Source organism: Microcaecilia unicolor, chromosome 5, assembly GCF_901765095.1.
Source record: "Microcaecilia unicolor chromosome 5, aMicUni1.1, whole genome shotgun sequence".
Taxonomy (NCBI): Eukaryota; Metazoa; Chordata; class Amphibia; order Gymnophiona; family Siphonopidae; genus Microcaecilia; species Microcaecilia unicolor.
Window position 1 is genome coordinate 24122945 of NC_044035.1, and position 247626 is coordinate 24370570.

The window sequence follows — 247626 nt, forward strand, 5'->3', positions numbered from 1 at the left end:
CTTATTACGGGAACATTGGACACTAAGAGGCTCATTTTCAAAGCACTTAGCCTCCCAAAGTTCCATAGAAACCTATGGAACTTAGCCTCCCAAAGTGCTTTGAAAATATGCCTCTAATTAAACAAAAGAGATCTGCATGAAACAAAATATTTATTTTTATTTTGACTTATAAAATCATTTGTCCCTGAAACAAGCCTAAAAACAGAATAGTCCATTTGTGTATCTAAAATGTAAACTTCTACAAAACAGATGTAGATGTGCCCCAATGAAAGGAGAGTTTAATTTTACTTCCATTTAATTTCAAAATATTCCATCATCCTTATAACACAAGGCTTTCCAAGGCAGGTTACAACAACAGTTAAGATGAACCCATCAGGAAACAGGATGTCCTCACTGAAATTTGGCCATCTGTAGTGCATAGAACAGTGTAGAAAAATGAGCACAAAATACAGAGTTTATAAGTGCTATTTCTATTAGCTACAATAATTTTAAAGCTGTTTTAGTGATATTCCGATACGCATGGCAGAAAATAAAAAATATTTTTTGGCCACGCATATCAGCCGCACGCCCAAAATGAAATTACCGCAAGAGCCACATGGTAGCTGTGCGGTAATTCCATTTTGGCCCGCATTCGGCGGGCATAGATGCTTACGCGACATAGTAAAAGGGCCCCCAAATCTCTTTGAGGCTTTTCCTTCCTTTCTGTGTTATTTTTCAGTTAGTGGATTTCTGTTTGAGTTTATCTTTTGTGATTATGCTAATCCACACCCTATCTTTTATTGCTATTTATGCCCATGACCTGACGAGAACACTGGTATTTATGTCTGTATGTGCCACCTACATACAGACATGTGCCTGTATTACCTCCCCCCCCCCCCCTTAGAGTGCACAATGGAATACTTCCCATCTTCATCCTTGCAGAGAGACTCCCCCTTCCATCCATAGGAGCCAACTTTTCAAAATGATTGGGGGTGCTGAGATTTTTTTTTTTTTACAGGTGGTGCATTCCCCCCTCCCTCTCCCCTCCCACTCCCCCTCCCCCTTCCTCCCCCGTCCTCTCATCCCTCCCCCTCCCTCCTCTGAGTTCCAGGCCCCTCGCCCTCTCCTCCGAGTTCCAGGCCCCCCTCCCTCCCTCCAAGTTCCAGGCCCTCCTTCCGAGTTCCAGGCCCCCTCCCCTCCCTCCCTCCGAGTTCCAGGCCCCCCCTCCCTCCGTCCCTCGAGGGAGAAGAGGGCGGGCACCGGGCAAGTCTGGCTGGCGAAGGGAACTTCTGGTTCCAACTTCCGACAGGTGAAATATTGGGGGTGCTTGAGCACCCACAGCACCCACGGAGCTGGCGCCTATGCTTCCATCCAGTGGCGTAGCTACATGGGGCCACAGAGGCTTGGGCCCCACACCAGCGGAAGCATTGTTCAGCGCTGGTCCCCGGCACTGCCGCGTTGCCTGCCCTGCTCTGTCTTCCCCTCACATCCGACACGCTCCTTTTAGTGAAACTGAGCATGCTCAATTTGGGGACCCCTGCCAGCCAAGTTATTTGCAGCAGCAGTGGGTGGGGAGTGGCAGGGTGTTGGGGGAGGGCGGCGAGGTGGTGGTGGGGGGGGCGGCGGCGGTGGGGCAGCTGACCAATATGTGCCCTCCCAACTTGGGCTCTGGCCCCCTCCCACTGCGAGGTCTGGCTACGCTCCTGCTTCCATCTTCGAAAAGACATAAGATCTCAGACTTATGGAATCAGTAGTAGCCTTACGTTATATTCGTGTTAGAACACCACTAACAGAAAAATGACGTTGCATATTTTTGAATGCAATTTTTTAATTTGTTTCTTTCTCTGGTTTTCTGCGCAAAACTACTGAACCTCTACTTTCTTTCCAACATAGAAATGCAATACTGATTTAAATAAAATAGAATTCAAAGGTCTACTTAATTTTCTAAAAATTAATCAGGGGTTATGTAGGACTCTGTGGCCTCGTAGAGGAGTAATCTGGAGCCTGTGGCATATGGTACTTTTATAAATTGATTTGCTCCGTTTTCTAAAAGCATTGACTGCTCTTTATGCTGTGTGCACTCAGTTAAAGGCCATTTAAAGATAAACTAGTCAGAGGGTTACACCCATTTCCACGAATTTAGTTATAACTAAATAACATGCTTTGTCTTAGGAGTGGAAAGCCACAGGACAATTTCTTCCATATTACCAACCACAATTCCACACAGCTTTATTCCCCAAAATTGCAGCTTAAAACGTTTGGCACAAGTCAGCTCTTGTTTGATCTCAGAGGAACGGATGAGAGAACGTAGCAGAAAGAGTAGGAAGAATGGGAAAAGAAAACAGGTAGGATGACTTGAAAGAGGAGACACATACAGAAAAAAAAGAGAGAGAAGCAGGAGAAGAGACAAAAAAAAAAGAGAAGGGAAGAAAGTAATAAAAATATTTCCTGCAAAGGAAAGAGAATAAGGCGGAAGAAACAAAATCAAAGTAGGAAAGAAAGGAGGTCACCAGAGAGAGTTAAAAAAAAAAAAAGGAACAGAACAAGAGCAGAGAATGAGAACAAAAGACAGAATGTAAATAAGAAATGTATTACAATTTCTCCTGCCAAAGGAAAAAGGTCAAGAAGGAAGAAACTAAGCCAAAACAGAAAAGGAAGGAGGTCACCAGAGACAGAGAGTTAAAAAAAAAAAAAGAACAGAAATAAAAGCAGAGAATGAGAAAAGAATGAGAGAGAGAGAGAGAGAGAAATGTTGAAGCACAATATTATAAAATGGTCAATATAAAATATTCAGAATCCAGTTGAGTCTCTTTCTTGGACATATCTCCTCTATAGCATTGACATGGTGAGGACAGCAAGATTTTATTGGCTGATTGGACTTTTCAGGTGCATAATTATTTGCCTCTGTGCAGGACATACCTAACAGTCTTGGGCCCTGTTTACTAAGCCACACTAGAGGGTGCGTTAGCGTTTTTAGCATGCGCTAACCATTATGGGCACCTGTACGCTTAGCGCACCTTAGTAAACAGGGCCCTTAGACAGTTGTAATACATTCTAAACATTTTGTGAGAACCAAACTTTATAAATATGGGGCCAATACCCAGCAGCAGATAAGTTCTTTAGTTAATTTTAACTAGATATTTAGCCAGATGACTGGCTAAGTTGGTGCCACTGAATATATTTATTTGGATTTTGCTCACACTGTTTTCAGTAATAGCTCAAGGTGAGTTATATTCAGGTGTATAAGTACATAAGTATTGCCATACTGGGAAAGACCAAAGGTCCATGAAGCCCAGCATCCTGTCTCCAACAGTGGCCAATCCAGGTCACAAATACCTGGCAAGATCCCAAAAAAGCACAAAACATTTTATACTGCTTACCCCAGAAATAGTGGATTTTCCCCAAGTCCATTTAATAATGGCTTACGGACTTTTCTGTTAAGAAGCCGTCCAAACCTTTTTTAAACTCCGCTAAGCTAAACGCCTTTACCACATTCTCTGGCAACGAATTCCAGAGTTTAATTACACGTTGAGTGAAGAAAGATTTTCTCTGATTCGTTTTAAATTTACTACATTGTAGCTTCATCGCATGCCCCCTAGTCCTAGTATTTTTGGAAAGTGTAAACAGACGCTTCACATCTACCCGTTCACTCATTATTTTATAGACCTCTATCATATCCCTCCTCAGCTGCCTTTTCTCCAAGCTGAAGAGCCCTAGCCGCTTTAGCCTTTCCTCATAGGGAAGTCGTCCCCTCCCCTTTATCATTTTTGTCGCCCTTCTCTGCACCTTTTCTAATTCCACTATATCTTTTTTGAGATGTGGCAACCAAAATTGAACACAATATTCGAGGTGCAGTAGCACCATGGAGCGATACAAAGGCATTATAGCATCCTCATTTTTGTTTTCCATTCCTTTCCTAATAATACCTAACATTCTATTTGTTTTCTTAGCCGCAGCAGCACACTGAGCAGAAGGTTTCAACGTATCATCAATGACGACACCTAGATCCCTTTCTTGGTCCGTGACTCCTAATGTGGAACCTTGCATGACATAGCTATAATTCAGGTTCCTCTTTCCCACATGCATCACTTTGCACTTGCTACATTAAACGTCATCTGCCATATAGACACCTAGAGGCATATTTTCAAAGCACTTAGCCTCCCAAAGTTCCATAGGTTTCTATGGAACTTTGGAAGGCTAAGTGCTTTGAAAATATGCCTCCTAGTCTCCCAGTCTCGTAAGGTCCTCTTGTAATTTTTCACAATCCTCCCGAGATTTAACGACTTTGAATAACTATCAGGCTTATTTTTGAAAGAGAAGGGCGCCCATCTTCCGACACAAATTGGGAGATGGGCGGCCTTCTCTCAGGGTAGCCCAAATTGGCATAATCAAAAGCCGAATTTGGGCACCCTCATCTGCTTTCCGTTGCGGGGACGACCAAAGTTCACGGGGGTCTGTCAGCAGTGTAGCGAAGGTGGGACTGGGGTGTGCTTAAGAGATGGGCGTCCTCGGCTGATAATGGAAAAATGAAGGGCGTCCCTGACAAGCACTTGGGTGGCTTTACTTGGTCCTTTTTTTGTGCAACCAAGCCTGAAAAAGGTGCCCGAACTGACCAGATGACCACCGGAGAGAATCGGGGATGACTTCCCTTACTCCCCCAGTGGTCACCAACCCCCTCCCACCCTAAAAAAAAATTTTTTTGCCAGCCTAAAATGTCATATCCAGCTCCATGACAGCAGTATGCAGGTCCCTGGAGCAGTTTTAGTGGGTGCAGTGCAATTCAGGCAGGTGGACCCAGGCCCATCCCCCCTACCTGTTACACTTGTGGTGGTAATGTGAACCCTTCAAAACCTAACAGAAAATCCACTGTACCCACATGTGGGTGCCCCCTTCATCCCTTAGGGCTATGGTAGAGGTTGTACAGTTTATGGGGAGTGGGCTTTTTGGGGGGGGGGTGTTTGGGGGGCTCAGCAACACAGGTAAGGGAGCTATGCACCTGGGAGCAATTTGTGAAATCCACTGCAGTGCCCCCTAGGGTGCCCGGTTGGTGTCCTGGCATGTGAGGGGGACCACTGCACTACGAATGCTGGCTCCTCCCACAACCAAATGGCTTGGATTTGGTCGTTTCTGAGATGGGCGTCCTCTGTTACCATTATCGCCAAAAACCGAGGACGACCATCTGTAAAGATGACCATCTCTAAGGTCGACCTAAATGTTGAGATTTTGGCCTCCCCGATCATATTATCAAAACGAAAGATGGATGCCCATCTTGTTTCGATAATACGGGTTTCCCCACCCCTTCACGGAGCCGTCCTGCGAGGACGGCCCCAGGAAAACTTGGGCACCCCGTTCGATTATGCCCCTCTTTGTGTCATCAGCAAATTTAATTACCTCACTAGTTACTCCCATCTCTAGGTCATTTATAAATATGTTAAAAAGCAGCGGTCCCAGCACAGAGCCCAGGGGAATCCCACTAATTACCCTTCTCCATTGAGAATACTGACCATTTAACCCTACTCTCAGTTTTCTATCTTTTAACCAGTTTTTAATCCACAATAGAACACTACCTCCTATCTCATGACTCTCCAATTTCCTCTGAAGTCTTTCATGAGGGTACTTTGTCAAATGCCTTCTAAAAATCCAGATACACAATATCAACTGGCTCACCTTTATCCACATGTTTGTTCACCCCTTCAAAGAAATGTAGTAGATTGGTGAGTGCAAGATTTCCCTTCACTAATCCATGTGACTTTGTCTCATTAATCCATGCTTTTGAATATGCTCTGTAATTTGTTCTTAATAATAGTCTCTACCATTTTGCACGGCACCGACATCAGACTCACCGGTCTATAATTTCCCGATCTCCTCTGAGATACTGGGTATTTCCCTGTCGGGCTCACAATCTAAGGGGCCCTTTTACAAAAGTACATGATGGCAATGCCGAGCTCATGCCTTAGTAGCCTGCAAAGTTGGGCTGGCTAGGTGGCGACTCTGATTAGCTTTTTCTCCACTTTAAAAACACACACAATCGAGTCAAGGATTGAGAGGGTGTTCCACATCAAAGTTACACAGCTTGTGTGATTCTGTGTGTAGAATTTCATTTTTAAATTGAGCTTGAGTGAATTAGATAAGTTTCTATAAGACATCAGAATAGCCATACTAGCCCAGTATCCTGCTTCCAACAATGGCCAATCCAGGTCACAAGTACCTGGCAGAAACCCAAATAGTAGCAACATTCCAGAATCCCAAAGAGTAGCAAGGTTCCCGAATCTTAAAGAGTAGCAACATTCCAGAATCCCACCATGCTACTGATCCAGGGCGAGCATTTGCTTCCTCCATGTCCATCTCAATAAAAGACTATGGACTTTTCCTCCAGGAACTTGTCCAAACCTTTTTTTAAACCTAGATACGCTGAGAAGGCTAATGATAATGGTTATCATTCATAGGAGGGGTATTTACTGAGTAGGGGTGGGGGATTGGATATTGTTATTTGGTATTGAAGGGCTAGCGAAAGTGGTTGTAAGTTGAATTCTGTCAGGAATGAGTAAATGGGTTACCTAGTGGTTGGAAAATAGGGATGAGGGAGATGGGTAATTTTGTCTGGATGTGGAATGATGTTTATGTTTATTTCAATGTTATTTTCAATAGAATCAAACAAAATAAAACATGGAAAGAAAATAAGATGATACCTTTTTTATTGGACATAACTTAATACATTTCTTGATTAGCTTTCGAAGGTTGCCCTTCTTCCTCAGATGGGAAATAAGCAGAGGTGCTAGCTGACAGTGTATATAAGTGAAAACATTCAAGCATTACTATGACAGTCTGACAGGGTGGGAGGATGGGGGTGGGTAGGAGGTATGCATGGGGACATCAAAGCATATCATTGATATTCTAACAGGATGGGTGTGGTATAGGTGAGGGGTGGGGTGATCAACAGAGACATACAGCTTTATGGTTTATAATGGGCTAGGAACCCCAGATCCTTGTTAAGTCCTTTCTGTTGGGTGTTAAATATTCAATCATTCTGACTTCAAAGGTCTTACGTTCTTGTATGGTTTTTAAAGTTACCTTCAGGATTCTCACTGTGAAGTCACTGGGTACAGTGTCCTGGTCCTGTAAAATGCTGACCAACGGGGGTGGGAGCCCTACTGGCACCAGTATTGTTCATAGTGAGTCTATGTAAATTGGAATCTTGTTTAAGCATCTGGCCTGTTTCTCTAATATTGCATCCTTCGTTACATTTTTACACTGAATGATATATGGAAAAAAAAAAAAGGAAAACATTGTTCTGTACACTCAAGTCACTTAAAAATGATCCCATGCATATAGAAGCACAGTCTTTATCCTTATGGATCTCCCTTTTCCAATCTGTAGCTCTCATCCATAAAAAGCTGCAGTAGAAATTGAATAGGATTGGGCTGATAAAGAGGCCTGGTAATTAGTGAAGGGTGCTGCAGGCACTGTGCAAGGAGGGGTGGAATGGTGTAGAGAGTTTTAATCTTACCTTCCCATCAAAGTCTACCAAAGAACATTTAATTAAACTCTGGAATTCGTTGCCAGAGAATGTGGTAAAGGCGGTTAGCTTGGCGGGGTTTGAAAAAGGTCTGGACGGCTTCCTAAAAGAAAAGTCCATAGACCATTATTAATTGGGGAAAATCCACTGCTATTTCTGGATAGGCAGCATAAAATGTATTGAACTTTTTTAGGATCTTGCCAGGTATTTGTGACCTGGATTGGCCACTGTTGGAAACAGGACCTTGAGCTTGATGGACCTTTGGTCTGTCGCAGTGTGGCAATACTTATGTACTTATGTAAGAAAAAAAGGTCACCCTTGTTGATCTCTCCTGATTGTTGTTAATCTGGGTGCCTTCCAGTAGATGGTAGTGAGAAACAGCAATTATATTTCTCATCTATTTCTTTTGCATGTAAGAACTAATACCAAAGCATAGGGTGGAAATCTCATGCTGAATTAAATTACAATATTTTCTGGGCATTAAACTGCATTCAGTCTCTGTGCTTGTTCAGAATCAAAACTGACCTCGCTCTTTAACATCTTTTCTTCACTTTCCTGTTTTTGTTTATTTTCCTGTCTAGTGGGCCAAGAAATATATTATTATTATTTGTTACATTGTATCCCACATTTTCACACCTATATGCTCATTGTAACAATGGTCTTGGTCTCTTTTGCAGAGCCAGCCCTTGATGAGCTGCTGCAGACTCTGCTCTACGTATCCTATATAATAAAAGCACCTCCAACATTCTGAAGCTGACTCTGTGGCACTGTGGCAGTGTAGGGATCCTAAGTCTGGTCATTCAGCGTTTCATTGGCTCTCACTGTCCCCGCCCTCACGTCGAGGAAACAGAATGCTGCATAGTTGCCAGCAAACAAACGCGATGTCACAGGAACGAAGAACCATCAGACAGAACGGAACTTGGAGGAGGGAAGTGGAGTGAAGTGGTACGAACATCAGTGGAGGCAAGTGCACAGAACGGAAGGGAAGACAAACATTTAATCACTTTGTCACTCACACACATCACACACACACACACACACACACACACAATCACTCTGTGTATCTCTCTCTTACACTGTCTGTAAAACACACTGTCACTCTCAGTCTCTCACATGGGCAACTGTATGTTGCATTCTCACGAGTAAGGAGCTCTTCTGATGTGATTGTTAAACTGATTGAAAGGCCTGAACAAGGAAAACTTTTACCACATTGTAACACAGTTTACACAAAAAAATATTGTATATAAAGAAATCTTACACATGTAAACAACAATTATATTCAGAATACAACCGTGGAAACATTAATGGCAGGAACTCATTACTTTGCTAGCGCCCGTTTCATTGCGTTAAAAAATGGGCCTTTTTTACTAGTCTGTATATATTTGCTGCTGCAGCACAGAGATACCAGCATGACGGCCATTCCATTTAAACAAACTGGCAGCATCCCTTTAAAGAGGGTGTAACCAGTTACAGTGGTGTTCCTAGGGGGGCGGACACCCGGGCCAGCGCCCCACCCCCCGGGTGCAGTGCCCCCCCCCCCCGGCGAAAGACACCCACCCTCCCTGCGAAAGAGACCCCCCCGGGTGCATGCTGCTGGGGTGGGGGGGGGGGGGGGGGGGGGGGGTGCCGCAGCGCGCGCCTGCTGCGAGTTTACTAACTTTGCTCGTTCGCTGCAGCTCCCTCTGCCCCGGAAACAGGAAGTAACCTGTTCCGGGGCAGAGGGAGCTGCAGCGAACGAGAGAAGTTAGCGAACTCTCGCAGCAGGCGCGCGCCGCAGCACCCCCCAGCGGTGTGCATCCGGGGAGGACCGCCCCCACCGCCCCCCCCTTGGTACGCCACTGACCAGTTACACAGACTGGTAAAACCTCCTCCGCCCTCGAGTGGCCAAGAACAGCACATTCCTTCTTCCTGGGTGCCAAAGTTGAATGAGATTGTGCATGACTATTTACTAAAGGAAAAAAAGGCTGCATTGTGTAAGGAATTGTGCAAGATAAGCTCATGTAGAACCACAAGCCGTCTGTCTCAGAGGCACAAACAAGAAGTAGAGATTGTCATTAGCAGAGTTTGACCTACTGTTATCCAGGTGCAGGATGTCCAAGGTGATAATCTAGGTTGTTTATTTTTGAGGCAGGCCAGCTGTAGCAGGGGTGTAGCCAGACAGCAGATTTTGGGTGGGCCTAGGCAAGAAGTAGGTGGGCACCAAGTGTTCACCCCCCCCCCCCCCCCCCCACACACACACACCAAAAAAATATCTCAGCTGGTGGGAAAATGCTTCTCTTCACCCTGGCAGTCTGCAGCAGGCATGCGCTGAAAACTGAGCATTCGCAGGCGCCAGTATCGTGGATAGCAGCATTTTTGTTACCATCAGGGGGAAGTCTTCAGCTAGTGGAGCTTGGGATCCCCAACAGCTACCACTAAACGTGTGCCCAGGCCCACCTGTTGCTACACCACTGAGCTAAAGGAGGGTTTTTGGTCAGCCTATGAGAACGTGCCCTCAAGTGAATCTTTCCGTTGCCTCCACGTGAGTCTTTTCTCTGGGGTCCCGATGCTCAGAACTCCCGCGGTAAGCCAACAGCACAGAAGCAATATCACCGGAACAGCGCAGAAAATTAGCTCATCAATACTCAAAGGAAATGGTATGCAAATTAGAAACGCACTGTTAAAGCGAAAGCAAGGAGCAGGGACATGCTTGGTGCACGCATAGAAGAGTTTTGCGGTAAGCCCAGCTCCCGTGCACGTGTGCCAATGTAACCCACTTCTCTCACTTAGGCGGGTTAGGCTCTCTGGCCTTCTCCGAGAGCTGACCATGGGGTTCGGGAGACTGGGTGCGCACTACTCACTTCAGGTTACCTCCAAATCATACCCAGGACCCATACGGTAGTCAGGAGAGTCAAGAAAATCAACTGAACTTTATTTAACAAATTAGAACTAAGTAACAGTTGACATGATAGTCCTCAGCATACAGTTTTGATGGCATCTCAGGCTTGATCTTACGGAGTCACGACAGCAGATAACTTTTCCTTCTTGGGGTTGTGCATGAAAGCAAGACCTCTTAAGCCCGACCCGTAGCCAGATAACACCCCACAGTCAGTTTCTCCGATGCAACGTTACTACCATCCCCTTTCCTTCTGCACACTTGACAAAAGCTGGTGTAAATGCTCGTACCCAACTGATGGCAGGTGTGTAAAATGAGGTATTCTGTAACAATGTGCCTAACTTCTGGGAACACCCCTACCCAGCTATGCCCCGCCTATGGCCATGCCTTCATTTGAATTGTGCGCTATGAAATCTAGGTGCACATTTTATAGGGTCGTTATGCTCATATTAGCCCTCTCCTCAAGTCACTTCACTGGCTTCCTATCCGTTTCCGCATACAGTTCAAACTCCTCTTATTGACCTATAAGTGCATTCACTCTGCAGCTCCTCAGTACCTCTCCATTCTCATCTCTCCCTACTTTCCTCCCCAGGAACTCCGTTCACTGGGTAAATCTCTCTTATCTGCACCCTTCTCCTCCACCGCTAACTCCAGACTCCGTTCCTTTATCTTGCTGCACCATATGCCTGGAATAGACTTCCTGAGCTGGTACGTCAAGCTCCATCTCTGGCCTTCTTCAAATCTAAGCTAAAAGCCCACCTTTTTGATGCTGCTTTTAACTCCTAACCCTTGTTCACTTGTTCAGAACCCTTATTTTATCATCCTCACTTTAATATTCCCTTATCTCGTTTGTCCTGTTTGTCTGTCCTAATTAGATTGTAAGTTCTGTCGAGTAGGGACTGTCTCTTCATGTTCAAGTGTACAGCGCTGCGTACGTCTAGTAGTACTATAGAAATGATAAGTAGTAGTAGTAGTAGAATAGGGCATAGGGCAGATCCACGCATAACTCCTAATTACTGCCAATTAAGTGCTTGTTAACACCAATAATTGATTGTTAGCACTTAATCAACCAGTTTACATATGGATCTGAGGACCGCACCTAAATTTGGGTGCCCCAATTTGGGCAATCTATACAGAATGTGGAAGAATGTGTCTTTTCCTTACTATTGTATATTTTAGATCGTGAGCTATTTGATGCTTTGGATGGCTCTGTTGTATGAGGTGAATAAGTATATTTTTCCTCATCACCCTGTGCTAATTTGTTCTTTATAGGGCAAATCAAAGTTTTCAGAACATCCTATTTATTTTGGCATTTTATATACCACTAGTAAAAAACGCCCGTTTCCGAAACCAATGAAACGGGCGCTAGCATGTGTTTTTTTTTTGTGTGTGTGTGTGAGTGTGTGAGGGTGCGGTGTGTGTGCAGGTTGTTGATGTGTGTCTTTTTTTGTTTTTGCTTGGGGGTTGGGGATGTGCTGTGCTGTGCTGGCAAAGTGGGTTGGATTGGTGTGTGGCTTTGAGGGTGTGTTTCTGTTGTATTGTGTGTGTGTGGTTTGTCTGTCAAGGAGGTTTGTGGAGGGGGGTCTTTCTGTTGGTGAAATGTAAATGTGAAATGTAAATGTAAATTTTTGCACATACCCACAGCAGGAATATTCTTCTCCTCGTTCCAGCGGTGGTTCTGTGCTCTCCGTGCTGCACAGATAATGAACCATTCTGCTGGGGAATGCCCTCCCTTATTGTCACGTAGTTTCCTCTGATTGGTCCGTCTTACGTTGCCTAGTGTTGCCTGGGAACGGTGTTGTGATGGTCCTTTGTGTTTCAGAATGTTGAGGGTGTTTTTTCTGATTGGTCCGTCATGCAGGGGCGGGGCAGAGAGACATGGTCAGTGTTGAGGCTTCACCACCATGAATCCATGAACCCTTCAGTGACTGACTGAGTGACTTCAGAACGTTGTCTTCAGAACGTTGAGGGTGAGGTTTTATTATAATAGAAGATTATATCAATGTATCTCAAAACTCTTTACAAAAACAAATTAAAATCAATGTAAAACAAAAATATGTAAAAGACTGGATAACCTATGTAGCCTGAAAGCCACCAATCCACAGAGTTCCTCCATATGCTTTCACAAATAAGTACTTTTTACAGTCATTACAGAAACTTAAGAGATCCTTAAGACTCCACATGTCACCTTCCCACACATGAAGAGTACATTACGATGTTTCATATCAGGAATACACTTCCCGCTGTATTGTCAGAGGTAGGCCTGGAAAAACAAGGGAGGTCTTGAAAATTACCTGAAGAACCAGACTGAGAGATAGACTGCAGAGTGTGTTGTATTGCAAACAGAGCACTACTACTACTACTACTATTTAGCATTTTTATAGCGCTAGAAGGCATACGCAGCGCTGCACAAAACAACCATATAAGGACATAATGTGAGACAACATGTATCAGCTGACATGGCTAAGGGCCTCATTTTCGAAAGAAAAGGACGTCCATCTTTCAACATAAATTGGAAGATGGCGTCTTTCTCCCAGGGACGTCCAAATCGGTATAATCGAAACCCGATTTAGGACGTCCCCAACTGCACCTCTATCGCAAGGATGGCCTGGGTCCGCCTGTCTGAGTATGACATCTGAGGCTGGCACGAAATATTTCTATAGATGTTTTTTGAGGGTGGGAGGGAGTTAGTGACCACTGGGGAGTAACAGGAGGTCCCATCCGTGCGAGTGCACTTGCTTACTCTGCCTCCTCTTCCCAAATGGCTACTGTGCTGTGCCTCGTGCTCCCGACGCTCCAATCCAGACCACCAGCATTATGATGAGTCATCAGCTGATGACCTCATCACCCACTTCACTCCTATTAGTCAAATTTGGAGCCGGAATGAGGCTAGAGATGCGCCAAGCCTCATTCTGGCTCCAAATTTGACATAGAGACAGAGTCAGTGGGTGGCGGTAAGGGCTTCCCGTCTCATGGCCACACGTTAAGAGTTCTCTTCCACATGGCCATGTGTGTTTGGGGACTTTATATCCACTGCAGTAAATAGGGCCCTGGCCACACGGGAAAAACAGCTCCCGCTGCTAGTACAAGACTCTTTTTCCACAGCTTTGTAAAAGGACCCCACGAGGCTGAATAATTGTATTTGGATAAGGTTGGATACAAGTACCAAATAAATAAATAATTGGCAATTATCAGCGCTGATTAGCTTGTTAACTAATTAAGTTGCATGCACAAATCCAGAATACTACCAGATTTGAGCTCGCAACTTAAGTCTCGTTATACAGAATCCGGGGGATGATACACAGCACTCTATATATTTTGGTTGCAAGTCATTTAACATTAAAATTCATTAGACTATTTCTTTTCAAAGCCAGAGACTCTTGAATTTCTCTCAGATTCACTCTGGCTAGTGGTATCCTTAAAAAAAAAAAAAAGGCCAGCTACCACCTAGAAAAAGAAGTAGCTGTCGGAAAAAAAAAAACCTCGCTGAACACACAGTTTAAAAATCTCTTTATTAAAAACTCTCATTTTATGAAACACAATTCGAAATACTTTTCACCAACTTAAACAGTTTGGCACTACCAGTGACATTCGTAGATCCCCCCCGCAACAAGTTCAAACAAAGATTTGATTTTTTTTTTTTACAAGTGAAATCTCAAGTGCACGTGATTTTTATAAGCTCAATAAATAACACACCTGGTCCAGTTCAAGTATAATTCCACAAGACGCAGTCTTAAAAGTCTGCATCAGGCATAACAAATCCCTGAATGTGATCAGCCCGACAGTAAACCATCAGAGGCAACGGTGAATCCAGCAAGGCTCGTGGGTGAAAAATTCCTGATATTAGACACATCCATTAAAAGGCAAATTGAAATAACCAAGCAATTCATTTGGAGCTTTGGAGGGAATTCCATACATGGTGCCAAAACGTAGGGCCCCTTTTACCAAGCTGCGGCAAAAAGGGGGCCTGCGCTGGCGCGTGTTTTTGATGCGCACCGAGGCACCCTTTTACCGCAATGGGTAAAAGGTAGGTCTTTCTTTTTATAAACAAATGGCCGTGCAGCAAGTAAAGCACTTGCTGCACGTTCATTTCGGAGGGGGGGGGGGGGGGGGAAGCCCTTACCGCCACCCATTGAGCGCACGGTGCTGCCCAATGACCACCAGATACACACCGGGACTATGACGGCACGCTGGGGGTGAGTACTGCCGGGCTGCTGCGGTAGCCCGGCGGTACTTCCTTTTTAGCGAGTGGTAAGCCCGCATTGGGCTTACCGCCACTTTGTAAAAGGGGCCCTTAGGTAGTGAAAAAAAAGTGAGCACAAAGCGTGAGTGCGTGTGCCTTATACAGACTAGCGCGGATTCCATGTTCAACTTTTGGGCACCAGACGTACACCTGCTGAAACTTGGTGCAAATGCCAGCACCCAAGTTAGATGTGGTTAGGCAGTATTCTGTCATTTTCAAAATGCTCCCCTGACATGCCCATGGCCACGCCCCTCTTTGAGATACACTGTGGGAGGTAGGTGCTGTGCCTTGGCACATCCAGATGCATGTGCACCAGTGGCGTAGCTACATGGGGCCAGGGGGGCCTGGGCCCCCATAGATTTGGCCCTGGACCCCCCTGCCGACGAGCCTCTCGACCCCCCCTCCCGCCGTTTCCTGCCTTTGCTGGCGGGGGACCCCAACCCCCGCCAGCCGAGGTCCTCTTCTTCCCGCAAAAGGCTTCCTTCTGTTTCTGACACCCTGCACGTACAGGACGTCAGAAACAGAAGGAAGGGTTGGCGGCGGGAGGGGGGGGGTCGAGAGGGTCGTCAGCAGGAGGGGCAAAGTTGGTGGTGGTGGTGGCGGCAGGGTCAGTGGTTGTCGGCAATGGCGGGGGGGGGGGGCGGCGGCGCCAGGGGGGGCTAAAATGTGCCCCTCACCTCGGGCTCTGGACCCCTCTCCCACCGAAGTCTGGCTACGCCCCTGATGTGTACATTTTAATGAGTGCCAATTAACATCAATAGCTGGTTGTTAGCACCCAATTATTGATGATTCAGAGCTCATTATCCTAGTTGCGTGTGCATCTCGGAAGCATGCCCAAAGCTCAGCTTGCAACTTTGGGGGCCATATATAGAATCTGGGGGTAAATGTATATCCTCATGATATGGTTGTACATTTTTCTTCTACTTGGAAAATAAGGCATATTGAGGTCAATATTCAAACAGCAGTTGTGCATTTTGCGCCACACGAAACGTATAACTGCTTTTTAAAGAAAAAATATTTGGTGACCTTATCCCTGGTATTCTATATATGGTGCCTTAATTTCCGTGCAGAAATTGAAGCGTATTCTGTAACAATGTTTAACTAGCTAATCAGCACTGTTAACTGGATGTTAACAAGCAATTATGAGCAGTAATTGGCATTAAGATTTACGCCCACAACTCGCTAAGTGTATTCTGTAACATGGTGTGCTTAAATTCTAAGTCGCATAGTTGAAAAGGGGGCATGGCCATGGGTGAGCTGTGGGCGTTTCTAAAATCTATGGGCGTTGTTATAGAATACACCCACTCTGCATCCAATTTAGGCATCGGGATTTACGCCAAGTAAAACATGGAGTAAATGTCCCCTGACTAAATTTGGTCATGTGGAGAGACGCTCAGTGTATTCTATATACCGTGCAGAAATTTAAACCTATTCTATACAATTTAGGCATAATTTAGAGATTACGGCTAGGTGTATTTTTTTTCCACGCCAATTTTTTCAGGCGCCATATATAGAATCTAGCCCTATATGTGTAGTATTATACGTTTAAATCCACTATATATACATATATATACATATAATCTTCCTGTACATAAAGCAAAAGGGTTGGGGTGAGTGTTCTGGGGTGGTGCCACAAATTATTATAAATTAGTAAAACATGCCCGTTTCTTGCGCAAATGAAACGGGCACTAGCACGGTTTCCTTCCGAACCTCCCCCCCTTCCTACTCACCCCTTCGGCATTCTGAAGGCACTGACCGCCATTGTTGCGGACCTCAGCATGCCACCTTCAATCTGCTGTTTCGTTGGTTGTGAAGCCACTGACGCCATTGCTCCGCCCTCGACGTCATAACGTTTGACGCGAGGACGGGGCCCCAACACATTGTTTTTGGTGGCTTCACCACCACGAAGGCTTCGAACCGGAAGGAAGTGCCCGGAGGACCTGACAGTGACATCAGTGTCCTCAGAACATTGAGGGTGAGTTTTATTATATAGGATGATGCATATAGGGCACAGAAATTCAGCCCCTATACATTTAGATTATGCGTTTGACTCAGATGTGAGAAAACTAGGTATAAGCTAGGCCATCCAAGCTAAGGGCCCTGTTTACTAAGCAGCGTTATAGGCGCTTTAACGTTTTTAACGTGTGTTAACCATGTACGTGCCTACAATATCCCTATAGGCGCCTACATGGTTAGCACGCGTGCCAAGTGTAGGCGCTGTGAAGAGTATGGGGGCATGGAGTGGGGAACAGCTAAGGTTGGAGGGAGAAGGTCTCCTTTAGGGTGTCCTAAGCCCACACGGGAGGGCAGAGCCCGCAGATTCCGGTTCCCAAGGATCAAACAGGTTAGAGAAAGCAGCTGGTCACCTTCCTCAGAGACAACAGTGAGATCCAAGGACTACAATTCCCAGCAGCCCTTGAGGGTTCTACAGGGCACTACCAGTCCCAGAATGCTAAGGGGAGGGAGGAGGATCTGAGAAAGATTAATCAGGGGGATGAGGGGCAACTGGAGGAGAGGACTGCAGAAGAGCCCATGGATTGGCAACCGGTGGAGAGTGGGGGTGGAGAGAGAGAAGAGAGCATGGAAGAGGAGCTTAAGGACATTTCTGCTTTGGTTAAAGGACCCAAAGCCATAGGCGGTCGGTGGCCCAACTGTTTGGGGAGGCTAAAGGAGGCGGGGTTGGGGTGGAGCTTAAATTCATAATTGTCTGATAACACACAGAAAAAATAAATAAAAATAAGTCACAATTACCACCTTTTATTAAATTTAGATATTAGCCTTCCCTCGCATGGTTCTGCCCTCGCGGAATCAGGAAATATGTCAGAAGAGGGCGGAGCCATGCGAGGGAAGGCTGGAGCCTGCTGCTGCTTGCAATGCTGGCGCCGCCCGCTCGAGGAAAAATACAATATTTAAAGGTAGGGCGAGGGCAGGAAGGAAACGAGGGCTATCGGGCAACTGAGGGCAGACGGGAGATGATTGGCTCGTGACCTGGCTAGGGGGTGGGGGCAGCGGTTGGGCTGGGGAGGCTTAGCCTCCCCAAGCCTCTTATACCGGGCGCCTAGGCCCAAAGCGGAGGAACCTGGGAGAAGGGGGGCTAAAAGAGCACGGCTACTCCGTTTCCCCTTTGTGGGGCGAAGGGGAGGGAAGAGAAAGGCAGACTGGGAGAAGGGACTGCCTCAGTCTAGAAGTTTGGACTCTAGTGCGGACTCGTGGAAACACTGAGAGACTCGCCCCTCTGCGGAACTATTGTCACAGGCAGGGGGCAAAAACTAGGAGACAGCAGCTGGGGAGGGCCCCAGGGAGAGATCGATGCCTGGACAGCAGGACCAGGTGGCTGCCTAGGTTGGAGCTGGGTTTTTGAGGGGGGCTAAAGCTAAGGGAGGAAAGGAGGCTTATTTAACCCCTGGGTCTTGCCTGGAGAGAAGACGGCAGGGCACAGGGGATTTGGGGGGGAGAATTACAGAGCATTGTGGAATACAACCCTCCCCGTACCCTGTGGATTACAGCGACCTAAAAACACTAACGCACCTTAGTAAACAGGGCCCTAAATGTATAACTTAGCGCCAATATTTCAGATCTTCTATATATATATCTTATATTTAGAAGGCCCGATATTCAGATATTGTACATATGTGTATACAAACTTATAATTTATTCTTACATATTCAGTAGCATTAGCTATACATATACTGCCAATGGATGTAGGAATAATTTGAAATGTCTAGATTAGATGTTTCCAATTATATATGATTTATGTTTAATGTACTGGTTTACATTGATTATATCCCTGCTTGGCAGTACAATGAAAAGGTGGGATATAGTTGCAAATCAAATTAAGCTAAAATTAGATTAAGGCTACGGACAAATTAAAATCTTATATTCAGCTAGGATGGCTATTTAACTAAATAATTTTTATCTATCTGGTTTCTCTACAATCACTTCATGGTTCAGCCGCGATGAAGTGCAAAGGATGTGACCCAAGGACCATGCAAACCATATTAAAAACACAATCAATTTATTTGATGGATTTTAAATATAGAAATCAGGTTGACCAGGTACATACAAAATGTCACATTATAGCACATTTAAGAGCATCTCTGATTTATTCTGAGAAGTACCATATGAAATGCCTATCCTGGCTAGACTGATCAGAGCCAGCGGCATGGGGGCGGCCTTTTATTTTTGATCCGATTGAATCCGTGCACACCGAACTCGAGAATACAGAACGAACCCCTTCATCAATAAATATATTAAGAAACCTTTCTCTAGCTAACTTTCAGTTGATGGGAGCAGAAATCAAATTCCACCTTGGGAGATGTAATAAGAATCCGTACATTCTCTGACAAATGTGCTTGTGGCTGTGGCGTAGCCAGCAGAATTAACGGGTGTGCTGGAACGGAGGTGGACGTTCACAGGATAGATGGCAGCCAAATCACAATAAGAAAAAGACATGAAAACAGTCATTGAGACTTCAAACGCAATTTTCCCGGAAAGGTCACAGATGCTGATCTGCTCATCCCGCTAGCGTAAGACTGTCAGTGTAGACCGAGGACATCCATTGATCCGGCCATCTCTGAACTGTACTGGATGCCTTGGCATGGTCTTCCAGCATCACTTGCATTGGTGCGATAGCTTGTTTTCTGAATCCCCAACCCTGTACGATCAAGTGATGTGATTGCTAAATCTCGTTTCTCTTACTAACTTTCACTTCTAGGTGATAAAAAGCTAATCTGACCCCCACGCAACACCATGTTAAAATTTAAAATCCCTGAGAATTCTGATTCTTTACAAGAGGGCGTGAACTCCTTCAAAAACTCTGATGCAACGAATGTGAGGCAAGATTACACTAATTACAGGCTCCAACTGGAGTTGCTTCATTTTCTTAAGGTGCTCCGCATGCAGCAGGGAAGACAGGTGTCATCTCTCTGTGCTGCTCCCTGCTCAGCTAAGAGTCGCTATAACGCGCAAGGAGAGGCAGTACTTCGCCAGTGCGTGTGAGGGTGTGTGGCGAAATGGGTGCCTTTCTGGTGTGTGGTTGATGCTGACAGCATTTTCGGACCATTCCCACCTCCAGGTTCGCAACTGTGTACTGGGCAGCAATCGCGTTGCATATAGGCCAACCCGGAAACGCATGTCCTTCCTAGTTCTCACTTTGTCACCACAGAATCTATTTCTTCTCAAATTGTGGAACAATCCCAGCGTCTTCCATGGCCAAGCTGTTGGTTCTCTCATTCCTCTTCAGGCTTTCCTCTGCCAGCTGAGATAAGTATTTCTGTGACAATGAAAGAAAAGAAACCAGTATATTACAATGAGAAAACAAAGGATCAAGATTCATAAACTAGTAACTACGTAGTCTTAAATACTTAAACATAGCGACATGACACTAAGGCCTAGATGCTTGCTTCCCTGCCTCCCAACCACAATTTCCTCGACTGTCTCCAATACCCCTGCCCCTGCTGCTACTGCTTAACTGTAGAGCAATGCGCTCTAAGGCAGCGCTAATTTCTGACTTGCTCTCTCCTATCCCCCTGACTCTTCCCTGTTTCTTACAGAAACATGGCTTCATGATGGGGAAGAAGCTGTTCTTTCACAGTGTCTTCTCTCTACCCATTCGGCTTATGCCGCGGCCAGACCTTCTGATATATCTTTTTTCAATTCTGGTCGCCGCATCTCGAAAAAGATATAGTAGAATTAGAAAAGGAACAGAGATGGGCGACAAAAATGATAAAGGGGATGGGGCGACTTCCCTATGAGGAAAGGCTAAAGCGGCTAGGGCTCTTCAGCTTGGAGAAAAGGCGGCTGAGGAGAGATATGATAGAGGTCTATAAAATAATGAGTGGAGTTGGACGGGTAGATGTGAAGCGTCTGTTTTCACTTTCCAAAAATACTAGGACTAGGAGATATGCGATGAAGCTACAATGTACTAAATTTGAAACGAATCGGAGAAATGTTTTCTTCACTCAACGTGTAATTAAACTCTGGAATTCGTTGCCAGAGAATGTGGTAAAGGCGGTTAGCTTAGCGGAGTTTTAAAAAGGTTTGGCCGGCTTCCTAAAGGAAAAGTCCATAGACCATTATTAAATGGACTTGGGGAAAAGCCACTATTTCTGGGATAAGCAGTATAAAATGTTTTGTACTTTTTTGGGATCTTGCCAGGTATTTGTGACCTGGATTGGCCACTGTTGGAAACAGGATGCTGGGCTTGATGGACCTTTGGTCTTTCCCATTATGGCAATACTTATGTACTTATGTAAGGGTGGAGGGGTGGCCTTCCTTGCCCCCTCCTCCCTTCCACTTTCTGACATTACTCCTATCTTTCCCCCTTTTCCTGATTCCCTTTTGCTTCAAGTAGCCTTTCCCCCCTTCACTTCCTTTTGATTTATGTTCCTCTTACTAGGATCATTTTATTCATTATCTATCTGACGGTTATCTTCAATTTCCTAACCTTATAGCATTAGGAGACTTCAATGTGCACTATTCCTGTCCTTCCAGACCTTATGACTGATTCTTCCTTTACTGGCTAACTGACTAGGCTTATAGCAACCTGTCCCTTTTGCTACGTATGGCTTAGGCCTATGTGGAAACATGCGATGAAATGTGTCATCCGAACAAATCGTGAACGGCGATGACCCAGAAGATTAACTTGCGTGATTAGCAGAGTTCTGCCCAAGGTAGTAAATGTGACCAATCGTCATGCTGAGAGGATACATAGCTTTGTAAGAAGGTCTCCAGGATTTGGTTGTCCTTTTCGGTTTGGACGTCAAGTTAAAATTTTATCTGCAGAGTTCCACAAAGCTGTTGCCAGAATCTGGATGATGTACTCCGCTGTCGGACACGATGGGTTCTGGTAGATCGTGTAAGCGAAAACCCCCTTTAAAAAGAGATGAGCCAATGCAGGAGCAGAAGGAAGCCCGGATAAGGGAACAAAGTGAGCTATCTTAGAGAGCCGATCCATGATAACCTACATATATGATGGAGAAACCATCAGATTCGGGAAGGTCTGTAATGAACTCCATGGCTATACGACTCCATGGTGCTGCTGGTGTCAGAAGTGGCTGGAGGAGCCCCAAGGGTGCAAGCGGGATGGTTTGTGACAGGCACAGATGGGACAGGTCGTCATGTAGTCTTGTACATCATTTTTCAGTGACTCTGGGCAAGTCACTTAACCCTCCATTGCCCCATGTAAGCCGCATTGAGCCTGCCATGAGTGGGAAAGCGCAGGGTACAAATGTAACAAAAATAAAACAGATACTATTGGAGATTCTACATGGAATGTTGCTACTATTGGAGATTCTACATGGAATCTATTCCACTAGCAACATTCCATGTAGAAGGCTGCACAGGCTTCTGTTTCTGTGAGTCTGACGTCCTGCACATACGTGCAGGACGTCAGACTCACAGAAACAGAAGCCTGCGCAGCCACATTGGTGATCTGCAAGGGCCGACTTCTACATGGAATGTTGCTAGTGGAATAGCAACATTCCATGTAGAATCTCAAATAGTAGCAACAGTGGAGGAGTGGCCTAGTGGTTAGGGTGGTGGACTTTGGTCCTGAGGAACTGAGTTCGATTCCCACTTCAGGCTCAGGCAGCTCCTTGTGACTCTGGGCAAGTCACTTAACCCTCCATTGCCCCATGTAAGCCGCATTGAGCCTGCCATGAGTGGGAAAGCACGGGGTACAAATGTAACAAAAAAAAAAAACTGTGGCCATGAGTTCCAGTGTTCCCCAAACTCCGGGATGATCTGTGATCTTGGCCGAGTAGAAGAAGGTACAGCAATTCGCACAAATTGCAGAGAGAAATGTCCAGCAAAGAACACTTCAGAAGACTGAAAATTATACTGAAAGGTGCTTTAGCAGCACTGAATAAGATACAAACCATCAATAAAATTTCAACTCGTGGTTCACTGGCGAAGCCTGGCCCCCCCAATTTGGATTCAGGCCCTCCCAAGGTCTGCTGGTTTGGCTGGTGGAGGTCCCCAAGCTCCGCCAGCAGAAGCCTTTCTCCAGCAATGTTTCCCTGCGCTGCATGCCCTACTTCCCCCCCTCCCAACATGTATGCTCAGTTTTCCTTCCCCGGCAAAAAGAAAAACAAGCTGGAGCTTCCCCTCCCTGCTGCTGAGACCAGTGGCGTAGCTACGTGGGGCCTGAGGGGGCCCGGGCCCCCGTAGATTTGGCCCTGGCCCCCTGCCCCACGATACCCTTCAACCCCCCTCCCGCCACCAACTCTCCCCCGCCGTCGTCGCCCGCCCCGTCGCCGCAAATACCACCTTTCTTGAAGAGAGAGTTCCTTCCGCGCTCGAGTAGCGCCTTTCTTCAACGAAGTTCCAGCGATCAGCTGTTTCGACGCCGGCAGCGTCACCAGCGTCGAAACAGCTGATCGCCGGAACTTCGTTGAAAAAAGGCGCTACTCGAGCGCGGAAGGAACTCTCTCTTCAAGAAAGGTGGTATTTGCGGCGACGGGGCGGGCGGGCGGCGACGGCGGGGGAGAGTTGGTGGCGGGAGGGGGTTTGAAGGGGATCGTGGGCAGGCCGGCAGGGGGGCGGTCCGATGTGGTGGTGGTGGCAGCGGCGGCTCGGGGGGGGGCGGCTAAACAGTGCCCCCCCACCTCGGGCTCTGGCCCCCCCTCCTGGCGAGGTCTGGCTACGCCCCTGGCTGAGACAATACATTCTGCACGTCGCTGACAGCTGTGCCAGTCCTACCCCCTATGATGCAACTTCCTGTTTGGGCAGGAACTGGCAGAGCTGCCAGCGATGTGCAGAGTTATTAAGATGTAATATGAAAAGGCAACATATCAAGGAGAGCCTGGAAGTTACTACTACTACTACTTATCATTTCTATAGTGCTACTAGACGTACGCAGCGCTGTACACTTGAACATGAAGAGACAGTCCCTGCTCCACAGAGCTTACAATCTAATTAGGACAGACAAACAGGACAAATAAGAGATAAGGGAATTACTAAGGTGGGGATGATAAAATAAGGGTACTGAACAAGTGAGTAAGGGTTAGGAGTTAAAAGCAGCATCAAAAAGGTGGGCTTTTAGCCTAGATTTGAAGACGGCCAGAGATGGAGCTTGACGTACCGGCTCAGGAAGTCTATTCCAGGCATATGGAATATGTTCTTTCTAACAAGGCCATTGTTACCCAATACAAGTGGGCCATTTTCTGTGTCTTTCCACCACATTTTCATAGGCTTTGATTGCATTTGTTGATATCTAAGGATCTTTTTTTTCTGAATGCACGGTGCAGAGTACTTACTTGGTACCCACACTTCTATTAACAATGCTGTTTTTCTGCTTTTTCCCTTTACCATAATCTGCAATTTTCTTATCGGTGGGAATACAAATGTTCCAGGTGATTGCAGCTCCTTCATTCTCCACAGTACTGTCAGTTGTGAATCCAGTGCTTTTTTGGTACAGCACCGTTATAGTGTCCATGTAGTTTCCAGTGGATGGCACATACTGTGTTATTGTGCTTTTCTGTATACAGATCTTTGATATCAACATGTCGTACTCAATGTCGAAATGTGAAATTGTTTCCAGTTCAGTGCCACAAAATCTGTATTTGTTTATTTTACCATTTTTTTTCCTATGCTGGCTGTGGGCCACCTTGTCCATAATCCACTGTCCTGTGCTGCAATTATCAATTTCTCATAAGTACATATAAGCATTGCCATGCTGGGACAGACCAAGGGTCTATCGAGCCCAGCACCCTGTCACCGACAGCGGCCGAAAGAACAAGCAATTTGTCCCGCCCATCCTAGAAACAATGTATTATTCCCTCGTCCATTCAATAACATTCTATGGCTTTTTCCTCCAGGAAGCCGTCTAACCCTTTTTTGAAGTCCGCTAAGTTAACAAGCCTTAACCACCTTTTCCGGCAGCGAATTCCAGAGTTTAACTATGCGTTGAGTGAAGAAAAATTTCCTCCGATTCGTTTTAAATTTACCACACTGCAGCTTCATCGCATGCCCCGCTGTCCTAGTATTTTGGGAAAGCGTAAACAGACATTTACGTTTCTCTCTTTTTAGCCACTTGCTGTGTGAGGTTTTTGATTTACTTGTGGTCTCTGAAGTTGCTCCCTGTATTTCCCAGTTATTTGTGTTTTAGCCACTTGTATTTTCATGTTTGCTGGTCTGATTCTTTAAAGTTTTTAAAGCTTTCCCCCCCCCCCCCCCCTCCATGTTCCAGTGGATTCTAACTCATTCTTTCTGTTTGTCAGAATGCTTGTCCAAGTTAAGAACAGAAACTGACTGATAATTTACCTGTATACTTCAGCACTTTTTCAGTATTAGAGTCTGCTGATACTGTTAAGAATGTACGGAAGCCTTTGATAGGCTCTTGGGGTGTAAAATCTCAGGATACACCAGTTCTTATGGATTACCTGCTGAGTGTGGAAGAGTTTTATTAACATACTAGTAAAAAAGCCCCGTTTCTGATGCAAATGAAACGGGGGATAGCAAGGTTTTCTTCTCTGTGCATGTGGGAGTTTATGTGTCCCTGCCCTCTCTCCCTTCCCCTGTGCTGTCTGTCCCCTCTGCTCTCTGTCCCCTCCCCCCTCGGAGTCGAGTCCTTCAGTGTTAAGTTTCGTGCTGTGCTGTTTTTGTGTTACAGAGATAGTGAGGGCTTCTGCCCTCTCTCCCCTCCCCCCTCTGAGTCCTTCACTGTTACAGAGAGAGCGATTTGATTTCGTGCTTTGCTGTGTTTTCCTTCACTGTTTGTGTTACAGAGAGAGCGAGGGCGGGGCAGACACTCATGGGGAAACTGGATATCTCTCCCCCTTCACCCTTCCGGCTGGAGGCTTCATTTAGAACGTTGGTGGTGCCTTTTATATATAGAGACTAGTAAAAAAGGCCCGTTTCAGTATGAAATGAAACGGATGCTAGCAAGGTTATCCCTCTCTCCCTCCCTCGCTCTCTCCCTCCGTCCCCTCCAGGTCCCACGGCCCCCTTTCTTCCCTTCCTATTTCCAGGCCCTCCCTCCCTCTCTCTCTCCCTCTGTCCCTCCCCCGAGTTCCAGTCCCCCCTCCTCTCTGTCTCACAGACACGTCCTTGCAATGCCTCCACCCGCGGCCCTCTCCTCCCCGACACTGGCCCCGCCCATCCTCCTACGTGCACACCACCCCCCCTCCAAAATCACCAACCCCCCTCTGCTACCCTCCCCTCCCCCCCTCTTACCGGGGTCCCAACAGCAGCAGTGAAGAGCCTCGCAAGTCTGCTGCCGTCCCTTCTCTTCGCTCTCAGCTCTGACTCTGGTCCCGCCCTCATTTCCTGTTTCCGCAAGGGCGGGACCAGAGTCAGACCTGAGAGTGAAGAGAAGGGAAGGCAGCAGACTTGCGAGGCTCTTCACTGCTGCTGCCGGGACCCCGGTAAGAGGGGGGGAGGGGAGGGTAGCAGAGGGGGGTTGGCGATTTTGGAGGGGGGGGGCGACGTGCACATAGGGACGTCTATGCACACTCCCGCTTTTCTTCAACACGCGTCTCTCACTGGGATTGTAACCCCCTGCTGACGTCAGGCAAGCAGAGTTCTACTGCTGGCTAGTGACGTCAGCAGGTGGTTACAATCCCAAGTAGACACTTTCGAACGTTCACAAAGCAAATTATTAGATTAGATTATTATTATTATAACAATTATTTACGGCGAGGCACCGGGATACATGACAGACCTCATTGACCTGCCAATCAGAAACACCACAAAACCAGCACGATCATACCTAAACCTCCACTACCCAAGCAACAAAGGCCTCCAATACAAATCCATTTATGCATCCAGCTTTTCCTACTTGAGCGCACAACTGTGGAAGGCACTACCAAAATCAATAAAAACTACGCTCGACCACCTGAATTTCCGGAAAGCACTAAAAACAGATCTGTTCAGGAGGGCATATCCCACAGACCCCAACATAAAAAATCCTGGACACTTGCAACACAACGTAACCAAAGACCGTATTGGACATATCCTAACTCTTCCTCTCCCTCTCTAAGTTCTCCCCAGTTGTCTCTAGCATACATGTACCTCATTCTACCATAAAATCACCTTGTAATTGTTCAAACCTTGTATTTGTTCATACCGGAATTGGTTAACACCATTTATGGTACTGTGTAAGCCACATTGAGCCTGCAAAAAGGTGGGAAAATGTGGGATACAAATGTAACAAATAAAAATAAAATATATTTAGCAGATGACAGCGGATAAAGACCTGCATAGTCCATTCAGTGTGCCCAACAAGATAGCATATGCATACTTGATCTTGAGCTGTCCTTGCCATTTTCACAGCACAGACAGCCAGATGATCAAAAGCCCTGCGCTGTTTTAAATAGCGCTCTAAAGTTAGCGTTGGGACAGTGCGGGGCTATACTGCCCCTATAATCAGAGCTAACAGCATGCAAATTTAAGCATGATATTAGCTCTGATCATAGGGGTAAGTGCGGGAGGATGAAACATTCCAAGGGAGTACCCCTCCACATACCAATCAGTAAGGTTCCAGCAACCATGACCCCTCCAAGCCCCCCCCCCCGGACACCAACACGGGGACTGGAGGTCCAGTGGACCTCTAGCCCCCTAACACCCCCCCTCCAACAGAAGAGAAGGCCGGTGACCTCCAGCCCTCTCTACTGTTGGAGGGTGGTGTTAGGGGGGGGGGCAGGGGGAGGTTGCAGTCACTGAGGCCTTACCAATTGGGGTGTGGAGGTCCACTGGACTCCCGGCTGACACAGCGCAGGCGAAGAGCTGCATCTTGCTGCCCGGCTGTTGCCCTTTTTCCCCTCCTGCCCTAATGCCAGCTGCAAGCGTAGCATAGGGTTTTGACCAGTAGAGCACCGTTGTTCAGCACGCTCTACCTTTAATCATAGGGGTGCCGGAACGAAAGAGTGCACCAGTATACACGAGCATGGATTAGCATGCTACTTGCGTTGATCAGCTGCGCCCTCTTTCGTTCTGGCGCTCCGGGCGGCCGATCATGATGTGCAGGTAAATGCAGTTGCTAGTCCGGTGCTAATGGCCTCTAGCGCCCGCATTTAGCTCTGATCATCTGTTACGTAAGCCTCATTGAACCTGAGCTTTCTTGAGAAAATGCGGGATAGAAATGTCATAATAAATAAATAAATAAAGCTACTGGTAATGCTGTTGAAGAACGCGGCAGTCCAAACATATCTATCTACTACTACTACTTAACATTTCTAAAGCGCTACCAGGGTTACGCAGCGCTGTACAATTTAACACAGAGGACAGTCCCTGCTCAAAGGAGCTTACAATCTAAAGGACGAAATGTCAAGTTGGGGCAGTCTAGATTTCCTGGATAGAGGTACAATGGTTAGGTGCCGGAAGCGACATTGAAGAGGTGGGCTTTGAGCAAGGATTTGAAGATGAGCAGGGAGGGGGCTTGGCGTATGGGCTCAGGGAGTTTATTCCAAGCATAGGGTGAGGCGAGGCAGAAAGGGCGGAGCCTGGAGTTGGCAGTGGTGGAGAAGGGTACTGAGAGGAGGGATTTGTCCTGTAAGCGGAGGTTACGGGTAGGAACGTAAGGGGAGATGAGGGTAGAGAGGTAATGAGGGGATGTATGTTCTTATGTCCAATTTTTCAAGGTCTTTATGAGGTCAGTCTATGATTCCAAAAGCGTACAAGAGTTCAGCGGGTAAGAACATAAGAATAGCCATACTGGGCCAGACTGATGGTCCATGGAGCCCAGAATCCTGCTTCCAACAGTGGCCAATCCACATCACAAGTATCTGGCAGAAATCTCAAGAGCTGCAAGATTCTGTGCTACCAACCTTAGGGATAAAGGGGCTTTCCCTGCAGCCTGATACCAGGAACCCTGAAAGGCAGACAAGATTAAATCACTACGGCACATTAGTGAGCAAAGTGTTACTGGAGGTGAAACATGCAGACGAATGGATTTAGGCTTCTCCCCTTGGATCCTGACCAGGTAGATATCAGTCACTTAAAAGGCTGCATCTGTCTTTCTGCTTCAGTAGCACCAGCAGCATTTGCTGCTCCAATGACAAACTGCATATTTTTCCCATGAGAGACAACAGAAATGTTTTGCTGTTAGTGAAGGCAAAGTAGATTAGGTGCCATGAGCGTAATAAAGCTGACAGCACTGTTGTCACGTGTTCCCATGCTGGCTCTCTGATACTTCTAGCATAAGTGTGAGTCTCAGTTCTGTGTCTGTGTCTGAGAGCATTTTCCATCTCACAGATAGGCTGCAGAGAATACCTTCTCCTGCTTTAGACTTAGCCTGGCCTCAGAATGACATCCTATAGTATATCTCCTATCAAACTGAGCTCTCTTTTTCATCAAGCACTGCCATTTCCTCCCCTCACCCTCCCCACTGACAGTTTGAACTTCGTGGGTGTGGCTTGGATCTCTTTCAGGGAGAGAAAACTAACAACTTATAGCAGCAGCAGTGTTGCCAGGTGGGCGGTTTTACCGCCCAATTGGGCGGTTTTCCGCGACCCGCCGCGGGAAATTTTTGCCCGCGGCGGGTTGCGGTTTTTTGGGCTGTTTTTGGGCTTCAGGGCGGTTTTTTCGGCCGCGGGGGGGCGGGGTTAGTGACGTTTTTTTGGGCGGGGTTAGTGACGTTTTGGGCGGGGTTAGTGACGTGGGAGGCGGGGCCGGTGACGTGGGAGGCGGGGCCGATGACGGGGAGGCGGGGCCGGTGACGTGGGAGGCGGGGCCGATGACGGGGAGGCGGGGCCGGTGACGGCGGGGGCTGGGTTGATGACGGCGGGGGCGGGGTGATGACGCGGGGGTGGGGGTGTTAGGGGCGGGGTTTGTGTTTGGGCGGGTTTTGGGCTGGTTTTGGGGCTGGATTGGGCTGGCAAAAAATTTTCCACCTGGCAACCCTGAGCAGCAGCTTCAGAGAGCATTTTCCATCTCACAGATAGGCTGCAGAGAATACCTTCTCCTGCTTTAGACTTAGCCTGGCCTCAGAATGACATCCTATAGTATATCTCCTATCAAACTGAGCTCTCTTTTTCATCAAGCACTGCCATTTCCTCCCCTCACCCTCCCCACTGACAGTTTGAACTTCATGGGTGTGGCTTGGATCTCTTTCAGGGAGAGAAAACTAACAACTTATAGCAGCAGCTTCAGAGAGCATTTTCCATCTCACAGATAGGCTGCAGAGAATACCTTCTCCTGCTTTAGACTTAGCCTGGCCTCAGAATGACATCCTATAGTATATCTCCTATCAAACTGAGCTCTCTTTTTCATCAAGCACTGCCATTTCCTCCCCTCACCCTCCCCACTGACAGTTTGAACTTCGTGGGTGTGGCTTGGATCTCTTTCAGGGAGAGAAAACTAACAACTTATAGCAGCAGCTTCAGAGAGCATTTTCCATCTCACAGATAGGCTGCAGAGAATACCTTCTCCTGCTTTAGACTTAGCCTGGCCTCAGAATGACATCCTATAGTATATCTCCTATCAAACTGAGCTCTCTTTTTCATCAAGCACTGCCATTTCCTCCCCTCACCCTCCCCACTGACAGTTTGAACTTCGTGGGTGTGGCTTGGATCTCTTTCAGGGAGAGAAAACTAACAACTTATAGCAGCAGCTTCAGAGAGCATTTTCCATCTCACAGATAGGCTGCAGAGAATACCTTCTCCTGCTTTAGACTTAGCCTGGCCTCAGAATGACATCCTATAGTATATCTCCTATCACCTTCTCCCACTACTCCAACCAGAGTTACACCTAATCACACTGACCACCCTTCAACATCTTCTGTCCTTCTGTGACTGTTCTCTTGTGCTTGACTGCTTAAATATTTTAAATTTAAATGCTTTACTTTTTGTCTATTAGATTGTAAGCTCTTTGAGCAGGGACTGTCTTTCTTCTGTGTTTGTACAGCGCTGCGTACACTTTGTAGCGCTCTAGAAATGTTAAATAGTAGTAGTAGTAGTGTATGACGGTCAACATACATATGTACATAAATACATAAGTGTTGCCATACTGGGACAGACCGAAGGTCCATCAAGCCCAGCTTCCTGTTTCCAACAGTGGCCAATCCAGGTTACAAGTACCTGGCAAGATCCCAGAACAGTACGATATACTTTATGCTGCTTATCCTAGAAATAAACAGTGGATTTTCCTCAAGTCATTCTTAATAATGGCTTACGGACTTTTCTTTTAGGAAGCTAGCCAAACCTTTTTTAAACCCCGCTAAGCTAACTGCTTTTACCACATTCTCTGGCAACAAATTCCAAAGTTTAATTATATGTTGTGTGAAGAAATATTTTATCTGATTTGTTTTAAATTTACTACTTTGTAGCTTCAATGTGTGCCCCCCTAATCCTAGTATTTTTGAAAAGAGTAAACAAGTGATCCACATCTATCCATTCCATTCATTATTTTATAGACCTCTATCATACCTCCCCTCAGCCATCTTTTCTCCAAGCTGAAGAGCCCTAGCTGCTTCAGCCTTTCCTCATTGGAAAGTCGTCCCATCCCCTTTATCATTTTCGTCACCCTTCCACTATATCTTTTTGAGATGCAGTGACCAGTACTGCACACAGTATCCGAAGTGCGGTTGCACCATTGAGCGATACAAAGGCACTATAATGTCCTCGCTTTTGCTTTCCATTCCTTTCTCAATAATACCCGTTTGCTCTTAGCCACCGCTGTTAGTTGCCTGCATCTCACAGGTTCATCCCTAGATAGGATATGTAAACCAAAAACATCCTTGAGCCTTGTAGGGGTGGGGGGAGTACAAATCTTTTTCAGGAGATCTTTATATATGCATTTCCGTCAATCTACGTTTCTAGTACTATATGAAAGAAGTGTAAAACTGTCCTGCAAAGTTTTATTTATTTATTTATTTAACACATTTATATCCCACATTTTCCCGCTTAGATGCAGGCTCAATGTGGCTTACACAATACCGGAGAGGCAGGTTCCGGTTCGATAAAATACAAATTCACAATATATTGATCAACTTGAAAGAAACATAAGTATAGAACAACAATGAAATAAAGAGAGGGTGGTGATAGAAGTCCAATACGGTCCATAGTTTTTCCATGTCGCAAGAAGTAGAAAGTTAATTTGGGTCAGGGGGATAGGCCTTCTTAAACAGGTTGGCTTTCAGTAATTTCCTGAAGTTGAGGTGGAAGTTCTTGATGGATACTGGGACCATAACTGTACAAAACAGTTTGCAGAATCACTGTCTAATTTCATAGTGTTAAATGTATTTCTGGGCTCCATGCTATAAGCATAAAGTTGTCCCAGGGAAAACAGGTCTCTGCACTGGTCATGATACTTTGGTTAGACCAACATAAAGATTATACAAAGATGGTTTTCGGACGACATGATTTGTAGATTGCAGGGCACTCTACACAGTCTTTCAGTGGGGTAAAGCTTGTGTATGACTTGAGAATGAAGAACGGTGTTCTATACAACTACTACTACTACTTAACATTTCTAGAGCTCTACTAGGGTTACACAAGAAGGTGCCTGAGCTTTCTGAAGACATAAGACCCAAGAAGGTGCCTGAGCTTTCTGAAGACATAAGCGCATAAGGGTTAGCTCTTAGAAAATCTAAAGCCTACTTTTATGCCATATCAATGTAGTCATACCTAGGGGCAAAGAATTGGTATAGGGTGGGTAAGATAGTCACTGATGCATGAGCCTTATAAAATACCTGCATATACGCTAATCTCTACCATCACGTACAGGTACAAAAGTACTCCTAAATTGGAGCATGTATAACGTTTTGTGGGAACTTTCAAATAGTCTGTTTTACAAAGGCATATAGAGTAGCTGCTTATGTAGAGTGGAAGAGTAGCCTAGTGGTTAGTGCAGTGGACTTTGATCCTGGGCAACTGAGTTTGATTCCCACTGCAGCACCTTGTGACTCTGGGCAAGTCATTCAACCCTCCATTGCCCCTGATACAAAATAAGTACCTGAATATATGTAAACCGCTTTGAATGTAGTTGCAAAAACCTCAGAAAGGTGGTATATCATTTCCCTTTCCCCATTTGAGATTTTACATGGAATGTTGCTGTTGCTACTATTTGAGATTCTGGAATGTTGCTGCTATTTGAGATTCTGTTGCTACTATTTCAGATTCTACATGGAACGTTGCTACTATTGAGATTCTGTTGCTACTATTTGAGATTCTACATGGAATGTTAATGTTGCTATTCCACTAGCATCATTCCATGTAGAAGCCTGCCCTTGCAGATCAGCAACGCGGCCGCGCAGGCTTCTGTTTCTGTGAGTCTGACGTCCTCCACGTGCAGGACGTCAGACTCACAGAAACAGAAGCCTGCGCGGCTGCATTGCTGCTCTGCAAGGGCAGGCTTCTACATGGAATGTTGTTAGTGGAGGAGTAGCCTAGTGGTTAGTGCAGTTGAACATGGATTGTTGCTACTATTTGAGATTCTACATGGAATGTTGCTAGTGGAGGAGCAGCCTAGTGGTTAGTGCAGTGGACTTTGCTCCTGGGGAACTGAGTTCAATTCCCACTGCAGTTCCTTGTGACTCTGGGCAAATCACTTAACCCTCCATTGCCCCTGATACAAAATAAGTACCTGAATATACTGTATGTAAACCACTTTGGATGTAGTTGCAAAAACCTCAGAAAGGCAGTATATCAAGTCCCATTTCCCTTCCTTTATGTTGCCTTTGTAAAACAGGTCTATATGCCTTCTCTGCCTAGGTGCCCTGTTATAAACTTAACCTCCCTGTTGAAAGATGGTGCTTGATTTCTTTTCTACTAAGATAAAACCTCATGCTGCCTCAGACCCTGTAAGTTGCCAGATTCAAGATACTCCCAGGGCCATCCTAAGGGCTGTACAGGTGGTACAACCGCACAGGGCGTAAAGAAGATGGGGGTGTAAAAATTGCTCCCCATATACTGTCTCACCTGCAGTGGCCACAGTGCAGTAGATGGAGAACCAGGGGATGTGAATCTGGCTTGGGATGCTCCAGGATACTCCTTTCACTCTTTCTTTAGCAGTGATTCCATTCACTTCCTCTGCACAGGGGTCAAACTGAGCAGCCTACCAGCCTCCTACTCACTCATACTTTGCTGAAAAGAGATGGCATCTGCCCATCCCCGGTCCTCTGGAACCCTTCCTGTCTCCAAAGAATGACTGGACAGAATTAACATGTCAGCCTCCAGCACCTCTCTGAATTTCCCCTGTATCCTACAGCCTTGGTCATCACTTCCGGTTCTTGAGAGCCACCAAAAGGTCAGGTTTTCAGGATACCCCTACTGAATATGCAAGATAGCGATTTGCCTAAAGTGAAGGCAGTAGGTATGTAAATCTCCTTCATGCATATTCATTAGGCATTTCCTGAAAACCTGACCTGTTGGCGGGCCTCAAGGACTGGGAGTGAAAAAGGTCCTGGGGTGTATCCCATCGGGCCCTATTATTTTATCTAATTTTCAAACACACCTGATTTTTAAACACAAAGTCCCAGCGTATGCTGCATTTGAATTATGAACATTAAAAAAAAGTCATGCGGAGGCAGAACAAGGTCCATCAACCCCTTCATCTTTTTTCAATGGTAATGGCCTGTTCACGATATGCTTACTCTATACATACATGTTCATGACACACTTGGAGAGACGCCAAGGGTAGCCCATCCCAAATCTGAAGATTTACCACTGCTATTCTGGAGATTGAAGGCCAATGAGTGAGATTTTTCTTGCGGGCTCCAGCCATGTCTAAAACCAGTTCTGGCAGATGCACATTCCAAAAACTGACATATCGTAATCAATAAATAGAAAATAAAATTAATTTTTTTCTACCTTTGTCGTCTGGCCATTATTTTTCTAAAGGTGTTGGTCCCATTCTCTAGTTTCTGCTTTCCTCTGTCTTCTCTTAACTATCTCACCAGAGTCTCCTTGTCCATCTGATACTTCTTTTCTCTCCATGTTCATCATCCATCTTTTTTCTGCATCCCATCTATCCTACTCAGCATCACCCCTGTATCCTTGTCCCTATTTTCCCGCCATGTTGAGCATCTCCCATCTTTGTGTTCCTATTCTTGCCTTATCCAACATAACTCTTCTGTGTCCCTATGCCCCACTACATGCCAGCATCTCTTGCTCTCTCTTCCTTCCCTCCTGTTCCCCCTCCCCCAAGCCAGCATGTTTCCCTCTCTCTTTTCTCCCTCTGTCTCCCCTCCTAGGGGTCCAGCAAGTGCTCCTCTCTCTTTCCTTGCTCCTGTCTCCACTTTGCTGGTCTAGCACCTTTCCCTCTTTATTCTTTCCCCACAGATCCTGGTATCTCTTCCTCCCCTGCACCACCACCTTGGCATCTCTTCTTCTTCCCCCCTATCATCTTGGCATTTCTTCTTCTCTCCCCCCCCCCCCCCCCCCCCCCCCCCCCCCAGAATCCAAGAACGAATAGTGGGGAGATGAACAGAACAAAGGGAAGGGACTTGGAGTAGCCTAATGGTTAGTGCAGTGAGCTTTCATCCTGGCAACCTGGGTTCAATTCCCACTATAGCTCCTTGTGACCTTGGGCAAGTAACTTAACCTTTCATTGCCCCAGGTAGAAAAAAAAACTTAGATTGTGAGCCCTCTAGGGACAGAGAAAGTACCTACATATAATGTGTATAGCACTGTGTACATCCAGTAGTGCTATAGAAAGGATTAGTAGTAGCAGGACTCGCAGCAGGTGATTTTGTGAAGAGCAGAGCGCCCTAGGTGGTCAATAGGTAATCAAGAGTTGTGAAAGATAAGGGAGCTGGCCTGACTGGAGAATTTTATAGATTAGGAGAAAGAACTTGTATAAGATTCTGATTGGGTCAGGCAGCCAGTGTTCGTCCCTTAGTATCACTTTGTCTAATGACCGAAACAAAATTAAGGGTGTCTTTTACTAAGGCGCGCTCACGTTTTTAGGGCGCGCTAAACGTTAGAGACGCCAATGCATTCCTATAGGCATCTCTAATGTTTAGAGCGCCCACAATTTAGCGCGTGCTAAAAATGTGAGCGCGCCTTAGTAAAAGGGGGTCTAAATGTTATACTAAACTTATACAACATTGCAATTTGTTTTTGTTTCAAAAACTAGCCCAGCAATAATTATCCCGATTATCACCTTACTGCATAAATCAAGCAAGAAAAAACAGAAGCAGCCGCCGAACAGCCTAACGAACGAGAGAAAGGAGCACTGTGCACATTCTGGAGAGCAGGTCCTCCTTACCTGAAGGTTTTTATAATGAACTGTACTTCGACAGTGTGTTGTCTTTGCCGTCTCCTCGCTCGTGTAGAAAAGACCACAGAGTTTGCAGAAAAACCCAGTTCTGGGCACTACAAATTCCACACCTGATACAAAAAAACAAAACAAAACAAAAAAGTTAAATGCCTGGTATTTCCTACTAGCAATTTACATAGTAACATAGTAGATGACGGCAGAAAAAGACCTGCACGGTCCATCCAGTCTGCCCAACAAGACAAAACTCATATGTGCTACTTTTTGTGTATACCTTACCTTGATTTGTACCTGTCCTTTTCAAGGCACAGACCATATAAGTCTGCCCAGCACTGTCCCTGCTTCCCAACCACCAGCCCCGCCTCCCACCACTAGCTCTGGCACAGACCGTATAAGTCTGCCCAGCACTATCCCCGCCTCCCAACCACCAGCCCCGCCTCCCACCACTGGCTCTGGCACAGACCGTATAAGTCTGCCCAGCACTATCCCCGCCTCCCAACCACCAGCCCCGCCTCCCACCACCGGCTCTGGCACAGACCGTATAAGTCTGCCCAGCACTGTCCCCGCCTCCCAACCACCAGCCCCGCCTCCCACCACTAGCTCTGGCACAGACCGTATAAGTCTGCCCAGCACTATCCCCGCCTCCCAACCACCAGCCCCGTCTCCCACCACTGGCTCTGGCACAGACTGTATAAGTCTGCCCAGCACTATCCCCGCCTCCCAACCACCAGCCCCGCCTCCCACCACCGGCTCTGGCACAGACCGTATAAGTCATTTCATTGCATAATTTCATTTGCTTTGTCATGTGCGTTTTCATCTTCACACTGTAGGGAAGTTCAGATGTCGTTTTTAACATAAAATTGTTGCGACTGTGCTTGAACAAGGGACCACTCGTACCTCGGCCCACTAGACTACCAGGAATCACCTCTGGGTAAGTCCCAGGAGTGGTAAGAGAGCCCAGGGTGGTGATGCAAGGGATTAGGGGATCAGAATGGAGGGGGGTATGAGGAGGAGGTTGGACTGAAGAGGGATGAATTGGGGAGATGGGAATGGGGGGGGGGGGGGGCTATGGGGGAGATCAGAACCTGAGAGATTTACAGGGGGGAGACTGAAACCTGGGGAGGGGGTAAGAGGAGAGATCAGAACTGTGGGGGGGGGGGAGGGGGCAGTTAGGGGATCAACATATATGCCGGCGGCTAGCTCCTGGCAGTCATGCCCAGATATTCTATGCCAGAGCTCAGACACGGCCCATTATTTGATTTATTCATTTTCTATACTACACTATCCGCAGTTCTAGGTGGTTTACAACTTAACATTCATAAATTAAAACTGATAAACCGAAGACATGTTACAGTAGACATTAAATAACGAAAAAATGTATATATATAATTTAAAACACCCAGAGTTGTAAACTCATTTATTTATGTAGATTTTGCTCACACCTTTTTCAGTAGTAGCTCAAGGTGAGTTACATTCAGGTACTCTGGATATTTCTCTAAGCTTGTACCTGAGGCAATGGAGGGTTAACTGACTTGCCCAAGATCACAAGGAGCAGCAGTGGGATTTGAACCAACCACCTCTGGATTTCAAGAGCGGTGCTCTTACCACTAGGCCACTCCTAAGCATTGGCAATGATTCTTGGAAAAGATTTACTCCTTTTAATTGAAACTACTACTACTACTTAGCATTTCTATAGCGCTGCCAGGGTTACGCAGCGCTGTACAAGTTTAAACACGGGGATGGACAGTCCCTGCTCAAGAGAGCTTACAATCTAACGGTAACAGACTACGTAGTCAGTGTAGGTAACAGGAATGGGGAAGGTGGTTAGGCGCCAAAAGCAAGGGAGAAGAGATGGGCCTTGAATAAGGACTTGAAGATGAGCAGGGAGGGCGCATGGCGTATGGGCTCAGGAAGTCTGTTCCAGGCATAAGGTGATGCGAGGCAGAAGGGGCGGAGTCTGGAGTTAGCGGTGGTGGAGAAGGGTACAAATAGGAGTGATTTGTCCTGAGAGCAGAGGTTACGGGTGGGAACATACGGGGAGAGGAGGGTAGAGAGGTAATGGGGGGCAGCAGATTGAGTGCACTTGAAGGTCAATAGGAGAAGCTTGAACTGTATACGGTAGCGGATCGGGAGCCAGTGAAGCGACTTGAGGAGTTTCCAAAACTGCAGGTAGTTACTACAACTACTTATGGTAGTTCTTTATATTATGCAAATTTTCCGGAAGCGCATCCCACAATTGGGCCCCCTCAATGTAAAACATCTTAGATCTATAATCTTCTAATCGAATACATCTAAATGATGGAACATTCAATAAAAATATTTCCGGTGTCCGTAATGCAAAGGGTGCGCTGTAAACTCTTAAGCTCATTGCCAGTGTCAAGGGGACTTCGTTATTCAATGCTTTAAAAATACGGGTTAATATCCATGTCTAATTAGCCAACAGCAGTCAGCACTTAAAGAAACACTGACCACAGCAGGCTGAATATTGACCAGTAAGATGTTAAGGATAACCAGAAGCTGAAAAAAATGCACCAGGCTGACTTTATATTGGTTTATTTGATTAATTGTCTTTTCTTCCAATGACCTTGACCCTTCTTTCTATGTGCTCAAATGGACTAATGCAGCAAGCATAATACTTTTCTTATTTAATATCACCAAAGAGTGTAGAATTTGTAAATCGAAAGAGTCTTCACTGAATTAAATGTTTCAGTATGGATCATTCATTTGTTCCTCCTCTTGGTTTGCATGGACATGCCTTGAAATAATGTGGTGATAATTAGGAGTAAGCCAGTCTGGAGACACCTGTCCTTCCTTTACTCATGTACGCCTTTAAGACTGAAAGAATTAAGGACTGGGGCAGATGATCAAAACCCTGAGCTGTTCCAAACAGCGCTGTAAAATTAGTGCCGGAACAGTGCGGGGAAATAAAGCCCAATGATCAGAGCTAATATCATGCAAATTTAGGCAGGCTGATCATTGGGGTACTTCTGAGGGAGGACTGTGCCTAGGCATGTGCCCAAGGCACAATCCTCCTGCAGGTCCGAGCTGTCAAAAAAAGAAAGCCCGGACTTGTCAGAGTAATACAAGGGGCTGGAGGTCTGGTGGACCTCCAGACCCCCCTACCCATCCCCACACACAGGGGGCTGCGGGTTCGGTGGACCTCCAGCCCCGAGCTCCCCTTGTGTAAAACAGTTTCCATGGTGGCCCAGTGGACACCACCCCCCCACCAACCCTTGTGGCCTAGTGCCCCCCCCCAAGCCCCCTGTACCTTTGTGAAGTAGGAGAAAGGAGTAGCACTCCCTCCTCCTGTGAGTGCTGCCCAGTGCATCCTGGAGTTTCTTCATTATATGGTATTGAAACCCTGCCCAGCACATCCCAGGATGCACAGGGCAGGGCAGAGTGTTGCCATTTTGAAGGTGGCGCTCACAGAAGGTGTGTTAGGAGTTATGGACCTAGAAAGGGATCTGGGAGTCATCGTGGATAAGACGTTAAAACCTTCTGCTCAGTGTGCTGCGGCGGCTAAGAAAGCGTACAGAATGTTGAGTATTATTAGGAAAGGGATGGAAAACAAACACGAGGATGTTATAATGCCGTTGTATCGCTCCATGGTGCAACTGCACCTCGAGTACTGTGTCCAATTCTGGTCACCGCATCTCAAAAAAGATATGAAGGAATCAGAAAAGGTGCAGAGAAGGGCGATGAAAATGATAAAAGGGATGGAACGACTTCCCTATGAGGAAAGGCTGAGAAGGTTAGGGCTCTTCAGCTTGGAGAAAAGGTGGCTGAGGGGTGATATGATAGAAGTCTATAAGATAATGAGCGGAGTAGAGCGGACAGATGTGAAGCGTTTGTTTACACTTTCAAACAACAAAACCAGGGGACACAAGATGAAGCTAGAATATGATAGAATTAAAACAAACAGGAGAAAGTTTTTCTTTACTCAGCGTGTAGTTGGACTCTGGAACTCGTTGCCGGAGAATGTAGTGACAGCAGCTGGCCTTACGGAATCTAAAGGGGATTTGGACAGATTCCTGAGGGAAAAGTCTATTGAACATTATTTTTTTTTTTTGGGGGGGGGGGGGGGATGCCGGGTTCTTGAAGCCTGGATTGGCTGCTGTCGGAGACAGGATGCTGGGCTTGATGGACCCTTGGTCTTTTCCCAGTATGGCGGTACTTATGAACTTATGTACTACTTTGGGGGGCACTAGGCCACCACGTGGGTGGGGGTGGTGCCCACTGGGCCACCAGGGAAACTGTTTTGAACGGGGGGGGGGGGGAGGCTGGGGGTAAGGAGCCTGTAAGCAAGCAAATGCATGCTGAACAGGGCTCCTCATTCCTCCTCAAAGCCTAACACCAGCTCCAAACTGGTGTAGGATTTGCCACAAGAGTAGCGCCAATGTTTGCTGCGCTGCCCACTGAGTATTAGAGAAGAATACCTAATGCCCTGTTTAGCATGCATTTGCATGCTACTTGCGCTCAGAACCGGTGAACCCATTGTTACATGAGCTTGCTGGCTCTGATCATGGGGCGAAGGCAAATACGGGTGCTAGTCAGGCACTATTGGCCTTTGGCGCCCGTGTTTGCCTTTGATCATTGGCCCATGAGGGTCTGGAGTCACTTCAGCCTTAATTAGACCTTAAAGCAATTTTTTTGTAGGTGCTGGCAAATTTGCAATTAAGACTCCAAGCCTGTATACAGCTTCCATTCAAATATTACTTGGCGAACAGGGGTGAAAAAAAATGTAGCATGCTGATATTATAGTCATGTTCTATGTAGCAGATGGTAAATAGGAATCCTGCTGACATGGCATCACAAATTATTTTCATCTATCACCATATGAGCAATACCTCAATGAAAAAGAAAAGAGTGCTCTAATATCCAGACTCCTGCTATCTGCACTTTCTATGAGTACAGGCAGAAAATGCCTTAAGCATTAGGATAACCAGATGGTTCTAGGTCATTACGGACTTGTTGTTCTAATACCTCCAAGAAAAATAAGCTAAGTCCCTGGTGACAGGGTCATTTGCGAATGCCACCAATCAAGCAACACCTGCTTGTTATAATCAGGTTTCTAATACATCTGGTTCCAACTGATTGAGTTGTCTTATTCATAGAGTATGTTCTCCACAGGGATATTTGTACAGTAGGAACTCCGAAGAAAGAGCAGTCATATGTTAATGAGGCAGAACCACATGGGAGCAGGACCAGTGGAAGGACATTTGGTAACCTTAGCAAAACTTCAGCCTTGTGATTCACCTAAATTTATTTACTTATTTAGATTTTGCTCACACCCAGTGGCGTAGGAAGGGGGGGGGGGGGCGGGAGGGGCGGTCCGCCCCGGGTGCATGCCGCTGGGGGGTGTCGGCTCCACTGGTTCCCCGCTCCCTCTGCCCTGGAACAGGTTACTTCCTGTTCCGGGGCAGAGAGAGCAGGGAACCAGCGGAGCCGACGAAGCTCCCAGCGACGTACACTCGGGCGGACCGGCCCTCCCGCCCGCTCCCTTTCCTATGCGCGCGACTGGTAAGAATGCACTCCGGGGGGGATGCGCGCCGAGGTGGGGGGGGGGGTGCTGTGCGCAGCGGCGAACCGCCCCGGGTGGCAGCCGCCCTCGCTACGGCACTGCTCACACCTTTTTCAGAAGTAGCTCAAGGTGAGTTACATTCAGGTACTCTGGATATTTCTCTGTCCCAGGAGGGCTCACAATCTAAGTTTCATCGCATGCCCCCTTGTCCTAGTATTTTTGGAAAGCGTAAACAGACGCTTCATATCTACCCGTTCAACTCCACTCATTATTTTATAGACCTCTATCGTATCTCCCCTCAGCCACCTTTTCTCCAAGCTGAAGAGCCCTAGCCGCTTTAGCCTTTCCTCATAGGGAAGTCGTCCCATCCCCTTTATCATTTTCGTCACCCTTCTCTGCACCTTTTCTAATTCCACTATATCTTTTTTGAGATGTGGCGACCAGAATTGAACACAATATTCGAGGTGCGGTCACACCATGGAGCGATACAAAGGCATTATAATGTCCTCATTTTTGTTTTCCATTCCTTTCCTAATAACACCTAACATTCTATTTGCTTTCTTAGCCGCAGCAGCACACTGAGCAGAAGGTTTCAACGTATCATCAACGACGACAGCTAGATCCCTTTCTTGGTCGGTGACTCCTAATGTGGAACCTTGCATTATGTAGCTATAATTCGGGTTCCTCTTCCGCTAACAATGGTGACCATGTTCACACATCACTGTGACCTCATATGTAAACAAAATTTACCATAAATATGTGCACAAATTATGGGCCCCTTTTACAAAGCGGTGGTAAGCCCAAAACAGGGTTACCGCTCGCTAAAAAGGAAGTATAGCCGGGCTTCCGCAGCAGTCTGGTGGTACGTTCCACCCCTAGCACACAGTCATTCCTAGGTTAGCGTGGGAGCCTTTACTGCCACCTCAATGGGTGGTGGTAAGGATTTCCCCCCAAAATGGACGCTTGGCAAGTGCTTTACTTGCCACACGGCCATTTCCTGCAGAAAACCAAGACCTACTTTTTATCTGCTGCGATAAAAGGGGGCCTCAGCATGCATCAAAAACATGCGCCGAAGCAAGCTCAGGCCCCCTTTTGCCACAGCTTGGTAAAAGAGGCCCTACCCCACCGACCCAACATAAAAATACCTGGACACAATGTAACCAAAGACCGTAACGGACATTACCTGACTCTTCTTCCCCCTCTCCCTCCCTAAGTTCCCCCCAATTGTACCTACCATACATGTACCTCATTCTACCACAATATCACTTTGTATTCTTCTCCAGGCTGGAGGCTAGGGCTTTTCAGCTTGGAGAAGAGACAGCTGAGGGGAGACATGATAGAGGTATATAAAATAATGAGTGGAGTGGAACAGGTGGATGTGAAGCGTCTTTTCACGCTTTCCAAAAATACTAGGACTAGGGGGCATGCGATGAAACTACAGTGTAGTAAATTTAAAACAAAAAGGAGAAAAGTTTTCTTCACCCAACGCGTAATTAAACTCTGGAATTCGTTGCCGGAGAACGTAGTGAAGGCGGTTAGCTTGGCAGAGTTTAAAAAGGGGTTGGATGGGTTCCTAAAGGACAAGTCCATAGACCGCTACTAAATGGACTTGGGAAAAATCCACAATTTCAGGAATAACTTGTAAAAAATGTGTACGTTTGGGTAGCTTGCCAGGTGCCCTTGACCTGGATTGGCCGCTGTCGGGGACAGGATGCTGGGCTCGATGGACCTTTACTTGGCATTACTTATGTACTTATGTGTTTCTATGTCCATAAAGCAATATAATGTGCCCAATATCGAAAATAATCATAACTCAAAACAATATCAAAATAAGTTGTGTATCACATGTCACTTAGCTGTGGTGTCCTTCAAACAGCCTGCAGCTGTACAAGGTGCTCCATTTCGTATTCCTTTATCAGGAGCTGTAAGCGCAGTCAAAACAATTATTGAATAACATCTTCACGCCATCTTTTCTGCCTTCAATGTAGAACAAGGGTTACCATCAGCAGATGATCTTTCCCAATACTTTACTACTACGGTCTCAGATCTTGTTAACTCATTACTTCCTAGTACTTCCTCATCTATCATTTGGGTCCTCTATGACTCCTCTATCCTCTCCCCCACCAGTACAACTACTAGTTGGCTCTTCTTCATGGTCTTCATTTCAACCCCAAACTCTCCACTCACTCTGTAAGACACTCTGTAATATGCAAACTATAGCTTGTCCGCTTGATCCATTCTCATCTGCGTGGTTAAAACTGACAGAATTGCAATTATTGCTGAAGATTCTGTTGTTAATAAACAGCAGCCTTTCCTCTGTCCAGTTCCCATTGTCTTGGAAGGCGGCCATTGCCCGTCCAATCCTCAAAAAGCCATCATTAGACTCTCAGGTTCCAGCTCACTATTGGCCTGTTTCTAACTTGTACTTCCTTTCAAAACTGTAAGAAAAGATTGTCTATATACAGCTTTCCTCTAAAAGTCTTTGGTTCTTCATCCTAGACAGTCTGGTTTCAGACCCCACCTTAGTACAGAGAAGGTTATGGCAGCACTCCTAAGCGAGATCTGTTGACACTTGGATAAACACAACATTTTTTTTATTTTTTTTGGATTTTGCTCACACCTTTTTCAATAGTAGCTCAAAGTGAGTTACCAGGGCCGTGCCAAGGGTCTCTGGTGCCCCCCTGCAGATTATCAGCTGGCGCCCCCCCCCCCCCCCCCCCCCCCCCCCCCGCTTCTTCATTAGATGTTTCTGGGTTGCTACCTGTCTTTCCTTTAGACTGAAAACTACAGGCCCAGCCAGACCTGAGAAAAGGGTCTACCACACCCTTCAATGTCAAGCATATACTAGAAAACTGTAAATTAGCTTACACAGGAAAGCAGTTTAAAAAAATAAACACAATTCCTGCTGTTTCTTAACACTGCTCTCCAGAGAAAGCACTGCCTTTATAAAGAGGCTTTTCAGTGGGACTTAGCCTATTAAAAACTATTAGCATAATTAGGAATGGCCAGCCCTTGTAACTGCAGAGACCTAAGCTTTGATTATGCATGTTCCTCTCTTTGTTACCTGGGTCTCTTCATCTCATTTACAGTCTGACCTTGCTGGCTCACTGGGAGCCCAGTCTCTTGGGAGTAGAAGAACTGCTGGGCTTTTTTTTGCAAGGGCAGCTTCTACGCTAGTGCAATAGCAACATTAACATTTTATTTTTGTTACATTTGTACCCCGCACTTTCCCACTCATGGCAGGCTCAATGCGGCTTACATGGGGCAATGGAGGGTTAAGTGACTTGCCCAGAGTCACAAGGAGCTGTGCCTGCAGTGGGAATCAAACTCAGTTCCTCAGGACCAGAGTCCACCACCCTAACCACTAGGCCACTCCCAAATGTTATATTAGGAGCACAAGTTATAAATATTGCAGTGTTTTCCAAGTCAGTCAGTCAGTCCTGGAGTACCCCCCCTTGTCAGTCAGGTTTTCAGGATATCCACAGTGAATCTGCATGAGATGGATTTACAGCCACATTGAGCCTGCAAAAAGGTGGGATAATGTGGGGTACAAATGCAATAAATAATAATAATAATACTGCCTCAATTGTATACAAATCTCTTTCATGCAGATTCATTGTGGATAGCCTGAAAATCTGACTGACAAGGGGGGGGGGTACTCCAGGACTGACTTGGGAAACACTGATTTACTGCTCATTGGGCAAGTACTAAGCTCAGTACTGCACGAAAACAGAATCAGAACTTCTGCCATAAAATGTAAAAGGTGCCCAAGTTAAATTAGTAATGTATTCTGCTTCCAAAAAATCAGAAAAACACTACAGATTAGGACTCACTGTATGGTTACCAAAGGTTATAAGTCCTTCAGTCTACCCAACCCGAATCGAGACAACCAGTCCTCGAAACTCAAAGGCTTTTTATTTGTTTCTTTCCGCCCTCTCTGTATCTTCTGTTCCATCATGTTCACATTCATGTTTACGCCTTTGGGTAGCCAGGAGAAGGAGGAGTGGCTGGTTTCCAGAAGGCAGAGCAGCAAAATCCCCAGTACTGTCCCTGGCACAGGCAAAAAAAAAAAAAAGGCACCTCATCATAGCATCGGAGAGAATACACGCCCCTAACCAGTTTCAGAGAAAAAAACAGCGATCACCCTGCAGCTGGCAAGCAATCTTCAAAGAAAACACGCAGCCAGGGGATACCTCCTGAGCAGAACTGGGGATGCAATCAACTGCTATTGATATTTCAGGCTCACATCAGCCACTGCAGTGTACCCTTCTTGCAGGACAAGGCTGGGACATGCAGGAAATCAAAACCATTTCCCGATCCCAAAGGTTTCTATAGCAGCAACTGCCCTATCACCCATCCGTTGGGAAATAAGAATAGGAATTGCATTATTGCATAGATTCCCTCCGACTGCAAATGCTAACCACCCAAAGGCTCAAAGTCACTTACATAATCACGCAGGCAGCAGGGTCATTAGTGTACAGGCAGCACCAGATTGAAAATACTGCGTGCAGTGTGCATCACTGACCTGAGCCCGTCAGATTCAAGTACCTGTGCAAAACTAAACAGCCCCACCAGTCCCTGCATGTGAGGCTTCCTTCCAGAGGTATTTCAAAACCATTGAACTAGTTTCGTGTTTACACCTCGGACAGAGGGAGCTGGGGGAATTTCCTCAGAAACTCAGCGCTGCTCCAAGGTCTCTACCTGCCACCTATTTGACAATTTCTATCACCAATTAGCAGCTAAATCAACATCAGCAAAAACAAAAAAAAAAGTTAAGACGTACTCTGCAAGTCTGCATCCGCGCGTGGGAAGAGCTGGGCGCCAGGCGGTGCCAAAGGCGGGAAGGCAGCAGCGCATACGCGCCGACGCGTCAACGCGCCGACGCGGTAAGTTTTTTTTTTTTAAATTTGGATTTTGAAATACAACTGGACGGCAGCGCCAGACGCGGCGCCCTTGTAGGCAGGCGCCCCCCTGCGGTGCTTACCCCGCTTACCGGGTTAGCACGGCCCTGTGAGTTACATTCAGGTACTCTGGATATTTCTCTGTCCCAGGAGGGCTCACAATCTAAGTTTGTACCTGAGGCAATGGAGGGTTAAGAGACTTGTCCAAGATCACAAGGAGCAGCAGTGGGATTTGAACTGGGCACCTCTGGATGTCAAGACTGCTGCTCAAACCACTAGGCTACTCCTCCACTGTTTTGGCTATTTCTCTTGACTTAACTTTGGCATTTGATTTGGTAAATCATTCACTTGGGTTGACAGGTTCTGTTTTTGCCTGGTTCGCTTCTTTTCTTTATGGCCACTCCTACAAAGTCGTCACCTCTTGTTCCACTGCTTCTTCTCATCCCCTGACTTGTGGAGTCCCTCAGGGCTCGGTCCTATACTCTCTTCTCTTTAATCTGTTTTTAAGCCCACTTGCTACTCTCATCCAATCCTGTGGAATCTCTTTTCACTTCTATGCAGATGATATCCTCTTACTCTTTCCCACCAACCCGTTCTTTCCATCTATACAACCTCTTCAAGACTGCTTAGATCTAGTACAAAAATGGCTTTTAGGACACTGATTGCTTTTAAACTAAGATAAGACAGTAGTTTGCTGGTTTACTGGAGACCCCCCCCCCCCCCAACTCCATCCACCCCTATATACCCTTTAGGAACTACCATATCCCCTGCAAATTCTTTTTGCTATTTAGGGGTTATTTTAGATTCTCAATTTTCTCCCCACAAGTATCAAACCTCTGCAAAACTGGATTCTTTATTCTAAGACAACTGCGATCAATTAGAAAATATTCTGGCCATGATACATTCTATTTACTTATTCTTTCTCTACTGATTTCTAGGATCGATTATTGTAACATCGTCTACTTAGGTTTCCACATTACATCTTAAAACATATTCAAATGCTCCAGAATACGGCAATCAAATTACTGTACTTTTGCAAAGAGATCTGATCATGTCAGCCCTCTACTAGAGAAACATCATTGGCTTCCCATTGAACAATGAATTCTACATAAGCTCTTGACTCTTACATTCAAAGCCTTCTGAACAGGATCACTAATCATACTATCCCATACTCCCCATCCCACGTACTCCGGTCTTTGAATGACTACCGTTTGGTCTTCCAGAAGCCCAAACAAGCCACTCTTGAATTCATCAGACAACGGACCATTTATTTTACAGCTCCACTCTACTGGAATTCTCTTCTCTGTGACATCAGGGCTGAAACGTCATTCAAAAAATTTAAATCAGCTCTAAAGGCCTGGCTCTTTTGCCAGGCCTATGATCCCTCATAGGATGGAATTGTTGCCAAGGTCACCGGTTTTCTCACAGTTTTCCTACTTTAGCTTTTTCTTCCCTGTTTCGCTTTACTGTTGCTGTTTGTCCTACGGGTGAACGTGATTGATTACTCTTTCCTATCTTATTCCGTAGTTCCGTTTCCCACTTTCTTTTATTGTTTTATTGTTAGCGTTGTAAACAGCCTAGATCTATCCATTAGTTAAGGCAGTATAGCGAATCATCTACTATAATAAAACTCACCCTCAACGTTCTGAAGACAACGTTCTGAAGTCACTCAGTCAGTCACTGAAGGGTTCATGGATTCACGGTGGTGAAGCCTCAACACTGACCATGTCTCTCTGCCCCGCCCTCGCATGACGGACCAATCAGAAAAAACACCCTCAACATTCTGAAACACAAAGGACCATCACAACACCGTTCCCAGGCAACACTAGGCAACGTAAGACGGACCAATCAGAGGAAACTACGTGACAATAAGGGAGGAGCACTCCCCAGCAGAATGGCTCATTATCTGTGCAGCACGGAGAGCACAGAACCACCGCTGGAACGAGAGAAGAATATTCCTGCTGTGGGTATGTGCAAAAATTTACATTTACATTTCACCAACAGAAAGACCCCCCTCCACAAACCTCCTTGACAGACAAAATCACACACACACAATACAACAGAAACACACCCTCAAAGCCACACACCAATCCAACCCACTTTGCCAGCACAGCACAGCACATCCCCCAACCCCCCAAGCAAAAAAACAAAACAAAAAAAGACACACATCAACAACCTGCACACACACCGCACCCTCACACACTCACACACACACACACACACACACACACACACAAAATAACTCTGTGACACATACACACACACAAAAAACCACATGCTAGTGCCTGTTTCATTGGTTTCGGAAACGGGCCTTTTTTACTAGTTTGTAAATAAGTAAATACTTAAATACATGTTTCTATCAGACAAGGGCAGAAGATCACAGTAGCATATCAAACATACACTTTTCTGATGATGATGATGAAGTGCACTGGACATACCTAAAGGGATGCTGAGTTCACTGAACACATCCTCTTGTTCCCATGACGGCAAACAATATGTTTCTTTAGACTGTGGCTCTGAACATTCAGGAGATTTTACTTCCAAGTGCCTAGAATTTGCTACAATGAAAAACAGCAAACACGTTATTAAAACAAAAACATTTATATTAAAATAGAATAGCCAAAACAATGAACATGACGCAGCACTGGGAGCTACAATACAAATTTGCTCTTCGACTCTACATTTCTCCCAGAAGAGCCTTTCACACGGGACTCTCGCCTTGGGGAGAGCGCCTCAAATGCAGGGATCCGGGGGCCACCCTCGGGCACATGTTTTGGTCCTGCAAGGGCATAGTCCGATTTTGGAAGGAGCTAGTACAATATGTTTCTGAGATGTGGAAGGCGGGCTGGAAGTATGACTCGGTGCTGCTCCTGGGGCATCCTGTTCTCATGCACCCTGTCCCGTCAGGATTTACCGCTTTTCTACGCAAAGCTATTGTAGTGGCTAAACAAGCAATACTCTCAGAATGGCTTACATACAACTACCCTACAGTATCGCAGTGGCGTGTGCGTATGATAACGTTACTGTGGGTAGAGAGGGTGGGAATTACAGACTTTAAAACGAAGACTGGAGTGCGTTTCCGACTCCCTTTTGGAATACTCTGACTCCAACTGCCAGGAGCAGACTGTTAAACTTCTAGATATTGCCCTGTACCCTGCGTTATTATGTTCATTTGATGCCATAGCAAGGGAGAAAGGGGGGGAGGGGAAGGGAAGGGGAGGGAAGGTTAAGTTCTATTTGTTGGGGTAGAAGTACTATGTGTTAGTTTAGCCACATGGGGGGAAAATATCAGACGTTCATACATGATGATGTTAACTTTTCTTCTTAAGTTCTGAATAAAAATGATTGAAACATAAAATAGAATAGCTTTAAAATCCCATTGAAAACATTTTGAAGTGCTAAGGGAACGTCAAATGTTTAGTAGGATCTACTCATAGTTTGTGTTTGGCTTAATATTTGCTGCCGGAACGAAGCTCGGAGATCTGCACAGTGGACATCCTTCATAGCTCAGTAATGCTGTGAAGAAAGGGTGAACAGGAAGGCAAGGGAATGAAAAATGGGGCAAAAGGAATCACCTAGTGTATCACTTCTCAAATTGTGGTTCATCTGCCATTTGTGGTGATGACCATGACATTGGCCCCTGAAGGGATGCTATATCTAGGCCCATTTGAGTTTGATGGGAGGCAGGAGATTACAGCAGTGTCAATGCTCACACTACACAAGGACCTGGAGCAGTGGCATGAGCAAATGAGCAGCAGGGTAGGGCTGCGGGGCCATGTGTTTGCTTTCTCCATTAAAATGGGGTCAGGCCACATAAGGTTTGGAAACCTGTTATCTTGTAGCTTGGTGGAGCTCCAGAAGGCAGCTCTCTTTGGCATGATATAATATTTATAAGAGTTGGGTTCCTTCCTATCACTGCATATACAAAAATACCAGCTACTTTATCATCTTACTATAAGCATGATTTTGCATAGGAGGTCTAGGTAGGAGCTGAGATGTCCAGGAACAAGATGATTTGCTTACTTTATTTATTTTTTGTCTATTAGATTGTAAGCTCTTTGAGCAGGGACTGTCTTTCTTCTATGTTTGTACAGCGCTGCGTATGCCTTGTAGCGCTATAGAAATGCTAAATAGTAGTAGTAGTAGTAGTAGTAATTCCCTTAGGGGCCCTTTTACTAAGCTGCGTTGGCGCCTACTCGCACACAACGAGCATCAATTTGGAATTACCACCCGGCTACTGCGTGGCCCGGGCGGTAATTTCATTTTTTATGCGCGTCCGCTACGCATGTCGGAAAATAGGAAAATGTATTTTATTTTACAGCGCACGGTGAAAACTGGGTGGTTATCGGCATTGTACGTGCATTGACGATTACCACCCGGTTAACGCGGGAGACCTTACCGCTAAGTGCATGGGTGACGGTAAGGTCTCAGACCCAAAATGGATGCGTGCTAATTTTGATTTTGCTGCACGTCCATTTTCAGCAAAAAAAAAAAGGTGCGCTGAAAAATGGATCTGTGCGCGTCCAAAACATGCGCCTACACTAGCACAGCCCATTTTCAGCGCACCTTAGTAAAAGGACCCCTACGTATTTTACAAAAGGCTCATTGAACACAGAGCTTTTTGTAAAATATATATAAAGATACATATGTAGACTCCAGCACATTATAGAGGTCACTGTAGTTGCTGGTTATGGTACCTGTTGTAGATACTTTTCTTTATATAATACTAGCGCGAGTGGCTAAGGCATGCACCAAACTCGAAATTACTACCAGGCACATGCTCTAGCCAGGCGGAAATACTGATTTGACGCACGCTGCACGTGTGCAGGCCCTTACGCCAGGGGCGTAGCCAGCCTTCGGCGGGAGGGGGGGTTCAGAGCCCGAGGTGAGGGGGCACATTTTAACCCCCTCCCCGCCATTGCCGATACCCCCCCCAGCCGCTGCCAACACCAACTTTGACCCCCCCCCTGCCGACGACCTTCTCCACCCCCTCCCGCCGCCAACCCTCCCCCGCCGTCGCCTACCTTTGCTGGCAGGGGACCCCAACCCCCGCCAGCCGAGGTCCTCTTCTTCCTTCGCTCTGTTTCTGAGTCTGACGTCCTGCACGTAGACCTCAATCATATCTCCCTTCATCCGTCTCTTTTCCAAGCTGAAGAGCCCTAACCTCCAGTGGCATAGGAAGGGGGGGCGGTGGGGTGGTCTGCCCCGGGTGCACGCCGCTGGGGGGTGTCGGCGCCTCGCTGGTTCCTTGCTCTCTCTGCCCCAGAACAGGTTACTTCCTGTTCCGGGGCAGAGAGAGCAAGGAACCAGCGAGGCGCCGACACCCCCCCCAGCGGCGTGCTCTCGGCGGATTGGCCCTCCCACCCGCCCCTCACCGCCTTCCAGGTATGTTCTCGCGGGCGGGGCGAGGGGGGGGTTGCGCTACGGAGGGGGGAGGGTGCGTCGCGCTGCACTCGGGGTGGGGGCGGTGCGCAGCGGCAACCCGCCCCGGGTGTCAGCTGCCCTCGCGACGCCACTGCTAACCTCTTTAGCCTTTCCTCATACGAGAGGAGTTCCATCCCCTTTATCGTTCTGGTCGCTCTTCTTTGGACCTTTTCTAAAATCCAACAACAGCTGGTGGCACCGGGATTTGTTTTTCTCAGTCCGTATATTTTGCAGGTGCAAAGCACGCAGGGTACCTAACTCATAGGGATTTCAAAATAAAATCCTTTTGTGTACCTGGACCAGTCCACCATTGCTTTGTGCTAAACATCACGGTGGAGGGAAAAAACACCATATTATCCATAGAATTCCCTTTGAAAATGGCCCCCTAGCTACAGATCAATCTGAGTCCAGTTCATCGCAAATGAACTTGTAAACCCAGCCTACATCTGCTTTCTGGCCACAGATCATATTTGCCTTATAGCTGTTGACTGGACGTTTGCGGCATTGTACGTGGGTATTGCTACTGGATTCATAGGGGTTAATACTGAAAAGGAGAGGCTCCAGCCCAGTTAAACCCTGCAGAGCTGGCTGGCTGCCATTATTCAGTGGCACTTAACTGGGTATTAGTGCTGAATATAAACGGCAGGGCCGCCGAGAGACTAGGCCGGGCCCGGGGCAAGGCCGCCACCCCCCCCCCCCCCCCCCGTCGCTCCCCCTGCCGCTGCAGTCCGCAGTCTCACCTGCCTGCTTCCACGGCTCCGGGCCCCCTTCATTCAAAGCGGCAGTCGCAGATCGCCTCTCTTCTGGCCTTCCCTCCCTGTGTCCCGCCCTCGTCCGATGTAACTTCCGGTTTCCGCGAGGGCGGGCCGCAGGGAGAGAAGGCCAGAAGAGAGGCGATCTGCGACTGCCGCTTTGAATGAAGGGGGCCCGGAGCCATGGAGGCAGGCAGGTGAGACCGGGGACTGCAGCGCCGGCGGCCTGACCCCGGTGCTGGGCCCGGGGAATTTTGCCCCCCTCCCCCCCCTCGGCGGCCCTGCTAAACAGCAATTGCCTGACTGGCTCGGTTAGAAGTGGTCCAGGAGAGAGCTTGAGCTTGGGCTGAGTCCAGCACTTAGCCACTTTGCAGTGCTAGTCAGTCTATTAACCGTCTAAGCTGGTGCATAAAGAGGTCCTTTTACTAAGGCGTGTAGGCAATGGAGGGTTAAGTGACTTGCCCAGAGTCACAAGGAGCTGCCTGTGCCTGAAGTGGGAATCGAACTCAGTTCCTCAGTTCCCCAGGACCAAAGTCCACCACCCTAACCACTAGGCCACTCCTCCACTGTTGCTACTATTTGAGATTCTAGGCCACTCCTCCACTGTTGCTACTATTTGAGATTCTACATGGAATGTTGCTATTCCACTAGCAACATTCCATGTAGAAGTCGGCCCTTGCAGATCACCAATGTGGCCGCGCAGGCTTCTGCTTCTGTGAGTATGACGTGCAGGACGTCAGACTCACAGAAACAGAAGCCTGCGCAGCCTTCTACATGGAATGTTGCTAGTGGAATAGCAACATTCCATGTAGAATCTCCAATAGTAGCAACATTCCATGTAGAATCTCCAATAGTATCTATTTTATTTTTGTTACATTTGTACCCCACGCTTTCCCACTCATGGCAGGCTCAATGCGGCTTACATGGGGCAATGGAGGGTTAAGTGACTTTCCCAGAGTCACAAGGAGCTGCCTGTGCCTGAAGTGGGAATCCAACTCAGTTCCCCAGGACCAAAGTCCACCACCCTGACCACTAGGCCACTCCTCCACTTCTGGTGTGTCAGTGCTTTTTTTTTTTTTTTGTAGCGCTGGCGGCTTACCTGGTGGTAATTGGGCGGTGAAGCTCCGTTCACTGGGTAAATCTCTCTTATCTGCACCCTTCTTCTCCACTGCTAACTCCAGATTCCATTCATTTTAACTTGCTGCACCATATGCCTGGAATAGACTTCCTGAGCCGGTACGTCAAGCTCCATCTCTGGCCGTCTTCAAATCTAAGCTAAAAGCCCACCTTTTTGATGCTGCTTTTAACTCCTAACCCTTATTTACTTGTTCAGAACCCTTATGTTATCATCCTCACTTTAATATTCCCTTATCTCTTGTTTGTCCTGTTTGTCCTAATTAGATTGTAAGCTCTGTCGAGCAGGGACTGTCTCTTCATGTTCAAGTGTACAGCGTTGCGTATGTCTAGTAGCACTTCAGAAATGATAAGCAGTAGTAGTAGTAGTCATCGCGATTCCAGAATCTTGCAACTCTTTGGGATTCCGCATGGAATCTTGCAACTCTTTGGGATTCTGGAATCTTGCTACTCTTTGTCCTTATCCCTTATTTGCCCTCTTCTCCGGCATGGCCGCGTTGCTGATCTGCAAGGGCAGGCTTCTGTTTCTGTGAGTCTGACGTCAGGACGTGCAGGACGTCAGACTCACAGAAACAGAAGTCTGCCCTTGCAAGCCCACCTTTTTGATGCTGCTTTTAACTCCTAACCCTTATTCACTCTTGTTCAGAACCCTTATTTTATCATCCTCACTTTAATATTCCCTCATCTCTTGTTTGTCCTGTTTGTCTGTCCTAATTAGATTGTAAGCTCTGTCAAGCAGGAACTGTTTGGGATTCTGGAATCTTGCTACCCTTTGTCCTTATACCTTATTTGTCTGTCTTGATTAGATTGTAAGCTCTGTCGAGCAGGGACTGTCTTTTCATGTTCAAGTGTACAGTGTTGCGTATGTCTAGTAGCGCTTTAGAAGTGATAAGTAGTAGTAGTAGTAGTAGTGTTTGGGATTCCGGAATCTTGCTACACTTTGGGATTCCGGAATCTTGCTACTGTTGGGGATTCTGCATGGAATCTTGCTGCTCTTTGGGATTCCAGAATCTTGCTACTCTTTGTCCTTATACCTTATTTGTCTGTCTTGATTAGATTGTAAACTCTGTCGAGCAGGGACTGTCTCTTCATGTTCAAGTGTACAGCGTTGCGTATGTCTAGTAGCGCTTCAGAAATGATAAGTAGTAGTAGTAGTAGTGTTTGGGATTCCGGAATCTTGCTACACTTTGGGATTCCGGAATCTTGCTACTGTTGGGGATTCTGCATGGAATCTTGCTGCTCTTTGGGATTCCAGAATCTTGCTACTCTGTCCTTATACCTTATTTGTCTGTCTTGATTAGATTGTAAACTCTGTCGAGCAGGGACTGTCTCTTCATGTTCAAGTGTACAGCGTTGCGTATGTCTAGTAGCGCTTCAGAAATGATAAGTAGTAGTAGTAGTAGTGTTTGGGATTCCGGAATCTTGCTACACTTTGGGATTCCGGAATCTTGCTACTGTTGGGGATTCTGCATGGAATCTTGCTGCTCTTTGGGATTCCAGAATCTTGCTACTCTTTGTCCTTATACCTTATTTGTCTGTCTTGATTAGATTGTAAACTCTGTCGAGCAGGGACTGTCTCTTCATGTTCAAGTGTACAGCGTTGCGTATGTCTAGTAGCGCTTCAGAAATGATAAGTAGTAGTAGTAGTAGTGTTTGGGATTCCGGAATCTTGCTACACTTTGGGATTCCGGAATCTTGCTACTGTTGGGGATTCTGCATGGAATCTTGCTGCTCTTTGGGATTCCAGAATCTTGCTACTCTTTGTCCTTATACCTTATTTGTCTGTCTTGATTAGATTGTAAGCTCTGTCGAGCAGGGACTGTCTCTTCATGTTCAAGTGTACAGCGTTGCGTATGTCTAGTAGCGCTTCAGAAATGATAAGTAGTAGTAGTAGTAGTGTTTGGGATTCCGGAATCTTGCTACACTTTGGGATTCCGGAATCTTGCTACTGTTGGGGATTCTGCATGGAATCTTGCTGCTCTTTGGGATTCCAGAATCTTGCTACTCTGTCCTTATACCTTATTTGTCTGTCTTGATTAGATTGTAAGCTCTGTGGAGCAGGGACTGTCTGTTCATGTTCATGCGCTGCGTACGTCTAGTAGCGCTTTAGAATTGATAAGTAGTAGTAGAAGTGAAGCACTCAGTAAGCAAGGGAGCCTTTACTGCCTCCTAAATAAGAGGCGGCAAGGGCTCCCCCAGGAAATGGCCATGCGGCCAAGTGTTTTAACTTACCGCACAGTCATTTCCTTTTTTTAAAGCAAAAGAAGCCATTTTACCCGCTGTGGTAAAAGGGGGCCTCAGCGTGAGCCAAAGCCACTGTGAGCCCCCTTTCATCGCAGCATGGAAAAAGGGGCTCTTTATGCACCGAGTTCACCTGGCACTGGTCTGAATATCGGTCGGTTCCCGCTTAACCTTCAGATCACTGCACATATCCACACACACCCCTGCAATGAATATCCTGGCTTAGTTTAGCCCACAGCTGTGAGAAGCTTTCAAGCCGCTTCTTGGCGCAGGCTGAATATCACCCCCATAGCTGATAAAGAAATCCCATCCCATTAGCCAAGTTACTGCATGAAAGCAATTAATTCTTCTTCCATCAACGTAATTGAAAGAGGAGTTCTAGAAATCTTATAATCATTCCACCTCAAAACTAACCAAAGTGTTTACCTTTGTCTTTCATATTCGCTGATAAAAATCTCTAGCAATTTGTGCAGACAGGTCTAAAAATACCCTCACTTTCTATGAAACTTGGTACACTAGACATAATTATTAATAATATCAAAGATGTTGTGTCCCACATAAAAAACAAATCTGAACAGTACTTACCCTGAGGTAGTGTCTCTTGGCAATCTTTGATTTCATGGCTTTCTTCTTTGGTTGTGCTTTCTATTTGTGTATCCATTGTTTCTGAACTACAATCCTCTTCTGAAACTGTCTGTTTGCAATCATCCAGAAATTTACCAGGAGGCTGAATAATGTTTTCAGGAGGATCAACAACAGAGGGGCAGAGATCCTCCTGTTTTAAGTGCACGTCAGAGCTTTCGCCTATCTTTCCATCGTTACTGTGGTTGTTGGAAACCGAACAACGCAAGCCATCTTGAACTTCATTTGCTTTCTCTTCAGCCTCCACGATTAAATTGATTTCATCTGTAACTGTATCAGAACAGCTGCAGGAAGAAGTTACATTTTCCATTACTGGTCTGGGGCTCATTTCTTTACATTCTTCTTGGGTAGATTTGGCGCTGTCCACGCTTAGCTGGCTACACTTATCTTCTATCTGCAGCACGCCAGCTACCTGAAGGCGTGTTTCCAAACCTATACGACTGTCCTGCGGTTCCACTGGAACAATTTCTTCAAGTTCCGTTATGTCGGGTTCTATTATAAAATCTTCTTCACCCACCTCGTCCACGGTGACAAGTTCTTCCATATTGGAAGGATACCAAACCTCGCCCTCAACTTCACTTCCACTTTCCCATTCTTGCTCCTGAAGAAAGACAAAATTGAAAATTAAAAGCTATCGTGTATGACATACATCATGGAGTCAATATTCAAAACCAACGAAGCAGTCAGGAGAAGGTCCCAAATGAATATGCGGCTTTTGTTGGATTTTGTGGCCAGCAAAAAAAATACAGGCTGACGTTCAAATGAAGTTAACTACTAGCCAAAATGATGAGAGGACTACAGTCTACTGAAAACTCAGTCGTCAACCACATTCAAAAAGGTAGATTATTGGTTCACTTTCAAATGAATATATATTGTAAGGGGGAAAGTCTCATGCTGTCACGGGGACATGTTTTAGTAATCTACACCCATGAATCGGGTGAAGTCCTTTCCGTGGCAGTAGAGACACACAGAGGGGGTCCACACTGAGTCTGCAACAGCTCAGATCCCTTGAGAAAGCACCAGCGAAACGGGAGCCTGTCGAGGTCCAGTGATCTTGTGGATTACGCAGATAAGTGCCTGTTTTTTGTCTGTCTTTTTTTGTACAGAATTTAGAAAAATATTTAAAATTATCTCTATATATAAAAGGCACCACCAACGTTCTAAATGAAGCCTCCAGCCAGAAGTGTGAAGGGGGAGAGATATCCGGTTTCCCCATGAGTGTCTGCCCGCCCTTGCTCTCTCTGTAACACAAACAGTGAAGGAAAACAAAGCAAAGCACGAAATCAAATCACTCTCTCTGTAACAGTGAAGGACTCAGAGGGGGGAGGGGAGAGAGGGCAGAGGGCAGAGGGGAAGGGAGAGAGGGCAGAGGGCAGGGACACACACACTCCCACATACACACAGAAGAAAACCTTGCTAGCCCCCGTTTCATTTGCATCAGAAACGGGGCTTTTTTACTAGTTTAAAAATATTAAAATACAAGAAAAAGAGACATCTGTACTGTAAATACTACTACTACTACTACTACTACTTGACATTTCTAAAGCGCTACTAGGATTACGCAGCACTGTACAATTTCACATAGAAGGACAGTCCCTGCTCAAAGGAGCTTATAATCTAAAGGACAAATGTACAGTCAGTCAAATAGGGGCAGTCAAATTGGGGCAGTCTAGATTTCCTGAAAGGTATAAAGGTTAGGTGCCAAAAGCAACATTGAAGAGGTGGGGTTTGAGCAAAGATTTGAAGATGGTTAGGGAGGGGGCTTGGCGTAAGGGCTCAGGAAGTTTATTCCAAGCATAGGGTGAGACGAGGCAGAATGAGCGGAGCCTGGAGTTGGCGGTGGTGGAGAAGGGTACTGAGAGGAGGGATTTGTCCTGTGAGCGGAGGTTACAGGCGGGAACGTAAGGGGAAATGAGGGTAGAGAGGTAATGAGGGGCTGCAGACTGAGTGCATTTGTAGGTAAGAAGGAGAAACTTGAACTGTATGCGGTATCTGATTGGAAGCCAGTGAAGTGACCTGAGGAGAGGGGTGATATGAGTATATCGGTTCAGGCAGAATATAAGACGTGCAGCAGAGTTCTGAACGGATTGAAGGGGGGATAGATGGTTAAGTGGGAGGCCAGTGAGGAGTAGGTTGCAGTAGTCAAGGCGAGAGGTAATGAGAGCGTGGACGAGAGTACGGGTGGTGTGCTCTGAGAGGAAAGGGCGAATTTTGCTGATGTTAAAGAGAAAGAAGCGACAGGTTTTGGCTATCTGCTGGATATGCGCAGAGAAGGAGAGGGAGGAGTCGAAGATGACTCTGAGGTTGTGGGCAGATGAAACGGGGAGGATGAGGGTGCCATCAACTGAGTGGAGGAAGAGGAGAAGTGGGGTTTGGTGGAAAGATGATAAGCTCGGTCTTGGACATGTTCAGTTTCAGGTGGTGGTTGGACAGCCATGCAGCAATGACAGATAAGCAGGCCGATACTTTGGCCTGGGTCTCCGCGCTGATGTCTGGTGTGGAGAGATACAGCTGGGTGTCATCAGCATAAAGATGATATTGGAAACCATGAGATGAAATCAGTGAGCCCAGGGAAGAGGTGTAGATTGAAAAAAGAAGGGGTCCAAGGACAGATCCCTGGGGAACTCCATACAAAACTATTAGACTGCGAATACAAAATTATTAGGAAGTGGAGGTTTTGGTCGATGATTATAAGAGTCATGGAAAGGACTTCACCCGATTCATGGGTGTAGATTACTAAAACATGTCCCCGTGACAGTGTGAGACTTTTCCCCTTACAATATATATTAGTTTGACCGTGAACCAATAATCTACCTTTTTGAATTCAAATGAAGCATTCCCTGGCAGCCAGTGAATTTATAACTCCATTATCTAGAACTAAAGTAAACTAAAAAGTACTTTTATACTGCAATAATCATATAAGTTCTTTGTGGTTTATAAATAGTAAAAAATCAGGCATAACTGGGAAATTACGTCAGGAAGTATTTCTTCACGGAGAGGGTGGTGAACGCTTGGAATGCCCTCCCGTGGGAGGTGGTGGAGATGAAAACGGTAACGGAATTCAAACATGCGTGGGATAGGCATAAAGGAATCCTGTGCAGAAGGAATGGATCCACAGAAGCTTAGCTGAAATTGGGTGGCGGGGGGAAGAGGGGTTGGTGGTTGAGAGGCTAGGATAGAGAAGGGCAGACTTATACGGGGTCTGTGCCGGAGCCGGTGATGGGAGGCGGGACTGGTGGTTAGGAGGCGGGAAATACTGCTGGACAGACTTATACGGTCTGTGCCCTGAAAAAGACAGGTACAAATCAAGGTAAGGTATACACATATGAGTTTATCGTGGGCAGACTAGATGGACCGTGCAGGTCTTTTTCTGCCGTAATCTACTATGTTACTATCCTGCTTATAATCGAACGAGAAAAACGCCCAAGTTCCGACCTAAATCGGGAGATGGACGTTTATCTCACAAAAATGAATAAAGCGGTATAATCGAAAGCCGATTTTTGGACGTTTTCAACTGCACTCCGTCGTGGATGCGGACAAAGTTGATGGGGGCGTGTCAGAGGTGTGGCGAAGGCGGAATTGGGGCGTGGTTATCTGCCGAACAAAGATGGGCGCATTTCACTGATAATGGGAAAAAAGTATGCGTTTTTAGCTAGAATTTAGGACACTTTTTCTGGACCTTGTTTTTTCACGAATAAGGCCCCAAAAAGTGCCCTAAATGACCAGATGACCACTGGAGGGAATCGGGGATGACCTCCCCTGACTCCCCCAGTGGTCACTAACCCCCTCCCACCACAAAAAAATGATGTTTCACAAATTTTTATTTTCACCCTCAAATGTCATACCCAGCTCCCTGGCACCAGTATGCAGGTCACTGGAGGAGTTGTTAGGGGGTGCAGTGGACTTCAGGCAGGTGGACCCAGGCCCATCCCCCCTACCTGTTACAATTGTGCTGCTTAATGCTTATTAGTCGTCCAACCCCCCCAAACCCACTGTACCCACATGTAGGTGCCCCCCTTCACCCCTTAGGGCTATAGTAATGGTGTAGACTTGTGGGCAGTGGGTTTTGAGGGGGATTTGGGGGGCTCAACACACAAGGGAAGGGTGCTATGCACCTGGGAGCTCTTTTACCTGTTTTGTTGGTTTTGTACAAGTGCCCCCTAGGGTGCCCGGTTGATGTCCTGGCATGTGAGGGGGACCAGTACACTACGAATCCTGGCCCCTCCCACGAATAAATGTCTTGGATTTATTCGTTTTTGAGCTGGGCGCTTTCATTTTCCATTATCGCTGAAAAACAAAAACGCCCAGCTCACGCATTGTTGAATAAAACATGGGCGTCTATTTTTTTCGAAAATATGGTTCGGTCCGCCCCTTCACGGACCCGTTCTCGGAGATAAACGCCCATGGAGATAGGCGTTTTCGTTCAATTATGCCCCTCTATGTTACTATGTATGTATATTAATAAAATACTGCTAAAAAATATATCATACATTTAAATGCTTAGGAGGTCTTTTACTAAGACGCGGTAGCGTTTTTAGCTCATGGTAGAAATCAGATGGCGGTAAAAGTGATCAAGGTGTTCTATTCTATGTGGAAACGTAAAACGCATAAGACCGTACTTTCCGAGGGATATATTCTGTAACTTGACACAATCAATGGTATTGAGCCACACAGATTATTGCAATGGAATATATGCGGGTTGTAAAGTGCAGCTTATGAAAAAACTCCAGACAGCCCAAAACACAGCTGCCAGACTGATATTCAACAAAAAAAGATTTGATAGCGCAAAACCTCTTCAATTAAAATTACACTGGATCCCTATCAAGGACTGCATTACTTTCAAAATTTGCTCTCTGGTCCACAAGATAATCTACGGTGAGGCCCCAGGATATATGATTGACTTAATAGATCTTCCAGCTAGAAATAGAATCAGTTCATCATGTACTTATCTGAACCTTCACTATCCAAGCTGTATTGGACTCAGATACAAATCAGCCTATGCATCCAATTTCTCATACTTAAGTACTCAAATGTGGAATGCAATACCAAAGAGTGTGAAAACAGTGCACGATCATCAAAACTTCAAGCGAACTTTAAAGACCTATCTGTTTTGCAAGGCCTACCCTATTGATTCTACTTAAAAGCCTGAACTCTACAATGCATCTTTACATGCATTGCAATGGACATTTTATTTCGTATTTCCTTGTCCCTTATTGTAATCATTTACCTCCTACCTTACCTGACCCTTTTTCTAACTGTATTTGTTTAATACCTACCGTATTTGGCGTTCACCATTACGGTATTTTGTAAGCCACATTGAGCCTACTAATAAGTGGGAAAATGCAGGATACAAATGTTGCAAAATAAATAAATATTCCTATGGGCATCTCGGCATTTACTGCCAGTTGATTTCTACCGTGAGCTAAAATCGCTACCGCAGCTTTAGTAAAAGACCCTCTTAATACAGGAACTTCTCAAATAGCCACGTTTTTAGTGCTTTTCTAAATCATAAAAGACTGTCAAGTGATGTAAGAATTACAGGGAAATCATTCCAGAATTTAACCCCTGTGAAAGAAAACGAGGACTGAAATTTTCTTTTATGTTTCACAGATCTGAAAGATGGAAGATGTAAAAGTGTCCCGATAGGGAAAAATAAGCAATGAGAACATATATATATTCTGGGGCAAGACCATTTTTAGGGGCATTTTCGATATGACAAATAAGTCTGACTTTGGATGTTTTGTCATTGCCCCATGTAAGCCGCATTGAGCCTGCCATGAGTGGGAAAGCGTGGGGTACAAATGTAACAAAACAAAAAAAAAAAAAGTCCAGAATCCAAATAGCGAATATAGCGATTTTCAAAACAGCAAAACGTCTTTTTATTATTATTATTTTTTTTTTATTGGCACTTGCTAGATGTTTTTGTGCACTGTGCATTTATCTTTTTGGTCCGTTTTTGAACAAAAAAAATCCACGTGAAAAACGCACAAAATCAAGCCATTGGGATGTAGGAGGACCAGCATTCGTAGTAGACTGACCACACAGACATCCCAGCAGAGAAGTAGAGTACCCTATGGAGAACTGCAGTGGACGTCACTTAAAAGCTCCCAGGTACACATCTCACCCTTACCCCCTTATATTGTATGGGGAGCTCTCCAAAACCCACTAAAACCTACTATACCCAACTATACACCACTACAATAACCCTTATGGTTGAAGGTGTTACCTACAGTATATGTGGGTATAGTAGGTTTTTGGTGGGGTTTGGGGAGCTCCCCATACAATATAAGGGGGTAAGGGTGAGAGGTGTACCTGGGAGCTTTAATGTGAAGTCCACTGCAGTTCTCCATAGGGTACTCTACTTCTCTGCTGGGATGTCTGTGTGGTCAAGACAAGCTATAGTTCCTGGTCTCAGCTCTCTAGTTTCAGAAGTAAATGTATTACGGGTATGCAATCTTTAACTTCAACAATGATTTCTATCGCACTGTAAAATATAAAAACTAGACAGTGAATAACTTGACACATTCAAATTCTAAACCGTATCTTAGCTGGTAAAGTAAATGAAAATGTTTCTTTCTTCAAGAGCTCCAATGGGACAGCATGAAACATATTAAATCAAGCAATCACTGTAGTATAGTTAGAGATTACGAACAGCATGTCTGCAGCATTAAAAAAAAAAAAAAACAACTTAGAAACCGGAAGTAAAATTAAACTGCGTCACAGATAGGAAGCTACTTAAATCGATGCAGGGCATGAGAACAAAATACTGGAATTCTATAGACTAACATATCTTAAAAACCTAAAACAACTAGGTGGCCACGACACTTAACAGACAACAAAGAACATATATATATATATATATGTATGTATGTACATAAGGCAATATCTGCAGACATAAAGAGAAACATTAAATATAGTCTAGAACAACAGGAGAGGGAAAAAATGTAATTCATTTTCTGTTAGTAGACAAAATCTCCATCTTAGTTAGGGGAAAAAGTTTAGAGTGGCTTATGGGCCTGGGTCCCCTTCTCTACAGTGCACTGCACTGACCACTAGGCTACTCCAGGGACCTGTTTGCTGCTCTAATAGGCCTGGCCATAACATCTGAGGCTGTCATAGAAGCTGGTATGTACTGTTTCCTTCCCATCTTTGGGGGTGGGAGGGAGTCAGTGACCACTGGGGGAATAAGGGGGGGGGGGTCATTCCTTTATTCCTCCAGTGGTCATCTGGTCATTACGGGCACTTTTTTGTGGCTTAGTTGTAATTAAAACAGATCCAGCTCAAAACATCTTAGTTTTAACCCTGGATATTTTGGTTCTGTTCCGTTATGGCAGAAAAACGTCCAAGTGTTAGGAATGCCCAAATCCTGTGCCCAACATGCTCTCTTGTGATTTGGATACAAGGCAGATGAAATGCATAAATAAACATCTGCAAAACAGGTTTTGAAAATAGTGATTTGAACATTTTGGCAAGCAAAACATCCAAATAAGCCCAATAGTGTTTTAAAAATAATTGTACAAGCCTTGAAGTATACTGTAGCTTTGATAGGGAGCCAATAGGCCTTGACCAACAAAGGAGAAACTCTGTCAAACATTTTAGTAGAATAAACCAAATGAATTGCTACATTTTGTAGGGTTTGTAACCTCTTCAAAATTAGTTGTGTACAACCCACAAAAAAATACGTCACAATAATCTAGCTGGTTCAAACTTACAGTAAGGCCTGAACAATTACTCTGAACTGTGATGGTTCAAAACAGTGTCTAATCCTTCTTAGGGGCCCTTTTTACTAAGCCACGGTAAAAAGTGGCCCGTGCTAGTTCTGGTGCGTGAAATTGGCACGCACTGGACCACCATGGAAGGAAAATGACCTTTTTTAAAATGGGGCAGTAAATGGCCGTGCGCAGATATTAAATTCAGTGCGTGGCTATTTACTGCCTGAGCCCTTACGCCATCTATTTAGAAGGCGGTAAGAATCGGGCAGTGTGCGGCAATTTGGCTGCGCTGCCAGTTACGGCTGGGAATGCCCACGCGGTAGAAAATAGAAAATTATTTTCTACCACGGGAAACGGCACATGCCAAATCTGGAACTAGCACCGGGCTCCCACGCTACCCGGGTGGAATGCATTGAGAAAGTTCAGGCTTGGGCAACTAGTAATTTTCCTGGATGTAACCCGCTTTGATTCCGGGTTGATTTAGGCGGGATATAAAAAACAGGAATGGAATAGAAAAAAAAATACCCTGGGGATAGCGTTGGCTACTTTTTAGCGCAATTTAGTAAAAGGGCCCCAGAGGCCAGAGGTGTGAAGCCTAATTCAGCTCTCTGCTTCTGTGGTTTTCTAGTATTTATGACAGGTTTATAGCTACAGGAAAATGTACCCGATTCTTCCTTAAGCTCTGAGACTCAGAGTCCCCTGATTTTTTGGAGGGTTCAGCAGCTGGTGATGGGCAGTTCTCTTCAGTCTGCTCACATTGACCAAGCTAAAAGAAATACACCAATACAGATGTTAGAAAACATCCCATGGAAGTCCTTGGCAGAACAAAAAATATATGTATACAGTATTAACTCAGACAGTGAAATGATGCAATTGCTGTGCTGTTGCTGGTCCACTTCAAAGCACAGGTAAAAGTCAGCAAACAAGTAGCTCGTGGAACCCTTCTGCTAGACCAGTGGTTCCCAAACCTGATCCTGGAGGCACCCCAGCCGGTCAGGTTTTCAGGATATCCACAATGAATATTCATGAGAGAAATCTGCATGCACTGCCTCCACTGCATTCAAACTTCTCTCTTGAATATTTGTTGTGGATATCCTGAAAACCTGACTGGCTGAGGTGCCTCCAGGACCAGATTTGGGAACCATTGCGCTAGACTAATCTAACACATTTCCCAAAGCAGTGTTAGGTTAATGCAGCAAAATGTTTTGATGTGCTCCTGATTTTCCAGCCTCTTTCTGACGAAGAAGGGCTACCTTCGAAAGCTAATCAAAAAATGTATTGTTAGTCCAATAAAAAAGGTATCATCCTATTTTCTATGTTTTATTCTATTCTATTTCTATTGATTACCTTTAAAAGAGGACTAACACGGCTACCACATCTCTCAACTTTTTTACATCAAGCCTTGTAATGTAATTTGAAAAAGAAGAGAGTCTCATGAAAAACACAACCAAGAAGATGTTCCACTCAATGTGGAAACTAAAAAGAGTAAGACCTTTCTTCCCAAGGACCGTCTTCCGCAACCTGGTACAATCAATGGTACTCAGTCATCTAGACTACTGCAACGCATTATACGATGGCTGCAAAGAGCAAATAATCAAGAAACTTCAGACAGCTCAGAACACAGCAGCTAGACTCATATTCGGAAAAACAAAATATGAAAGTGCGAAACCACTACGAGAAAAGCTACACTGGCTCCCACTTAAAGAACGCATCACATTCAAAATATGTACCCTAGTTCACAAAATCATTCACGGAGATGCCCCAGCCTACATGTCAGACCTGATAGACCTACCATCCAGGAATGCTAAAGAATCATCCCGCACATTCCTCAATCTCCACTTCCCCAACTGTAAAGGTCTAAAATACAGACAATCGCATGCATCAACCTTTTCCTACTTGAGCACACAATTCTGGAGTGCGCTGCCGCACAGCCTGAAAACGATCTATGAATTAACTAACTTCCGCAAACTACTGAAGACCCATCTCTTTAACAAGGCATACCACAAAGATCAACAAATGTGAACTCCTACACATACATCCAGAATTGTCTAATATTTGCTTGTTACACTACTATCATGTTTCATTAATATCATGTTACCAAGATCCTATGTAATACTAAATGTATATTCTCTTATATATTTCCACCATTCATGATGCATTGTAAGCCACATTGAGCCTGCAAAGAGGTGGGAAAATGTGGGATACAAATGCAATAAATAAATAAATCATTACCTCAGTCATCCTTTCAGTTGATTTCCTTTCTTTGTCATTCTGCTCCTTCTCCTTCTCCTTTTCCTCTTCATCTGGCTCTGCTTTCTTGTCTTTCATTTTAACATGCTTTTGCCGAGAGGTTTCCGATGTTTTGCCAGTTTTTGGTTCTGAGGAATCCTCCAAGGCCACATCTTCAGGATGAGAGCGTCTGCTCTCTCTGACCCTTCCCTCCTCCTTTCTTTTTGATTTTATAGGTGAATCATGCTTTTGCTTCTGATATTTATCTAATCTGGATTTGTATTCTTTTCTATAGTGTTCATCGTCTCTGCTTCTATATCCAGTCGATGAGTGAAGGGCTCCTGGTGAACCGCCTCTTAAATATTTTTCACGGCTTCCTCTGGAGCCTTCAAGTCGGTCATTGTGATTGTGCTTATCATGCTGTCTTAGATAATGTTTTCTGTCATGCGTCCATAAATCGGTTCTTTCTCTTACTTCTTCTCCATTATCCCTCCAAGATGGTGGGTCTTTCTCTTCCTCTGGTCTACAATAAGGAGAGTGATCCCAAGATTCCTTTCCATTGCCCCAGTCTGCTCTTGTCATTCCCAGTGGACTATGGGAAGGGCTGCAAGACGTAAAGCTTGCCATGTGGGATCTCGGAGACAATGAGCGGTTCACAGGGCTTCGAGATCTTGTCCTTTCATTTCGGTACCTGAGGCAGAGGAGAGCACGTACAAAAAACACATAAATATAAATGTACATGCACAAATGTATAAATTGAAGTTCCCACAGAAAGTTAATAAGATTACCTTACTCCACCATCAATTTGAATTTATTATTTTAAACCACTGATATTTCCTCCCTAATATTTATCAATAACATAGGATCGATATAAGAACATAAAAGTAGTCATACTGGGTCAGACCAATGGTTCATCTAGCCCAATATCCTGTTTTCCAAACAGTGGCTAAGCCAGGTCACAAGTACCTGGCAGAAACTCAAATTGTGGCAACATTCCATGTAGAACCCCAAAGAATAGCAAGATTCTGGAATCCTAAAGAGTGACAAGATTCCATTCAGAATCTCAAAGTGTAGCAAGATTCTGGAATCCTAAAGAGTGACAAGATTCCATTCAGAATCTCAGAGTAGCAACATTCCATACTACAAATCCCAGGGCAAGCAGTTGCTTCCCATGTCTGTCTTAATAGCAGACTATGGACTTGATTTGATTTAAGGAGTTAACTGGATGGATCTACAACTTTGAATTTTCCCACAGGCTTGCCAATCACTTAACTTTTTTATTATATGAATGGCCAGAATGATCAGTTCCTTAACCATTAAAAAATCTCTCTCTTTAGATGTGATATATCCTGCTTTAAAAGCAAACTCCACAAACTGGCTAATTTCAATCTGAAGATTAACAGTGGGATCCGTATTTCACTGAATGTAATTCTGGGTCTCCAACATACTTGTCCATCACCTCAATACCGCCTCCCTTGTCTGCCAGTTTTATAACAATTTCACAACTATGTGACAAAAGTAATTACGGCACTGTGTTCATCTGTAATTAAACTGTGACAAATCTTGCAATGTTTCTTCTCCTCTAGCTGTTGGTTTAGGATAGCTCATATGGAAAACAGAACAAATGCATCCTATCTCTGTCTTCCAAATTGAAGTAGAAAGAGTAGACCATTTCACCTCTCTATTGAGGAGGTTGATATAGGGGAAAAGGAATGCATAGAACATTCAGTTCCAAATTGCCAAAAATAACAAAAATGTGTACACCTCTCAAAAGAAAAACCCAATTAGTACATACAGGGCTCCTTTTACTAAGCAGCAGTAAGGCCAACGCGGGCTTACCGCTCGCTACACAGGAAGTACCACCGGGCAGTACTTCCCACCCCTAGTGTGCCATCATTTCTGGCAGTGCCGCATGTTGCCCAGTTACCCATAAGGGCTCCCCCTGAAACGGCCGCGCGGCAAGTGCTTTACTTGCCGCCCAGCCATTTCCTGTCAGAAAGCGAGACTTTCCTTTTACCAGCTGTGGTAAAAGGGGGCCTCAGCGCGCGTGTTTTACACGCGCCGATGCCAGCGCTTGGCACCCTTTTGCCAGGGCCACCGATAGACTTGGCTGGACCCGGGGCAAGGCCGCCCCGCTGCTGCTACCCTCGTTGCTCCCCCTGCCGCTGACGCCCCCTGTCGCTCCCCCCACCGCTGACGCCCCCCGTCGCTGTAGTCCTCGGTCTCACTTGCTTGCCTCCACGGCTTCGGGCCCCCTGCATTCAAAGCGGCAGTCGCAGATCGCCTCTCTTCTGGCCTTCCCTCCCTGTGTCCCGCCCTCGTCTGATGTAACTTCCGGTTTCCGTGACGGCGGGACACAGGGAGGGAAGGCCCGAAGGGAGGCAATCTGTGACTGTCGCTTCGAATGCAGGGGGCCCGAAGCCAAGGAGGGAGGCAGGCAAGTGAGACCGGGGACTGCAGTGCCAGCGGCCTGACCCCGGCACCGGGCCCCCCTTGGAGGCTTGGGCCAGGGGAATTTTGTCCCCCCTGCCCCCCACTCTCGGCAGCCCTGCCTTTTGCCGCAGCTTGGTAAAAGGGGCCCACAACGAATGTGGAGATCAATGCTGGTCCCACGCCTGACCACTTTACATTGGTGCAGGAGATCAGTGGTCAATCTCTCTAAAATGAGGCGTGGGCATGTTGAAGGAGTGAGGAAGAGACTGGGAGAATCAAAAACCATCCCTAACCTCCACCATCAAACACTTAAACCCCAACCATTCCACTCAGAAAGGCCCATGTCTGGCGAGTAGGTGAAATACAAAGGGGACAGATAGCTGGAGCGGAACAAAACACGCATTTTCTATAGTAATAAATCTCTTTGCTGGTTCAGCCCGCCTACATAAGTGGATGCATGCTATGAATTACCTGTCCACATCTCGAAACATGTCCTTTTCCTTCTGAAAATGGATATTGTGGATTATTTCTTCAACATTCTTGCCTGGTTTCTGAAACAGAAAAAAAAAGTTGCTTTGCACGCACATCCAGGTTTTTCCTTCAAATGATATACAGCACCATTTCATGAGATAACAGTAGCTGAGCCTTGTTTCAGCATTCTGCTTTTGTGCTTTCCTGGCCTAAGGTGTTTGAAACTCCTCTCTGGCTCCAGCCAGCAACGAGCATCCAGGAATCTACAAGAAAATACAGTCTTTCTGCAAAGGACATTTATGACTCACACAGCTGCCCAAAACAAGTGGAGACAGCAGCCACAGGATTAAAATGACAAGATCTGCATATTTCTTCCTTCTCCGTAGAGTTACTGTTATTTCCAGATTCCCTCCCTAACATGACGCGTCTACAAATGGAACATTTTCAGCTCAGAAAGATTAAAAACCTGTTTTGAAGGCTGGCGTCAGGAAGTGTTGATAGATTCAGTTCATTCAGTCATCCCTGTACGTAAATGCAAGACATGGTTCAGAAACAAAATAGGTACCCCCTTAGTTAGAAGACTAATTTGGAAAGTTTACCAAACCCCCGCCAGAGACCAGCGCTGAAGAAGGCTTCAGCTGGCGGAGGTTGGGGACTCTGCCAGCAAAGGTGTTTGCTGCTGTGGGGTGCGGAAGGGCGGCGGTGGGGAGTGGCGAGGCGGCAGACTAAAATGTGCCCCCCCCCACCTCGGGCTCTGGCCCCCTCCCACCGCGAGGTCTGGCGAGGTCGGAGCCGGGGTTGGGAGGCGGGGCTGGTGGTTGGGAGGTGGGGATGGTGCTGGGCAGACTTGTGCGGTCTGTGCCGGGGCTGGTGGTGGGAGGCAGGGCTGGAGGTTGGGAGGCGGAGATAGTGCTGGGCAGACTTATACGGTCTGTGCCCTGAAGAGCACAGGTACAAATCAAAGTAGGGTATACACAAAAAGTAGCACATATGAGTTGTCTTGTTGGGCAGACTGGATAGACCGTGCAGGTCTTTTTCTGCCGTCATCTACTATGTTACTATGTTACTCGCCTGTTCTATACACTTTATTTACTTGTAGGGGACACCTGTGTTTATGATTGGCCACTTTATTTAATACTAGTAACAAAGGCCCGCTTCTCAAAAAAATGAAACAGGCGCTAGCAAGGCTATCCTGTAATGGTGATTATGTTTTTAAGGCTCTCAGCAAAGCGATTTCTCCTCTCTCCCCTGCCCTCCCCTCCATGTCCAGCGATTCTTCCCTCTCCTCCATGTGCAGCGATTCTCCTCTGCCCTGCACTCCCATCCGTGTCTCACGATTCTCTCCTCTCATCCCATCCATGTCCATCGATTCTTCTCTGCCCTGCCCTCCCTTCCATGTCCCGCGATTCTGTCCTCCCCTCCATGTCCAGCAATTGTCCTGTGCCCTGTCCCGCGATTCTGGCCTCCCCAGCGTTTCTCCTCTGCCCTGCCCTCCCATCCGTGTCCTGAGATTCTCTCCTCCCATCCCATCCATGTCCATCGATTCCTCTCTGCCCTGCCCTCCTCTCACCTCGATGTCCCGCTATTCTGTCCTCCCCTCCATGTCCTGCGATTGTCCTGTGCCCTGTCCTCCCATCCATGTCCCACGATTCTGCCCTCCCCAGCGATTCTCCTCTGCCCTGCCCTCCCATCCAGCGTTCCTTGCAGGCAGGTTGGGCTCACATCCCCTCCCCTCCAGTGTTCCGTTGCCTTCACTTGCTTGCCTTGCGTTGGTAACATCCTAACATCAGCTCACCTCCAGCGTTCCCTTCCCTCTCACTGTTCCGCCCTCCTCTGATGTCTTTTCGTCTTTACGCTGTGACAAGGCAAGCCCAAGAGATTCCCCAGTGAAGCAGATGAGCCCAGAACTACGGGTCCCAGAAGTCCTTGCAAGAATGAGAGAAGAGAGTAGTCCTAACAAAATGGAATGGATTCCCAGCCCCAGGAGGGAGAGCAATGGCTCGAGGCAGGGTGAGCCTGTTACTCCCTTCCCCACTAGAGGGAGAGGGAAGGATGACACTCAGGTTCCCTGGCTTCGCCATCAGTATATAATTCCACCCAGCTGTGAGAGGGGGGGGGGGCAGATTTCCTGGAGGCTCTCAGTCACCAGGAGAGAGGGGAGACGAATGGAGGGAGAGATTCCATGGAGTATGTGGAGGAAGGAAGTAGCCTGCCACTAGAGCTGCCTAAGGGAGAGGAGCCAGCTACCATGGAGTGGGAGAATTCAAAGGCTGCCCTGCCCAGCACTTGAAGGCAGTGGAGGAGGCCACACCGGGCGTGTTGCTGAGAGGTGGGAGAAACTGCCAACCCTGCTGCTTACAGGGTTCCCTCTGTGCTGTGAAAAGGCAGGTGATTTGTAGTATTGGTTTGATGTGCAAAGACTGTCCATGAAGATTTGTGAACTGTTGTGCTATATTGGAAGTGTGCTGAACTCTTACTAAACCCTTCTGAAGGAGGGGGAAGGGAAAGCTAATGCCCTAATAGAAGACCTGAGGTCTTGAGGAGCTGAGCGTTTGCTGAGGGATTTTGGGACCTGGACTGTACCTTTTTTTTCTTTTGAAGACTGTATTAAGAGGGCTGTACCTTTTGTTTTGAAGAATATAATTATGATTTTTGGTATGAAATTGCCTTGATAATAAAATACTTTGGCCCTTAGTCCCCAGTATCAGCAGCATTCTGTCTGGGAACCCTGGGAGCCCCGCAGGCTTGCTGGCTCCACCCAAGAGGAGGAAGCGGACCCCCCTTTACATCGCGAGGGCGGAACAGTGAGAGTGAATGGAACGCTGGAGGTTTGCTGACGTCTGGATCTTACGAACCCAGCCAGCCAGCCGTAGAACGTTGACGGTACAAATTATTATATTAGATTTTGGTTTCCTTGGGGATGTATCTAGGCAGCAAGTGAAAGCCCTATACAAAAGACTCATAATTCTTGTTTGCCTTAGAAGCTTCAAGTGCTGAGAGCAACCATTATCTTTTTACAAATATTCCTTGAGGAACGTTTTGTTTCCAACCTGTACGTCCCCTACCATTCCTTCACATAGGGGATTTTTGTGTCTTACTTAGTTTTGTATTCCCTATTTTTGGTTATTCTGAGAATCAAATTATTTCTGAATTCACAGTTCCCTTACTTCTCAGCAATAAACTTTCTTAAAACAGATATATCGGTGTAGAACCTTAAGCATTAATGAATGTTTTGAAGAAATACTGAAAATTTTGATTTACCTTGAGCTGAAGTTCTTTGTATCGTTTAGACATCCGAATGAGTACTTTTTCATTGTTTATCATGGCTGGTTTCTCTTGGTAGAACTGTACCATGGCCTGGGCTGCCTCAGTATATACCATTTCTAAAAATGCCTGTTAAATATGTGAAAAGAGATGCGGGAACATGCAAAACAGAGAATAAATACTGCAATAATTTCACAGTAATTAACATTTTTGCATTCTGTTGTTACCGTATCTCTTCAGCAATTTTATATATAGATATAACATCATACCTGGTTAGTAGATTTCATAAAAATATAATTGGTGATTTTTCCAAATGGTATCCCAAGGTTGATGACATCGTTCTCGGTGCAGTTGCCCTCAGGTAAATTACAGATATGAACGACTCGACCTGGAACGGGTTTCCTTTGTGGAAACTAAAACAGGAATACGAGAATAAATCTCCATGTTAATATCAAGCACAGCCCACTGTCTGATTCCTAGTAGACCCTCATGTGAAAATTAAGGAGCATAGTTATCAACATGGGCTACCATTAAGATGTCCCTATCTGGAGATTTGAGGTTCCTATTTGTATAATTGTTTAATATCGGGGAGACACCCGCAAACTAATTGTGCAAACTTAATTAATAACTATTCAACCGCTCAAGGAAGTTTGCACAATTAGTTTGCGAGTGTCTCCCCAATATTAAACAATTATACAAATAGGAACCTCAAATCTCCAGATAAGGAATTGTGATAGTTTTTACTTTCACTTTTGTCCTGGTATGCAGATTTCTTATGCTGACGATTAGAGGCTTTTATATTTTGAATTGACCATGTTATACTACCCTTAGTGATATAAGGCTGCTTCCTTTTTAAAGTTTGTTCTTCTAATTCATAACTTGGTTTTAGTAGCCTGTTTGGTAATTCTTACGTTTGTTTTGAATGTTATGCTTGCTGTAATATATAAGCCTGCATTTAAGGATAGCAGGCAGTTTTCAATGTATTATTTCAAATGGGTTTATATTCACTGTTTTTTTGACTAGTATGTGCTTTCATGATTTTATGTTCTCTTATCTATATATATAAAAGGCACCACCAACGTTCTAAATGAAGCCTCTAGCCGGAAGTGTGAAGGGGGAGAGATATCCGGTTTCCCCATGAGTGTCTGCCCCGCCCTCGCTCTCTCTGTAACACAAACAGTGAAGGAAAACACAGCAAAGCACGAAATCAAATCGCTCTCTCTGTAACAGTGAAGGACTCAGAGGGGGGAGGGGAGAGAGGGCAGAAGCCCTCACTATCTCTGTAACACAAACACAGCAGGAAACTTAACACTGAAGGACTCAACTCCGAGGGGGGAGGGGACAGAGAGCACAGGGGAAGGGAGAGAGGGCAGAGGGCAGGGACACACACACTCCCACATGCACACAGAAGAAAACCTTGCTAGCCCCCGTTTCAGTTGCATCAGAAACGGGGCTTTTTTACTAGTAGCTTTATATTAGGGGCTAGAGACCCCTACAAGTGCAACTTTGTAAGTGTTGTAGGTGACTGCTTAGGCACAAAAAAATATGGTGTCCTGCCCTCATACAGATAAAAAACAAGTGGGCAGTGGACCAATGACTCCAGAACGCTGAGACTGTGGTGGTATATAAAGGAGCAAACTTTATTGTAGACGCGACACAGTACTGTGTTTCGGCCACAGACCTGCCTCAGGAGTTTGTCGCTGGCCAAATAGAAGCAGGAGATTCTACAGCTTGTTTACCGATGTATGATAACCGCCCAACCTATTGAAATACTTTTTTAAAAATCTGTATCTTTACCTCGTGGGATTTTGTGTTCATCCACTTAGGTGGATAGCCTACCCCGATGTTCTGCTCTCATATACATGGAGGCAGGCTGCATGTTGTTTGTATAGGGTATTCAGTACTTGTGCCTTTAAGATATGAAATTGTGCTCTTGGACTACAAATCTGTGTAATTTTGTAGTTCTCTGTAACTGGCTCCTTCAGAGCACATGTACAGCTCCATGTGGTTCATGGGAGGCTTCCTATTGGTTGCTTGCCTTCTAAGCATGCTGGGCTAGTAGTGCCCCCTCCCCCTTCTTTGCTCTTCTTCCCCCTGACAGCATGTTAAAAGCAGCTCTCTGACCTAGAAGTTCATGCCTCCTACGTCACTGCAATTCCATCAAGTGTTTTTACCAACCTACAACCTACTATTCTACCGTACTGCATTGCATTACCTCTAAGCCTGTGCTGAAATTACTCCCAGTCCCCTGAGTCTAGGGTACACTGGTTGAGCGTGGACTCTGGTAGCAGAAGCTACAATACTTTTCAAGCAACAAAACTGTAAGCTATTTTCTCCTTGTTCAAGTTATGACATTAAAGAAGATTTGCTTAAGAATTGAGACTCTGACCAGAAATTTTGAATAATAAAATGAATAATATTATAGATGATTAATATCGAGATTATGTTTTTCCCAGAGTTCCGGGTATGACTCCTAAAGTTTTCCTCAGAAATATTTCCTCAAATTATTACTTTAAAAGGAGTGAAGCCTGTGAAAACTGGGATTGCTTTAATCAGTGGGATCTGAATTAGAGACTTAAGTATATGTATTGTTAAATAACTTCTGGTTTTTAAGAGAAAGAATGTAATCAGATGTATTATTTCTAAATAATATTGGACAATAAGTATGTTTTCAATGAAATGATTTGACTATACACCTTATTGGCCTTGAAGAAGCCAACCAGATGATCAATGTGAAATAATGAATTAGACGAGTAATATCTGGGGATAATCAGGTTAATACCACGGGGGTTTTTTCTGTTTACTGTTTAATTGATCTCCTTATCTTGTTTCACTCTCCCTATTTAGTGGTCTAAGGAAGAGAAAAGAATTACCTGACTGAAATAATTCCTATGTATTACTTTCTCTGTATTTCCAGCAAGTTGTTTTATCGCTTGTAAAAATTTAAATGGTTATAAGTAAAAAATTTAAAAAAAAAAGAATTGAGACTCTTTTCTGGTGATGTTGTATGCTTACAGTACTGGGTTTAAATTGCATGCTAATCATTTTAGGAGCAAAGTAGCAGAACAGTGATAAGGCTTGCCTGAAACATTATATATGTTTTTTGGGATCTTTGTGAGGTGCTGTGTGTTTCTTGATCTTAGTCGTTTTTAAATACAGATGGCAAGGCCTAAACATGTTGGGCTGATGGACCAGTATTGCAACTGCTGCGCTGTGTTTGTGATACAATTAGACTGCAGAATCTGGACCCCTTGTATAATTTGGTCTACCTTTAGGCACCAATGTATGGAATTGCCTTTCACATGTACATATTTTTCTACATTGAATCTGAACGCAAGATCCTACCAAAAGAATGACCTGGAGCAACAGTAAAGTCTGAATCGTCCAGACTTGCTCTGGGGAACCTGTCTGAGTGCTATTTTACTTTTGCAAAAGGAGAGGCAAGAATAGAGATGATCATCTCATTTTATTATAAAGGTCAACAATCATAATGTTTTGGCTAATTATCGCCATGAATTTATAATCACGTAAGCCTTTGCAAAATCTTCCTTCAAGTGACCTGCACTCACCTGTGCTCCAGGAACAGGAGATGAAAATGCAGGATCAGAATGTGGGAAGGCCCTCGTTGGAGCAGAAGATTTATACGATGGGCCAATATCAGATGAAAAATCTAAATTGAATAAGTACAAATATTAATATGTACATCATAATGAACTATTTTGTTTATAAACAGCATTTGGCCAAACAAGGCTATAAGATTTAGGGCTTGAGTGGCCCAAACATTTCTGAAAAGAAAGATAATTGTTGACATCAGTGACTAAATATAATCACATTCTTTGTTTAAAATTCTTTAGTCAGGAGTCCCTCGTACCGCCAAAAATCCACATACATGCTCTTTCATTGTAATAAATGTATAGCCTGCTCTTCATTGCACCTCTAGTCAGATTCCGACAGTACATGCATAAGAGAACATATCTATGAGTCGAAACTGTCTTGCTTGGCAATATGTAAGATATTACCACCTTCAAAACAATGCTCATGACCAACTTATAGACAGCGTTGTACATCAAGGAAACAGAAACCTAGAAACAGAGGGCCCGATGTTCAAGGCTACTTAACTAGGTAGGAGAGGCTCCTAGCTGGTTAAATAGCGCTAAGTGGGTCATGCCCAGATTTTCAGTGGAAAGCAACCACAAAAGTGGAGAAACTGGATTCGCTATGAGGGAGAACGCAGAGACAGAGGAGTAGCGTGATCAACAGGACACTTCCAAGGAGATGAAAAAAAATCAGCAATGAAAATGCTCTTTAATAATAGAAGGATAAGACTCGACATGGAACCGTGTTTCGGCGAGAAACGCCTGCCTCAGGAGTCTGTATGTGGTAAACGCCAGTAAGTGGAGCTGAACCAAATCAAGCCTTTAGAAAGACTGATGACTGGTAAATGTAGAAAATACACAAATGAAGAACACGAGCAAAACTGCGAGGAGAATCATGCCCACAAAAATATCGCTGTATCAGCTGATTCAACTCCACTTACTAGTGTTTACCACATACAGACCCCTGAGGCAGGCATTTATTGCTGAAACACGCTGCCGTCTCGAGTCTTATCCTTCTATTATTAAAGAACATTTTCATTCCTGATTTTTCGTCTTCTTGGTCTCTTTGGAAGTGTCCTGTTGATCATACTACGCCTCTATCTCTGGCCCCAGATTTTCAGTGGCACATAACCACATAACCTTTTCTTCTCCTACATGGTACAGTGGAGTTCTAGTGTTCTTCTTTTTTGTTACATTTGTACCCCGCGCTTTCCCATTCATGGCAGGCTCAATGCGGCTTACATGGGGCAATGGAGGGTTAAGTGACTTGCCCAGAGTCACAAGGAGCTGCCTGTGCCTGAAGTGGGAATTGAACTCAGTTCCTCAGGACCAAAGTCCACCACACTAACCACTAGGCCACTCCTCCACTGTTGCTACTATTTGAGATTCTACATGGAATGTTGCTATTCCACTAGCAACATTCCATGTAGAAGTCGGCCCTTGCAGATCACCAATGTGGCCGCGCAGGCTTCTGCTTCTGCGAGTCTGACGTCCTGCACGTACGTGCAGGACGTCAGACTCACAGAAACAGAAGCCTGCGCAGCCTTCTACATGGAATGTTGCTAGTGGAATAGCAACATTCCATGTAGAATCTTCAATAGTAGCAACATTCCATGTAGAATCCTAGCAACATTCCATGTAGAATCTCCAATAGTTGCAACATTCCATGTAGAATCTCCAATAGTATCTATTTTATTTTTGTTACATTTGTACCCCGCGCTTTCCCACTCATGGCAGGCTCAATGCGGCTTACATGGGGCAATGGAGGGTTAAGTGACTTGCCCAGAGTCACAAGGAGCTGCCTGTGCCTGAAGTGGGAATGGAACTCAGTTCCTCAGGACCAAAGTCCACCACCCTAACCACTAGGCCACTCCTCCACTGTTTTGTTTTCTTACTGCAACTTAAACCAGTTGGACATTGTAATACACACTCAACTTACCTTCACTACTAGAGGTGTTAAAAGCCAAAGAGTTATTTGTGGGTAAGCACAGCGTTCCTTCAGGGGAGCCGGTCACACACCTACCACCGTTCCTGCTGAGAACAACACAACCAGTTGGGTTGGTGTTCAACTTACTTGGAAACACGTTAAGTTAAAACAGAACACGTTGCAGTCTAAAGTCCGTTACGTTCACACTTACTTTTCGAAGAAGACCATACAGTTGTGGATGTGCATTTTCCCTTTAACGTGAACATCCCAATCCTGTGCATAAATGAGAAGAGATATAACAGAACAAGGTCTAAGGCAACATAAATGCAAGCTCTTGTCCTGCAGAATTAATTCCAAGGAGTTTGGCTATGCTTTTTTATTTCTCTAAATTAACTTTGAAATATTTAATTCCTCTCAGAGTTTTACATCACCTTTTCATTTTTAAAATACAAATTGCAGTGGTGCACTACAGTCCGAAAGAATGGATTAAAATAGAATACTGACAAATTGCTCAATCCAGATGTATATAATAATAGAAGAGGTTTGCATGCATCTGTGCAGGTGGGGTGTGCATGTGGATCCTGTTGAGCTCACGGGAAGGTTCCAGCTACTCAAGGGAGTGGAGGTACTTTAGCAGCACCATAACTGCTTAGGCTGTTCAAACTTCTTCTACTAACCTAGAAATGTACTCACTCTGCTGCTCCCCAGTATCTCTCCACACTCATCCTTCCCTACACCCCTTCCCGTGCACTCCGCTCCATGGATAAATCCTTCTTATCTGTTCCCTTCTCCGCTACTGCCAACTCCAGACTTCGCGCCTTCTGTCTCGCTGCACCCTACGCCTGGAATAAACTTCCTGAGCCCCTACGTCTTGCCCCATCCTTGGTCACCTTTAAATCTAGACTGAAAGCCCACCTCTTTAACATTGCTTTTGACTCGTAACCACTTGTAAACCACTCGCCTCCACCTACTCTCCTCTCTTCCTTCCCATTCACATTAATTGATTTGATTTGCTTACTTTATTTATTTTTTGTCTATTAGATTGTAAGCTCTTTGAGCAGGGACTGTCTTTCTTCTATGTTTGTGCAGCGCTGCGTACACCTTGTAGCGCTATAAAAATGCTAAATAGTAGTAGTATAGTAGTAGAGATGTTGGCCACTACTGGAGAAGGTTCCGGAGTTTCTAGAGGGGACCCAATGACAGGAATAGGAATGCATCTAAAAGTCAGAATCACAGTGCCACCACTGTCAACTGCAGCTGGGAGCTAAGAAAGCAGTCAAGAAGAAGGAATCTTGAGAGGAGCTCCTGCTGCTTAGAGATTGGGGTGAGAACTTTGAGCTGCAATGATCCCATGGTGGAAGCAAGTCACCATGGATGGGAGAGCTGCATAAACAGAGGACTGGATCCACATAGGCCTCAGTATGAAGAAAGCACCGTGATGGGCAAAAGGAGAAGAAAACCAGACAGGGATGGGGAGTTTGGGAACAAGAGTGACTGCTGGAGCCAGGGATGAGGGAATAAGAGAGAAAGAGAGACACTAAAGTGACTGCTGAGAACAAGGAGGAGGGGATGAAGGAGAAGGAGAGAGGATGAGAGAATGCCGAGGAATGGGAGGGGGAGAGAGAGAGAAAGCTGATGAAAGAGTTGGGTTGAAAAAGGAAAAGTGAGTGGATACTGAAAAATGGGAGGGGGAGGTGGAGACAGAGAGATCAGATCCAGGAAAATAAATGAAAGGTTGAAAGAGAGAATGTATGAATACTACTACTACTACTTAACATTTCTAGAGCACTACTAGGGTTACGCAGCGCTGTACACATTAATAAAGAAGGACGGTCCCTGCTCAAAGGAGCTTACAATCTAAAGGACGAAATGTCAAGTTGGGGCAGTCTAGTTTTCTTGAGTAGGGGTGTAGTGGTTAGGTGCCAAAGACGACATTGAAGAGGTGGGTTTTGAGCAATGATTTGAAGATGGGCAGGGAGGGGGCCTGGCATATGGGCTCAGGGAGTTTGTTCCAAGCATGGGGTGAGGCGAGGCAGAAAGGGCGGAGCCTGGAGTTAGCAGTGGTGGAGAAGGGTACTGAAAGGAGGGATTTGTCTTGAGAGCGGAGGTTACGGGTAGGAACGTAAGGGGAGATGAGGGTAGAGAGGTAAGGAGGGGCTGCAGATCGAGTGCATTTGTAGGTTAGTAGGAGAAGCTTGAACTGTATGCGGTATCTGATCGGAAGCCAGTGAAGTGACTTGAGGAGAGGGGTGATATGAGTATAGCGGTCCAGGCGGAAGATAAGACGTGCAGCAGAGTTCTGAACGGACTGAAGGGGGGACAGATGGCAAAGTCGGAGGTCAGTGAGGAGTAGGTTGCAGTAGTTGAGGCGAGAGGTAATGAGAGAGTGGATGAGAGTTCAGGTGGTGTGCTCAGAGAGGAAGGGGCGAATTTTGCTAATGTTATAGAGGAAGAAGCGACAAGTCTTGGCTATCTGCTGGATATGCGCAGAGAAGGAGAGGGTGGAGTCGAAGATGACACCGAGGTTGCGGGCAGATGAGACGAGAACGATGAGCAAGAAAAAGGACAGAAAGAGAGAGAGAGAGAGAGAGCTGGGGAACAAGAATGGTTAAAAAAAGAGAGCGAGTGAGCGAATATTCAGGAATGGAAGGGAAAGAGAGAGAGAGGGAAAGAGAGCGAGCTACTGGGAATAGGATGAGGTGTTGAGAGAGTGAGTGAATATTCAGGAATGGAAGGGAAAGAGAGAGAGAGAGAGGGAAAGAGCGAGCTACTGGGAATAGGATGAGGTGTTGAGAGAGTGAGTGAATATTCAGGAATGGAAGGGAAAGAGAGAGAGAGAGAGGGAAAGAGAGCGAGCTACTGGGAATAGGATGAGGTGTTGAGAGAGTGAGTGAATATTCAGGAATGGAAGGGAAAGAGAGAGAGAGAGAGAGAGGGAAAGAGAGCGAGCTATTGGGAATAGGATGAGGTGTTGAAAGAGAGTGAGTGAATGCTGAGCAATGGGAGTGGAATTATGAGGGAGAAAGAGGACTGCTGGGGACAGGCTGTGGTGAGTTCCCAGTGCCAACTAAGGTCAGGTATACATATAAAGTAGCACATACGAGTTTATCTTGTTGGGCAGACTGGATGGACTGCCTTCATCTGCTATGTTACTATGAAGAAGGGAAAGGAGCTCCGTAAATGAAGGCCTAGATCATGAGAAGCAGAACCCCTAGAAAGCGGGAAGAGGGTGACGGGTGAGTAAATCTACTTGTGATGAATGAAGATTGCAATTGGGTGTGTATGGGAGCAGGAGGCTCGCTAGGTAAGACGGGGAGTAAAGTATAAGAATATTAAACATGAGACCGACCTGATAGGGAGGCAGTGCTCATTTATTACAGCGCTTCATTAGTCTAGTAGCGCTATAAAAATGAAAAGCAGTAGTGGCAAATGGAATGAAGAAGTTAAAAATAGTATGTGTCATCGTCTGGCACCATTTTTTGAGCCCCGGAATTGAAGGAGTGACTTGTAGCCAAAGTGCTGAGGCTGCCTGGCCCAGAGAGCCCTGTTGCAGCTCTACCAGCTTCTGCAACGTTTGTTGCTACATCTTCATCCGCTGCTATTGCAATTGCCTTTGTATTGCTCCATGGTGCGACTGCGCCTTGCATACTGTGTGCAATTCCGGTCACCGCATCTCAAAAAAGATATAGTGAAAGGTATAGAGAAGGGCGATGAAAATTATAAAGGGGATGGGACATAGTAACATAGTAGATGACGGCAGAAAAAGACCTGCACGGTCCATCCAGTCTGCCCAACAAGACAACTCATATGTGCTACTTTTTGTGTATACTCTACTTTGATTTGTACCTGTGCTGTTCAGGGCATAGACCGTATAAGTCTGCCCAGCACTATCCCGCCTCCCAACCACCAGTCCCGCTTCCCACCACTGGCTCTGGCACAGACTGTATAAGTCTGCCCAGCACTATCCCTGCCTCCCAACCACCAGCCCCGCCTCCCAACCACCAGCCCCGCCTCCCACCACCGGCTCTGGCACAGACCATATAAGTCTGCCCAGCACTATCCCCGCCTCCCAACCACCTGCCCCACCTCCCACCACCGGCTCTGGCACAGACTGTATAAGTCTGCCTAGCACTATCTCCGCCTCCCAACCACCAGCCCCGCCTCCCACCACCGGCTCTGGCACAGACCGTATAAGTCTGCCCAGCACTATCCCTGCCTCCCACCACCGGCTCTGGCACAGACCGCATAAGTCTGCCCAGCACTATCCCCGCCTCCCAACCACCAGGCCCGCCTCCCACCACCGGCTCTGGCACAGACCGTGTAAGTCTGCCCAGCACTATCCCCGCCTCCCAACCACCAGGCCCGCCTCCCACCACCGGCTCTGGCACAGACCGTATAAGTCTGCCCAGCACTATCCCCGCCTCCCAACCACCAGGCCCGCCTCCCACCACCAGCTCTGGCACAGACCGTATAAGTCTGCCCAGCACTATCCCTGCCTCCCACCAATGGCTCTGGCACAGACCGTATAAGTCTGCCCAGCACTATCCCCGCCTCCCAACCACCAGCCCCGCCTCCCGATCTTGACTAAGCTCCTGAGGATCCATTCCTTCTGCACAGGATTCCTTTATGCTTATCCCACGCATGTTTGAATTCCATTACCGTTTTCATTTCCACCACCTCCCGCGGGAGGCTTCCCTATGAGGAAAAGCTGAAGTAGCTAGGGCTCTTCAGCTTGGAGAAAAGATGGTTGAGGGGAGATATGATAGAGGTATATAAAATAATGAGTGGAGTGGAACGAATAGACGTATATTTGTTTACTCTTTCCAAAAATACTAGGACTAGGGAGCATGCAATGAAGCAGATTGCGTTGGAGGCAAAAACACATAGTAAAAATTTTTTTAGGTATATTAACAGAAAGAAACTGGCAAAAGAATCAGTTGGACCGCTAGATGACCAAGGGGTAAAAGGGGCAATCAGGGAAGACAAAGCCATAGCGGACAGACTAAATGAATTCTTTGTTTCGGTCTTCACCGAGGAAGATTTGGGAGAGATACCGGTGCCAGAAATGGTATTCAAAGCTGACAAGTCAGAGAAACTGAATGAAATCTCTATAAACCTGGAGGATGTAATGGGGCAATTTGACAAATTGAAGAGTAGCAAATCTCCTGGACCAGATGATATTCATCCCAGAGTACTGATAGAATTGAAAAATGAACTATTGTTAGTAATTTGTAATTTATCTTTAAAATCGAGCGTGGGACCAGAAGATTGGAGGATGGCCAATGTAACGCTGAAATTTTAAAAAGCTTCCAGAGGAGATCCGAGAAATTATAGACCGGTGAGCCTGATGTCGGTGCCAGGCAAAATGGTAGAGACTATTATTAAGAACAAAATTACAGAGCATATTCTAAAGCATGGATTAATGAGACAAAGTCAACATGGATTTAGTGAAGGGAAATCTTGTCTCACCAATCTACTACATTTCTTTGAAGGGGTGAACAAACATGTGGATAAAAGTGAGCCAGTTGATATTGTGCATCTGGATTTTCAAAAGGCGTTTGACAAAGTACCTCATGAAAGACTCCAGAGGAAATTGGAGAGTCATGGGATAGTAGGTAGTGTCCTGTTGTGGATTAAAAACTGGTTAAAAGATAGAAAACAGAGAGTATGATTAAATGGTCAGTATTCTCAATGGAGAAGGGTAGTTAGGGGGGTTCCCCAGAGCTCTGTGGTGGGACCGCTGCTTTTTAATATACTTATAAATGATCTACAGCTGATACGGCAAATTAAGTTCTACAGGAATAGGAAATGGTTAAGATTTTGAAGATGATAATAGACCAGAAAAATTTGAAGAAAATGCATAGGCGTAGACTGGGGGGGGCGAGGGGGGGCAGTGCCCCCCCAAACGACGCGAGGCGCTGCCGCGCCATTAGTTAAAAAAAAAAAAAAAAGTTAAAAAAAAAAACAAAAAACACATGCAGGCACGCGCTCCTCTCCGTCCGATTGGCTTCCCTGCCCTCTCTATCTGCGTCCCGCCTTCCTCTGATGTCATTTCCTTTCGGGCGGGACGCAGACAGAGAGGGCAGGGAAGCCAAGCGGACGGAGAGGAGCGTCTCCGTCTACTCCTCTCTCTTCCTCCCTCCCTCCGGTGCAGGCAGCAGTCTTTTCCAGCGTTCCTGGCAGCGGTAGCGTTGTACACGCTGCCTTTGGCTCTGCCCCGAAGCCTTCTCTTCAAGTTCCTGTTCCCGCATAGGTGGGAACAGGAACTTGAAGAGAAGGCTTCCGGGGCAGACCGAAGGCAGCGTGTATATCGCTACAGCTGCCAGGAACGCTGGAAAAGACTGCTGCCTGCGCCGGAGGGAGGGAGGGAGGAAGAGAGGGGGTAAACGGAGTCACCATCTTGGACCTCGCGCGGGGGGGAGGGGTGGGGAGATGGATAGTACTGGGAGGGGTGGGGAGATGGATAGTACTGGGAGGGGTGGGGAGCAGAGGGAAGGAGCAAGAGATGGATGGGACTGGGAGGGTGGGAAGCAGTGGGAAGGAGCAGGAGATGGATGGGACTGGGAGGGTGGGAAGGAGCAGGAGATGGATGGGACTGGGAGGGTGGGAAGCAGTGGGAAGGAGCAGGAGATGGATGGGACTGGGAGGGGTGGGAAGGAGCAGGAGATGGATGGGACTGGGAGGGGTGGGTGGGGAGCAGAGGGAAGGACCAGGAATTGGATTGGACTGGGAAAGGAGGTGAGCAGAGGGAAGGAGCAGGAGATGGATGGGACTGGGAGGGGTGGGGAGCAGCGGGAAGGAGCAAGAGATGGTTGGGACTGGGAGGGGTGGGGAGCAGAGGGAAGGAGCAAGAGATGGATGGGACTGCGAGGGGTGGGGAGCAGAGGGATGGACCAGGAGATGGATGGGATTTGGAGAGGTCAGGCACAGCAGAGGGAAGGAGCAAGAGATGGATGGGACGGAGGGATGGTGAGCAGAGGGAAGGAACAGAAGATGGATGGGACTGGGAAGGGTGGGGAGCAGAGGGAAGGAGCAAGAGATGGATGGGACTGGGAGGGTGGGGAGCAGAGGGAAGCCTACTGGAAAGAAGACACTGCATAAAACAGAAGACACTGGGATCAAAGCGAATAGAAAAACTACATGATCAGACAACAAAGGTAAATAATAGTTTATTTTATTCATAATTTATTAATTGAAATGTCAGCTTTTTGAAATGTGCATCTGTGATATTTTGCCTGTAAATTTCATTTCCTTCCTCCATATTAGCATATTCATTTGCATATGTATATATGCAAATGATATGCTAATATGCTCCGCCCATTTTTTGCCCCCCCCAAATGAAACAGTCAAACTACGCCTATGAGAAAATGAATATTATTAGAGATGATTAATATCAAGATTGTTGTTTTCCCAGAGTTCCGGGTATGACTCCTAAAGTTTTTTTCCTCTGAAATGATTCCTCTTAGTATATGTATTCAAAAGAAGTGAAGCCTGTGAAACTGGGATTACCTTAATCAGTGGGAATTGGATTAGAGACTCAAGTGTTTGTATTGTTAAATAATTTCTGGTTTTAAAAGAGAAAAAATGAAATCAGTTGTATTATTTCCACTAATATTGGACAATAAGTATGTTTCCAACGAAATAAATTGACTATACACCGTTTTGGGTTTGAAGAAGCCAACCAGACGATCAATGTGGAATAATGATTCAGATAAATAATAACTGGGGATAATCAGGTTAATACCACGTTTTTTCTGTTTACTGTGGTTTAATTGATCTCCTTGTTTCACTCTCCCTATTTTGTGGTCTAAGGAAGAGTTTATAATTACCTGATTGAAATAATTCTTGTATTATTTTGTCTGTATTTCTGGCAAGTTATTTTAGTGCTTGTAAAATTAAATTCTTATAAATATAATTAAAAAAATAATAATAAATGATCTAGAGATGGGAATAACTAGTGAGGTAATTAAATTTCCTGACAACACAAAGTTATTCAAAGTTGTTAAATCGCAAGAGGATTGTGAAAAATTACAACAGTACCTTACGAGACTGGGCATCTAAATGGCAGATGACATTTAATGTGAGCAAGTGCAAAGTGAGGCATGTGGGAAAGAGGAACCCGAATTATAGCTACGTAATGCAAAGTTCCACGTTAGGAATCACCAACCAAGAAAGGGATCTAGGCGTCGTTGTTGATGATACGTTGAAACCCTCTGCTCAGTGTGCTGTGGCAGCTAAGAAAGCAAATAGAATGTTAAGTATTATTAGGAAAGGAATGGAAAACAAAAATGAGGACATTATAATGCCTTTGTATCGCTCCATGGTGCGACCGCACCTCGAATATTGTGTTCAATTCTGGTCACCGCATCTCAAAAAAGATATAGTAGAATTAGAAAAGGTACAGAGAAGGGCATCAAAAATGATAAAGAGGATGGGACGACTTCCCTATGAGGAAAGGCTGAAGCGGCTAGGGCTCATCAGCTTGGAGAAGAGACGGCTGAGGGGAGATATGATAGAGGTGTATAAAATAATGAGTGGAGTGGAACAGGTAGATGTGAATTGTTTGTTTATTCTTTCCACAAATACTAGGACTAAGGGGCATGCGATGAAGCTACAAAGTAGTAAATTTAAAACAAATTGGAGAAAATCTTTCTTCACTCAACGTATAATTAAACTCTGGAATTCGTTGCCAGAGAATGTGGCTTGATGGACCTTTGGTCTGTTCCAGTGTGGCAATACTTATGTACTTAAAGCAGTAAATTTAAAACAAATCGGAGAAAATAGTTCTTCACTCAACGTGAAATTAAACTCTGGAATTCGTTGCCAGATAATATGGTAAAAGCAGTTAGCTTAGCAGGGGTTTAAAAAAGGTTTGGTTATCTTCTTAAAAGAAACGTCCATAAGCCATTATTAAGATGGACTTGGGAAAATGCATTGCTCATTTCTAGGATAAGCAGCATAAAATGTATTGTACTGTTTTGGGATCTTGCCAGGTACTTGTGACCTGGATTGGCCACTGTTGGAAAGATACTGGACTTGATGGACCTTCGGTCTGTCCCAGTATGGTAACACTTATGTTCTTATGTGTTGTCACTGCAGCTCACACTGGGTTTGAATGAACTGCTACTGCCGTTGTTGCTGTTGCACTTCCAGGAGGGCCTGGATCATTTTTTCCATGGTTTCTGGACAGTTTTCACCGTGCACTGCATGAGAACCAAACCAAAAATAAAACAAAACTTGCCTGTCCAGCACTACTTACACTTTTCAAGGATTCCTTCTCTCTCATGGCAGAGCTAACCTTTATAGCCCATCGGTTGCATATGGTAGTCCTGTTCTGTCCCCTGACAGCTTGGCACTAGTTATAGTGTGACCCTAGAATGTGTTAATGCCTTCACTGCTATTCTTATTCCTAAGATCTTGACTGCTGCAGTCTTCACTGCTAAGATATGTGTGTGAGCAATGCATTGTGTGTAATGTAGTTCACAGACAACGCAACCCCACTTGCCTGTCTGTATAAGATCTGTTACTACTGGTTGTGATGCTGCTTAGATCACTCCTCTGTCTCAGCCAAGCTTGGCTTCTTTGTTTATATGCCAGCACTTCCTGGTCATTCTTACTATCTCTGTTCTGAGAGGTCAGCCAGGTATGACCTTTTCCTCCAATCAGGGGCTGCCCCCTGGAGCTGCCCTTGCCACTCGAGGGCAGGCTTTGTCCCTATTGGCCTTTCTACTCCTTCTCTGAGTCTGTATGAGCTTCTGCCTCCGCCCCCCCTGTCCATGAGGAGGACAGTATCCATTTTGCTCCAGGACAAAGCAATGATCCTGTTGTAGCTCTGGAAAAGCACTAGTCTTTTCACCCTGAAAATACCCTCCTATAAGAGGGTACTGCACTCCAAAACACCTAACTCCGAGCTGCCTCTATCTGTGGAACTACTTTTCTTATCTCTGCAATGAGCTGATCCCACTTAAACTTCTATCTTCTCTCCACTGATACAGCTCATGAAACTACAGGGTTCATTTGTGCTTATGAACATCTAACTGTGAGTAATCATCTATGTTATTCAATAAAGGAACTTCAGAAAAGAACAAGAGATTTAGGTGTGTTGATGTGCTAGGGGTTTATACTTCAAGATATTGAGACTTATAGCTAAATAACTCTTAAGAAACAGCTATACAAGTCTCGAGAGACTTCACAAGTCTTACAAGGCCCAAAGCCTCAGAGGCTAAGGATTCCAGCTTCCTGCAGGGTAAGACCCACCGCTGTCACAATTTGTGTAATCGTGAGCAAGGGCAGGCCGTGGGGCTAGGTAAAACAAGCCACACACACTTAGCAAGTTGCAGTAAAAACAAACAATATTTATTAAAGGTATTTATTTATTTATTCATGACATTTATACCCCACATTAGCCCAAAATAGACAAGTTCAATGTGGCTTACAAACAAACAATAAAATAAATAAAACATAATAACGTACAGAATAGAACACAAATTAAAATAACTTTAAGAAACAAATTAATACATATGCAGTAAGTAACCAGGGATTTAGACTATCTCAAGGATAAACAAATAATTAAGAGTGGATAGGTAAGAGCATAATTAGGCAGGACTAGATGGAAAACAAGATTAAAGAAAAGGGTGTGTGTAAAATTCAAATAGATTTCTTTGTATTCAGAAAGGCCAGACTGAAGAAATGTAGCTAGAAAAGGCTCCTGTTCACCTAAACAGGGAGGGAGGCATTAATACTCAAACAAGTTCTGTAAATATAACAGTGTCCTCGGGTGGCCTGATCCTGCAGGGCCACAGTATACATAAATGTCTTTCTCTCAGCAACAATTCTTACTAGTGTCTGGCCTGGTCCCTGGATCCAGAGTTACCAGCACAATCTCTAGTAGATACAGAAGGCTGGTCTGCAGCAGGCCAGGTGAAAACACAACTCTTCAAGGGCCCAAGCTGAACTTGACCTACCTGAACGTAGTGGATGCAGTATCTCAATTTCAGGGTGGAGGCATGTGCACTGCACATCACTGCTTCCCTCTGGGCCTCTTTAACCTAGCTCTGGCCCAGTCTTTTATACTTCCTGGATCATGCCCTCCTTAGGGTTACCATACGTCCGGATTTACCCGGCATTACCCTGGATGTAATGCAATGGATGCTGGACAGGGGGAAGGTGAGAGACAAAGAGAGATGCTGGACAATGTTGGGGGAAGAGCAGAGGGGGAGATGCTGGACCATTTTGGGGGAAGAAAGAGAGAGAGAGAGAGAGAGAGAGGACATGTCTTTTTGAGGACATGTCCGGGCGTCCGGACGGGTTTTGCCAGTCCACCCATTTGTCCGGATTTCTGGACAAATGGGCGGATGGGCGGGCAGCGGGCCTATCCTAGCCTCCCCTCCCCTTACTTACTATCTATTGCCCTGGTGGTCTAGTGACTTCTTCGGGGCAGGAAAGAGGCCCCTTCTTTCCTGCCCGGAGCACTGCCTTGCCCTGCATTCTGTTGCTGTGACGGTCACGGGATTCAAAATGGCCGCCGAGAGTTGAAGCGGCCTTGCGAGACTTCAACTCTCGGCGGCCATTTTGAATCCCGAGACAGACACAGCAACAGGGCAAGGACAGAGCTCCGGGCAGGAAAGAGGGGGCTCTTTCCTGCCCCGAAGAGGTCACTAGACCACCAGGGCAATAGATAGTAAGTAAGGGGAGGTGACCTGGGGGAGGGGAGGTGATGGGGGAGGGGAGGGGAATATGTGACCCGGGGGGAGGGGAATATGTGACAGGGGGTGGGCGAGGGTGGGGTAAGGGGCGGGGTGTGGATGGGACAGGGGGCGGGACATGTGTCCTCTTTTTCAGAGGACAAAATATGGTAACCCTAGCCCTCCTGGCTGCACCCCTCCCCCCATGTTACTTCCCTTTTAGGCGGAAGTTCACGTCAGAGGGGGCAGGGGACCGGCAGAGCCAACGGCCACACATTTGCTCCGCGCACCCCCTTGTTTGGAGGAGGGGATGTGCGCTGCCGCTGCCTGATGGGATGCACGCTCTGCTGGGGGGGGGGGGGGGTTCCACCCCAGGTGCCATATAAGGTAGGTACACCACTACCCCCACTGTCCCTTTACTGCTGACATGGGTGTTGCCTCCACCCTAAGGATTTTAACTAGCTCCACTCCAACCCCACCCCTCCTTAGCCTCCCCAAACAGCTGAGTAACCAACCACATATGCCTATGTAGATTTTAACTCTCTCCTCTCTCTCCTGGCCCTTCATCCTTGCACTGGCACCTATTTTACAAAAGTCTGCTCCCCTGATGTCAAAAACTGGCGACACATCTGATTATAAACTTCATTTATTTTCAGATTTTCCTTGTGTTTCCCTTACCTCTGCTCTTTCATTCGCCTCTCTTTCTTTTCCTGATATCTCATGCATAAAAGTGATGCCTTGGCCAGTCAGTATCTCAGCAATAATCCCCATGTGAGAAAAGACTTCCCATGGAGCATTGGCCACAGTGGTAATCTTCATAATACACAGCACAATGGCTTCTGGGTAGTGTTTTTCATAATCCACAACGACTAAAATGTATTTGTTGCCATGTGTAGTTTATTCTAGTGGTTCCACGAAGTCCATGGCCACCCGGTCAAATGGGGTATCGGGGTATTTATTTATTTTGGCAAACTTACTATACTGCCGTAACTAACAGATAGATCTAAATGGAGTACAAATTAAAAAAAAAAACCAACAGGAGGAAGTGAGGACAGGTACTACAATATGTTGATAGGAAAGTGTCACATTCATTCATCCAAATGACGCTAAAACAGCAATGAGGGTTTCAGGGGAAGGGGAAAGGAGACAGTTTAAGCATAATACAGAAGAGAACTGAACCTATCACTCACCCTTCCCTACTTCTCCATAATTCCCTTATCCTTCACTTCTTTCGCTCATCCCTCAGCCTTCCATCTTGCTTATCCCGCCATACAACCTTTCCCTTCCTTCCTTCTTTCTGTTTCTCCTCCTTCCCACTCATCTCTCCTCCCCACCCTTCTCATTGCTCTTATTCTCCTCTTCTTTCATCTCTTCCTTTCCCTTTTCCTCTCTTACCTTTTCCCCTCTCTCTTCCCTTCACCTTCTCGTCCTCCTTTATCTTCCCTCCCTTTATCATTCCTTCTGCCTCCCTCCCATTTCTTAGCTCCCCCTTCTCAGCACACACTATCTCTCTCCTTTCCCTTCCTCCTTCACCCTTCCTGACAATCGCTCACTCTCTCACCCTCCAACCCCTCCTGGCACACCCTCTCTCCTCCTCACCTCTTCCCTTTGGACATTCTCTCCCTCTCTATTTTCTCTCCTCCCAACCCCCCAGCACACTCTCTTTTTCTCTCCACTGCCAAACACTGTGTGAAGTAACACAAAACCTTGGGAATGGACACTCAGAAGCTTACCATACAATACCAACACCAAGCCCCAAAACATAAACTGCACAAACCCTCCTATAAAAAGTCAGCACTGCAAATATTCTAGAACACGAGTATACCTCAAGTTGGGAAAAGAGAACAAGTTGGACTGCTACATATTATTACACAGATCCTACATGTTAAAAGAATCCCTTACTTCAGTTACACACAGAAATCACAGACCATCACCTAGTACAAAATAAGATACTACAAATTAGAAACAAATATGCAGACAAAATATGAAATAGAACACTGAAGAAACAGAAACAGAAATGCATTTCCTCCTGTATTGAACAAAATACAAGAAATGCACATTTTCAAAGCTGACATGTATCATTCTCTAAAACTGAGAATAAAGTTTTGTACCTCTGTTGTCTGATCATTTTACTTTTCTAGTTGGGGTGGTCCTGGTCTCTCTTTACTGTTTCCTCTTGTCCCTTTTTTTAGGACGTCGTTTCCATTGTCTGTTTCTTCATTCCCCCTTTCTTCTTCCCTTCCTCCCTTACATCTGTCTCTGACATTGATCCTTCTGTTTCATCTTTTCTCCATTTATCTTATCCTCCTTTGTATCGCCCTATGGCTAGATTTCATTCTTCCCTCTCCAGCCCTGTCTCCCTCCACTTCCCACGCTTACTACTCTAGTCCTTCCATTTTTACATGTTTTTTGCCAGCCTCCAATTATCTTTCAGCTACTTCTAGTCCCCTATTTCCACTCTCTCTACTCATTCTCTCCCCAGCCTCATCTTCTGCCTCTCATCCCCTCACCAACTCCAGCTTCTTCTCTGTCACTCGTTCCCTTTTCACCTCCAGTCCCTTTTTATGTCTTACTGCCTTGTCTAGGCTTTCATTTCCCTTTCTATTTCCCTATTTCTACTCTCTCACCTCCTTCAAAGACCTGTCCCTTTCCTTTGTCTCTCACCTTCTTCATAGGCTTCTGCCTCTTTCTTCACCTTCCCCTCATCCATTAGCTGTACCTCTCACTAATCCCAATCACCCACTCCCCCACTTCTTCCCCAATATCCCTTCCATGGCACCCACTCACCTACCTCCTTTCCCAATATTCATTTACCCTGCCTTTCCTCCTTGTTCCCATTATACATCCCTCTAGTCTTTCATCTCCATCTTCCCGTACATGTGCCTTTATTTCCCCCCCCCCCAACACACACACAATGTTTGTCCTCCTTTTCCTTCTCACTTCTACTACTACTACTACTTATCATTTCTATAGCGCTACTAGACGTACGCAGCGCTGTACACTTGAACATGAAGAGACAGTCCCTGCGCGACAGAGCTTACAATCTAATTAGGACAGACAAACAGGACAAATAAGAGATAAGGGAATATTAAAGTGAGGATGATAAAATAAGGGTTCTGAACAAGTGAATAAGGGTTAAGAGTTAAAAGCAGCATCAAAAAGGTGGGCTTTTAGCTTAGATTTGAAGAGGGCCAGAGATGGAGCTTGACGTACTGGCGTCCTTCTCACAGGGTCGCCCAAATCGGCATAACTTCTCCAGTTTCATTCCTGTTCTCCCAGCTTTTTCTAACACAGTGCCTCTTTCTCCCACCTTATTATCTACCAACATCAGCCTCCTTGAATCCCCAATAAAGATTTCCCCTACCTCCTTATTTCCCTCTCCATGACCAACATCTCCTCTCTCTCTCTTTCTTCCCCCAAAATGGTCCAGCATCTCCTCCTCTGCTCTTCCCCCAACATTGTCCAGCATCTCTCTTTGTCTCTCACCTTCCCCCTGTCCAGCATCCATTGCATTACATCCAGGCTTGTAGCCTGCTAATACCTCAACAGTTATAAGAGGGTTCCAATCAAAGAAGCCAGAACAAACTTCTGGGATTCAGTATCAATAACATTTTAATTACAAAAAAACTATGTATGTTACTGTGTATGTTTTTAGGAGCTTCCTGAATAACAAGACTGAGATAAATAAAATAACTCTGCTACTTCTTTCCATAAACATACTCTCTGAACTGCTAGTAGCCTATCGAAAAGTCCTAGCCTTTTCCTTCCTTTAACGTGTGAAAATATAAAAACAATTCTCAGCCAAATGCCTTCTAACTCTGTTATGAGGTGCGAAACAAAAGTGATTCAACAATGTAAACAGGAATTTGCCCATGCAACACTTTATAAAGAATACAAGCAAATTTAAACAAAACTCTGGCCGCAATCGGCAACCAATGAAGGTTCAAGTAAAAAGGAAGTGCATAATCATACTTGGATAAACCAAAAATCAGTCTAACGGCCGTATTTTGCACCGTTTGCAATTTTCTTAACAAACCCTTCGGACAGCCTAAATAGATCAGATTACAATAGTCAAGCGTAGATAGCAATATAGAGTGGACTAATCGTTCATATTAATTAGATTGAAAATATTTCCTTATGGTTCAAAGTTTTTTCATCAAAAAAAAATCCTTGTTCTTTAACTAGTGAATTTACCTGTGATTCTAATGAAAGTGAACTATCAACATAAACCTCCAAAATCTTAATTAATCCAGTATCTTCTCTTTGCTCTTCTCAAACCCTTCTCCCTACCCCCACATAGTCCAGCATCTCCCACCTTGCTCCCAACTTGGTCCCGCATCTTCTCTCTCCTCTCTTCTCCCTCCCCTTCACCACGCAGTCCAGAATATCCCTTCCATCTAGCATATCTCCCTTTTACCCCCTCTCAACATGGTCCAGCACCTTCCCCCTCCCCACCTCCATGTAGTCCAGCATTTCCCTCCTTCTCTCTCTGTATCCCCTTCCCCTCCCATCCAGCATTTTCCCTTCTTGTCCCCTCTCCCATCGATATCCACCTCCCCTTAAATCTCTCTGTTCTTCCTGCTACACCAGTGTCAATAGTAAAAGAAAAGCAAAGCACCATAAGCCTTAATATTAAAGTGCTGTAGGAGTCTCTGCCAGATACTGCCCCCTTTGATGTACGTTTCGTGTTTCCATGGGGTCAGGATTGGCAGAGACTTCAGAATGCTTTGGTGGAAAGCTGATGCAGCAGAGAGAACAGAGAGGTTTGAGGGGAAGGTGGGTGATGATAGATGGGGAGGCACTCCGCTCCAATACATATGCCCTGCAGTGTTCAGGACTGGTCAATGCCCCCCTCCCATCACCACCATCACCCTCAAAACTACACCGAAGTCTATACCTTGACTTTACTAAATGATTAAGTAACATTTTGCATCTTTTAGTAGAGAGAAAGGAAATATTCTCATATTAAAGACTCATTCGACTTACACTTTAAAAAAATTACTGCAATGCCATTCAACACCACAAAACTGTACATTGTACAGATGAGGTAGATACTCAAACTAGAGAATGACAAGGGGGCAAAGATTGTCCCCATCCCGTCCCCGTGGGTTCTGTCTCCATCTCCTCCCTGTCCCTGGGAGTAACTAGTGAGGTAATTAAATTTGCTGATGACACAAAGTTATTCAAAGTCGTTAACTCGCGACAGGATTGTGAAAAATTACAGAAGGACCTTATGAGACTGGGAGACTGGGCGGCTAGATGGCAGATGACTTTAAATGTGAGCAAGTGCAAGGTGATACATGTGGAAAAAAAGAACCTGAATTATAGCTACGTCATGCAAGGTTCCACATTAGGAGTTACGGACCAAGAAAGGGATCTGGGTGTCGTTGTCGATAATACACTGAAACCTTCTGCTCAGTGTGCTGCTGCGGCTCGGAAAGCGAATAGAATGTTGGGTATTATTAGGAAAGGTATGGAAAACAGGTGTGAGGATGTTATAATGCCGTTATATTGCTCCATGGTACGACTGCACCTTGAGTATTGTGTTCAATTCTGGTCGCTGCATCTCAAGAAAGATATGGTGGAACTGGAAAAGGTGCAGCGAAGGGCGACTAAAATGATAGCAGGGATGGGAAGACTTCCCTATGAAGAAAGACTAAGGAGGCTAGGGCTTTTCAGCTTGGAGAAGAGACAGCTGAGGGGAGACACAATAGAAGTATATAAAATAATGAGTGGAGTGGAACAGGTGGATGTGAAGCGTCTGTTCACGCTTTCCAAAAATGCTAGGACTAGGGGGCATGCGATGAAATGACAGTGTAGTAAATTTAAAACAAATCGGAAAAAATGTTTCTTCACCCAACGTGTAATTAAACTCTGGAATTCGTTGCCTGAGAATGTGGTGAAGGCGGTTAGCTTGGCAGAGTTTAAAAAGGGTTAGACGGTTTCCTAAAGGACAAGTCCATAAACCGCTACTAAATGGACTTGGGAAAAATCCACAATTCCAGGAATAACAAGTATAGAATGTTTGTACGTTTGGGAAGCTTGCCAGGTGCCCTTGACCTGGATTGGCCGCTGTCGTGGACATGATGCTGGGCTCGATGGACCCTTGGTCTTTTCCCAGTGTGGCATTACTTATGTACTTATCCCCGCAGGCCCTGTCTCCATCCCCGCCCCTGCCCCATCCCCGCAGGTTCTGTCTCCGTCCCGTCCCCTTGGGCTCTGTCCTCATCTGCAGAAGCCATGAACACTTATGATTTTATATTTAAATCTTTTTATTAAAGCATAAAAAGGAACAATATGCTGTGTAACTGTTGTGTATAAATTACAAATAGAAAACAGTAATAACAATGAGCAGCTATAATAATCTTTTTTCCCACCACCACCCTCTACCCTTCCAACTAGAAAATGATACAGGGACAAAGTTTGTCCCCGTGGGCTCTGTCCTGATCCCTGTGGGATCTGTCCCCGCCCCGTCCCCGCAAACTCTGTCCCCATCCCCATGCCTGTGGTTACTGCGGTTCACCGTCCCCATCTCTTTCTCTAACTCAAACACAATAGGATAGTATAACCACTTCAGTAATACAGTGGGATCCCGGTACTACTAGGCCAGGAACATTACTACTAAATAAAAAAAAATCAATGACCTTTTCTGGCTATCCATGGGTTACTTTTTGCCGCCCTTTTACTTTAAAATCAAAGAGAAGATACAGTTAGAGGAGAAGGAAAATGTAATATTGGAGTAGAGATAAAACCAGTCTAAAAAACAATGTACCATCCAATCAACCCATGTGTGCATATTTCTATATATTATTTTTCTTGTACTGAGGCTATTAGAAACATAGAAAATGATGGCAGGTAAAGACCATGTGGCCTATTCAGTCTGCTCATGCATACAACTGCTTAGTTCTATAACCCCCTTCCCCTTTCTAAATAGAAAAATGCCATAGAGCCCACTTACCGATAAGTTGAAAATCGTTTTGTTACATATTGTGCAGACATGGGGAAGATGTGCAGGCTGTATACCATTAAAGTCATTTAGTTCAAGGGGTTGAAGAGGCTTTACTGATAAATCAGGTACGTTCTGGGCTTGTTCCTTGTTTGACATCATTCGGGAATTGGCAATTCCCTGCTTGTTAAGACTATTAAAAGCTGGTGGACCACCAGGAGTAAACTTTGTGTCGCTTGTTGGTTCTTCGGGATTGTACAGATCATTTCCTGCTTCGTATGGTTGATTTGTTGATGACCACATGCTGGAGTTGGCCAAGACATCAGGCTTATTTTGGCTGGAGAAGTTGAGAGTGTGTTCCCAATGATTGGCTGTACCTATTCTGAGTGACACCGAATTTGGGTCTCTTTTCTGGTTCCCATGTGGCTGAACTTTCATGTGTTGGTCACCAGGGAAAGCTGGCGGTTGGACGCCTGTTGCATGCTTCCCGGTGGTATTAGGCACGTAGCAGTTCTTTGGAAATCCATGTTGGCCGTCAGGTTTAGGGTATCCAAAATAACCTTCAGGTGCAGTGCATGAGATGGGGCCTGAATGGGACACAGTAGGCATGAATCCATGCTGACTACACTGCTGTTCATTAGCCAGGAATACCTGAGTGCTCGCTGCATTTGATTTATTATACTCGTAAAGTCCAGTGTTGGCAGGTGAAGGTCCGGTTGTGTTTAGGCCCATTGTAACAGCTTGTTGGCCAGGTGCCTGGGGTATCACATTTCCAAAAGGGTGCACAGGAACACTGCCAGGCATCTGATTCGGTATGTTCCCAATATGCCCCACACCTGCTCCTACTCTTGGTGCCGCAGCAGGATTTTGGGAAGGAAAGGGCATTCCACCGATTGGAAATCCGGTACTAGGTACCACAGGTCCAAGCTGAGGCCCACCGGTGTGGCCATGAGGTGTGCTAAGCATAGTTGCATTTTGCAAAGGGTTAAAGAGTGGCCGAGACATGGCCACTTTGGAGAGAACTTGATTCAGGACGGTTGCAGCCGCCGTGTTGCTTGTTACCGCAGTCTGGGCTAGTTTTAGCCTCTGAAGAGTGAGCTGGGCTTGAAGCTGGGCGAGCTGAACGGTGGCAGGAGATGGGAGGAGAGGATTCGGGGTTCCTCCAGCTAACTGAGTGCCGACGGAGAATGGATTATTGTCCAGAAGATTGGCAGCACTGCAAATTAAAAAAGAAAACAGAAGTTTATTTAATGAACAATAAATTTACCACTTAGCTGTCGTTCCCTGTTTAAACAGATTGTCTGTCTGTCAAACTGAGTTATACACTAGGGACCAATTCTACAACTTGGCACCATGAGGTAGACATCACAATGGGGCATGCTTAGTGCCATTTCTATAAGGGCACTAAGATGCACCTAAACTGTTATACAATTCGAGTGCAAAGCCGAGTTGGTATGCTAAATTTAGAAATGCCCACTTGCAACAGGTCAATGGCAGGCATGTTGGCACGCCTCATTGCACCATACACAACTGATAATATCTGTAAGTTGCATGCAAGGGCTTAATCATAAATTACTGGGTGCCAACAACCAATTGATGTTAATTTCCATTCATTTGTGTACACATTTGGCTGCGCGCTATTCTATAAGGCAGGGCGCCTAACCCCCATAGTGTGTATCCTAAAAGGGGGTGTGGCAATGCACGTGCGAGCATGCTCAGTTTCATTAAAATGAGTGTGCAAGGTGCTGAAAACAGGACAGGGCGCCAGCAATGTAAGACCAGCATGGGAGAAACGCCTTAGCTGCCCCCGCCAGCCAAACCGGGGGCCCTGGAACCAGTTTGAGGGGACGCAGGCCCCCCGTGGCCCCCCGTAGCTATGCCACTGAGTGGGAGACCTATGAAGAGCAGTTTGCAGTAGTGAAAGTGGGAGGCGATGAGAGTGCGGATAAGGGTTTTGGTAGTGTGGTCAGAAAGGAAGAGAGAAGGGAAAGCTTTTGGTGTTATTAAAGAGAAAGAACTGATAGGTTTTAACAGTGTCTAGGACACGTGTAGAGAAACAGAGAGAGGAAACAAAGATGGGTGAAGGGGTTTGATACAAACATGTAAAGAATGAATACGGGCATTGACTTTCTCATCCGTTATCAGACTCTTCACTGTAAAATTTCACTGTCACTCATCTTTATCACTCCACTTTCCTTCTAATGAGCTGTAATGATATGTGCAGACAACCTAAGGCCTAGCTGACTCTGCAGCTTAGGCTGATGGTCATTCACTGTTTAGGGAAGCTGAAGCAGAGGAGTGGGGGTGGGGGTTATAAGCCTGGGCTTAGTGCACAGATTTTCTTTTCCTTCAACACTGCACCTTAAGGAACTACTTTGTACTTTATCAGTATTCTCTAACAGAAAGTAAAAGAGTTTTCAACCTTTGGTTGCTTTGACTTTTTCTGGCTTAGCCTCTCTGTCTCTTTTCTTTCGTTTTGGTTTTTTTGCTTTTTCTGTCTCTGTAGCCCTCCATTTTCTTCTATTTCAGTTCTCTCTCTTCCCTCTTCGCTCGCTGGGAGGGGGGGGGGGTTGGCCAGTGGCCACTGGACCACCAGGGACCATTTTCTAGGGGTTTGGCTGGAGACCCACCGGATCTCCAGCCCTCCCTGAACCTGGTGGGGGGGGGGGGGTCATCGGGGGAGACTGGAGGTCCGCCAGACCCCAAGCCCCCTGTTGGCAGGTTTGCTTTGGGAGGCTCACCATTCCTCCCCAATGATCCGCAAACCCTAACGCCAGCTCGGAGCTGGCGTAGGGTTTGCCGTGGCCAGCGACCCAAATTTTGGTGTGCTGACTGCTCATTTGCGATGAATGCGCTAAGCCCTGTTTAGCATGCATTTGCATGCTACTTGCGCAAAGAGCCCTCAAGCGCGTTGTTTCACGCGCTCGAGGGCTCTGATCATGGGGCGGTAGCAAACGCCGGCGCTAGTATGGCGCTAACAGCCTCTAGTGCTGGCGTTTGCTTTTGATCATCTGCCCCTAACTGTTCAGCAGCAGATACTTTTCCTTCCTTCTTTTCTATCGCCTCCACCTACCTTCCTCTCTTCTTTCCCGTTCACATTAATTGATTTGATTTGCTTACTTTATTTATTTTTTGTCTATTAGATTGTAAGCTCTTTGAGCAGGGACTGTCTTTCTTCTATGTTTGTGCAGCGCTGCGTACGCCTTGTAGTGCTATAGAAGTGATAAATAGTAGGTTTGTAGTCTCTTGTAACCAGAGCTAATGTTGTGATGTCATAATGCCTCAGGCCACCAATAAGAGCCAACCTCATCAGTGATGTCACAATGGTTTGATTGTCCTATACTTGGCTCACTTTTATTACATAGCTCTTTGAGCAGGGACTGTCTTTCTTCTATGTTTGTGCAGCGCTGCGTACGCCTTGTAGCGCTATAGAAATGCTAAATAGTAGTAGTAGTTATAGGTGCCCCATATAAGAGGCTTGGGGAAGGTAAACTTCCCCCGCCCTAACCGCCACCTTCCCCTCTCTTCTATTCATCCTTTCATTGCCACCTCCACCAGGCCTACTGCCTTTCTGGGTCTGCGGTGGCAGCGGTAAAATCAGGAAAGATGCCCAGGACCATTTTTTTGTGTGTGTTCGCCGCTTCTAGCTCTACCAGTCCCGTTCACTCTGACATAAACTTCCTGTGGCAGAGAGCTGGGTCCTGTGGTCCGCACATGGAAATAGTCCCATGTGATTTTTTGTTTTTGTTTTTGCTGCTGCTGCTGCGATAGTCCCAGGAAGGCGGCAAGAGGGAGAGGGGGGCGGGGAGGAGGAGAAGAAAAAGATGGGGCAATGCTGGACAGGGGGAGCGATACAGAGAGAGACAGGGTGATAAAAGAGAGAGAGAGAGAAAGAGAGAGAGAGATAGGGTAATGCTGGATGGGGGGAGAGGTACAAAGAGACGGGGTGATAAAAGAGACAAAGAGAGAGAAAGAGACGGATAATGCTGGATGAGGAAGAGAGAGAGAGAGATGGGTAATGCTGGATGGGGGGAAGATATAGAAAGATAAGGTGATACTGGGGGGAGAAGAGATTGGACAATGTTGGGAGGGGCAGAAAGACAAAGATGGGGACATGCTAGATGGGATAGAGGGACAGAGAGAAAAACAGATGGAGCCATTCTGGTTTGGAGAGAAAAGAGACCATGCTGGATGGAGGGGGGAGGGAGAGAAAGAGAGAGAGAGAGAGAGGGCAATGCTGGCTGGCAGCGAGGGATAGATATAGAGAGGAGAAACAGAAAGGAGTTGCTGGATGGTGGAGGGAGGAGATACTAGATGGGGCATGCTCAAGCATCCCGCTCAGGCATGCCGTGGTAATTTTGGCATTGGCGCGTGCTACCCACACACTAAAAAATAGATTTTATTATTTAGCGATGGGGGCAGAGAGTAGGCATGTTCTGCGCTAGTTGGTTAGTACAGCTACATTGCCGCATGCTAACCAATTAGCTTAGCATGTGGTTAGTACATGAGCCCTTACCGCCTACAAAATAGGTGATGACCACATGCTAATTTCTGCCTATATCTGTTTGCCTAATTCTATTATGTCATCCATGTTTTCTATGTAACACCACTTGTTATCTTCTACTCTGGAATGGCGAATGCCATAACGGAACATTGTAAACCACATTGAGCCTGCAAATAGGTGGGAAAATGTGGGATACAAATGCAACAAATAAATAAATAATGGGCAAATCAGTGTGTGGCCATTAATAGAAAAAAAATAAAAAGATTTGGCCATTTTACCCATGTAGTAAAAATGGCCCAGAGACTTCAGTGTGCATAATAGTAACAGAGGTACTAGGGGAGAGGAAGCTGGCGCATTTGCATCAGAGCAACACAGTGACAGGTCCTTTTCTTCTGTGTTCCCTGCCCCAAGTATTTTAACTTGTCCCACCATGCCCCATCCTGCCCCGCCCCTTTCGCCCCACTTTAGCTTCTCCAAATATCTATCACCAGCCGCCATGATACTGGGCTATTTCTTCACTGTCCTGATGAAGGGAACAATAGCTTCCCTTCCTCTGACTTTTTCCCCAAACAGCTTCTCCTGACTAGAGAATGACATGGGGACAAAGTTTATCTCCGCCCCCACCCTGTCCCTTTGGGTTCTGTCTCCATTCTTACCCCGTCCCTATAGGTTCTGTCTGTCTCTGTCCCTGCAGCATCCCTGCAGGTTCTGTGCAGGATCCCCCATGCAAATTTTGCTAGTTGTGGCCAGCAACTTTGCTTGTTTTTCCAAAAAAGTCAAAATATCGTCATCTGTACCCCTCAAACATAAAGAACAGTCCAGTTCATTAACAGGCTTCAAAGTAGAAAATGACACGGGGACAAAGTTTGTTCCCGTCCCCGCGGGATCTGTCCCTGTCCCGTCCCCACAGGCTCTGTCCGTGTCCCCGTCCCCTTCTCTAAATTCAGGCCTCTCACTGAAGTCAGAAATAATGTCCCTATCGGAAGTCATCTACAGGAATGGTCTGAAAGTCCTAAGCTAAAAGCTTGCAAAGCTGATCTGGTCATTGTTCCCCCCCCCCCCCCCCCCCCCCCCGCCCTTCCAAAGAGAAAAAGTAAACATAACTGCCAGCCAGAGTGAACAAAGCTTAGGGGCCTTTTTACAAAGGCGTGATGAAAAATGGCCTACGTTAGTGTAGACGTGTGTTTTGGGAGCACGCAGAATCATTTTTCAGCGCACCTGTAAAAAATGCCTTTTTACATTTTTTGCCGAAAATGGGCGTGCAGCAAAATGAAAATTGCTGTGCGTCCATTTTGGGTCTGAGACCTTACTGCCAGCCACTGACCTAGAGGTAGAGTCTCACGCGGTAACCGGACAGTAATGACCTACACGCGTCAAATGCTACTTGGCGTGCGAGAGCCATGCAGTAGCCGGGCAGTAACTACATCTTGGTGCGCGTTGGGCAGGCGTAGACGCTTACGCGCCTTAGTAAAAGGGCCCCTGTTCTGGAATTGTCTGGCCATTTCTTTTGGGTCTGCTTATTTCTGTGTTTCTGTGAGTTTCCACTGATAGTGGCAAGACAGGAATTTCTGGCTGACCACAAACTGACAACACCATTGCCATGACATCCCAACCAACTGTCTTGTTACAAACAAACTGACAACACCATTGCCATGACATCCCAACCAACTGTCTTGTTACAAACAAACTGACAAGACCCCCCGTTGTCATGACATCCCAGCTGTTTACTACTGAGCAGAGGTGTGGCAAGGACACTAAGGCCCTATCACAGGTCTCCTATGTACTTGCAGGATTGCTGATTGGGTGATATATGAGGTGGTCCTTTGTGATGGGAAGGGTATATAAGTAACTGCTCATCTAAAGAGACTCTGAAATAGTCCGGATGGCAGGAGAGTTTCATATCCTTGCTACAGCCTATTTCAAGGGGGGGGGGGGGGTACTCTCCCCCCCCCCCCTCATACAAACTAATTCTCTATAGCTAAGATTCTTTCTTTCTTCCTTTCTTTCTCTCTGTTGTATGACCTTTGTAAGTTTGTATGACAGTGAGGAATAAAACTTTCCTTCCTACTGTTAGACTCTGTTCTGTAAAACTACGATAATGCCAAGAGGTAATAATATGTCTTGTGCTGTTGCTAGTGAGTAATAAAGATTCCTTTTCTTTGTCTAACTTAGTCTGACTTTTCCTTTATTTCTAAGAATAGCATAATAAAAACGCAGCCCAGTACACCCCTTAGGGAATGAGCGATATCCTACAAATGATTAAACTTCTCTCATGAGTGGTTAGGGGGTGGACTTTGGTCCTGAGGAACTGAGTTCGATTCCCACTTCAGGCACAGGCAGCTCCTTGTGACTCTGGGCAAGTCACTTAACCCTCCATTGCCCCATGTAAGCCGCATTGAGCCTGCCATGAGTGGGAAAGCGCGGGGTACAAATGTAACAAAAATAAAATAGATACTATTGGAGATTCTACATGGAATGTTGCTATTCCACTAGCAACATTCCATGTAGAAGGCTGCGCAGGCTTCTGCTTCTGTTTCTGTGAGTCTGACGTCCTGCACATACGTGCAGGACGTCAGACTCACAGAAGCAGAAGCCTGCGCGGCCACATTGGTGATCTGCAAGGGCCGACTTCTACATGGAATGTTGCTAGTGGAATAGCAACATTCCATGTAGAATCTCAAATAGTAGCAACAGTGGAGGAGGAGTGGCCAAGTGGTTAGGGTGGTGGACTTTGGTCCTGAGGAACTGAGTTTGATTCCCACTTCAGACACAGGCAGCTCCTTGTGACTCTGGGCAAGTCACTTAACCCTCCATTGCCCCATGTAAGCCGCATTGAGCCTGCCATGAGTGGGAAAGAGCAGGGTACAAATGTAACAAAAACAAACAAAAAAAAATCCATGCCTATAGCACAGCTTAGTACACAGGGCCCTAAATGTGTTCTTCACTATACTTTTACTTAAGTATTAAAATATACATTTATTTTTACTTACGTACTTTGAGCAACACTGGGTGAGTTACACTCAGGTACAGTAGGCATTTCGCTGTCCTTCAGAGGGTTTACAATTTAAAGGACCCTTTTACCAAACTGCTGTAAAAAAATGGCCTTAGAGTTTCCCTTGGGTGGATCATTCCCGCATGCTATGGCCATTTTTTCGAAGGAGTAAAATGGCCGTTTTTTTTCTATTTTCTGTATTAATGGCCATACGCTAATTATCCTATTAGCACGTGGCTATTAGCAGGTGACCCCTACCATTGCAAGTGGTTAAGGCAATGTAGCTGCGTTAACTAATTAGCACAAAACACATGTACTCTTCGCCCCCAGCACTAAAAAAAATTAATATATTTTTAGTGCATAAGTAGCTTGTGCTTATCCCAAAATTACCACAGGATGCCTGAGCGTGCCCTGTGGTGCAGCTTAGTAAAAGGACCCCTAGTTTTGCACCTGAGGCAATTAAGGCTTAAGTGACCTGCCCATGATCACAGTGGAATTTGAACGCTTATTTCCCTGGTTCTCAACTTGCTGCTCCAACCTTTAAGCTACTCCTTTGTCAGGTACAACAGCCCTGCACAAGTGCATAGGAGCCAACTTTTCAAAATTATTGGGGGTGCTAAGCCCAATGGACATGACCCCTCCCTGGACACATACAAGGAATTTTCTCAATATTGGGGGTGCTCAAGCACCCACAGAGTCAGCTCCAATGCACAAGTGTAGAGTACACTTGTGCAGGGTTGTTGTACTTCAGAAGTTTAGCGGAGATTGAGTGGCAGAGCTGGTGGTGGGGGCGGGGCTAGTGCTGGGCAGACTTCTACGGTCTGTGCCGTGAGGATGGCAGATACTAATCAAGATACCACTTTGAAGCTTCTATCCTGGTGAATAGAAGGTTATCCAGCACCGATAAGCAGATCCCAGTTTGTGAGCGCCACGGACCACGAAGCAGGAAACGAAACCTTGGCCAAAGTCGGGCAGTGGTTAGAGTCTCAGCAGGCGACTGGGTGATTTAAAAGCTAAGTCTTTTTTGTATTTCTAACAGCTTTGTTGAAGAGTTAGATCATCAGTTTTAGGAGGTTTTTCAGCCGGTGATGAAACTGTTGGCCTCCCTTCAATTGATTATATTAACATAGGAGTGCTCCAACGTGTATTTGAGGCTTTTCCTCCTTTAGAGAAACTCCGTACATCAATACTGGTAGATATCCTGTATTTTTTGATTGAGATACTAATCAAGGTCAGGTATACACAAAAGGTAGCACCATATGAGTTTATCTTGTTGGGCAGACTGGATGGACCGTGCAGGTCTTTCTCTGCCGTCATCTACTATGTTACACGAGGTTAAACACAGAAACATGACGGCCAAACGGCCCATCCAGTCTGCCCACCCTCAGTAACCACTAACTCCTCCTTTTTCTAAGAGATCCCACGTGTCTGTCCCAAGCCTTCTTAAACTCTGACGCAGTCTTCGTCTCCACAACCACCAGGAGGCCATTCCACGTATCCACCACCCTTTCCGTGAAAGAGTATTTCCTCAAATTCATCCTAAGGCTATTTCCTTTTAACTTCATCTTATGCCCTCTCATTCCAGAGGTTTCTTTCATTTGAAAAAGTCTCACCGCCTGTAGATTAACGCCAATGAGGTACTTAAAAGTCTCTATCATATCCCCTCTCTCCCACCGTATACATGTTGAGGTTCATGAGCCTGTCCCTTTATGTTTTATGACGGAGACCGCTGACCAATTTGGTAGCCGCCTTCTGGACCGACTCCATCCTGTTTATATCTTTCCGTAGGTGCCGTCTCCAGGATTGCACACAGTATTCTAAATGGGGCCTCACCAGAGACTTGTACAAGGGCACTATCACCTCTTTTTTCCTGCTGGTCATCGCTCTCCTTAAGCACCCGAGCATCCTTCTGGCTTTGAGCGTCACCTTTTCTGTTTGTCCATCTTAAGGTCATCAGACACAATCACCCCCACGCCCCGCTATTCTGTCATACACAGAAGCTCTTCACCCCCCTATACTGTACCTTTCCCTCGGATTTTTGCGACCCAAGTGCATGACCTTGCATTTCTTAGCATTAAATCTTAGTTACTACTACTACTACTACTTAACATTTCTAAAGTGCTACTAGGGTTACGCAGCGCTGTACAGTTTAACAGAGAAGGACAGTCCCTGCTCAAGGAGCTTGCAATCTAAAGTGGAGGAGTGGCCTAGTGGTTAGGGTGGTGGACTTTGGTCCTGGGGAACTGAGTTGGATTCCCACTTCAGGCACAGGCAGCTCCTTGTGACTCTGGGCAAGTCACTTAACCCTCCATTGCCCCATGTAAGCCGCATTGAGCCTGCCTTGAGTGGGAAAGCACAGGGTACAAATGTAACAAAAATAAAATAGATACTATTGGAGATTCTACATGGAATGTTGCTACTATTGGAGGATTCTACATGGAATGTTCTATTCCACTAGCAACATTCCATGTAGAAGGCTGCGCAGGCTTCTGTTTCTGTGAGTCTGACGTCCTGCACGTCCATTGGTGATCTGCAAGGGCCGACTTCTACATGGAATGTTGCCAGTGGAATAGCAACATTCCATGTAGAATCTCAAATAGTAGCAACAGTGGAGGAGTGGCCTAGTGGTTAGGGTGGTGGACTTTTGTCCTGGGGAACTGAGGAACTGAGTTTGATTCCCACTTCAGGCACAGGCAGCTCCTTGTGACTGGGCAAGTCACTTAACCCTCCATTGCCCCATGTAAGCCGCATTGAGCCTGCCATGAGTGGGAAAGCGCGGGGTACAAATGTAACAAAAATAAAATAGATACTATTGGAGATTCTACATGGAATGTTGCTACTATTGGAGGATTCTACATGGAATGTTGCTATTCCACCAGCAACATTCCATGTAGAAGGCTGCGCAGGCTTCTGTTTCTGTGAGTCTGACGTCCTGCACGTCCATTGGTGATCTGCAAGGGCCGACTTCTACATGGAATGTTGCCAGTGGAATAGCAACATTCCAAGTAGAATCTCAAATAGTAGCAACAGTGGAGGAGTGGCCTAGTGGTTAGGGTGGTGGACTCTGGTCTTGAGGAACTGAGTTTGATTCCCACTTCAGGCACAGGCAGCTCCTTGTGACTCTGGGCAAGTCACTTAACCCTCCATTGCCCCATGTAAGCCACATTGAGCCTGCCATGAGTGGGAAAGCGCAGGGTACAAATGTAACAAAAATAATAAAGGACAAGTGTACAGTCAGTCAAATTGGGGCAGTAAATCTTAGTTGTCAATTATCAGACCATTCGTCAAGCTTCACCAGATCCTTCCTCATGTTATCCACACCCTCTGGGGTGCCCACCCTATTACACAGTTTGGTATCATCCGCAAAGAGACAAACCTTACCAGACAGCTTTTCGAAAAGATGTTAGAGAGCCGGCCCAAGGACCGATCCCTGCGGTATACCATTGATAAACATCCTTTTCCTCAGAGTAAGGACAAGAAAAAAAGCCTTTGCATTTCTCTGGATAAACCGTACATCTAGCTAACTGATGATACTAAATAAAACAGAAGTTATATCCTGGAGGCCATATTTTAAAATATTACATAGTAACATAGTAGATGATGGCAGAGAAAGACCTGTACGGTCCATCCAGTCTGCCCAACAAGATAAACTCATATGTGCTGCTTTATGTGTATACCTGACTTTGATTTGTATCTGCCATTTTCAGGGCACAGACCGAAGAAGTCTGCCCAGCACTAGCCCCTCCTCCCAACCACCGGCTCTGCCACCCAATCTCGGCTAAGCTCCTGAGGATCCATTCCTACTGAACAGGATTCCTTTATGTTTATCCCACGCGTGTTTGAATTCCGTTACCGTTTTCCTCTCCACCACCTCCCGCGGGAGGGCATTCCAAGTATCCACCACTTTCTCCGTGAAAAAATGCTTCCTGACATTTTTCTTGAGTCTGCCCCCCTTCAATCTCATTTCATGCCCTCTCGTTCTACCGCCTTTCCAATTCTCACAATGTTTTTCTAGGAGAGAAGCAATCTCAAAAATGCACATGGTGGATCCTCATGTTTCAAATTAGCTCTGCCCAGTGTCCTTGAAGACAGCATTCTCCCCAGTGGGAACCCCCCCTCACTTTCCAAAACAGAAATGGGTAGTATTGTTTCCTGGGGCAATTTTATGTTTTCATTGAAGAAATGCAGGTTGACAAAAGAGACTATGATGGACTGCAGACAGCTGTGTTAACTGCTCTCTGTTCTAACGCTCTAAATGGCATCATTTTCCATCCTCAGCAACACAGATTTTCTGATTTGATGCATTCTTACCTACATTTCTTAGCAAGGTCGCAGCTGATGGTTTTTAAATGTTATCCATGTGTTTCCATTCAGTTCAATTCATATTCTCCTGGCTTTTGGGGTTGCAGATGTTCTGCAGGGCTTCCTCTTACCAACCACTCAGTTTTACAAGTGAAAAAAAAAATATCCAGGAGCACAGGAAGAGTTACTTGCTCATCATGATCCATTCTAGCTGTCCCGTCTTCACATTGAGTGTAAGAAGCAGGCAGCATCCCTTGAGCTTTCTGCCATGTATCCTCAGCTTCTTCGCTTAACCCCAGCTCTACAACTTTGAGGGAAGTCGATGGGAATGCTCCACAGGCATCACTCACAGGCCTCACTAGAAGCAGGAGTGTAAGACAAGAACTGAAATCCAGCTCCAATAAAGTACAGTCAGACACTAATCTATTCTTAGTTAAAGCACATGCCTGGCTACACACACCAAAGCAGTACCAATCTCCTGACATTTATAGAACACTGACAGGCTTATCTGAAATTGCCTTAATCCTGGGGAAACTGACCTTTCCCCCCCTCACAGGAATGTACCAGAGCTGTCTGCCGCTGCAGTGTTTCAAAGCTTCATTGTTCCACAGTCGTATATCTGGTACCTGTATTTCATATTTGTCAGGGCGCCATTTTTTTGGAGATCTTTTTCAATTTTTAACGAAGCCAGTTTTGCAGCTCCAGAAACTCCAAATTAATACAAACACAAGAGATCTTTCATTTAGCATTTCTTTAAGGGGTCAAGCCGTGCTAAAAAGTGGCTGGCGCTGTTTATTTATTTCGTTATTTCCAGGACGTGATATACCGCGAGCGATCCCTGAGGCGACTATGCTGTTTACAGTTTCTATTACAGGTACTTTGCGCTGTCCTTAAAGGGCTCACAATCTTGTCAGTGCGTGGGTTTTCCGAGCGATGCGACCACTTTTCGCAGTGATAAAATGACCACCGTTCCATATTTTTTTGTAATGGCTGCTCGATAATTTCCCACGCTAATCAAATAGAGTGCAGTAATGTGCCCGGGGCATGCGATGGAGCTACAAAGTAGTACATTTAAAACCAATCGGAGAAAAGTTTTCTTCACTCAATGTGTAATTAAACTCTGGAATTCGTTGCCAGAGAATGTAGTAAAAGCAGTTAGCTTAGCGGGGTTTTAAAAAAAGGTTTGGATGGCTTCCTAAAGGAAAAGTCCATAGACCACTATTACAATGGACTTGGGGAAAATCTACTGCTTATTTTTAGGATAAGCAGCATAAAATGTATTGTACTTTTTTGGGATCTTGCCAGGTACTTGTGACCTGGATTGGCCACTGTTGGAAATGGGATGCTGGGCTTGATGGACCTTTGGTCTAACCCAGTATGGCAATACTTATGTACTTAAGTACTTATGTACCCGATTAGTGTAGGCACACCAACTCTCCACCCATGGGCACGCCTCCTGCGCTGGAAAATAAAAACTATATTCTAGCGCAGGATTAGCATACTTGTGCCAAGTGGAAAACTACCAGGGGATGTCTCAGTGCCTGCTGCTGTAATGCTCTTTTAATGCATGGTAGGCCCTCATTAGGCCTATCTTGCTATAGTAAAAGGGCCCCTAAAACTTTTATGTCAACTGACTACAATTATATTCTAACAGTATAACATTGCTGATATGGACAGTAGGGCATAATTATAGCACATCCCAATACTATGCTGTATTTCAGGTTTCCAAATCACTGTTAAATATTTTCAAGAGAAATCGTGTTGTAACGTGCTGTTTTCCTGGGCAAGAGCTTCTAGAAAATACAGTGAAACCTCGGTTTTCGTTGCCTTCGGTTATCGTCTGTTTCGGTGTTCAACGATTGTTTCTGCGAAAAATTTGTCTCGGTTTTCGTCGGTTTCGGATTTCGCCGATTGTTTTCAGACAGATTATCGACGAAAACCGAGGTTTTACTGTACTATAATGGGACCAGAAAATTGAAAATGGTCATGAATGGTGGGATAGAGGCCAACAACCGTACTGATCTCTGGAATTCGTTGCCGGAGAAAGTGGTGAAGGCGGTTAGCTTAGCAGAGTTTAAAAAGGGGTTGGACGATTTCCTAAAGGACAAGTCCTTACACCGCTACTAAATGGACTTGGGAAAAATCCACAATTCCAGGAATAACATGTATAGAATGTTTGTACGTTTGGGAAGCTCGCCAGGTGCCCTTGGCCTGGATTGGCCGCTGTCGTGGACAGGATGCTGGGCTCGATGGACCCTTGGTCTTTCCCAGTGTGGCATTACTTATGTACTTATGTCCTCTACTTGGCTCACTTTTATTACATAGAGCAGTGATTTAACCTATTATGATGTCATAGTGGCTCATTCCACCAATAAGAGCCAACCTCATTAGTGATGTCACAATGGCTTGATTGTATAGAATGTTTGTACGTTTGGGAAGCTTGCCAGGTGCCCTTGGCCTGGATTGGCCGCTGTCGTGGACAGGATGCTGGGCTCGATGGACCCTTGGTCTTTTCCCAGTATGGCATTACTTATATAGTTAGGAGGACAGAGTAGCAATCAAATCTAAAGCTAAGTAATGAAGGCAGGAGAAATGGTAAGAAGCATGTTCAATAGCTTTTCCAATGAGATCAGACCCACCTTCCACCTTTCCCAGGAAAGACCAGCAGATGGCAACATAATCTGCCTAATTCTCAATACAGTCTATATATGTGACCTGCTTTGCGAAAAGGTACCAAAAGTGGGGGTATCGGGATCCTTTTACTAAGGTGTGCTGAAAAATGACCTGTGCTAGTGTAGGCAGGGCAGCTGAGGGGGGGGGGGGGGGCAGGGGGGACAAAATTCCCCGGGCCCGGACCTCCAAGAGGGGCCCGGTGCCGGGGTCAGGCTGCCAGCGCTGCAGTTCCTGGTCTCACCTGCTTGGCTCCGGGCCCCCTGCATTCGAAGCGGCAGTCACAGATCACCTCCCTTCGGGCCTTCCCTCCCTGTGTCCCGCCCTCGCGGAAACCAGAAGTTACATCAGACGAGGGCGGGACACAGGGAGGGAAGGCCAGAAGAGAGGCGATCTGCGACTGCCGCCTTGAATGCAGGGGGCCTGGAGCCGTGCAGGCAGGCAGGTGAGACCACGGACTGCAGCAGCGGGGAGAGTGACGGGGGCGGCAGCGGCACGGGGAGCGACGGGGTGGCAGCGGCGGGGGAGTGACAGGGAGAGACAGTGGCAAGGGGAACGACAGGAGGCGGCAACGGCGGGAGGGCGGAGGCGTGGCGGCCTTGCCCCGGGCCCAGCCTAGTCTCTCGGTGGCCCTGAGTGTAGGCTCATGTTTTGGAGATGCGCAGATCCATTTTTTAGTGCACCTGCAAAAAAGGGCTTTTTTTGTGCCGAAAATAGATGTGCAGCAAAATAAAAATTGACGTGCGTCCATTTTGGGTCTGAGACCTTACCGCCACCCATTCACTTAGTGGTAAGGTCTCATGTGTTAACCGGGCAGTAATCATCAGTGCGCGTACAATGCCGATTACCACCCAGTTAGCGCCGTGCGTTAGAAAATAAAAATTATTTTCCGACACGCGTATTGGGCGCACGTAAAATATGAAATTATTGCCCAGGCCATGCAGTAGCCGGTCAGTAGTTCCAAATTGACATGCGTTGTACGCGCATAGGCGCCTATGCAGCTTAGTAAAAGGACCCCATATGTGACTTATTTGAAACACAAGAGTATCAGCTACATAAGCCTGTTAAACTTCAATCTCACGACTAATAACATCTTTTAAAAAATAAGAAATGTTTATCCATAAAAAAAAGGTAATTAACTGCAGAAATCACATACCCTAAAGTTTTAAGGCTGTGAAACATGGAAAACATCAAAGCCGTGAAATAATTGCATAGTCTCATTCTACTGAAATGAAATGAAAGTTGCCCAAATTTACCCCCTTCAAATTTATAGCCTTTATCTCTGTTGTCTGTAATCCCGCTTTTGGTACATTTTCACTCAGTGGGTCACAATCAACTTGTCCAAATCTTAAGTAGCAGTTTGGAGTTGTCATTTTGTTGTTCCTGTTTTTATTTCATAAAATGTATTGGGGTTTTTTTAAAACTTCTGTACACCATTTTGGTTGACCTTCATTAACAATCGGAAAAGTGGTTTTAAGAATCATTTAAATAATGGGTCAATCTTCAGATGCTGTGATCAGGGTGTTTTTTAAACATTGGCCAAAGCATTTAAATATATCACATATTCAGAGCCACTATCCAGAATTCTCTGCCTTCATCAGCTGAATGCATAAGAACATAAGAATAGCAGTACTGGGTCAGACCAATGGTCCAACCTAGCCCAGGATCCTGCTTACAACAATGGCCTGGCCCGTCAGATCTCAAGTACCTGGCAGAAACCCAAATAGTAGCAAGATTCCATGTTACCAATTCTGAAGCAAGCAGTGGCTTCCCCCATATCCATCTCAATAACAGACTATGGACTTTTCCTCCAGAAACTTGTCCAAACCTTTTTTAAACCCAGATACGCTAACTACTGTTACCACATCCTCCGGCAGCAGCTCCAGAGCTTAACTATTCTATTTGTTTAAAAAGTATTTTCATATAATTTCATTGAGTGTCCCCTGGTCTTTGTACTTTTTGAAAGAGTGAAAAATTGATTGACCTAGTGGTTAGGGTGGTGGACTTTGGTCCTGAGGAACTGAGTTCGATTCCCACTTCAGGCACAGGCAGCTCCTTGTGACTCTGGGCAAATCACTTAATCCTCCATTGCCCCATGTAAGCCGCATTGAGCCTGCCATGAGTGGGAAAGCGCGGGGTACAAATGTAACAAAAAGAAAATAGATACTATTGGAGATTCTACATGGAATGTTGCTACTATTGGAGATTCTACATGGAATGTTGCTATTCCACTAGCAACATTCCATGTCGAAGGCTGCGCAGGCTTCTGTTTCTGTGAGTCTGACGTCCTGCACATACGTGCAGGACGTCAGACTCGCAGAAGCCTGCGCATCCACATTGGTGATCTGCAAGGGCGGACTTCTACATGGAATGTTGCTAGTGGAATAGCAACATTCCATGTAGAATCTCAAATAGTAGCAGTGGCCTAGTGGTTAGGGTGGTGGACTTTGGTCCTGAGGAACTGAGTTCGATTCCCACTTCAGGCACAGGCAGCTCCTTGAGCCACTTAACCCTCCATTGCCCCATGTAAGCCACATTGAGCGTGCCATGAGTGGGAAAGCGCGGGGTACAAATATAACAAAAAAAGAAAATTCTACACCACTCAGGATTTTGTAGATCTCAATCATATCCTCCCCCCCCCCCAGTCATTTCTTTTCCAAGCTGAAGAGCCCTAACCTCTTTAGCCTTTCCTCATATGAGAGAAGTTCCATCCCCTTTTTCACTTTCGTTGCTCTTCTTTGAACCTTTTCTAATTCCGCTATATCTTTTTTGAGATAATACGACCAGAATTGAATGCAATACTAAAGATGAGGTCACACCATGGAGAGATACAGTGGCATTATAGTATCATTGGTCTTATTTTGCATTCCTTTCCTAATAATTCCTAGCATCCTGTTTGCTTTATTGGCCACCACCGCACATTAGACAGAAGATTTCCACGTATTGTCTACAATGACACCTAGACCTTTTTCTTGGGTGCTGACTCCCAAGGTGGACCCTAGCATCAAGTAACTATGATTTGGATTATTCTTTCCAATGTACATCACTTTGCATTAGTCCACATTAAATTTCATCTGCCATTTGGGTGCCCAGCCTTTCAGTTTGCTAAGGTCTTCCTGCAATTTTTTACAATCCGCATGTGTTTTGACAACTTTGAATAGTTTTGTGTCATCTGCAAATTTAATCACCTCACTTGTCATTCCCATTTCCAGATCAAATATAAATGTTAAATAGCACCAGTCCCAGTACATTTCTGTATGGCACTCCACTATTCACCCTCCTCCACTGAGAAAAATGGGCATTTAACTCTACCCTCTGTTTTTTGTTCAGTAACCAATTCCTAACCCACAGAAGGACATGGCCTCCTATTCCATAACCTTTTAATTTTCTCAGGAGTCTCTCATGCAACAGAACGAATACTTTTTTTCACTGCAGGACGAAGAGGACGTCGGCTGGCGGGGATTGGGTTCCCCCGCCAGCAAAACCGAAGGCAGGGGAGGATTCGCGGGGGGACAGGGTTGTCGGGAGAGGGGTCCAGGAGGAAATCTGGCCCCATGTAGCTACACCACTGGTATATAGACACTTCAAATTTTGTTCTTTGCTTGGATCTACAAACATTTTGAAGTTGACGGGGATAATTTGCATCCTTTACTCTTTCCCATTAAACACTCCTGGATTTCTTTCACCATTATTGAAAACTCTCTATCGGGATTCCCTAAAGATCCTGTTTCAATAGTATCTTTCAAGGATACTCCATACAGAACTATGCACTCCTGGTATAGCAGCAGAAAAAAGTATGATACATGCTTATGAAAAGGCTTAGGGCCCTGTTTACTAAGGTGCGTTAGTGGTTATTTTTTCAAGATATTTTATTAGTTTTCCAAGTATAGTAACAGTAAAGGAGGGGAATGAGGAACTAAAGAGTAAAAAAAAAAAAAAGTAGGAAAAATGTGTCTTTGTGTCTGTCTTATAAGTCTCTGACGTTGGGCCAACGTTAGATCTGATTAAATTGAAGAGAATTTTCCAGTGGTGACCAGATTTGTTTTGTGGAGACTGTCGTTCAAAATTTCTCTGCTATTGCAAACTCAAATTTCTGATGTTGTAGCACTCTATTCCGCCGAAAGTGAACGTTCGATGAGTGTGCAGATTTCCAATTTTGTAATATATGTCCTTGGGCGATGGTGAGTAGGATGTCCAGTAATTTTGCTTGTGACTGTGACATGTCAAAGGGTTGAGAGGCAGATTTAAACATTACAATGGAGTAAGACAGGTCATCATCAATTGATAACATCTTTTGTATGATGCTCCAAACTTCCTTCCAAAACTTAAGAACCATTTGGCACTCGTACATCATATGGAGGAGAGTGCCTACTTGCTGAGAGCAATGCCAACATTTATCTGATGAGTTCAGACCAGCAATACCAAGTTTCCTAGGAGTCCAGTTTGTCTTATGATATGAAAAAAACATTGACTGTAAAACAGATGCAGAGGAAAGGGTTTCATTACTTTTGATCAGATACGGGACCACATTTTTTCATTTTAAACACAACCAGGAGGAGTGGCCTAGTGGTTAGGGTGGTGAACTTTGGTCCTGAGGAACTGAGTTCAATTCCCACTTCAGGCACAGGCAGCTCCTTGTAACTCTGGGCAAGTCACTTAACCCTCCATTGCCCCATGTAAGCCGCATTGAGCCTGCCATGAGTGGGAAAGCGCAGGGTACAAATGTAACAAAATAAAATAGATACTATTGGAGATTCTACGTGGAATGTTGCTACTATTGGAGATTCTACGTGGAATGTTGCTATTCCACTAGCAACATTCCATGTAGAAGGCTGCGCAGGCTTTGGTTTCTGTGAGTCTGACGTCCTGCACATACGTGCAGGACGTCAGACTCACAGAAGCAGAAGCCTGCGCGGCCATGTTGGTGATCTGCAAGGGCTGACTTCTACAGGCTGACTTCTACATGGAATGTTGCTAGTGGAATAGCAACATTCCATGTAGAATCTCAAATAGTATCAACAGTGGAGGAGTGGCCTAGTGGTTAGAGTGGTGGACTTTGGTCCTGAGGAACTGAGCTTGATTCCCACTTCAGGCACAGGCAGCTCCTTGTGACTCTGGGCAAGTCACTTAACCCTCCATTGCCCCATGTAAGCCACATTGAGCCTACCATGAGTGGGAAAGCGCGGGGTACAAATGTAACAAAAAAAAAAACTTGCCAGTTAGTGTTTTTAGCATGCCTACACTTAGTGCGTGTGCTAACCATGTAGGCACCTATAGGGATATTGTAGGCACGTACATGGTTAACACACATTAAAAACGTTAACGTGCCTATAATGCTGCTTAGTAAACAGGGCCCTTAATTTGGGTACCCTGAATGTAACAGGACTGAATGTGACACATAAGCGCCAACTGCTGTCTAGAGAATTAATCAGGCTAAAGGCTTTGATAGGCTTTGTGCAGGAGACACATGTATTGCCTAAGAATGGACACCGGCTCACACACCACTACTTCCAGATTCTATTCTATCCTATTCTATGATTTATAATCCACCTGTTTCCTTATCAGATTCAAGGCGGAGTACAATCGAGAAATATTCTATAAATAGACGAGATATAGCAATAATTAAAGAAATTTTTTAAAAATCAATTATTAATCCAATCGGAGAAAAGCTAAGTTTTTTAACACTTTCTGAAAAAGGAAGTAAGATTGAAGTTGCCTGATCTGAATAGGAATATCGTTCCAAACTTTTGCACCCTGGAAGGAAAAAGAATTCTCTGGCATTGACTTCAAACAAATGTTTTTGATTGTGGGATATCCTGGTCTTAAGGTCGATTTAAAATGAGAATTGACATGAACACTTCAAATATTCTAAATCTGAATGAGACCAATCGAACATAATCTGTTCAAAGATTTAAAAATAAATGTAGAAATTTTAAACGTAATACATCGCTCCGCGGGCAGCCAATGAAGGTTTCTCAGCAATAGGGAAGCCCTGTCATATCTACCCATCCCAAAAATCAATTAGGCAGAGGTATGCTGAAGGAGCTACAGTTGTGGGTGAAGCGTAACAAAAATACCACTGTAGAAAGCATTGCAGTAATCTAATTCAGGTGATAGAATAGCTTGTGCTATAGTTCTGAGCTAAAAGAAGCGATGTGAGGAGAAGGCGGTTCCACGTTGAGTTTTTTGTTTGACTTTAACCCAAGTCCCTGATGAAAGATTTCTTGAAACCTGCGGTGTTGGGCATCTCCAGGGGAAGCTGGTCAATCGGTCTCATTTATGACTAAATGAGTGTGAAGTCAGTCGTCAATGCTGTTTTTCAGATAAGTTTTGCGTTTTTTTATTTTAGTCAATTTTAGCACTAAGCACATTAATTATAGCATCTCCAGATGAGAGATGAGAGTAGCCAGATGAAAGAGGTGCTATGCCACTTGGCAATAAAACAGTATTGCCTAAAAAATAGTGGTTATTGCTGAGGGTATTCCTAAAAATTAAATAAACAAATAATAATAAAATTAAAATTTTTTTAAAGTACAAAAAAAGTAAAACCCTTGAGAAAACATTTTGAAAACAGAGACACAATTTTGAGCTCATTGTTTGGGTTTATAGTATTGATAGACGTGTTTTACTAGCAGCAAATAGTCTTGGTTCTATCTTGTTGTACTATTACTATAGACCATAGACCGTGGGGTTGATTTGCGAATTATCCGATAGTTCTGAAACTGGCAGAACTTAACGAAGATTTTATAGCTCGTAGTTGACAGAACTTAAAAAAACATCTCTTAACCGAATCATTGACGTGTGTTTCTAACGTACGTTTTACATCCACGATGATGCCCAAGACTTTAGATGTTCTCTCAATATATAGAGTAATGTTCAATTAATCATATTCACCAAACCATGCTTGGCTTCCAATTGTAGAGGCAGGAAAACAAATGGGGAGGGTATCTTGTTGAGTAAGGACTTGAGCCAGCAAGTTCATAAACTTAAACGTGACACAGAAGGGAGATATTTATTTGCAATGCTTTCAATCCAGGGCCAATTAATAACATTAGGAAGCCTCTATGCACAAAATGAAGGGCAAGGGAACTATTTTGAGAAAATTGGAAATGAGTTGTTGGGACTTTCAGAAGGGACATTCATTAGGGAGATGTGGAGGGGCATAATCGAAAAGGACACCCAAGTTTTCCTGGGGACGTCCTCACAGGACGGCTCCAGCAAGGGGCGGGGAAACCCATATTATTGAAACAAGATGGGTGTCCATCTTTCATTTTGATAATACGGTCGGGGACGCCCAAATCAGGAAATTTAGGTCGACCTTAGAGATGATCGTCCCCAGGACTTGGTCCTTTCTGATTTTCAGTGATAATGGAAAGCGAGGAGGCCCATCTCAGAAACGACCAAATCCAAGCCATTTGATCGTGGGAGGAGCCAGCATTCGTAGTGCACTGGTCCCCCTGACATGCCAGGACACCAACCAGGCCACTCCACTCCCTTGAAAAAAATTGACCAAGTAAAGTCGCCCAACTGCTCCTCAGGGACACCCTTCTTTTATCCATTATCGCTCGAGGACGCCCATCTGTTAGGCACGCCCCAGTCACACCCCCGGGAACTTTAGTCGTCCCCGCGACGGGAAGCAGTTGGGGACGCCCAAAATCGGCTTTCGATTATGCCGATTTGGGTGACCTTGAGAGAAAGACGCCCATCTCCCGATTTGTGTCGAAAGATGGGCGCCCTTCTCTTTCGAAAATAAGCCTGAGGAGATTAAGAAAGATTGATTGATTCAAAAATGTATAGCCTACACTTATTTGCTATTCTAAGCAGGTAATAATGAAACACATATAAGAAAAGGAATAATACAAAACAAAATATAACCAAAACGTAATTTTAAAAATACTTATTTACAGTTGAATGAAACTGAGGAGCAAGACCTGGACACAGTGTGGGATTATTTGTGGTTGTACCACAGAAAGACTGTATATCAAAAAAACAAACACGGCCCAGCATTAACTGTTCAGGCTTGATTCAGCCTACAGCTGTCAGCAGCTTAAAAACTGCTGACTGCCTCGGGCTGAATATTGGCCAGACATTTCTAGGAACTGTACTGATCTCGGAGAAAGCTAGTGTCTGTGAGTCTTGATCCCTTTTAAACAGCCAACACGAAAGACACATGAGCCCGAGAAATTACACAGAACCCATGCATGCTCAAGTCAAAATCTCACATACTACATCATTTTTTTGGCTGGCCATTTAAAACATATCACAGCCTACCAAAACTCATCTGAAAACACTGTGAGGAATGAAGGTGTCACAGCAGGTATTACAATTTATTTATTTAGATTTTGCTCACACCTTTTTCAGTAGTAGCTCAAGGTGAGTTACATTCTGGTACACTGGATATTTCTCTGTCCCAGGAGGGCTCACAATCTAAGTTTGTACTTGAGGCAATGGGGAGTTAAGTGACTTGCCCAAGATCACAAGGAGCAGCAGTGGGATTTGAACTGGCCACCGCTGGCCTGCAAGACCGTTGCTCTAACCACTAGGCCACTCCTCCACTAGCAACATTCCATGTAGAATCTCAAATAGTAGCAACAGAACCTCAACATTCCATCTAGAATGTCAAACAGTAGCAACATTCCATGTAGAGGTCTGCCCTTGCAGATCAGCAACGCGGACGCGCAGGCTTCTGTTTCTGTGAGTCTGACGTCAGACTCACAGAAACAGAAGCCTGCGCGGACGCGTTGCTGATCTGCAAGGGCAGACCTCTACATGGAATGTTGCTAGTGAATAGCAACATTCCATGTAGAATCTCAAATAGTAGCAGCAGAATCTCAAATAGTAGCAAGATTCCATGTAGAATCTCAAATATTTATTAATTTAGATTTTGCTCACACCTTTTCCAGTAGTAGCTCAAGGTGAGTTACATTCAGGTACACCGGATATTTCTCTGTCCCAGGAGGGCTCACAATCTAAGTTTGTACCTGAGGCAACGGAGGGTTAAGTGACTTGCCCAAGATGACAAGGAGCAGCAGTGGGATTTGAACCGGCCACCTCTGGATTGCAAGACCCGGTGCTCACATAACCACTAGGCCACTCCATGCAAAGTTTAAGCAAGTAACCAGATGGCTTTAGGTCATGAAGCCACTCCTGAGTTCACCCCCCTTGCACTGAAAGACCTCTAGTGAAACTTGAAAGTAGAAAGCATTAATGGGGGTGATGTGGGGGAGGGGAGGTAAAAGTGATACTGACTCAGTCTGCCCTCAATGGCACCCGGCAACCCCAGTTTTTTTTTTAATTCAAATATAATGAAAGCCTTCCTGTTCTGTAATCCTCCAGCACTCAGCCTTGCTAAAACTCCAAACGCTGACAGTCGCATAAATCTGACTAAGTGAAGCCCAGCTGAAAGCTTCTATAAAAAGACCTCGATTCCATGATCTATGCAAATTTGCCTTGTTTGAGCTCCAAGTCTCTATTTCCCTCTGGTGGATCTGATGTCTGTAATTGCCCAGCACTTGAGTGATGATCATCATTTGTGTGTTCCTGCTACTGGGCTTATGCACATATAATCCTAATAGCTTCTCCATTAAGCCAGCCAGTAAGTGGTACGGGTGCATTACAATGATGAATCTATGTCAGGTGGCAAGCAAGACTCCTAAGCTCTTATTCCAGCACAACATAAACACCTCTTACTATATAACTCATTAGCACACGGTCAGCTGCACATGAGGCCAGCCCTCAGTGGCAGTATTCACTGCTTGCCCAGAGACGGTGGGTTTTGTACCAGTGGCGTAGCCATTCGAGGTACGTGTGTTGCGTACACGCCGCCTATCAGTCCCTCCCTCCCATCGCATCTCTCCCTTCCCGGCCCCCAAAAGCTTTCATAATTCCCTCCCTCCCCCCAATCTCCCCATGCACTCATAGGCTGCTTGTGGCCTGCACCAGGGCTTCCTCTCTGAACCATCCCACCCCTTTTGACACAACTTCCTGCTTTCTGAAGGGCGGGACGATCACCGATCAGAGAGGAAGCCCCGGTGCAGGTCACAGGCAGCTGCCACTGCCCAGGCAAAGACTGGAGGTGATTTTAAAGTCCGGAAGATGGAGGGGGGGGGGGGGGGAGCGAAGGCATGAGACCCACCTCCTGTTCAAAGTTCCTGGCTACACCACTGGCTTTTAGTGGGCTCCAAAGAGCAGGGGTGTCAAATATAATGCGCCAGACACCGTCCTCCCGCCAAACTCTCTAATGCTGAACACTTTGAAAGTGCACCTATATTTGCATCTCATTAGCGTTGCTCATTAAGGGGCTATTCTTCTGCACTGATCCAGCTGTATTTCTCCGGCGCTGTTCTGTACAGCACCAGAGTTTTGAGCATCTGAGCCCAAAACTTTTGTTTGTGGCCCTGGTTTCGGGAACTGACCCAGAGACCTAGCTGGTGCCAGGAACTTTGTGGTGAGACCAGGGTTACATCAGCAAACTGTAAGTGATAACCACCTGATAAGGGCACTGATAATACGTACATAAGTAATGCCACACTGGGAAAAGACCAAGGGTCCACTGAGCCCAGCATCCTGTCCACGACAGCGGCCAATCCAGGCCAAGAGCACCTGGCAAGCTTCCCACTCATGGCAGGCTCAATGCGGCTTACATGGGGCAATGGAGGGTTAAGTGACTTGCCCAGAGTCACAAGGAGCTGCCTGTGGAACTGGGAATCGAACTCAGTTCCTCAGTTCCCCAGGACCAAAGATCACCAATGTGGCCGCACAGCCTTTTACATGGAATGTTGCTAGTGGAATAGCAACATTCCATGTAGAATCTCCAATAGTAGCAACATTCCATGTAGAATCTCCAAAAGTATCTATTTTATTTTTGTTACATTTGTACCCCATGCTTTCCCACTCATGGCAGGCTCAATGTGGCTTACATGGGACAATGGAGGGGTAAGTGACTTGCCCAGAGTCACAAGGAGCTGCCTGTGCCTGAAGTGGGAATCAAACTCAGTTCCTCAGGACCAAAGACCACCACCCTAACCACTAGGCCACTCTTCCACTCTATTGAATTCCCTTGCCACTAGTATAAATATAACTGATTTTAAACATTAGTAAAGATTCTGATTCAAAGCAAATACATTGGAGTCGACCGTGTGGAGGATTATAGAAGTCTGAAATTGTTCAGCCTCCTGGAGTAATTTGGTCCTGACCTTGGTCCCTCAACCAATAAATTTGATTGTGTACCTGGTTCCCACACCACAAGACAAGCACTAAGAAACTGCTTAGGTAAACACTCTAACGCTGCAGTTGTACTTGGGGTAAGGAAAACAATACTGGGGGAATGGAGGAAGAGTCCCTAAGATGCATGATTTAGGAGGACAGGGAATGAGGGAGGAGGAAGGAAAGCTGAATTAACTGGGTGCACATGCAACGTCAAATAAAAACTTTAATTTAAAAAGTAAAATGAAAATTTATATAATTTAATATGTATATGCCTCACCTCTTCAGAGCACATGTAAACTCAATTAATATACATTTTTTCTAATGAGAACCAATATGAAAATGAGTTTCACACCCCTGCCTAAGAGCGTTCTATGGTTCAGACATCGTCTTCAATTGATTTATCATGCGCAGCAGTGCCTGTTAAGAGCAAATTCCCATGACTTAACTAGTACATTTACAGTACAGGACACAGAGATTTTCCATTTAAACTAAAGATCAAGAAACTCCACAGAAGTGTATTTTTTCACAAAGCTAGGAAATTATATACTCCTGTCTTCCTGGCTGAATTACACTATTCCACATTCTTCATCTGGCTTGTTACTTTGAGGGGCATTTTTGATGTGACATCTAAATCTGACTTTGGACATTTTGCTGAAAACATCCAAAAATCAAGGAGTGAAAATGACCATTTTCAACCTAGAAAAACGTCTATCTTTTTTTCTGTGAAAATGACCATTTCCTAGATGATGTTGTGCATAGTACGTCTATCTTTTTGGACTATTTAAAAAAAAAAAAAAAAACCCAACTGTCCAAGTGCAAAACACACAAATCAACCCGTTGGGACATAGGAGGAGCCAGCTTTCCCAGTAGACTGGCCACACAGACATCCGCGCCCAGTATAAAATCTATGAAAATCTCTTGCCCTACCACGACCAAACAAAGAACCCCGACCAGATAGATGAGGCCTATCCTCTGGAAGGCGAGGAACCTTAGAGTCTCTCAAAGAATTCACCAACTTATCCAAGTCTTCTCCAAATAAAAAGGAGCCCCTAAAAGCAAACTTACTGAGCTTAGACTTGGAAGCCGCATCCGCCGACCAACCTCGTAACCAAAGAGATTGGCGAGCTGCGACACCCAGTGCTAAGGACTTAGAAGAAGCCCTCAGCAGTTCATCGTAATAGACTCTACACAACTCTTCCTCTCTACGATTCCCCAATGTGTCTATAACACATGAACCTTATTCGTCCACAACAACTCTCTGTATTTGTTTCACTACTAGAAATGGCGATCGCCTCTACGGTATTATGTAAACCACATTGGGAAAATGTGGGATACAAATGTAACAAATAAATAAATCTAGGGGGCACTGCAGTGGACTTCACATAAAAGGTCCTAGGTATACATCTCAACCTTACCCCCTTATATGGTATGGTGAGCCCTTCAAAACCCATGAAATACCTACTGTACCCAACTATACACCACTACAATAGCCCTTATGGCTGTAGGTGTCACCTATATGTGGGTACAGTAGGTTTTGGGGGGTTTTTTGTGGGGGAGCGGGCTGACACTTTCCACCACGAGTGTAATAGTTAGAGTGGTTTATGGGCCTTGGTCACCCCTTCTGTACAGAGCACTGCACTGATCACTAGGCTATTCCTGGAAACTGTTTGCTGCTCTAATAGGACTTGCCACAACATCGGAAGCTGTCATAGTGGCTGGTCTATGCTGTTTCATTTACATCTTTGCAGAGTGGGAGGGGATCAGTGACCACTGAAGGAGTAATGGGGGGGGGGGTCATTCCTTATTCCTGCAGTGGTCATCTGGTCATTTAGGGCACTTTTATGTGGCTTGTTTGTTAATAAAACAGGTCTAGACCAAAACATCCAAATTAGAGCCTCGGGTGTTTTTGTTTTGTTCCATTATGGCAGAAAAACGTTCAACTGTTAGGAACACCCAGATCCTGCCCTTAACATGCCTCTGACGGGCACCCTTGTGAATTGAACACACTTCTGATGGACTCTGGAGAAAAATGTCTAAAAAATTGGTTTTGAAAATATCAATTTGGACATTTTTGTAAGAAAACCATCCAAATGCAAATTTATGCCATTTTTTTGGATATTTTTCTCATTTGAAAATGAGCCCATTTGTAACCCAATTTTGGGGGGGGGGGGGGTTATCAACATGGGCTACTACTATTTATAATTTCTATAGCGCTACTAGATGTACACAGCGCTGTACACTTGAACATGAAGAGACAGTTCCTGCTCGACAGAGCTTACAATCTAATTAGGACAGACAAACAGGACAAACAAGAGATAAGGGAATATTAAAGTGAGGATGATAAAATAAGGGTTCTGAACAAGTGAACAAGGGTTAGGAGTTAAAAGCAGCATCAAAATATGTTACTGTTAAGATGTTAACCCTAGTTATTAGTAACTAGATCTCATTGCATAACATGGGACCTGTGCTAAAATAGCATGAGTTAGTGGTAAAATAACATGTCTTAATGGTAGCCCACATTGATAACTTCCCCACCTTAGTGTGAAGAGTTTCACTGATATAGTGATGTCATAATGCTTCATTCCATCAATGCCTAAGAGTCAACCTCATCAATGATGTCACAATGCTTCATTCCATCAATGCCTAAGAGTCAACCTCATCAATGATGTCACAATGGCTTGATTGCTCTATACTTGGCCCATTTTTTATTACATATAGCAGTGACTTTGATTCTATTTATTTAAACTATTTGTAGTCCACACAATCTAGAAATCCTCGGCAGATTACAATTAATACATACATAAACAAAAATAACATCTAAATATGTAAAAACAATATGTGGAGGCTCATTCTCAAAGCACATAGACTTACAAAGTTACATAGGTTACTATAGTAAAAATAATGAAACAATTTTGCTCCATACATTATTATTAAATACTGTAAGCCTGCTAAAGCAACATTGTTTTTAATTCCTTTTAAATGTCTCCACATTTTTTCCTCTGAAATGATTCCTCTTAGTATATTTATTCAAAAGAAGTGAAGCCTGTGAAACAGGGATTACCTTAATCAGTGGGAACTGGATTAGAGACTCAAGTGTTTGTATTGTTAAATACTTTCTGGTTTTAAAAGAGAAAAAATGAAATCAGTTGTATTATTTCCACTAATATTGGACAATAAGTATGTTTCCAACAAAATTAATTGACTATACATCGTTTTGGGTTTGAAGAAGCCAACCAGACGATCAATGTGGAATAATGATTCAAATAAATAATAACTGGGGATAATCAGGTTAATACCACGTTTTCTTTGTTTACTGTTGTTTAATTGATTGCCTTGTCTTGTTTCTCTCTCCCTATTTTGTTCTTTGTTTACTGTTGTTTAATTGATTGCCTTGTCTTGTTTCTCTCTCCCTATTTTGTGGTGTAAGGACGAGTATAGAATTACCTGATTGAAATAATTCTTGTATTATTTTCTCTGTATTTCTGGCAAGTTATTTTAGTGCTTGTAATATTGTAAATTGTTATAAATAAAATTAAATGTCTCCACATTTTGTATTGCTCTCAACTTTAATGGCAAAGAGTTTCAGAGCTTTGGGTCTACAGTGCTGAAAATGGAGGAACAATATTCCTCCAGTCTTACAACCTCATCAGTGATGTCACAATGGCTTGATTTCCCAATAATTGGCTCACTTTTATTATATATAGCAGTGATTTTGATTTCTAGAGACATTTTTCTTTAATTAAGGGGGGAGTTATTATTGTGGGCTATCGTTAAGACATGTTATTTTACTGTTAACACCAGTTATTAGTAACTAGGTCTCATTGCGTAAAATGGGAGCTGTGCTAAAATGGCACGAGTTAGTGGAACAATAACCCAGCTGAATGGCAGGGCTGCTGAGAGGGGGGCAAAATTTCTGGGGCCTGGGTCTCCAAGGGGGGCCCGGCACTGGGGTCTCTCTCTCTCTCTCTCCTGCTCCTAACGGGACCTGAGTGATTGATTCCCGAAAGGAGAGAGAAAACTCCTGCGCCGGGCCCCCCCTTGGAGGCTGGGGAGGACCTGGAGCGTCCTCGAGTGCTGCTCGTCTGCCCTTTGCTGAGCGCTTGCTTTTCATCTCAGGCGCGCATGTTCGGTTTTGAAACCGGGCCCGGTTCAGTCTCTTGGCAGGCTCTGCTAAATGGTAACCCATGTTGATAACGTCCCTCCTTAAACTTTTAAATAATGCCGGGTATGATTTTCTAATAAATAAATAATAGTTTTACTAAATCAAAGGGCAAAAGAGCAAATTACACCAATGGGATCTGCAAAGCACAAACATTCCTTTCTCTTCCTTCCCTTCTCCCCTTTCTCTTTCCTTGCCCTCTCCAGGCTGCTTCTGTAGTGCCAGGGATTGAACATTCAGCACCACAATTTATATAAAAAGGACAAGAATCCTTTATCCATGGTGAAGCATGTGTAAGACTGTTCCATTCAAATTACATGCCGAGTTAAAGCTGCAATGTGCACATCCCGTAGCTATTTCAGGAATCCGTGTAATGTGGGAAAATAATTTCACGGAAGGGTTTGGTTAACATCATAAGACTGCAAGCATTCTCAAGCACACTTTCTGCATAGTTCTTAGGCACGGATGTTTTCCAGTTTTCCAGTGTCAAACACACCGAGAGCCCTGCAAGAGGCACGATAGCGTTTTTAGCGTGCGCTAAGGGCGTCTACATGGTTAGCATGCACTAAAAGCGCTTGTGCACCTTAGTAAACAGGGCCCTAAATGTCAAATACCTCTATCAGAAAATATCTCAAAAGCAATGGAGCAAAAACCACTTTAGAAAAATTTTGCTAAGGGCTGGAAAGGCAATAAAAAAATTTCATTTCATTTTATTAAATTTGACATAGCAAGCACCCACAGAAGGTGAGCTCTCCACAGGAAAACCAACGATAGGCAAACCACACAGTGGATCCAATAAAAGTCCTCTCACAATGTTGCGTATGATAGAGCAGCACAGCGCATCTTTGTATACGATACCGCTTTTAGCAGTTTTAGTGCTGTTTTTTCATCTGACCCACAAGGCACTTTTTTCTTCAGATAACACTAGACCCCTGACGCAGGCCTTACGGCCCAAACACGTCACGTGTCGGGTCAATTGTGCTACTGTTAATAAAGACCTTGTTCAGGAAGACATTAAATTTGATAAACCACTATTTACAATTCCAGTTGCATTAAGGTGGTTTACAAAGAAAAAAAAAACACAAAATTAAGCATATAATAAAACTTAATACACTATAAAATCTAAAACAAAACAATTCATTGCACAAACGACAAATAACTCTCAAGCAAGAAGGAAATGCAAAATGCTGAAGAAGAAAACAAACCTTAGCATTGGCTCTATGATGACAATAGTGATCTTCTATCCTTATGTTATACAGCGCAAACTCTTGTCCTCAGAAGCTCAAGCCTAAGAGACTGTTTTACTAAGCCACAGCCTATTTTTAAAGCTTTTTCTTTTTTTGCAGATTGAGTGCTACTATTTGTTTTAGCATGTGGTACCTCCAAAACAATAATGCGCCTCCCACTTTAAGTTCATTTTATCCAGTTAGCATGAGATAATTCAAGCAATCTAGGTGGATAACATTTCCATGCCCATTCCCTGCCCATGTCACACCCCCTCCCAAAAAATAAATAGCATGAGATTAGCATGCACTAAAAGGCAAACTACTGCAAGACAGTTTAACACATCTGTAGAAGGCCTTTTTCCCCACATTAACCCCCTGATTCTATAAAGGTCGCCAAAAATTGAATGTGCAAATGTGGACACAGTTCTGATTTCTGCGCACAATTTAACTGAATAGCAAGCCAATTAGTGCCAATAATTGGCTTTTAACAAGCAATTATTGGCACTAATTAGATTTAACTGGGTGTTACACGCGTAAAGTTAGGTACGGGATCCATACCTAAAATTCATACATGGCCCAAAAAAGGGGGCACGGAAAAGGGAAGTCATGGGCATTTGGGGGCAGAACAGGTGTGTGGTTTTGAGTTACACACGTAAATTTAGGTGTGGTCATTTGCACTACATTTACATTTTCAGGAAGAGATAAATATAATCACTTCTCATAGGAAGGTGAAGACATTACTTTTTAGAGAAGCCCTTGGCAGATCGTGAATTGTTGTAGGGGAAGGGATTTTCATTTTTTTCTCGAAATAAAACAAAATAAAACATGGAAAAGTAAATAAGATGATACCTTTTTTATTGACCAATAAAAAAGGTATCATCATATTTTCTTTTCCATGTTTTATTTTGTTTTATTTCTATTGATTACCTTTAAAAGTGGACTAACACGGCTACCCCACCTCTCTACTCATTTTTTTCTGATTTTATGTCATGATTTTTTTTCTTTTTGTTTGTTTTTGATTCTGATGATATCTATTGTGTTGTTAGCTGGCAAGACTACTACTACTACTACTACTACTATTTAGCATTTCTATAGCGCTACAAGGCGTACGCAGTGCAGCACAAACATAGAAGAAAGACAGTCCCTGCTCAAAGAGCTTACAATCTAATAGACAAAAAATAAAGTAAGCAAAGCAAATCAATTAATGTGTACAGGAAGGAGGAGAGGAGGGTAGGTGGAGGCGAGTAGTTACAAGTGGTTACGAGTCAAAAGCAATGTTAAAGAGGTGGGCTTTCAGTCTAGATTTAAAGATGGTCAAGGATGGGGCAAGACGTAGGGGCTCAGGAAGCCTATTCCTGCTAGGGCGCAGCAAGACAGAAGGAGCGAAGTCTGGAGTTGGCAGAAGGGAACAGATAAGAAGGATTTATCCAGGGAACAGAGTGCATGGGAAGGGATGTAGGGAAGGACGAGTGTGGAGAGATACTGGGGAGCAGCAGAGTGAGTACATTTATAGGTTAGTAGAAGATCCTTGTTAAGTCCTTTCTGTTGGGTGTTAAAATATTCAATCGTGTTCTTGTATGGTTTTAAAGTTACCTTTCAGGATTCTCACTGTGAAGTCACTGGTACAGTGTCCTGGTCCTGTAAAATGCTGACCAACAGGCGTGGGAACCCTACTGGCACCAGTATTGTTCATGTGATGTCTATGTAAATTGAATCTTGTCTTAAGCATCTGGCCTGTTTCTCCAATATAGCATCCTTCGTTACATTTTTTACACTTAACAAGGATCTAGGGTTCCTAGCCCATTATAAACCATAAAGCTGTATTTCTCTGTTGATCACCCCACCCCTCACCTATCCACACCCATCCTGTTAGAATATCAATGATATGCTTTGATGTCCCCATGCATACCTCCGACCCACCCCCATCCTCCCACCCTGTCAGACTGTCATAGTAATGCTTGAATGTTTTCACTTATATACACTGTCAGCTAGCACATTTGCTTATTTCTGATCTGACAAAGAAGGGCAACCTTCGAAAGCTAATCAAGAAATGTATTAAGTTATGTCCAATAAAAAAGGTATCATCTTATTTTCTTTTCCATGTTTTATTTTGTTTGATCTCTAATTCTTGCAACTCAATTTTAGTGCCACAGTAAGTCACTTTCAACCCAATGGGTTACCACATCACTTGGAAACAGGCTTATTTTAATGTGGTTGAAATTTAAAACTAAAAATTAATTATTACAACTGAAAATGTGTTGAAACACATCCAAAACACGTGCCTACACCAGCGCAGCTCACTTTTAAGTGCGCCTTAGTAAAAGGGCCCCTTAGTCCGAGATGCAAAACGTGAATCTAAGTTGGTGGTAGTGCACGTCAAAACAGCGCGACAAAATGCATACGTAGGTTACTCCTGCGTGTGACTCAGCCACAGACTGAACATCGGCCCCAAGAAATGCTAATTTAACTACTACTACTAACTAACATTTCTAAAGCGCTACTAGGGTTACGCAGCGCTGTACAATTTAAACATAGAAAGACAGTCCCTGCTCAAAGAGCTTACAATCTAAAAGACAAGAGAACAATCTAGAGGGCAAGTGAACAGTTAATCTGATAGGGTGGATAGATTGGGCATTCTATATTTCTCAAGCGGTTAGGCGCCGAAGGCAGCATTAAACAGGTTATTTACACCTGCTCCTTTAATCCGGGCACTATGCTTCTGAATTTACACTAGCATTTTACAAAAACGTAGGAGGAGATTCTATACAGGGCCGCCGAGAGGGGGGGGGCAGGGGGGACAAAATTCCCAGGGCCTCCAAGGGGGGCCTGGCGCCGGGGTCAGGCCGCCGGCGCTACAGTTCCCCGGTCTCACCTGCCTGCCTCCTCGGCTCCGGGCCCCCTGCATTCGAAGCGGCAGTCACAGATCGCCTCTCTTCTGGCCTTCCCTCCCTGTGTCCCGCCCTCGCGGAAACTGGAAGTTACATCAGACGAGGGCGGGACACAGGGAGGGAAGGCCAGAAGAGAGGCGATCTGTGACTGCCGCCTTGAATGCAGGGGGCCCGGAGCCATGGAGGCAGGCAGGTGAGACCGCGGACTGCAGCGGCGGGGGGAGTGACTGGGGAGGGACAATGGGGGCGGCAGCGGGGCGGCCTTGCCCCGGGCCCTGCCTAGTCTCTCGGCAGCCCTGATTCTATATATGGCACCTGGAAAATCCGTGTGGAAATGATTATTGCATAAGCTTATTCTATAAAATTTCAGCACAGTTTATAGAATACACCGATGGCCATCTGCGCGACTATATTTAGTCATGAGGAATTATGCCAAGTAGAACTTGGTGTAAATCCCGATGCATAAATTAGGCGCAGAGCAGGTATATTCTATAACAACAGCGTAAATTGTTGGAACAACCAAGGCCCGCCCATTCCCAGCCCATGACTACACCCCCCTTTTTGACAATGAGCATTACAATTTATGCGCTTCACATTATAGAATGTGCTTAGGGACTTCTGCGTGTAAATTCTAATTAATGATGACTAATGCTCATAATTGCTTGCTAACATCCAATTAACAGCGCCGATTGGCTTGTTAACCAATTAAGTTATGCACACTGTTATGGCATACACTTGAATTTCCGCGCAGAAATCTAGGCGCGACATACTGAATCTGGGGGATAGGAGCCTAAGTATTTTTATATAAGCGGACCAAAATAGGCACCTGTTTTGCCTGCTAAAACTAGACACCCTAAATAAGCTTTAGAAGGTTATTTTATAAGATAACCTTCTAAAGCTCCATCAGTCAAGTAAATTAAAGCTTTGGACAGTTGTTGTCCAATATGCATATTGACCATGTTTCCCATTATCCTTTTTGCTACCACATATCCATTCCTCTCCATCTTCCTACGCCTACCTCCCAACGCTCATTTCCTTCTGCACCCAACCCCTCCTATGCTCAATTTACTTATCCGTTAACCCCATTAATTTTGCGTTTACTACAAACTGTATATTCTTCTTACGACTTTGTAATTCTTTATATTGTTACTATGTAAGCCGCTTTGAGCCTGCCATGTGTGGGAAAGCGCGGGGTACAAATGTAATAAATAAAATAAAAATAAAATAAATATTAGAACCCATGATTCTAGTAGAGTGACTTACTCAACAGTTAAACTACTGTATAATATGATACAGCTAAGGACGATATTTTGAACATATTACAAAATAATCGCTTCTGAGATTCTGTATTCCAAAAATTTATACTAGAAACATGACGGCAGATAAGGGCCAAAAGGCCCATCCAGTCTGCCCTTCCTCAGCAACCACTAACTCCTCCCTTTTCCTAAGGGATCCCACGTGCCTGTCCCACGCTTTTGGTCTATGGTTATACCTAGAAGCTTCAGGTTTGGCTCTAGTGGTTGTGGGTATGTGATTTGGTCAACAGTAAAATGTTTATTCGGGTTAGAGTAAAAAGGGTTGGTTACGATTAGAAATTTAGTTTTATCTTTGTTAAGTTCTAATTTGAAAGTTGTACTCACCTCACAACATAACACAAAAAACTTCAACACCATAATCACACCATACTGTTCCCTTCCGGTCTCACAAAACTTGAAAATTCTTGGAGTCACCATTGATCGAAACCTCACTCTTGACACCCACGTGAAAAACACGACGAAAAAGCTGTTCTACACCATGTGGAAAACTTAAAAGAGTAAAACCTTTCTTCCCGAGATACATTTTCCGTACCCTGGTACAGTCAATGGTAATAAGTCATCTGGACTACTGCAATGCACTGTACGCTGGGTGCAAAGAACAGACAATCAAAAAACTCCAAACTGCCCAGAATACAGCTGCCAGACTCATATTTGGAAAAACTAAATATGAAAGCGCAAAACCCCTAAAAGAGAAACTTCACTGGCTCCCACTTAAGGAACGCATTGTGTTTAAGATCTGCACGATTGTACACAAAATCATTCATGCAGACGCACCAATCTACATGCTAAACCTCGTGGACCTACCTCCCAGAAACGCCACAAGATCATCCCGCAAATTTCTCAACCTGCACTACCCCAGCTGCAAAGGACTTAAATACAAGCTTGTGCATGCCACTACCTTCTCTTACAAGAGCACGCAGTTATGGAATGCATTACCTACAGACTTGAAAGCAATCAACGAAACAACTATCTTTCGAAAATCTCTGAAAACATTCTTCTTCAACAAGGCCTACAATGAGAACCTATAACCTCACTAAGTCACCTCACCAACCCACTCAACTATGAACGCACACCTTCTACAACTACCCTAACAACTCTCTTCTTTCTTCCCTCTTCCCTTCCTTAATCGCTACACACTACTAACTGTATCTGATAGCCTGATTCGACAATGTTAACAAATCTATGTAAGCCACATTGAGCCTGCAAATAGGTGGGGGAATGTGGGATACAAATGCAATAAAATAAAAAATAAATAAATAGCCCATTTTTCCATCAAATCTAACCCAGATTTAATAATACTCTGTATGTCGTGAATGCCATTGCCAAAGGGGAGATAAACTGTTACATCATCTGCATTTGACTGGTGAAGGACTATAGAGCTTGGAGATGCACTAACTGCTATTCTTTAAACGCCTCTCCAAGTTGGGTGCCGTTTATAGAATAGTGCCTAGCCCTAGGATCCCCGCCTAAAAGTTAGGCACGAGGATTTACATTAACTGAAATCTAGTGTAAATTCCCGCAGCTCTATTAGGTGCAGATTGGGTGTATTTATTTATTGCATTTGTATCCCACATTTTCACACCTATTTGCAGGCTCAACGTGGCTTACATAGTAACCGAGATGGCGATCGCCAATTCCGGTATAACAGGTACAGAGTGACATTGTAGAAGGTTCATGTATGATGGACACATTAGGGAATAAGGACGGAGGGCTGAGGTGTGACCAGAACAGTATTAGTTTTGTTGTGTTGCAGGATCGAGGCCTTTTTGAATACGTTAGTTTTTAGTAATTTCCGGAAGTTTGATAGGTTGTGAGTTGTTTTCAAGGCATTTGGTAGTGCGTTCCATAGTTGCGTACTTATAAAGTTGCGTATCTTTTACTCTGGAATGGTGATTGCCATGACGGAACAATGTAAGCCACATTGAGCCTGCAAATTGGTGGGAAAATGTGGGATACAAATGCAACAAATAAATAAATAAAGGAGAAGCTGGATGCATAAGTTGATTTATATTTGAGTCCTTTGTAGCTTAGGTGGTGGAGGTTTAGGTTTGTGCGTGTTGATCTTGTAATGTTTCTGGCTGGTAGGCCAATGAGTTCTGTCATGTATCCCGGGGTCTCGCCGTAGATGATTTTATGCACTAGAGTACAGGTTTTAAAGGCAATACGTTCTTTGATCGGGAGCCAGTGTAGTTTTTCGCGTAGAGGTTTGGCGCTTTCGTATCTCTATAACACTGCGAACAAATCATTGGAATGCCCATGACCTGCCCATGCCCCTCCCATGGCCATATCCCCTTTTCGGATCCACACACAAGAATTTATGCACGCATATTTATAGAATACGCTTAGCAAGATGCGCGCGTAAATTCTAATTGCTGCTAGTGTTGATGATTGTTCAATTAAATTGTAAGCGCACCCAAATTTGCATGAACAATTTTGTGCGCCATATACAAAATCTGAGGGATTGTGTCCCTGTTGACTGGGAGCGAGCAGCCAGTTCTGTCATTTCACCATCTGATCATTTTACAAGGATACCTTATCCTAAAACACCAGCTCAAGCATACTAATGAAGCATATGTGTCATCTTTGTCTAGAAGAAAAGAGGAAGTGTTTTGGAAGGTGCATTTGGCAAACATCTTTGCACTCCTTGATGGTCACTTTTGTTTCCAAGACAGATAACTACAGGATCATACAGCATGTGCATAGGACCCGAGGGAACCACATGATTTTATGCCCAATGTGAAATTATCATCAAATCTCTGATGGCATTAGGCAGGGCTTTTTAATTCTCATGACCTTTATAGTTACGCCTGGTGTCTTGATGCTAGCCTGATGCCTTGGCAGTTCTATTCATAGTAACAACAAATCACTGCCATGTTATTCTCACTCTGTCGAGTTTGGAGATCAGTTGTCAACAAGAATTCCATGAGACAGTTTCAGCATTCCAGACCCAAAGTCTATTTTTCAAACAGCAGTACCTCAAAATCACAAACTATCTCTCTAGTCTTGTTTCTTGGCATGTTATCTTTCATGATATTGAAAGGCAAGAGGATGTTCTTCATTTGAGATCTTATCTTTAGCGTTTTCTACATGTGACTTTGGTCATGTGAGAATTGCATCTAACCTTACAAAGAGCATGCTACTAGGGTTGGTTGACACAATCAATGAAGTCAGCGATAAATCTGGTTGCTGGTCATTCTCATGAGTTTTTCTCCGACCGTGTCTATGGAAGAAAGGCTTAGTAAAGCATGCCCCCTGGTGTGAAATTTGAAAGCTGTCACCTTGAAATATTTAGATGACCAGACATAAAAACTAGATGGGAAAAACCCTTTCAAGGCGTACCGGTAGTTACTTCTGCTCTTTCTGTATTGAGAAACCCATCTGGCGTAACAGTTTAGGCAGCTCATGAAAGGTGCTAGCCTATTACACCAAGTTACCAGTCTTTGTAGATTTTGAGATCGTTACAATCCTGTCTCCATGCATATCTTCCTGTCCCTCATCCACCGACTCTTCCCGTCTCTCACCTATCCACCCCCATCCTGTTAGACTGTCACTGAAATGCTTTGATGTTTCACTTATATATACTGTCATCTACCAACATTTGCTTATTTCCGATCTGACGAAGAAGGGCAACCTTCGAAAGCTAATCAAGAAATGTATTAAGTTATGTCCAATAAAAAAGGTATCATCTTATTTTCTTTTCCATGTTTTATTTTGTTTTATTTCTGTCGATTACCTTTAAAAGTGGACTAACGCGGCTACCACACCTCTCTACTCGAGATCGTTACAAGAATCAGAAAACAAAATGTTGGAGAACAGAAGCTTGACAACCTCAAGGACCTCCTCTTCAGATGTCTCCCATCCTTTAAAAGGTACTGCAATCCACTAAGGGTAATTCTTTACAGACCACCTAAAATTAGGCACCAGGATGATACACGCGAAGTGCGACGAATGCTAGGATAAGTACGCATCCAGTTTCTCCTACATAAGCACACAACTGTGGAACGCATTACCAAAAGCCTTGAAAACCACACACGACCACCTAAACTTCCGGAAATCACTAAAAACTTACCTGTTTAAAAAGGCATACCCTACCAATCCAACATAAATGACGATCTCTGCAATGCACCAAAACTAAAGTACGCAAAGGACATGACTCAACTCTCCCATTGTACGATTCCCAAATGTGGCTGTGCCACATGAACTTTATCGTACCACAACATCACTTTGTATTTGTTTACGCCGGAGTCTGCAAACGCAGCTTTGGTACTATGTAAGCCACATTGAGCCTACAAATTGGTGAGAAAATGTGGGATACAAATGTAACAAATAAATAAATAAAATATATATGATTCTGATTGAAAAATCTTAATAGTAGACACTCTTCAATGCAGCAAACTATGGGAGGAAAAGCCTGAAACAGCTCCAGGCATAAACACCCTCAGAGCTGATAAACTCTTCATCATCGGCAGAAAAACGTCTCCACCTTTCCAGTCAATTTTTTCAAAACAATTAATGTGCAACAAACTTTAAATGTGAGCAAAATATTCTTAAACAAACTATAGTGCACTTTTCTAGCCCTCTCTTGCCATCAAGATCATCCCCAGACCGACATTGGCCAGCATTTCGTGCGTGCTGTTTCAGGGTCAGGGTATTCTTTTAATAGCGCTGAACAAAGTCTTGCAGAAGAGTATGCTGGGCATACTCCTGACCCATTTATACCCCTCCCAGATGCATGTCCCCCCCCCCCCTTTCCAGTTGCACGGTATGGATTTTGCGCACTCAGTTTGTAGAATACTGACTTAGGGTAATTCTGGACATAAGTGCAAATTAATGCCAATTAGCAGGGCCGCCGAGAGATGGCAGAGGGGGCAAAATTCCCCGGCCTCCAAGGGGGAGCCTGGTGCCAGCAAGCTTCCATGTCTGTCCTCTCCTGTTCCTGCGTGCCTGCTGCCCAGGACCCGGATGATTGCATTAACGCGATATCGCATTAATGCAATCATCCGGGTCCTGACTCCTGGCACTGACAGGAGCAGCGCAGGAGTGGATAGAGCAAGGAAGCAGACAGAAGGGGGTGCGGGAGCGCAGCGGTGGCCCAGGTGTTGGGGGGGGGGGGGGGTACGTTGCATTGGTTCAGTCCAGCCCCTGGCCCGGTTGTGTCTCTCGGTGGCCCTTCCAATTAGCATAAATTAACACCAATTTTAGCTGATAATGCCAATTAGCTGCTAATTTAGCGATTAAGTTATGGACATAACTGGCTCTATTCTATAACTTGTGAGCACAACTTTTTAGTGCTAAGTGCAAAATCAGGTAGCCAACTTTAAAATTAGGAGGTCAGGATGCCTAGATACTTCTTATGTGATCCTCTACCGACCTCTCCTAAACATGATTTCTAGGATGTCTGAAACATGAAAATCAATTTCGTCTGTCAGAAATGTCTACTACAACAATGACTGGGTAGGTAAGGAATTTATCTAGTGCCCATGACCCTTCCTTGCCCATTTCTGATGCACAGCATTGCTGCTGCTTAGAGAATCAAGCTGGTTCTCGCTTTGTCAGTGGTAGTAACGCACAGCTTGTTATCACAGAAGCTGCTCCTTCCTGCTGAGCTGCTGATTTTTTGCTCTGAATGGCGCTGGCTGGAGCAGTGGGATCAGCGATAAGGCCCACAGCCTACCAGATGTGACAGCCGTGCAGACTGCAGCGGATTTCCATCTGTCATGATCGGGCAGGCTGTGGCTGTCAATCCCACAGCCTTCACTGGAAATCTCAGTGCTACCAATCAGCTTGGCCTACTGTGCACACGCCACAGAGTCACAGACCATAAAATCATTGTTTTCACAAGGCCAAATTCAACCAGTGCAGAATTCTTAAATTCAGAAAGTATGTGTGACTCTCAAATGTGATGTGAGTGGAAAAACACTGTTTTGAAGTCATCATACTAGAAGGCATTGTAGGCCTGAAATACATACGTGACTGCAAAAGTGCTTGTGCAGTTTGACGAGCAGGTTGAGAACCAGGGAAGCCAGGATCTGAATCCTGCTAATGCTCCTTAGGGCTAGATCACAGGTTCTCAACCCAGACCTCAGGACATACTCAGCCAGTTGTGTTTTCAGGATACCCAAAATGAATATTGTGATGAGCCCCTCAAGATCAACGGCCTACTCCAATGGCTCTCCTCCAGTATCAACCAGAGTTTCCCACCTCTAAGAAAGTGCTCAGAAACCATTCTCAACTATAGCAGCCTAGTAACTTCAGTCTTGGGGATAGGGATCCTCTTTAATCTCAGGATGACTTTTCCACACTCCCAACTTTTCAGTCCCAACCCCTCCGTAAAGCTTCTCCTTGGATCAAACCCCAGTTCTGGTATCTCTGATGCACTCCTGGCGCCACGTAAAACACTTGGTTAGCAGGCTTAAGATACTATGCAAATTAGTCATCCAATATGTAGACCAGCTTCTCCTTGCCTTTACCAACCACTTTGCTGGGGGGGGGGGGGGGGGGGAAATTCTTCTTTAAACCAACAGACAATTCATAAGTAATCTTCAACTGAGCCCTCTTTCACTGGAGAACTGGGTCTCAGTTAAACAGCCTCCACCCCTTGGACAGGACTTTAACGTTCACCTTAACCATACAGTCCTGTCCTCCACCCCTGGCTGTTAGTCAAGGGCCCAGTGTTGCCTCACACTGGGATCCCCTAACATAGTTGCAGTACTTATATAACACAACTTCAAGGTAAGTACCTTTTCCTTGAGTACTTTTCTCTGCTCTGGGATTTGGTTTTCTGCAAACATTCCCAGGCCATCAATGGAGATCCTTTACTCTGGTCACCAGTCCAACCTCTTTAGGGGTCCTTGCCTGGGATTCACAGCCCATTCCAACCAGCCTCTTAGGTCACCCCAGGCCTCCATCATTCTTGCTTCAGGCGCCTTCCCAGGAAGGGCCTTTAATAGAGCTGCTAATAGCCCACTACAATCCTTCTGGGCCCCTCCTCCTACTTCTAGAAAGGTCCAAAACTTTCTCCAGGGTACTTCCTTCTTAAAGAGGAATCATACCTTTCCCTCTGCTATGGGCCCTTCCCGGCCCATAGGTTCCAGGCCCTTGCTAGAGTTCCCTCTAGTGGCCCTTTCACATCATTTCATAAGATTTTCACAGTGAGAGCTCCCTCTGGTGGCCTCTTCATGGTAGGGCAGTACCTATACTTATTACAATATGCAAGAGATAAATTTGAATGCACCGCCTCCAGTGTATGTAAATCTATCTCATGCATATTCATGGTGGGTATCCTGAAAACGTGACTGGCTAGGTGTGTTCCAAGGATTGGGTTGAGAATCCCTAGATTAAGTAAAGCACCCAACACTGTTAGCAGATGTTAATATTCAACAATGTACATTACAGTGCACTCCATTTAATTAAACGTCAGATAAGCATATGCTCTGTTTAACTGCATGCCGTATTTCGGTCCCGTTTTTGGCGCCATCAATTTCTATGGAGACAAACTTTGGTTTAGCGCACCACTGATAAGTGCAAGATTTGCTTATATGCATGGTTTAAGACCGCTCTTCTGCAGGAAAGACTCCGCATAAGCGCATGCGTGGAATATGGAAGCCGATTGGTGCGTGACATAGGTGCGGTAAATTTGAAATCTCATTGGTTAACTGCCACAGGCAGAAGAAGCGAAAGAATGTTGTTAGAATGTACACAGGAGTCGTCGTCGTCGCGCAACTGTAAGACTTTAACACTGGCGGAACGAATAGAAGTTCTTAAAAAATTAGAAAACAAACAAAGTCAAGCATCTATCGCTAAAGAATATGGTGTCAATCCCAGTCAAATTTCACATGTCTTGAAGCAGAAAGACCAGCTTCTGGAAGACTGGCAAAACAATACAAATCCACAACGAAAATGGGTGGGAAAAGCTGAGGAGGTAGAAGATGCTCATCTTCGGTGGTTTTCTCAAGTCAGGTGCAGACAGTTTCCTGTCAGTGGTCCACTGCTTATGGAGAAAGCTAACCAGGTAACAGAAAATCTTGGACTGACTGAATTCAAAGCCATTGTTGGATGATTGGAAAGATGGAAGGAGAGGAACAACTTAAAATTCAAGAAACCGCATGGTGAGAAACAAGACGCTGATGACTTTGGTGCTGAAAATTGAGTTGTTTCAGTTCTTCCTACCATCTTGAATGAGTTTGCACCTCGTGACATTTTCAATGCTGACGAAAACGGTCTCTACTGGCGATCAATTCCTGATGGAACACTTGCATTCAAACAAGCCGAAACCACAGGAAGTAAAACGTCGAAGGACCGACTGACGACCCTCCTTTGCTGCAATATGGATGGGAGTGAGAAGTTGGAACCATTCGTCATTGGAAAGAGCAAACAGCCCAGTTGTATGAGTACAGAAACCTTATTTCCTAGAAAAAAACAAACAAACAACTGTCCGTGTCACTATAACAACTTCCCAGTTTGCCTTGTCAGAATGTTCCCCCAGTGTAAATGCTGGGATATTTTCATTGAGAAATCTAAAGTCATGTTTGCTGGATCTTCCCCTGGAACTATGAACACTTATTTATTTATTAGGATTTATTTACCGCCTTTTTGAAGGAATTCACTCAAGGCGGTGTACAGTAAGAAAAGATCAAACATGAGCAATAGGCAATTACAGCAGTAAAAATATTCAAATAACAATACAAAGTATGGCACAGTATACTACTTACAATGTCAACACAATACGTAAAAGAAACATTTTAACGGATAGTGAAGGGTAAAGCAAAGATGGAACATACAGATAGGTAAGAAAGTAGGAACAGTTAGAAAGTAAGGTGACTAATTTAAAGAAAGTTGCACATGAGGTCAGAGAGATGGTTAAATGTTATCTCAGCTAGGGTAGGAGTGGATAAACATGTTCTGCTGCGGTATGTGCAGTCCGTCTCACTCCTTCTGTGTGTGAGTGAGACCAGCAAGTATTTTTTTGTTACATTTGTACCCCGCGCTTTCCCACTCATGGCAGGCTCAATGCAGCTTACATGGGGCAATGGAGGGTTAAGTGACTTGTCCAGAGTCACAAGGAACTGCCTGTGCTTGTAGTTGGAATTGAACCCAATTCCCCAGGACCAATTTCCATCACCCTAACCACTAGGCCACTCCTCCACTGTTGCTACTATTTGAGATTCTACATGGAATGTTGCTATTCCACTAGCAACATTCCATGTAGAAGTCGGCCCTTGCAGATCACCAATGTGGCCGCACAGGCTTCTGCTTCTGTGAGTCTGACGTCCTGCACGTACAGACTCACAGAAACAGAAGCCTGCGCAGCCTTCTACATGGAATGTTGCTAGTGGAATAGCAACATTCCATGTAGAATCTCCAATAGTATCTATTTTATTTTTGTTACATTTGTACCCTGCGCTTTCCCACTCATGGCAGGCTCAATGCGGCTTACATGGGGCAATGGAGGGTTAAGTGACTTGCCCAGAGTCACAAGGAGCTGCCTGTGCCTGAAGTGGGAATCGAACTCAGTTCCTCAGTTCCCCAGGACCAAAATCCACCACCCTAACCACTAGGCCACTCCAAGTTCGTTACTTCTTCCTTTAAAATTAGCAGTGAGAGGCCCCCCCAACTCATTTATAATTCATGCCAACAGTACTAAGCAAATCCAGCAAAAATAAATAAATAAATAAAAAGCATCACCAGCCTTAAAGACAAACAATCCTATTACAACAAAGTCCGTTTTTCAAAAGAATATCTGCCGTATGATTCTTTCTTACCCTCCGGCTGCATTAAATTAAAATGGATTTCACGCATAGGCAAAGAATTCCCAGGGTTCTTGTAATGGATGGCTCCCACAGGAAAAACATTCTTCAGCAATTGGGAATGTAAGGAATGGTCAGACTTAACAAACATCTTTTTCAATGAGCCTAAGGATTTAACACAAGGACTCAGAAGCCAAAGTACCCCCACTGATTCCAGAAAAAAAAACGCCATTGTGATGATTAAGGTAGGAGCCACTGGAACAGAGAAAACATGCAGCCGTGCCAAAAGCAGATCACAGCTGAGAGCAAGAAGCGGGACAGAAACTAACACGGCAGAGGCGTATCTGAACTGCGGCGGTAGGGGGGGCCAGAGCCAGAGTGAGGGGGCACATTATAGCCCCCCCCTGCCATCACCTACCTTTGCTGGCGGGGGACCCCAACCCCGCCAGCCGAGGTCCGCTTCCTCCTGCCGCTGCCTTTAAAAATATTCCTTCAGCTGGCGGGGGACCCCAACCCCCGCCAGCCGAGCCGAGGTCTTTGAAATTCTTCTTCGTCCTCGTGCTGTTCAACTGCTGAATCCAGTTTCGGAGTCTGACGTCGCAGCACGTTGTACGCGCAGGACGTCAGACTCACAGACTCTGTTTCTGTGAGTCTGGCGTCCTGCACGTACAACGTGCTGCGACGTCAGACTCCGAAACTGGGTGCAGCTGTGAACAGCACGAGGACGAAGAAGAACTTCAAAGACCTCGGCTGGCGGGAGCTGGGGTCCCCCGCTAGCAAAGGTAGGTGACGGTGGGGGAGGGTTGACGGCGGTAGGGGGGTCCAGGGCGAAATCTGCGGGGGCCCAGGCCCTTGGCCCTACGCAGATACGCCCCTGTAACACGGCATTGACTTGATTTCTTTGATGACCTTTTTGTGGCTTTATTTTAACTTATCCTGAATGACTTATGTTCAGTTCTGAATGATTTGTGTTCAATTCTGGTCACCGCCTCTTAAAAAAGTTATAGTAGAATTAGAAAAGGTACAGAGAAGGGCGACGAAAAGGATGAAGGGGATGGGACGACTTCCCTATGAGGAAAGGCTGAAGCGGCTAGGGCTCTCCAGCTTGGAGAAAAGACGGCTGAGGGGAGATATGATAGAGGTCTATAAAGTAATGAGTGAAGTGGAATGGGTAGACGTGAATCGTTTGTTTACTGTTTCCAAAAATACTAGGACTAGGGGGCACTCAAGCTAAAAAAAGTAGTAAATATAAAACAAATCGGAGAAAATATTTCTTCACTCAATTTGTAATTAAATTGTGGAATTTGTTGGCCAGAGAATGCGGTAAAGGCGGTTAGCTTGGCAGGGTATAAAAAAAGGTCTGGCTGGCTTCCTAAAGGAAATGTCTATATACCATTATTAAATTGACTTGGGGAAAATCCACTGCTTATTTCTGGGATAAGCAGCATAAAACATATTGAACTTTTTCGGGATCTTGCCAGGTATTTGTGTCCTGGATTGGCCACTGTTGGAAACAGGATGCTGGGCTTGATGGACCTTTGGTCTGTCCCTGTGTGGCAATACTCATGTACTTATGACTTGCAATACTGGACTTGCTTTGGATGAATGGTGCTTGGTCAGTCCAGGGTTCGCAAGTGACATCTGGCTCTTCAGGGTGCTGAGCTCATAGGAATGATTAAAAATGGCAAAAAAATAAAGCCTAGTGCATTTTAAAAGCGGAAGAAGCTGAGGAGTGCAAGTGGGGTTTGAGATTCGCTTCACAGCGCAATTAGGGGCCCTTTTACTGAAGTGTGGTAAAATCTGGGTTAATATCAAACATCCAATTAAGAATACGATCACTGCGAAACGGTTTCCACTCAAAATCAGTAAATAGTGATAATTCCCAACACATCTAACTGTGAACCTCATCCTCAAATGGATAGTTAAGCTGCTGAGAATGAGACCAATAGAGGGCGTCCCCTGAACAAGCGGTAGGGATTATCCGATTAAAAGATAAGTCTCTTTGTTGGAGGAGTGGCACAGACACAGGTACCTATTTTCATATCTGGTGGACATGTGGGGAGCTTCAGGGGTTTTGGAGGGGAGTTACGCAAAACTTGTCCTCTTCCATTGATGCACGGGTTCCTTGTGATCCTAAATGGTGTTTACTTGGATGAGGTAACCGCAGAGGCCTGAAATGGCATCGCTGCCTCAAAAGACTATGTTTAGCAGTGGCGTAGAGGGGCATAATCGAACGGGGCGCCCAAGTTTTCCTGAGGACGTCCTCGCAGGATGTCCCCACGAAGGGGCGGGAAAGCCCGTATTATCAAAACAAGATGGGCGGCCATCTTTCGTTTCGATAATACGATCGGGGACGCCCAAATCTCAACATTTAGGTCGACCTTAGAGATGGTCGTGCCTAGAGATGGTCGTCCCCGATTTTCGGCGATAATGGAAACCGAGGACGCCCATCTCAGAAACAACCGAAGTGATTTGGTCGTGGGAGGAGCCAGCATTCGTAGTGCACTGATCCCCCTGACATGCCAGGACACCAACCGGGCACCCTACGGGGCACTGCAGTGGACTTCAGAAAAAGCTCCCAGGTGCATCGCTCCCTTACCTTGTGTGCTGAGCTCCCCAAAACCCACTCCCCACAACTGTACACCACTACCAAAGCCCTTATGGGTGAAGGGGGGAACCTAGATGTGGGTACAGTGGGTTTGTGGTGGGTTTTGAAGGGCTCACATTTACCACCACAAGTGTAACAGGTAGGGGGGGATGGGCCTGGGTCTGCCTGCCTGAAGTGCACTGCACCCACTAAAACTGCTCCAGGGAACTGCGTACTGCTGTGATGGAGCTGGGTATGATATTTGAGGCTGGCATAGAGACTGGAAAATATATTTTTTTAAGTTTTTTTAAGGGTGGGAGGGAGTTAATGACCACTGGGGGAGTAAGGGGAGGTCATCCCCAATTCCCTCTGGTGGTCACCTGGTCATTTAGGGCACATTTTTGTGGCTTGGTCGTAAGAAAAAAAGGACCAGGTAAAGTCGCCCAAGTGTTCGTCAGGGATGCCCTTCTTTTTTCCATTACTGGCCGAGGACGCCCATGTGTTAAGCATGCCCCAGTCCCGCCTTCACTAAGCTTCTGACATGCCCCCGTGAACTTTGGTTGTCCCCGTGATGGAAAGCAGTTGAGGACACCCAAAATCGGCTTTCGATTATGCTGATTTGGGCGACCCTGTGAGAAGGATGGTCATCTTGCGATTTGTGTCAAAAGATGGGCGCCCTTCTCTTTCGAAAATAAGCCTGAAAGTGGTACATGAACCATTCAATGGCGCTGTTACAGATTTTCAGATCTGGTTAAGATGATGGATGTGATCTAGTACTTTACTCCTGTGGACGCCTATTTTCAAAGCACTTAGACTTACAAAGTTCCATAGGTTACTATTGGGCTCATTTTCGAAAGAGAAAGAATGCCCATCTTTCGACATAAATCGGAAGATGGACGTCCTTCTCACAGAAACGTCCAAATTGGTATAATCGAAAGCCAATTTTGGACGTCCCCAACTGCATTCCATCGCAGGGATGACCTAAGTTCAAGGGGGCGTGTCGGGGGCATAGCGGAGGAGGGACTTGGGCGTGCCCAACACTTGGACGTCCTTGACCCATAATTGAAAAAAAAAAGAACGTCCCTGATGAGCACTTGGACGTTTTCACCCAGACCTGTTTTTATTATGACTAAGGCACAAAAAGTTATCTGAAATGACCAGATGACCACCGGAGAGAATCGGGGATGACCTCCCGTTACTCCCCCAGTGGTCACTAACCCCCTCCCACCCTCAAAAAACACCTGTAAAAATATTTTGTGCCAGCCTCAGATGTCATACTCAGGTCCATGACAGTAGTATGCAGGTTCCTGGAGCAGTTTTAGTGGGTGACTGCTCTTCAGACAGGCAGACCCAGCACCACCCCCCCCCCCCTCTTACGTTTGTGGAGGAAACAGCGAGCCCTCCAAAACCCACCACAAACCCATTGTACCCACATCTAGGTGCCCCTTTCACCCGTAAGGGCTATGGTAGTGGCGTACAGTTGGGGGTAGTGGGTTTTGGGGGGCTCAGCACACAAAGTAAGGGAGCTATGTTCCTAGGAGCATTTTCTGAAGTCCACTGCAGTGCCCCCTAGGGTGCCCGGTTGGTGTCCTGGCATGTGAGGGGGACCAGTGCACTACGAATGCTGGCTCCTCCCACGACTAAATGGCTTGGATTTAGTCGTTTCTGAGATGGGCGTCCTTAGTTTCAAAAATTGCCGAAAATCAGAAACATCCATGTCTAGGGACGTCAAAATCTAGGGAAAGCGATATTTAAGGATTTGGACGTCCCTGATGGTATTTTCGAAAGGAAGGATGGACGTCCATCTTGTTTCGAAAATACGGGTTTCCCCGCCCTTGGATTGGGACGTTTTGCAAGGACGTCCAAGTCAAAACTTGGACGTCCCTTTTGAAAATGCCCCTCTATTTATCTGTATAAGTTCTTTGAAAATGAGCCCCTAGTCATAGATGGGGTGATGCAGTAAACTGTATTACCACAGACCATTAACAAACGTTAACATGATGTGTAAAGAAATGCAAATAAAGCATGCATTAGTGCAGGTTGTAACACAAAAACTTAACTACAGTTACCAGAGGTGCATTTATGTTTTGAATGTTAATGCAGTTAGCCTATCAGGGTTTAAAAAAGGTTTGGATAACCTTCTAAAGGAAAAGTCCATACGCCAGTATTAAGATGGACTTGGGAAAATCCGCTGCTTATTTCTAGCAGAATCAACAAAAACGTCAATCCCAATAATGTAATAACTCGGCGACACTCACGAAAGAACAGTAGTAGAAAACTAATAACTGGTAAACCAATATATTCCAATAATTTATCAAAAATCTTGATTTTTTAAAAAGTATTAAGGTTTTTACATTTTTAATGTAAGGGATGAGGTGGAGAGTTCAGTATAGGCTGCACATACAGCCGGACACTACTTCAGTGAGTCACACCGCCACAAAAGTGGCTCACATGAAAAGCTCTATACATCACGGGACACTCCCCCAAATCACCCCCCCCCCCAATTTTTCAATGAAGTGAATAAGTGCAAGTGCAAAATGAAAACACTACCAAAACCAACTAATTAAGAATTCTACTACTGTTCTGGTGTCTTACGAGATCACCTCAACAGCAGGAACAAGGCAAACTCCTGATAACGAGTGAAGAAAACTTTTGTTACTTCATTAACTCAAGTCCCCACTGCAAACTAAACGAACAAACAAGAGCTGGACTTATCTGGATTCTTCATCCCAGTATCGTCGCTCATTCACTATGAGTTTCCCAAACGTCCTGTGGATTGGCCACTGTTGGAAACAGGATACTGAGCTAGATGGACAACTGGTCTGACCCAGTATGGTTATTCTTATGTTCTCATGGGAGCAGCCATCTTGCAAATATAAAAGTTCACAAAAAGATCATCAGTTCGACAGCTTCCAAGTGAAAGCACCAGTACTTACATAAGTACATAAGTATTGCCATACTGGGAAAGACCAAAGGTCCATCAAGCCCAGCATCCTGTTTCCATCAGTGGCCAATCCAGGTCACCAGTACCTGGCAAGATCCCAAAACAGTACAATACATTTTATGCTGCTTATCCCAGAAATAAGCAGTGGATTTTCCCCAAGTCTATTTTAATATTGGTCTATGGACTTTTCCTTTATTTTTTGTTACATTTGTACCCCGTGCTTTCCCACTCATAGCAGGTTCAATGCGGCTTAGATATTATATAAAGGTACTTATTTGTACCTGGGGCAATGGAGGGTTAAGTGACTTGCCCAGAGTCACAAGGAGCTGCCTGTGCCTGCAGTGGGAATCTAGCCAACCCTTTTTAAACCCTGCTAAGCTAATTGCTTTTACTATATTTTCTGGCAACGAATTGTATCAGAAAGCAGTGATTTTTCAACTTCCAGCAGTTCTACATTGAGCCTGCAAATAGGTGGGATAATGTGGGATACAAATGCAATAAATAAATAAATAGTAAGGCCATTTTACAAACCTATAGTAATTATCTTAGAAGCTTTATTCTTATTTGGATGACTTCAACTGCCAGCCCCACATATAATTCATAAGTTGTCTCCGACATGTGTAATAAAGACTTATTTGTGGTTCAAAAAGGAGATGTGTCTTATCTGTCAAGGACTCCCTCTTCATCTCGTGTGTCCAGATTTTCTAAGAGTAGGTTCTACGCACGACATGACCCCTGTCTATGAGGGACAGCATTCTTGAAAGGGAGGTTTACAATAAGCCAGACATCACATCACTGTAGGTGTGAAAAGGCAGTTCAGTTTCCACACTTACATCTATGTTTAGACTCCGCTGAGAACGCCAGCCTGGATGTGAATCAATAGCAGCATGAGATGGCATGTCCATTGACACGAACAGCATTCTCAGGAGTAGAAACGAAATGAGGAACTCCTGTGCTCCGGTCAGGTTCACCGAGCCATGCTTTATTATTTTCACTCCAACTTCTTTTTCAGGACAATCTGTCTTAATTTTCTTTTACTTCCTCAGATGGAACAGTAGGGTAGCCATCACTCACTAAATTCCCCCTCATTCTGGGCCCCTTTTACTAAGCAGCGGTAAGCCCAACACAGGCTTACCGCTCGCTAAACCAGGGGCGTAGCCAGACAACAGATTTTGGGTGGGCCTAGGCAAGAAGTGGGTGGGCATCAAGTGTTCTCCCCCCCCCCCCCCCCCCCCCCCACACACACCCAAAAAATATCTCAGCTGGTGGGAAAATGCTTCTTTCCACCTTGGCAGTCTGCAGCAAGCATGCGCTGAAAACTGAGCATGCGCAGGTGCCAGTATCATGGAGAGTAGCGTTTTCGTTACCATCAGGGGGAAGTCTTCAGCTGGCGGAGCTTGGGATCCCCACCAGCTACCACTAAACTTGTGCTACTGTTGGGTGGGCCTGAGCTCTAAGTGGGTGGGCCCTGGCCCACCCAGGCCCACCTATGGCTACGCCACTGCGCTAAACAGGAAGTACCACCGGGCTACCACACCAGCCCAGCGGTACTTCCCACCCTAGCGTTCCATCATATCCGGCGCTACAAAAATATATTAATTTTTGTAGCACTGGAATGTACCCGGTGGTAATCGGGCAGTGCCGCGCGCTGCCCGGTTACTGCCGGGTTAGCGCGGGAGCCCTTAACCCCACCTCAACGGGTGGCAGTAAGAGCTCTCCCCTGAAATCACCATGAGTTAAGTGCTTTACTTACCACACAGCCATTTCCTGCAGCAAAGGCAGACTTCCCTTTTTACCCACTGCGGTAAAAGGGGGCCTCGGCGAACGTGAAAAACATGCGCCAACGCAAGTGCAGGCCCCCCTTTTGCCACAACTTGGTAAATGTTGCCCTCTATAACTTAGCTCTACATTAACGCATCAAGGGCATGCGTTAGTTATACAATTCTAGCAATGTATGTGCCAGTGGCGTAGCTATGGGGGGCCTGGGCCCCCGTAGATTTGGCCCTGAACCCCCCTGCCGATGACCCTCTTGACCCCCCTTCCCGCCGCCAACCCGCCATTGCCGTCGCCTGCCTTTGCTGGCAGGGGACCCCAACCCCCGCCAGCCGAGGTCCTCTTCTTCCCGCAAAAGGCTTCCTTCTATTTCTGACGTCCTGCATGTTGTACGTGCAGGACGTCAGAAACAGAAGGAAGCCTTTTGCGGGAAGAAGAGGACCTCGGCTGGCGGGGGTTGGGGTCCCCCGCCAGCAAAGGTAGGCGATGGCGGATTGGCGGCGGGAGGGGAGTCAACGGCGCCGGGGGGGGGGCTAAAATGTGCCCCCTCACTTCGGGCTCTGGACACCCCTCCCGCCGAAGTCTGGCTATGCCCCTGGTATGTGCATGACTGCTAGAGTTACGCACATAAGAGACGATTGGGGGCTATGCAGTATTCTATAAATTTAGCACAACTTACTTACCCCCGGGTTCTATAAATGGTGCCCAAATTGATGCATGATTCTGAGATGAACATGCAACTAAACTGGGTAACGAGCCAATTAACAGCAATAATTGGCTGTTAATTATTGGCACTCATTGGCACTAATTTGGAGTTGCGCACGCAACTGTCTACGTGCGATTCTGTAAAGATGCGTGCCTATATTTTCTAGTGCACAACCCAAAAGGGGACGTGGCTATGGGCATGCTGGGGGCATTCCAAAACTTTGCGCATGGAATTACAGAATACTGCCTAAGCATGCCTAACTTGGGTGCTGGTATTTACACCAGGTTTCAGCAGGCGTAAGTCCGGCGCCCAAACGTTAGGCGCAGGATCTGTGCTAAACGCTATTCTATATAAAGACTTGCACCAGGGGCGGCCCAAGACAATTTGCTGCCTGAGGCAGGGATAAGATGGCGCCCCGACATTGTGCCCCTCCGAGTCCAACTCCTTCCCTGCCCCCCGGTCACAGTCTGGCATCTCCCTCCCTTCCCCCCCTCAACATCCCTCCCCAAGCCTACCTTCTTGTTTGTTTGTTGTTTTCAGTAGCAGCGATCCCCATGTGCTGCCCTGCCACTGACACCAGCCCACCCCCGAGGAAACAGGAAGTTACATCAGAGAGGAAGCCCGCAGTACAGAGGAGACGCCGGTGCCAGTGGCAGTACATGGGGATCGCTGCTACCGCCAACTTTTGAAAAACAAAGAAAGAAGGTAGGCTAGGGAGGGGAATTAAGGAAGGAAGGGGAAATGATGCCGCTCCAAAGAGAGTGCTGCCTGAGGCCTCCGCCTCAGTTGGCCTAACGGCAGGGTCGCCACTGCTTGCACTCTATAAAATAGCACATGGAGCCATTCGTAGAATTCCCTCCCTAGTGCATAAATGCCAGGGGGTGTGCATAGGGGGAGGCGCATGTGCAGGGCATGGGCATGTCCACCATTTACATACATAACTTACAGAACGCTGTAAGTTACGCGCTAAAGTGCCGCATGTAGATTCACAAATAAACTTTATTGCAACCACTATAACACCAAGGACACTTCACAGCACAATACATCGTGGTGATTTTCAATTTTTACTGTACCCATCACCCCTACCCCCCAAACCTTAAGCAACAATAGATTCACACATTTAAGCCTCCTAGTGGAAGTGGGCGTGCCTCAACTGAGGCGCGTCGAGGCTGACATACACTAGTATTTTGCAATGGAATCTTGAGGCCCAGATGACGTTACAAAAATAGGATCTCAGTGAAGGGCATCAAAGCACAAAATTTGTGGGGCTTGCTTACAGAGTTGCCCCCTATGTCTCTGACCTCGCAAATGTCGAAACTCTCCCTGGCCTTCTAATTGACAGATTATCTGAGAACTCCTAATCACTACAGTTGAGAACCACTGACAAAAATAGCCAAGTATTTGTGATGTCCTATCTAAGTGTTCAAATACCACCATTATCAAGTCATTCCCCTGTGACCCATCATGAATAGTGACATGAGTTGTCAACAACAATAAAGAGACGACTCGGGATTCAGAAAGTTGCCTCTAGTTGATCTGACAAAAGCCAGAGCTCATTCCAGGACTCAGTGACAAAAATAGAAGGTCCTCTTTCAAGGCTACAGCCGTTTGCTTTTCTATTAAACACTTGTTATGAGTGTGATATGTTTTAGACTAGCTCCCTCTCAATCATACGACATTTCATAGTCAAACACAGGGCTTGTGCAAGGGTACTGAACTTCTTAGGTGAATCTTCAGCCTTGGGTCTCTCTCCACCCCAAACCAGATTTACCTACTATCTCCAGCACCTCCTATGAGTTGTGGTGGCTCTGGTGTAAGGTTTCCTCTTTTAACAGTGGTGACTCCAGCCCAGATCCCCTCCTCTCATGACCCTACCCTTCCTCCCAGCATCCCCCCTCTACATCTCCCCTTTATCTCTCTCCTCTACCTCCTGTCCATCAACACATTCTGTTTTTCTCTCTCCCCAACTTCTACCTGCCGGCACCACTGTTGTGCACCATAACTCTTCCAAGGGAGCAAAGGAACGGTGTCCCTCCTTTCTTATTCTTATCCTGTACCACCACTAGCCCTCCATTTCTCTTTTCTAGCATTCATTCCTCTTGCCTCTTCCCTAGTAGCATCTGCCTTCTGTTTCTTCCCTCTCTCTCACAACAACTCTTCACTTCCTTCTCCATCTGCTGAGATCTGCCCCTCCCTCTACCCCACTATCCATCCTTTGCATCTCGTAGTAACATAGTAATTGATAACAGCTAAAAGCCTGCATGGTCCATCCAATCTGCCTAACAAGGTGGCCAGAAGAACCACACCCACAACTCTTTCACGATTAAACACTAGTATCGCAAGCAGGACAGTTAGCAATTTATCACCATACCAACCACATAAAGACAGATACATATGGTGCAATCTTGGAAAAATATGGGAGGAAATTCTATAAAGAGTACTAAAAATTAGGAACCCAAAATCTGTGCACTTAGTATTCTATCAAGCTTATTTTCGAAAGAGAAGGGCGCCCATCTTTCGACACAAATCGGGAGATGGGCGTCCTTCTCACAGGGTCGCCCAAATCGGCATAATCAAAATCCGATTTTGGGCGTCCTCAACTGCTTTCCGTCGCGAGGATGACCAAAGTTCACGGGGGCGTGTCGGAGGCATAGCGAAGGCGGGACGGGGGCATGCTTAACACATGGGCGTCTTCGGCCAACAATGGAAAAAAGAAGGGCATCCCTGACGAACACTCGGACGACTTTACTTGGTCCTTTTTTTTTTTACGACCAAGCCACAAAAATGTGCTCTAAATGACCAGATGACCACCGGAGGGAATCGGGGATGACCTCCCGTTACTCCCCCAGTGATCACTAACCCCCTCCACCCCTAAAAAAAATTTTATAAAATATTTTTTCCAGCCTCTATGCCAGCCTCAAATATCATACCCAACTCCGTGACAGCAGTATGCAGGTCCCTGGAGCACTTTTAGTGGGTACTGCAGTGCACTTCAGGCAGGTGGACTCAGGCCCATCCCCCCTACCTGTTATACTTGTGGTGGTAAATGTGAGCCCTCCAAAACCCACCACAAACCCACTGTACCCACATCTAGGTGCTCCCTTCATCCCTAAGGGCTATGGTAGTGGTGTACAGTTGTGGGGAGTGGGTTTTGGGGAGTTCAGCACACAAAGTAAAGGAGCGATGCACCTGGGAGCTTTTTCTGAAGTCCACTGCAGGGCCCCCTAGGGTGCCCGGTTGGTGTCCTGGCATGTCAGGGGGACCAGTGCACTACGAATGCTGGCTCCTCCCACGACCAAATGGCTTGCATTTGGTCATTTCTGAGATGGGCGTCCTCTGTTTCCATTATGGCTGAAAATCGGGGACAACCATCTCTAGGGACGACCATCTCTAAGGTCAACCTAAATGTTGAGATTTGGGCGTCCCCGACCGTATTATCGAAACGAAAGATGGCCACCCATCTTGTTTCAATAATACGTGTTTCCCCGCCCCTTCGTGGGGACATCCTGCGAGGACGTCCTCAGGAAAACTTGGGCACCCCGTTCGATTATGCCCCTCCACAAGGGCACCTGGGCGCCAAGATTCTGGTACAGAATAGAGCCTAAGTTAATATTTGGTTGCCAACACTTATGCCATGTAAAAGGCAGATGTAAATCTTAGAATCTAAAGATTGGCACCTAGGCACACAACTTACAGTATTCTATCAGTTTTGGTGCCTAACATATGACCTGCCCGTGCCCCACCCGCATGCACACCCCCTTTTCAATTATGTGCAAAAGCGATTAGGTTCTAACTCTCCGAGCACACCACCTTTTCAATTATGTGCGAAAGCGATTAGGTTCTAACTCTCCGAGCACACCACCCGAACTCTCATCCACTCTCTCATTACCTCTCGCCTTGACTACTGCAACCTACTCCTGACCGGCCTCCCACGTAGCCACCTATCTCCCCTTCAGTCCATCCAGAACTCTGCCGCACGTCTTATCTTCCGCCTTAACCGATATACTCATGTCACCCCTCTCCTCAAGTCACTTCACTGGCTCCCAATCGGATACCGCATACAGTTCAAGCTTCTCTTACTCACCTACAAATGCACTCGATCTGCGGCCCCTCCGTACCTCTCTACCCTCATCTCCCCTTACGTCCCTACCCGTAACCTCCGCTCTCAAGACAAATCCCTCCTTTCAGTACCCTTCTCCACCACCTCCAACTCCAGGCTCCGCCCCTTCTGTCTCGCCTCACCCCACACCTGGAACAAACTCCCTGAGCCCATACGCCGTGCCCCCTCCCTACCCATCTTCAAATCAATGCTCAAAGCCCACCTCTTCAATATCGCCTTCGGCACCTAACCACTTCACCTCTTCTCAGGAAAACTTATCTACCCCAACTTGACATTTCGTCCTTTAGATTGTAAGCTCTTCCGAGCAGGGACTGTCCTTAATTGTTAATTTGTACAGCGCTGCGTAACCCTAGTAGCGCTCTAGAAATGTTAAGTAGTAGTAGTAGTAGTAGTAACTCAAGGGTTAATACATCCTCTGGCAATGAGTTCCAGAGCTTAACTATTCTTTGAGTGAAAAAATATTTCCTCCTATTTGTTTTAAAAGTATTTTCATGTAAGTGACCCCTGGTCTTTGTACTTTCTGAAAGAGTAAAAAATCAATTTACTTCTATTCGTTCTACATCACTCAGGATTTTGTAGACCTCAATCATATCCCCCCTCATCCATCTCTTTTCTAAGCTGAAAAGCCCTAACCTCTTCAGCCTTCCCTCATATGAGAGGAGTTCCATCCCCTTTATCATTTTGGTTGCTCTTCTTTGAACCTTTTCTCATGGGCGTAGACTGGGGGGGCGAGGGGGGCATTGCCCCCCCAAACGGCGACGACTTACCCGAAAACCCTTCGGCGAACTGGCGGGCGGGGCACCAGTAGTAAAAGCAGCAAGCAGGCACGCTCGTCTCTGTCCGCTTCCCTGCCCTCTCAGCGTCCCGCCCGCAAGGAAATGACATCAGAGGAAGGTGGGACACAGAGAGGGCAGGGAAGCGGACGGAGACGAGCGTGCCTGCTTGCTACTTTTACAACCCCCGCTCGCTCGCTTGCTCGCCTGCCCATCCATTCGCCGCTGGAGTGGAAGTGCTGGCTCCTGAGTCCTGTCTAGTCCACTGTAAGGAAGGAAGCCATTTGGTCAGACGTTTGTGCAAAGGGAGCTGCAAAATGCAGAGAAAGTAAAGAGAAGCCACAGCTCCTATGAGGTGAGAGGTTCAGATAGCTCTTACAGGAGGAAATAGGGGAACTCGCAGTTCCTGGCATGGAAAGCTGCTGCCCACTTTCTGGATAGCAGAATTGCATATTTTCTGTATTGTGAAGGAAAGGAGCTGTATAGGGGGAGCGGGAGAGAGATGGAAACTCTTGCTTATTCTAGGTGGTCAGCTCTTTTTCCCTTCCTTCCTCCATATTAGCATATTCATTTGCATATATATATATATACTACTACTACTTAACATTTCTAGAACGCTACTAGGGTTATGCAGTGCTGTACAGATTAACAAAAAGGACAGTCCCTGCTCCAAGGAGCTTACAATCTAATGGGTGAAATGTCAAGTAGGGGCAGTCCAGATTTCCTGAATAGAGGTATAATGGTTAGGTGCCAAAGGCGACATTGAAGAGGTGGGCTTTGAGCAATGATTTGAAGATGGGCAGGGAGGGGGCCTGGCGTATGGACTCAGGGAGTTTGTTCCATGCATGGGGTAAGGCGAAGCAGAAAGGGCGGAGCCTGGAGTTGGCGGTGGTGGAGAAGGGTACTGAAAGGAGGGATTTGTCTTGAGAGCGGAGGTTACGGGTAGGAATGTAAGGGGAGATGAGGGTAGAGAGGTAGGGAGGGGCTGCAGATCGAGTGCATTTGTAGGTTAGTAGGAGAAGCTTAAACTGTATATATATATGCAAATGAATATGCTAATATGCTCCGCCCCAACCTTTGCCCCCACAAATGAAACAGTCAAACTACGCCCATGCTTTTTCTAATTCTGCTATATCTTTTGAGATATAGCGACCAGAACTGAATGCAACACTCAAGGCGAGGTCGAGTTACATTACGTTATACAAAGCTTATAGCCCACAGATACCAAAATGATTCACGGCAGGTAACAATAATATAAAAAAAGAACTGAACCATTTGTTCACGTAAGCTAACAAACTGCTAAATACTAAAAAAACAAACAAACCAACAACCCACAGTCAAAACAATAATTTCATTTGGCTCCAGGTACAACATATTTACAAAATAGAAAAGTCTTAAGCAACCTTCTAAAGACCGAGAAACCTAATAAATTCATAGCATAAGGTATGATGTGATACTACATTTGTGTACTTGATCTTGATTTGTCCTTGCCATTTTCAGGGCACAGACCGTAGAAGTCCGCCCGGCACAGGGCTTGCTCTCCAACTTCTTAAGTTGTCATCGAAGCCCCATTTATAGCATGTGGGAAGATTTCTGCTCGATTCACATCTCTTTACAAAAGTTAAGTCTGTACAACATGCTGTGCATGCCAGTGGGGATTCCACGTGAAGCATGCCTTTTCCATGAGACACGTCTCTCAGACTCACGCAAACCATACCAACTATCCATGCCTGGCAAGCTAAGTGCCATAAAGTTAGACATTTTTTTTATGCGTGTCACAGCCTGGGCATCCATCAGCTTAGAAATTATGGGGAAGGTATGGAGGCAGGTTGCATGAGTGCCGTCACTTGATTGCAGATGTTTTCTCAATCACTGAAAGGGAAATCAGTAAGTGGCACCAGGGTTCTGCAGTCCTCTCTGCCTTCCTGCGAAAAGTAAAGGCGTGAAGGGAGACCTGTCCAGCCAAAGGCAATGATGATTAATGAGAGAAAAGCTTTTGGCATTCCTCTCTAATCCAATTTTCATGATCCCATGGGAGTACAGAGACCATAAGGCACTTGAGAACAGTCCTTGAAGCAGATATTATATTGCATGTTCATTTTAAGTTATACTGTTCACAAAACACGACATGGCAGACACATTCACTAAGGAACCTACAATATTAGTCATTAAAAATGTATAATACATTGATTTTTGGCAAAAGTTCTTCACCTGCCCTGTTAATGAAGTCTGTCTTGCTAACTCCTAATAATAATTCCTAACTAGAATGTTAGGAATTATTTGGAAAGGAATGGAAAACAAAAATGAGGACGTTATAATGCCTTTGTATCGCTCCATTGTGTGACCACACCTTTAATACTGTGTGCATATCTGGTCACCACATCTCAAAAAAGATATAGAGGGACTTTTTCGAAAGGGACGTCCAAGTTGCGATTTGGACGTCCTTGTAAAACGGCAAAATCCAGGGGCGGGGAAATCCATATTTTCAAAACAAGATGGACGTCCGTCTTTCGTTTTGAAAATACCGTCAGGGACGTCCAAATCCTTAAATTTTGCCGTCCCTAGATTTGGACGTCCCTAGACATGGACGTTTCTGACTTTCGGCGATTTTCAAAACCAAAGACGTCTATGTCAAAAATGACCAAATGAAAGCCATTTGGTCATGGGAGGAGCCAGCATTTGTAGTGCACTGGTCCACCTGACATGCCAGGACACCAACCGGGCACCCTAGGGGGCACTGCAGTGGACTTCATAAAATGCTCCCAGGAACATAGCTCCCTTACCTTGTGTGCTGAGCCCCCAAAAAACCCACTACTCAAAATTGTACACCACTACCATAGCCCTTACGGGTGGAGGGAGGCACCTATATATGGGTACAGTGGGTTTGTGGTGGGTTCTGGACAGCTCGTTGTTTCCTCCACAAATGTAACAGGTAGGGTGGGTATGGGCCTGGGTCCACCTGTCTGAAGTGCACTGCAGTATCCACTAAAATTGCTTCAGGGACCTGCATGCACTGTCATGGACCTGAGTATGACATCTGAGGCTGGCACGACATATTTTAAAAGATGTTTTTGAGAGTGGGAGGAGGTTAGTGACCACTGGGGGAGTAAGGGGAGGTCATCTCTGATTCTCTCCGGTGGTCATGTGATCATTTCGGGCACCTTTTTGTGCCTTAGTTGTAAGAAAAACAGGTCTGGGTGAAAACATCCAAGTGTTCATCAGGGATGTCCTTGTTTTTTTCGGTTATGGGTCAAGGGCGTCCAAGTGTTAGGTACGCCCAAGTCCCACCTTCGCTACACCTCCGACACGCCCCCTTGAACTTTGGCCGTCCTTGCAACGGAGTGCAGTTGGGGACATCTTAAATTGGGTTTTGATTATACTGATTTGTACATCCCTGGGAGAAGGACGTCCATCTTCCGATTTATGTCGAAAGATGGACGTCCTTCTCTTTCGAAAATGAGCCCAATAGTGGAATTAGAAAAGGTACAGAGAAGGGTGATGAAAATGATAAAGGGGATGGGATGACTTCCCAATGAGGAAAGACTAAAGCAGCTAGGGCTCTTCAGCTTTGAGAAGAGACGGCTGAATGGAGATATGATAGAGGTCTATAAAATAATGAGTGGAGTAGAACAGGTAGGCGTGAATCGCTTGTTTATTCTTTCCAAAAATACTAGGACTAGGGGGCATGCAAAGAAGCTACTAAGTAGTAAATTTACAACAAATTGGAGAAATATTTCTTCATTTAAGAAGTAATTAAACTGCCAGAGAAGGTAGTAAAATTAGCTAGCTTAGCAGGGTTTATAAAAGGTTTGGATAATTTCCTAAAAGAAAAAGCCATTATTAAGATGGACTTGGGAAAATCCACTGCTTATTCTAGGATAAGCAGCATGAAATTTGTTTTGTTGTTCTGGGATCTTGCCAGGTACTCATGACCTGGATTGGCCACTGTTGGGCTTGATGGACCTTCGGTCTGTCTTCTGAAACCTATTTAACACCCAGAGCCAATAAACACTGACTTACGATCTGCCTCTTTACAATGAAGGGCCTTCATTCAATACATATATTTTTAACTAAACAGAAAGCAGGAAAATGTAACACTCGAAGTGGCTATGAAAAATTAATTTTGTAACAAAAATATGCATCTCTGTCTGCCGGTTAACTTAGCTGTAACAAGGTTGCTTCACAGAGAGCAGCACAGATGGTCCTACCCAAGAGAGACAAAATACCAGGGTGCTTAGATCACCTAAGGCAAATGCAAGGGAGGGGAGAAGGCTGGTTACTCCAGGGGAAGGGAGAGGCAACTGAGCTCAATAAGGGCAATTCTATAAAGGGCATCTAAATTTAGGTGTCAACTGTGCACACTAACTTATAGAGCAGACGTACGTACGTACGCGTGTGAATGGCAACACAAATTGACATTTACGCGCCTATGCACTAGGTGCAATTCTATAACAAGTGCAAGAGGGCATTAATGTGGGAGGAGCATGGGCTTGTCACGGACATCTTGCCTAGCGACGCGCATAACTTACTGCAAGGTGCACTCAGGCATGCCAGCTTACACTGGCCACTGACGTGGCATGATTATGCCTACCATTAGGTGTGCCAAAGGGGCACCCCAAAGCCGTTATACAATTGTTATAGTCACTGTGCAACCACCGCTACCATATTTATGGGGGTCTGGGAAAATAATGCAAACTAAAAGAAGGTAGATGTGTTAGGGCTATGTGTGAACAATGAGAAGATTATTATTATTTATTATTAATTGCATTTGTATCCCACATTCCACCACCTATTTGCAGGCTCAATATGGCTTACATAGATTTGTAAACGTTGTCATTTCAGGATATCAGATACAGTTAGTAATGTGTAGCGATTCGGAAGGGAAGAAAGAAGAAGGGCGAGAGTGGTTAGGGTAGTTATAGAAGGTAGGCGTTCATAATTGAGTGGGTTGGTGAGGTGACTTAGTGAGGCTATAGGTTCTCATTGTAGGCCTTGTTGAAGAAGTGGTTAGGGTAGTTATAGAAGGTAGGCGTTCATAATTGAGTGGATTGGTGAGGTGACTTAGTGAGGCTATAGGTTCTCATTGTAGGCCTTGTTGAAGAAGTGGTTAGGGTAGTTATAGAAGGTAGGCGTTCATAATTGAGTGGGTTGGTGAGGTGACTTAGTGAGGCTATAGGTTCTCATTGTAGGCCTTGTTGAAGAAGTGGTTAGGGTAGTTATAGAAGGTAGGCGTTCATAATTGAGTGGATTGGTGAGGTGACTTAGTGAGGCTATAGGTTCTCATTGTAGGCCTTGTTGAAGAAGTGGTTAGGGTAGTTATAGAAGGTAGGCGTTCATAATTGAGTGGATTGGTGAGGTGACTTAGTGAGGCTATAGGTTCTCATTGTAGGCCTTGTTGAAGAAGTGGTTAGGGTAGTTATAGAAGGTAGGCGTTCATAATTGAGTGGATTGGTGAGGTGACTTAGTGAGGCTATAGGTTCTCGTTGTAGGCCTTGCTACGTCTTGCAAGGTTCCGCGTTAGGAGTTACGGATCAAGAAAGGGATCTGGGTGTCGTCGTCGATGATACGCTGAAACCTTCTGCTCAGTGTGCTGCTGCGGCTAGGAAAGCGAATAGAATGTTGGGTGTTATTAGGAAGGGTATGGAGTCCAGGTGTGCGGATGTTATAATGCCGTTGTATCGCTCCATGGTGCGACCGCACCTGGAGTATTGTGTTCAGTACTGGTCTCCGTATCTCAAAAAAGATATAGTAGAATTGGAAAAGGTACAGCGAAGGGCGACGAAAATGATAGTGGGGATGGGACGACTTTCCTATGAAGAGAGGCTGAGAAGGCTAGGGCTTTTCAGCTTGGAGAAGAGACGGCTGAGGGGAGATATGATAGAAGTGTATAAAATAATGAGTGGAATGGATCGGGTGGATGTGAAGCGACTGTTCACGCTATCCAAAAATACTAGGACTAGAGGGCATGAGTTGAAGCTACAGTGTGGTAAATTTTGAAGAAGTGGTTAGGGTAGTTATAGAAGGTAGGCGTTCATAATTGAGTGGATTGGTGATCCTACAGTATCAACAAATACAGTCAGAGACCAAGAACACGTGGTGGAAAGACACAGAAATTTTTACTATCGCTACTAGATGTACGCAGTGTGCTACACATTATATGCAGCAGGGGCCTAGCTACGTGGGGCCACGGGGACATGGGCCCCTGTAGATTTGGCCCTGCCCCCCCCCCCGGCCGCCAACCCCTTTGACCCTACCTCCCGCCGCCAACCCTCCCCCGTCGCCGTCGGGTACCTTTGCTGACAGGGGTCCCCAACCCCCACCAGCCGAAGTCCTCTTCTCCAGCTGGGGAAGGTGAGAACTTGTGCTAGAATACAGTGCAGAAGTTCCAGGTGGTTTTTGAACATGACTGTTTATTTTCTTTTTAGAGATGCCTGGCTTCAATTATTTTTGCGAAATTTTACATTGTAACAATAGACAAATAACGTGCAGAGGAAGGGAAGTGGGGAAGGGAGTAGGTGGGCGGTAGGATAACTGTTTGTGGAGGGAGGGGGAAATTAAAGGAAAATTTTGTATTTGATGGCTGATGTTACGTTTTTGCTGTTATTCAATTTACTCTGACTTTGGCTTTGACAGATTGTAACTGTTCCAAGCATAATGTACGGTTGTTGTCATCAATAAAGATGATTGAATAATAAAACACCAGGTTTCTATAGTTGAACATAACATCTTTATTCTGGAGCTATATGTTAACCCACCGACTCCACACCTTTGGACACAAGTACTGACGGTTTCACTGTAGGGGAAAAACAAGCTTTCAAGATGCAGGATTTAAGCATCAGTTTCCAACACTTGTTTTTCAATCCAGTATCGTCCTGTCAGCACACGAGAAGGGGACTCTGCCTAGACAAACAACTGATGGCTGAAGCCAACAAGAAATGTTTATGAAGCAGGAACTTAAAAATAGGTCTTCATTATCTCTTCATGGTGCCAAAAATGGGGTCATACCGGGATGGTACAGATAACAATTTAGAGCCAGATAATAAGAAGGAAACCTACTTTTACAGTTCTGTGCGGATTACAAAAAAAATTAAGAAAACCTGGAAACAATTCCAGGAGCTACAATATGAAAATTATTATTATTATTATTAACATTTGTATAGCGCTACCAGACGCACGCAGCGCTGAACACCTGACACAGAGAGACAGTCGATAGAGCTTACAATCTAAAAATACAGACAGACAAGACAATTAAGGGCGAGGGAAGTACTGGGTGAGACGGAACAAGGGGAGGGCAAATTGAGTAGTGGCTAGGAGCCAAAAGCAGTGGTGAAAAGCTGGGTTTTCAGCATAGATTTGAAAACAGGTAGAGATGGAGCTCGGCGTACAGGCTCAGGAAGTCCATTCCAGGCATAAGGTGCCGTGAGGGAAAAGGAACGAAGCCTGGAATTAGCAGTGGAGGAGGAGAAGGGGGACGACAAGAGAGATTTGTCCAGCGAGCGGAGGTCACAGGGAGGAATGTAGGGAGAGATGAGAGAGGAGAGGTAATGGGGGGCTGCAGAATGGATGCATTTAAAGGTCAGTAACAGAAGTTTGAACTGTACGCGGAAGCGGACAGGGAGCCAGTGAAGTGACTTGAGGAGTGGGCTAGTGTGGGTAAAACGATTTTGGCGGAAAATAAGTCGTAAAAAAATCATACTGACAATAAACCATATTGCTTTTAAAGCCTTTCTAAACACTAAATAATTTTTAACAGTCCATGGGCTCTGTTTACTAAGCAGCATTATAGGCACGTTAACATTTTTAACACGTGTTAACCGTGTACGTGCCTAAAATATCCCTATCGGTGCCTACATGGTTAGCGTGTGCGCTAAAAACACTAACACACCTTAGTAAACAGGGCCCCTAATGTCTAAAGGCGATGAGTTTCACACCAAGGCAGCTGGGTATGAACATGAAGATGTCAACATTCTGTTCGAAAATATCATTTTTGTTGAAGGAAAACACAATAGTAATTGATTGCATGTATTATGACCCCCAAATCTTCTACTACTACTTATCATTTCTAAAGCACTACTAGACGTACGCAGCACTGTACACTTGAACATGAAGAGACAGTCCCTGCTCAACAGAGCTTACAATCTAATTAGGACAGACAAACAGGACAAACAAGAGATAAGGGAATATTAAAGTGAGGATGTTAAAATAAGGGTTCTGAACAAGTGAATAAAAGTTAGGAGTTAAAAACAGCATAAAAAAGGTGGGCTTTTAGCTTAGATTTGAAGACGGCCAGAGATGGAGCTTGACGTACTGGCTCAGGAAGTCTATTCCAGGCATATGGTGCAGCAAGATAAAAGGAATGGAGTCTGGAGTTAGCGGTGGAGGAGAAGGGTGCAGATAAGAGAGATTTATCCAGTGAACGGAGTTCCCGGGGAGGAATGTAGGGAGAGATGAGAGTGGAGAGGTACTGAGGAGCTGCAGAGTGAATGCACTTATAGGTCAATAAGAGGAGTTTGAACTGTATGCGGAAACGGATAGGAAGCCAGTGAAGTGACTTGAGGAGAGGGCTAATATAGGGTATGATACATACCTGTAGCAGTTGTTCTCCGAGGACAGCAGGCTGATTGTTCTCACGACTGGGTGACGTCCGCGGCAGCCCCCACCAACCGGAAAGAAGCTTCGCGGGACGGTCGGCACGCAGGGCACGCCCACCGCGCATGCGCGGCCGTCTTCCCGCCCGTGCGCGACCGCTCCCGCCAGTTGAATGACTAGCAAAAAGATGAAACACACAACTCCAAAGGGGAGGAGGGAGGGTAGGTGAGAACAATCAGCCTGCTGTCCTCGGAGAACAACTGCTACAGGTATGTATCATACCCTTTCTCCGAGGACAAGCAGGCTGCTTGTTCTCACGACTGGGGTATCCCTAGCTCTCAGGCTCACTCAAAACAATAACCCAGGTCAATTGAACCTCGCAACGGCGAGGGTACAACAGAAATTGACCTACGAAGAACAACTAACTGAGAGTGCAGCCTGACCAGAATAAATTCGGGTCCTGGAGGGTGGAGTTGGATTTACACCCCAAACAGATTCTGCAGCACCGACTGCCCGAACCGACTGTCGCGTCGGGTATCCTGCTGGAGGCAGTAATGAGATGTGAATGTGTGGACAGATGACCACGTCGCAGCCTTGCAGATCTCTTCAATAGTGGCTGACTTCAAGTGGGCCACCGACGCTGCCATGGCTCTGACACTATGAGCCGTGACATGACCCTCAAGAGTCAGCCCAGCCTGGGCGTAAGTGAAGGAAATGCAATCTGCTAGCCAATTGGAGATGGTGCGTTTCCCGACAGCGACCCCTAGCCTGTTAGGGTCGAAAGAAATAAACAATTGGGCGGACTGTCTGTTGGGCTGTGTCCGCTCCAGATAGAAGGCCAATGCTCTCTTGCAGTCCAATGTGTGCAACTGACGTTCAGCAGGGCGGGTATGCGGCCTGGGGAAGAATGTTGGCAAGACAATTGACTGGTTAAGATGGAACTCCGACACCACCTTCGGCAGGAACTTTGGGTGGGTGCGGAGCACTACTCTGTTGTGATGAAATTTGGTATATGGAGCATGAGCTACTAGGGCTTGAAGCTCACTGACCCTACGAGCTGAAGTAACTGCCACCAAGAAAATGACCTTCCAGGGCAAGTACTTCAGATGGCAGGTATTCAGTGGCTCAAAAGGAGGTTTCATCAGCTGGGTGAGGACGACGTTGAGATCCCATGACACAGTAGGAGGCTTGATAGGGGGCTTTGACAAAAGCAAGCCTCTCATGAATCGAACGACTAAAGGCTCTCCAGAGATGGCTTTACCTTCCACACGATAATGGTAAGCACTAATCGCACTAAGGTGATTCCTTACTGAGTTGGTCTTGAGGCCAGACTCTGATAAGTGCAGAAGGTATTCAAGCAGGTTCTGTGCAGGGCAAGAGCGAGGTTCTAGGGCCTTGCTCTCACACCAAACGACAAACCTCCTCCACTTGAAAAAGTAACTCTTTTTAGTGGAATCCTTCCTAGAGGCAAGCAAGACCCGGGAGACACCCTCAGACAGACCCAACGCAGCGAAGTCTACGCCCTCAACATCCAGGCCGTGAGAGCCAGGGATTGAAGGTTGGGGTGCAGCAACGCTCCGTCGTTCTGCGAAATGAGAGTCGGAAAACACTCCAATCTCCACGGTTCTTCTGAGGACAACTCCAGAAGAAGAGGGAACCAGATCTGACGGGGCCAAAAGGGCGCTATCAGAATCATGGTGCCGCGGTCTTGCTTGAGCTTCAGTAAGGTCTTCCCCACCAAAGGTATGGGAGGATAAGCATACATGAGGCCGGTCCCCCAATGAAGGAGAAAGGCATCTGACGCTAGCCTGCCGTGTGTCTGAAGTCTGGAACAGAACAGAGGCAGCTTGTGGTTGGTCTGAGAGGCGAAAAGATCCACCGAGGGGGTGCCCCACTCTCGGAAGATCTTGCGTACCACTCTGGAATGGAGCGACCACTCGTGCGGTTGCATGACTCTGCTCAGTCTGTCGGCCAGACTGTTGTTTACGCCTGCCAGGTATGTGGCTTGGAGGAGCATGCCGAACCGGCACGCCCAACGCCACATCCCGACGGCTTCCTGACACAGGGGGCGAGATCCGGTGCCCCCCTGCTTGTTGACGTAATACATTGCAACCTGATTGTCTGTCCGAATTTGGATAATTTGGTAGGACAGCCGATCTCTGAAAGCCTTCAGTGCGTTCCAGATCGCTCGGAGCTCCAGGAGGTTGATCTGTAGATCCTTTTCCTGGAGGGACCACAGACCCTGGGTGTGAAGCCCATCGACGTGAGCTCCCCACCCCAGGCGAGATGCATCCGTCGTCAGCACTTTCGAAGGCTGCGGAATTTGGAATGGACGTCCCAGGGTCAAATTGGTCCGGATGGTCCACCAGAGCAGTGAAGTGCGGCAACTGGTGGAGAGGTGGATGACATCTTCTAGATTCCCGGTGGCTTGGAACCACTGGGAAGCTAGGGCCCATTGAGCAGATCTCATGTGAAGACGAGCCATGGGAGTCACATGAACTGTGGAGGCCATATGACCCAGAAGTCTCAACATCTGCCGAGCTGTGACCCGCTGAGACGCTCTGGTCTGCGAAGCCAGGGCCAGGAGATTGGTGGCCCGCGCTTCGGGAAGGTAGGCCTGAGCCGTCTGGGTATTCAGCAGCGCTCCTATGAATTCCAGAGACTGGGATGGCTGGAGATGGGACTTTGGGTAATTTATCACAAACCCCAGCAGCTCCAGAAGTTGAATAGTGCACTGCATGGACCGGAGGGCTCCTGCCTCCGAGGTGTTCTTGACCAGCCAATCGTCGAGATATGGGAACACGTGCACTCCCAGCCTGCGTAGGTACGCCGCCACCACCACGAGGCACTTTGTAAACACTCGTGGGGCGGAGGCGAGCCCAAAGGGCAGCACACAATACTGAAAGTGCCGTGCGCCCAGGCGGAATCTGAGATACTGTCTGTGAGCTGGCAGTATCGGGATGTGAGTATATGCATCCTTTAAATCCAGGGAACATAGCCAATCGTTTTTCTGAATCATTGGCAGAAGGGTGCCCAAGGAAAGCATCCTGAACTTTTCTTTGACCAGGAATTTGTTCAGGCCTCTCAGGTCTAGGATGGGACGCATCCCCCCTGTTTTCTTTTCCACAAGGAAGTACCTGGAATAGAATCCCTGCCCTTCCTGCCCGGGTGGTACGGGCTCGACCGCATTGGCGCTGAGAAGGGCGGAGAGTTCCTCTGCAAGTACCTGCTTGTGATGGGAGCTGAAGGATTGAGCTCCCGGAGGACAATTTGGAGGCAGGGAGGCCAAATTCAGGGCGTATCCGCACCGCACTATTTGGAGAACCCACTGGTCGGAGGTTATGAGAGGCCACCTTTGGTGAAAAAGTTTTAACCTCCCCCCGACCGGCAGATCGTCCGGTACGGACACTTTGAGGGCGGCTATGTTCCTGTGGATCCAGTCAAAAGCCCGTCCCTGGCTTTTGCTGTGGAGGCGCAGGGGGCTGCTTAGGCGCACGCTGTTGACGGGAACGAGCGCGCTGGGGCTGTCCCTGTGCCTGACGAGGCCTTCGGGCCGGCTGGTTGTACCTACGCTTTGCAAAAGAATAGGGTGCAGCCTGCCGGGCCCGGGAAAAACGTCCACCTGCTGAGGTGGATGCTGAAGGCGCCCGGTGGGAGAGCTTGTCGAGAGCGGTTTCCCGCTGATGCAGTTGGTCCACCATCTGCTCGACCTTCTCACCAAAAATGTTATCCCCCCGGCAAGGGACGTCAGCCAGTCTCTGCTGGGTGCGGTTGTCCAGGTCAGAGGCACGCAGCCATGAGAGCCTGCGCATCACTATACCTTGGGCCGCAGCACGAGATGCCACGTCACAGGTGTCAAAAATACCCCTGGACAGGAACTTTCTGCACGCCTTCAGCTGCCTGACCACCTCCTGATAAGGCCTGGACTGCTCCGGCGGGAGCTTCTCGACCAGGTCCGCCAGTTGTTGCACATAGGTCCGCATGTGAATGCTCATATAGAGCAGGTATGACTGGATGCGGGTCACGAGCATGGAGGATTGGTAGGCCTTCCTCCCAAACGAGTCCAGAGTGCGAGACTCCCGCCCCGGGGGCGCCGAGGCGGTATCCCTCGAACTCCGTGCCCTCTTGAGAGCAGAATCCACGACCGCTGAGTCATGGGGCAATTGGGGCCGCATGAGCTCTGGGTCAGAGTGGATCCTGTACTGGGACTCTGCTTTCTTGGGAATGGTGGGGTTAGTTAATGGTCGCACCCAGTTCCGGAGCAGCGTCTCCTTCAGGACATTGTGCAGCGGCACCGTGGAGGACTCTCTAGGTGGTGATGGATAGTCGAGGACCTCGAGCATCTCGGCCCTCGGCTCTTCCACAGAGACCACGGGGAAGGGAATGCTGATAGACATATCCCGCACAAAGGAGGCAAAGGAGAGACTCTCAGGAGGTGAGAGCTTCCTCTCCGGTGAAGGCGTGGGGTCCGAGGGAAGGCCCGTAGACTCCTCTGAGGAGAAATATCTAGGGTCCTCCTCTTCCCCCCACGAGTCCTCATCCTCGGTATCGGACATTAGCTCATGTAGCTGAGTCCTGTACCGGGCCCGGCTCGACGTCGAGGCACCGAGGTCTCGGTGTCGTCGAGCGGTGGACTCCCGCGCCGGCGGGGACGGAGCTCCCTCCATCGACGTCGACGGGGACTCCACCTGCGTGGCAGTCGAGACCGGCACCGCAAGCGGCGGCGGTGTCGACAGCCCCGGCGCCGGGCTAGAGCTCGCCGGTGCCACAGTCATCGGCGCCGAGGGCGCAAGCACCCCCGGCGCCGGCACAGCCTGGCGCATCAGCCCTTCCAGGATCCCCGGAAGGATGGCTCTGAGGCACTCGTCCAGGCCCGCTGCCGGGAAAGGCGGTGGGGCCGGTAAGGGTGTCGGTGCCGGAAGCTGCTGGGAGCCAGGAGACGGCACCGAGGTGCCGGAACCCCGACGCGTCGGTACCTCCACAACCGACGGAGACCTCTCCTCTCGACGATGACGCTTCGGCGTCGACTCCTCTTCGGGATGCACCGAGGGCGTCCAGTGACGACGCTTCTTATCCTTTTTTCGATGCACGTCACCGGCGCCGGAGGGCATGGAGGAGGAGGAGGTCGATCCCCCTCGGTCTCGAGGCACCGGGTCAGACAGGGGTCGGTCCCGTGGCTCACGAGCTGAGGGAGTGACCGGGGCCGACTGCCCACGCGGCCTCTCAACCCCACTCTCACCGGCGGACCGGCGGGCCAACGGGACCTGTTCTCCTGGGGTCGCTGCCATTGGTGCCGATGTCTCGGGCATCGATACCGGCACCGAAGAACCGGCCTTCGATACCGATGCCGTCGAGGTCGACGTCGAGGGGCCGGCGCAAGTTCCAAAAAGACGGTCCCGCAGAACTTGCCTCGCAACCTGAGTCCGTTTCCGGAGACCGAGACACAGAGCACACGACTTGAGATTGTGCTCCGGCCCGAGGCACTGGAGGCACCAAGCGTGGGTGTCGGTCTGCGAGATCGGCCGGCCGCAGCGACCACACTTTTTAAATCCACTCGGGACCTTCGAGGACATCGACGGAAAAATCGCGTCGGCGAAGTCAAAGTCGTCAATGGTGGCTAAAATCACACCACGAAAAGATAAACGACCGAGCGACCACTAGGCCGCAACGTGGCGTCCCCGCTGGAAGCGAGGGAAAAGGGGAGCGCGTGCTCCACACGCACAGAGATTTTCTTTTTTTTTTTTTTTTAACAAACAAGAAAAAAAGGAAAACCGAACGGTAATCCGAAGCGAAGCGACGATCCGCGTAAACGCGGTCAAAAAATCCGGTGGCTGAAACAGAGAGAGTGGCAGAAGCACAACTCTCTCCAGTCGCGGAAAAAAAGGAACTGGCGGGAGCGGTCGCGCACGGGCGGGAAGACAGCCGCGCATGCGCGGTGGGCGTGCCCTGCGTGCCGACCGTCCCGCGAAGCTTCTTTCCGGTTGGTGGGGGCTGCCGCGGACGTCACCCAGTCGTGAGAACAAGCAGCCTGCTTGTCCTCGGAGAAGAGCGTAACGACCCTGGCGGAATATTAGTCGTGCAGCAGAATTTTGAACAGATTGAAGAGGAGAGAGATGGCTAAGTGGGAGACCTGTGAGAAGCAAGTTGCAATAGTCTAAAGATTATGACGCATTAAAAGCCAAATGAAGCGTAGATTTAGGTATCACACCTGTCTTGCTTGATGTCCTTAAATTGCCTCCACGGATTTCTGAGATCACAGTCCAAACAGAATTGCAGGAATGTCAATTTCAAGTTCTCCACTGCGCTTACTTTACTCAAACACAAACCTATAAGATAGGACAAGTAGATACCCCACTCTGCCAAAAGTGCAACACAGATATAAATGAATTTTGTCACGCTTTTTGGGCATGCCCGAAGATAAAGTACTTTTGGCATTCAGTAATACATTACATGGAGCGTTTACTAGAGAACTGGATACCATTTTCTCTTACCATTACCGAGTGGCCTTTTAAAAAGGCATGCTAGTAAGGAAAGAAAAGGTAGTGGAGTCACGATTAATAAAGAAAATGTTACTTGATTTGTTGAACTATAGGAAGAACAATTTAAGAATTAATAGATGATGACACATTGTGATGTATAATTTTGTTCTTTCCAATAAAAACAATTTGATCATAAAAAGGCATGCTAGTGTTTCTAGCGCGTGCTAAAAAGAAGTGCGCCCTGAACGCTACAGACGCCTGTATATTCCAGTGGCATCTCTAGCGTTTAGCGCGTCTGAATCATTAGCATGTGCTGAAAAAGCTACCACGCCTTTGTAAAAGGTCACCTGCTCATAACCTTTATCTTGTCTTCCTCTCGTCAATAGTCCCCTTTCCCTATGTGTCCTATCTGTCTGTCCTACCCTTATCCCTTATTTATCCTGTCTGTCTGTCCTGCAGTGGCGTACTAAGGGGGGGGCGGTCCGCCCCTGGTGCATGCCGCTGGGGGGGTGCCGCGCGCCTGTTGGCTCTTTGTTTACATGCTCCCTCTGCCCCGGAACAAGTTATTTCCTGGAAACAAAGAGCCGAGAGGCGCGGCACCCCCCTTCAGCGGCGTGCACCGGGGGGGGGGGGGGTTCTTTCGCCGGGGGTCACGCTGCACCCGGGGGGTTATTTCGCTGGGGGGGGTCGCGCTGTTCCGGGGGGGGGGCGCTGCACCCGGGGGGCGGGGCACATCGGCGATCCGCCCCAGGTGTCAGCGCCCCTAGGAATGCCACTGCTGTCCTGATTTAGATTGTAAGCTCTTTTGAGCAGGGACTTCTTTTCTTCATGTTAAATTCTGAAGCGCTGCGTACGACTGGTAGCGCTATAGAAATGATTTGTAGTAGTAGTAGTAGTAGTAAAAGACCCCCTCAATAGCTTTCCGATTGTTTTTTTGGGATTAACTTGTTAAGAAAATCTTTATTGAAAGCAGCTGATGGCTTCTGTGTGGTCCACTAACAGGAATAATCCTCTGACTGTGATGTGCTCAAGGCTAAGAATGTCAGAGCAAGGACGACGGCAGCAAGACCCACATGCACTGTGCAAGCCTTCCAGGACCTCCCATGCGCTGACCTCTGGCCTTTTGGTTACTGTATCTCTAAAACATCCTTGATCCCTTTGGTCGTGAGGTTTATTGGAAATACGTCTGTTAAAGAGAAATTAAAATGAATTAAGGATTATTATTATTTATTTTTATTTTCTTTACGTGAGAGGGATTATCGGATTCACAGAAAACAGATCTGAGGAAGACACGGCAAGGTTAGCTGCTGTAAAAAAAAGGTTTGGTATACTTCATCGGACAGTCTGGCAAATAAACGCCGCATTGGGAAAGTAGTAGCAGGAATTCCTCCCTGGCAAGATCGCTTTCTGTTCTAGGTGGAAACATGTGTAAGTGCATTACTAATAAAGCAACTCCGATGTCAGCACATTAACGTATCGACTAACACTTTAAATTCGGCCTGCAGCAGACAGGTGTCTACGTTACTGAAACCGTCATTATAATCTAGCGCTAATTATGACTATAGCTGGCAGATGGAGGAGTGGAAGTGTGGAACCTGGGGTTACCTTCTCACTGCTAAAGATGGGGTCCTCTGGGGCAGGGCAGTCGGGAGGGGAGAGGAGGGGAAACTGTACTGGGGGTGCACCTCTCCTGCAGATAAATGGAGGGCTTTGACAGATTGGAAACCAGTCTAATGCTTCCCTGTGCACTAAATTCACTAATAAAATATCTGAAAAAAAGTAGCTTTTTCAGACAAGTTAGAAGGGAAGGAGAGGAGGAAGGATGTGAAAAAAGTACACCCCCCAAACCTAATGCAGATGATTTCAAACACTGCCCACAACCTGGGTGGAGGAGTAGCTTAATGGCTAGTGCAGCAGGCTTGGGTTCAGTTCCCACTGCAGCTCCTTGTGACTCTGGGCAAGTCACTTAACCCTCTGTTTCCCCAGCTGCAAAATAAGTACCTGTATAGAATATGTAAACTGCTTTGATTGTAACCACAGAAAGGCAGTCTACAAAGTCCCAAATCCACTTTCCTTTCCTTAATGCTGTTAAGTACATTTTTTTTTTTCAAACGTGAGTTCATACTGCAAACAGACTGCCTTTATAGGGCAAAAGTAAGAACGCTGTTGTAGAGCCCCCAAATTTTTATGTAGTTCCAAAACCTGTTAAGTATAGAATCTTTCTTATGTCACCTACAATTCTTAAAAAGCAAAACTTGCATTTATCCAGATAGTGGTAGGCAGCGGGCAGTGGCGTAGTGAGGGCGCCTGCCACCCGGGGCGGTTTGCCACTGCGCACCCCCCCCTCGGCGCATCACCCAAGCCCCCCCCGGGTGCATTCTTGCCTGCCGTGTGCACGCCGCTGGGGGGGGGGTGTTGGTTCTGCTGGTTCCCTGCTCCCTCTGCCCCGGAACAGGAAGTAACCTGTTCCGGGGCAGAGGGAGCAGGGAACCAGCAGAGCCAACACCCCCCCCCCAGCGGCGTGCACCTGGGGCGGACCGCCCCCCACCACCCCACCCTTGCTACGCCACTGACAGCGGGAATGCATGCCAACAGCTATATTCTACACATCTACGCACATAAGTGGCCTCTTATAAAGCACCAACTTGCAGAAAAGTAAGGGTCAAATTTTGATGACATTTATTCTGTTGGTGGGCGTGTGCATGGGTGGAGATTTGGCAGAGCATGGGCGGAGCATGCAAATACACATGTAAATTGTAGAATACTATTATTTACACATATTGAGGTCGATATTCAGACCGCGGGAGTTGGCCCGGCTAACTCACGCAGTCACCACTAAACCTGGATATTCAAAACATCCAGTTTATTTTTGGTCAGTTTATGTTAATATTTAGACTTAGTAAACCACAAAAAGAGGAGGGGCTACTGTGACTCTGACTCCAAAGAGGAACATCAGCAAGTGAAGAGTCCAGTGTAAATGTTTAAATAATCAACACGATGTATTAAAATTCCAAATATTCCTTTATTCTCAAACATTATCTTCTTTTATATATAAAAAAGTAGTTGAGCATTTAGCTATGGCTACTTTTTATATATACATTTTACACTGGAAAGCTATGTTGTGAGGAACTGGCAGTAGAATGTCGCCTCTTCAAAACGTGAAAACCACAACGTAGCTTTCTGAGCACCGAGTCCTATACACAAAGTTATTATCCGAGAGCAGACTGAAAGATAGTTTTCTTCCACAGATAATCCTTAAGAACATAAAGACTCCTGAGGCAGCTTGGCCGAAACACAGCCGTGTCGAGTCTCTTTGATTATTTTGGACTCATCGTGCCCATTGAGTGACAAAATAAAATTGGACTTTTTTTATACATTGTCTTTAGACTGTATCCTTCTGCCATCTTTGCTGTGGTCTACAGTATGTGTTTTTTGAGTTTGTGAAGACCGTGTTCTTCCGTGTTTACATCATCTCCCTCAGAGTTTTACCATCAACACAGACACTTTCACCTTTGAGTTTCTATCTAAAATTTTAGGGGTGGAGGTCATGAAATCTCTGTACTAATGTCTTTGTAAATACTGAAAAAACTAATAGCAATCCGTAAATTCTTTGAACCAGTGAAATCTAGATTGCTAATGCAGACTTTAATTCTATCTAGGACAGATTATTATAATACTAGTAAAACAGGCCCGTTTCTGACACAAATGAAACGGGCGCTAGCAAGGTTTTCCTCGGAGTGTATATGTTTGAGAGAGTGTGTGTGAGATTGACTGTGTGTGTGAGAAAGTGAATGTGCAAGTGTGTGTGTGTGACAGAGAGAGAGTGGGTGCGAGTGTGTCTCCTCTGTCCCCCCCAGCCACCCACCGATTCTCCTCTCTCCCTTGCCCCCTCCAGCCACCCACCGATGCTCTTCTCTCCCCTGCCTCCCCTCCAGCCACCCAGCGATTCTCCTGTGTCCCCTGCCCCCCCTCCAGCCACCCAGCAAATCTCCTCTCTCCCCTGCCCCCCCAGCCACCCAGTGATTCTCCTATCTCCCCTGCCCCCCTCCCATCCAGCCACTCCTCCACTTTAATCAGCATATATTAAATTCCCCCTATGTGCTACATAAAAGCACCGAGCACATCCTATATAATAAAACGCACATCCAACGTTCAGAAGCCGTAGTTCCGGAACGTTGCAGGAATGCTTCAAGGCTTGAAGGCTTCACTTTCTCGGCTTTAGAATGTTGGAGGTACATTTTATTATATAGGATTATCTAAGTTGGATGCTCCAAGGCTTTAATCAGACAAGTACAGGTCATGCAGAATTCAGCGCCATGGCTGATATATACAGCCCACAAATTTGATCCTGTTACCCCGTTTTCTGTGGAGCTGCTAAGCGATTGGATTACATTTCTTCAAAAAGGTCTTTCTCATAGGACTCATAACCAGATGTTGTTGTGCTTTCCATTGGTAAAGAGGATTAAATCATGTAAGATGTTTCATTCCTCGCTTGAGTATCAGACAGTTTTAGTGTGGAAATCACTGCCATCTCAGATTTGATTACTCCCTGATTATTTAGTGGTTAGGAAAATTATATTATCTTGCTCATTATCTAGTCCCTTACTTTCCCTCAGATCTGCTCATCTTAACCACCTTTAATGTACCGACCAACCAAGAAATTCATCACGAGCACACCAGACACTATATATTTTCAGTACAGTACTTTGGAACTCCCTCCCCTTACATCTTTGCCAGTTCCCTTCCTTAAAACAATTTAAATCTGGTCTCAAAATCTTCCTATTTCAAGATGCATACCCTCAATACTGAGATATACCCCTCTGCAATCAGTTCTGGTGAACCTCTGGAGGGGGTCCCTCAACAGCAGCAGACGTACCTTTTGTTCTACCCCCCTCTTTCCTATCAAACATAGTAGCTCCCCCTCATTGCCTATCATAAATTGTCTAGTCATTCTTCGCCTTCCTGTAGTATGTACGCTGCCCAGATAGTTCTTACTGTAGAGCGGGATAGGAAATTTTTAAGAAACTTGAAAATGTACTACTAGAAAATCAGATTGGGCCCGATATGCATTTGATGTCCGCTGCCTGCATTAAACCTAGATATTCAATGCTGGGCAATTTCTGGTGACCGTCATTGAATATTTGAGTTTATTTTGGCCGCTAAAATGTTAACCGGCTATCTGCGGTTAGGTACTTAAACACTATTTAACTGGCAAGGAGCCATTCCTGGCCGGTTAAATAGTTTAGAATATCGAGGAGATTGTGTTTGGTAGGTACATTGTAATCCCTGGAACGTTTGTTTATCCAGTCTTCTTGAATTTGTATAATCCGCCCAGAATTGATAAGGTATCTGTGGAACAGAAATTTAGTGAAACATAACATAACACCTACCGGTAGGAAAGGGATACGATACAATCATGCCAACTGGTGCAGCTGGATGTAAGGAAATTCTGTTGAGTAGCATTAAGGGGCCCTTTGCGCGGCAACCTGGAACTACTACCGGCCCAACATGGGTGCCGGTGATAGTTCTGCCACCACATTTCCGGTGCTATGGAAAATTGTTCTGTATTTTTTACCGCAGCAGTTACCCAGCAGTAATCAGTGCTTGGTTACTGCCGGGTTAGCACAGGAGACAGGGCCGCCGAGAGACTAGGCTGGGCCCAGGGCAAGACCACCCCACCTCCGCCCCCCTCTGCCCCGCCTCCGCCCCCCCCCGTCGCTCCCCCTGCCACTGCAGTCCGCGGTCTCACCTGCCTGCCTCCACGGCTCCGGGGCACCCTTCATTCAAAGCGGCAGTCGCAGATCGCGTCTCTTCTGGCCTTCCCTCCCTCATCTGATGTAACTTCTGGTTTCCACGAGGGCGGGACACAGGGAGGGAAGGCCAGAAGAGACACGATCTGCGACTGCCACTTTGAATGCAGGGGGCGCAGAGCCGAGGAGGCAGGCAGGTGAGACCAGGGACTGAAGCGCCGGCGGCCCGACCCCGGCGCCGAGCCTGGGGAATTTTGCCCCCCCCCCTGCCCCCCCCCCCCTCTCGGCGGCCCTGACAGGAAACCTTACTGCCACCTCAATGGGTGACGGTGTTTCCCCCTGAAATGGCCATGCGGCAAGTGTGAACGTACCGAACGGCCATTTTTTTTCAGCCTCTTTACCCATTGCGGTACAAAGGGCCTTGGTGTACGGCAAAACAGCCACCACCACTAGTGCAGGGCCCCCTTTACCGCAGCTTAGTAAAAGGGCCCCTATAGGAATAAGTAGTAGTATTAGTAATAGGGCATTTACACTAGTTATAGGTAGGGTTACCATATGTCCGGATTTACCCGGACATGACCTCTTTTTGAGGACATGTCCGGCCAACTGGGCGGGTTTTGCCAACCTTCCCGTTTGTCCGGATTTCTGGACAAACAGGCAGGCTGGTGGGTGGGCAGAAATCTGGACAAACGGGCAGATTGCTAGCCTCCGCTCCCCTTACTTACTACTGCCCTGGTGGTTGAAGTGACCTCGCGAGAATTCAACTCTCGGCGGCCATTTTGAATCGGTGCCGAGATCACCAACAGGAAGGATGCATGCAGGGCAGCGCTCCGGGCAGGAAAGAAGGGGCTCTTTCCTGCCTCGAAGAGGTCACTAGACCACCAGGGCAGTAGTAAGGTAAGGGGAGGGGGTGACGGGGAGGGGGACTGATGGGGTGTGTGACAGGGGGGAGGGGAAATGTGACAGGAGGCAGAGAGAGAGGGCGTGAAAGGGGGCGGGTGGGGTGTGAAAGGGGGCAGGGCATGTGTCCTCCTTTTGGGGGGACAAAATATGGTAACCCTAGTTATAGGGCTGGTGTAAGTGATCATGTATTAAAGGTACGCATGTTTTTTGTCACGTGCGGTACTATTCTACAAATGAAAAGTAACTGTTTTCTTTTCTATATACAATAGGTTAAGTGGCCTGATATGGGCGCCAGCCTAGCCACTTATACTAGGCATTCTGTTACAGAATTATGCGCCACATGCCTGTCAAAAATAAAAATACCATTTTCTACATAATTTGCTCTCTGATTTGAGATTTGGGCTGAAGCTTTGTGTTCCCTCCCCCACCACCTGCCAGCAGGATTCCAGCTTTGTCTGTGCTCGGACCTGAAAAGAAAGCAGTAGCTATTTCATATCATTTATCAAAATGCATCAATTCTGGTCGCCGCATAGTGGAATTAGAAAAGGTGCAGAGAAGGGCGACGAAAATGATAAAGGAGATGGGATGACTTCCCTATGAGGAAAGGCTAAAGCAGATAGGGCTCTTCAGCTTGGAGAAAAGACGGCTGAGGGGAGATATGATAAAGGTCTATAAAATAATGAGTGGAGTTGAAAGGGTAGATGTGAAGCGTCTGTTCACGCTTTCCAAAAATACTAGGACTAGGGGTCATGCGATGAAGCTACAATGTAGTAAATTTAAAACGAATTGGAGAAAATATTTCTTCACTCAACGTGTAATTAAACTCTGGAATTCGTTGCCAGAGAATGTGGTAAAGGCGGTTAGCTTAGCGGAGTTTTAAAAAGGTTTGGACGGCTTCCTGAAGGAAAAGTCCATAGACCATTATTAAATGGACTTGGGGAAAATCTACTATTTCTGGGATAAGCAGTATAAAATGTTTTGTACTTTTTGGGGATCTTGCCGGGTATTTGTGACCTGGATTGGCCACTGTTGGAAACAGGATGCTGGGCTTGATGGGCCTTTGGTTTTTCCCAGTATGGCAATATTTATGTACTTAGGCATATACCACTTCAGTGGCAGTTTACAAAATAAAGAAAACAACACCCATCCACTAACATGAAGCTGCGGCAAACATTACAAAGTGCTATATTAAATAGTTTACAGTTTATTGGATTTGCTATACTGCCAAGAATAACTGACAGGTCTAGGCAGTTCACAGAAAGGAACTACAGTAATTGACAGGAAAGAATTACAAGCATACAGAGAAAACTAAGGAGGCATGAGAAAGAAAGGAGAAAGAGGGGAAATGAGGGGGTGGGAGGTGAAAGATGAGAGAGCAAGGGCAGGGAAGCAAAATGAGAGAGAGGGGAAAGGGCAGCATTGCCAGGGGGGTGGAGAAACAGCATCGGACCTTAACTCATTTATACAATTACATATAATATCATTGTATTATCACATTTTGATATTATCAATGATCTGCCAGATTCTTAGGATGTCGATGGGCCCAGCATAGCATGTCCTGTGTTCTTAAAGAGAATGCTACAGAGGGGACTTCGGGAAGCCAGGAGCTATGTTATTACGTGAAAGAAAATAAATCTGTAATCCGAGAAGAAATCTATAAATTCATCTCAGCACTTCCTTATTATTAACAGGTATGCAAATGAACTTCTGGCTACATAACTTCTTTAAATAAGTGAATAATCACGCTAACAGGGTCCTAGAGAAATAATTCTGATACAAACACAGACAGAGCCATGTGCCAGTCAAGTTTAAAAATAGAGCATAAGAGGCACCTGACTTCAGCCTTTTAATTTTAGCTGGATGATGAGTTTGCCCTGAATGTGTCCAGGCACAGGGTGCATTTTCTCTGCAAACAGCTCTTCAGAGTTTTTATAAAAGGAAAAAAGCTGGCCCTGTCTATTAATAAATCTGCTGGTGCCTTAGTCCAGAGCAGGAGCAGCACGCAAACTGGGACGAGGCTCCGATTCGCTTCCTCCAGGCACTTGCGAGCTCCAACCAGGGGCGTAGCCAGACTTCGGTGGGAGGGGGTCCAGAGTCTGAGGTGAGGGGGCACATTTTAGCCCCCTGGTGCTGCCGACCCCCCCCCCCCCCCCGCCATTTTGACCCCCCCCCCCGCCGCCGCCACCACCGCATTTGACCCCTCTCCTGCCGATGACCCTCTCGACCCCCCTCCCGCCGCCAACCCTCCCCCGCCACCGCCGTCGGCTACCTTTGCTGGCGGGGAACCCCAACCCCCCGCCAGCCAAGGTCCTCTTCTTCTGGTGCAAGGCTTCGTTCTGTTTCTGTGAGTCTGACGTCCTGCACGTTGTATGTGCAGGACGTCAGACTCACAGAAACAGAACGAAGCCTTGCATATCAGCCAGCAACGTGGCTGATCTTCTTCCAGCGCAAGGCTTCATTCTGTTGTATGTGCAGGACGTCAGACTCACAGAAACAGAACGAAGCCTTGCATATCAGCCAGCAACGTGGCTGATCTTCTTCCAGCGCAAGGCTTCGTTCTGTTGTACGTGCAGGACGTCAGACTCACAGAAACAGAACGAAGCCTTGCGCCGGAAGAAGAGGACCTCGGCTGGCGGGGGTTGGGGTCCCCCGCCAGCAAAGGTAGCCGACGTCGGCGGGGGAGGGTTGGCGGCGGGAGGGGGGGTCGATAGGGTCATCGGCAGGGGGGTCCAGGGCCAAATCTACGGAGACCCAAGCCCTCATGTAGCTACGCCACTGACTCCAACACCCACAGCTACATTGAAAATGACAAGAGGTCTTTTCACATTTTTGGATGGCATATTAACACAGGCAATTGTAACCAGGAAAATGTGGGCATTCCACTTCCCTGAGCAATTCCATCTTCAGTTTTCAGTTTGTTAGACTGTACAAGCTCAGTTAAGTGCTATTTCTATTCTGAACAAATTTGTGTTGCCTCCTTGCAAAAGTTTAGCAAGAAACTCTTATAGCCTCAAAGTATTTTAGCTCTCTACTTCCCAGATCAGGTCTTACCCACACAGCTACTTGTCTATATATTTTCTGATCAATTGGAGGCTGCGGATAAGATTCACAAATGTTTACGTATGACTGAAGAGGAAATGTTTAAAATTAAACCCCCCAAAACGGGGCCAATGCATTTTGCAGCAACAGACGTATCTGGCAGGGTTGCCCACTATTGCGGGTGACCCAGTCCTTTTTCTAGGTGACCGAGTGAGTCTTGGGTTTAAAAGCAAGTACAAATCTAACCACGTCTTCGCAAATTTCCTTGTAAGTTGTCTTCTTTCTGTCAACTTTGATTGCCTACATAAGCTTCATCCTTGTTTAGAAAGAGAAAAGTTAACTTTTTCTAATGCAGCAGGTCTTAGTACCATCCAGAACAGATTACTGTAACTATTATAGTTCGGGTTACCATCGGTTAGCTCAAAGCAGTTCTTGCAGACACCGCAAAATGTGGCTATCAAACTACTAACAGGAATGAAATCTACGATCGTGTCATGCTCCTTCTTGAGCAACTACACTGGCTTCCAGTTACGGCATGGTTACACTTTAAGGTGCTTCATTTGGCCCACAAATGCTATTACAGGGGTGTTCTACAATATTTAGCTGGAACAGGTGTACCCTATGAACCTTCTAGGACACTTAGGTCTTCTCAGTTGAACTTCTTGTAGCTACCATTGATGAGATTCGTTAGATTAACATTGATCAGGAAGCAAGTTTTAAGTTACGCCGGCCACCAATTATGAAATGATCTTTTCCCAATAGAGGAGACAAATTATCTTCATTTTAGACTAAAAGCTTGGCGGTTTGTGCAGGTATCTGAAAAATGGATGAGGTGTTCCCATCTGTTTTTTATATTTTTGTCATTTGAAGAAATTTTTTTTAGCTTTTACATTGTATGTTTTACGTTTTTATTTTGATGGTGTTTATTTTCATTTTGTTGTTATAAACTGCTTTGCTGCAATTGTGGTTAAAGGCTCCTGCAGAGTGAGGCAAAAGAGAGTAACCCCCTAGCAGGTTTTGCCGTTTTCACAGCAATCATGTTGAATTTCAACAAAAAATTGTATACACTTATTAAGGGGGTCTTTTGCAAAGGCACGCTAGCGTTTTTAGTGCATGCTAAAAATTCATGTGCTCTAAATGCTAAGATTCCCATAGGAATATAACGGGTGTGTTAGTGTTTAGCCCATGCTAAAAATGCTAGCGCACCTTTGCAACAGGGACACTTTGCCATCATACTTATGTGCTGCTACTGCTGCGGCTAGGAAAGCAAATAGAATGTTGGGTATCATTAGGAAAGGGATTGAAAACAAAAATAAGGATATTATTCTGCCATTGTATCGCTCCATGGTGCGAACACACCTCGAGTATTGTGTTCAATTCTGGTTGACGCACCTCAAAAAAGATATAGTGGAATTGGAAAAGGTGCAGAGAAGGGCGACAAAGATGATACAGGGGATGGGACGACTTCCCTATGAGGAAAGGCTAAAGTGGCTAGGGCTCTTCAGCTTGGAGAAAAGATGGCTGAGGGGAGATATGATAGAGGTCTATAAAATAATGAGTGGAGTTGAACGGGTAGATGTGAAGCGTCTGTTCACGCTTTCCAAAAATACTAGGACAAGGGGGCATGCAATGAAGCTGAAGTGTGGTAAATTTAAAACGAATCGGAGGAAATTTTTCTACACTCAACGCGTAGTTAAACTCTGGAATTCGCTGCCGGAAAAGGTGGTTAAGGCGGTTGACTTAGTGGACTTCAAAAAAGGGTTGGACGGCTTCCTGGAGGAAAAAGCCATAGAATGTTATTGAATGGACGAGGGAATACAGTATTTCTAGGATGGGCGGGACAAATTGCTTGTTCTTTTGGCCGCTGTCGGTGACAGGGTGCTGGGCTTGATGGACCCTTGGTCTGTCCCAGCATGGCGATGCTTATGTAGTTATGTATTACTATCAAACAATATTTAATTATCTTATGCTATCTTATGCTAGGTAGTAACACTGACATTTTAGTGTTACTACCTAGCGATTTTTGCGCATTAAAAATGTTTGAGCTAAAACAATGTGCAATAACATCATTCAAATGATATGATTGACAATGTGTCAGAATTTCACAGTCACTGTGAATGCTCAAAGTGTCCACCCCCAGCTTTATTACAGGCTTTCAGTCACTTTGGGAAAACTCTTATTAGCCTTGTCGATTGGACCCTGTGCCTGGCTGCCCCAGATCACCTGCAGCATTTCCTTGTTCAGCAATTGTTTGCGGCTTTGGGTGGAGCTTGTGATAGTTCTCCAACTCTGGAATTCGTTGCCAGAGAATGTGGTAAAGGCGGTTAGCTTAGCGGAGTTTTAAAAAGGTTTGGACGGCTTCCTAAAGGAAAAATCCATAGACCGTTATTAAATGGACTTGGGGAAAATCCACTATTTCTGGGATAAGCGGTATAAAATGTTTTGTACATTTTTGGGATCTTGCCGGGTATCTGTGACCTGGATTGGCCACTGTTGGAAACAGGATGCGGGGCTCGATGGACCATTGGTCTTTCCCAGTATGGCAATACTTATGTACTTTTGTATTGCTCCCCAGACAAAAGTCTACATCACTGCGACGTCATTAACAGTAAGCTGGTACCTCTTTTTTTCTTCTTCAAATAGTTGTAGTTTTACAGTGCAAACATTTTTGAACACGTGAAAATAGATGTATGGTCACGCTAAAAAGTCTGTAACTTTGCCGTGCTTAAATATAATCTCATTTCACTTGGCACACAAACGTAGATAGTAACATCAAATAGATATATAAAATTTCATGTTGAAACTCCGAGCAGTTGCTGAGAAAACAGCCTCACCCTGTATATAAATCAATCAAATCCAATCCAAAGGAAGCTTCTACGACTGAGAAGAACTTAGGAATCCATCTTTTTCCTCAGACACAGCTGGAAGTCGCAACAGAATGGGCAGAGTATAGATTTGTTCTGGTTCCTGTACAGTTCATTTTTCCCCACCTCTTGACGTTTATCTTGTTGAGTGCCTGCTATCCTAACTGGCTTGGGTATCAGCAGCGTCAGGTTTCTTCGGCTATCGTAGAAGCCTGATGAGTTTCTCCTGAGAAAGCTGCAAAGCCACTTGATGGCAGGGGATAAAGATGATGATTAATGAAATATATTCTGTCTTAGAAATATAAAAACGAAAGTCCTCCATAAGGAATATTGTTAAACAGTAGAAACTATACCTTCCCTCTAAGGAATATCTTTTAGTGTAAACACTCTACAGCTCGTGTTCATGATATCTGATGCCTTCGCTCGCGTGCCATAAAAAGATTTAGTACGAGTTATGACAAAAGCTTTGTTGTCAGCTGCACAGGTGATTCAGTATCAAGCACCGGTCAGGGCATGAGACAGTTTGCCATCGAGTAGAGGAGTAGTTTAGTGGTTAGCCTGAGGACTAGGGAAGCCAGGGTTCAAACCCCACTGACACTCCTCATATCCATGGACAAGTCACTTACCCCTAGGACTGTCAATGCAATGATCAGATTATGAGTATTGGGGGGTCATATAAAAACAGGGGGGGAATAGCCAATAATTGCAAATGAAAGGTGCAGTAGGGCTACCGCGCGGGTACCATGTGGCAAAACAACACTACTGCAGGCCACGCCCTGCAGTATTTTTGGTTTTGCCGTGTGCCATGCAGTGGCATAGCTACGTGGGGCCTGAGGGGGCCTGGGCCCCCATATATTTCGTCCTGGACCCCCCTCCCGACGACCCTCTTGACCCCCCCCCGCGAACCCTCTCCCGCCGCCGCCTACCTTCGCTTTTGCTGGTGGGGGACCCCAATCCCCACCAGCCGACGTCCCCTTCGTCCTGCAGTCAAAAAAGTCTTCATTCTGTTGCATGCAGGACGTCAGCATGCAACAGAACAAAGACTTTTTTGACTGCAGGATGAAGAGTTGGCTGGCGAAGATTGGGGTCCCTGTCAGCAAAACCGAAGGTAGGTGACGGCGGGGGAGGGTTCGTGGCGGGAGGGGGGGTCGAGAGGGCGGGAGGTCATGAAAAGTGGCGGCGGGTCAGCAATGGGGGATCGGCAATGGTGGGGGGAGGCAGCAGCGCCGAGGGGGGGGCTAAAATGTGCCCCCTCACCTCGGGCTCTGGACCCCCCTCCCACCGAAGTCTGGCTACGCCCCTGGTGCCATGTCCTGCGCCAGAGAATAATTTGTTAATCAGGCACTGAGCATGTAAAAGGTGTCCTTTTAAAAAGTGGGGGTATGCCCTACGCAGCCTTACCGCTCGCTAAAAGGGAAGTACTGCCAGCCGGGCCACCGCAGTAACCCCAGCAAACGTCATATCTGGCGCTACAAAAATATTTTTATTTTTCTAGCGCCCGTGTATACCTGGCAGTAATCGAGTAGTGCTGCGTGCGTGCTGCCCGGTTACCGCCGGGATAGTGCGGGAGCCCTTACCGCCACCTGAATGTTAAGTGCTTCCCCCCCCCCCCCCCCCGAAATGGCTGCGCAGCAAGTGCTTCACTTGCCGCATGGCCATTTCCTCAAAAAAACCCAAAGACCTGTCTTTTACCCGCTGCAGTAAAAGGGGGCCTCGGCACGCATCAAAAACGCAAGCCAATGCCAGCGCAGGCCCCCTTTTGCTGCAGCTTCATAAAAGGGGCCTTAAATACACAGTAAGTAACGCTATTTTCATCCTTGGGAAAGCGACAATAAAACCCCAGCCAGAGCAACATCTAAAAGGATGTAAAATCGGGAGGGAGATTGATCCCTCCTAGGCCCCCGCTGATCTCAGTCTATCTGCGTTGCACGGAAGTCCATCATCCACTATTATTAGCGAACTGCTTCACTGCCTGCAAGCGAGCTCTGTCAGCCCTCAATACACATATTTAATGCTCAACATCACCAAACACATGGTTAAATACAGAGTGAGAAGCTGTTTGTCACATCTAATTACTCTAAGTGCTTCTTCCTTTTTAATTTTTAGCCCATAAAAAATTGGCAGTTCAGGTTAGGTATCAATTTCTCCTTAGCTATGCACATGCACAGGGCTCAGCAGATCCCACAGTGATGGCAATCACCACTTTTGGCCCGGCCAATTGTGATGACAGAGACGTCACGAACAATAAGAGCAGTTCATCCTGACATTTGGAGGTACCAGACGGTCTGAGCTGTTCTGCCAAAATTGACAACTGGAATCGTACCGTGCCGGCTATAATGTTGAAAACAGGAGTTGGCAAGTGCAAATCTGCTTTGCGGTATTGAATGTGGTGCTATTTATTATTATTATTATTATTTATTGCATTTATATCCTACATTATCCCACCTATTTGCAGGCTCAATGTGGCTTACATAGTTTTGTTATGACATTGTCATTCCTGAATATCACAAACAGTTATTAGTGCGCAGAGATTAAGTAGGGAAGAAAGAGGAAGTGATTAGGTGGGTGATTGTAGAAGTGGATTTTCGTAGCTGTTGGGTTGGGAACGTGGATCAGTATAGCTATCGGTTCTCGTTGTAGGCCTTGTTGAAGAAGTGTGTCTTCAGAGATTTGCGAAAGTTATTTGCTTCGACAATTGATTTCAGGTCTGTGGGTAGCGCATTCCATATCTGCGTGCTCGTGTAAGAGAAGGTGGTGGCGTGCATCAGCTTGTATTTTAGTCCTTTACAGCTGGGGAAGTGCAGGTTGAGAAATTTGCGGGATGTTCTTGTGGCGTTTCTGGGAGGTAGGTCCACTAGGTTCAGCATGTAGATCGGGGCGTCTGCGTGAATGATTTTGTGTACCATCGTACATATCTTGAACGCAATGTGTTCCTTAAGTGGGAGCCAGTGCAGTTCTCTCTTAGGGGTTTTGCACTTTCATATTTAGTTTTTCCAAATATGAGTCTGGCTGCAGTATTCTGGGCTGTTTGGAGTTTTTTGATAGTCTGTTCTTTGCAGCCCGCATATAGTGCGTTGCAATAATCCAGATGGCTTATTACCATTGACTGTACCAGGGTGTGGAAGACGTATCTCGGGAAGAATGGTTTTACTCTTTTGAGTTTCCACATGGTGTGGAACATCTTTTTAGTCATGTTCTTCAAGTAGCTATCGAGAGTGAGGTTTCGATCAATAGTAACTCTGAGAATTTTCAGGTTTTGTGAGACTGGAAGAGAGCAGTATGGTGTGATTATGGTAGAGAAGTTTTTTGTGTTATGTTGGGAGGTGAGTACAAGACATTGTGTTTTTTCTGCGTTAAGTTTTAGTTGGAATACATCCGCCCAGGTGTGCATGATTTGGAGGCTTTGGGTGATCTCGCTGGTGATTTCATTTAGATCATGTTTGAACGGGATGTAGATAGTGACATCGTCTGCATATATGTAAGGATTGAGGTTTTGATTGGCTAGCAGTTTGGCTAACAGTATCATCATTAGGTTGAATAAGGTTGGTGATAGGGGGGATCCTTGGGGTACTCCACATTTGATTACTGTGCATTTGGTTTACTGTATATTGGTACATACCTTTCCATTTTATGAATTATGTACATAGTAACATGGTAGATGACGGCAGAGAAAGACCTGTATGGTCCATCCAGTCTGCCCAACAAGATAAACTCATATGTGCTACTTTATATGTATACCTGACCTTTATTTGTAACTGCCATTTTCAGGACACAGTAGAGCACCTTTATTATTATTATTCCCCATCCCCACCCAGGCAGAGAATCCCAAAGTAACTTTTTACTAAACTTCTTGCTTTATGGCAAATATTTTGCAAGTAACAATTTCCAGATAGACATGAAGGCCCCTTCTTCTCCTTGGGGGAAGTCCGAGCTGCCCGTGCTTCCCAAAGCATTAACTCATAGAATCTGTTTCTCCAATACCAAAAAGAGGGAGGATCCTCTTGCATCCAGTACTTAAGTATACATTTCTTCCCCAATGCATAAGCTTTACAAAGTAGGAGACTTTGATTAAAGTTTTATAGCACCATTTACTGACTGAGTGGATTTATTGTCATCCTCGCTGTCTTTCGCTTCCTGTTTGAGTTGGTGTGCCAGGACTGTTTCTTCTGTATCTTTACTTGCCCAGGTGAAAGCTGCCATGAAACAAATTGCAGTGAGCAGTAGTATCAAGCCCAGAGCTTAACTATTCTTGAGTGAAAAAATATTTTCTCCTATTTGTTTTCCATGTAACTTCATTGAGTGTCTCCAAGTCTTTGTACTTTTTGAAAGAGTACGTAATTGGTTCACTTTTACCGGTTCTACGTCACTCATCTCTGTGGTCAATGCTCGTGTTGACCTGGGCATACCAAGAGCACAGAACATAGTAGAATCGTGGCTTAGAAGACTGGAAGCGTTGGTTGGAAGAGCACAAGTTGGAGTTTATAAATTGAACACTGAAATGCAGAAAAATGTTGAAGCCAGAACAAAAAAAAGGAGGTAAAAACCCTCACGGAACCGTGAGATATAGAACAAAAAAGTGAGGAGGACGAATGAGAATACCAAAAAATATATTTATTCATATAAAATGACCCGACACGGCCGTGTTTCGGCCCAAAGGCCTGCCTCAGGGGTCTTTAACAACCTCCTCTCCTCAAAAAACAATTTTTCAAAAAAAATTTTTTACGTGATGGCCAGGAACAAGCCTGATATGCTCCTCTCCTAAAAAGCATGTGCAATTGCCAATTGCTAGGACAGATGGAATGCATACAAAACAGGAAAATGATGAAAGAAGCCATGAAGATTATACTATGTTTGATCTTGCACAGCGAGCCTCTTACAATATTCTGGATTTTCTACGTGGCATTGCCCACCATCTACGCTTTTAGAACAACATTGACAAACTTTCATGCTCTTTTTTTTTCTCATATTAACTTTCTTCACTCATATATATATATAAAGTTTATAAAATTAACTTCTTTCATAAAGTTTGTGTTCTAGTCTTTCATTTCTGTATCTTGCTGTAGTTTTTTTTTCTTACAGAATTACACTGATTTGTGCACCAGTATCCTGTCTCCTCTTTTGTTTAGACCAATTAAGCTATTAGACTAATCGTCTTTTAGATCAACTGACCCATTAGCTGTTTTGTATTTTAGACCAATTGTCCATTAGATGAACTGTCAGTAGGCCAATTCTGGGGACTCCCAGCATAAGCTTAAGCTGTTCGTGCTGTATCAGGGGCCCTTTTACTAAGCCATGTGTCTACGCACGGCCAACGCACGCCAAAATGGAGATGCCACACAACTACTGTACGGCTCTTGCGGTAATTTCATTTTTGGCGCACGTCTGAAAAATAATCACCCGCACTTATCTGACGTGCGCCAAGTGGCACTTGACGAGCATAGGTCATTACCGCCCGGTTACCATGTGAGTCTTTACCGCTAGGTCAATGGCTGGTGGTCAGCTCTCAAACCCAAAATGAACTCGCGCCGATTTTGATTTTGCCACACATCCATTTTCAGCAAAAAAAAATTTTTAAGGCATTTTGTACAAGAGCGCTGAAAAATGGATTGGCGCACACCCAAAACCCGTTCCTCCACTACCGCAAGCCATTTTTCAGCACGCCTTTGTAAAGGGACCCCTCAGTGTTTTACATGTATAATACAAGAAAGGGAATTACATGTCTTTTCAACTAGCCTTACTAAACCACCTAGCCGACCCACCCCAGTCATCAAAGTTTACCTTCTATACTTATCCGCCTAACTCTTTTCCTTGACTCAACCTTTTATATCATTAATTGTATCTGATATCCTGGAATGCCAATGCCGTAACAGACCTCTGTAAGCCACACTGAACCTGCAAATAGGTGGGAAAATGTGGGATACAAATACAATAAATAATAATAATAAATAAAATAAATAATAATAATAATAAAATCATCCAAAAAAATAATAAAATTGCCAGAGGCACTGCTTAAAGGGGTTTTCGTATGTCCCTTCAGTTCATTATAGAGCCCAGTGAAATAAACTCTCCCTTACTAGAACCAGCAAGAGCCCTATAAATAGCCCTGTGTTAACCTTCCCACCACATGGGAACGGCACAGAAGGGAAGAGCACCTCCCATTCATAAAGGGTGAAAGAAACTTGAGCCTAAATAAACAGCAGGTCTTCAACCAATAAAGTTACCACCAGATTGTATTTCCCTGTAAGTCACAGCCAGCTAAAGCTGTTCCTCTGGGGGGATATTAGGAGAGCGAACTACCAAAATATTTGTGTTATTTCATGGGAAACCTGTTGCAAACTCCTTGACTGAAATGAAAAAACATAAAAGCTATACTTACAGTGAAATGCAATTTCAGCAGTATATAAGTCATATAACATAGAAACATGACAGCACATAAAGGCCATATGACCCATCCAGTCTGTCCCATCCTCTGGAACCCCTAATTCTTCCTGTTCCTAAGCGATCCCACATGCTTATCTAATGCCTTTTTAAATTCTGGAACAGTCCTCGACTCCACCACCTCCACAGGGAGGCCATTCCACGCCTCAACCACCCTTTCTGTGAAATACTACTTCCTTCGGTTACTCCGAGGGTCTTTTACTATCTGCCACAGGACCCTATTTCTATATAGATTCTTCTTTAGCCCCGGGGGTGTTTATTGGTTAAGCCTAAAATCAAAAACCTAGGGGACCCTATTGCTAAAGGGTTGCCGCATGGCAATGGGCAACCCAAAGCTACCGCTGGTCCAAGGCAGATGCCAGTGGTATTTCCACCCCCAGCGCGCGCCATTTCTGGCGCTAGCAGAAATATTGAAAAAATATTTCTACAGAGGGCTACCCAGCGGTAATCATGCAGCGTTGCGCACTGCCCGGTGACCACCAGGTTAGCACGGGGACCCTTACCGCCATCTCAATGGATGGCGGTAAGTGCTCTCCCCCCCCCCCCCACCCAAAAAATGGCCACTCAGCAAGTGTTAACTTTCCGCACAGCCATCTCATTTTTGGTTATTTTCACCCGTGCGGTAAAAGGGGCCCTGACATACGGTAAAAATGGCCACCGTCGCTAGCGCAGGGACCCTTTTAAAGAGCTTAGTAAAAGAGCCTCTAGGTATATTATTACACAAATTTATCCTTGTCATTGGTCCTGAGCTCTCATTCCAGAGCTTCCTTACGTAGTCTTAAATTCCTGTATAACAGTGTTTAGATAATTCTCTCCTTGACTCACTAAAAACTGTAAGTAATATTCATAATACAAAATATTTTTCTGTAGCTCCAAAGAGCTAAGATGGTATTTGACTAAGATACAATGGCAGAGCTCCGGTGTTATTTATTTGTTACATTTGTACCCCACATTTTCCCACCTATTTGCAGGCTCAATGTGGCTTACATGGTACCGTAAAGGCGTTCGCCGGTCGGTTGATAACAAATACAAGGTTGAGTGGAGGAGTGGCCTAGTGGTTAGGGTGGTGGACTTTGGTCTTGGGGAACTGAGGAACTGAGTTCGATTCCCGCTTCAGGCACAGGCAGCTCCTTGTGACTCTGGGCAAGTCACTTAACCCTCCATTGCCCCATGTAAGCCGCATTGAGTCTGCCATGAGTGGGAAAGCGCGGGGTACAAATGTAACAAAAAAAAATTTGTGGTCGAATGAGGTGGGTGTGTGTCAGGCACCGTGAAGGTCGAAGGGAATGAGGATTGTATATTGTCCAGTACGATCATTGGTTGTGCTGTGTTACTGGCCTTTCCTTTGAAAGTTTTCCCGGTTGCCATCTCTAAGCTGAGCTCTGCAGGATTCAAATATTGCAGCACCGCCCCCTACTGGCAGCAATGCAGTTGGAGGACTCCCACTCAGCTAAGAGGTAACAGTACAGGAAGTTGGGGAGACCCTCCCACCCCCAGCAGAAGACCCGAGGTTCACAGCAAAGCTTTATCACCGACTCCGTGGCACTGGGGCAGGAAAGGAGCTCCAACTTGAGTGGTCTTGCTGAGCCTGCTGCCTGGCTGACCCACTTCCTCCTGCCCTGCAGTTACTGAGTTGTGTGGTGGTGCGGTGGGAGGGTCTTTCATGGAGAGTACTCCGATATGGGGGGGGGGCAACTGTATAACTGGGTGCCACTGTAATGGCATCTGCGTGCGAAGTGGCCATTATAGAGTACTAATGTAAGTTGGCATCAATGTGCCAACATTTAGATGCACCTACTTACACCAGGTCTATGGCTGGCATAAATGCATGCACATAAATGCATGCACCTTAGAACGTGCAAAAGTGGGAACCACAACTATGCCCTGCCCGGTGAAACCCCCCTCCCCCATGCATTTAGATGCTAAAGGAGCAGTTCTGTAAAGTGGCACCTCAATTTAGACACCCCGATAAGAACATAGGAATAGCCAATGGTAAGACCAATGGTCCATCTAGCCCAGTATCCTCTTTCCAACCGTGGCCAATCCAGGCCACAAGTACCTGGCAGAACCCCAATAGTAGCAACATTCCAGAATCTCATAGAAAAACCTGATTCTGGAATCCCAAGGAGTGGCAACATTCAATGCTACCAATCCCAGGGCAAGCAGTGGCTTTCCCCATGACTGTCTCAATAGCAGACTATGGACTTCTCCTCCAGGAACTTGTCCAAACCTTTTTTTAAAACCCAGCTATGCTAACTGCTATTACCACATCTTTCGGCAGCGAGTTCCAGAGCTTAACTATTCATGGAGTGAAAAACTATTTACTCCTATTTGTTTTTAAAGTATTTCCACGTAACTTCATTGAGTGGACCCTGGTCTTTGTACTTTTTGAAAGAATGACAAATCAGTTCACTTCTACTCATTCTACACCACTCAGGATTTTGTACACCACAATCATAGTCCACCCCCTCCCCTCAGCTGTCTCTTTTCCAAGCTGTGCGCTGCTTCAGATACTGTTCTCATCTCCACCACCTCTACCGGGAGGTCGTTCCACACATTCCTTAGATTACTTTTAAGTCTATTCCCCTTCAATGTCATCTTATGTCCTCTCATTCCAGAGCTTCCTTTCAGTTGAAAGAGACTTGCCTCGTGTGCATTTATGCCATGGAGATATTGAAATGTCTCAATCTTCTCTCTCATCTTTCTTCCAAGGTATATATATTAAGGTTTATGAGTCTCTCTATATGCTTTATGATGACCACAGACTTTGTCAAACGTTTTGGAGCTGATGTATACAAATTCTCATTATCCTGAAGCAGGACATCGAAACGTGATCATGACGGCAGTGATGATTCTTGAGCAGATAAGTCTTGATTTTCTTTGAACATTACACTGCAAGTCCAAAGATTTTTTAATTGTATTTGAAAGATGTGGATATAAAAAAGTTATAAATATGTGAAACACACAGAGCACTTTAAAAAGCACACAAATATCAAACATATAAACGGCAAGTGACCGTACTCACTTGCAAATGCGCAGTACAGACTTCCCTCTCTGTCCCGCCCTCGCGTCAAGACGTCATGACGTCAGAGGGCAGAACAGAGAGGGCAATGGAGTCGAATTGTCGGCCACCGCCGCTGCCGCCTGGAAAGGAACATTGCGCGAAACAACCTCCCCCCCATCCCCGCCGCCGCTCCCACCCCCCTCCATATCGGGCCCCCTGCACTGACCTGACAGCGCCTCTCACCTCCGTGTGGAAGCGCTGCAGGCAGCAGCAGAGCGATCTGCTGCTGCCTGTAGCGCTTTCACACGGAGGTGAGAGGCGCTGTCAGGTCAGTGCGGGGGGGCCCGGCACGGAGGAGGGATGGAGCGGCGGCGATGAGGGTAGCTGAACATGGGGGGAGGGCGGGGGAAGAGGCCATGGTTGCTGGACTTGGGGTGAGAGCAGGGCACAGAGGAGGGTTGCTGGACATGGGGGGAGGGGAGAGGCCAAGGGAAAGAGGAGGGTCGCTGGATATGGGGGGGGGAGGATCGGTGGATAGGGTGAGGCCAGGGGAGAGAGGAGGGCTGCAATACTCGCCCGTTTTTACGGGCTTAACGGCTAGTATGTATATATTGAAGGATTAGAAGGGAAAGTTTGCCTTTTTGCGGATGACACGAAGATAGCCAATAGAGTGGATACCCTGGAGAGAGTAGACACCATGAGAAGGGATCTCCAAATGTTAGAAGAATGGTCAAGGGTTTGGCAGTTAAAATTTAATTTCACTAAATATTCTGGGTTTTAAATGAAAATTTCGGTTTCCAATCAGTGAACTACAAACTATTCCAGAAACCAAATGATCAATAATAAACTCAAAAGCAACACAGATATCAAAAAATAATAATACCATAATAATAGATATATATATTAATAAATTGTGCTCAGTTGTTTTGGTGTATTACAATTGACCTGAAGACTCGAGATGTATAACAGCACCATATCACCATCATCGCACTCCCTACCTCCACTCTCTATTATAACAACTTCAATGCTTATATCAATCTCAATGAAAAAAGGGAGCTTATGAACATTAATACTGAGCGGTGAAACCGCAGTTTTATCAGTCACGGATAGAAAGGGTGATCATGAGATTTAAAAGTATTACACTGACCTGACTTGGAATTCGCATTATTATTTGAATTTGAACATCTTGGCGTGAGGCAATTCGGCCCTACCGCCAGGCTCCTGGAGGAGCTTGGTGGTAGTTCTAACTCCCATCATGTGCCAATTCCAGCGCTAGAAAATATATATTTTAAATTTTCTAGCACTGGGGTATACCTGGCGGTAATCGTGCAGTGGTACCACCAGAGCCCCTGCGGCCTCCTAAATAGGAGACAGGAAATTGCCACACGGCAAGTGTTTAACTTACTGTATAGCCATTTCCTTCCATAAAAGGAAAAAAGCCTTTTACTGGTGGTGGTAAAAGGAGGTCTTGGTGCACGGAAAACCCACAAACTGACGCCACTGGAGGCCCCTTTTACCGCCGTTTCGTAGAAGCAGGGGCGTAGCTATGTGGGGCCATGGGGGCATGGGCCCCCACAGATTAAACCATGGCCCCCTCTACATTTGACCCCCTCCAGCCTCCGACCCCCCCCCCGCCAACGCTGCCCGCCCCCTGCCGCCGCATCAGGTACCTTGTCTTCTTCAGCGCCAGTCGACTCCGGCGCCTTCATTGTGTGATAATCTGTTTCTGACGCCTTACGTCCTGCACGGGGCTACATACAGGACATGCACAGTGCAGGACGTCAGGAGTTTGAAACAGATCATCACACAGCGAAGGCACCAGAGTCGACCGGCGCTGAAGACTCTTCGTCTGGTGGGGGTTGGGGACCCCCGCCAGCAAACAAAGTACCTGGCGGCGATGGGAGAGAGTTTTTGCGGTGGCGGTGGCAGCCGGGGGGGGGGTTTGCGGTTGCGGCGGCGGTCCAAAGTGGTGGGGGAGGCGGCTAAACAGTGCCCCCCACCTTGGGCTCTGGCTCCCCTTGCCGCCGAGGTCTGGCTACGCCCCTGGGTAGAAGGGGCCAAAAAAGCAAACAGGATGCTAAGGAATTATTAGGAAAGGGATGGTGAATAAGACCGAAAATACTATAATGCCTTTGTATCGTTCCATGGTGCATCCGCACCTTGATCAATTCTGATCGCCGTATCTCAAAAAAGATATAGCAGAATTAGAAAATGTTCAAAGAGAGACCAAAACGATAAAGGGGATGGAACTCCTCTTGTATAAGGAAAGGCTAAAGAGGTTAGGGCTCTTCAGCTGGGAAAAGAGTCAGATGAGGTGAGATATGATTGAGGTCTACAAAATCCTGGGTGGTGTAGAACAAAGACTAGGGGACACTCAAGGAAGTTACATGGAAATACTTTTAAAACAACTAGGAGGAAATATTTTTTCACTCAGCGAATAGTTAAGCTCTGGAATTCTTTGCTAGAGGATGTGGTAACAGTGGTTAGTGTACCTGGGTTTAAAAAAGGTTTGGACAAATTCCTGGAGGAAAAGTCCATAGTCTGCTATTGAGACAGACATGGGAAGCAACTGCTTGCCCTGAGATTTGTAGAATGGAATGTTGCTATTCTGAGATTCTGAATGGAATCTTGTCACTCTTTAGGATTCCAGAATCTTGCTATTCTTTGGGGTTCTACATGGAATGTTGCCACGATTTGGGTTTCTGCCAGGTACTTGTGACCTGCCTTGGCCACTGTTTGGAAAACAGGATACTGGGCTAGATGGACCATTGGTCTGACCCAGTATGGCTACTTTTATGTTATGTAATTTAAATTTGTGTTTGAAACAGTTACACAAATAGCGTTATGTATGTGTTAAATTGGCTCTGATACCTTCTCCTTGAAGTGGACTAGAACATAGATATTATTTTCTTTTTCTTTAGCTCCTCTTTTCTTTGTTTTTCTTGATAAATTATTTTGTAATATTCTGAAAAAAATTTTCAGTAAAAAAACAAAACAAAACAATTCCACACACTCATCATTAGAGTGGAGGAGTGGCCTAGTGATTAGGGTGGTGGACTTTGGTCCTGTGGAATTGAGTTCGATTCCCACTTCAGGCACAGGCAGCTCCTTGTGACTCTGGGCAAGTCACTTAACCCTCCATTGCCCCATGTAAGCCGCATTGAGCCTGCCATGAGTGGGAAAGCGCGGGGTACAAATGTAACAAAAATAAAATAGATACTATTGGAGATTCTACATGGAATATTGGAGATTCTACATGGAATGTTGCTATTCCACTAGCAACATTCCATGTAGAAGGCTGCGCAGGCTTCTGTTTCTGTGAGTCTGACATCCTGCACGTATGTGGAATAGCAACATTCCATGTAGAATCTCAAATAGTAGCAACAGTGGAGGAGTGGCCTAGTGGTTAGGGTGGTGGACTTTGGTCCTGAGGAGCTGAGTTCGATTCCTGGCACAGGCAGCTCCTTGTGACTCTGGGCAAGTCACTTAACCCTCCATTGCCGCATTGAGCCTGCCATGAGTGGGAAAGTGCGGGGTACAAATGTAACAAAAAAAAAAAAAGAGGAGGATGACTGCAAAAAATATAACTAGATCGCACAGAACGTCAAAAATAAAACACTCTGGCAGACTAAAACAATCTCATCTACAGTATTTAAAAAGAAACAAGCAACTAAAACTCTTAGGGTCTCTTACAAAGCCGCGCTAGCGATTTCCGTGCGGCAAATGAGAGGAAGCCCATAGGAAAAGAATGGGCTTCCTCTCATTTACTGCTCAGGAATCGCTAACGCAGCTTTGTAAAAGAAGCCCTTAATATTTCGATATCGTTGCAAAGGAACTCAAAGAAGCAAAGGGGGAAAAAAAAGCTGACGATCCTGTAATGACTAGCAGCTCCCTGCAGGAACCTCAGCCATGACTAATGCCTATATATAGAAACAGAGAAAATGTTGGCAGAAAGGAACCCTTGAACCAGCCCGTCTGCATATTTACGTCTGCCTACTGTGCTGTCGGAGATCATGCTCAATCCATGATCCTCTCCCTCCATGCCGCTAACATCCCTTTCTGTCTATAGGACACACCCAGTCACTCAAGCTTCCAGGATATCCACAATTGATATGCATGAGGTAGATTTGCATATGGATATTTTGAAATCCAGACTGGCTGGGTGTGTGCTCAGCAGTGGTGTTCCTTGGTCAGCTGCCACTGGGGCGGATTGCCACTGCGCACCCTCCCTCAAGTGCAGCATCATCTGTCCCCCCCAGGTGCAGCACAACACCCCCCACGGGTGCAGCACCACCCCACCCCCCCGGTGCATCACCTCCAAGTCCCCTCCCCCCCAGTGCATTCTTCTTACCTGCTGGGATGTTGGGAGCAGCCGCGTGTCTGTCAGCTCCGCTGGTTCCCTGCTCCCTCTGCCCCTGAACAGGAAGTAACAGCAAAGGGAGCAGGGAACCAGCAGATCTGACAGCCGCCCGGCTGCTCCCAGCACCCCTCCTGCAGCGTGCACCCGGGAGGGACCACCCCACCCTCGGTATGCCACTGGTGCTCAGAATTAGAAGCGCAGAAAATGATTGCACATAAAGAGATCTTTTGTGCTTGCCCCATGGTTTCTTGAATTTAGAGACAGTCTTCATCTCCAGGGGTGGCCCAGGGCAATCTGCCTCTTGAGGTGAGGGCTGAGATGGTGCCCTCCAGTCATGGTCTGGCATCTCCCCCCTTCCTTCTTCAATCCCCTTCCCCAAGCTTACCCGTGTTTTCCAAAAGATGGTGGTGTTAGCAGTTCCCATGGGCTGCCCTGCTACCAGCACCGGCCTCTTCTTCTCTACTGTGGCCCACCTCTGAGGAAACAGGAAGTTATGTCAGAGGCAAGCTGCACTAGAGAGAAGAGGCTGGTGCCGGCGGCAGGACAGCCAATAGGAATCTCTGCCGCCGTGTCTTTTAATAGACAAAGGTAGGCTCAGGGAAGGGGATTGAATAAGGCAGGGGGGAGATGCCAGACTACAGCTGGTGTAGGGGGGGATACGCCGCTCCTGGAAGACTGCCATCTGAGGCCCCCACCTCAGGTGGCCTTTGGCGGGGCTGCCATTGTTCATCTCCGCCACCTCTGGGGAGGGTGTTCCATGCATCCATCACCCTTTCTGTAAAAAAAAGCATTTCCTTAAATTACTCCTGAATCTGTCCCTTTCCACCTTCATTCTATCCCCCTCAATCCAGATTCCTTTCAATTAAAAGAGGCTCACCTGCTCAGCATTTATGCCTAAATGTCTCTTTTATATCTCCTCTCTCCTGCTTTTCTTCCAAAGCAACAGAAATAGGGTGGAGAGGGCCCACTATCAAGAGATCAGTCACCACACACAAAGCATACATATTGAGATCTTTAAGTCTGTCCCCATATGCTTTATGATGAAGATGGCCATTTTAGTAGCCTCCCTCTGGACCAATTCTATTCTGTTTCTATCTTTTTGAAGGTGCTGTCTTCAGAATTGTACACAATATTCTAAATGAAGTTTCACTAGAGTCTTATACAGAAGCAACATCCTTCTTCCTGCTGGCTATCCCTATACACCCAAAGCATCCTGCTAACCTCTTGTATCTGTTTGGCCATTTTAAGATCATGATCTCCCCAAGTTTTGCTCTTCTGTTATGCACAGAAGCAGGGCCGTGCCAACACGGTAAGCGAGGTAAGCATGGCAGGAGGGCGCCATCCTCTGGGGGGCGCCCCGCCGCACCATGCTTACCTCGCCCTCTTCTCCCCAGATCCTTTTCCTTTTTTTTTTTGTTTAAATTTACCTCTGTCCGGCGGCAGCGTAGCGTTAGTGAGAAGGAGGCGGCACTCCCCCGCCCCAACATGTCAGTCTTCCCTTTGCTCAGTTCCGCCTTCTTCTGACATCAGAAATTACGTCAGAAGAAGGCGGACCACTGAGCAAAGGGAAGACTGACACGTCGGGGTGGGGGAGCGCCGCCTCCTTCTCACTAACGCTACGCTGTCGCCAGACAGAGGTAAATTTAAACAAAAAAAAAAGAAAAAGGATCTGGGGAGAAGAGGGCGGGTAGTGTAGCGATCGTTTTCGGGGGGGGGGCAACTGCAGGGGGGCGCCGGAGACCCTAGGCACGGCCCTGCACAGAAGTACTTTGCCCCCTTAACTATACACTTCCCTTGGGTTTTTGCAGCCCAACTTCATGATCCTGAATATTTTAGCATTAAATATTAGCTGTCATATTCTAACCCATACTTCAAGCTTTGCTAGGTCCCTCCTCATGTTATCCTCACCATTCTGGACGTCTACCCTATTGAACATTTTGGTATCATCCACAAAAAGGCAAACTTTACCACTGAGGACCTTTTTTTTCCACAGTGGATAAAAGGCTGTCTTTTTATTTTATTTTATTTTTTAAGAAACGGCAGCCAGGCTTATATTTGGAAAAACGCAATTTGAAAGCGCCAAACCGCTCCGAGAAAAACTGCACTGGCTCCCAATCAAAGAACGTATTGTTTTCAAAATCTGCACCCTGGTTCATAAAATTATCTACGGCAAAGCCCCGGGATACATGACAGACCTCATAGACCTACCAACAGAAACACAACAGGATCAACACGAACATACCTAAATCTCCACTACCCAAGCTGCAAAGGACTCAAATACAAATCAACCTATGCATCCAGCTTTTCCTACATAAGCACACAACTATGGAACGCATTACCAAAAGCCGTGAAAACAACTTATGATCACCTAAACTTCCGGAAATCATTAAAAACTAACCTGTTCAAAAAGGCATACCCTACCAACCCAACTTAAATGCCTGAACCCTGCAACACAACGAAACCAAAGCTCGTAATGGACATATAATAACTCTTCCTCTCTACGATTCCCTAATGTGTCTGTACACACGAACCTTATTCTACCACAACATTACTGTATTTGTTCATACCGGAATTGGCGAACGCCTTTACGGTACTATGTAAGCCACATTGAGCCTGCAAATAGGTGGGAAAATGTGGGATACAAATGTAACAAATGTAGAAAAATGCTGTCACTTGCTTTCAGTGAAATACAGGCCAAGGGTTCAGGCTTAGAGAGAGCTAAGAGCTAGGCCTCTAAAAATCATAAGACATTTCACTGAAAAGAAAGCTGAATGAGGTAATTGAAAGAAGATAGAGGGAGGGGGAATCTGCTCTATAAACACTAGCTGAACTGGCACTAGCAAGAAAGTCATGGGCAAGGATGTTTTGGCTAAAAGCAGATAGCAGTGGGTCACACAGGAACATCCAGGGGGGCTGAAAGGAACATAATGACATGTGAAGTCATTAATTAACAGATGTTGATATCTAGAAGGTACTTGAAAGCACGTCACATCATTTGAATCAAAGATGTTGATACTTAGAGCTTGGGAACATGTGAAGTCATTGTTATCAACTGATAATAGGCAAAGACTGCTGGTGAGAAAGTGAGGGTCCATAGGAATGAACGGTACAAGAAATGTATAAAAAGGCAGTGCATTCCATAATTGGGTGCTGATAAAGGAAAAGGAGGAAGCGTAGGTGGATTTATATTTGAGGCCGCTGCAGGTAGGATAATGGAGATTAAGGAATGAACGGAATGTGCTTGATGTATTCCTGGCTGGAAGATTGATTAGGATATTCATGTATCCTGGGGCTTCTCCATAAAGAATTTTGTGGACTAGGGTGCAGATTTTGAAGTTAATTCGTTCCTTTAATGGGAGCCAATGAGTTTACGGTCTGTGTCCCACAAATGATGAGACAAATTCGGATAAGCTGGAGTGGGCTTTGATGGCAACTCCAGTAGTGGGAACATAAGGACAGAGCCGGGCGGACCTCTACGGTCTATGTCCCAGAAACACCAAAGAAAGACCATGATCAAGTATATAATCTCACATTCATTGCTGATTTAATCTTGAATTGTTAATGAATGTGACTGTTGGGCAGGCTGGATGAACTGTTCAGGTCTTTATCTGCCGTCACTTACTATGTTACTCTGTAACTCAAGAGCTCTCTGGGGTTGGAGCTTCCTAACTAAAGTTCGGGGAAAGCAAAAAAAGTGGAGATCTGCCCTGGAAAATAAAATGTACTGCAAGTAGAAACTCAAGAACCGAGTTTCAGAGAGTAAGAGGTGAAAAGCCTCAAACATCTCCTGGGGACTGACTTTCCCAAACATGTTTCCTGCACAACATTCAAAGATGTAAAACTAATAGACCAACCATTTGAAACATACCTCTCTATTTCCCTGTCATTCCTCCACATATCCAACCTCACAGTTTGTTCTCACCCCTTCTTCTCTCCGGAAAACTCAGAACCTTATTTATTTGTTACATTTTGTATCCCACATTTTCCCACCAATTTGCAGACTCAATGTGGCTTAGATAATACCATTAAAACGTAAGCCTAGACCGGTAGAGAAGCAAATACAAGGTTATATTGTGGTCGAATAAGTTACAATTGATCCAGGCATAATGGAGTCAAGGAGGGGAAGGTAAAAGTGTCCAGTACGATCTTTGGTTTAGCTCTGTTGCAGAGTGTAGGCATTTATGTAGGGTCAGTAGGGTATGCTCTTCTGAACAGGGTGGTTTTTAGTGATTTCCTGAAGTTTAGGTGGTCGTAGATTGTTTTCGTTGCTTTTGGCAGTGCGTTCCATAATTGTGTGCTTATGTAGGAGAAGCTGGATGCGTAGGATATTTTGTATTTGAGTCCTTTGCAGCTTGGGTAGTGGAGGTCCAGGTAAGTTCGTGATGATCGAGTTCTGTTTCTGGATGGTAAGATCAATGAGGTCTGCCATGTATCCCGGGACTTCGCCGTAGATAATTTGCTTTTAGGAGCACTGTCACTAAGCGGCATTAAGCCCAAACATCACGTGAAGGGAAAAGCAGCCGCAGGGCAGGTAATGTGGTAGAGAACAGCACTGGAGTCTGGAGAAAGGCTTCTGTTGGCGGGGCTTGGGGACCCTCGACAGCCAAACCAAAGACCCCAAAGCCCTGTGTCTGCTCCTCACCAGCTTCTAAGGGGGGCCCGGTGCTGGAGTGCTCTCTCTTCTGCTCCTGTCAGGATGCCATCACCTGGGTCCCGTCAGGAGCAGGAGAGAGACAGACCAGGGGCATAGCCAGACCTCAGCGGGAGGGGGGCCAGAGCCCGAGGTGGGGGGCACTGTTTAGCCGCCTCCCCCCCGCCGCCGCAACCGCAAAAAAAACCCCGCCCTCGCCACAACCCCCCCCCCCCCCGCATCAGGTACCTTGTTTGCTGGCGGGGGTCCCCAATCCTTGCCAGCCAAAGAGTCTTCTTCAGCGCCGGTCAACTCCGGCGCCTTCGTTGTGTGATCATCTGTTTCTGACGCCTTATGTCCTGCTCAGGGCTACATGCACGGTGCAAGACACAAGGCGTCAGAAACAGATGATCACATAACGAAGGGGCCGGAGTCGACCAGCGCTGAAGAACACTCTTCGGCTGGCAGGGTTTTGGGACCCCCGCCAGCAAACAAGGTACCTGATGCGGTGGCGGGGCAGGGGGTGGGCGGCGGGGGGGGTCGTCAAATGTAGAGGGGGCCAGGGCGTCATCTGTGGGGGCCCATGCCCCCATGGCCCCACATAGCTAGGCCCCTGAGACAGACCCTGGCGCTGGCCCCTTCTTGGTGGCCCTGCTGAAACAGAATCTATGCCTGCATGCTGGTTTCAATCAGGGAGAGCAAAAACATATAGGCACTCGATCTATAAGATCCAGCACGGAAAAAAGGAAGCAGTAGATTTAAAAATAAAACCCAAAACTCCAAGATGTGAAAAGTGTACAAAATGTTCAATTTATTCACCACTAAAATAATAAATAGATAAATAATTAAAAGCCCGACACGGCCATGTTTCGCTCTCTCAAAGGGCTGCGTCAGGGGCTTGAAACAGAACTCTTCTGGTATTAAACTAATCTCTCTTCAGAAGCAGCAGGAGTAGACGGAGTGTTTTGTCAACACCACTGAGGTTCCGTTTTAAGCTCCTGGCGCAGCCCTTTGTTAGGGCGAAACATGGCTGTGTCAAGCTTTTAATTACTTGTGTATTTATTATTTTAGTGGTGAATAAATTGAACATTTTGTACATTTTGCACATCTAGGAGGTGGGTTTTTTTTATTTTTGTTACATTTGTACCCTGCGCTTTCCCACTCATGGCAGGCTCAATGCGGCTTACATGGGGCAATGGAGGGTTAAGTGACTTGCCCAGAGTCACAAGGAGCTGCCTGTGCCTGAAGTGGGAATCAAACTCAGTTCCTCAGGACCAAAGTCCACCACCCTAACCACTAGGCCACTCCTCCACTTCCATTCAATCAGGGAGATCCAAGAATACATGACAAACAGAACAGCCCAGGGTATCGCAAAGCCAAGTTTTCAGTTCTGCCCCAGTCTAATAGTAAAAACAGTTTTTTATGTCTCACTGACAGCAAGAATATTGGGCTCTCTTGGACTACAACTCCCAGCAGCCCCTGCGCCATTCCTAGATACATTGTTGTGTGTGTAACCAAGGAGTCAAATATGGCTTCCGAACTGGAGCTGTAGAAGAAGGGAGTCGAGCTGCTTCTTGCAATTCTTGGAAGAAGTACAGGAGCATGCGTGAGCCAATTATTTTGTTAGCAGAGCAGACACATTATCATCTGAGAGGTGTGTATGTGAGCGAATTGCACAACGCTGTGTCAGAAGACCATTTTTAATATCCTGATCTGCACATTTCTTATCTGTGATTTGAAAATCCATTATTACGTTACCTGATGATTTTATTCTTACTGCTGTCATTAGCATCAAGACTCCTGATGCAGGCCATCTGGCCAAAACACAACGTTGTGTCGAGTCATTTTTAATGTGGAAATTGTTTTATTATCATTTGCTTGAAAATTAATAAATATTGTTTATTTTAAACTCCATTTTGGGTCCAGTTATTGGATTGCCTGGCTCATATTCCCACCTTTTTGTTTACGTCTTTAATGTATCCCACTACATTGAATAGCAAGGGTACTCAAGATAGCTCCAGCTGAAAGCATAAACTCACAACTGAAATACCCTCAGTAGCGTCATCTTTATTTTGACTCCTGATAAATAAACAAAATGTTGATTTTGTGTACAAAGGTCTTACCCGCTCTGGGGTTGGGGGCGAGACCTTTGGGCGCGGCCCCTTAGGTGCCTGCAACTATTAGGCACTGCCGTTTGGACACTGGATTTTGGGCACCCAAACGGTGGCATCAAAAAGTCCTTTCCCTCTTTCTTTCCTCCCTAACCCCCACACTGACCTCCAAAGTCTGAAGGGAAAGCAGGGCCCCATGTCTGCTGGCTGCTGCAGTGTCTGTCAGGGAGAAAGGCTGAAGGTCTCCTCAACAGGCACCGCCTGGGGCAGCTATCCCTTCTGCAGCAAGGCCCCAGAATACTGCTATTTCTGCACATTCCTCTCCTCCACAGTGAGAAACATTTTTATGTAGTAAATAAAAATTAACAAAAAATGAATATAATGTGATATGTATTTTTGTACCAAAAGCAAGGCTGAGAACAAAAAAAAAACACATAAAAAAGGTGTGCGAATAAAATGGCCTTTATTTAAAAGACCCAACACGGTCACCATGTTTCGGCTGAAAAAGCCTGTGTCAGGAGTCTAGAAACAATACAGTATTTAAAACAAACAATTAGCTACTTATAAAAATATATATATGTGTAATAACTGAAGGCTATATTGTAAACAATTACAGAAAATAAATCAAACATATCAACGGCGAGTGACCATACTCACTCGCAAATGCGCAGTAGAGACTTCCCTGTCTGTCCCGCCCCCGCATCAATACGTGATGATGGGGGGCGGGACAGAGAGGGAAACTGCGCGAAGGGGAGGGAACCGCCAAGGTCGCCGCCACTGGTACCCCCCCCCAGAGTCGCCGCTGCCACCACCCCTCCACCTGGCCGTCTCTTCGCTATTCAACTTACATCTTTGCAGCAGGCAGATCAGCTGAGCTGCCGTTGGCCTTCCTTCCCTGCCTGTGTCCCGCCCTCACTGACGTTACGTCACACGAGGGCGGGACACAGGCAGAGAAGGAAGGCCGACGGGAGCTCAGCTGATCTCTGCCTGCTGCGGAGATGTAAGTTGAATAGCGAAGAGGGCCGGGTGGAGGGGCGGCGGGGGCGGCGAACTCGGGGGGAGAGGGGGCGGCGACCCACCAGCCCGTTTTAACGGGCTCAACGGCTAGTATAGTCATAAAGGACAACTAAAAATATATCAATATAAATACAAATGAAGAAACTAAAAGTAAAGCAATTAGAGGTCCTTTTACTAAGGTGCGCCGAAAAGTGGCCTGCGCTGTTGTAGACGCGTGTATTGGACGTGCGCAGGTCCATTTTTCAGCGTACCTGCAAAAAAGGCCTTTTTTGGGGGCCAAAAATGGACATGCGGCAAAATGAAAATTGTTGCGCGTCCATTTTGGGCCCGAGACCTTACCGCCACCCATTCACTTAGCAGTAAGGTCTCACGCGTTAACCGGGCAGTAATCATCAGCGTGCCTACAATGCCGATTACCGCCCGGTTAGCGCCACCCGCCGGAAAATAAAATATATTTTCCGGTGCGCATAATGGATGCATGTAAAAGATGAAATTACTGCCCGGGCCATGCAGTAGCTGGGCGGTAATTCAGAATTGGCACGTGTTAGACACGCATAGGCGCCTACACTGCTTAGTAAAAGGGCCCCTTAGTAAACAAGAATAACAGAGAATAGCAAAAATAAAAACAGCCAAAAAGCCAATGACTCATAAGAACCATTTGACTCCTAACCCTTAATTGTTTTGTCTGTTTACCTGTCTATCTAGATTGTAAGCTCTTTGAGCAGGGACTGTCTCTTCATGTATGGTGTACAGCGCTGCGTATGCCTTGTAGCGCTATAGAAGTGATTAGTAGTAGTTGTAGTAGTAGTAGTAGTAGTAGTAATGTAGAAGCCTGCCCTTGCAGATCAGCAACGCGGCCGCGCAGGCTTCTGTTTCTGTGAGTCTGACGTCCTGCACATACGTGCAGGACGTCAGACTCACAGAAACAGAAGCCTGCGCAGCCGCATTGCTGATCTGCAAGGGCAGGCTTCTAGATGGAATGTTGCTAGTGGAGGAGTAGCCTAGAGGTTAGTGCAGTGGAACATGGAATGTTGCTACTATTTGAGATTCTGGAATGTTGCTATTACTTGAGATTCTACATGGAATGTTGCTACTATTGGAGATTCTGTTGCTACTCTACACGGAATGTTGCTATTCCACTAGCAACATTCCATATTTAGATTGTGAGCTCTTTGAGCAGGGACTGTCTCTTCGTGTATGGTGTACAGTGCTGCGTATGCCTTGTAGCGCTATAGAAATGATAAATAGTAGTAGTAGTAGTAGCATACCCATGTAAATGAACACACCTATGTATAAAGACATATGGACAATTCAGCTAAATGAAAAATAAAAAATGTATAGAGACATATGTATTTTTATGACATGGATCTTCTTTAAACAATTCACACAGAAGCAAGCAACTTTCCTTCTTCTCATCAATGCCACATAAAGAAGAATTCTAACTGGTAACAGAACGGCACTCAACACTGCAAATCTTATTATAGGTTTGTACCTTTGCTCACAGAATAACACATGGTCCAGCCCCTAGCTATATGTCTGAACTAATCGACTTGCCAATTAGAAACACAACTGAATCGGCCAGAACACACTTAACTCTTCACTTCCCCAAGTTGTAAAAGCCTGAAGTATAAATCAACCTACGCGTCGTTTCTCTTACATATTCACACAGCTCTGGAATTCTCTGCCAAAACGCCTGAAATCTACGAGTGATCATCTAGAATTCCGAAAAAACCTAAAAACTCACCTGTTCAAGAAGGCATACCCCACAGTATCTGACATAAATACCGAATAATGAAATATGGCATTTTAATCAGGAAACGGACAGTTTTCAACCCCGACGCATGATCACACCCTAACATTTTGTCCGAATCACCCCAACCTATTTACCGATACTTCTTTACTGTACTTGTCACTGTAATAGTACCCCTATACTGTATCTGTTCACACCGGAGTCTGTAACCACCTCTCCGGAACTATGTAAGCCACTTTGAGCCTACTACTAAGTGGGAAAAGGTGGGATAAAAAAATGTAACTAAATGAAAACTAAATTATTCAATGAGACCTACAATAAGAACCCTTCATAAAGACCCTCTATCACATCTGCATCAAAACTAATCAACATTGAACTCCTAATTTGACTACTTTAATCACATTGTTATTTAACACCATACTACTACTACTACTACTATTTAGCATTTCTATAGCGCTACAAGGCGTACGCAGCGCTGCACAAACATAGAGGAAAGACAGTCCCTGCTCAAAGAGCTATGTAATAAAAGTGAGCCAAGTATAGGACAATCAAGCCATTGTGACATCACTGATGAGGTTGGCTCTTATTGGTGGCCTGAGGCATTATGACATCACAATATTAGCTCTGGTTACAAGAGACTACTACTACTACTATTTATCACTTCTATAGCACTACAAGGCGTACGCAGCGCTGCACAAACATAGAAGAAAGACAGTCCCTGCTCAAAGAGCTTACAATCTAATAGACAAAAAATAAATAAAGTAAGCAAATCAAATCAATTAATGTGAATGGGAAGGAAGAGAGGAGGGTAGGTGGAGGCGAGTGGTTACAAGTCAAAAGCAATGTTAAAGAGGTGGGCTTTCAGTCTAGATTTAAAGGTGGCCAAGGATGGGGCAAGACGTAGGGGCTCAGGAAGTTTATTCCAGGCGTAGGGTGCAGCGAGACAGAAGGCGCGAAGTCTGGAGTTGGCAGTAGTGGAGAAGGGAACAGATAAGAAGGATTTATCCATGGAGCGGAGTGCACGGGAAGGGGTGTAGGGAAGGACGAGTGTGGAGAGATACTGGGGAGCAGCAGAGTGAGTACATTTATAGGTTAGTAGAAGAAGTTTGAACAGGATGCAAAAACGGATAGGGAGCCAGTGAAGGGTCTTGAGGAGAGGGGTAGTATGAGTAAAGCGACCCTGGCGGAAGATGAGACGGGCAGCAGAGTTTTGAACCGACTGGAGAGGGGAGAGGTGACTAAGTGAGAGGCCAGCAAGAAGCAGATTGCAGTAGTCTAAACGAGAGGTGACAAGGGTGTGGATGAGGGTTTTCGGTCCGGCCAAATGTCAGAGAGGCCAGTTTTGAGATGGCCGGCATCAGTTTTCGCCGATAAAGGAAACTAATGCCGGCGATCTCAAACCCGGCCAAATCCAAGGCATTTGGTCATGGGAGGAGCCAGCATTTGTAGTGCACTGGTCCCCCTCACATGCCAGGACACCAACCGGGCAACCTATGGGGACCAGTGCAACCTAGGGGGACTTCAAAAATAGCTTCCAGGTGCATAGCTCCCTTATCTTGGGTGCTGAGCCCCCCAACCCCCCCCAAAACCCACTCCCCACAACTGTACACCACTACCATAGCCCTTAGGGATGAAGGGGGCACCTACAAATTAATGCACGCAAGAGGGGTAGTATGAGTAAAGCGACCCTGGCGGAAGATGAGACGGGCAGCAGAGTTTTGAACTGACTGGAGAGGGGAGAGGTGACTAAGTTGGAGGCCAGCAAGAAGCAGATTGCAGTAGTCTAAACGAGAGGTGACAAGGGTGTGGATGAGGGTTTTGGTAGAGTGCTCAGAAAGAATATCTGAGATGTATTAATTATTTCTTTGTTTCTAATTTTCTTGATATCTAATGTACCTTAATTGTAGTAATTGTATTAATACTTTGCTCTTCTCGCGCCGTTAATGACGATTGTCATTGCGGCATAATGTAAGCCACATTGAGCCTGCAAAGAGGTGGGAAAATGTGGGATACAAATGCAGCAAATAAATAAATAAATGATAAGATCATTTATTTATTTGTTACATTTGTATCCCACATTTTCCCACCTATTTGGAGGATCAATGTGGCTTACATAGTACCGTAGAGGCGATCGCCAATACCGGTATGAACAAATACAGAGTGATGTTTTGGTAAAGTTCATGTGTGACAGACACATTTGGGAATCGCAATTGGTATCCAAACTCCTTGAAATGATCAGACAGACACACAGCAAAGTGTTCCTGCTGTGCATACACTCACTTTTACTGCCCCCCAGGCTTCAGGGAGGTATTATAAATCAAACACGGCAAGTTCAAGCCCTTCCGCTACCTTCATTTTATTATGTTGTGAGGGATAAAATATAACTAAGGGGATCTTTGACAAAGGCTCGTTAGCATTTTTAGTACGCGCTAATGATTAGCACTCACTAAACGCTAGAGGCACCCATAGGAATATATGGGCGTCTCTTGTGTTTAGAACATACTTATTTTATATTTCAACAATTTTATTGTTGAATCAACAGAATTAAACATTCAGTAGTCGTAATATGCAAACAAAAATTGCAAACCCCATATTCTGTATAAACGTAATAAGAACAAAACGATATTGTGGTCATCAAAGTTTTAACAATTTTTCTCCCCACCCTACCCTCAAAGTTTTAGCTTGTAATTCAGTTGTTTTTACGATTAACACTTTTTTTTTATTATTAAACATGACACATCCTTCCTCCTTTATTAGAATCCAAACCTCTGTAATCATGTGACTTTTCTTTTTAACTAATCCCTGCGCACAGGGAATTAATAAATGTCAACTCTTTACGCAACTTTCGTCAGAACTAAGCAGTAACTGGAAAACTTGAGAATTTCAACCAGCGCTTAAAAGCCAATAACCCTAGCACATACTTATATTTAGTGCACGCTAAAAACGCTAGGACGCCTTTGTCAATGGATCCCTTATTTCTTACAGACTGAAACCAATAGCTTTTCTCTGTTTTAACCAATGAAAGTCAGGAGGAGCCTTTGAGGAAAACCTAGAGATCAACATATGTAATAGAATAAATCAATGAGATAACTCAGATTTTAATTTGTGTCTCCAATTCTCCTGCCAGTGGATTATTTTATTGATGTATTTATTTACTAATATTTCTATTCCACCAGTCTGGGGGAAATCCCCAGCCTTGGTAGAATATAGACAACAATAAAATCATATACATCACACTAACCACAATAAAAAAATACAAACAACCATAAAAAAACAACCTTAGTTTGTTGTAATAATTTGTACAATTCAATACTGCTGCTACAGCATTCTTACAGTCCTATTGAGCCCAAACCTTAGTTTCAAAAGTGAACAGGCTACGTGGTACACTTCCTCCTTGAAAAATGAACGATTTTATTTAAGACTACGTCGATAAAAATGTGCACAGAACAAAACCAGAGGCCCACTTGAAAAATCAAAACCCTTAATAGGGTGGGCTTTTCAGGGGGGAGAGAGAATTTCTCTTCTGATTTATTGCCCCTAAGCTTTAGAAACAGTGATCTTGAATAACATCCCAGGAAATCAATGTTTATAATGGCTGTTATATAGACTGTTATAATAGCCACTTTTTCTATAGTTCTTGAACTTAACAGTGAAATGTAAATTTAATAAAAACACAAGTCATCACAATTTGCAACCCTAAGGTCAGAAAAGATTTTACTTTTTGCAAGCAAAAGTACATCTGTACCCAGCATACGTGTTTGAAACGTGTAAGTAAATGTTTTCAAGCAAGTGCACCTTGAAAGGCAATTTATAAATATGATGCTGCTGATACATGGAAGCAAAATTGGTTCTGTAGATTAATGTGAAAACCAATCACGCTGATAGCCAGCCGCGTACAACCGACAGTGGCGGCTCACAAGTAATCTTTTACATTGCTCGCTAGCATAATTCGCTTCTAGAAAAGTCACCTCAGCCTAGACCAAAACCAAAATGTTCCTGAAGTTTTGGACATTTTGGACTCAGTACTTTGTTAACCGGGATATAAATGCCAGATTAAGAGGGGGGGGGGGGAAGAAATTATCAGTTTGGGCTGCTATTCATACGTGTTATTTTACTGTTAACCCCACTTATTAGTAACTAAGTTACCCAGAAATGGCAATTGCCATTACGGCAAATGTAAGCCACACTGAGCCCGCAAATCGGTGGGAAAATGTGGGATACAAATGCTACAAATAAATAAACAAATAAACTAGGTCTCACCTGTGCTACTATAGCACAATGGTAAAATAGAACATATGAATGGTAGCCCAAATTGATAATTACATCTCTAAATTAAATTAAACACATATCTACAATTTTTAATTCATTCTATTAACACCAAAGGGTTCTTTCAGGCTATTTTCTGACACGTTGCAGAATTAATTAACCTAAACTTTCTCCACTGATCTCTGTTAAAACTGTACTTCTTTTATTCCCCAAGGAAAATAAAAGCCTTATGTATTTAAAAGGAAAAAAAAAACTTGGTGCACAAGCAGTGTTGAAATTCTAATGTAAACATGGCAGCAGATATTAAATTATGCAAACGCAGCATCGAAATAACATGATCAAGTTCCCACACCATACATGGATGTCTTCGACATTTATACACGTTGCTGTAATATTAGAACAGCTCTATCTCTGGCCGTCTTCAAATCTAAGCTAAAAGCCCACCTTTTTGATGCTGCTTTTAACTCCTAACCTTTATTCACTTGTTCAGAACCCTTATTTTATCATCCTCACTTTAATATTCCCTTCTCTTGTTTGTCCTGTTTGTCTGTCCTAATTAGATTATAAGCTCTGTCGAGCAGGGACTGTCTCTTCATGTTCAAGTGTACAGCGCTGCGTACGTCTAGTAGTGCTTTAGAAATGATAAGTAGTAGTAGAGACTCTATATTCCTTAAATCATTCAGACCAAAGGGGAAGAGCTTTCAGGCATTGTAAATTACCAAAGAATATCCATACAATATCCACTGATCCGTCGCTCAGTATTAACCATGCTTTAAACCCACCACCAGCCTTTATCATATGAAGTACCTAATGGCTTGTACGTTTTAGATAAAGAATCCAGCTCACAGAGGAAGAGTTTACCGTGCTGACAAATTAACTCATCCAGATTTTCACGGTGCTCCTGGCTCTCATTGGACAAGTTTGCAAGTTGTAAATGTTTCACCGCGTTTTAAAATGAGTAAACCTTCTCCTGTGGACTAGCTCAAAACTTGCACTGTCATTTGCAGTCCACAAATAAATAAAAAATCTATAGGACCCCCAAATCTCAGCTTAGAAACTGTATATGGACCATGAAATACTTAGGTATTATCGTGCCACTGGGGTAAATTATTAGTGAACAAAAAATCAATGAATCAAAACATTGATTTTACCTCTATCGGGCCTACACCGACCTGTTTTGAGACTGAGCTCTGTTTCCCTGCGTGGTATCAACTGATCCACAGACAAAAACAGTAACAGTGAATTATGCCAAAATAATATTAATAAAGATTAACCAGAGTTGTGACAATTAATAAACATTAGATGGGTCCTCTACAGGTGGATACATTGTAAAACATCTAACAAATGCCTACATGTTTAGTGCATTATAATGTCCACATATGTTTTTAAGACAGTGAATGAATAGAACTTTTGATCTGCAAAATACATCATATTTCCTAAAAACAGTTCCACCATATAGAAATTATCTTTCCAATGATTTACAATTAGTTTTCACGCACTAAAGAGAAGGAAATCAAAAAGATGACGATCGGTATCAGAAAGCGATAGCGAAAATGCAAAAAATTTCCATATCACAAGTTTGAAAGATGATAAGAAACTGGATGACTATATTATATTATTTTAATAATTTCCATAGACGTGAATTATATACTGTAACCTTTTCATTTCTTATTGTTCTAATTTGTTGCATTTTATTGTTTATCTATTGTCCAATAAAAAAGGTATCATCTTATTTTCTTTTCCATGTTTTATTTTGTTTGATTTCTATTGTTTATCTATAAACAAAAGGAGATTTGAACAAAAAAAAAACCAGATGAATTAGTTCACCAATTATTCTTAAAATTGAATTATTTCTTTCAGGACTAATTTCTATCCTCAAAGATCCAGAAATTTCCAAGAGGGGATCTGTTACTTGTTTTTCTGTCTTACTGAAATGTGTGTGTGTGTGCGTGCACATACACACATATATTGTACATACATGTTACATATGCAATATATTACCGTTTTTGTAGACTGTATTCTAGATGTTATTTTATTGCAAATAACCTATCAATTTTGTTTGTGATTCTAAGCTTTGGCTCGTAATCTACTTTGTGCTATCATGATAAAGCAGAATATTTAATCTAACTTAATACATGATAATATTTACATGCTCTTGTATTTCTGGACTTCCCATCCCACCTATATACACCTATACATTTTTTTTCTGTCAATTGCTGACAGTCTCATGGAGTAACTTTCCACGATCCATTTCAGCCCTCCTTTTTTCTGTCAGGGATGAGGCCCATTCAGAGCCTGGTCTTAAGCAGAACAATATTCAGTATTAAAGGAGGGATCCCGGTGCTACAAACTCCGCATCAACTGCCCCTGCAGTCCCAATTCACTCTTATTTGAGTTTAAAAAAAAAGTTTGGCCAAGTTCCTGGAGGAAAAGCCCATAGTCTGCTATTGAGACAGACCTGGGGCAGCTACTGCTTGCCCTGGGATTGGCTGCATGGAAATCTCGCTACTCTAACGGATTCTACCAGGTAATGGTGACCTGGATTGGCCACTGCTGGAAAGAGGATGCTGGGCTGGATGGACTATTGGTCTGGCCCAGTACGGCTATGCTTCTGTGCCTATGGACCTGTTTGCAGATGACTCCAGGTTGCCGCTTTTGACAGGACACAGGTGGAGCGGGACCAAGCGGAAGGCATTTTTAGAAAGGTTGCAACTTTTAATTCCGCTTCTAACTGAAGTGCAGGTCTTGATTTTCAGTTTGCGGTCAAGTCTAACACGTGGGACAGAGCAGGGTAACTTCCCCGAAGCCGGTGACGAAGCTGAAACTTATTCGCTTTAAATATGTGTCTTGCCCCGGGGTTTTTTTTTTTTTTTTAATTCATGAATGGTTTTAATGTGATGGTATGAGCGAAGTGTCACTCTCAGCAGGACATATCACCAGCTGAACTTGTTGCTAAAAAAAAGGCAAATCACAGAGCCTCCCCCTCTTCCACGAAAAGCCAAACGATCGCAGTTGGAGTAAAAAATGGGTCATTTCCTAAAATTCCGAACACCGAAATTTCGGTTTCGGCCTCTGGGTACGCCATCCCCACCCCACGTCCCCACCTCCCCCAAACCCTCTTTCCAGCTCTGCCGCCCACCTGAAAGGCTTAAAAAGGAAACTGCGGCGGCCAAACCGGCGGGCGATCGCCCCTGAAAGCCGTGGCAAGCTCGGCCAGGGAAGTGGCGACTTGGAAAACAGGAGAAGCCCAGGCGTTTGCAGGGACTATAAAACAGCTTGACTACAACTGCCAACAAGAAAGTGGCGAGGGGAGGGAAGAACCGTGGATTGCACCCCCCTCCCCCCCGCAGCTTACTTTTGCACCAGCTGGGGCACAGGCTGCAGGCCCCCGGCTCCGCTCGCCTGTCTGCCGTCCCGCTCCGGCTGCTCCGAGTCACTGGCTTCCCGGGCTTGGTTCATGATGGCACCATGTACTGATAATAAAGGCGATTCCTCCTCCTCCTTCCCAAACTGTCTGCTGATGGTCCCCTGGCAGGGTCACTGCTCCCTTCCTTGAAGACCGTCGAAGCTCCCAGTCCCAACTGAACTGCAGGCGGGGAGAGGGAGGTGAGGGGCTGCTGCAGCCGGGGAGGGGATTGACAGCCAGAAGTGGCTGTAACACGACACTGGCAGAGGGAGAGAGAGGGGTGAGGTGGGGGCTGCACCGGCCCAGCTGTAGCCTGCACACTTTTTAACAACTTCCTCAGCTTCACCCCCTCATACGAGAACCAGCTCTGGGGGTGCAGGGGGGGCTGCTGAGCACCCCTGGCTCCTTCACTAGTGCAGAGATGCCAAGTCTCACTCATTAGGAGTGTCACAGCCATTTGAAAGCTCTCACTCTCACTGTCTTTGAGCCCTATTTCTCACTCATCAGAACTTCAGAGAAATCTGAGCACACCTTCCTGCCTACTGCTTCCCTTTGCCCTGTCTTTCCCCCCTTTACTGCAAGCCCATGTGCTCAGAAACCCATGTACATATTTGGGTGGAAGACAACTTTTAGTTAAAAAAAAAAACATGACCCAAATTGCTCCCCACTTCAGAGACTCCAAAGAAAAGCCAATATCATTTAATGCTGCCTTGATTCATTTGCAAAGCAATACTACACTTAAATCATTCAGGGCCCGCATTAAGGGGTAGGCGGGCAAACAGGGCAATAGCCTTGGGCCCCACAGCTCCAGGGAGCCCCCAGCCACAGTCAATCATTTTTTCCTATTTTGAGCACCCCATCTAAGGTCTCCTTCCCTTCCCCTCACCTTCCTTGTCTAACTTAAATCGCGCGGGGTTTGTTCACAAGTAGTCGTCAGTGCAACAGTGACTCTGATATATTGCCTGCATCTGCCCCCGGCACTATTCCTCTGCCCCATTCCACCCCCTTCTGATGCAACTTCCTATTTCAGCCTGGGAGGAACACAGGAGAGAAACAGCACCGGGGCAGACTCAGGCAGCGTAACAGAATCGCTGCCGTGCTGGTGACCTGTGATAAAAACATGATTTAAGTTAGACAGGGAAGGAGATTGATTGATTTCTTTCTTTCCCACATTTTCCGTACAATTTTGAGTTCAATGTGGAAAGACGTCATTACAAAATATTAAACAAAATACACAAACCCACACCTATCGAAGGCTTTTTGATCAAAGAGTGCCCTGATTAGATGAAGTTGTCTCATTTTAAACATTGTTTTCTTCCAAAGTTGGTTGATGTGGAATGTGAATGATAGGGAGGGGTCCAGGATGACTCCAAGAACTCTAGCTTCTGATTCAACTGGGAAGGTGATGTTGTTGGGTAGTGTTATTGAGGTTGGGACCTCAACTCCTTGATTCCGGAACCAGAGAATCTTCGTCTTTTGGGTGCTCAGTTTTAGTTTGTTAGTGAGGGGTCCAGTCAATTGGCTAAGGTCCCAATGGGGACCCGTTGCGCAGGTGGCTTCTTCTGGAGACCTTGCCAAAATTTGACCTGGTAGTGTCGTCAAACAGTCTGGTTCATGGTGCCATTTTGGTTTGGTTCTGACACCATGAACCAGACTGTTTGATGACACTATCGGTTCAAATTTTGGCAAGGTCTCCAGAAGAAGCTACCCGCAAAATGAGACCTTAGCCAATCGTCTGATGATTAAGAAATATTGCACAATGGAAGCATAATGTGCACATTCAAAGATCGGATGGTGTCATACATCTCACCTACAGTGAAATCAGAGGAATGGAAGAAGACAGGAGCAGAAATGGCCAATGGATAGGAAACTGTGGAATGAGAGACAAGAAAGGTAAAAAAATAATATTTTCCCCTCGATATTCAGCCCATGACTGCTGCAGGCAGATTTGTACCAGGATATTTAGTATTACTACCTGGATAACTTAACTGGGAACAAATAAAGCAGCGGTTAGTTATCCAGGCACCACCGTTGAATAATGGCTCACCCCAACTCTGCCCCAGTCTGTTCTTGGACCACTTTGGCAAGAACCCGATAGCGGTGCAGTGGTCTCCCTGGATTTCCAGCAGCACTATCTGATTATGTCGGCCTGAAATCCAGTGACACCTGGTCAGTGCAATTTAACTGGGCAGGGGCCTCTCCTGCCCAGTTAAATCATTTAAAATATCAAGCCCTTTAATTTATTAATTTGGAATATGTGAGATTTGGGAAATTAGCATATCTTATGTCTTTTCATTTTTCTCAGCCTGAGAGGAAATGCATTTCTCTTTTCTAGTTTTCTAGTATTGTACTGCATGCAAAGTCTAACTACTTAGGGCTTCCAGCGTCCAGATGATCTTCACAGAAACCAAGACAGGGGATTCGCCTCAGTGTTAGTACTGCTAGATTTCCTCAGCAGCTTTTGACACTGTGGACCACGATATCATGCTAGCACAACTGGCAGAAATAGGTATCAGTGGAACAGTACTTGCCTGGTTCAGATCCTATCAGACAGTCAACAGTCCATACTGTTCGGCAGCACCTCATTACCACTGTGGCCATTGACCTGTGGGGTAACACAAGGATCAATACTGTCACTTATTTTATTCAATACTAGTAAAAAAAAAAGCCCATTTCTGACACAAATGAAATGGGCGCTAGCAAGGTTTTCCTCGGAGTATGTATGTTTTAGAGAGTGTGTGTGTGAGAGTGACTGTGTGAGAGAGAGAGAGTGACTGTGTGAGAGAGAGAGAGTGACTGTGCGAGTGTGTGTGACAGAGAGAGAGTGAGACTGGGTGCGAGTGTGTCAGAGAGAGTGTGTGTGTGAGAATGACTGTGTGCGAGTGCGTATGTGAGACACAGTGAGTGAGTGAGTGAGAGAGAGAGAGAGAGAGAGAGTGTTTAACACAGATACAGTGTGTATGAGAGACAGCGAGTGTGAGAGTATGTATGCGATACACAGACTCTTTGTGTGTCACGTTTTCCAGGCAGGAACTGGGTTTGTGAGCCCTTGGACCACTGCCGAGGAGCGGCAGTGGCAGGCAAAACCACCCCACACAGGGATAAGGCAGAACTCTGACAGGGCCAGCTAGACCTCACCTGTGTTTGACCACCGTTCCTCAGGAGTTGAGCCCCTGAGTGCAGGTGGCCGGCAGGACTTACCAGTCAGCAGTGGCGTAGCCACAGGTGGGCCTGGGTGGGCCAAGGCCCACCCATTTAGGGCTCGGCCCCACCCAACAGTAGCACACGTTTAGTGGTAGCTGGTGGGGATCCCAAGCTCAGCCAGCTGAAAACTTCCCCCTGATGGTAACGAAAACACTACTCTCCACAATACTGGCACCTGAGCATGCTCATTTTTCAGCACATGCTTGCTGTGGACTGCCAAGGTGGAAAAAAGTGTTTCCCACCAGCTGAGATATTTTTTGGTGGTGGTTGGGGGGGGGGGGGGGGAGAACACTTGGTGCCCACCCACTTCTTGCCTAGGCCCACCCAAAATCTGTTGTCTGGCTACGCCCCTGCCAGTCAGGGCCGGAACTGGATACCAGCAGGATACACACAGGGAGGCTAGGCAGGATACTAGACTAGGACTCTCAGACAGGCAAGGGACAGAACTGAAAGCTGCAAGCAGCCACTGAAAAAGGGAACAAACACTGGTAGATAAGAGACAGAACTGAAAGCTGCCAGGCAGCCACTGAACAAGAAACACAGACAACCTAGAACTAGACAAAGACATACAAAAAAAAAAAAACAATACTGGGAAACAAGCTATACAGTACAAAAAGCTACACAAAGACTAAACTAGAATCAGGCAAGAATACAGACTATAAACTGGACTAGGCAGAAGTGCAGCAAGCACCAACAAACCAGGGCCTTAGGCGATGCAAAGGCAAAGCAGAGAGTTTCCAAATGGCTAATAAGCTCAGCAGCAGCTGAGATTCAGCTGCAGCAATCACCCGGCAGCTATGGGTGCTGAGCAGGCTCAAACAAGACAAGCAAGTCTGGCAGGCCGGAAGATCCGGACTGGACTGTTCTGAAGTCTGGAACGGGAAACAGCACATAGACGATCCAATGCAGCCACCAGGTCTGGCCACCAGAGGGCAAGAGGAACACAAACCAAAACAAAAGCAGAAAGCATACTGAAGCATACACAGGTGCAGCACAGTGGAGCAATTAGAGCCATGCTGGAAGCAGCCAGCACACAAAGCGAGAACTAACTCAGAAAGGACAGACAGAAGCCAGCTCAGAAGCTGACCCCCAGAAATAAGGTAAGTCTGAGAGGGGTCACAACCACAGACGTGACATTGTGAGACCGAGTGTGTATGAGACCGAGAGTTTGCAGAACCCCTCCCCCTCTTCTTCCCCCTCCTTACCCCCTTACCCCTTCCCCCCTTCCACCCCTGTCCGAGTTCCAGAACCCCTCCCACTTATTCCCATTCGAGTTCCAGGACCCCCCTCCCACTTCTTCTCATCCCCCCTCTTCCCTTCCCGCTCCGCCTCTCCCCCCTCTCTGAGTTCCAGGACCCCCTTCCCCCGCTACCCCCTGATAAAGGACCCCCCTCCCCTTCCAGTTCCAGGAACCACCCCTCCCCTTCCAGTGGATTTCCAGTAATCCCCTCCCCCCATGTGTTGTTTCAGGACCCCCTTCCCCCCTCTGTCATTTCAGGACCCCCCCTTTGTAGTTTCAGGACCCCCCATGTCGTTCTTGACCCCCCCTTTCATTTAAGGACCCCCCCCTCCCACTCCCCACCTGTCTGGCCCTCTCCTTCGTAAGAGCTGTCTGCTTAAAAGTTTTTACCTCCTGCATGCAGGGACGCCTCTTTTGTCAGCTTTTTCTTTCGCTTGTGTTTCAGCTGTTCCTGTGGTCCTGCCCTCAAGGGGGGTATTTTGCTTGGCACTTTGCTTCAGAACTATTTATATATATTTTTCTTTACCTAATAAATAATTATATATATTCCACCTGTGGCATTGTTCATTTTCCAGCACAGTTAGCTTTTCAGTGGACTTTAGAGGTACACCCCTAGACACGCGTCCAGGATAACTGTTTAGCAGTGTTCTGAGACATATAAGTACCTCTACCATGCCTTACAAGGACTCGACACAGTCCGTGTTTCAGCAGGAAGACCCGCTTGCCTCAGGGGTCACAATCAAACCCTCTAAGGATAAGAGAGGTGTGCCAAATGCTGATGCAAAAAAACACTTGTAAAACGCAGGAAAGCAAGGGAATAGTTCCCGCACTGGTCAGATCGAGTAGCCTGAATAAAGTGTGATTAAGCAACATCTCCTGTGATGGTTTGTCTTTTGGCCAGCCTCCACTTTCTTCTGTTTGTGCTGCTTTCTTGTAGCTGTTATTCCTTTTTGCTGTGCCTGCATTCCACTGCCCCTGTCATATGAGAACCTTCTATGTGCTTCATAGCTGTGCAATGTGCACCCGAAATGGATCTCTTCTGTGCACTTATCATATATTCCTTCCCAGGACCGCTGAGAGACTGGGCCGGGCCCGGGGCAAGGCCGCACCCGGGGCCCCGCCCCCCCCCCGAGGTCGTCGCCGTCCACCACCGGGCCGGGCCCCCCTGAATTCAAATCATAGCGCCTCACCTCGACCTCGCTCCGTGTGAAAGAAGCGCAGCAGCGGCAGTCTGCAGATCGCCTCCCTTCGGGCCTTCCCTCCCTGTGTCCCGCCCTCGCGCAAGTTACGTCAGATGAGGGCGGAACACAGGGAGGGAAGGCCTGAAGCGAGGCGATCTGCAGACTGCCTCTGCTGCGCTTCTTTCACACAGAGCGAGGTCGAGGTGAGGCGCTATGATTTGAATTCAGGGGGGCCCGGCCCGGTGGTGGACGGAGGGGAGCAGGTAGAGGGGAGTGCGGCGCCAGGCCCCCCTTGGAGGCCCGGGCCTGGGGAACTTTGTCCTCCCTGCCTCCCCCCCTCTCTGCGACCCTGTTCCTTCCATTTCCAAGCCAGATCTATACAATGCAGGCAAATCTCCATGTCATAGTATACGCATCATATGTTTCCGCTTCATACGCTTAACTGAGCTGTGCCCATGGGTTTCCTTCTTCCAAAGTACATCTGGTGGAAAGAAACAGGCTTGAGCAGCTGCAGACGTCTCCCTTATTGGCATCTAGCTAAAATATCTTATTAATTAGCTGTAGGTCAGTGGTCACATAATCCTAAGAGAATCTAAATGCTTTTGCACAGGCTCCAGGCCAACTTCTAGTTAACTTCCCAGTAATTGTTTTTCTTCATCACAGAGGAAGATTTATCAGATTGTATGACTCTCCATCAGCTTCTCGCTCTTATTTAATCTAAACAATTCTGTGGGACTGGGAATCGAAATGTAATGTTAATTAGAGGTAGGTCTTGTCACACAAAGTGGAGGAGTGGCCTAGTGGTTAGGGTGGTGGAACGTGGTCCTGGGGAACTGAGTTCGATTCCCACTTCAGGCACAGGCAGCTCCTTGTGACTCTGGGCAAGTCACTTAACCCTCCATTGCCCCGTGTAAGCCGCATTGAGGCTGCCATGAGTGGGAAAGCGCAGGGTACAAATGTAACAAAAATAAAATAGATACTATTGGAGATTTTACATGGAATGTTGCTACTATTGGAGATTCTACATGGAATGTTGCTATTCCACTAGCAACATTCCATGTAGAAGGCTGCGCAGGCTTCTGTTTCTGTGAGTCTGACGTCCTGCACGTACGATGTCAGACTCACAGAAGCAGAAGCCTGCGCGGCCACATTGGTGATCTGCAAGGGCCGACTTCTACATGGAATGTTGCTAGTGGAATAGCAACATTCCATGTAGAATCTCAAACAGTAGCAACAGTGGAGGAGTGGCCTAGTGGTTAGGGTGGTGGACTTTGGTCCTGAGGAACTGAGTTCGATTCCCACTTCAGGCACAGGCAGCTCCTTGTGACTCTGGGCAAGTCACTTAACCCTCCATTGCCCCGTGTAAGCCGCATTGAGCCTGCCATGAGTGGGAAAGCGTGGGTTACAAATGTAACTAAAAAAAAAATCAGATCTACCTTTCTGACCGGGTAACCAGGGAGAGGGACTGGGGAAGAGTGGGAAGGAAGTGGTGAAAGGAGTTCATTTAGAGAAAGGGACCTTACCAGTGATGTACCCACAGGATCAGCGCTTGATCCAATTATTTTCAACATTTTCATTACCAATTCAAAATTAAGAGTGAGAAAAGAATTCTCTGTAAATTGGCACTGTCAAGGAATGGTGGGGAAAAGACCTCAGATGCCTGGGACAACTTCTGTGCTGTTATAATATCAAATTCCAGCGTCTAAATCACAGTGCCAGCTTCTATCATTGGTCATTAAAAAAAAACCCAACCGTGCCAAAAAACAATTTTATTAGTATGGAAAACATCCTCTACTGTGAAAATGGTGTAGCAAATCCATAAACTTAAAGTTGAACTTAGCTTATATGGCAGTGCAGGGCAGTGGAAACATCATCCCTACGAGGACCCGTTTCACCATTCGGCTTCCTCAGGGGATTATTTATTTATTTATTTATTGCATTTGTATCCCACATTTTCCCACCTCTTTGCAGGCTCAATGTGGCTTACAATACATCATGAATAGTGGAGATGTAATAGAAAATATACATTTGGTGTTACAGTAGGATCTTGGGCAACATGATAATGAAGAAACATCATAGTAGTATAACAAGCAGATTTTGTTATACAGTTCTGAATATATGTGTAGGAGTTATGTATGTTCACATTGGTTGAGTTTTGTTGTATGCCTTGTTGAAGAGATGGGTCTTCAGCAGTTTGCGAAAGTTCGTTAGTGTGTAGATCGTTTTTAAAGTTGCGTGGCAATGCGTTCCATAACTGTGTGCTCAAGTAGGTAAAGTTTGACACGTGCATTAGTTTGTATTTTAGACCTTTGCAGTTAGGGAAGTGCAAGTTAAGGAATGTGCGGGATGATCTCTTGGCATTCCTGGGTGGTAAGTCTATCAGGTCTGACATGTAGGCAGGTGCATCGCCATGAATGATTTTGTGGACTAGGGGATATCGACAAAGCGCATTCTATGTACCGTGCCTAAATCTAGGCGCTGCTTATAGAATGCACTTAGGTGGAAATGTTTTCTGCGCAGATTTTTTTAAAGTTTCATATATAGAATCTGGTCCATAATGAAGGATTACAGCACTAGCAAACCGTTATAGAATATCCTATATAATAATTTTCACCTCCAACGTTCTGAAGCTGCCTGGGACCGTGGCTTCCGCCGGAGGTGGTCTGCTTCATGCAGTAGATAACACTGACGTCACTGGCCTGGAAGCATTGAAGAGTGAGCAGGCTCAGTGAGTCTGCTGCCTTCCCTTCTCTGAGCTCTGACACTGGTCCTGCCCTTGCGGAAACAGGAAATGAGGGCGGGACTACAGTCACAGCTCAGAGCGAAGAGAAGGGAAGGCAGCAGACTCGCTGAGCCTGCTCGCTCTTCAATGCTGCCACCGGGACCCCGGTAAGAGAGGGGGAGAGGGGGGTTGGCGATTTTGGAGGGGGGGATGACATGCACGTTGGGGGATGGGGGAGGGAGGGGGGACTGGAACTCAGAGGGAGGACTGGAACTCAGAGGGAGGACAGAGTGAAGGACAGTGAAAGAGGGAGGGAGGAAGCCATGGAAATTGGAAGGGAGGAAAGGGGGCCATCGGACTTGGAGGGGACACAGGGAGAGAGCGAGGGGGGGGGAGGAAAACCTTGCTAGCGCACATTTCCTTTCATACAGAAACGGGCCTTTTTTACTAGTTTATTATATATTTCTTTACAAGTGCTTGATAATACTGCCCTTCGCAGTGCAGCGGCAAAGTGGTTTACAAATAAAAGGCTCAAGGGAGAACCAGTAGGAGAAAAAATAAATACCCTAATTAAATACTTGCTGAAAGAGCCAGATTTTCAGTAGTGTTTTGAATATGGCATAAGATGACTGCAATTTTAATTCAAGTGGTAGTAAGTTCCAGAGCTGAGGTGCAGCATTTACAAAGGTGGTTAGCGCTTAGCGCGGATTCTCGCGCCTAGCTTTGAGAATAAGGACTTATGCCTGCTGAAACCTGCTGTAAATGCTGGTGTGCAACCCAGGGGCATAGCCAGACTTCAGCAGGAGGGGGGGGGGGGGGTTCAGAGCCCGAGATGAGGGGGCACATTTTTGCCCCCCCCAGCGCCACCGACCCCCCGCCACCCCTCCCCTGTCCCTTTCGACCCCCCCTTCCACCACTGCTAACCCTCCCCTGCCACCACCAGGTACCTTAGCTGGTGGGGGTCCCCAATCCCCGCCAGCTGAAGTCCCCTTCAGTGCCGATCTTTGAGACCAGCACATTTGCTGATCTGGATTCCGTTTCTGTGAGTCCTGACATCCTGCACGCTACGTGCAGGACGTCAGGATTCACAGAAACGGAATCCAGATCAGCAACGCGCCGGAGACCGGTGCTGAAGAGGACTTCAGCTGGCGGGGGTTGGGGTCCCCTGCCAGCAAAGGTACCTGACAGCGGCAGCAGGGGAGGGTTGGCGGTGGCGGGAGGGGGGGTTGAATGTGGCGGCCGAGGGTTGGCAGCAGGGGGGTGAAATCAGGGGGGCCGGGGCTAAATCTGCAGGGGCCCATGCCCCTGTGGCCCCACCTAGCTACGCCCCTGGTGTAACCAATGATGATACAAAACCCTGCCCTTTAAAAATACATGCATGTATTCTGGAATACATGCTATATAGGATTAAAAACAATTTAATTTGTTAAATAGTAAATGTGTCAGAGAGAATGTTCACTAATAAAGACCATCTAAAAGTCTGTGAGCTATACAGTGTATGAGAAAGCCAACGTTATTGGCCAATCACAATGGCTCTCTTTTCATCATCTATCCTTTCTGAAAAAGTGTGCAAAGTAAGTGGATAGTGACATAATAAATGATTATAATCCCCTTTATCAAAATATCACAGCGATGTTTGCCAAGAACGCCTATTACCCTTTCACTGGCCCTGGCCATACTGTGTTTACAGACATCAGTGGATCTTTAAACTGCCATCGTAATGCTACAAGAAATATTCCCATAAATTACTGTGATGAACTGAGTGTAGAGACCAAGCACAGAAGCACTTCTCAGTCAATTACTCTGCTATTAATTCTACAGGTGGGCAGTCATCAACACCAACAGAAGACATGGCAATAACATTTCCTATGCCGTTGTCAAGAAAAATGAGCAGAAAAAAACGCATTGGGTTTATTAATTTGCCACAACAGGCTGCCTGCCTCTGAAGAATGCTGGATCTGATGCAGCCAAGACTAATATTGAGCCCTGCCACGCGATTAGCTAGTTGCCTGGTAGGCTGAAGGGAGGTCTTGGCCACATCAGCTTGTGGATGAGATCCAGGCTTCCTTCCTTCCCATTCTAGGGCACCGGGTGCAAGCCCTCCCCCCCATTCTAGGGGCCACAAGCACAAGGACCCCCCCCCCCCAATCTCAAGCCCTTCCCTCATGATCCAGGCCCCCACCCCCAGAACACACAACCCTTCCCCCCTTATGCCTACCTGAATATCCCTGGTGATCTAGGAAGGTCCACTGGGGCAAGAATGATGCCCATTTGTTCCTGCCCATGGCTGTGCTGAATCCAGTATGGCAGCCACAACTTTTCACCATAGTCTGGAAGTACCACTAGGGATCACAGTTGTACTGAAAGATTATGGTGAGAGGTCCAGGCTACCATATTGAATTTACATGATCGTGGACAGGTGCAAACATCATTTGTACTCCAATGGACTCTCCTAGATCATTGGGAATATTCAGGTAGGCCTGGGGGGTCTATGGGGGCAAGGGTGCAGAGGAGGAAAGGCCAGGAAGGGGGCCCCTAAAACAACATTGCTCTTGTGATGACAGAAGGGTGAACCCCAAAGAAAATGAACATTTTCAGAAATTACATGGGAAATGCCATAAAATGGCAGATTTCTGGCTGCCTAGCCCTTATTCTAGTTTAACATTATGAGATACTAGTAAAACAGGCCCGGTTCTGACACAAATGAAACGGGCGCTAGCAAGGTTTTTCTCGGAGTGTGTATGTTTGAGAGAGTGTGTGTGAGAGTGACTGTGTGTGAGAGAGAGTGAATGTGCGAGTGTGTGCGTGTGACAGAGAGAGAGTGAGACCGCTGGGTGCGAGTGTGTCTCCTCTGTCCCCTAGACAGGGGTTCTCAACCAGTCCTCGGGACATACCTAGGCAGGTTTTCAGGATACCCACAATGAATATGCATGAGATAAATTTGCATACAACGGAGGTAGGGCATTATCTCATGCATATTCATTGTGGGTATCCTGAAAACCTGACTAGGTGTGTCTCGAGGATTGGGTTAAGAAGAACCCTTGCTCTAGTATTAATGTAGGATTCTTGTTCTAGCCCTGGAGCATAACTGAATCCTTTCCCTTCCCCCCTTGGTATTTAGAGCAGGTGCTTGTGACTGATGTTAACTGAGATTTATAGGTTTCGAGCAAGGTTTCTCAACACATTCCTCAGGACACACCAAGCCAGTCTGGTTTTCAAGAGACCCAGAATGAATATGCATGAGATGGATTCGCATACAATGGAAGCCATGCATGCAAATTTACCTCATGCATATTCTTTGTGGATATCTTGAAAACCCGACTGACTGGGTGTGTCGTGAGGACTGGGCTAAGAACTCTTGCTCTAGAGGAAGAAGGAAGCTCATTGCCCTCAGCCTGCTGCTTGCTTATGCTGCACCAGCCGCACTAGCCAGATTCTTTAAATATCAACTTGTTATGGCCTCTTGAGATCTTATTCTTCAGTCTCCCTGTTTCTTTCTTTTCACTTGATACAGTGGGGGAAATAAGTATTTGATCCCTTGCTGATTTTGTAAGTTTGCCCACTGACAAAGACATGAGCAGCCCATAATTGAAGGGTAGGTTATTGGTAACAGTGAGAGATAGCACATCACAAATTAAATCCGGAAAATCACATTGTGGAAAGTATATGAATTTATTTGCATTCTGCAGAGGGAAATAAGTATTTGATCCCCCACCAACCAGTAAGAGATCTGGCCCCTACAGACCAGGTAGATGCTCCAAATCAACTCGTTACCTGCATGACAGACAGCTGTCGGCAATGGTCACCTGTATGAAAGACACCTGTCCACAGACTCAGTGAATCAGTCAGACTCTAACCTCTACAAAATGGCCAAGAGCAAGGAGCTGTCTAAGGATGTCAGGGACAAGATCATACACCTGCACAAGGCTGGAATGGGCTACAAAACCATCAGTAAGACGCTGGGCGAGAAGGAGACAACTGTTGGTGCCATAGTAAGAAAATGGAAGAAGTACAAAATGACTGTCAATCGACAAAGATCTGGGGCTCCACGCAAAATCTCACCTCGTGGGGTATCCTTGATCATGAGGAAGGTTAGAAATCAGCCTACAACTACAAGGGGGGAACTTGTCAATGATCTCAAGGCAGCTGGGACCACTGTCACCACGAAAACCATTGGTAACACATTACGACATAACGGATTGCAATCCTGCAGTGCCCGCAAGGTCCCCCTGCTCCGGAAGGCACATGTGACGGCCCGTCTGAAGTTTGCCAGTGAACACCTGGATGATGCCGAGAGTGATTGGGAGAAGGTGCTGTGGTCAGATGAGACAAAAATTGAGCTCTTTGGCATGAACTCAACTCGCCGTGTTTGGAGGAAGAGAAATGCTGCCTATGACCCAAAGAACACCGTCCCCACTGTCAAGCATGGAGGTGGAAATGTTATGTTTTGGGGGTGTTTCTCTGCTAAGGGCACAGGACTACTTCACCGCATCAATGGGAGAATGGATGGGGCCATGTACCGTACAATTCTGAGTGACAACCTCCTTCCCTCCGCCAGGGCCTTAAAAATGGGTCGTGGCTGGGTCTTCCAGCACGACAATGACCCAAAACATACAGCCAAGGCAACAAAGGAGTGGCTCAGGAAGAAGCACATTAGGGTCATGGAGTGGCCTAGCCAGTCACCAGACCTTAATCCCATTGAAAACTTATGGAGGGAGCTGAAGCTGCGAGTTGCCAAGCGACAGCCCAGAACTCTTAATGATTTAGAGATGATCTGCAAAGAGGAGTGGACCAAAATTCCTCCTGACATGTGTGCAAACCTCATCATCAACTACAGAAGACGTCTGACCGCTGTGCTTGCCAACAAGGGTTTTTGCCACCAAGTATTAGGTCTTGTTTGCCAGAGGGATCAAATACTTATTTCCCTCTGCAGAATGCAAATAAATTCATATACTTTCCACAATGTGATTTTCCGGATTTAATTTGTGATGTGCTATCTCTCACTGTTACCAATAACCTACCCTTCAATTATGGGCTGCTCATGTCTTTGTCAGTGGGCAAACTTACAAAATCAGCAAGGGATCAAATACTTATTTCCCCCACTGTATATAATTATGTATACTAGTAAAAAAAAAAAGGCCTGTTTCTGTCACAAATGAAATGGGCGCTAGCAAGGTTTTCCTCGGAGTGTGTATGTTTGAGAGAGTATATGTGAGAGTGACTGTGTGTGAGAGAGAGTGAGTCTGGGTGTGAGTGTGTTTGAGAGAGAGAGTGTGTGTGTGAGAATGAGAGTGTGTGCAAGTGTGCATGTGAGACACAGTGTTTGAGAGAGAGAGAGAGAGAGAGTGTGTTTCACACAGATACAGTGTGTGCGAGAGAGTATGTGTGAGACACAGACTCTCTGTGAGACTGAGTGTATGAGACCGAGAGTGTGTGAGTGACTATGTGACACATAGAGAGTGAATGTGATACAGTGTGAGACATAGAGTGTGTGAGAGACAGTGTGTGAGAGTGAAAGACATTGACTGTGAGAGAGAGACAGAGTGTGTGTGTGACAGAGATACCTCCCCCCCCCCCCCCCTCTCTCTGGTGTCTGAGCCTTACTGTGCAGGACGCTGAGCTCTGGCTGTGCTTCAAGGAACTGACCAATCCTATTTAATAGAATGCACCTCCAACATTCTGAAGCCGAGAAACCTTGTGTGGTTGGTCACTTCTGCTTGTGACAAACCCGGAAGTACGTGATGTCAATTCAGGAGATGGATACAGAGAGCAGGAATGCCTCAGCCATGAGGTCAGCTTCAGAATGTTGAAGGTGCGTTTTATTATATAGGATTGCAGCTGTACATTTTATCAAACTTCCCTGTTGAGCACCAGTGAGAACAGGATCTTGTGTGCTGTGGTATAGCAGGTGCTGTGAGCTGGGCATTCACTCTGCCTAGGGCCAGTACCAGGGGATTAGTCACCTTCCCCCAGATTCTATAAAGGTCGCCCAAAATTGAATGAGGATTCCAGATCAGCGACCAATATAATTGGTAAATGGGCTCCAATAATTTAATTATTGGCGCTAACAAGCACTTAGTTGTCACTAATTGTGATTTGGGCGCTGATCTGGCTATTCTGTAACAATGGGCGACTAAATTAGATCACACATAGCTCAAAAGATGGTGATGTGATGTGGCCATAGGAGGGGCATGGGCGGGTCAGGGGCGTTCACAAAAGACGCACGCAGTGTTACAAAAGAGCAGGGATCGGCCCCCAATTTGAACACCAGGTTTCAGCTGACATAAGCAGTTAGCTTAGCTGGGTTTAAAAACTTTTTGGATAGCTTCCTAAAAGAAAAGACCATAAAATTAGGACAGCAAAAAGGCTGTCTTATCTTTATCAGGTTAGCAGACTGAATATTGCCACTATCTGGATACCAAGGCTCAAGAGCTGCAAGTTATAATCGTAGGAAGAGCAGGAAGTTACAGATGAATGCAAAGAAAACCAGGTGTGTGACATCGGATAATTTGAAAGTGTGCCTGCTGGTCTGTGCTAAGCCAGAAGACCAAGTGAAAGAATTTAAATATGTAGGATTAGTGATCTCAGTGTTGAAAGGAGGGGGGGGGGGCAAGAGCCCGAGGTGCGAGGGCCAGAGCCCGAGGTGGGGGTACTGTTTAGCCGCCGCCGCCTCCCCCCACCACTTTGGACCGCCGTCGCAACCACAACCCCCCCCCCCCGCCGCCACCCGCCCCGCTGCCGCATCAGGTACCTTGTTTGCTGGCGGGGGTCCCCAATCCTCGCCAGCCGACGAGTCTTCTTCAGCGCCGGTCGACTCTGGCACCTTCATTGTGGGATCATCTGTTTCTGACGCCTTACATCCTGCACGGGGCTACATGCATGGTGCAGGACGTAAGGCGTCAGTAACAGATGATCCCACAACAAAGGCACCGGAGTCGACCGGCGCTGAAGAAAACTCTTCAGCTGGCGGGGTTTGGGGACCCCCACCAGCAAACAAGGTACCTGATGCGGCGGCGGGGGTTAAGGCATAATATGTGGGGTCCCAAGCCCCCATGGTCCCACGTAGCTACGCCTCTGGTTGAAAGTTGTTGTAACTGCCGATATTGCAGCCAGAATTGGCCTTCACTGGTCTAAAATTATGCCTATGGAAGCACAGTGTTACACTGAAGACCAAGATGAGAGTTTTTAAATCTTCAGGCATGCGAGTTCTCTACACAACAGAAACATTGTCAGTGCTAGCTGAGGACCTGCACAAGCGGGAAGTGTTCCAGATGAAATGCTTGTGCATGATTCTCAGCATCTCACTGCTCGACCACTGGCTCAATGAAGCCATTTGAAAAATATCCAACGAGCAACCTACAGTGGAAAAAACCCCCACACACAATCATGCCTCTGTTGGTTTGGAATGTCTGCAGAATGGAGGCATCACGACTTCCAAGATGGTTTCTCCAGCGCCCGGCTGAAGATTGCAAAAAGTGTTCCAAGAAAGACCTGGCAGAAGGCAAGCAAATCAAGGCTGAAGTCAAATGGCTCCATGACCTCGGCATGGATGATTTTATTACTACAGTTTTTCAGGAGCAGATGCCCTGGAAAAGACTTGCTATCCTTGTCATGCTGTGGGTCTGCCCTATCAAGTACTGGTGCTAGAATGTTGATTTGACTTGATATCAGAGCTGAATATCTCAATTTATGTCAGCTGCAGTGGCCAGCATTAAAAAAAAACCAAAAACCAAAAAACAACTGATTATCCTGCTGAATATCACCCCATACTTTAAAATATTAAACTTTGTTTCATGTATATGCATAATAAGGGCAGTTTCTAAAAGCTATTTACCCTGGTAAATGACCCACCTTCATTGCAGATAATAGTATGCGCTGATGGTTTATAGAGTTTGTGTTGCATCAAGATCTATTGTTTTCCTTTGATTACAGCTGCTGTTTGCCACCACCTAGAAGATGCTGCCCAAACGCAATTTCCTCTTTCTGGCAAGACGGAACAGGATTGTGGGTAAGAAGTTGCCTCAGAGGGGGCTTGGAGTGGAGGAGTGGCCTACTGGTTAGGGTGGTGGACTTTGGTCCTGTGGAATTGAGTTGGATTCCCACTTCAGGCACAGGCAGCTCCTTGTGACTCTGGGCAAGTCACTTAACCCTCCATTGCCCCATGTAAGCCGCATTGAGCCTGCCATGAGTGGGAAAGCGCAGGGTACAAATGTAACAAAAATAAAATAGATACTATTGGAGATTCTACATGGAATGTTGCTACTATTTAAGATTCTACGTGGAATGTTAATGTTGCTATTCCACTAGCAACATTCCATGTAGAAGGCTGCGCAGGCTTCTGTTTCTGTGAGTCTGACGTCCTGCACATACGTGCAGGACGTCAGACTCACAGAAGCAGAAGCCTGCGCGGCCACATTGGTGATCTGCAAGGGCCGACTTCTACATGGAATGTTGCTAGTGGAATAGCAACATTCCATGTAGAATCTCAAATAGTAGCAACAGTGGAGGAGTGGCCTAGTGGTTAGGGTGGTGGACTTTGGTCCTGAGGAACTGAGTTCGATTCCCACTTCAGGCACAGGCAGCTCCTTGTGTGACTCTGGGCAAGTCACTTAACCCTCCATTGCCCCATGTAAGCCGCATTGAGCCTGCCGTGAGTGGGAAAGCGCAGGGTACAAATGTAACAACAACAACAACTTTGAAACACATGAGGGGTGTTCAAGTGTACTGAAGGACATCAGGTGTCTAAAGTATATATGTCAATGATGTGGTGAAGTTAGAAGTGTGTATCTGTGTGAAAGGAACATGAATTTTGGGACACTTGTTTTAATTTTGTCTCAGCATTTGAAGGTTTTAGCCAATGATGAGGAACAGATCTTATTTTTTGTTACATTTGTACCCCGTGCTTTCCCACTCATGGCAGGCTCAATGCGGTGCCCAGAGTCACAAGGAGCTGCCTGTGCCTGAAGTGGGAATCAAACTCAGTTCCTCAGTTCCCCAGGACCAAAGTCCACCACCCTAACCACTAGGCCACTCTTCCACTGTTGCTACTATTTGAGATTCTACATGGAATGTTGCTATTCCACTAGCAACATTCCATGTAGAAGTCGGTTCTGCTTCTGTGAGTCTGACGTCCTGCACGTATGTGCAGGACGTCAGACTCACAGAAACAGAAGCCTGCGCAGCCTTCTACATGCAATGTTGCTAGTGGTATAGCAACATTCCATGTAGAATCTCTAATAGTAGCAACATTCCATGTAGAATCTCCAATAGTATCTATTTTATTTTTGTTACATTTGTACCCTGCGCTTTCCCACTCATGGCAGGCTCAATGCGGCGGGCAATGGAGGGTTAAGTGACTTGCCCAGAGTCACAAGGAGCTGCCTGTGCCGGGAATCAAACTCAGTTCCTCAGGACCAAAGTCCACCACCCTAACCACTAGGCCACTCCTCCATACATCATTGAGGTCATTTTGATCGCCAGTAGCTTATTAGACCCAGGGTCTGGAGTTCCTTGAGGCTTTTCCTTCTTTACAAATAAGACAGTCACTCATTTATTGATTGTGTGGAATGTTTGATTTATTTGGTTATAAGTTTTGAGCTATTTAGATTCCACCTCCACTGAATGGTCTTATTTACTTGTTTGTTAAGTAGATTTCACTACCTGAAGTGTTTAAAGATGAAGAAGAGTACAAGAAGAGAGGTACTGGTAACCGGCAAGATGTTACGATTGTGGTCGTGACCCCTCTCAAACTTACCTTATTTCTGGTGGTCAGCTTCTTAGCTGGCTTCTGTCTGTTCTTCCTGAGTTAGCTTTGTCTCTGTCTCTGTGTGCTGGCTGCTTCCAGCATGGCTCTAATTATTCCACTACACTGCACCTGTGTGTGTTAAGCCTCTCTGTGCTTCAGTATGCTTCCTGCCTGTGTCCAGGAGTTGTGACATCATCAGTCAGGGCCTTGATAAGGAAGTGGTGTTCTTCCTTTCAGGGCCTTTGCAAATGCCAAAGGTCCAGGTTAGTGTTGGTGCAGTTAGCACTTCTGCCTTGTCTCGCTTGCCTTGACTCCTAGCCTGATTCCAGTCCTGTTGGCTCCCTTTCGCTCCTGTCTGAGAACCCTGTATTCCTGGTGCAGTTAGCACTTCTGCCTTGCTCTTGTCTGGGTGCCTGGTGGCACTTCTGAATCCTGTCTGCTTTTGGCTTCCTTTCCCTCCTGTCTGAGTACCCTGAACCCCTGTCTGCCTTGCTTTTGTCTAGGTGCCTGTGGGCACTTCTGAACCCTGTCTGCCCTGCTTGTCTAGGTGCCTGTGGGCACTTCTGAATCCTGATTCCTGGTGTTCCAGCCTGCTAGTTCCAGTACCGGTTTCCCTCCAAGTCCTGCCGGCTGCCTGCACCAAGGGGCTCAACCCCTGGGGAATGGCCGCTAAGTGTAGGTGAAGCCTGGTTCTAGTTCCGTGTGTTCCTGTCCAGTATGTTCCAGTTCAGTGCGTACCAGTCCGGTGCGTTTTAGCCCAGTGTTGGTTGGTGGGTTTTGCCTGCTGCTGCCTCTCCTCATCAGCAGCCCAAGGGCTCACAATTACTCCAGAGTCCGTGCCTGCGTATTTTGAACCTGAGAACCTAACACAAGAGAGAGCTCTACTGTACATGCCCGGGGAGAAAGAGGTCTTGTGTGCAGACCCCAGACACAATCCTCCCCCTTAACTTCCTAATGCTAAATGCTAACAGCATGCCTATATTTGCATACTATTAGCATTGAGCATTAGGAAGTTGTTTTGCCATGCTGTCCTAGTGCTATTTTCTGGCGCTGTTTTGTACAGTAAGGAAGAAACAACCAACCACAAAAGTGGAGGAACACTGTTTCGTACAGTGCCAGAGTTTTGAGTATCGATGCCTCAGCAGGAATTTTTATTTTTTTACCAACCACCTCTATCTAACCACTCAAAGAGACATACAATACAATGAAACAATGCATTAAACCCCATACAACATTCTAATACAAACAAAATGATGCACACTTTCATTAAACCTCCAATAGCTTTGATCTTTCATTAACATATACAGTAACATAGTACACCTGTATGGTCCATCCAGTTTGCCCAACGAGATGGACACATAGCATAAGATATGATGAGATACTACATATGTATACTTGATCTTGATTTGTCCTTGCAATTTTCAGGGCACAGACCGTAGAAGTCTGCCTGGCGCTGTCCTTGTTCTCCAACTTCTGAAGTGGTCATTGAAGCCCCACTCAAACCCATGCAAATCTGTCTAGCCACAATTAGGGCGCAGACCGAGTAGAAGTCTGGCCTTATTCAGCTTCAGTAGTTGGAGAATCTTTCCAGCCATGATCACGGCACAGACCATAGAAGTGTTCCGAGCACTGGCTTTACTTCCCAATTACTGGTGTGGTCATCTAACGACCACTAAGCTTGTTTGGTCCCATGCCTTCTATATAGGATTCCTTTGTGTTTATCCCATGGGATTAGTAAAAGCAGTATATCACATTCTACAACAAACATTAAACCGGTATCTTTTGCAGCCAGCTTCTTAAGTTAATACTTCCTGAGCACATAAAATGCTCTGATTGACGTAGAAGGCTGAACATTATTATAGGAAACCAGTAAGAGGTCCTGTTACTGGACTAATTACTGTAGTTGTACTGTAGATCATCTCCCTTTCACATCTCCCTTACGATTCTCTTAATATTATATTAGTCACACAGAAATAATATATCTTTCGCATAAATCTCTTTTTACTCTGTAAGCCACACTGAAAATGACCTGGTTGTAAAATGTGGGCTATAAATTCCAATAAATTGAAATTGAAGGAACTTGTACTTGTGAACTGGATGCTTGACGCAGAGCAGGGGACTCAGGGGTCCTTTTACTAAGGTATGCTGAAAAATGACCTGCGCTGGTGTAGATGTGTGTATTGGACGCGCGCAGATCCATTTTTTAGCACACCTGCAAAAAAGGCATCTTTTTTTTTTTTTTCCCAAAAATGGATGTACGGTAAATAAAAATTGACACACATTCATTTTGGGCCTGAGACCTTACCGCCACCCACTGACTTAGCAGTAAGGTCTCACGTGTTAACTGGGTGGTAATCGTCAGCATGCGTACACTGCCGATTACCGTCTAGTTAGCGCCACATGGTAGAAAATAAAAAAATATATTTTCTACTGCGCTTATCGGATGCACGTAAAAAATGGAATTACCACCCGGGGCTTGTGGTAGCTCCAAATTGACACGCGTTGGACGCGCATAGAGGGGCATAATCGAATGCGAACGCCCATCTCCATGGGCGTCTATGTCTGAGAACGGGTACGTGAAGGGGCGGGACAGACCGTATTTTCGAAAAAAATGGGCGTCCATCTTTTTTTTCGATAATACGGTTTGTGCCAGCCAAATGCATTGGATATGTGCGGATTTGAGCTGGGCGGTTTCGTTTTTAAGCGATAATGGAAACCGAAGATGCCCAGCTCAAAACCGAACAAATCCAAGGCATTAAGGTCGTGGGAGGGGCCAGGATTCATAGTGCACTGGTCCGTCCCCCTCACATGCCAGGACACCAACCGGGCACCCTAGGGGGCACTTGTAACATTAAAAAAAAAAGTTAAATACCTCCCAAGTCCATAGCTCCCTTCCTTTGGGTGCTGAGCCCCTCAAATCCCACCCCCCCAAAACCCACTGCCCACAACTCTACACCATTACCATAGCCCTTATGGCTGAAGGGAGGCCTCTACATGTGGGTACAGTGGGTTTTGGGGGCGGTTTGGAGGGCTCCCATTTACCACAAGTGGAACAGGTAGGGGGGGATGGGCCTGGGTCCACCTGCCTGAAGTCCACTGCACCCACTAACAACTGCTCCAGGGACCTACATACTGCTGTCATGGAGCTAGGTATGACATTTGACGGTGGCATACAGGCTGGAAAAAAAGTTGTTAAAGTTGCTTTTTTTTGTGGGAGGGGGTTAGTGACCACTGGGGGAGTCAGGGGTGGTCATCCCCGATTCCCTCCGGTGGTCATCTGGTCATTTAGGGCACTTTTTTGGGACTTGTTCGTGAAAAAAAGGGTCCAAAAAAGTGACCTAAATTCGCGCTACAAACGCCTTTCTTTTTTCGATTATCGGCCGAGGGCACCCATCTCTCCTCGGAACGATAAACACGCCCCAGTCCTGCCTTCACCACGCCTCTGACATGCCCCCGCCAACTTTGCCCGTTTCCGCGACAGATTGCAGTTGAAGACGCCCAAAATCGGCTTTTGATTATACCGATTTTGGGCGTCTTTGCGAGATGGGCGCCCATCTCCCAATTTGGGTCGAAATATGGGCGCCCATCACTTTTGAAAATAAGGCCAATAGGCACCTATGCGTCTTACTAAAAGGGCCCCTCGAACTCCTTGAAACTCACCCAACCTCAACCAGTATATAAAGTAAAATAACATTCGGGATTGTTATTTAACAAGTGAAATAATTCTCTCGTCATGGTCATTAAAATTTAGCCAGATTTACAGCTGGTCCAGTTGGCAGCCGCAAACTCTAATTCTGCCATCTTTGTAAGGAGCTCTTCCAAGGGACTGACTAATTCAGCAGGGTGTTTAGTGTTTCACTTGGCAGCTGTTAAGCTACAAATTCAATAATAAAGGTGGCAGCTGTTCAACCATGCATTCACTAATAAAAGAGCCATATAGAGTTCCCTCATATATCAACATCAGAACCTGCATTCTAAGCTTTAACAGATGACCATTATGGGCTGTTTCACATTTTACAAGTGACACTCCTTGAACATGTTACAGGTTGGGAAGCTGAAGATTCTCTGCTCATCTAAGGGTTCAGAAGTCCTGGAGCTCAGGCTAAGATGCTCCCCTCTACCCCCCACCCCTCCCAAATTCTATCAGTTGGTGCCTATTCTATGTCTACACTACTAAATAAAAAAATGAAGGAAGTGGAGTACTTAATACTCAAAACATAACAAATCACTCCACAATAATATGTTAAAGTAAGAATAACAGAAACACATATCACAGGGAGGAAAAAGCATCAGTGAGCCAAGTGGTTTCAGTATAATCATAGGCAAAAAAAAAAAAAATCTCCTGTGAAAATTGCTTACATCAAATTTTTTCACAAGAGGTGTTCCGACCAAATTGAGTATGTCTTGGCTCACTGAGGTTTTTCCCTCCCTGTGATATTTCTGTTATGTTCACTTTAACAAATTATTATGGAGTGGCTTGTGATTTGTTATGTTTTGAGTCTACTTATATGTGCCAAGTGTGCTCATAAATTATAGAATACTAACATTTATGCATGCAAATGCTAATTGGGCGCCAAGTGGTAACTTTAATGCGCAACTCACCCTGGATTCTACCTTTGCCCCCACATTCTATATAGAGAAACTTAAGTTGCACATACAAATCCAGTCATATTCTGGACTTGTACGCACAACTTAATTAGTTAACAAGGCAATCAGCGCTGATAATTGCCACTTATCAATTATTGACACTAACTGGCATTAATTTGAATTTACACGCAGAACTGTGTATTCTATAACATGATGCGCGCAAATTCTAAGTCACATAGTTAAAAAGGGGGCATGGCCATGGGTGGGTTGTGGGCATTTCTACTGCGTGGTTATAGAATGTACCCACAGTCTGCGCGTAATTTAGGTGTCGGCATTTATACCAAGTTTTACTTGGCGTAACTGCCCACTACTAAATTTAGTCACACGGAAGGGCGGAGACATGATAGAGGTATATAAAATAATGAGTGGAGTGGAACAGGTGGATGTGAAGCGTCTGTTCACGCTTTCCAAAAATACTAGGACTAGGGGGCATGCGATAAAACTACAGTGTAGTAAATTTAAAACAAATCGGAGAAACTTTTTCTTCACCCAACGTGTAATTAAACTCTGGAATTCGTTGCCGGAGAACGTGGTGAAGGCGGTTAGCTTAGCAGAGTTTAAAAAGGGGTTGGACGGTTTCCTAAAGGACAAGTCCATAAACCGCTACTAAACGGACTTGGAAAAATCCAAAATTCCAGGAATAACATGTATAGAATGTTTGTACGTTTGGGAAGCTTGCCAGGTGCCCTTGGCCTGGATTGGCCGCTGTTGTGGACAGGATGCTGGGCGCGATGGACCCTTGGTCTTTTCCCAGTATGGCATTACTTATGTACTTATGTATACACTGTATGGAAATTTAGGCTTATTCTGTAAAGTACGCCTAGGCTTATTTTGTTTTGGCGCGAATTTTTTTTAGGCATAATATTCAGAATCTAGTCCATGGCATCCAAAGTTGGACGTGCTCCCGCGATGTATGCACAACTTAATTGGCTAACGAGCTGTTGCTAACAACCAACTATTGACAGTAATTTGCACGAATTAGGATTTGTGCATGCATCTGGCTGAGCACTTTTTTATAGCGCTGGGGGCCTAAACCCCCCTTAGCGCACAACCAAAAAGGGGGTATGGTCATGGGAGAGGCATGTGCAGCTCAGGGGCATTCCAAAAAGTTGTGTGCAGTGTTATAGAATAAAGGGAAAAGGAAATGGGACTTGATATACCGCCTTCCTGAGGTTTTTGCAACTACAGTAATACCTCGGTTTTTGTTGACTTCGGTTATCGTCGGTTTCGGATTTCGCCAATTTTTTCATGAAAAATTTGTCTCGGATTTCGTCGGCGTGCCCACGTGACTGCTAATTTTGCAAAACCAAAAGGCGACCCACACGTTCTCCTGCTCAGTGTGGCGTTGTTTTTGCCCAGGATGTGTGCTTGAGAGATTTTTTGAAGGGTTTGAGCCTTCCCCTGATGACTGCCTCGGTTTTCGTCGGTTTTGGATTTCGCTGATTGTTTTCGGACGGATTATCGATGAAAACTGAGGTATCACTGTAGAGCGGTTTACATATATTCAGGTACTTATTTTGTACCAGGGGCAATGGAGGGTTAAGTGACTTGCCCAGAGTCACAAGGAGCTGCAGTGGGAATCGAACTCAGTTCCCCAGAATCAGAGTCCGCTGCACTAACCACTAGGCTACTCCCAGGACGTCAGACTCACAGAAACAGAAGTCTGCGCAGCTGCGCAAGGGCAGGCTTCTACGTGGAATGTTGCTAGTGGAATAGTAACATTAACATTCCATGTAGAATCTCAATAGTAGCAACATTCCATCTAGAATCTCAACTAGGGAAATGGAAATGGGACTTGATATACTGCCTTTATATGGTTTTTGCAACTACATTCAAAGCAGTTTACATATATTCAGGTACTTATTTTGTACCAGGGGCAATGGAGGGTTAAGTGACTTGCCCAGAGTCACAAGGAGCTGCAGTGGGAATTGAACTCAGTTCCCCAGGATCAAAGTCCACTGCACTAACCACTAGGCTATACTTTGGGCATCAGGATTTCCAGCAGGTTTCAGCAGGTACAAGTCTGGCACCCTGTGTTGCATGTGGAAACTGGCACTAAGTAGTGGTCTATAAAGGGAGCTTGTCCTATAGAATAGCACTTGCTGCTGAACTTCTTACGGTGCCCATTTTGGAGCACTTTTTGTAGAATTTCCCCCTTTACACGGAAATGCAAGGGGGGGAGGGTGTGCATTGGCAGGGCTTGGGCATGTCCAGTATTTGGAGGAGTAGCTTAGTGGTTAGAGCAGTGGGATTGATATCCTGGGGTGCCAGTAATGTTTCTTAAATCTTGAGTTTTATATGTAAAGGCAGATTATGGCAGCATAGCCATAGATGAGAGAATACAGAGCTAGGAATATAGAGACACTAATTTAATAACCTTGTCCATATCAGAAGTCACTGTATGGTTTTCTGTCAACAAGTCCCCTAACCATTCTGTGAGCAAAACGTTTGTAAGCTCTCTGGAGCAAGTCAGTGGCATACCGAAAGTTTTTGCATTTATGCCCACTCTCCACCAATCAAATTTGGCCATTTCTTATTAACATTTTAGAATACATCCAAAATAGAAAAGAAAAAAACTAGGTGGCTTAAAATTAAATTTTTAAAAATTACAACAAAATAAACCGGTACCCCCAAAAAACAAGCCCACATAAACGGAGAAGAAATTAAATATATAAAAAGAAAACAAACCTATCAAAATCTAAAGGTGGCCAACCCCCCTCCCCCAAACTCTTACCATTAAACTTGCATTTTTTGAACAGTTATCCCCACACACCTGCTCCTAACAATACTAAGAGAAAATAAAAAAAATTGATCGTGTATTTCTCTAAAAGAAACTTTTTCCAATTGTGAAGAATCAAAAAAAGATAAATTGAACTTCTTGATATTTCATTAAACATTTACATGGGAACTTTAAACAAAAGGAAACTCCTAAATTAAAACACAAGGTTTCAGCAAGAGAAGTCGCTTCTGGCGTACCTGACTGGAATGAGCCACGTCAGGATAATGCTTTCTTTTTAAAATGAGTCTTCATAAACACAATCATCTGTTGTTCAGACATAAAAACCTTAATCTACAGGTAATAATGTAATAACCAAACGTTCTCTAGCTATTGTTCTGTAATCCTATCAGTATCCATTGTTCTTCCACTATTCCATTGTTCTGTTCCATTGTTCTATTCCCCTTGCAATACGTAGACTTTGTTTTCACTTTACTCCTCACAATGTAACCATAATCGAGTTGTAACAAATTGTACTTCCATCCATACAATGTATTGTAAGCCACACTGAACCCGCAAATAGGTGGGAAAATGTGGGATACAAATGCAATAAATAAATAAATAAATAAAAGTGACCAGAAGAGTGGCCCTCTCAGTCATATCATCCTGAGATAATGCAAGAAATTTAGGGGCCCTTTTATAAAAGCCATTCCCAGTGCTAGAAAATATTTTTGTATTTTCTAGCACCAGGGGCATGCCCAGCAGTAACCCCCTGGAAGTGCCATGCACTGCCCGCTACTGCAGGAGTCCTTACTGCCTTCTAAATAGGAGGTAGGGAAAGGGAAATGGGACTTGATATACTGCCTTTCTGAGGTTTTTGCAACTACATTCAAAGCAGTTTACATATATTCAGGTACTTATTTTGTACCAGGGGCAATGGAGGGTTAAGTGACTTGCCCAGAGTCACAAGGAGCTGCAGTGGGAATCAAACTCAGTTGCCCAGGATCAGAGTTCACTGCACTAACCACTAGGCTACTTCTCCACTCATTCCACCAATAAGAGCCAACCTCATCAGTGATGTCGCAATGGCTTGCCTGATACTTGGCTCACTTCTGATATTGTGATGTCATAAGGGAAATGGGACTGGGACTTGATATACCGCCTTTCTGAGGTTTTTGCAACTACATTCAAAGCAGTTTACATATATTCAGGTACTTATTTTGTACCAGGGGCAATGGAGGGTTAAGTGACTTGCCCAGAGTCACAAGGAGCTGCAGTGGGAATCAAACTCAGTTGCCCAGGATCAGAGTTCACTGCACTAACCACTAGGCTACTTCTCCACTCATTCCACCAATAAGAGCCAACCTCATCAGTGATGTCACAATGGCTTGATTGCCTGATACTTGGCTCACTTCTGATATTGTGATGTCATAAGGGAAATGGGACTGGGACTTGATATGCCGCCTTTCTGAGGTTTTTGCAACTACATTCAAAGCGGTTTACATATATTCGGGTACTTATTTTGTACCAGGGGCAATGGAGGGTTAAGTGACTTGCCCAGAGTCACAAGGAGCTGCAGTGGGAATTGAACCCAGTTCCCCAGAATCAGAGTCTGCTGCACCAACCACTAGGCTACTCCTTCACTAGCAACATTCCATGTAGAAGCCTGCCCTTGCATATCAGCAATGCGGCCGCGCAGGCTTCTGTTTCTGTGAGTCTGACGTCCTGCACGTACGTACAGTGAACATTGACTTATGCTGCTCACTGCCCATTGTTCATGTTTAGAGCCAACTTGACAGTCTTCTCTTTTTTGGAATTTATTTATTTATTTATTGCATTTGTACCCCACATTATCCCACCTTTTTGCAGGCTCAATGTGGCTTACAGGGTGTTAATTTGGTATGATCGTTACATAGTGTTAGATACAGCCGGTAATAAATTGGAAGTAAAAGAGGAATTAATTAGAAGGTAATGGGTAAGGTCGTGTCAAAGTGTTTTAGAGCGTTTGGGTGATGTACGGAGTAGTATGATTCATCAAGGATTGTTTTTGTAGGCTATGTTGAAGAGAAATGTCTTCAAAGTCCTGAAAACCTGACTGACTGGGGTACCTCCAGGACCAGGTTTGGGAACCACTGACCTAAAGTGTTAACTTTAGGTGCTACGTTTTTCATGAAATCTCCCTCAAAATGTTTAGTTACTCTTTTGGATGTAAAATAGGTTTTCTTTGAGCCACAGCAATTGGAGAGACTAATAGTGGATAGGGAGAATAAGCAGTATCATCATGGGTGGTTTAATAGTGTAAAAGCATTTCCAGGCCTTTAACAAGGTCACTATCACCACATCCGAATAGCTCTTCTTCCTCAAACGCGCCCGCTCAAGAGCTAGGCTGTAAGGCCAAAGCGGTAGGGATCCTCCATCAGAAGAAGACCAGAAGATATGGGGAGCGGCTCCACCAAAAGCCGAACCAAGTCCGCATACCAAAGCGTTGAGGCCAATCCAAAGCCACTGGGATGACCCTTCCTGGGTACCACACGATCCTGAGTAGAACCCGGCTGATCAAGGGCCACGAAGGGAAAACATACAAAAGCGTCGACTCAGGCTATGGCTGGAGAAGTGCGCCCAGCCCGGTGGACCCAGACTTTCTTCTTTTGCTGAAGACAGATAACTTGGCATTCGCTTGGGTCACCATTAGATCCATCTGCAGGGTGCCCCATCTCCAGCAGATCAGACGAAATGCCTGCTCGGACAACTCCCATTATGCTGGCTCCAGGGTATGACGGTTGAGAAAGTCTGCTTGCATATTGCTCTGTCCCGCAATGTGAGCCGCCGACAGATTCTGAAGATGGACTTCCGCCCATTCGAATAGGTGACGTGCTTCAGTGGCTAGAGCCCGGCTCTGAGTGCCGCTTGGTGGTTGATATAAGCCACAGCCGTCATGTTGTCTGATAACATTCAGACCTCTCTGTTCACCAACAGATCTTGAAATGCTCGAAAGGTGTTCAGCATCACACGTAGCTCCAGGCGGCTGATTGGCCAAGCTGTCTCCCTTGCACTCCAAGTCCCCTGCGCATACCAGTGAAGACAATGAGCCCCCCAACCTGTCAGGTTGGCATCTATCACCACGACAACTTACTGCGGTCTTGCAAGAGGCATTCCTTTCAGCAAACAGCAAAGGCATGCTTGAGAGAAGCCTCCAGGCAGCGGTCTTGCATATCCTTAAGCACAACACCCCCTTCCACTGGAAGAGTAGTCTTCTTGGTAACAGCTGTTACCAGAGCGTCCACAGAAGGGAGAACAAACTTCTCCGCCTGGTCCGCAACCACCGGATAAAGGCATGACATCGCTCTAGACACCTTGAAGGTCCCATCAGGGTCTGACTATTGAGCTGAAATAAACTCCTGGATGGCCTTGTGTACTGGAAATGCCTTAGAAGGCTTTTTTGTGCTGGCCATCCTAGGACTGACAGAGGCAGCAGCCTGAGGCTCCAGATCATCAATATTTAAAGCTGCTAAGGCATTAGAGATGAGGGTCAGGAGCTCGTTCCTATGGAACACATGGATGGTTGTAGGGTGATCAGATTCCTCCTGGCCCAACTTGCCCTCCTCTAGCTCATCCACCCGGGAGGGATGAAGGGAATCCCCAAACAATGCTGGGACCCAATGATGCCCCCTCTGAAAGAGAGATGATTCACCTCCTCTTTAGGGTAGGGTCCTCAGGCTGAGAGTGAGAAACAGGGCCCAACAACTCTGCCGCACGAGAAGGCATACTAGGAGCCTGAAGCAGAACAAACTCTGGGGAGAAAACCATCTGCCGAACTGCCACTTCGCAGTGGCTCTGAAACTGCCATCAGCTAACAGGCGAGAGCCGCATCGGGAGAGGGAGACAAAATGGCTCATGCACCAACGCCATCAGCGCAGAAATGGGATGCCTCCAGAGTCGAAGCACTGTCTCCCTGCAAAGGCTCTGAGCAGCCCGTCAAGCACAGCCCCTTCACGGATCTTCGGCACCACTTCTGCCGCCATCACTGCATGTTTCACCTCAGGAAGAAAACAGAAACAAAGGCACTTACCAAACAAAGGTGGCCTGGGCAATGACGCCTCCCAGAGCAGACCTGCTGCCAAGCAGACCCAGCAGGCTAACAAGAGCACACCGCAGGGGAATATTGATCGGGAAACTAGCTATGTGTGCAGTTCCTGCTGCTCCCCGGCTGAGTAAATTGACTTTTTTCTACTCGGCTGTCTTTTTTTTTTTTTAATTGGTAAGGAAGGGAACAGCCAGAAAAACCTGCAGGAAGGCAAGGGGACACAAGGTGAAGCAGAGACCCAGACAGGTATGCCCCTAAGGATGGCTCCAAGTGGCCAAACACCCTCAAACTCAACTGGCCAAAAAAATAGCCCAGGAGTAGTCCCAGTCTCGAAGAATCTAGGAGCTGGTGAGAAGTCGTCCACCACCCGCTAGAGATAGAGATATACTGGTCATCCAGTATCACTCACTTCAGCTTGTAATCTCTATCTCCACCTGCTGGTAGATGGACACAACCCACCAGTTACTGGATTCATCTGCTGCCTGTGCTATGGAAAAATGTTTACACTGTAAAACTACCATTATTAGAAAAAAAAGGGGTGCCAACTTACTGTTAATGACATCACAGTGATGTAGACTTTTGTCTGGGGAGCAATGTTGGAGGCCTATCATAAGCTCCACCCAAAGCCACAAACAATTGCTGAACTCAGGGAAGCGCTGCAGATGATCTGGGGCAGCCAGGCACAAGGACTGATTAATGAGGCTGTTAAGAACTTCCCAAAGTGATTGAAGGCCTGTGTTATAGCTGGGGGTGGACACTCTTAACATTCATAGTTATTGCAAAATTCTGATACATTGTTGATTGTATCATTTGAATAACGTTATTTTACTGTGTTTTAGCTTGAACATTGTTAATATGCAAAAATCGTTAGGTAGTAAAGCTAAAATGTTATAACACTAACATAGCTTAAAATAATTAAATGCTATTTTATAGCAATATGTAAGTATGATGACTAAATAAGTACATAACATTTCTCATTGAAATTCAAAGCAGTTGCTGAGAAAACAGCAAAAATCTCTAGTGGGTAACATTTTTTTTTGCCTCACCCTGTACAAAGCTACTTGAAAATGGCTCAGCTAAGTTCTACTGGCAATTTATAGGGCTAAGAGCAGGTTAAGAAGAAGTTCTTTAAGCACAGTTCTGTCCCTGTACTTCTCCATCAGCAAGAATTTGTATTTCTTTTGCGTTGCAGATGTACCTGAATATAACTCACTTTGAGCTACTACTGAAAAAGGTGTGAACAACATACATGTCAAAACCCGGCCAAGCAAATTGCAGACCAGATCTACCAAGTGATCCATCCATTTGACGGAAGACATTAGGTCAATCTTGGGGTTTTTATGCCCCCTTCTGGTGTATTACAGTACCTGCAGTTCCAATTTCAAACAGGAGAAGAAGGGAATGTAAATAAAACATGTGTGTGAATTTTGATTAAAAAACAAAGCATAGACCGATGTTATCTTTCATAATATGAATTAAGCCACCTAACCCTACCTTGCTGTAAGTCTGCCAGGAAGATTTATAATCCAAGGAAGACTGAAGCAGCCAAGATTCTTGAACCTTCTACGGATGGTCCATATGTCATCTAGGGACCTTTTCAAGAAATATATGGGAGACATATTGAAAATTCCCCCAGAAACTTTACCCTACTAAGGTATTTTATTTACCTTATAAGAAATGGCATACTATGGGACAATCTGCAGGTGAAAGCATTCCAGCTGTTTCACCTGATAGTCTAAATATTACAGATATGTTAGAGACCTCCATTGAAGTAGTGGAAGACTGAGCAACTCTACTTGTGTCATTTGTATTTGAGACTGACAGAAATGTTTGATGTTTACAAAGAGACTCAGGAATGGCGTAAGCTGTTCCTGAGCTTGTGAACTAGAGTGCTTCAAAATAATGGAGTTTTCTTTCTGAGATTTCCTGTAAAATGTTCAGTGAACTTTGATAATGTGAGATATGTATTTTTTGACCTAACATTTTAGTGCACGCCAACACTAGAGACACCCATAGGAATATATGGGTGTTTTTAGCGTTAGCACATGCTCATTTTTAGCATGTCTTAGTAATCAGCACCCTTAGCCTTTTCTAGATAATAAAGTTTCCTAGTCAACCAGTGGCACCTACCCACGTAAATGTAAACCAGTAGTCACTTTGTAATATGGGGATTTGAATTTGACTTGTAGTGTCGTTTTCTTTTTATAGATGTATTCCTTTCTTCTAGTGTAATCCTCTCAATTTTTCTGGGGTCTTCACTGTCATTGGGGAATAAGGGCAGTAGTAGATTAGTATTTAATTTTAGTAGTATTTTCCTTACTTTAATACATTGTTTAACTTTACTAATGTTCTCCGTTTTCTGTTGCAAGTATTATTTACTTGAATATATTGTTGAAAATTCTGCATGAATAAAAAAATGAAAAAACAAAAACCCTAAAACAACAAACCCCCTCAAAATATAGCTATGATAGAGGTATTACTAACAGGTGATTTCGATATGCTGGAAGTTGATTGGGACATCCCTGTTGCGGTGTCATCTAGTGTCATCCTAGCCCCATTCCCCACTTCTCTCTCCTTCCCTAGCCTTTCAGTAACTTCCCCCTCCCCATCTCCTCCTCTGTCCAGAATCTTTGAACCTGAGAGACCAGGGTTCAAATCCCACTGACACGGGCAAGCCATCTAACCCCCCCCCCCCCCTATTGCCTCAGGTACAAACTTAGGGCCTCCATTATCGGCTCCCGGTGCAGTAATGCTAGTCCAACTTTGATAAAAGAGGCCCTTAGATTGTCAGTCTTCTGGGGACAGGGAAATGCCTACTGTAACTGAATGTAACTTGCCTAAACTATAGGGAGATCCTGGAATCTCTACAGAAAGAACTGTTCCAGCACATGATAATGGAACTGACACAGGATGTGGTGGTCATAGTGGACTTGGTGCTTACAAATGGGGGGGGGGGGGGGGGCAACGTGCGCCCTCCCTGCCCATTTTCAAGTCCTTACTCAAGGCCCATCTCTTCTCTCTTGCTTTTGGTGCCTAACCACCTTCCCCATTCCAGATACATACACTGACTACATAGCTTATTACCTTTAGATTGTAAGCTCTCTTGAGCAGGGACTGTCCTTTCCCTTGTCTAAACTTGTACAGCGCTGCGTAACCCTGGCAGCGCTATAGAAATGCTAAGTAGTAGTAGTAGTAGGTAGTATATGTATTTAAAAATCAAAAAGCTTGATTCCTCTCCTTAACTGCTAGGAGAACCCAGTGTTGCTCTAAATCTGTCTTACTACTACTACTACTATTTAGCATTTCTATAGCGCTACAAGGCGCACGCAGCGCTGCACAACCATAGAAGAAAGACAGTCCCTGCTCAAAGAGCTTACAATCTAATAGACAAAAAATAAAAATAGAAAATCAGTCATAAAGGATAAGACTGTCTAACTAAAACAGCTACCCTGTTTTTTTTTTACATAATGCTGGAGAATATACAAGAACCCTAAAAGTTAACTGTTTCAGTATGATTAATATGTGTAGAAATAGTAAATGTGCCTGCTGAGAGAAATACTGTCATAATTTATGTTTAATTAGGTTATTGACTCCTTTCACGTTCCATGTCAAAATTCTACACATCAGTATGATTGTATAAATTTGGAAGCAAATCCCCGCTCCAATCAATTGAGTGAATTCCTTCAAAAAGGCGGTAAATAAATCCTAATAAATTAATAAATTGTAACAAACCAGATAAACTGAGGCAGAGGATACACCATATACTTCTACATCGCAGTGTACATGACCTAATATTCAGAAATATGTTTATGCTTATTCTGTGCTTGATATGAAAAAGCCAGTCCCTTACCAGAAAAGCTAGACTGGCTCCCTGTAAAAGAACGCATTATACAGGGTGAAGCTCCAGGATATATGTCAGACCTTATTGACCTACCAACCAGGAACTCTATCAGCTCATCACGTACATTCCTGAATCTCCACTATCCAAACTGTAAGGGTCTGAAATATAAATTAACATGTGCATCCAGCTTCTCCTACATATGCACGCAAATCTGGAATGAAATACCAAAACTATAAAAATAACACATGACACAGTGAATTTCCGTAAACTATTGAAATCTTATTTATTTAAGAAAGCATACAATAACAAGCAGTGGCGTTCCTAGGGTGGCTGACACCCGGGGCGGATCACCGATGCAACCCCGCCCCGGCGAAATGACAGACACCCCCCCCGGGTGCATCTTTACCTGCTTGGGGGGGGGGGGGGGGTGCCGCGCGTCTGTTTGCAACGCTCGTTCCCTGCTCCCTCTGCCCCAGAACGGGTTACTTCCTGTTCCGGGGCAGAGGGAGCAGGGAACAAGCGTTGCCAACAGACGCGCGGGCCCCCCCCCAAGCAGCGAAACGACGGACACCCCCCCCCCGGGTGCATCTTTACCTGCTGGGGGGGGGAGGGGGGTGCCGTGCGCCTATCGGCTTCGCTCGTTTCCCTGCTCCCTCTGCCCCGGAACAGGAAGTAACCCGTTCCGGGGCAGAGGGAGCAGGGAACGAGCGTTGCCAACAGACGTGCGGCACCCCCCCAGCGGCGTGCACCTGGGGCGGACCGCCCCCACCGCCCCCCCTTGGTACGCCACTGATAACAATTCATCCTAAATGCAATTAACAAAACATGTATTTTCTATATCTCTGTATCTTAACTGCTTTTCGCTACATTATCTGATTAGTAGTTTAATGTTCCTAATTGTCCAAGTCAAGTTTAGCCTATTACTTTTAGCTCTTATCATAAGATGAACTTTTCTCCTGTAACCTAACCCACTCTGTCCCTCTACCTGAACTGGTAATCACCACTTAAGGAACTATGTAAGCCACATTGAGCCTACAAATAGGTGGGAAAATGTGGGATACAAATGTTATAAATAAATAA

The 247626-nt window shown here is 45.7% G+C and overlaps 1 protein-coding gene across 1 annotated transcript; it reads right to left on the reverse strand.

Annotated features, from left to right (window-relative positions):
• Positions 1 to 18643: 18643 nt before the first annotated feature.
• On the reverse strand, positions 18644 to 213283 carry RBM20 (RNA binding motif protein 20). The gene is made up of 14 exons (XM_030202766.1): positions 213116 to 213283; positions 96659 to 97862; positions 78228 to 78289; positions 78029 to 78120; positions 76063 to 76163; positions 72763 to 72906; positions 72491 to 72622; positions 69230 to 69309; positions 66329 to 67016; positions 64761 to 64862; positions 56328 to 56985; positions 48630 to 48749; positions 35761 to 35882; positions 18644 to 19885 (listed from the first exon to the last, which is right to left on the reverse strand). Exons 1-14 carry the CDS (start codon positions 213217 to 213219, stop codon positions 19781 to 19783), a joined length of 3714 nt encoding a protein of 1237 aa, XP_030058626.1. The 5' UTR covers positions 213220 to 213283; the 3' UTR covers positions 18644 to 19780.
• Between the last annotated feature and the right edge of the window lie 34343 nt (positions 213284 to 247626).

Coding starts and splice junctions, on each gene's coding strand:
- RBM20 (XM_030202766.1), bottom strand. CDS start 213,219: ATGAACCAAGCCCGGGAAGCCAGTGACTCGGAGCAGCCGGAGCGGGAC. Junction 72,907..76,062: donor CTCCTGTTCCTGGAGCACAG/GTGAGTGCAGGT, acceptor TTCCTGTTTTAG/TTTCCACAAAGGAAACCCGT. Junction 35,883..48,629: donor TGAACTCAGCATCCCTTTAG/GTATGTCCAGTG, acceptor TTTTTGTATCAG/GTGTGGAATTTGTAGTGCCC.